This window comes from Theropithecus gelada, chromosome 14, assembly GCF_003255815.1.
Source record: "Theropithecus gelada isolate Dixy chromosome 14, Tgel_1.0, whole genome shotgun sequence".
Classification (NCBI taxonomy): domain Eukaryota; kingdom Metazoa; phylum Chordata; class Mammalia; order Primates; family Cercopithecidae; genus Theropithecus; species Theropithecus gelada.
In genome coordinates this window covers 31550796-31839153 of record NC_037682.1, presented here as the reverse complement: position 1 = coordinate 31839153, position 288358 = coordinate 31550796, and the positions used below count along the sequence as shown (strand labels likewise).

General features: G+C 43.4%; 4 protein-coding genes across 10 annotated transcripts; 1 reads left to right on the top strand and 3 right to left on the bottom strand.

Moving 5' to 3' along the window:
• The first annotated feature begins 50686 nt into the window (after nucleotides 1-50686).
• On the top strand, nucleotides 50687-177540 carry KIAA1549L (KIAA1549 like). Its single transcript, XM_025356643.1, has 20 exons — nucleotides 50687-52683; nucleotides 53111-53722; nucleotides 56086-56201; nucleotides 59351-59570; nucleotides 60415-60548; nucleotides 68322-68484; nucleotides 70166-70225; nucleotides 77545-77696; nucleotides 84179-84350; nucleotides 93111-93274; nucleotides 100175-100359; nucleotides 108096-108223; nucleotides 113268-113449; nucleotides 116430-116647; nucleotides 125716-125845; nucleotides 148242-148592; nucleotides 159814-159911; nucleotides 162554-162702; nucleotides 164359-164510; nucleotides 171298-177540. Exons 1-20 carry the CDS (start codon nucleotides 50805-50807, stop codon nucleotides 171577-171579), a joined length of 5547 nt encoding a protein of 1848 aa, XP_025212428.1. The 5' UTR covers nucleotides 50687-50804; the 3' UTR covers nucleotides 171580-177540.
• A 30692-nt stretch (nucleotides 177541-208232) lies between these two features.
• Nucleotides 208233-210837, bottom strand: C14H11orf91 (chromosome 14 C11orf91 homolog). The gene is made up of 2 exons (XM_025356313.1): nucleotides 210342-210837; nucleotides 208233-208639 (listed from the first exon to the last, which is right to left on the bottom strand). Exons 1-2 carry the CDS (start codon nucleotides 210835-210837, stop codon nucleotides 208554-208556), a joined length of 582 nt encoding a protein of 193 aa, XP_025212098.1. The 3' UTR covers nucleotides 208233-208553.
• A 7445-nt stretch (nucleotides 210838-218282) lies between these two features.
• Nucleotides 218283-241670, bottom strand: CD59 (CD59 molecule (CD59 blood group)). 7 transcript variants are annotated; one of them, XM_025356309.1, is made up of 5 exons: nucleotides 241575-241670; nucleotides 239168-239212; nucleotides 232184-232268; nucleotides 226791-226892; nucleotides 218283-219963 (listed from the first exon to the last, which is right to left on the bottom strand). In XM_025356309.1, exons 3-5 carry the CDS (start codon nucleotides 232248-232250, stop codon nucleotides 219746-219748), a joined length of 387 nt encoding a protein of 128 aa, XP_025212094.1. In that variant the 5' UTR covers nucleotides 232251-232268; nucleotides 239168-239212; nucleotides 241575-241670; the 3' UTR covers nucleotides 218283-219745. The 7 variants fall into 7 exon arrangements, with proteins under 7 accessions (XP_025212094.1, XP_025212095.1, XP_025212093.1 ...); XM_025356310.1 differs by having other exon boundaries at nucleotides 239168-239205; nucleotides 241575-241664; XM_025356308.1 differs by lacking the exon at nucleotides 239168-239212 and having other exon boundaries at nucleotides 241575-241666.
• A 4499-nt stretch (nucleotides 241671-246169) lies between these two features.
• FBXO3 (F-box protein 3) lies at nucleotides 246170-279737 on the bottom strand. The gene is made up of 11 exons (XM_025356217.1): nucleotides 279588-279737; nucleotides 275963-276052; nucleotides 274097-274260; nucleotides 263742-263856; nucleotides 261041-261245; nucleotides 259713-259758; nucleotides 256782-256866; nucleotides 255801-255923; nucleotides 254042-254157; nucleotides 252373-252563; nucleotides 246170-247311 (listed from the first exon to the last, which is right to left on the bottom strand). The coding sequence occupies exons 1-11, from the start codon at nucleotides 279689-279691 to the stop codon at nucleotides 247135-247137; spliced, it is 1416 nt and encodes a 471-aa protein (XP_025212002.1). The 5' UTR covers nucleotides 279692-279737; the 3' UTR covers nucleotides 246170-247134.
• Between the last annotated feature and the right edge of the window lie 8621 nt (nucleotides 279738-288358).

Here is a 288358-nt window from a genome sequence, read left to right as displayed (position 1 = left end):
CCTTTGCATTGACATTTAAAACTGTGCTTTCAAACTCTAAAATGCCCATGAATTACCTGGGATCTTATCAAAATGCAGATTCTGCTTCAGTAGGTCTGAGGTGGGGCCTGAGAGTCTGCGTTTCTAACAAGACAACAGGTAATGCCCACCCTGCTGGTCCATCAATCACACTTTGCCTAGCAAGAATCTGCTACTTGTATAACAAATAGAATCAGCCTGTTCTTGCCTCTGTTTATTTTAGCACTTTGTTCCTATCTGTCATTCCTCTTACATTGCACTGTAGCTAATGGTATAAGTGTCTGTCTCCTCAACTAGACTCTGAGTTTCTTGAGGGCTGAGACCATTTATACTTGACAATTTTATGTCTGGCTTAGTGCCTGATTCATAAGTTGCCAAATCCATGTGTTTGGAACAGATGACTAATGACTTCAAGTGCAGGTATAGTGAGAAGCCTCATGGAATCCTGGTCCTGAGGTACCATCAAGGGCATAGCATGTGTAGGGTGCTATGTGAAAACCATGCTGGCCATCTGCAGCTACACAGGGCTTTCAGTCCCCTTGGGTACTGCGTGGTTCACATGGCACTACAGTATGATGCAAGACCAAAGAATAGGGGAATACATAGGAAACTGTAGGGCTAACATTAACTTGTTAGGGGTTGTGGGAAGAAGGGGCTATGTACACAATCCATAGTGTATGCAAAAGAAGTTAGGGGCTATGGGAAGAAGGATCTTCCAGTTCATAACATTCCAACCAGCCAAGAGTGTCTAGTTGCATTTTCTATTAGGCTGTTTTCCTGTATGTACCAGGTTTTGAATCTAGGAGTACTTTTGAAGCCCAAGCTGAAAACAAAAAATAAAACTAAAACATCCTTCCCAACAAATCCCATTTCATGTTTTAATTTTTCTATAGAAGAAGCTCTGTTTTCTCTAAGAAATCTGAATCTCTGAGGGCTGTAGCTGTCTGAAAACAGAATGATGTCAGTTCACTTTGTAAAGACATCCCTGACCACAAGCAATAGGACTTTCAGGATATCTAAGGCTCATGGAAGCCCCCTCCTCCTCTCTGACCAGCGACAAACCACTACCGGAACAGAGAGGGCATAGCCATCAAGTGCTAGAAGAGAGAGCTGATTTCTATTATAGTTCACATGCAGACAAGACCTATTTGTAGAGGGTGAGGTCTAGGGAGGGGATCAGAAGGGGTAAGGTGGAGAATATAGAGTTTCCACAGAGCTGTGGGGCTAAACCTTTTTGTGGGTTACCAACCCTCTCAAACATCTAATGGGACCTGTGACACCTCTGCCCAGGGAGACACATACATGCAAAATTTTGCTGCCAGGCGTGGTGGCTCATGCCTGTAATCCCAGCACTTTGAGAGGCCAAGGTGGACAGATCACCTGAGGTCAGGAGTTCGAGACAAGCCTGGCCAACATGTTGAAACCTCATCTCTACCAAAAAATACAAAAATCAGCTGGGCATGGTGGTGCCCATCTGTAATCCCACCTACTGGGGAGGCTGAGGCAGGAGAATTGCTTGAACCTGGAGACAGAAGTTGCAGTTAGCCGAGATCATGCCACTGCACTCCAGGCTGGAAAACAGAGCAAGACTGTCTCAAAACCCCAAAAAGAACAATTTTGCATATGATTTCAGTGAGTTCAGGGTGACCTTGAACCCTGGAGTGAAGGGACGTGAAGACTAGGGTGTGGGTAGGATAGGGCAGGATTTAGAGAGGCTTTATCTTTCTCTGTCATCTGACTCCAAGTGGAATTTCACACAAGTAATAGTCATGGATGTGGTTCTACTTTTTGTTACTTAGGCTGCTCAGAGGAAGCCCCTTGATTTCTTTTCAAACACTGAAACAATCTCCGAGACGATCAGAGATGTGAACAGCCATGATAATTGTGCTGCATAGGTCACTGTGTTAGTTCTGCTTCTTTAGCGAGATTAGATTTATTATTGTCCCAGGCATGGGTACGATGTTTCCTATCAAAAGCTGTCCCACACATTCTCTTCATTATTCTGCCTGCCTGCAGTACTGTCATCAGATGAATATCAAATCATTTGGGTGGATAGTTCTCAGCGCTGTTTGGAGGACCTTTTTTTCTGCTTTGTTAACATTAGTATTCACAGTACTAATGTGGAGGGAGGAGGGGGAGTGATACAGCTTATATTCGGGATCAGGAAAACAGAGTGTTTTCCTTTAGTGTGATTCCATGCAGTTGTCATGATTTCAGATTTAAGGGTAGAAAAGACAGGATTACTCGTTGTGTGACCTGCACCTCCACTTGATGATGACGATGGAAGGTCTTGGTCTTTCCCTTGTGGCTTGGCTCAGTGCAGCAGTGGTGAGTTTTCCATTTGAGCTGCAGCTGGGATGATGCCATGATTTGAATGTGTCTCCCAAAAAGCATGCATTGGAAGCTTAATCCCCAATGTAACACTGTTGGGAGGAGGGGCTCCCACCCTCATGAATGGATTAATGCCAATTATAAAAGAGCTTGAGGCTGAGAGTTGGATCTTTTGCTCTTTTGCCCCCTCCTTCCATCTTCTGCCATAGGGTGATGCAGCACAAAGGCCCTCACCAGATGCTGGCACCTTGATCTTGGACTTTCCAGCCTCCAGATCTGTAAGAAATAAATGTCTTTTCTTTATAAACTACCCAGTCTGTGGTGTTCTGTTATAGCTACACAGAACAGACTAAGACAGATGATGAGCTTGACTGCACATTTATGCTGTGCTGGGGGTATCTTACATCTATCTCCCTGAGTCCCGGTCTGTCGAAGAGGATGATCTTGCACACAAAATTCCCGAGTCATGTGAACTGTTTCCCATAGGGGAAAAAAGGGTGTACGTTTGTGTATCAACTAAAGTTTTGCTTTTGTATTTAGAAATAATGATGGAGAATTATTTTGGCTGCCTGACATCTCTTTTCCCTCCTAAGAGCACATCATTCTCCTTTTGGAGAACTACCTCTTCCCACAGTTCCACAGTTGGGAAAGGCTGGTAACCCAGTGTCCTGTCCTTCCCTAGCCAAGGGGCAGACTTGGGAATCAAACTAAGCTGATAGTACTATCACTACCCTGGAATTTTAGCTTGATCACTGTGACCCAGGGACTGATGATGAGTGCAGTCATTGTTAACAGCAGATCCCCAGTGACAGCAGTCCTATCCCAGGGCAATTAAACCAGAATCTCAGAGGATGGGGTCAAGACATCAATCTTCTTTAAAAGCTTTAAAATCTCCCTTGGTGATTCCAGTGTGCAAGAAGGGTAGGACCACTGCCAGAGAGGCTGCTTCCAGAGTCTCCAGAACTGCCTTGGTTTCCATGCCTAATTTGCTATCCTTCTTGTTGATTCTATGGGTTCCTAAAAGCCTTCCTTGAAATGATCAGATTACTGAAGCTTATCACTGTTGATTTTGTTCTTTGTGACACGTCACCCTAATATTGAAATGAAAAGCAATTGTATAGATCTGTTTTACTCTGAACCCAATGCAAGAAAACCAAAACTTAATGGATTTGACAGCTTAAAGCCAACAAATATGCTTCCATCGTCATGGAAAGCCAAATCCACTCATGGAAGATAAGCCCATTTTACCACCAGCACAAAGAGTGGGGATTTGCATGGCCTTAGGAAAAGTGTTTAAGAATCCCTGGAAGGCTTAAGGAAAAGGACTGTCTAAGTACCAACATATTGCTTTTTCTTTTCTAGACCTGCTAGAGATTATTTAACATGTAGCCAGATAGCTCCTTACTGGCAGCAAATGTGTAAATCAGGGACTTTGCAGATCCTCTTCAAAGAAGATTGGCAACGGGAGGGCTTTCTGGACCTTCAGAGAGTTTCCAAGTGCCTTAGATTTTCCAGTTGGCATCACAGGAGAGAAATTGCATTTTAGAGAATGAGGGTGCTAAGTGGCCAGTGAAATGGAAATTTTTCCAAAAGCGGATTTCATTTTGATTGTGTTGCAAATCCGGAAAAGAGCCAGTTTGGCTTGATGCTGCTTCCCAGGTGCATGGCTGAATTTCAGGCTCTGAACAGAGGTGCAGAGGCGTCTCATACAGCTTTTGTGTGAGAAGAAAGATTTGTCTTTTGGTGGTCCATGCTGTGATTGATTTATTTGCATTTATGGTCATATCAGTTGTAGTCAAATATTGAGGCGGAGTGATCTTGATAGGAAAGAAACGCATTCTTTGTTAAGTGCTAAGACAGAAGAACTATACCTTGTTGTAAACAAGATTCACACACATCTAGGCCTTGGGAATTGTTGTCAAGTGTATTAACCTCCTCAGGCCACTTTCAGAGTCAGAAGTTAGAATGGCAATTGCCACTTTATTATTATTATTGTTATTTTGAGATGGAGCCTTGCTCTGTCACCCAGGCTGGAGTGCAGAGGTGCGATCTCCGCTCACTGCAACCTCTGCCTCCTGGGTTCAAGCAATTCTCCCTGCCTCAGCCTCCCGAGTAGCTGGGATTACAGGCTCCTGCTACCACACCTGGCTGGTTTTTGTGGTTTTAGTAGAGATGGGGTTTTGCCATGTTAGCCAGGCTAGTCTCGAACTCCTGACCTCAGATGATCCACCTACCTCGGCCTCCCAAAGTGCTGGGATTACAGGCGTGAGCCACCATGCCCAGCCACCACTTTAAAACTGCCAGATCTCTCTTCACCCACAGGCAAACAACCCTTATAGATATTATCAGGAAGTCCTGTGACTAAAGTAAGATGGCGCTGAGGAGAGCCAGGCTACCTTAAATTGGGTGGCCAGGGAAGGCTTCTCGAAGAGGTGACATTGGAGCTACCATGGGAGAGGTAAGGGGTAGTAGCTATGGGAAGATTTGAGGAAGAGATTCTAGGCAGAAAGAACATCAGCTGCAAGGGTTTGTGGGGGTAGAAATGAGGTTGAAATGAGGTTGGTGTGTTTAAGAAACCAAAAGAAAGTTACTGTGCCCGGAACATGATTTGCAAAGGGAAGAATTATACAAAGTAAGATGAGAAAGGAGGCAGGAGGAGTTAGATCAGAAGGTCTTGTGGTCACCATAGGAGCTTGGGTTTTATTTTATTGAGATAGAAAGCTTTTAGAGGCAGTGCTACACAATCTGAGGAGCATGTTTAAAAGATACTCCGGCTGTACTGTGGAGCAGGAGTTGCAGTGCTGGGCAGCTGGGCAGCTGGGCAGGGGTTGGGAGCAGGTTGTCAAGAGTGGAAGCAAGAGTGGAAGTCAAGAGTGGAAGCAAGACAAGTTGTTGGGAAGCCTTACAGTGGCCTGCCAAGGTTTATCACGATTGAGCATGGAGAGTGATAGTGGAGATGCTGACAACGGGATGGAGTGGGAAGCCATCCACACTGAAATGGGAAGAACATGTCTCGGGGTAGAATTCAAGAGCTGTGCTCTAGGCATTTCAGCCAAGATGTGCACTAGACGAGGAAGCATGTTGCAAAAGAGATGCCGGCACTGTATGAAGCATGTTGCAAAAGAGATGCCGGCACTGCTTGACAACCCCTCCAGTGCTTTCCCACCCAGAAATCCTGGGGTCCTAAGCCCTGGCTCTCCTCAGCACCTCATCTTACTTTAGCTTCTTCCTAGAACTTAACACTTTGGGGTCCTATTTAACTGTTTTTCCCCATGAGAACCTAAATGCTGCAAGAGCAGGGACTTAAAAAAAATTTATTCTTGTGTCGCCAGTATTTAAGATACGTCCCAGCACAAAGGGGATAATAATAGGCCTCAGTAAAACCTAATATGCAGCCTCGACATTCACCAACTAACTTTAAGTTGCCATGCCCCAAAATGTAACTTTCTTAATAAGCAATATTTTATATTTACTTAACCTTTCTTCAAAATTACCACTAACGTTTGTGTTGAAGAAATATGTGCATGCAAAATAAAAGTCTATTAAAACTTAAATATGCAATTAAAGTAACAGCTGTTGCTCTACAGTTGCCAGATCTTGGTGTTTATTTGATCTACAGTGCCATTCTGAACTGGATTCAAATCCCAGTTCTGCCATTTGCTGTGAGCATGAACTTGGAAAACTTACTGGAGTTCTCTAAACCTTATCTCCTCACCTATAAATACTAATAGTGGCTGAGTGTGGTAGCTCACGCCTGTAATGCCAGCACTTTGGGAACCTGAGGAGGGAAGATTGCTTGAGGCCAAGAGTTTGATACCAGCCTGGGCAGCATAGGGAGACCCAGTCTCTAGAAAAAATAAAGATAAAAAAATTAGCTGGGTGTAGTGACACGCACCTGTGGTCCCAGCTACCTGGGAGGCTAAGGTGGGAGGATTGCTTGAGCCCAGGAGGTCGAGGCCACCGCCCATAGGGCTTGTCTCAGACTCACTCTACCCTTCTTCCTCTTTCCATTTTTTTCTCTGAATCTGAACCCGATGGCTGCACGGAGAGGAGAATTTTCAGTGGTGGTTCCTGCTCTCGTTGGAATACAGTGTGTGGTTTGCTTTATCCAGCTGGCAGGCCCCTTTTATGCCCTTTTGATGTTTCCCATTCCACAGGGCACAAGGGAGATGGCTAGTATATGCTTTACCTTGTCTGGGATGGCTTAAACAGTGAGGACCAACTTGGATAGCTACGTGATTCCACCACGTTGCTAACTTAGCTTTCCTCATAGCGTGGAGGTCTCAGGGTAGTTTGACTTTTTCCATGGCAGCTGACTTCCTCCCAGCAAGAAAACAGAAGCTGCCAGGACTTTTAAAGCCTGGAATCAGATGTCCTGGAACATTTCTTCCATCACATTCTGTTGTCAAAGAAATAACAAGGCCAGCCTGGATTCAAAGGGGGTGAAGGAGACTGCACATCTTGATGGAGTATGTATACAGGGAGGGGAGGAATTGTTGGCAGTCTTCTTTGGTGGTGATCTGCCATAGTGAGAAATTTTCTTCCTGCAGAGGGGTGAGGAAAAGGAACAGTGAATTCCCTACAAGACCATTGTTCTGGCCCTTAGCTTTCTTCTTACATTAACCAGTGATGGTGATGGGGGTGGGAGAACTGAATCTCCACCCTGATAATTCTCCAAGAGCCCTGTGAGGAAGTGCAGGTTGTCAAACCAAAGCTGGTAGCTCTTTGAAATTAAACATGAATATGTAGAGCCTTTTGTGCTCAGTTTTTTTTCCTGAACCATTGCACTGAACAATTAAAATACAAAATCCCACTTGACATTCTGCTGCATAGAAAAGGTCCTCCTTCCTATTTTAGTTTCTTGGTTGTTTTCTTCATCAATCTTATTTCAGCAAGTTAGCCTCTGTGTCCAAACTCAGGAACTAAGTAGATTATCAGTTACTTATCATGTAAATCGCTACCATCTGATCTTTGATTACTCAAAAGAACTTTGGTTAATCTTTTGAAGCTCAGAGAGCAGTGAATGCATAGGTGGCATCCCTCACTACCTAGACTTGTGTACAAACTCTCACAGGTTTAGGTAATGAGGGTTGCTTGTAGTTTATTTGTTGGGGTATTCTAGGGAGGGGGATTTGTATTCTCACACTAGAATGTAAGCTTCTTTGAAAGTAGAGTATCTATCCATCCCAGTCCTATGGTTAAGCATAGTTCCTGGCACAGAATAGGTGTTCAATAGTAGTTGTTGATTAAGTGGGTGAATAGAATGGTATATGCAAAGGCTCACTGTTCCCTGAAGCCAGGGTGAACACCGTTATCTCTCCATCTGGGTTTTGCATAGTTTGTTTTTGGATCAACTTGTAGGACCTTGGAATTATCTCACTTCCACATCCCCTTCTTAGATCCAGCCCATCATTTCATCAGATTGTAATCTTTCTGGGTGGTACCCGAGCCATTAGGTACTCTCTGACCTTCTTCAGAACCATTTATTTGATAAATGTGCATTTATTGAGCGCTTACTATGTGACACCCCTATGGTAGTGATGGTGGGTAGAGTGAGAAAGAAATGGAAAATGTGGTCCTGGCCATTAGAGAAATTCTTCAAGGCTTTTGATGTATCTGAATTTTTTGGTTTGGCTTTCAAGGCTCTCTGGAGTTTGGCTCTTGCTCTTCCTCATCCACATATCCAACTCCCTGTATCCTGCCTTTCTTCTTTCACTGATACCAGGGTAGCCCTCTCACTATCTCAGATATTTGGCAATTAATTCTCACCTTAGTGTTCTATTGCCTCCTACCTCCCACTCAACCTGCAGTAAGCAGTTATTATCCTAATTTTACAATTAAAATGTTGAGATTTCTTATAAAGGGGAATTTAGACTGGCTTTTTCAGGCTGTTAGGAAATGCTAGCTTGATTTTATACTTTAAAAAGAGGCTTAGAGAGAGGTTAAGTGACTGTTTCAAGGTGGAGTCAGGATTGGAATCTAGGACTTTCCAGCTCTAAATCCAGTGCTGTTGTAGTACTGATATGAGAATTAAATGAGATAAAGTGTGTGTAAAGACTCTCAAAACAGTGCCTGGCACATACAGGCACTCAAAAGTATTAGTTTCCTTGTAGAGAAGTCAAGTTCATTCAGCATTAATATGGCAAGCAAGCCAAAAAAACCAACTTATGAAATATTCTTCATTAAAACTCAATTAAGTCATAGCAAAATACAGGAATTTCTGTGGAGTCTTTCTTAATCTGAACAACTGCATTCCTCGTAGTTTGAGTCATAAAGTGATGATAGAAGGAATAAGTTCTAGGATTCAGTAGTACAGTAGGGAAATTATAGTTAACAGTAGTTTATTATATATTTCAAAATAACTGGAAAAGAAGCTTTGTAATGGCCCCAACAAACACACACAAAAATGTTTAAAATTATGGATATTCCAATCACCCTGATTTGATCACTATATATTGTATACAGGTATCAAAATTCACTTGTACCCCCAAAATATATACAACTGTTGTATATGAATAAAAGAGAAAGGAAATGTAAGCAACACCTTTTCATTAGTTTATTATAAATATGAGATGATATATGAAATACTTTTTACACAAATATTACCATGTTAAAATGCTCAGTAGATAGAGGTTTTATTACTGTTATACTGATCGCATTGTGTTTAGTTTGTGATCTTAGTAAAAGTCATAATTTTGCTAGTTAGTAGAGACAAATTTCAAAAAAAAACCGAACACATACTCCTCCAGTCCACTCATTGCTGTCCGTGGTGCTGAAACATCACGGCACGTCTTCTTCCAGGATTATGATCTAAATGTCAGGATAAGGAGTGTTAACAAAGAACAGAGCCCAGAGACTTGGGCAAAGTCTACAGAAGCTATTGGAAAGGCCTATTTGCCTACGGAAATTTCCAGGAAGAAAAAAAGAGAGGCCTTTGTTTGCTATTCTTTTCAAATACAGACATCCTTTGTCATTCAAAATTAGAAATCAAATGGCTACAAATACATTTTCACATCAGTCCCTTGTTCTCCAACCCTTCCTGCTGGTGCTGTCAAAAAATTGGGAATTAAACAGATTTGGATAACATATCTGATAACAACTGTCCGAAGTTGTTATTCAGTCTCAGAAATGGACATAATTTGCATAATGAAGGATAGTTATCATTGCAGTTCATTTATTCTAGTACTGTTTGTTAAGTCTTCTATATTCCAGGAACTGTACTTGGTAATCAGACATGGAGTGGTGAACAAGAAGGAGAAGGTAACTGTTGTCATGGGGATAATATTTTTGTGGGAGAAGACTGAATAAAGATAAATAAATGTAAATACTTTGAGATACTTAGTACTATGAAGAAAATAAACAGCAATTACCAAGAAAGATAATTATCTTTTTTTCTGAGAGTTGTATATGTGGAGAATATTGTAGATGGTTAATAATAATAATTACTAACATTTACTTAGTGTTATATGTTGCCAGGCACTATTCTGAGTATCTTACCTTTATTGACTCATTTAATAATTACAACTCTAAAAGGTAGCTACAATTATTATCCCCATTTTATAGGTGAGACAGCTGAGGCACAGAAAGGTAAAGTTCTGCCCAAGGTCATTGGTAAGTCAGTGGTAGAGCTGAGATTTGAGCCCAGAGAGTCTAGCCTCAGAGCTCATCTCAGAATCTGAAATGCGCAGAAGCCAGTGGTGAGGGAGAGAGGAAGATGACATGGGAGGAAAGAATGAGGGAAGCAAATTCTCCAAGCACACATAGAGAGATGGAATTCAGAAACTTAGGAGAGAGGGGACTTTCGAGGGAGCTCACGCAAAACTTTGCGTTTTGCTTTTGCAGAGGTTAGCCTTCTGGTCTTCATGAATCAATCTTCATTTTCCCCTCTTGTTACACCAGTGATTCTGTTGCGGAGGCCTGGTTCCTAATGAGATTCTGCTCCACTAGCTTCTGGATAGAGCTACATCCCATCACTCATGAGAAGTCAGCTTTAATCAGGGATTTTTATGTTGATGTTGCTACCTTCAGGTTTGGAGAGGAACTTGAGAGACAGGGAGAAAGACCGAATGCCGGTTTGGTTTATGGGAAGTATTGCACCAAAAGCTTTTACGCCTTTCTACCTTATCTATTTTTCCTCTTTGGAAAAGAAACTTGGTGATATTTGAACTGGCTTCTCCTTAATCTGTTCCCAGGCATACTTGCTTTGTGGCCTTCTTCAGTTTCTCAAGTTGAGTTGACCATGGAGCTTATTTCATTGGGTGGCCATTTGTCCTGGAGTTTTGGTGTTTTATTTAAAATATCAAACAGAAGATGACATCTAATGGGAAGACTGATATCTCCTACTTTTAGTGTTATAGAAACCTAATAAACAAATGCCAAATACAGGTATATCAAAGAAATTGTTATCTTTATTACCAAAATATGCTTCATGGAGTATAATGTGGTTTCATGGAAAGAGAGTGAGCTTCTAAGTCAGTGAGACCTGGGTCCAGACCTCAGATCCACGACTTGTGAACTGTGTGACCTTGAGAAAGTAACATAATCTTAGAGCCTTTGTCACCTTGTTTCTTAAAATGGAGATAAAACGTAACCTTGTACAATTGTCTGTCAAGGTCAAATGAGATTATACAGATACAATTCCTAGCACAGTGGCTACCAATGGTAAATACTAACCAATCTCTTCTTTTTTAATGCAAACTTTGTATGAAGTATAACATACGTCATAGAGAAATGCACATACCATAAGTATATAACTTGATTAATTTTCAAAAACAAGCACACCTGTGTAACTAGCACCTAGATCAAGAAACAGAACATTACTAGCCCACCTGAAGTCCCCCTCAAGCCACCTTTTTCTGATCATTACTTCAGTTTACCATAGATATGTTTTAAATGTTTTGAGATTAATATAAATGGAATTACAGAGTATGTCCTCTTTTTGTCTGGCTTCTCTTGTTCAACATTACGTGTGTGAGTTTCATTGATTTGTGTTGGCATGTGTATTTGTGATTCATTCATCCGAATCACTGTATACTATTCAATTGTATCACAATGTATTAATCCATTCCTCTGGCAATGAGCATTTGAGTGGTTTCCTTTTTGCTATTATGAATTTTGTTGCTAATCATTATTCTAATACATGTCATTGGTGAACATGTGTAGTCATTTCTATTGTATATGTATGTGTTTCCATTGAGAATGTTTCTAGAAGTGAACTGCTGGGTCATAGAATCTGCATATGTTCAAATAGTTTTGCAAAGAGGCAAAGTAGTTCTCCTTCCTTTTCCCTTTACAAAGGAATTTACCTCAAGGTTCTTTTAAATAAGTGAGATAGTACATTTATCACATAAATCTATTTAACAAAATCTAATTGACAACCTTTGATGATATTCCCATTATATAAAGTGAAATATGTCTGGCTGTACTTGTAACTTTATTTCGGAGGGTTCCTTTACTTGGGAATGTCTCTCTCTTGACCACCAAAAAGTCATTTGACAACTGTTTATTTCAGGCTTTTCTTACCTCTCAATTCTGTGAATGTAACCCTTCAATTATTTACTTGTTCTCACTGAATCTTGGCTTGCTGTTCTAAAATGCAGCAGGAACAGTCAACAGGGTACACCCACTTTCATTATTCAGCTCTGATGACATTCACAAAGTTTTGCCTTCAAACTGCCTAAAGAATTGTTATATTAATATCTTCCCCAGCTGGGCGCGGTGGCTCATGCCTGTAGTCCCAGCACTTTGGGAGGCTGAGGCAGGTGGATCACTTGAGGTCAGGAGTTTGAGACCAGCCTGGCCAACATGGTGAAACCCCATCTGTACTAAAAATACGAAAGTTAGCCAGGTGTGGTGGCACACACCTGTAATCCCAGCTACTCGGGAGGCTGAGGCAGGAGAATCACTCGAACTGGGGAGGTGGAGGTTGCAGTGAGCTGAGATTGTGCTACTGTACTTCAGCCTGGGCAACAGAGCGAGACTCTGTCTTAAAAAAAAAAAATCTTAATCATGTAAGTTTTTCCCCTGATATAAGAACTTTATCTTTTATCTTTATCATCATCACTTGTTATGTGCCTACTGTGGACAGAGTAAATCACTTTAACATGCATTATTTTATTTAATTTTTGTAGCAAACCCATCAAATAGGTATCACTGCAGATTTCCCTTCCCTTCCCTTTCCCTTTCCTTTTCCCTTTCCTTTTGTTGAGACAGAGTCTCTCTCTGTTGCCCAGGCTGGAGTGCAGCGAGGTGACCTTGGCTTACTGCAACCTGTGCCTCCCAGGCTCAAGCGATTCTCATGCCTCAGCCTCCTGAATAGCTGGGAGTACAGGTGTGTGCCACCACACCCAGCTAATTTTTGTATTTTTAGTAGAGACGGAGTTTCACCCTGTTGACCAGGCTGATCTTGAACTCCTGACCTCAAGTGATCCACCTGCCTTGGCCTCCCAAAGTGCTAGGATTACAGGTGTGAGCCACTGTGCCTGGCCACAGATTTTCTTTCATTTAGACAGTGTCTTGCTCTGTTACCTAGGCTGGGAGTACAGTGGCGCAATTATGGCTCACTGCAGCCGTAACCTCCCGGGCTCAAGCAATCTTCCTGCCTCAGTCTGCCCAGTAGCTGGGACTACAGGCATGCACTGCCACACCTGGCAACTTTTTGTATTTTTTGTAGAGACGGGGGTTTTGCCATGTTGCCCAAGCTGGTCTCAAACTCCTGGCTCAAGCCATCCGCCTGCCTCAGCCTCCTAAATTGCTGGGATTACAGGCATGAGTCACCACACCCGGCCGATTATTGCAGATTTTTCAAACCAAGGTGTAGACAGGTTAAGTTGCCCAAAATCACATAGCTTGTAAGTGGTGGAAATCAAGGTTCTAACCATAGCACTCTGAAGTCAGAGCTGTTTGCTTCTGTCACACATCCTCACATCTCTGTATCCTCCTGCTCCAAAGAATTTCCAAAGAGCTAAACACCCCAGACTCTCTGAAGGAAATCTTAACATGTGAGTGTTCCAGTCACTCAAGTTCATTAGATGGCTGTCAGGAGAATCTCCAGCGAATGCCTCTTGTCTGTGCTTTTAGTCAATGATGATTGAAAACTTTGCAACAGTAAGCTCCTTGTTTCTCATCTCTCCTTGCCAACCAGCTCAACATGCTGCTGCCAAGACAACATTTCTCTTCTATCCCTATCACATGATGCCCCCATGCTTGATTGACAGTGGATTCCAAATTATTTGTAATTGTTTTGTGTGTTAGAGATGCAGGTTATTCTCCACTCCTGCCCTGGCCTCTCCCCATTTCCCTCTTACTATCTCCTGTTCCTACTCTCATCAAATTAAGCCTTCACTTACTATATCTGTTCATTCCCCTGTTGTTTCTGGTCTGAACAAAGCAATGGGACAGTTTCTTTCTTTCACCATCTGTGCTCTCTGGGAGGTTAATGTAGCAATGTTTGTAACAATTCGTGAAAAGGATTCTTCCCTTTGGTCCTTCGCACCTGTAGCTACAATTCCCAGTTTGATTTTTTTATGGCCAGATTTTTGGCATCTGGGAGTATGATTCCAGGACTACAAAATATTTCAATAGCAAAGTGAAAGATTCTAATGTTCTACGATAATAATCGATTATATTTATTGAGTACTCACCATGTGCTGAGCATTACTCAGGGTAAATTATGTATATCATATGACATCTTATTTTCATCAGTACCATAATCTTGTGAGTTGTCATTATCCCCAATTTACAAATGAGGAAATCGAGTCAGAGATAAGTTAAGAAATTTACCCATGGTTGTCAGCTTAAAAGTGGCAGAGCCAGGATTTGAACCCAGGCAGTCTAACTCTAATAACTATGTTTACTTGTTATGCTGACTTGCCCAATGGTGGATGCCTTAGGTTCTGGAAAGAACTCTGCACCTGAAGTTAGGAAACAGAGTGGGCCCTGGCTCTGCCCTTTATCGGTTGGCATTTTAAGGGGGAGGGGATGCCCAGTTTCCTGAGTATTGTCTTCCTCGTTGCTCTCCTTGAGATGCAGTTAGTCTAAAGCTGATTCAAAACACATGCTGGGGCTGCAAGGCGCTGGAGTTAGAAAACCATCCGATATTCTGTAGTGCTGTTGGGCTGTTTCATCTCCATTTCTGCTATATCCACACTATAAAAACACCCAGGTAGGCCAGGTGCGGTGGCTCACACCTGTCATATCAGCACTTTGGGAGGCTGAGGCAGGAGTTCAAGACCAGCCTGGGCAACATAGCAAGACCCTACAACAAATTTTTTTAAATGAGTTGAGCATGGTGGCATTTAGTCCTAGCTACTTGGGAGGCTGAGGTGGGAGGATCCCTTGAGTCCAGGAATTCAAGGCTGCAGTGAGTTTGAGTGCATCACTGCACTCCAGCCTGGGTGACAGAATAAGACCTTGCTAAAAAAAATTAAACAACAACCACAAAAAAACATTCAGGTGAAAGCCCATTGGAAGAACATAAAAATATTTGAAAAATTCCAAAATCAGGCTTCACTTGATATTTGGGTTCTACTTTTATAAATCTATATTGAAGAACAGATTCAATATCACAGTTCAGTGTGTCATGGGAGCCCCACCTCCCACCAAAACCAGGGCCTAGGTTAGTGGATGGGCCAAGGAGGGCATGGTGCTTAGGAAGAGCCCCCATGTTTGAGGCTCTTTGGAAGGGGGATGGGAACCAGCCCTGTTCAGTTATGTGTACCAAACTCCTGAGCCACTCAGTCCAGGGAAAATAACCAAATTGCTGGTAACCTAAATGGGAACCAGCACGGTGTAGTAGAAGGAACACAGGGAGATCTGGATTTTATTGAATGATGACTCCCTAAAATACCACCAAATCCTCTGCTGCTAAGGCAGCGCTGAGTTTATTGCTTGCTGAGGTCAGAGTCAACTTTGCCTTGATGGAGTCTTAGTGTCTCAGAGGGTATAGAGTAAAGTTGGGATATTTATGAGGCTTTGGGAGTCTTGATGAGGATGGGGTGGAGCATGATATAAAAGCTTAAGATTAGTGGATACAGCAAAGCCAGAGTTTTGCAGAGACTTGATTTGATGCTATATATTGAAAAATTGAGCAGTTGTAAATAGGTTTTTGAGAAGTTCTTGAAATGAATAATAAAATTTTTGCAGCTTTGATCTTTCTGGCAAAGAGTTTCCTGAGGAAGAGCAAAGTCATGTTGATGAAGACAACAGAATTGGAAAGTCCTGGCAGCGAAGTCAGCTGAGGAGTCATTTTAGCATAGACAGTAAGCTGGATACAGAGAGTTTTTGGTTCTCAGTCTGACCCCTGGCAGTAGCTTGCCTACTGTGTAACCAAGTCCTTATTCGCGAAATGGAGATACTCCTCCCTACCTTACAGGGTATTTTTGAGCATTGAGTCATACGATACGTATACAATATCTCGAGCAGAGTAAGTACTCAGCTATTAGTTCCTGTTCTTTGTATGTTATCTCAAACCAAGGCTCATTACAAGCAAAATTGTGTTATATTGATATATGATTCCGTTAGGGTTCGATTGCGGACAATTGAATTTACTCTAGCTAGTTTATGCTGAAATGGGATTTATTATACACGTTAGTACTGCATTTGCTTTCTGAATCCATGGGAGAGCTGAAGAACTGATTCTAAGTTGAACTTTCAGGAATAACTGTCACAACTATCCTGAAGGACTGGGCTGCCAAGGGAGCTCCCGTCTCTGCATAATCATGAGGCTGATGCTCAAGAATAGTGCTGCTGTAGCCAGGGTCCCCCCCAGCAGCAAAACAGGTCTGCTGCACTTTGCCTTTCTCTGCACAGGACTTAGCTCTCAATCAAAATCTTGTGCAATGCATCTGCTCCAGGGAACCTAATTCCCACACAAAACCTCTGCTGCAAGGGCATCTGGGAAGTGTAGTTTTTGGTTATCCAGCCTCGGCGTGCTAGAACGGGGTTGGACTGGATGTTGAGCAAGCCAGTTGACATTATCCACCATAGCCGCTACTAACATTTTACCATCCAGGCACGGTGGCTTCATAGATAAGGGACCTCAGGCACTGGCCTCTTCTCTTTCCCCTTCCTTGTCATTTTATTGCCTGCTGGACTCTTAACCTTAATGGGAGGAAAGGCAGATAGAGGTGCACAAATAAACTGCTCTTCTTTGCTCTTTACGGGTAAAAGAGGAAAGATGAAAATGAATGGCTGCTGGTATAATGTACAGAGCATTAGGGTGGAAAAATTACACCGGCGCGTGTGTGTACTCAGGTTCATTGTCCTTATTCTGCCTACCCCAGGCTTTGGGCAGTGTACTTTTCCCCATGACTCAAATATAGTTCACATCCACGTTCACCTCATCTTGTTCTCAGCCCCGACTTCCTTAAGTCATTCATTAATCATGACACATCACACAGTTGCATGATAAATAGGTACATTTACCGTGCACCTGGGCCACCCCCTTGAAAATCCCTTTGAGACCCGTTCCTTCGATGAGGAACGGAAAGCATCATGTTTGAAGAGAGTGGAAGCCTGGGTTTTTGCCACAGGCCAGCCCATCTCCTTGGTCTGTGATCTTCAGCAAGTCATTTAACCTTTTGCTTCCATTTCTTTGTGTATAAAGTGAGACAGTTGGGGCATATGGGCCTGATGGCTTCCTTTCACCTGTTTGGTTCTATCATCTCTTTGGGGGAGTTCACTCTCAAATGACAGTTGAGAAGGTGACTTGTTTTCTGAAGTGAGACCAGTGGGTTTTGCCACCTTTTCTGTGACCTTGACACCTAATAAAGATTTTCACTGGCTTGGTTTCTATCACTCTTCTAGCACTTTCTGCACTCACTGCATTGTATTTCTAATGATTTGTTGGCACTTCTGTCTTCCCCACAGTCTTTAAAGACAGCTCTCCTTTCTTATCTTCTTAGCTTTAGACCTTACAGGAAAGGCTAAACCTTCCCTCCATGGTTTGCAAACAGAAAACACCAAAGACACTTTCTAGACCACACTTCTGTTTTAATTTGTGCATTTTACCTCTAGAGAGCCTTGTACTTGTTCCCTGCTTATTCTCATTCCGTACTTCATTACCAAAAAACCAAGCTTAGTTTATTTCCAGTGGTAATGGGACCACATCACCTAACATTTGGGATGCTCAAGAGGTACAAAGTCAAGCAAGTTCATGTGTCATTACAAAGATGAACTATTGCCTTTGTTAGGCAGCAGAAAGGAGCTGCTCGGGAAGTGAAGGTTAATGTTCGGTTTCATAGTGAAGTATAAAAAGGTCAGAAGGAGCCATAAAATTTTCATAGTGTTTATGCTGCCTCTTCTTGCTTGGCCTGCACTCTCAATTCCATCTAAGGCAGGAGGTTTATGATTTAGAGCCTTAGCTGATCTGCATAATCCATTAAAATGTCACTTTTTTAATTGCAGAAGCTATTCCTCTGAAGCATACATCTGCTGCTGCTGGAATTTATAGCCAGGACATGGTGTGATTTGTGTTTGGAATGAATGTAGCCACCTCTGCCATCCCAGGCTGCCCTCAATAATGTCCCTCTGATCATCCTCAGAAACTGAAGGCGAGTTGAAATGACTCCCGCACCACAGTGTTCCGTGTTCTCCTCCTGGTGCCTTTGGGGACTCATTTCTCTCTGTCAGTAATTGCTCTGCTGGTGTCACATTTCATACAGGGGAGAATTCTACACACAGCATCAAATGAGAGTGGGTTTTGAGGGAGGCTTTGGAAACTGGCTGCTTTTAGCACATTGGTGATCACATTGGGCCAAGAAGCTGCTAAGGGAGCCTTCATTAGTGTGTGTCATGGGAGTGGCTTGGAGAGTTTAGAGCAGGGCAGGATCTCTCTCAATCTCTCTCTTTCTCAATCTCTCGATCTCTCTCTCTCTTTCTCTCATGTCTTGTTCTGTCACCCAGGCTGGAGTGCACTGCTGTGATCTCAGCTCACTGCAACCTCCACCTCCTGGGTTCAAGTGATTCTCCTGCCTCAGCCCTCCTAGTAGCTGGGACCACAGGCGCACGCCACTACCAGCTAATTTTTCATATTTTCAGTAGAGATGGGGTTTCACCATGTTGACCAGGCTGATCTCGAACTCCTGACCTCAAGTGATCCACTCGCCTCAGCCTCCCAAAGTGCTGCGATTACAGGTGTGAGCCACTGTGCACAGCCAGGACAGGGTTTGTTTCTAGGACCCCAGGACTGTTTGTCTCTGAAGTAATGAGATCTGGGGGACACTAACATTGAATTCAGGCATCTGAGATGCTCTCCGGAAAGTACATGTCCTAAAACAGGGGCAGGTGTCCCTGAAAGCAAAGGCACAGTGATGCTGGCAAGGATGTGGAGATAGAGAGGTAGGCTGAGATGCTTCTGCAAATCACCTAACATGTGAGAGAGTGAGGCTGTGAGCTCCTGGGCAGTAAGAAGAGAGGTGAGGCAAGTGCAGAGGCCGCTCCAGTGGGTGTTCCTTAGAGTCACCACACGTGGCCAGCCCTGGAGAGTCTGACCCAGAAGACCTGGGTGGCGACGGTAAGCTTTGAGAACCGCTGGGATGGAGAAAGCAAGTAGGAGCAGCATGGTGCTGCAGAAAGGGCACAGGCCCAGGAGTCATGCAGACTGAGTTCAGATCCCACTCAGGGAGGTCAGCATTGGAAATTGTTTTCTCTACCTTCTTTCCAAGTGCACCTTCCTAGGCCTCAGAAGCTGGAAGGCTAAACATTAGTTTTCCCTGGCGTCAGTACAGCTAGGATGTGGGCTAGGCTCAGCCAATCAGATGTACTTCTATGATGCCCAGAAACAGAGGCCAGGCTTCTGTAGCTGCCGTTTCTCCAGCCAAGCACAGGCATGGCTGTGTTGGCTTTTGTCTGCAGTATCCTGATTTTCTGCTGTGACTTTGGGTGAGATCCTGGGAGGCTTGTCTCTAGAGGCTATTTCTTCAGGCCTCCTAATCAATTCCTTAAGCCATTTATTATCCCTATATCCCTAGTAAAACCTTCCCTGCTTATACTGGCTTCTCTGCAATGGAAGTGTGACCAACGCATGGGGACAGTGATACCTTACTCAGGTGTTGTGGGAGGATTAAAAAGATAACATATGTCAATTATCTGTAAGTAACTGGCCCTCAGTAAAATTAATTCCTTTTCAAAAAGGAGCTATATTTCCAATGAGAAGATGCTGGGAAAGGCCACTGGAGGAATTGTTGATGCAACGTTACCAAACACCCATGTACAGTTCCGTCAAACATTGAAATGCGTGGTTGCCCAGATGAATCTGAGCTATCTGGTAAAATGCAGAGCCTCGGTGCCTGGGATGGATGACTATGAGGTCTAAGTCCCAAATACACACTGACATTGGGGTGAACTGTAGAGCTCATGGATGGAATTTCCTGCACAGATGGCACATGTCAAGAGCCTGGACCTTGGAGTCTGACTGCACAAGCTTAAGTGCCAAGTGTTACCCTCTCTAGCTTAGGTTAGTATCTCACATCTCTGGACTTTAGCTTTCCCACCTGTAAAATGGGGGTATTCAGAGGACCTACCTTTCAGCTGTGAGGACTGGACCAGGTGCTGCATCTGAAAGGCTCAGCTCTGCCTAGCACATTGTGAGTTTGTATACAATAAAGTTAGCTATGATTAGGTTGAAAGTGATCATTTATCTAGAGCTTCCTTAGAGTACGAAATTTACTTCAGGTCTTTTTCTACAAGGTAGTTAGCCATTTCTCCTGGATAATCTTGATAATGTACTACTGCAAGTCTATGACTATCTCAGAAATTCTAATTTTTAGACTCTAGGTGGTCATGTAGAATGTCAGTGGCCAGATTGTTTAGTTGATTATGTGGGAGACATTTTTATTAAAAGATGGTCAGAGTTGTCTATTTAAAAATAGACAAGGTACAAAGTATGGACATCCTTCTTAGAGTGATTGGAAGGTTAATAATGGACATAGAAAATAATTTTGTAGCAGTGGGTTGTTTTTTAAAAATAAACACAATTAGACTTTTTAATTGGCTGACATTTTAAAATTCAGGAAACAACAGGTGCTGGAGAGGCTGTGGAGAAATAGGAACACTTTTACACTGTTGGTGGGACTGTAAACTAGTTCAACCATTGGGGAAGACAGTGTGGCGATTCCTCCAGGATCTAGAACTAGAAATACCATTTGACCCAGCCATCCCATTACTGAGTATATACCCAAAGGATTATAAATCATGCTGCTCTAAAGACACATACACACGTATGTTTATTGCAGCACTATTCACAATAGCAAAGACTTGGAACTAACCCAAATATCCAGCACTGACAGACTGGATTAAGAAAATGTGGCACATATATACCATGGAATACTATGCAGCCATAAAAAAGGATGAGTTCGTGTCCTTTGTAGGGACATGGATGCAGCTTGAAACCATCATTCTCAGCAAACTATTGCAAGAACAGAAAACCAAACACCGCATGTTCTCACTCATAGGTGGGAATTGAACAATGAGATCGCTTGGACACAGGAAGGGGAACATCATACACCAGGGCCTGTTGTGGGGTGGGGGGAGGGATAGCATTAGGAGATACACCTGATGTAGATGACAAACTGATGAGTGCAGCACACTAACATGGCACATGTGTACCTATGTAACAAACCTGCACGTTGTGCACATATACCCTGGAACATAAAGTATAATTTTAAAAAAGCACCAAAAAGTTTTTTACCTTTTAATGCTGCCATTATGGCAGTAATTATTAATAAATATAATAGACAGTTTTAAAAAATGGTTACCATGTTCTAGGTAATTATTATTATTACTGTTTTGAGACAGAGTCTCACTCTGTTGCCCAGACTGGAGTGCAGTGGAGCAATCTTGGCTCACAGGAACTTGATCTCCCAGGCTCAAGTGATCTTCCCACTTCAGCCTCTGGTGTAGCTGGAACTACAGGTGCCTGCTACCACCCCCAGATAATTTTTGTATTTTTTGTAGAGATGGTGTTTTCCATGCTGTCAGGCTGGTCTCCAACTCCTGGACTCAAGTGATCCACCCTCCTCGGCTTCCTAAAGTGCTGAGATTACAGCCATGAGCCACTGCGCCTGGCCCATGTTCTAGGTATTCGAAATCCTTTTAATGCATTATCTCCTTCAGTTCTCACATCAGTTATGTGAACAAGGTAGTTCCTAGGTGACAACGCTGAGGCACGGAGAAAAGAAATTTGCCCAAGGTTACACAGCAAATAAATCTGAAGCTTGGGTTTTAATCTGGGTCTGTCAGGTTCTAAGGCTCATACTCACTGAGACCAAAGAGAAAAGAAAGTGGAGAGAAAATTGCACAGGGTTGAGAAATCTGAGAGCCTGTAACCTTTGGCGGTGATACCTTGACTTGGGTCCTCTCCCTTAATGATATGGTGTAATCAACCTCAAGATACAGGGACAGAGACCGTCAGCGGTGTCTTCTCCCAGGCACTCCCCGCACAGTGGTCAGGAGTGTCAGCTGGGAAGTTTTCCTTTTCGCCTATGAGGTGTGTGGGACTGTACTAAACTGTTCACAGATAAACCACAAAAATGGGGCAAAATGAAAATAAAATAAATATTTTCCAACTAAATAGAAGATTCAGTGGTAGAGAGTGGAGTCTTCTCATGGAGGAACGGGTGTTTTTCCTCACGGAGGTAGGAGTGGCGATGGTTTGCAATCATACATCAGGTTGATATGGTTGGTGTTGTCTAGAGGGAGTCTCTGGTTGCTAGTGACACTCATATTAGCTGAATCAGAGTACGTCATGGCATGTAGATCCTGGATTCCCAGAAGAGAACGTGCCACTGGGCTTGGTGAGAGAACAACCATTCAATCCAGGGTCAGCCACCTCTGTTTCTGTTCTTTGTTTCTTCTTCTCTCCCCACCTTTTATTCCATCTCCCGCCAAATTCTCTCAATTTTACTTCTTTCTGATCCTCCCCTTTATGTGTATCTGAAGACTTTCTCTGGATCCACGCTGCAAATGGCAGCTTACAGCCCAGTGTGCCCTACGCAACTAGCCGTAGCTCTCTGTGGCCCAGAGACAATCTGACGGCTGTGAGGCCAGAAGTGATTGGCTTCTCCTGAGGCAGACGTTCACTTTGGGCAAGTTGGCCATAGGGGATGGTAGTGAATGAATATCATGTTTGCAGGATGGGGCGTTTGTCGGAGAAGGGGCTGTGTGCTAGATGGATGTTCCTGGACACCAGTGGACAAAGTGATAACCATTTATTTGTCATCTATCCTCTATAAGACCCTCTACCGTCTGAAAATTAAAATTAATGCTCCAGTGACTCTTCCTAGATTATTTTGCTCCTACCCCAATTTAAGGTATATGGAGAAGCAGCTGTCTAAGGAAGTGAATGACAAAGGAAGATGATGCTACAGCTCCCTCTGCACCGGTTACAAGGGTACCTCACGGAGAAAGGTTGAGTCATGTTGCAGCATGAGCTATACAATCCTTCCTCCCTGTTCCAGATATCTCTTTGGAGGCATCTGGTCTACCTAAAGACTGACAACCTGGAAAAGCACCAGAGGCTTATCTCATTCAAGATTAAGCATTAAACATGGTTTTGGAGTAAACTACATGAAGAATAAACTCAACAAAATTAAAGTAGTATTTTATGCAAAGTCACTGAAAAACACTGAAACAATGAAAAAATTAATTTGGAGAATTCATTTTCCCCAATTTTTGGGGGGAGCCACAGACTGATAACACTTTGCAAACCACATTCTTTTTTGAAGTCTACACTGACTCGTGCTTGGTGACATCTCCACAGGATTTTCCATCAACATTCTCATTTTCTGTGCCAGATTAGGAGGACTTCATTGAAAATCCAATTCCTCCAAAAGTTCTTTGTCTTTTGAAATAGTTTATTTCTCCCGGCTTCATATCATTTTGTTCTCATACAAAGAGACTACAGAGCAGTCTTTGCACAGGCTTTGCCTAAGCACTTCCTGGTATCTTTATTTAATCACAGTTTTATGAACTCTTCATATACCAACCCAGCCAATTTTGCAGCCTCAACGTCATGCTTAGAAGACAGACACTGATTTTTCCTGCAGTCAGTTTTAAAGGCTTTACCATCTGGGATTTTTTAGTAACTTGTGAAAAGCAAATGGATGCCATGTTTTCAGGATTTTGCAGCCCAGACTCTAGGGTTGTTGTACATGAAATGCATGGTAATAATGTAAACTTGTCTCACATGTGCTTATGAAGCTAAATCATCAGAGTAGATTCTAAGTAGCTGATATCTTGTTTAATTTGACTTATTGCCTTAATGCTTCCTTGGTGCATAAAATGTGATATTTTAGTGAAAAGTTTTGCATATATGAATTTGAGTTTTCTGAGAACATTAAACTCATAAGAGGCCATCATTCTCATCTCCCCTTCCCCGACAGCAATGTTGCTATGTCCATAGAAATTGGAAACCAAGTAGGGTTCAGTTGACTTCACCAGGGGGTCATATTAATTTGCAATGAATAAAACCCACTTGAGCTGTGGAACCCAGTCGTTTGGAGTACAGCTAAGTGCCTCCCCCACCCACCAAAATGTGGAAGCAGGGCAGCTAATATCTCTTTCTCTTCTTAGGATCAATGGTCTCTTCCCCCTACAGCTCCTGGCACCTGTTCTGTTCTCTCTCTCTGCATACCGGTGTTGTCTGTTTTGGCATGTATGTGGGCCAAACATGGCTTCCTGTTTTATGTCACTTCCCTAGTCAAGCACCCAGTGTCTTCAGGCCCCAGTTTCAAATTCCTGGGGAAAAGTCCGACTAGTTCAAGTTGGACCAGTTATCCATTTCTGGTCCAAGCATCTGTGGCCAGGAAGCCATAGTCACATGGCCAGCAGTCTGTGCAGCTGGGGCTGTGAGAGCAGATGCTCAGCCATGGGGGAGATGACACAAGTAGGTTCTCCCACGTGGGTGGTGAGGAGGAAGTTGTCAGTAAGGGAATCATGAGTATCTTTGATTCACCAGGTGTGGAAATGGTTACTTTGCTTAGCAACTGCAGCATGGGATACAAGTCTGTTTCCTGGCCCATCTCTGTCGATCCTGCTGATCTTTTCCTCTTTTTCATTTGGTTTCTCAATCAGTCTTTAACCTCCTCTCGTTGCTTCTTCTTGCTTCATTTTACCTCCTCTATCTCTGAGTCAGTGCTCCAGAAAAGTAACATGATGCATCTGTTGGTAGCAAGAACACTGTTAGAGGGAATCCTCTAGTTCTGGTGCTAGACCTTTGGCAAGTCAGTCAAGCATTATTGGTCCTAGCTTCATCTTCTGAAATTTAATGGAGTTGGACCAGATGCTAGAAGAAACCTCAGACATCACCTTCCCCAGGGATGCTAAACATCTGTCCAAACTCATGCTGCCATTCTGCACTACAGCACCCAAGGCAGGCATTGCTAATTGATCCCAGAACCCTTCCCTGCCAATCCAGGACTGTGCTTAGAATTCTTCATAACAGTCTAGGCAGCCACTACCAATCAGCTGGAGGTGACTCTTGAGATGTGATCAGCTATACCTGAGCAAGAAATCTGAGCAACCAAATTACCACAGCTATATCTGAGCAAGAAATTGAGGCCCAGCCATCTACCAAGTTTTCTTACTCCTATCTTCCTTACAGGGTTGGATATGTGAAGCCGTTATTCCTAATTCTCTAAAGTTATGAGGGAAAAAATGAATTCCCTCCTCTGCCTTTTTCTTCCTAATTATTCAGTCTTAAACAAACAAACAAACAAACAAAAAACACCTGTTTTCCTCCTGACCAATCCAACCTTTAATTTCTCCTATGGCTGAAGAATTGGCAACTTTTTTTAGCAAAGGTATGGAATCAGCCACATTTGTCTAAGCTCCCCAGAATTAGACTGGCTCACTTTGCAACTGTGTGGTGGCAGGCAACAGTGAGAGTTATTTTACTTTTTGAAAATATGTTTTCTGCAGTTATATTTAGACTGAAGAAAGATCCTTGCATTCTCAGCTCTAATTATATTCAGTGTGCCTAATTGCTATTACTCTCAAAGATGATATCGAGTGAGGTCGCATCTTCAATTCACGTTTCTCATTTATTTTTACAAATGACACAGCTTTGGAACATCTGCTCTGCCTATAGAATACTCATTTTTGCAGATGATGCAGCTGTAATGGCTGGTGGCAGAATTGTTTCCTCGATGACGATGCTAGGGTATGTCTCTCCCTTTCCGCCTTTGCTACTAAGATGCTGTTTTTAAATTCGCCTTCTGGAGTTCATTTCCCCAAGAGAGATGGGTTCACACTTCTAAGGCAGCATATTTCTATTATTTCTGCTGAAGGGCTGCCTCCTGGAGTAGTTAACAATGTCAGCCGCCATGTGGCAGGTCCACCTTATGTAACAGCTCTGTAGCTGGAGGAGCTGTAGGTCTGGGAAGAAAGGAGACTAATGCAAATAGAAAGATGAAGGGAAACTTGCCAAGATCATACCTGGGGTAATATCCATATCCTGAATGCATATGAGCCTAGAGTTGGCTTTCTAGTAAAAAGAATCCTTGGTGTTGGTAGAGAATGTGGCCATTATACCTTATTCCCCCTTGGCACCCCTTGGCAAGGGGTAGTGCCCTAAGCAAATGAGGAAGAGTTGGGTTCATACAGACTGAATTAAACACCTTTATGTCATTATTATTAATATTTAATTCCCATTTCAAAATGTTATAAGTTAATAAAAGCGAGGACGTAAATGCTTCTATTTCTGGAATCAACCGCCCATTTTTAGGACATACAGAGGACAGAGAAACATGTTGAAATGAGTCATGAATGTGTGTCAGCACAGTCCAGACTGTGGGAAACTCTGCAGGTTAAAGGACTCAGGCTCTTCTTCAGGAGCAAAAGGAGTGGAAGCGGAGAACCTACAGATTAAGAGACTTAAAAGACATTGCAGGCAGGCGTGGTGGCTCACACCTGTAATCCTAGCACTTTGGGAGGCTGAAGCCGGTGGATCACGAGGCTAGGAGTTCAAGACCAGCCTGGCCAAGATGGTGGAACTCCATCTCTACTAAAAATACAAAAATTAGCCAGGTGTAGTGGTGGGCGCCTGTAACCCCAGCTACTAGGGAGGCTGAGGCAGAAAATTGCTTGAACCCGGGAGGCAGAGGTTGCAGTGAGCCGAGATTACACTGCTGCACTCCAGCCTGAGCAACAGAGCAAGATTCTGTCTCAAAAAAAAAAAAAAAAAAAAAAAAAAAAGACATAGCAAAGGGCAAATTTTTCTTGAGCAAGATAAATCTATGTCTAAGGTGGTAAACTACTGAAAAAATGATTTCTTGGTTTAAATCATGCTAAATTAGCAAGTTCTTATAGATGATTGGATTTCAACTTCTTATGCTACAGATGGGAAACTGAGGTTTAGTCAGGTAAAGTGATCTGCTTCACATCTAAATGGGAGCATGTCGGGGAACTATAACCAGAATCCAGATCCCCTGACCCATTGTGTGATATTTTCCCTATTTCCCTTGAGTATGATCCTGTAGCATACATTAACTTTCTCTTTGAGTTCATTGAAATAGATGAAATCACAGCAGAGTCAACTACATATTGGAGACTACTTTGTGTTCATCTGTTCTTTTAATTGCTTTTCAAGGAAAGTTGACTCTGGCTTTGTCCCTTGTGTAGTGGCTGTAAACCTAAGAACTATGACATACTATGACTTTTTAGTTCACGGAATAAAGTTACTATTTTGCTTTCTACTTACTATGATATTATAAAGTCTGTTTTATTCTTTTGTGCTATTAATGTTCTAAAGTTGCCATTAAAGCTGTAAAATAATCTAACCTTGGTTATTAAATTTTATTTTCCCCTAATAGTTCTTCTGGCATTGATTTAAATTACAGGTTGAGTATTCCTTATATGAAATGCTTGGGAATAGAAGTGTTTCAGGTTTCAGATATGTTTTGATTTGGGAATATTTACATTATATTTATCATAAGAGTATCCCAAATCCAAAAATCTGAAATCCAAAATGCTCCATTGAGCATTTCCTATGAGTGTCACGTTGCCACTGAAAGACTTTTGGATTCTGGAGCATTTCAGATTTTGGATTTTTGGATTTGGGAAGCTCAACCTGTACTCATTTTCACATGTGTGGTACATTTTCTTGGGGAATTCAATCTTAAATAGACTGGATTTTTTGAACATGAGAACTGTCTAATGTAGGTTAGCATGAAAAATAACCAGTTAAATACTCAGAATTCTGAATAAAGATACATATATGTGTGCAAGTGATCTAGCCAACAGATTTACCTTAGTGAAATTCATTTAGGGTTAAATTATTCAATATTTCAATCCATTTTTTTTGAGAGAGTAGATTTTAAGGAAGACTCTATAATAGAAATGTTGATTTCTATATGCTCCAGTGACATATATTTGTCATAACTTATTTTTATTTTTGAGAAGAGCCAGGATTTCAAGCTCAAATACAAGTAATTAGCAACTTAACCAATTGCCACAAGAAGCATTTGATTTCTCTTGATATTTGTAAGTCAACAAAACATGTCACTATTTCACCAGTAAATGGCTGTAACAATTATTTACTGTGAAAATAAGAGCGTGAACAGTTACTTCAGGGTAGGAGATAGAATTGTTTGTTATTCATCTTGACTACTACACATAGGTAGTAGTCTACGTTTTTAACTTCAAGAAGCTGTGCATATATAATGATACTGAACAGGAGGGGTGGAAAATCACAAGCTATATAAAATTCTGACCTCAGAACAACTGTTCTTTCTTTAGAAGGGGGTACATCAGAGAGGGAGAGCATTTTCCATCATTTAAAAAGTCTTCATTTAAGCAGTTTGTCCTTGGCCATTCAGACAAGCCCCTCACAACCTTTAGTGCCAGAATGTTCTGTGGAGGCTGCCAGTCTGGTGACCTCCTCACATTTCCTCTCTGCCTCCCCCACCCCAGCAGTAAGAGGTACGAAATATCCTTCTCTATGATACTTACCTATCAAAGGAAATATCAGGCCACCATTTTTTTAAACCACTTTATTGAGGAATGATTGACATACAAAAAGTTGTAGATGTTGAATGTGTATAACTTGATGTGTTTGGATATAAGTATACCATGAAACTGTCAAACCATCATCACTATCCATGTCCTGAACTTATCCACCATCTCCCAAAGTTTCTTCTCTCTTGCTTTTTTATCCTTTTGTGGTAAGAGCACATAATATAAGATCTACCCTCTTAGCAAATTTTTAAGCATACAATACAGTATTGTGAGTCACGGGTCCTATGCTGTATGGTGGATCTCCAGACCTTATTTATTTTTTATAACTGAAATATTGTGTACCCTTTGACCAACACTTCCCCATTTCTCTCCCCCAACAGCCCCTAGTAACCACTGTTCTATTCTCTGTTTCTGTGAGTTTGGCTATTTTAGATTGCACATATCAGTGAGCTACTGCAGTATTGGTCTTTCTGTGTCTGGCTTATTTCACTTAACATAATGCCTTCTTCAAAAAAAAAAAAAAGGTAGATCATTGATTTTCAGACTTGGAGAGCTCATGGACCAGTAAAACGAAAAATTTTGGAAACTCAGTTTAGATTTACTAACTTCTAATTTTGTCAAGTAAGGGCATTAACACAACAGTAGCTACACATGCTGTCATTATTGTTTAGAAAACAAAGGAAATATTGACACTAAAATGGAGGATTGTCCATTAGACCCAGAAAGGCAATTGGTGGACACACACACACACACTCACACACTTTCTCTCTCTCTCTCGCTCTCTCTCTGTCTCTCTCGTAATTGTTTTCCTTGTTTTTTCTTGGTTGGGTGAAAACTTTGCATCAAGGATTGAAGTTTGAGCCGGCATTCAGAAACCTTGAATTGAGTGTTTTGTTTTTAAAAAGTAACATCTCAGCCTGGTGCAGTGGCTCATGCCTGTTTCTCAGCATTTTGGGAGGCTGAGACGGAAGGATCGCTTGAGGCCTGGAGTTCTAGACCAGCCTGGGCAACAGAGCAAGACCTATTTCTACAGAAAAACAACAAAATTCACTGGGCATGGTGGCACATGCCCATAGTCCTAGCTACTCAGGAGGCTGAGGTGGGAGGATTGCTTGTAAAAGCCCATGGCTTCCAGGCTGCAGTGAACTATGATCGCGCCACTGCATGCCAGCCCGGGAAACACAGCAAGACCCCATCTCTTAAAAAATGAAGCATCTCTAAAAGGTAACCTCTTCGTGTTTTTAAAAGAATACTAAACACCTTGGGGTAGGGACCTCATCTTACGTGCTGCTCTATAGTGAGGCAGGATACAGTTGCGGTTGAGAATGTAGACTCTGGGGCCAGAGTGCCTGAGTTAAAATCACAGCCCCACCGCTTGCTTACCAACTGTATGACTTTGGATAAGGTTTTTAACTTTTCTGTACTTGCATCTGCATCTGTAAAATGAGAATAAGAATTTGTCCCTTCCTGATAGCCTTGTTGTGAGGCTCAAATGTGTTCACATTTGTAAACACTTAGAAAAATGCCGGGCTGTAGGAAATGTTCAGGAAGTTTCGTGTCTGGCACGTGGCAGGTACTCAGCAGGCTCACTGAGTGAGTGTGGAAAGGATAAGGTTCATGTATACAGTAAATACTTTGACTGCGGGCTCTTGCCTTTCTGGTATGTGGCAGGCAGACATGGCACCTCCTCCCAGACTCCAGCCAATGATATATGTCTCTCTTAGGCCTCTCTCAGACAAGAAAGGTCTCTGGACTGGCTAAGCCACGTGACGAAAGTACCAGCGTTCTGGTTCTTTCTCTCTTTCTCTGTGGGCACCCTTAGTCCTGATCGGACATCTTGATACTCTGTGGCTAGTCACAGATTGGAGAATGGAAGGATAAAGGAAAATCTATTGCCAATACTGAAAAATCCTGTCTAACGATATGGTTATTACTAGGTAAGCTGAGACATTAGGAGATAGAAATGGAACTTTCGTTGATGGAGCAAATTTCAATTTAATGTAGATAGACCTTATTCTTTTATGTCAATGAGAGACAATGTAGCCTCAGTTTGTGAAACGTCTGAATTATAGAATTTTTAAAATAAATGCTATTTTGATATGACCATATATGTAAACACTGAAGGCAAGTAAACTATAAATGAAAATTATTTGCTATAAACATATTGTTATCTTTTTGAGTTTGGGTGGTCTAAAGGGCTTGAAAATTATTACTTAAATATTTTCTTTTTTAAAATCTTAGAGGCAATCAGTTTAATCATTATTCATTCCTAATAAAGTTGGGCTGTAATTTGTTTTTATAAGAATCTGAATTAACAAATCTTGAAGTAGTGATATATTAATGGCGTTAGACTTCTGCAGTAAAACTTCCACCTAATCATTCATCAATGAATATGGAATTAAGAATTAATAATAGTATTAGTTATTAATATTGGGAACATATTCTGCTTCTATGGTCCCAAAATAGATACCTGCAGGTTTTTGGTGTCAAATTGTAAGAAAAACATCAGTACCCATGAAGCATCACCCAGCCTTTTTCAGTAGACCACTTTTCTTGTGTGTTTCCAGTCAGGGGAGAAAATGATCAAGTATTGATATTAACATCTTACCGAAATTAACTTAGTGCCCCAAGAAGGCATTGGAACCAATCAGTATAATAATAATTCGTGCCTGTAATCCCAGCACTTTGGGAGGGTGAGGCAAGAGGATCACTTGAGGCCAGGAATTTGAGACCAGCCTGGGTAACAGAGAGAGACCTTGTCTCTAAAAAAAACCTTTTTTAAAAAAATTAACTGGGCCTGGTGGTGTCCGTCTGTAGTCCTAGCTACTTGGGAGACTGAGGCAGGAGGATCCCTTGATCCTCAGAGTTCAAGGCTGCAATGCTCCAGCCTGGGTGACAGAGTGAGACTCTCTCTCAAAAAATAAAAATAAAAAAATAAAAAAATAAAAAATAAATTTTAAAAAAGATGGTCTTTACATACATTTGTTACAGCATTTTACATTTTTCTTGGTGCATGTCCTTATGTTGTGCATTAGTATATGGGTTCATGAATAAGCCTGGTAAAATATAACCTGAAATACGACAAAAGTAGAATAATTTGTCAGCCATGGAATGACAAAAAATGTGTTTTCTGATTTTACAATGGATTATGTCTACCCATCAGTTCTTTGATTTTCATCTCAGTGTCTGAAATTGCTAGGACAATGACTTTAACTCTGGAATTCCCCTAAAGTGTTCTTCAGAGTTGCAGTTCCTTGGGATATTAACGGGTATCACACAAAAAAGAAGAAAGAGTCTGCAGTCAACTTATTTGGGGATTTTCTAAGTTTAATAAAACTTTTGTTTACCACAAGACTTTTCAAAGTCCTTACTGCACTTGTATGCCCTGTGACTCTCCCATAAGAGATTCTCTAAACTGCTTTGAATAGAGAACCCCTTTCCCCCTTCAAATCTATTTATTGGAACAGATATCCTGACATGACTATCTTTGCTTATTCTCAATTTTAGAGAATATCAGGTTATCTGGATGCCCCTAATATACTAGAAGGATTATTTTCTTTTCAATATAACAAAATTCTCTGTGAGATGCAAAATGAATGAGACGTTTTCTGCCTATCATGTACCAGTGTAGATGGTACAAGGCTGGGATTACACATCATAACCTTTGGGAAAACATTGAGTCCTGAGTTTGGGGTAGGATCGTACTACTGGATCCTTAAATGCAGTGAAAAGTGTTACATTCTTTTGGGTGTATGTGCTTATGTTGATTGTTGTGGACTTGATAAAGTTATTATGTATTAATTGACAATTTATGTGTTATTAAACAATGTATTATATGTACATACATAGTTTTTATATAATTGCACAAATGTGATCACAGGTTTCTGTTTTTTATGGCGGTCTGCTTCATGCCTCCTTCTACATTTTTGCTCGGCTGCATCATATTTATGTACATATTATGATCATTGGTTTATTAGTAAATCTTGATTGGATTTTGGTACTAAGCACTGGTTTCATAAAATGAATTGGGGACATTTCTGTGTATTTCAAAGGCCTGAATTAGTTTAATAACATTGGAATTACCTATTTAAAAAAAAAATTAGATAGAATTCAGCTGAATATATCTGATCTTCCTACCTTTTTCTGTGGTAAGTGGCTCCTTTTTCCTATGTTAATCTGTCTGTTTAGGTTTTTCATTTCTGGATTAATTTTGATTATCAATGTTATTCATTTCCTCCAGGGTTTCAAACTTTTTGCCAGAGTTGCAGATGGAATTCGCTCATAATTATTTTATTTTCTTCTTTATCTGTAGTTGTCTCCTTTCTCATTCCTAACGTCTTACACTTCTGTTCACTCTTTTTTTTTCTTAAACAGGCCTATGAAAGATTTACCTATTTTACTCTTTTAATTTTTCTTCCAAAAGACCCAAAGAAGTCTTTTGAACTTATTTATCCTTGCTACTACTATTCTTTGTGTTATAATGCATTAGGTCCAGCTTTTATTTTTATTAGTTCATTTTTTTGAGGGGAGAGGAACTTATTTTCTGTTTCTAATTTTTATATATGAATAAGGAGTTTCTTTTAAAAAGTCTCTTTTGAAATTAAAACATTTCAGGCTATAAATTTTCCTCTAGGTATAGCTTTTACTGTTCCAACTGAGAGTTGAGAGAGTTGTTAAAAATTCTTTGAATTAAAAAATATGTATAAAGTATATACATAAATGCTGTATATATTTATGTATCTGCATGTGTTTGTCTCTACTTTTTCCTCTCAGCATCTCAGTTAGAGTTAGATTTGTGATAAATCTTAATGGGAAAATGCTCATTTTGTGACCATGATGAATAAGTCATTTTCAAAACCACATACTTGCTTGCGGAAATAAGCAGACTGGAGACTGAAGGGGAAACATCTAATGCAGAAGCACAGTCAGTCTTACTAATGCCACTAAAGCCAGATGGATTGCCTAGGTACTCATTGGAGAATTACGGTTAGAGAAAAGGGATTTATTGTAAGAAATATGAACAACTTCCAGAGAAGACAAAACGTTGACCAGATTTGTATAGGGGTAAAGAGGAAAATGGCAGATAGGAGACAGGACTAACATGCAGCTCCCACGTGGATGGACAGAACAGTGTGTGGAGACTCACACTGTGAACTTGAGCTCCAAGAACTACCGCAGGAACATACCAGGAAAACCGAAAGAATTCGTAAAGCCTTTGAAAGAAGTGGCTTGGCACTGCAGACTCCGCAAGACAGCCCCAAAACTGTGAGTTCCCACAGTGTGAGGCGGGGTAAGTTGGTCCCTGACACACGTCCCCACTGGAGAATCTGAAAATACAGATCCTGGAAGAAGGATTTAACCTTACCTAGAACTGAAACAGATTTAAGGAGCTGAAAGAAATACAAATATAGAAGAAATATAAAAATAGAAGCAGCAGCAGGAAGAACCCTATAGGCACTCCTAGTCCCTAGTTTGAACCCAGGGAAATCATTCCTGGCCTTATCTCACAGGTGTCGGGGAAGGCAGCCAGCAGAATTAGGGAGGGGCCACAGGGTGAAGGAAGCTTCTAGCTGAGCTTTGTAATAATTTTGACCTAAGCATAAATTTTCATGAGTAGAATCTGGTGAGGGGCGGGCTGTGGGAACGAATGGGAAGTGCATATATGAGTGCAGAAGTCACAGCCAAAGCTGCAGGCAGGCAGGGAGAGGTGAAGCCTGAGAGCCCTGCTTGCTGTCTCAGTGGGGAGGCTTGTTGTCTGGGGCAAGATTTCAGCTCTGCTCACCAGCTGCCTGGATGTATACTTGGTGCTGTTGGTGAGGCATGGCAGGAATGAGACTGGCTTTGCTGGCTGTGTGGGAGCTGGCTGAGGCCTGTCACTGCCGGCTTCCCCCTCTTCCCTGGCAACCTGTATGACACAGCAGAGGCAGCCATAATTCTCTGGGAACATAGCTCTGTTGGCCTGAGAACCACTCGCACGCCCCCCACCCCCACATTCCCCACAGTTGCTGCAGCAAGCCCTGCCCAAAGAGAGTCTGAGTTCAGACCTGCCTACCCCAGCCCCACCTGATGGTTTTTCTCTACCCACCCTGGTAGCCGAAGACAAAAGACATAAACTCTTGGGAGCTGTATGGCCCCACCTATTGCCTGAGAAACCCAAGTAAATACTTATCTTGGCCAACACAGGGCAAGCTTATATCCCACTTCTACTGCAGCTTATGCTGTCTTGAAAAGTGCCACCTCCTGTCTGGAGGCCAACCAACTCAAGCCATTACAGCAACTCAGAACAACCCTGCTCCAAAGAAGGAGAAAACAACAGCTAATTCTACCGCCTGCAACATCCTGGGTAGCCAGAAGTCCCGAGTCTGTCCATGTGACAGTTTCACTGCTAGCATAACCAGTATTTGAGGAAACCAGCACACTAAATGAAACTACAACCAAGGACTCTCACAGAGTCCACTTCACTCACCTGCCACCTTCACCAGAGCAGGTACTGGTATCCATAGCTGGGAGACCTGAAGATGGATCATATCACAGGACTCTTTGCAGACATTCCCCAGCAGCAGTCTGGAGTCTGGTAGCCCTGCTGGGTGGCTAGACCCAGAAGGGCAATAACAATCACTGCAGTCTGTCTCTCAGGAAGCTCCATCCCTAGAGGAACGGGGAGAGCACTACATCAAGGAATCACCCCATGGGACCAGAGCCCTTGAGTTCCAGATTTTTCCACTGAAACTGTCTACCCAAATAAGAAGGAACTAGAAAAGTAATTCTGGTAATATGACAAACAAGGTTCTATAACACCCTAAAAGACCACATTAGCTCTCCAGCAGTGGATCCAAATCAATAAGAAATCTCTGAATTGCCACATAAAGAAGTCAGAAAGCTACTCAAGGAGGTACCAGAGAAAAGTGAAAACCAACTTAAAGAAATTTAAAAAATAATAGAAGATATGGATGAAAAAGTCTCCAGAGAAATAGATATTATAAAGAAAAGACAATCATAACTTCTGGAAATGAAAGACATACAGAAATGCAAAATACACTGGAAAGTTTCAACAATAGAATTAAGCAAGTAGAAGAAAGAACTTCAGAGCATAAAGACAAGGCTTTTGAATTAACCTAATCCAACAAAGACAAAGAAAATGGAATTGAAAAAATGAACAAAGCCTCCAAGAAATTTGGGATTATATGCAAATGACCCAAACATAAGAATAATTGGTGTTCCCAAGGAAGAAGAGAAATGTAAAAGTTTGGAAAACTTATTTGAGAGAATAATTGAGGAAAATGGAGCAGAATAGAGAACCCAGAAATAAAGCCAAATACATATAGCCAACTGATCTTCAACAAAACAAAAACATAAAGTGGGGAAAGGACACCTTATTCAACAAATGGTGCTGGGATAATTGGCTAGCCACATGTAGAGGAGTGAAACTGGATCCTCATATCTCACCTATACAAAAATCAACTCAAGATGGATCAAAGACTTAAATCTAAGACCTGAAATCATAAAAATTATAAAAGATAACATTGGGAAAACTCTTCTAGACATTGACTTATGTAAAGAGTTTATGACAGGAACCCCAAAGCAAATGCGACAAAAACAAAGATAAATAGATAGGACCTAATTAAACTAAAAAGCTTCTGCACAGCAAAATAAATAATCAGAGTAAACACAACCCACAGAGTGGGAGAAAATATTCACAAACTTTACATCTGACAAAGGACTAATATCCAGAATCTACAAGGAATTCAAACAAATCAGCAAGAAAATAAAACAAATAATTCCATCAAAAAGTGGGTTAAGGACATGAATAGACAACTCTCAAAAGAAGATGGTACAAGAAAAGAAGATGGTACATATTACAAATGGTAATATGGTTTGGCTGTGTCCCCACTCAAATCTCATCTTGAATTGTAGCTCCCATAATTCCTATGTGTCATGGGAGGGACCTGAGAAGTAATTGAATCATGGGGACGGGTCTTTCCCATGCTGTTCTCATGATAGTGAATAAGTCTCATGAAATCTGATGGTTTTTTAAAGGGGAGTTACCCTATGCAAGCTCTCTTGCCTGCTGCCACGTAAGATGTAACTTTGCTCCTCATTCACCTCCACCCATGATTGTGAAACCTCCCCAGCCATGTGGAACTGTGAGTCAATTAAACCTTTTTCCTTTATAAATTACCCACTCTCAGGTATGTCTTTATTAGCAGCATGAGAACAGACTAATACAAATGGCCAACAAACATATGAAAAAATGTTCAAGATCACTAGTTATCAGAGAAAGCCAATCAAAACCACAGTGCAATACCACCTTACTCCCGCAAGAATGGCCATAGTTAAAAAATCAAAACATAAAGATATTGGTGTGAATGTGGTGAAAAGGGAATACTTCTACACTGTTGGGAATGTAAACTAGTACAACCACTATAGAAAACAGTATGGAGATTCCTTAAAGAACTAAAAGTAAAACTGCCAGTTGATCTGCAGTCCCACTACTGGGTATCTACCCAGAGGAAAAGAAGTCACTATATGAAAAAGACATTTGCACATGCATGTTTATAGCAGCACAATTAGCAACTGCAAAGTATGGAACCAGCCTAAATGCCCATCAACCAACGAGTGGATAAAGAAAATGATACATATAGATATATACCACAGAATACCACTCAACCATAAAAAGGAATGAAATAATGGCATTTGCAGCAACCTGGATGGAGCTGGAGACCATTATTGTAAGTAAAGTCACTTGGGAATGAAAAACCAAACCGTGTACGTTCTCACCTATAAGCAGAAGCTAAGCTATGAGAATGCAAAGGCAGAAGAATGATATAATGGACTCTGGGGACTCTGGGGGAAAGGTGCGAGGGTGGTGAAGGATAAAAGACTACATGTTGGGTACAGTGCATAGTGTTTGGTTGATGGGTGCACCAAAATCTCAGAAATCACCACTAAAGAACTTTTCCATGCAACCAAACAGCACCTGTTCCCCCAAAATTATTGAAATGTTTTTTAAAAATTTAAGAAACCAAAACTATTAAAAGAAAAGAAAAAGTTGACTACAAAAGTGGGAGTATAAGAATTTATTGGCTAGGTATGGTGGCTTATGCCTGTAATCCCAGCACTTTGGGAGGCCTAGGCAGGCAGACCGCTTGAGCCCAGGAATTTGAGACCAACCTGGGCAACAAAGCAAATCCCCATCTCTACAAAGAATACAAAAATGAGACGAGTGTGGCAGTATGTCCCTGTAGTCCAGCTACTCGGGAGGCTGAGGTAGGAGCATCTCCTGAGCCCAGGAGGCTGAGGCTGCAGTGAGCCATGGGCATGCCACTGCACTCCAGCCTGGATGACAGAATGGGACTCTGTCTCCAAAAAAAAAAAAAAAAAAAAAAAAAAGTAGTATCATAGTTTAGGCAAGAGATGCAACTCAGAAACCTCTTAGATTTTGCTCTTCTGGATGGCAATCATGGTAACAAATGTTTATTGACTGCTGACCATATACCAAGATATGTTCCAAATACTCTTAAAGGATGAATGCCTTTAAGCCTCAAAACAGTCTTGTGAGATACCTATTATTATCCTCTTCTTAGAAAGGAGCAAACAGACACAGAGAAGTCATGTAACTTGCCTGAGTTTTCACAGCTGGAACAAGGTAGTTGGGTCAGGAACCCAGATGCTGTGTCTCCAGATCCCACATACCAAACTGTGACACTTGACCTCCTTCATGGTGAGGATCACAGCTTGTAAATCTTTTGTGATGGGGTGATTTCCAGAGGAAGCATCCCATAAATATTTGTAGAATAAATAACTAAATGATTGAGCAAACAAGGGAGGTAACTGGCTATCACACTAAGCAGAAAGGGGAAAGTACTCTAATAGAGCTAAAAATAAAGAGTTGTGGGAACAATGACATGTTAATTAGGGAACTCTCACTTAGAAGAGGTTTACATTTAGGCCTTTACAAAATGGTGTGAAGCCCTAGTAAGATGTTTTGTCTTTTTGCCCCATTCTCTAAGCCCCTATTACTGCTTTTCTTTTAAAGGTATGGTATTTTCTGTATCCCTAAAGTCTTTCTTGCCTAATGGATTTAAATGGACTCGACTCTCCTTTGGGCCATTAGCATAAAGTAGTGAAAATTAATATGAAACTTTGGAAAGATTTGCAAGTACGACTGTCCCGGTTTTAAAGGTTAGTGATTGGTGGTTAATTGTGTTTTCTGTGGTTGACTTTAAACTTATTAACGACCCTGTCAGAAAGATGCTGGGAGAAGAAGGGGGAAGAACCCCCCTAAGTCCCATTGGTTTACTTTTCTTGACACAGATAATATATTTCCAAACAAGTGACCTTCTGTGTGTGTGATGCCCTGGCCCAAAAGAGGTCACTGTGACCTCCCTACCTGCTGCGTAGGGATTGTGATGACGAAATTAGGAGACACTGAAATTCTAAAAATTTATAATCAACCTGTGTTGTAACAGTCAGGGATTGTTAGACAAATTATAATGCCATATCTTAGTGGAGATAATATGCAGCCTTATCCAATATGGAAAAATGATTTTGCTGTGTTAAAAGAGAAAAGGCAGTGCAGAGTTGGAAATGCATTGTGATCACAGGTCTGTCCAGCAAGCAAACCAAAGCTTTTCCAAGAGCATCATCTGGAAATAAAATTTACCACAGTATGAGTTACGGTTTTCTTGATGTGGTGGGATGTGCACATGGTCAGGGCTGAGGGAGGAGTGGGATTCTTCTTTTCTTTCTACTTTTCCATCTTTTCTAAATTTTCTGTAATGATCATGTAAACCCAGGTTAGAAAGAAATGAAAGTGAAATTCTATTACTTTTAAAATGGGGAGGCGGAGAAGCCAGGTGCAGTGGCTCACGCTCACGCCTGTAATCCCAGCACTTTGGGAGACCAAGGTGGGTGGATCATTTGAGGTCAGGAGTTTGAGAACAGCCTGACCAATATGGTTGAAACCCCGTCTCTACTAAAAGTACAAAAAGTTTAGCCAGGCGTGGTGGCTGGTGCCCATAATCCCAGTTACTTGGGAGGCTGAGGTAGGAGAATTGCTTGAACCTGGGAGGTGGAGGTTGCCGTGAGCTGAGATCGCGCCACTGCACTCCAGCCTGCGTGACAGAGTGAGACTCTGTCTCAAAAACAAAAACAAAAACAAAAACAAATGGGGAGGGAGATGTATCAGCTTTACTTTTAAACCTGATTCTACAAAAGATTAGCAACAAACTTTTTTAAAAAAAGAAATAGCTGTGAAAGAACTTTGAAAGTTAAAATGCTTCTATCAGTGCAGTCAACAGAATCTTCTATTTGCTGGCATCACTTCAAGGAATGGCAATTTGATTCTATTAACTGGTGCACTTTGTTTTAAAAAGCCCCAAGAGGAATCATGTTAGGCAAGAAGGTCCCAGGCGCCAAACTTCAGCACTTAGGGCCATGGAGGGGTTTGGAGTGTAAGTGGGTTGGGTGTGGGTGGATGCGTCAGCACAGCTGTAGCTCTTAGTCCATCTCTTTTGACCTTCTGGGAATGGAAGCCTTGACAGGTCTTGGTGATTTAGAGCCATGCTCAGTAATGTTTGCAGAGACAGCCCTGGAGAGAGACATCATCACACTCTGAAGAATGAGGCAGCTCTGTGGGCCCCAGTCTTCTCAGACCACTCTGGGAGAGGAGCTTGCCCCAGATCTGGAGATGGAGGAAGACTGACTCCTTCCCATGTGGTGCGGAGAGCCTCAGCTCTGGAGTCCCAGGGCTGAGTCACACTAGGCTGCAGAATACCTCTTGATATGACCTTGACCAAGCCAGCCCTTGACCTGTCTGAGCTCTGGTTTCCTCGTTGGTAAAATGGAGATAATAACCTTCATCCTGTATCTCACAGGTACTGTGGAAGAACAAGGTGAGGTGATGGATTTGAAAATATCCTGCCATCTATGAGGCATGCACAGATGTTTGAGATTCTGACAATCCATGATTTGCAGGGATTTCTGAGTTCTGACTAGAACCCTGGCCCTCTGAGCAAAACTTTGATGGCATTCATGCCTAGCCTGGACTGAACAAATAATGATAATAACAATAATAGTAACAGTAGTAGCACTTTTTGACCACTATGTGCTCTATAAGGACTATTCTGAGGACTTTATGTGTATCAACTCATTTTAACCCCTAAAACCATTCATGAGGTAGGTACTGTAATTATTCCCATTTTACAGATAAGGAAACTGACGCACAGAGATGTTAAGTAACTTGTCCAGGGTTACTCAGTTAGCAAATGGAGAAGTGGGATTTGAATCCAGCCAGTCTGATTCTAGGACCTGATCAAAAGCTGCAGATATTTTTCTCTGACATATAAGGGAGAGGAGTTTGGCATCTCCATTAATGTTTCTTGATTGATTTCCTTCATTTATTTTGTTAAAGAGCTACTAGTGATCTAGTTTGTTTTTCTTTAAGTGCTGCCCTTAAGGAAACCTGCCAGTGGGCAGTGAATAGGACAAAGTAGATTGTCTTGTGACTGTCGTGGGAAATGCAGCCATGCTTATACCGACACCTTGGGAAGATTTTCTTCTCCCTCAGTGTTTCAAACAAAGGGACACTGCTGATTGAGAAAGAACCACCACTGTGGCTGGTTACAAGAGTAGTTTTGAGCAAAGCAGGAAGCAATCCAGGGCAGCATTGAACCTGAAGGGAGAACACTCCTTAAGTAGCAGACTCTGGTGTCTGTGATAAAAGCATCATGACCAGGGGACTGATATAGCCCTAGGCCTGACAGGGGAAAGGTTCAGACAGGAGGTAACAGCAGAAGGGGAGCCTGATCAGTACATGTGCACTTCCTTGAGGTTAAAGTTCTGTTTGCTACATGGCGGGAATAATTAGAGTGTAGCAGCATCACAGCCTGGGTCTGAGTCTTGTGTGTAAGAACTGAGAATGATAAACTAGCAGCGCTAAGAGCCTTGGGAAGACAGAGGCCTGAGCAATCTGTTATTATGCATCTTGGTGTAACCATGTGGTGTCTGAGATGTGGGGAGTCTCAGGGGCCAGTTCACACTGTTTTTTAACATTAGTCAATGACAGGTTCTATGTGTCCAAACCTGGCTAAGCACTTTCTTAATTCCTTTTATGTTTCACAATGATAATAAACTGCTCTCTGATGTGTTTAGTTCAAGGCTAAGTTTAACATTCATGGGATTCTATGCAAATTTGCAAAGCACAGAAAAACATTTGATACTTACCCTGCGTGTGCATACGTGCATGTGCTCCCAATTTGTGGAAGTTATTAAGCCTGATAGTCTTACAGAAATGACTTGTCACTTTCCTGAAGCTCTGAGAATCATGGTTTTATTTCAGCTTGTCTGGCTCAGACAAGCTTAGTGAAAATGCATGTGTATAAATTGTGTATTGAATAGGGTTTTGTATGACTACCCATTCTTGTTTCCTTGAGATGGGAGGGATGACTCATTTTAACTTTTTATTATTTTCAGAGTCTTTATCTTGCTTGCTTTCACTCTGGTTTCCAACATAAATCCATCTCTGTTTCCTATCTTTCCTCACCCAGCACCTCCTTAAATTTCTTACCATTTAAGCTACTTTCCAGCAAAATTCTTTAGACTACTAATTCACCTTGTAGGAAACACTGTTGGTCCAAACACAAGGGGATTGTTGGCTTGTCCCTGGATGGACAATCATTGTAAACATTCAGAAGAGGCAGCCAGTCTGGGGCTTGTGCAGCACACCATCACTGTCCGTCTCCCTCTCGTGTGTGTAGGACTTATCTTTGCTTTCCACAATTTTTTTTTTTTTTTTTTTTTTGAGATGGAGTCTTGCTCTCTGAAGTGCAATGGCGTGATCTTGGCTTGCTGCAACTTCTGCCTCCCAGGTTCAAGTTATTCTCCTGTCTCAGCCTCCTGAGTAGCTGGGATTATAGGTGCCCACCACCACACTCAGCTAATTTTTTTTTTTTTTTTTTTTGTATTTTTAGTAGAGATGGGGTTTCACCATGTTGATCAGGCTGGTCTTGAACTCCTAACCTCAAGTGATCCGCACCCCTTGGCCTCCCAAAGTGCTGGGATTACAGGTGTGAACCACCGTGCCTGGCTGCTTTCCACAATTTTTTTGAAGACTGTTACCATATTTGTGAGCAAACAGTAATTCATGTCATTTAGTCTAAGTAGAAGAAAGTCATGGTTTTTTTGGGGGGAAGGAGAGACACTGGGGAGTCAGTGGAAGTTTATTGAGAAAAACTAAAATTCAGTAATTTGACAGAATGGCTTGGTATTTTTTTTTTCTTGAAAAATGGAATTAAAAAATAAGAGTACAGGCCGGGTGTAGTGGCTCACATGTATAATCCCAGCACTTTGGGAGGCCAAGGCGGGGGATCATGAGGTCGGGAGATCAAGACCACGGTGAAACCCTGTCTCTACTAAAAATACAAAAAATTAGCCAGGCACAGTGGCGGGCGCCTGTAGTCCCAGCTACTCAGGAGGCTGAGGCAGGAGAATGGCATGAACCCGGGAGGCAGAGCTTGCAGTGAGCTGAGATCGTGCCACTGCACTCCAGCCTGGGTGACAGAGCGAGACTCCATCTCAAAAAAAATAAAAATAAAAAAAAAAGAGTGCAACCTGTTTCATAGCAACATTTCAACGTTTTTGCTGGTGTGGTTTTGTTTCTACTCTTGCAAAGCTCTGTCTTCTCTTTAAATAACTTCCTCCAAGTCTCAGGTGCTATGTTAGAATCTTTATTTTATGACTCATTCTCTGTGATGTACCAAACAAACTTACTGACTTGTGCTTCTTTTTGACTGTCTTGATGGCAACTTCTCACCATTCTTCATGCTACTCTTCAGTCATGATACCTTGTGCTCTCCCTCTTCCTGCTCTCCTGCTTTACCATACAACATTCCAAAGCTCCCTACTTCCTACCTGTATTAGTTTTCTATTGCTATGTAACAAATCCCTGCAAACTTTGTGGCTTAAAACAACATACATTTATTATCTCACAATTTCCATGAGTTGAGAGATTGGACACTGCTTATCTGCACAGAATCTCACAGGGCTGCATTCATGGCATTGGCTGGGCCATGTTCTCATCTGCAGGCTTGGCTGGGGAAGAATCCACTTCCAAGCTCACTCAGGTTGTTGGCATAATTCATTTCTTTGTGGCTGCCAGACTGAAGGCTTTGACTTATTTCTGGCTATCAGCTCGAAGAGACTGTTCATGGTTCCTAGAAACCCCAGTAGTTTCTGGAGGCCACCCACAGTTCTCACCAGCCGGGCTTTCCCATTGTGGCCTCTTACTTCATTGAGGCACCAAGAAGAAGTCTGCTTGCAGTATGGGTTATTATATATGATCATATAATCACAAGAGTGACATCCATCACCTATTCTGTTGTTAGAAGAAAGTCACAGGTTGGCAGGGCACGGTGGCTCATGCCAGTAATCTCAACACTTTGGGAGGCCATGGCAGGAAGATCACTTGAGCCCAGGAGTTTAAGATCAGCTTACGTGGCATGGCGAAACCCTGTCTCTACAAAAAATACAAAAATTAGCTGGGCTTGGTGGTGCATGCCTGTCTTCCCAGCTATTAGGGAAGCTGAGCTGAGAGGATCCCTTGAGCCCAAAGGTTAAGACTGCAGTAAGCCATGATCACACCACTGCACTCTAGCCTGGGTGGCAGACTGAGACCCTGCCCCCCATCCCCCCCCAAAAAAAGAAAAAAGAAAGTCATAGGTTCTGCTCATACTCAAGGAGAGGGGATCACAAAAGGCATGATCACCTGGAGATGGAGATCATGGGGTCACATTAGAGTCTGCCTGACACACCACCTAGATCAGATTTTTACTTCACTGCCTTCCTAAAGTATGTTTTAAGTTCTCTGTAATTTGGTTTTGCCCTATTTCTCCTAATTTATTTTCTCCTTCTCCCTAATAAACATCAGCTATCTCTCATTTCCTCCTCAAAATTTGTCTTTCTGTCTTATGGCCTTCCATAATGCAACTTTAATTAATACAGATATGTTTTACCTAATTAGCATAGACATAATTCTAAAATCTTGTGTATAAAGCAGAATTATTTTTCATTGAAGTGAAGGGTTCTTAACTAATTTTTGGCTTCTGAATCCTTTTGAGAATCTGATTAAAGCTATAGAGACTCATTTCCCAGAAGTGAGGGACACGACCACACATATACTGTTTCAGTTATTATTACAGTACAACAAACCACCCCTGGCTCAGTGCTATAAAACAACAAGATTTTATTTTGCCCATGGTTTTGGGAATTCAGACAGGGCATAGTGCAGATGGCTTTTCCCTGCCTCATGATGTCTGGGCCTCAGTTGGGACGATTCAGACAACTGGAGTGATTCAAATGGTTAGGGGAAGAATGGTCTGGAGGTTTCCTCATTCATCTGTCTGTCGTCTGGGCTGGCATGCCAGGCAGGCTTGGCTCAGCTGGGACTGCGGATTGGAGTGGTCAGGCATAGCCTCTCCACATGGTGTGGGCTGCTCACAGAGTGGGCGCTGGGTTCCAGGAGAGACAGAGAGAGGGAACATCCCAAGAGCGAGCATTCCAGGAGACCAAGCTAAAGTGACCTGGCCTTTGATGATGTTGCTTTGGAAGTCACGTGGCATTATTGGTCAAACAGACTCAAGCCCACTCAGATTCAAGGAGAGGGGACATAGACACACCCTCTCAATGGGAGGCATAAGGAGATAAAACTCAAAACATTGCACGTGTAGACACAAACATATTTAAAGCAATAGTAGAATCTGGAACTCTGAGAATTGAAAGGGACCATAAAGGAGGATCTGTTTCCATCTCCCATGCAGGGCTCAACTCCTCTTTACAACATTCCTGTCATCTTGAGCCTGGACAACTGCAGGTGTTTTCTAAGCACTCTGCCATCTGCTGTTTTTGTCCCTTCCCGTCTGTTATTCACAGCCAGGATGGTTTTTCCAAAACATAAATTTGCTCCTGTGCATCACCTGCTCCCACCCTCCCCATCAAACTAAAACCCACAGTGCTACAGAGGGAGGTGATGGCCACTGGAGCAATGGTCTGGCTGTCGCCTCCCTCTGCAGCCTTAATCTCATTTCTTGTACACCTGCTGTTCCTGATCTAGCTGTGGTTACCTTCTGCCAGTTCCTTGTACTTGTGATGGCTCTTTCTGCCACAGGGCCTTTGCATATGCTTGTTTCTTTATGTGGAATGCTTTTCCCTACCCTCTTTGCTTGGTTAACTTTTATTCATTCTTTGGCTCTTGATAGTCACTTCCTCAGGGATGTGCTTTCTGACCTCCCTGGTCAGATCATAGGACTATGGATCTTTCATCTGTAACATTTATCATTTTTACATTTGAAAAATGCTGGAGTCTGTATCTCCCATAGAATTCTGAGTTCCATGAAGTCGGAGACCATGTATGTTTTTCCATAAGACATTGCTTAACCCAGTGTCCCGCATACAATAGGCATTTGCAGATGGAAGATACAAAAGGAGGGAGGGAAGAAAGGAAGGAAAGGTGTGGTGAGTGAACTTAAAATATGCGCTTTTGGAAACTTCTAATGGTGGAGAACTCACTGACTTTAAGCCAGCTCATTTTGTTTTCAGTGGTTTTGATAATTAAGGAAATGTTTCTGTTATTATTAAGTTCTAATATCTGTCTTTATACCTTCTTCCCACTGTCCCTGGTTCTGTCCCTGGAGCACTAAATAACACATCCAGTTTCTTTTTCACATGTTTTAGGGAGATTATGGTTTCTTGAATCAGTCTTTCCAAATGTTTACTGACCTAATTAATACCGGCTATTACAGTGAAGAGTAAACTGACACCCCAGGGTCAATGACAGGCACAAACATGTCTTTGAAGGCCTTAGTTTTATCTTGGATCGGTCATTTGAATTTTGCATTCTACTCAAGAAAGTATATTTATCTTTATATATGAGTATGTTTCCCCTAAATCTTTAAATAAAATTGATACGAATGATACATGTATTAGTCCATTTTCACGCTGCTATAAAGACATACCCGAGACTTGAGTAATTTATAAAGGAGGGAGGTTTAATTGACTCACAGATCAGCATGGCTGGGGAGGCCTCAGGAAACTTACAATCGTGGTGGAAGGTGAAGGGGAAGCAAGGCACCTTCTTTACAAGGTGGCAGGAAGGTGAAGTGCTGAGTGAAGGGGGAAGAACCCCTTATAAAACCAGATTTTGTTAGAACTCACTCACTATCATGAGAACAGCGTGGAGGAAACCACCCCAGTGATTCAATGACCTCGACCTGTCTTTCCCTTGACATGTGGGGATTATGAGGATTACAATTCCAGATGAGATTTGGGTGGAGACACAAAGCCTAGCCATATCAAGATGCTTTTTCGGTCATGAAGTTTTGAGTACCACCAGGGATCTCCTCACTCCAGTGTGCAAATGGGGACTCTCCCTTTATAAACCTTTTCCTTTTTATAATGTAAAACACCTCCAAAAGCATCATGTACTAGCACATTATCAGTTTCTTAATGTTTTCTTAAGATGTGACAGAATTCACCCCAGCTGACTAGGTATGCGCTGAGTAGGGCAGAGAACAGTAAACCTGATCCCCTTGAAAATCAACTAAGTTTTAAAATTCAACCTATAATGGTGGTTATCTCTGGGGAGAAGAAAGACAGAGGGAACCCAGAGAGATACCAAGGAGAGGGCTCTGAAAATATTGACTCTGTTGTTAAGCTAAGAGGCACACGAGTGTTCATTTCATATAGATACTATTTTCTAAGTATAGATACTTACATATAGATATTATTTTACATGTAGATATTATTTTCTAAGTATGAACTATTCTTCTAGTTAAAGAGTGAAAAAAATTAATGTAACCTAAGGATTTGTCATTTCCTTGCTGGCCTATATTTCTCTTCTAGTTCATCAGGAACTCTAGTCAACTCTGCCTACAGATAGCATAGGCTATTCTTAAAGGGAAGTGCCCCCATCCTGTTCCTGTCTAGGTAATTTTTGGACTAAGGGCAAACCTTTATATTTAATCCTTATATATGTCTTCCTTTAGTAATAATTTCAGTCAGTTTGAAACATGACTGAATATCTTTGAAACATGTTTTTCTGAAATGCTTCAAATCAGTTCTTCTGAATTTGGTATCATTTGGTAATTCAGTGAACATGCTTTCTCCCTTGGCTTTGTGTGTATCATTGAGCTTTTTTTTAAGTCAGTAAATTCTGAGGTTAAATGTTTTTGAGAAATATCCCAAACATATTCCAGCAGTCATATAGGTTTGAGAAATACTGGCTAAACAAAGTTTAATTAAATCATCCAACATCCTATTTATTAATTTTTTTACTACATACCTCTTATGTTTTCTTGACTATGAGACTTTTCTGAGCCTTTATTTACATGATGATGAGAATATACCCACATAAATTCCAAATCCACTCTGGTGTCAGTTTCTGGATAGGTTAGGGTAAGTTAGGTTATGTTTGAATGACAACCCCCAAATTGCAGTGACATAAAATAGCAAAGGCTAACTTCTTGCTCGTGCTGCCTGTATATCTTTGGTCAGCAAAGTCCATAGGAGATGCAGGCTGGTGAACCAGCAAACACTTTGAACATTTCTAGTTTCTTCTTTCTCCTCCTCCTTTGTCTTCTCCTTCTGTTTTTCAGTAGAAACTTACTGAAATATGTTGCTAGGTTTTGTTTCTTTTTGTTTTGTTTTGCTATGGAGAAAGTAAGTTCCGGAGAGTCTTCCTCCAGCACTTAAATGTTCTAGCCCAGAAGTGACATTTGTCATTTCTGCTTACAAACTCATTGGCCAGAACTAGTTACATGGCCTCCATCAACCACAGAAGTATCCAAGATGTTCAGTCCTCCCAGTGGGCTTAGAAGTGGGAGAGCCAGAAAGATATGGTCAGCATCATTAATGACTTTCACATGTGAATCTTGTATACAGCACTTCTCAAGATTGTTCATAGAAACTTTTCTTCATGAGGCATTTGGAATACTGTGCTTCATAGGAGCTACTTTGGGAAATACTAGTTTCTAGTCTGGAAAACAACAAGGTCCAGTAGAAGCAAATCCACTAGAGACTGTCTTTCTTCACTTCAGCATGGAGTTTTCCATCAGTCTCTCTTGGCCATGGTCCCTCAGTCAGTTACAGATCCCTTGGTATTAGCCCCCATTCCTTCATCCTGTTCGCAGAAATTTTTTTTTTTTTTTTTTTTTTGTGAAAGAGTTTGCAAAACTTCCTGCTGAAAGCAAAAAGCTGCTCAGCCTGTAGCATCCTTTTTCTGAGTTACAAGGCTATGTAATTGAAACAAGATGAATTTGTTTTGATTCTTGAATCCATGAGTTGGAGAATCCATTTAAACGAAGGTACAAAAGAAGAAATCCTACACAGATTTCACCTGACATCCACATAAAAGTGGATTCTAAAGTTTAACTGAAAGATACAAAAATGCAAAAATACCTTATACAGATGTTATATTTACCCATATAAGTAACCAGATAAGACTGCATGCAAAGTGTGAAGTTGAGGCCATCTAGGAGATAAGCAACATGAACAGGGAGGATTGAGGCATGAAAGCCGTATCCACCTTCTGTGTAAAATTGCAGGTGTCTGAGGGGGAGTACCACCTGCATGTGGTAACATAGAAACACAATTTCCATTGCAAACCATGAACCAGTTCCTAAGGAGGGCATGCATTTTAATGAAATACTATGCATATTTTGGTGTCTTGGAACTATATATGCATTTTGCCACTTATTTCTATTTGAGATGGGCCAGTGGAGGCCAGAGGGAGCTTTGGCTCTGCAGAAAGCACCCTAATGATCCTGATTTGGTGATCAGGAGACAGTCAGGCTGAGCTGGGCATCTGATTACGGCCTGCCTAGGAGATGGAGTTGGTTTCTCCTATAAAATCAAGTCAACAGCCTGATGTAGTATTGGCTTGTATGTACCCTGATGAGTTCTTAAAATGATGTAAGGCCAATTTCTTGGTATCTGTAAATCCCAAGAATGGGGAATTTTAAAAAGAAGAAAAGGAAGAATGAGAAAGGAATTTTTCAGCATATTGTCTAATTCAGAGTGAACTTCCAGCTTTCCAAGAGTTGTTTCCTCACCTCCATTTTAGCGGAGGTCACCAGCTTATGCCCTGCCTCCTTGTCTGTCTGCCTGTGGGGCCACACATGAGTGTTGACAGTTCTGCCCTCTGCAGGTGCTTTTGTGACACCAGGCCCTGTGAGAAGTGTCTCCTTCCTGGTTTTTTCTTCTGAAATAGCCTAATCTGAAAGAAAATCTCCTTTGCTGTTTGACATGGCGTGAATGATGGCACCTGGAAACCTTTTAAATCCAGGAAGATAAATATGTTTCATTGGAGCCATCTTTCCAAACGCAGACAACCTCAGATATTTCATATGAGATGCCTCAGGATCCTAAAAAAAGATTCATGCTTGAATACACAGTTCTTCTATAGTTTTGTGCATTTTGGGTTCCTGGATGAGGTTATTTTGGTGTCATTGACCATGGCAGTTGACCACATTCAGCTTTGAGTTTCTAGGTTGCAAGTTTCACAGTCCATGCCTTTTGGGTGGTACCAAAAAAAAATTTTTTTAATACACAAGTATTTTCCACATCTTTCCTTAAACATCACTTCATCAGAAACTGCTTCCCACCACCCCTGCCCTGTAGGTTCGCTGCAACATTTTCCTACTTGATATTATGTAATTTGTTGTTTGACTCTGTTTCCTGAGCCTTCTGTGATGGGTCCAGGCAGAGCCTGTCTTGCACACACCTTTGTCTCCAGCACCTGACCACAGCAGGCACTTCATGAACATCCAACCCCTGACGGCCTGATATTTTGTTTCACAGGAACAGACAATCTACAGATGAATGTCACCCGGACTCCAGAGTCATTTCCTCCTGGAAAATTGTTACCAGTTTCACCAACATGGCCTTTCACAGAAGTCAAGTCTTCCTCAGCAGCAGACAGAAGCAAGACCGTGCTAGGACAGTCCTCTGACAACACAAGCTTGCCACAGTCAGCCCGAACCCCTGCGTCCAAGACACACCACAGAACTAGGGCTCACGTGGACTTCTCTTCTTCCCTTTACCAAGGAAGCGGACATAGCTCCTCCCTCGAACCTTCCAAGGATTCTACCGAGTCCCTGGTCCAACCGGGGCCTAAAGGGGGACAAGAAGCAGCCGATGTGTCAGGTTTGCCTCTTACCAGCATGCTCCCCTCGTTGTCCACAGTCCCGTCAGGGACATCCTTCAGTGCTGTCCCCCCATCCCAGCCAGTATGGGCATTGGCTCCCTCCATTTCAAAGCATCCCCCAAGGTCAGACATTCCCCCACTCCTCCCTCCACTTCCATCCTCTTCATTGGCTCCTGACTCACCTCATTCCATCATCTCTGAACCAGCAGAGCAACCCCCCAAAGTGCCGTTAGTTCCCCAAACGCCTCCAGCCGACCCCTCTTCAGGTCAGAACATAGCTAATCCCCTAATCCCATTTTCTGATGAAATGGACCACACTGTATCCCAAAATGCTCAGGATCTCATAGGCATCCCTCATCTAGGTGTTTCTGGATCCTCAACAAAGTGGCATTCCCAGCTGTCCCCAACAGAGGGTCCCCATTCAGCAGGCTCATCCACACCTGGGTTTTTGAGCCCCATGGCAGAACTGTCCCATCCGTCTCCCCCTCCCCCAGCACTTGGAAGTCTTCCTCAGCTTCCAGATGGAAGCCCCACATGGTCAGTGTTGGAAGTGGCTTCAGATCCTGCATCCACCCAGCAGACCAAAGCTGGGATGGCTGGAAGAGTGCACAGTGGGGTGCCTTTGCCAACTTTTAAGAATACAGACACAGCGACCCATGAGGCTGAGCCTCCACTTTTCCAGACTGCAGAATCAGGGGCCGTAGAAATGAACAGCAGAAAGCTAGCCCCTGACACTGCAAACGACTCTGCTAACCCGCTGCGTTTGTCAGCAGCTCCAGAGAATTCCAGAGGGCCCGCCCTTTCGGCAGAACACACCTCTTCTTCTTTGGTGCCTTCTCCTCTGCATGTCACTGCACTGGGTCGAGAGCAAGCCATCCTTTCTGAGGCGGTTCCCACATCACCATCAACTGGGACAATCGACTTTCCCTCCGTACTTACTTTCCTCCAGCCCACAGAGAATCATGCCTCCCCATCTCCCGTGCTAGAAATGCCCACTCTTCCAGCAGAGGGCAGTCATGGGTCCCCTCCTGCAACTAGAGACTTGCTCCTCTCAGGCAGAGTTCCTAATCTTCTTTCCACATCTTGGACATTTCCCCGGTGGAAAAAGGACAGTGTGACAGCCATTTTAAGGAAAAATGAGGAGGCAAATGTGACGATTCCTCTCCAGGCCTTTCCAAGGAAAGAGGTTTTGAGTCTTCACACTGTAAATGGATTTGTCTCTGACTTCAGCACCCATCACGTCTCATCTCCCATTGTTACAGCACCAAGGACAAATCCCCTTCCTTCCGGATCACCTCTACCTTCCATACTCTCCATACAAGCCACCCAGACTGTTTTCCCATCTCTTGGCTTTTCCAACACAAAGCCAGAGGCTTCTGCAGCTGCTGTGGACCATTCTGGGTTGCCAGCTTCAGCTTCCAAACAGGTGAGAGCATCGCCCTCCTCCATGGATGTATATGATTCCTCAACAATAGGAGACATGAAAAAACCAGCAACCACAGATGTTTTCTGGAGTTCTCTTTCAGCAGAAACTGGATCCCTTTCCACAGAATCAATAGTATCTGGCTTGCAGCAGCAAACAAATTATGATTTAAATGGACACACAATTAGCACCACAAGTTGGGAAACTCATTTAGCTCCAACGGCTCCTCCCAGTGGTTTAACTTCAGCTGCCAATGCCATAAAATCTCAGGATTTCAAAGACACTGCTGGGCATTCAGTGACTGCAGAAGGGTTTAGCATTCAGGATCTACTCCTCAGTACAAGCACTGAGCAGCCTGTGCAACAGTCAGACATGACCGTGGTTGGAAGCCATGTAGACCTCTGGCCCACAAGCAATAACAACCATTCCATAGACTTCCAAACAGCTGGAGTTGCGTATTACTCACCCACGACTCAACATTCTGTGTCTCAACTACAGTTGCCTGACCAGCCAGCACATCCTGTTTTGCTAACCTCGTCAAGACCAACTTCTACAGGTAGCTTGCAGGAAATGCTTTCAGATGGAACAGATACAGGTTCTGAAATTTCCAGTGACCTCAATTCATCACCTGAGAGAAATGCTTCCACACCATTCCAGAACATCTTGAGCTATCACTCTGCTGCTGAATCTTCTATTTCGACCAGTGTCTTTCCCAGGACCTCCAGAGTGCTGCGGGCCTCTCAGCACCCCAAGAAATGGACAGGTGCAGCCACTAATGCAGGTAGTTTGTTTCCCAGTACCCCCAAAACAGGCATGACTGCTTTTGTGGTCAAAGCATCTTCAAGCTCAACGCAGATACCAGCCGTGCTCTGAAGGAGCTCGTACCCCCATCAGGAGTGAGTTAGCAGCCCCAAGTAGTCACCTCATTGGTCCCGTGCCCACCTGAGCTTTCGAAACTATTCAATGTAAGCATTCTTGCTGTCAACCATAGCTGTGCTGTAAGCGGCATTCTTGTTATGGTTAATCAACTTAATGAGCCTAGAGTTGTTTTGGCTAAGTTCTGTCCACTGCAAGCCCAGATTACAGAGACTTCACCCTAGCAAATCCATAAGTTACATCCATTCATCATCAGAACAAGTGACACGTGCATTCCTAGCCAATGACAAACTTTGTTTTTTCTCTCTTTACAGTGGACACAGTGTCATCTAAGGTAGAGCCAACAGCAGCAGCTGCCGTCACATTGTTTCTGAGGAAATCAAGTCCACCTGCATTGTCTGCAGCCCTGGTGGCTAAGGGTACCAGCAGCAGCCCTTTGGCCGTGGCCTCAGGACCAGCTAAGAGCAGTTCAGTGACTACTCTGGCTAAAAATGGCACAAACAAGGCTGCATCTGGCCCAAAGAGGACACCAGGGGCAGTCCATACAGCCTTCCCGTTCACGCCAACCTACATGTATGCAAGAACAGGACATACCACAAGCACACATACAGCCATGCAAGGAAACATGGGCACTGCCTCTGGCCTGTTGTCTACAACTTACCTCCCCAGGAAACCACAAGCCATGCACACTGGCCTCCCAAACCCCACCAACCCGGAGATGCCCAGAGCATCCACACCACGCCCACTGACAGTCACGGCCGCACTGACATCCATTACAGCCTCAGTGAAGGCCACCCGGTTGCCACCGTTGCGAGCAGAAAACACAGATGCTGCCCTTCCTGCCGCATCGGCTGCAGTGGTCACTTCTGGCAAAATGGCATCCAACCTGGAGTGTCAGATGTCCAGTAAGCTCCTGGTGAAGACAGGTATGAGACCACTGTTCTGATCTGAAAGCAGCAAGCCTGGCCTCAGAGATGTAACAATAATGTTTGTTTTAGATCTGTGGTCCTCAACCAGGGGAGATTTTTCACCCTCCCCCAGGGACATTTGGCTATGTCTGGAGACATTTTTTGTTGTTATACTTGGTGGCTGGAGGTACTACTAAAATCTGGTGGGATAGAGACTAGGGATACTGCTCAACATCTTACAATGTGCAGAACAGCCCCAACCACAAAAATTAATCCAGCCTAAAACATCCATAGGGCCAAGGCTGCAAAACCATGAGATTTAGCAAGTGTTAGAGGAGAGAGAGCCTGATGCAGCATGGGTCTGGTACTAGGATCAGTCCTGATATCAGAAGCCCCCGGAAACCACAGTTCTGCCAGTGGGTCTAAGAATGCAAAGGTACTGTTTTTCATCAATGATGTCTTACATGAATGAATGATGTGGTTCGTAAAATATAACATCTTGGGAAGTGCTACAGAGTTCAGAAAGGCTTTTGTCTTGCATTTTTTCAATTAGCTGATAGCAAAAGTACAACTTCTGCACACTGTGTGGGAGCCCAGGATTTCTTTTGATGTTAGAAAGAAGATTTTCTTGAAAAAGTGGGATGGGCAGCACCAGAATTGTGAGCAAGGATGGGATGCTATCTTTCAAGCCCCCACTCCCCAGCTGTAGCAAAGCAGGCCTAGAATGCATGGAGAGCTTTTCATAGTATGGCAATGTTTGCTAGAAAAAACATTAGACAAATTATTTGGAAGAGCACGCCAGTGTTGAATGCTCACATCCTGCCTTCCTCCTCACCCCACAAAGAATTAAATGAAATTATATCTTGAGACATATCTTATTCTAAAATGGGAAATTGTGAAATTAGGCATAGCAAAAAGTACGGTATCTCTTTCTGTTTCTCAAGAAATTATACCATCTGGGTTTCCACACTCTGTCCCTGCTCCATTCCACTCTCCTCTGGGTGGCAGGCAGCCCTGGCCGCTCAGAGGCAGAAGTTGAAAACATTGTCTTCTCTGTCTTCTTCCCAGCCCCCCACCAACCCAGCTACATCTAATCAATCACCAGTTCCTTTCACTTCTACCTCCTGGATACCCCTTCTCTCCATCCTCATTCACACTGCCACTTCCCTAGTTCACACTGTCATCATCACTCACCTAAATTTCTGCCACAACAGCCACATTTATCTCTCTGCCTTCAGAGTCCCCCCTCTTCAATCTGTTCTCCAGTCTGCAGTCGAGAACCTTCTAAAATGCATTCCTTTGCTTAAAACTCATTTCTCATTGCCCTTAGGACCAAGCTTAAACATATATTTATAGTCATCCCCTCTTATCTGCAGGGGATCTATTCCAAGACCCCCAGTGGATGCCTGAAACTGCAGGTAGTACCAATCCCTATATCAACTGTGAATTTTTCTATTCATACATACCTATGATAAAGCTTAATTTGTAAGTTAGATGCAGTAAAGGTCAACAACAACTAGTAATAGAACAAGTGTAACAATAGACTGTAATAAGAGTGATGTGAATGTGGTCTTTTTCTCCCTTTCTTTGACTCTCTCTCTCAAAATACCATACTCACCTGTTTTCAGACTGTGGTTGACTCCAGTACATAAAACCATGGAAAGCAACACTGTGGCTAAGAGGGAACTACTGTACACTGAAATATTTTGCTTCTTTCCCCTGTGCCTTTGTGCTTGGTACTCCCTCTGCTGAGAGGGGGTGAGGGGAATCTCTTCCCCCTTGTCAAATTTCACTCTTGTGATCCTTCGGAACTTAGCTGAAGCATCAGTTCCAATGGAAATTCTCCCTGATCCCCATCCCTTTACCAAACTCAGGGCTGGGTGCTCCTGGGAGCTCTGGCAGCATCCTAGGCTTCCCTTCAAACAACACCTGTCACATTCGATCCCAAATGCCTATTCTCTGTCCTGTGTCTCCATCCCACTTGTGAGACGGGGATGGCACCTTCCTAATCCAAGGTTGTTTGAGGCTGCAGCACCGAGCTCAGGGCCTGCACCTGTCCGTGAATGTTGTTGCAGGAATTTCACCGCATGCACTGTCGAGCCGGCTTTCAAAGTCAGAGGCAGCATCTGTCAGAAATGAAATGCCACCAGCATACCAGCTCTCTCTCTGCTTGGGTCACACAAATGGCTAGGGCCTTCTTTCCTTAGGACTTTAGCAGGACCCACAGAGCTACCAGCCCAGCCCACCCCGTCACTGATGGCCCTGTGCTTACCATCTCTGCCCAGAACTTGCAGAAGGTGGCGGCTGGGAGGAGCGGAGGGCAAGTGAATGATGAGGCTTGCCGCCTTGCCTGATTGCCATGCTTCTATTTCGCTCCACAGTTCTCTTTCTCACCCAAAGGAGAACGCAGATCAGTGAATCCTTGAAGTTCAGTATCGCCAAAGGGCTCACACAGGCATTGCGGAAGGCCTTCCACCAGAACGATGTCTCAGCTCACGTAAGTGCTTTGCTTTGTAACCAAGCTAATCCATCACAGTCTGGCTCTTGGGTCTAGAATATGTTGAGATTGTTTTCCTCCTTTCTAGACATCATAACAACACTGGCCAGAAGTAGAATCTGTCTTCACTTTGACAACTAGCTAATGTGTAGTGGCTCCAGAAAAAGGTCTAATTTTGAGATGGAAAATGGAGACTAATTGCTTTATGGCTAGATTTCTTTTTAAAGATTGGATATATTGGCCAGGTGTGTGGCTCACATCTATAATCCTAACACTTTGGAAGGCCGAGGTGGGTGATCACTTGAGGTCAGGAGTTCGAGACCAGCCTGGCAACATGGTAAAACCCCGTCTCTACTAAAAATACAAAAATTAGCTGGGCGTGGTGGTGGGTGCCTCCTAGCTACTTGGAGGCTGAGGCAGGAGAATCGCTTGAATCCGGGAGGTGGAGGTTGCAGTGAGCTGAGATCGTGCCACTGCACTCCAGCCTGGCCGACAGAGTGAGTCTCTGCCTCAAAAACAAACGAACAAATAAGCCTGGATATATTGTTTTAAACCATCCCATTATCCCATCGTTTGGGGAAAGTATTTACGTTGTTCGTGTAATTCTCTAGAAAACTCTCCATTGCTTTTCCCCTTATTTTTGTCACTATCATAAAGAGTGATTTATTTCTGGACATTCAAAAATTACCCTGACCTATAAATCGAGTCTGTCTTTGCTTAAATTGCCCACTGCAGACAGGGAAGTAAACATTTTTTCTTTTAATGCCAAGTACTGTTTAATGAGTGCTGGCTGATTTTGATGGCTTATCTAAGAGATGGAAGCTTCACTTTACATCTTTGGGTTTGATTCCAAGTTTTCAAACAGTAAATGCAGTTGGCAGTCAGTAGACTCCCGTTTGCACCACTAAAAACTATTGCTCTGGCTTCTTCTTTTGATGTTCTGTCCTACAGCTGCAGTCAGCTTACCGACCCCCTTCCCTCCCATCAACACCGAGGACTAGAAAGGAGATTTGGCACATACTTTATTGGTCATTGTCGATCTCTTTTATATATTTCTAAAAAAGAAAAAAAAAAGAAAGAAATGCATTCTATGAGAGGCTCTTATGATTTCTGCACCAGAAACTTTATGGGAAGTTGAAAAGGTGAATATTTCCATTTAGTTGCCTGATACAATTTTCACTAATCTTCAGTCATTCTCAAACTACTTTTATAGTTTTGGTCTATTGCTGCATATCATCACAGACCAGTGTGACCATGAGTATTTGGTTTTTTTTTTTGTTTTTTTTGTTTTTTTTTTTTTCTTAACGGGCTTTCTTTTAAAAACTTAAGTAGAAAAGGCATTTGATATTACACCATAAATGGAAATCAAGATCATTTGCCACAAATAAAAGGTAATGGTAAGAATGAGAATAGTGGAAACCAAACAGCTTGTTAAGTTCAAGCCAGAGGTTGTTGCTTGCAGAAAGCTCTAAGGCTGAGCCTGATATCCCTTTGTTTCTTTGTTTATTTAAAAAAGGAATTAGCAAAGGTTAGAGAAATGTTAAAAGCAAATATTCACTAAACTGAGACTTATTCCTTGGGATCATTGGAAGGGTTGAAAGGGAACAACTTTCTCACTGAGTGGTTTAGTTGGTTTAATGTCATCTTGTGCTGTGTCCATGTTCCATGCTGAAATACCTCTTGTTCCACCTAAAATCATCTTGAGCACCATCTTCAGGAAAAACTGAGGGGGAGCACACAATGTGGAGGAAGGAAAGGCACACTCATCCTGTTGCAAAATCAGTTGTCTTGCTTCCTTTGGAAAATACACACGGAGATGCAAGAAGATGGGGAGACAGCAGGTGTCAAAAACTTACTGGCCGGGCACAATGGTTCATGCCTATAGTCCCAACAGTTTAGGAGGCCGAGGTGGGAGGGTCACTTGAGGCCAGCAGTTTGAGATCAGTGTGGGCAATGTAGTGAGACCTCCATCTCTACAAAACATATATAAATTAGCCAGGTATGGTGGCACACACCTATAGTCCTAGCTACTCGAGAGGCTGAGGTGGGAGAATTGCTTGAGCCCAGGAGGTCAAGGCTGCAGTGAGCTGTGATCACACCACTGTACTCCAGTCTGGGTGACAGAGCAAGACCCTGTCCAGAAAAAAAAAAAAAAAAAAACACTCACAAAACGAAACCCTGAGTTCCAGTTTTACAAGATGAAAAGAGTTCTGGAAATGGATGGTAGTGATAGCTGTACAACCATTATGATTGTGTTTAATAGCACTGAACAGCACACTAAAAAATGGTTAAGATGGTAAATTGTATATTGTGTGTATTTTACCACAATAAAAACTTAGAAAAAAAGGAGCTACATACATATATGTATGTGTTTATATATGTTACTCTTTTCTCTGTTTTTCAAATACACAAATTCTATAATAAACATTACATTTAATATATAAAAACCAAAAGAAATTTTTAAAAAACCTGAACTGTAAATATGTAACATCAAGAAAGGAAAAATAAGAATAAAATCTAAAGCCTCAAAATCCTACAATTGAGACAGAAAGAGCTCAGACCATCAGTGTCCCCTAGGATTCAGCTGTCGGAGAAATTCTCTGTGGTGCATCCCCGCCTTGGTCTTGAACCAATTTACAAGCCAAGGACAGAGTCTGAACGAGTCTTCTCTCTGCTTCTAGAAAGAGGAATTCACTTTACTTACTTCTTGACCTGTGCCCCAAAGGTGCCCCCACTTAATCTATCATTTCTACCTTTTAATTCTCATAAATGATGAGAAATACAAAAAGTGATTTCCCCCAGCATTTCATTCACTGAAAATCTCTTTGAACTACTTTCTCCTCTCTACCTTTTTGGTAATAATAATGGATGGTCACAGGATTATACTGAGGCACTTAAAGAATAAAGAAGATACAGATTCAATTCTATTCCATGAAGATTTGATGTAAATTATATTTTGTTGTTTTTGTGATATTTTGAGACTTGCCAGTCCAAATTATGCTTTATAGGATTGTTAAGAATATTTGTTGAATGAGAAAGTTCTATTCTCCAGTCTTGTTTCTAACAGCCGTGGTTCTAAGAAATACCAAGAAGAACTTAAAGTACTGTGGAAATAAACAATGGGTTTTGTGGGTCCATTTGTTTTGTAGGTGGACATTCTGGAATATTCTCATAATGTCACAGTTGGTTATTATGCTACCAAAGGGAGGTTGGTGTATTTGCCTGCTGTGGTGATGGAAATGCTGGGTGTGTATGGAGTCAGCAACGTCACTGCAGACCTGAAGCAACATACCCCAAACTTACAGTCTGTGGCAGTACTTGCCTCCCCATGGAATCCCCAGCCTGCAGGCTACTTCCAGCTAAAAACAGGCAAGTGACTCGGAAGGAGAGGATTTTATCCATTCTTGGGTTCAGGGCAGTACCAAGTGGACACCTGTTTAAAAACTCCATCACTAGCTGCTATGTCATTTTTTAAAGTCCCTGTGAATCTTCTTCAAGGGGTCCTGCTCATCAAATGTCCAAGTTCCTTGCACATGAGCCTAAACTCTTCCAACCCTAGATTTGCTAGAAATGTTCTATCATAGGAGCCTTCCTTCCCAATTTACATACTTAGTACTTTTGAGCACCAGGTACTATATTTTATATTTCTTTCTATATTATCAGTGGATACTAATAATAGTTGAACGTGCAAAAAAAAAAAAATCTATAGTTTGGATTGGGTTCAAGATGCCACTGAATGAGAATCTCTGAGTTTAGGTCTTAGAATATATTTTTTTCAAACTCTCTGGTGATTTCTGGTCTGCAAAGTTTGTAACCTACAGGAGTGGAGAAACTCTTAAAATCAAAACACTCAATCAACTTAGCAATGGAGGTCAATTGATTTTCTTCCCTCCGAAGAAACAGAAGGCACGATCTCTCTTAGATTATGATTTGTCAGTCTTGAACAGATGTCTACGTATTCCAATCAGATAAAATCATAAAATCTTTTGCATTGGAGGGAATCTCTGGTTTGATCGTGCTTTTAATTCTTCTGTGTTATAAATCATCTTAAGAGCCACTTTCAAAACTACAATCAAACCTTGTCTGGCCTTATTATTTATTTGCCTTATTCCTCTCATCTGAAGTCATGCTGTTTTATATAATGACCACCGTTAAATCCAAGGAACTGAGGCATGGAGCTTTGGTGAACACTGATTGACTACTCTCATTCTAGTGCTGCAGTTTGTGAGCCAAGCGGACAACATACAGTCCTGCAAGTTTGCTCAGACAATGGAACAGAGGCTGCAGAAAGCATTCCAGGATGCCGAGAGGAAAGTCCTGAATACCAAAAGCAACTTGACAATTCAGGTAGGGAGGAGGGTGCTTCAGGCTGTGTAATTGACGGACAACCACAATGCAGATTCTGGCAAGAAATGACTTGGGTCTTCCCTTTCAGAGCTACCATGTATAAATGTAACTTTGCACTTCAGACATTGGTGAGGATGTCTGGGATCTGGCCATGACAGTAGGGATGCTGTGTCACTGTGCGCCTATTGTGGTTTGGGTTTTATATTTCTTTCCCCATGGGATGCTTTCTCAGGCCTTTCTAATACGTTTATTATTTTGAAAAGTTGAATTAGTCTGTACTGTATATGTCAAATGTCTAATATAAAATGAATAAATGAATCAATTCTAAGTAGCTAAGTCACCAAGATTTGCCCATTCTGTGATTTTAGGCATTGGCTTATATTCCAGTCACCTTAGTTTAGACACATGCCAACACACACACACATGCCCACTCACACACATACACATGCATTTTATATTGAAGTCTTTACTATGTACCAGGAACTGTGCTAAGTGTTTTACAAATATTTTGCTACATAATACTTAAGACATCTTTCAGAGATATTCTTACTCCCATTTCACAGAGAACTGAGAGCCTAAGAAAATTCCAGAAAGTCACACAGTTAGTAAAGAATGGAAGAAGGACTTCAGTCAAAAGCCAGTGTTCTTATCCACTATGCTATACTCACATCGATGCAATGTAGAAATGGGGTCCTTAATGAAGCCTGTGTCAAACAACGGAATTCTTTCCCAGGAAAAATCCCTGGGAAATGAATCATGGCGTGAGTGAGGAGGAAGTAAGAGATGAGGTTAGAAGCTACAGGAGTCTAAGAGTTAAAGGGTGATGGGAAAGTGTCCCCTGTAGGGGCTGCTTTTATTGGGGGACAGGATTTTAGATGCTCTTGGACATTTAAACAGCCCTTTAAAAATTTTTTTAGTTATTTGTAGAGATGGGGTCTCCATATATTGCATAAGTCGATCTCAAACTCCTAGGCTCAAGCGATTCTCCCTTAGCGGCCTCCCAAAGTGCTGGGATTACAGGCATGAACCATCACACCTGGGTCACTGCATCTCAGCTTTTTGGATTAACAATGTACACATCACCAAAAGCCTTTTTCAGACCTTTTTTTTTTTTTTTGCAATTACATAGATATCCCACTAAGGACAGATGCTTCTTAATGACATTCATCTAGCCCCCAATTAACTCTTCTTTTCAATGTCTCTGTTTTGACTACTGAACTAAAGCCTTTGCAATTAGACCCAGTGGTTTTAAAATGGACATTTAGCATAAGTGAATTATCGGCAAAGCCAATATGATGTAGAAAGCCTACAGTTTAACTTGAGTGAGTGAGCAGCTTTCCTGTTCTAGATTCATCCAAAGTGTAGATGGAAGTATCTCATTATGATTTGGTTCATGTTAGATGAAGATCTAAAAATGTGTCACAGACTGAAGATTTATGTAAGGAGTGTGACTCAGCTCTCTTGTGGCAACTCTTTTTCTTTCTGATTGGATTTGTGATCCTCACAGGTGCATGAGCCTAGTTAGATCTTGGCAGCACAGCATACTTTAATTGTATTCAGGAAGCACAGACTTATTGAGTGCCTGCTATTTATCAGGCACTGGGAAGGACACCAAGATAAGCTGCCCTTGGCCTTAAGAAGTGTCCTTGTGGTGTTGTATGGTAGTTATGGACCATTAGAGGAAACTTTATAGATCAAGTAACAAACCTTCCTTGGAAAAGACGATAGGAGGTGGTTTGAAGATTACATCTAAATAGATTTTAGATGCTCTTGAACATTTAAACAGCTCTTGAAATGAATGGATAATTGGATGAACTGTTTTTGTTAACCCTGTTTCCATTTTTGCCTTGGCTGACAGGAAGCCCAGAGCCAAATTTGTTGCCTGGATTTAGTAACCCTCAGGGCCCCTGTATTACGCATGGTAACTGCATGCTAATGTTCCCTTGGGGCTGTCTTTCACCAGGGCCTGGTTTTATAATTAATAACTTTTCCTTTTATATTGTATAATATATAATTTGTAAGGCACCTTTAATCCTTTGTGGAATAAGACCATGTAAATATTTAATTAATTTGCTCAGAGAGTCATTGAAAAACCGACTTAAAAACCTGTATAAGTTTGGTATTAGGGACTAGATTACAGTGGACTCAATTAGGATGTTTTTGGTTGCCAGGGACAGAATCTAAGCTGATGAAGCTTAAGCAAAAAGGAAGTGATTGGCTCATGTAACTGAAAGGTTCATATTTATTTATTCAGACATAATTGTATCCAGGTGATTAGATGATGTCTTCATCAAGCTCTCTCTTCGTTTCTTGGTTGGCTTTGCTCTACACTGGCATTGTCTGTGGATCCCATGGGGTGGCCCCTCACAACCCCAGATTTGTCTCATCCTTGTTGCTCACAGTCTTGTAGGACCAAAGTGCCTTTCCTGCTGTCATTCCAGTAAAATTCCTGGGATTAGCTCTCATTCAACCTACTATGCCCTTTGTGGATCACTAACTGGCCAAGGAAATTAAATGTCCCAATGAAGTAGGCCTGACTGCTCCTGAAACCTGGGTGGGGCAGCCCCATCCAGAACACATGAGCAAAGAGGAGAAGTGGTTCCCCGAGGAAAATTGTGATGCTATCAAGAAGGGAGGATAGATGCTGGGTAGGCAAACAACAGCTTTCTGTTCCATCAGCCTATAGTTCTTCTTAGCTAAATGAATCATGGCATGAGTGAGGAGTAAGTAAGAGATGAGGTTAGAGGCTGCAGGAGTCTAAGAGTTCAAGGGTGACAGGAAAGTGTTCCCTGTAGGAACCGCTTCTATTGGGGGACAGGGCATGAATTTCAGGGACCAGTGCCCTGACCTTGAACCTGTAGGCCTCTTATTTTTGGAGCTATTCTCAAGTATACGTCAAGAATGACCTCACTTTTCTTACCTGTAAAAAATCAGTATATTAAAGAAAACAAACAAATGGAAAGACTTCCTGTGCTTATGGATTGGGAGATTTTATTTTATTTATTTATTTTTTTGAGATGGAGTCTCGCTCTGTTGCCCAGGCTGGAGTGCAGTGGCGCGATCTCAGCTCACTGCAAGCTCCGCCTCCCAGGTTCGTGCCATTCTCCTGCCTCAGCCTCCCGAGTAGCTGGGACTACAGGTGCCCGCCACCACGCCTGGCTAATTTTTTTTGTATTTTTTAATAGAGATGGGGGTTCACTGTGTTAGCCAGGATGGTCTCAATCTCCTGACCTCATGATCCACCCGCCTCGGCCTCTCAAAGTGCTGGGATTACAGGTGTGAGCCACCACACCTGGCTGGATTGGGAGATTTTATATTGATTGTCACTACCCAAAGGGATCTGAAGATTTAATGTAATTCCTATCAAAATAGAAAAATTAACCCCAAAATTCCCATGGACTCTCAAGGGGCTGTGAGTAGCCAAAGCAATCTTGAAAAGGAAGAACTAGGTTGGAGGTCCCACACTTCCTGATTTCAAAACTTACTACGAAGCTATGGTAATCAAAACAATGTGGTGCTGGCATAAAGGCAGACATTTAGACAAATGGAATAGAAGAGAGAGCCCAGAAATAACCCCTCTTGTATATGGTCAGATATTTTTTGACAAAGGTGCCAAGGCTATTTGATGGGGAAAGGACAGTCTTTTTAACACATTAGGAAAACTGAATATTCACATGTGATCCCAAAAGAATGAAGTTGGATCCTTACTTAACACCATCTACCAAAAATAACTCCAAATGGATCAAAGATCTAAATGTAAGATCTAAAACTATAGGACTTTTGTAGGAAAACATACGGGAAAAACTTCGTGACACACAGTATTTGGCAATGACTTGTTGGACATGACACAGGCAAACAAAAGAAAAAGGCAAATTAGACTTCATCAATATTAAAAACTTCTGTGCATCCAAAAACACCACCAGCAGAGTGAAAAAGCAACTCATAGAATAAATGAAAAGATTTGCAAATCATATATCTGGTAAACAGTTAATAATCAGAATATGTAGAGAATACCTACAACTCAATAATAAAAACAAACAAAAAAAAAAAACAAGGAATGAGCAAAGGACTTGAATAGACATTTCTCCAAAAAAGATATACAGATGACTTAAGCACATGACAAGATGCTCTGCATCACTAATCATTAAAGAAATGCAAATCGAAACCGTGAGATACCTATTCGCATCTATTAGAATGGCTATTCTCAAAAAATAGAAAGTCCTAAGTGTTGGTGATGATGTGGAGAAATTGGAACCCTAATGCATTGCTAGTGGGAAAGTCGAATACTGTATTCCCTGTGGAAGGCAGCATGGTGGTTTCTTAAATAACTAAACTTAGAATTACCATATGGTTCAGCACTTCCGTTTCTCAGTATATACCAAAAAAGAATTAAAAGTAGGGACTCAAACAGGTATTTATACACTCATGTTCATAGTAGCGTTATTCACAACAGCCAAAATGTAGAAGCAACTCATGTGTCCATTAATGAATGAGTGGATAATCAAATAGCATATATACATACAATGGAATATTATTCAGCCTTTAAAAATGAAGGAAATAATGGATGATTGGAATGCAGAAAAATTTTAAAAAGGAAGGAAATTCTGGTGCATGCTACAACATGGATGAACCTTGAGGACATTTTGCTAAGTGAAATAAGCCAACCACAAAAGGACAAATACTGTATGATTTCTCTTATAAAAGGTATCTAGAATTGTCAAATTAATAAGTGATTCCACTTATAAGAGGTATCTAGAAAGTAGAGTGGTGGCTGCCAGCGGCTGTGAGGAGGGAGAAATTAGGAGTTGTTTAGTGGGTATAGAGTTTCTGTTTGGGATGACAAAGAGGTTCTAAAGATGGATGGTGGTGATGGTTGTACAACAGTGTGAATACACTTAATGCCACTGAACTATACATTTAAAATGGTTAAATTTTATATGTGCATTTTACCACAATAAAAAAATAATTAAAACTTAACCCGTCAAGTGTAGTATATGCAGAGGCACCCACATTGCAAACTTTGTAGGTTTCCTCGGGCTCCAGGAAGATTTGGGGTTTCCTTTCATTTTGTTTTAGAGGCAGGGTCTGACTTTGTCTCCCAGACTGGGGTGCAGTGGCACAATCATGGCTCACTGCAGCCTCGAACTCCTGGGCTCAGGTGAGCCTCCAGCCTCAGCCTCCCAAGCAGCTGGGACTACAGGCATGCAACATCATGCTTGGCAATTTTTTTCTATTGTTTGTAGAGACAGGGTTTTGCCATGTTGCCCAGGCTGGCCTTGAACTCCTGGGGTCTGTGATCCATCTGCCTCGGCTTCCCAAAGTGCTGGGATTACTGGCATAAGCCACCACACCCAGCCAGGATTTGGTTTTGTTGAGAGGTAAAACATAGAATGTTCACAATAGAGATAAAGATTGAAAAGGTGGTTTTTTTTTTTTTTTAGTTATTATTTGTTCAGGTGACCGTATGGTGAAGTCTTTTGAATTGTTCAGAAAGAAGTGCCTTTCTTTTTGGTACCTTCAGAAAGAATATGCTTAACCACAGGTATTCATGCCTTGGGGAAGAGGCTAAACCACATTCCAAAAATACTTCCAGAGGAGAGAGTCAGAGTTGAACAGACATACTGATTCAGTTTATTGTTAGTCATGGGAATATAGGCTCTGGATTAAACAATTAAAAAGGGACCAGGTGTGGTGGTCACAATTGTAATCCCAGCACTTTGGGAGGCTGGGGTGGGTGGATCATTTGAGTCCAGGAATTTGAGGCTAACCTGGGCAACAAAGTGAGATCCTATCTCTACAAAAATGAAATAAATTAGCTGGGAGTAGTGGCGTGTGCCTACTGTAGTCCCAGCTATCCAGGAGGCTGAGGTGGGAGGATCGCTTAAGTCTAGGAGTTCAAGGCTTCAGTGAGCTACAGTCAGGTCACTGCACTTCACCCTGGGGGACAGTGTGAGACCCTGTCTCTAAACAGAGAGAGAGAGAGAGAGATCTCCCACTTATGGGAAAAAGTGAGAAATAAAATGAAGAGCTCTTCTCAATAGTTTCCTGGGTGATGGATTTCCTGAAAACCCTAACTTGATCATTACACATTCTATGCATGTAAGAAAATATCACATGTACCGCCTACATATAGATAAATATTATGTATCATTTTTTAAAGCCTGTAAAAAAATTTTTTTAACGGGAAGGTGGCAGAGATGTTAATATCTGAACATCCAAAGGTCTGGTAAAGACAGGGTATTAGTCAGTGTCCTGACAGGAAAGGGAGGCTGCACTCACCTACAGGTGGCTTTGTAGAAAGAAGAATGGGCAGGCTCTGGGGAAACCGCAGGAGCAGTACAGTACCCAAAGCTCTAACCGCTGGGACCTGATGGGTGCAGGGTTCAAGGTTCAGCTGCCTGATGAGAGTGAGCTTTGACCCCCAAGGAGGGAGTCCTCGGCATCAATACTTTGACCTCACTCTCCTCCCTCCCTCCCATATCCTCCCAAAGGCAGTGGAGCCCATGGGGGTTGTCCACAAGGGTCTGCCTCCAGGGGCACCAGACAGGGCAGAGAGGGTGGGTGGCAGGAGGATCTGGAGGGAGAAGGGAAGGCACCCAGCACAGAAAAAGGCCCCACCAAGTTGAATGACTTCCTACTAACGATATTTTTCAAATCTCATCTGTGGGATATTTTTGTTCATACATTGACCCAGAAAGCTTCATTTTCCAGCAACTAAAAAACTGGCTTAGACAAAATGTGAAAAGAAAACCATGCCATCTCATAGGATGTTTTACACATTCAATGTTGAATTAATAGACCACAAGGAAATGTAATTGCTCTCTAAAAAGCATATTCTATATTTCTGAATTCCTTTTTTTTTTTTTTCTTTTTGGCAGAATCTTGCTCTGTCTCCCAGGCTGGAGTGCAGTGGTGCAATCTCAGCTGACTGCAACCTCTGCCTACTGGGTTCAAGCGATTCTCTTGTCTCAGCCTTCTGAGTAGCTGGGATTACAGGCACACACCCCATGCCCAGCTAATTTTTGTGGGTTTTTTTGTTGTTGTTTTAGTAGAGACGGGGTATTGCCATGTTGGCCGGGCTGGTCTTGAACACCTGACCTCAGGTGATCCGCCCACTTCGGCCTCCCGAGGTGCTGGGATTACAGGTGTGAACCACTGTGCCTGGCCTCTGAATTCCTTTTCTAATTAGGTTCTGTCACTCTGCCTGTGACCAGACTGGTTTTCAGCTCTGTTCACTCCTGGTCCTTTCAACTTTCGAATTCCCTGAAAGTTTGACTCAGGCTTTCTCTGAGCAGTTGAGCCCTCTTTAAATGTAACATTGCAATGCTCTATTTTATATTTTCAGAATCATAAAAGTAACCTAAGACTATTTAGCCCAGGAAAAGATACACATACCAGTGATTAAGAACCTGGAGTCAAACCACCTGGTTCAAATCCTGACTCCATCCTTTATTAGCCATGTGACCTCGGGTTGGTCCCTTGATCATTCTGGGCCTCGGTTTCCTCATCTGTGAAAGGGAGTCATCACTGGATACATCTCCTAGGGTTGTGGTAAGGATTAAATGAGATGATGTGCCCTTAGCACCCTGCCTGGCACGCAGCAAGCAATCAGAAATGATGACGGTTACTCTTGTCTCTTCCTTGCTGTTTCCCCGACCCCCTTTCATTCCTTCCCTCAACTCCTGCTTAGCCTCCCCCTCCCATGGCCTCCATGAAACACACCGTGGTCTTATTTGGCCTGTCTCCCTCCCCTTTTCTCCTGTGTTGATTCAGATTGTGAGCACGTCCAATGCCTCCCAGGCAGTCACCTTGGTGTACGTCGTGGGCAATCAGAGCACATTCCTCAACGGCACCGTCGCCAGCAGCCTCCTCAGCCAGCTCTCGGCTGAGCTGGTGGGATTCTACCTCACCTATCCGCCGCTCACCATTGCTGAACGTGAGTATGGCCATGCCTACAGGGACCCAAATGTTTCCCCGGGACCTTTTTCCATTTAGCAAACATTTATAGTGCCAGGCCACATATTACCACCTTTATCATAAAGTGACAGCTAAAATATGTGACGGATTAAGGTTGAATTGAGAAAAAGCTTAGTACACATCAAAGAAAGCACTTGCTAGGTTCCTTCGTCCTTTGCATTTCTCTTATCTCATTTAATCCTCAGACCTGCCCTATAAGACAGATGCAAAATTAGCCCCATTTTGCAGAGGAGAAAACTGAGGCTCTAAGAGGTTTCACGAGATACCCGCTCTCACTTAGCTAGTAAGCCACGGGACCTGGGGTTTGAACCCAAGCAGTCTGCCTTCTGAGCTTACAATTCTGCCTGCTAGGGCAACCGATCTCTAAGCAATCTGGGTTGCTATGGTTTTTCTCCCTCTTATGCCATCAGCAAAGGTTCCCAGACCTTGAGGCTCGGCTCTGCCTCCAGATATCATAATGTAACTCATTTGCAGTCCATGGTGTGACTTCAGTTGCTGAGGTCCCTGTAGTCTTGTGGCCTCATCTTTTTCTAATGTTTCAGTTACATAATCCTCATTACCATGCAATAGGCATAGACTTCAAAGATGCAGCAGGCTACATTTTGTATCCAAATGTTTATTTGGTAGCCAAAGGATGGAAAGGTTTATACTCCTAAATTTAAACATTCTTACCTTTCACAAAGTCGCTGGGCAAGTTTATTTTTTAATACATATTAGCACAATTGTCCCATAATTTCTTTCTGGAGTTGTTTTTGATACTGTAAATAGACAAGATAATGTGTATGAATGTACTTAGCACATGGCAGCCACTCAGAATTTTTTTCAAATGTTTGTTTAATGGCAAGCTTTTGTAAAGGTCCACATAATAAGAAAAGATGACTCTGGATTTTAGGGAAAAGATGATGTCATAAAAGGTGGCATTATGTCACACATCAGCATTTTCCATCATCCTTTTATTTCTGAAAACAACTACGATTTATTGAGCACTAACCATATGCGAGGAGGCAGTGTACCAATCCCTTTGCATATATCAACTCCAGTAGGCCCCATACTTGTAAAGAAATATGGGCCTTTTGTTACAAGCATTCGGCTACTAAACTTAAGTCCTTGACATTGGAAAAATCCGAGATAATCATTCCTAACAATGTTAGTGGTGGTCCGATGATTTTTTAAGAGAAAGCCACAGCAAAGACAGGTCCTGCTGTGGGTCTTGATAAAGAAGGTGTTCTGTTGGAACAGAAGATTTTGATGAAAAAACGGAAAGGGCAGAAACTCACAAACCCTAGAAAACTCTTCGTCTACAAGTTGGACCTTTATTGAGTCTTTTGGTTTTCTAAACAGTAAGATAGTTTTGGTTCATATGTCCTGGAATCCCTAAGAATCACAAAGCAGGATTTAGCCGCTTGCTCTTTGTCATTTATATCTGTTTTCCTTAATGAAATTTCAAATAAGCCAGGTGCCATAATGCGTGCTTATAGTCCAGCTACTCGGGAGGCTTAGGTGCAAGGACCACCTGAGCCCAGGAGTTCAAGAACAGCCTGGGCAACATATCAAGATCCCATCTCAAATATAACTAACTAAATAAAATGAAACAAATCAAACCTATAAAAGTAATTGGGTATGTTTCTTATTTGTTTTAGCACTGGAATATCCCAACCTTGACATATCAGAAACAACCAGAGACTATTGGGTAATCACAGGTAATCTCTTATTTTGTTATTTCCCCTCTTCATGCTCTCAGATTTGTTTATTTTTTTAAAACTGTAGACCATTCATTAATCAGATTGGCACTTTTCTTTGCTCCTGTCTTTTAAGTCAGGGAGTTACTTCTACAGGACCAGAAGTGAATGGGATAAGCTGAGATAAGAAAAGAACATCACACTGAAGATGAATATTAGCTAAAAATTCAAAACAGCTTTCAAGTCCTCACTCAGTGGCCTCCTCTTTGCAAAAAGTGACCCTATCAGAAGTTACAGTGTTAACTGAAGAAGGTCTAGGGCACCAGTTTGTAGTGAATAGTTATCAGTTTATAAATGGCAAGCCTTTTTGGACTGCCCTATAAAACCCAAATTAAAGTTAGAGGAAGGCTGGGCATGCACTTGCCTCTCCACCCTGGCACGACACGCACCCACACCAATCCTGGCATGTCTTGACAGTGAGAGTGTTTGGAAGTAGAAGGGGGTTCTTCTGGCGGCGTTTTCTCTTTTGTTCCTTGACATTTTCCTGTGGATCTTTATGGAACAGCAAAAAAGTTCTTTGTGTTTTTCAAAAGCCAGACAGTAGTTTTGGGGATTGGAGAAACAAGGATTGAGAGCTGAAGAACAGATGTTTGTAGGAGGAAAAGTGGCCAGCCTAGCCAGGAAGGAAAGGAACAGGAGGAGAAGTATATGAGGTCTACTGGCACTGCTATAACCAAGTGCCACAGACTGGGTGGCTTCAACAACAGACATTTATCTGCTCTCAATCCTGGAGACTAGAAGTCTAAAGCCAAGGTGTTACAGGATTGGCTTCTCCGGAGACCTCTCTCCTTGGTTTAGAGATGGTCATCTTCCCCCTGTGTCTTCACATGCCCTTCCCTCTGGGTCTGTCTCTATTCTAATCTCTTTTTATAAGGACAACATCATATTGAATTAGGGCTCCCCAATATGACCTCATTTTAGCTTCATTTCCTCTTTTTTTTCTTTTTTTTTTTTTTTATTGAGGCGGAGTTTCGTTCTCCTGGCTCAGGCTGGAGTACAATGGTGCGGTCTTGGCTCCCTGCAACCTCCACCTCCCAGGTTCAAGCGATTCTCCTGCCTCAGCCTCCCAAGTAGCTGGGATTACAGGCACACACCACCACACCCGGCTAATTTTTTTTTTTGTATTTTTAGTAGAGATGGGGTTTCACCATGTTGGCCAGGCTGGTCTCAAACTCCTGACCTCAGGCGATCTGCCCGCCTTGGCCTCCCAAAGTGCTGGGACTACAGGTGTGAGTCAACACACCCGCCTGACTTCATTACCTCTTTAAAGGATCTATCTCCAAATACAGTCACGTTCTGAGGTACTTGGGGTTAGGGCTTCAACAGAGGAATTTGAGGGGACAGACTGGGTGCAGTGGCTCACCCCTGTAATCCCAGAACTTTGGGAGGCTGAGGCGGGTGAATTGCTTGAGGTCAGGAGTTCAAAACCAGCCTGACCAACATATCTACTAAAGATACACACACACAAAAATTAGCCCAGTGTGGTGGCGGGTGCCTGTGATCCGAACTACTTGGGAGGCTGAGAGGCAGGAGAATCACTTGAAACCAGGAGGCGGAGGTTGTAGTGAGTCAAGATAGTGCCACTGCACTCCAGCCTGGGCAACCGAGTGACACTGTCTCAAAAAAAAAAAGGAATTGGAATTGGGGGAACACATGTCAGCCTGTAACAGGATGGAGGAAGATCCTGCACGTCATGGAAGATGTGCCTGGGTGAGCAACCTGGTCCCAAACCTCCCCTCTGTCCTCTCCCATCCCCTCTCTCACTTGCAGTCCCAAGCAAGCAGCAGATGGACTGCTGCCTGAAATACTAAGGACTGTACACCCCTGCTGGATGAAGCCTGCTCAAGAACTCTTCTAAATTGCAGAACATTGCATTTCTTTCCCCCCGTTGCAGAGCCATCGGTATGTAGAAATCATTTTACCTGCTAAGAAGGCAAGCAAAAAAACCAGCTCACCAGAGTTTGTGCCCAAGAGAGAAAACAGTGCTAACCCAGCAACACATTTTTGGAGCTAGCGGCTTATGTAACATTTACAAAATCATGTTTTCTTTACAAGGAATGATGTTTTTTTAAGGTGGAGGTATTCCTCCCTTCTATTAACTTTAATTGATAACGCATTCACCCATCACCACAGGCTGTCCTTGACAACCTCTTATGTCATCCTTTCTTCATCTACCCGTGTCTTGCCCTGCCTCTATTTTGGTAACATAACCTTAATCAAAATCTCCATTCCAGGTCTTGTTTTCAGGACTCTCCTCAGACTTAGCCCTCTGCCCACTCACTTATGAAACCCTTATTTGTTATTGCTGTTGGTGCTCAGAATAAACAGTGGCTTCCATCACTGTGTTTAGGGCTAGCTGGATCAGTTGGTTAGTGCGTGGGAAGGGCTGGAACCAGGTCTCAGGATGATCATCCTGCCTTCCCTTTGACAACTGTGACCACCTTCTGAACCCCTGGGTAGCCACCAAGCAACCTGCCCCATAATTTACCAAAAGGGTAGGGGATGGGGACCTATGAGGCTTTGTTCAGCCCTTACCCCCAGACACGCATCACAGGCTTTCTGTCTTCTGCCCATTTCTAACAGCCAAGAGGCAAGAGGATTTGGAGCCAATTCTCTTTTCTGTAGTTTGTATTATAAAAGCCTGACATGTTTTCATCTGTTTTCCAACTAAACTTATATTAAATAGGTTTTTGCAAACTGTACATACTTGTCCTGCCTCAGAGGGTGGGTCCCTTCTCGATGGAAAAATCACTGGCTGAAAGTGACTCCTGAAGTCTCTTTACAGAGAACCCAGAGGCTACCCTGCCACTCAGGGGTCCTGCGGTGAAGTTTGTATATATGAGGCAAGATAGAAATGTGCAGATTCAATATTGCTGCCAGACAGAGGGGAGAGCCCATTTCAGGCTTATCCGTCTGCCTTTATTTCACCCGCCAGAGGCAAAATATCCCCGACCCAGCAACGGAAAAATTTCTTCTGGTCTCAGCTCTGCCATTTTCTAACCTAGTGTGTCCTTGAGTTCAAGCCACTCGGGCCGTGTGGACTTCACATTCTCCTTTTTTGGGAGGAGGGAGAAGTATTAGCTGAACATTAAGATTCTTTCAGTGCTAAATGTGTAGGATCCAACCGCAAATAAAACAACTTAGCCTGAGTACAGAAGGCTGAACCAGACCCCATCACTTGAGTTGTAGAGCCCACTGTGATTGTGAATAAAGAAGTAATAAGAGAACAGTGATGTGAAAGTCATTGAATCTTCTGGACAAAGCTCCTTTGAACACAGCTGGGGATGTGCCCAACTCCTCTAAGCTGAGTCACTGGGGGGCCAGGGCCCTGACTGATGTGCTGCGGGGCTGGTGTCTTCCTGGTTATCTGCGCCAGGTCTGAACTTCTGTGGTTCTGTGGTTTCTGTGTCTCTGCGAGAGAGAGGGGTACATGTCCCTTTCTGCTGCCTTCCAGGTGGACAGGGAGGGCTGAGGAGCCTGAGCCTGCCACATTTTTCAGGGAAAAGGGGAGGAGCCATGTCCTGGGACACATTTCCTTGCCTTACAGGTGTTTTCTTCCTCTGTGTTTAGCAAAGAAGGGGCACATTGTAACAACAGCAGCTACCATTTATTGCTGTTCCATCGAGGCCTTAATGATAGCACCAGGCTAGCAGCATTTTTTATTGAATTATCTTTTCTTAACAATGACACGATCAGTAGTAGATTGTGATGCCTGTGTTTTCAGATGAGGAACTGAGGCATAGAGAAACTCAGCAACTTGCCTGAAAATACTCAGGAAGGGGAAGCCAGGAGGCAGACTCAGGTCCCTGCCTCCAACTCCAGCTCTTCCCCAGCTGCCCCCTAAGAAGGACACATTCTCTTTGCAAAGAGTGGTGACGAAGCTGTGGAGATTGTCCAGTTGATCCCCTGTAACTCTGTGGGAGATTCCCACAGCCTCCGCTACTTCCTTGGAGGCTTTTTTTTCTTTTTTCAAAAAAATTTTTATTTGCTGGGTGTGTTGGCTCACACCTGTAATCGCAGCACTTTGGGAGGCTGAGATGGGAGGATTGCTTGAGTCCAGGAGTTTGAGACCAGTCTGGGCAACATAGTGAGACCTCATTTCTACAAAAACAACAAATAGCCGGTGTGGTGGCTCATGCCTGTAGTCCAGGCTACTTGGAGGCTGAGGCTGGAGGATTGCTTGAGCTCAGGAGGTCGAAGCTGCAGAGTCGTGATCCTGTCACTGCATTCCAGCCTGGGCAACAGAGAGAAACCCTACCTCAAAAGAAAAAAGAAAATTTTATTGTAAAATATAACTCACAAAAAAGTTACGATTTTGAACATTTTTAAGTGTGCAATTCAGTGGGATCAAGTATATCCACAATATTGTACAACCACCACTGCTATTTCCAGAACTTTTTTGTCCCCTGGAAGCTTTTGACTATTCCCTTTATTTGATGTCTGCCTTTGAAGCATCACTAAGATTCCCATGAAATAATCCTCGATGACACCTCTTGACTGTCCTGTGTCCCCTCTCTCACTCTTGGCCAGTGGTCAGGAGAGGACAACTTAGAAGTAATACTTCGGTCATTTGATCTATTATTTTGCTAGAGGGGCCATCTTTGAACTAGCAAGTACGTGGGCTTTTCTGTCTGGGGACAAGAGGTGGGCCAGCCCTTCCGTGATCTGATAGCTGTGTCATGAGGGACTCCGGGGGTCCTCTGGGACCTGACACAGTGGGAACAGCACAACTCTTTGTTTTATGAATTTGTAGGAATTTGGCTGATGCATGAGCTGGGAGTGTCTCACCAGGGCCCTAGAAAGAGAAAAAGAACCGCTTTATACCCTCCAGGGGGATTATTTGGCATTCATGGCTTCAAAGAAGTAATTTCAGAGACCTAGCTGTGGGGTTTCTTTCTCGCTTGATCTATTTAAACATTCTCTATACGGTTATCTGGGCTTGTATGCAATGTGATCATTAGTGTTGGCTGCTGGTAGCCCCCTGTTGTACTGGATGCCATAACGTTCTTCACATCCAAGCTATTTCCATATCCTAGTAGGTGGATGGTAATGTTGATCCTTGGATGGGCTCTGGTAGAACAAACTCTATTAAATGAAAAATCTCATCTTCCCAACCCTTGCAAGTTTTGGTCTCTTTAAGAAAATGAGATTTGTTTTTCACATTTTTAATTTTAAACATGACTATGTTTGAAGGCAGCCTTTGTGTATTTGGGGTGAAGTATGTTTCCCAAAGGATGTGGAACAAGAACTGGACTTTGGGGGTAGACAGAAAAAGGGAGTCGCCCTGATAGTAAGTGAACACAGCAGTCCTAGAACAGCCCTAGTGGTCCTGAAAACCATCCTCCCTGCATTGGCCATGGCTGAAACCATCATTCATGCTGTACCTGTTGACCACGGATACCCTGGCCATAGATGAAGCCTAATGGTGGAGAAAGGATGGGGAAGAAGGGTGTCCTCTTTACCTTCCTCACAGCAGGCAATGTTCTAAGCCGCTTTACATATCCTGTCTCATTTAAACCCTAGAACTCATTGGGCTTATGTTGGCTGTGATGTATGTGGGGAAAAGAAAGAGCAAACTGTTACTGTGTCTATGTAGAAAGTAGACATAAGAGACTCCATTTTGTTCTGTACTAAGAAAAATTCTTCTGCCTTGAGATGCTGTTAATCTGTAATCCTAGCCTCAACGCTGTGCTCTCAGAGACATGTGCTGTGTTGACTCAAGGTTTAATGGATTTAGGGCTATGCAGAATGTGCTTTGTTAAAAAAGTGCTTGAAGGCAGTATGCTTGTTAAAAGTCATCACCATTCTCTAATCTCAAGTACCCAGGGACACAATACACTGCGGAAGGCCACAGGGACCTCTGCCTAGGAAAACCAGGTATTGTCCAAGGTTTCTCCCTCTGTGATAGCCTGAGATATGGCCTCCTGGGACCTGACCATCCCCAGCCTGACACCCGTAAAGGGTCTGTGCTGAGGAGGATTAATAAAAGAGGAAGGCCTCTTTGCAGTTGTGATAAGAGGAAGGCATCTGTCTCCTGCTAGTCTCTGGGCAATGGAATGTCTTGGTGTAAAACCCAATTGTATGTTCTATTTACTGAGATAGGAGAAAACCGCCTTAAGGCTGGAGGTGACACATGCTGGTGGCAATACTGCTCTTTAATGCACTGAGATGTTTATGTACATGCACATCAAAGCACGGCACCTTTTCTTAACCTTGTGTATGACACAGAGACCTTTGTTTACATGTTTTCCTGCTGACCCTCTCCCCACTATTACCCTATTGTCCTGCCACATCCCCCTCTCCAAGGTGGTAGAGATAATGATCAATAAATACTGAGGTAACTCAGAGACCAGTGCTGGAGCGTGTCCTCGGTAGCTGAGCACTGGTCCCTTGGGCCCACTTTTCTTTCTCTATACTTTGTCTCTGTATCTCTTTCTTTTCTCAGTCTCTCGTCCCACCTGAAAAGAGTGGGACGAGAAAGGCCCACAGGTGTGGAGGGGCAGGCCACCCCTTCAATGTATACTTTCTTACTGCCTTTTTACAGAGAAGGACTTGGACTCAGGGCCAGTGGCTTGCCTGAGGTCCCTGAATTGACAAGTGCCATAAGAGATGGCCCACTCTTTCCATTCAGCCATCCTCTTCTTGAATGAGAGAGCATCTGAGGGGTCTGGGTAGCTTTAGGGTGGGCATTCAAAGGACTCCACAGAGGAGGCAGAGATGAGGACACTGCACAGGGTAGTCTGCCCAGATATAAGGGATTGAGTTGCAGGATGGAGCTCAGATTCCTCAGCAAAGCTGTTGACAAGCCAGAAGAAAACAGGAATAGCTCTGAGCCAGACCTTGAGTGGAAACCAGCAAAAATACCCATTAACCATACCTACAGCTGTGCTGTGTTCCCATGTGGACTTTTAGCAACACAGATAATCATCTTAGGTGAAGTTTGAGTTAAATACACCAACATTAGCAATGTCACAGCTCACAGAGCAAAGAGCCGAGGCTCTGGAGTTACACAGTCTGGCTTGGGTTTGGACCCTGACTCTGCTGGTTGCTAGCTGTGTGACCTCAGACAAGTCACTTAATCTTTTCAGCATCTATAACATGTGGATAATGATTGTCATGGGGCTGTCGCGAAGGTGAAATGAGGTAAGGATGGCCAGGCCCTAACATGAGGTAGGACACAGTGACCCTTGGTGGCCTGTGCAGGGTCAGTGGTGCTTGTGCTTACTGAATCAGCAGAAAACCTGCCTGCTGAGCCTCTACTCTGCCTTCTGCATCCACAGTGCTACAGGGTGTGGACAATTCGCTGGTGGGCCTGCACAACCAGAGCTTTGCCCGGGTCATGGAGCAGCGCCTGGCCCAGCTATTCATGATGTCCCAGCAACAAGGCCGGCGGTTTAAACGGGCCACCACCCTGGGAAGCTACACTGTGCAGGTAGGTGTATACAGAGCCACTGGGGTTTTCTAATAACTTGGGGTGGAGAATGGGGAGTGTGCTTCCTGGGACTAAATAAGTCAGTGTGCACAGAGGAGCATCCATGCTGCAAACTGACAGCCATTTTATCAATGCTGCTGTTAGGTTTTGGGAATTGATGGTCATAACCATCAAAAACATGAAGGAGGGTGAGAGTCTGCTGCTCTTCCAACATTGTCACTAACTAGGTTATAACACAAGGAAGTCTCAGTACAAAATCTGTACTCTGGCAGATATTTTTGAAACAAAAAATTCTTGGTAAGCAAGGACAGACTCATCATCAACTTGTTCAGTAAGCTCAATGAAGTCCCAGCTCTCTGTCCTTTTAGACCCTTTCATCTCCATTCCTCTGAATGGCAGATGCACCATTATTCCAGAGACAGGATACTGTTACCTGTGTGTAGTCAGTTTCAACAAACAGAACCCTCCAAGCTTATAGTGGACACCTGACGATGTAGAGATTTAGGCTGGAGGAGGGTAGCGACACTGGCTGTATCCAGCCCACATCCCCTTACCGTTTCTGTGCATTCCAGTTGGAGTTCCAACAGCCAGCCTCTGAATCTTTTTCAGAGGGCTACTTTTGAGATGTCAAAACCTGCTTTGCCCATGCCATGCTGGTTGGAAGTGCCTGGGAATTACCAGAGTTATAAATAACCTGGTTCTCTCACTTCTTGGCTGGGAGAATTCTGAAATGTATGTTTTAGATCATTTTCAAAGCTTTCCCACAGAATTAAGCTTTAGTCATTGACTGCAGTAACTGGCTTAATAACGCACCCCTTGTAGGCTCCTTCCCATTCCTGTATTACCTTCTCACCCTCCTGCCAGTTCGTTGCACCTCTCAGATGAACTAGAAGCACTCAGCTCTTCTCAGGGTCTGCTTCTGAGGGCACCCAATCAAGGCAGTAGCCATCCCCAGGAGTAGAGATTCTAAACCTCTCTGGATACTTTAGCCAGTTCCTGCAAGAATGGGAACCTCTCTGGTGTATTCTAGCCAGGTCTACCTATCTTGAATTGTACTGTCACCACTGAGAACTCATGTCTAACTTTTTGTTAACTAATTTGTTGCGCTAGTTAACAAAGCCCTGTTAGCATGATGTCAAATTAGAGAAGCACTCCTGGTAGCTGCCTCCGGAATGGGGACTTCCTAACTGGAATCAAGCATACTACCCCTGGCATGTGAACCCCTGATTGATGATTTGACCACATCTTGGGTGTAACTGAACCATAGCACACATGCATAGTATCACACTGTCTATGAGTAAGCATTTTAAAGGAAATTGCAGCCATTAGCATAGTCTGTGTGCAAATCCTGTCCCCAGGCAATCTTGAAAGTATAAACAACCCATCTTAATGAACACACTTCCCTGCATGAGTCATCGTCATGCCCCTGATGGGGACTCCAGGTCCCTCCATTCGCAGTTGGTGAATTTGGCCCTTTGTCCTATTGGATGTTGCTTTGGTTCTAAAAGTCTTTGTGGTCTGGAATGACCTTATCACTAGGTAAAGTGATGGTTAAACTCGCATGTCAGGTTTGTGAGTTCTCCTTTGTAGGTTCCATGTGAGCTCTATCATTTCCACTCTTCCAAATGACAGGAAGAAAGTCACTGGTGCTCAGATAATGGAACTGGGATTTGCATCAGCCAAAGGGGGAGAAGGGGCCACCCTACAACCCTGGTGTTATTTGTAAACCTAAGAAATCTAACACATTTTGCATGCCAAAGGGCCCAGAGAGGTGTTCTTTCTCTCTCTTTTTTTTTTTTTTTTTTTTTTTTTTTGAGACAGAGTTTTGCTCTGTTGTCCAGGCTGGAGTGCAGTGGCACAATATTGGCACACTGCAACCTCTGCCTCCCGGGTTCAAGCAATTCTCCTGCCTCAGCCTCCTGAATAGCTGGGATTACAGGTGTGCGCCACCGTGCCCAGCTAATTTTTGTATTTTTAGTAGAGACGGGATTTCGCCATGCTGGTCAGGCTGGTCTCAAACTCCTGACCTCATGATCCACCCGCCTCGGCCTCCCAAAGTGCTAGGGTTACAGGTGTGAGCCACGACATCCAGCCCTCTCTCATTTCTTCTAAGAGCTCAGTGCACTTGGCCCCTTTAGCTGCCTGGAAAGTCTGAGGGAAGCAGGTAGGGGTTTATTTCTGCAAATCCCTAATTTACAGAGGGTGTAGATCATCTTGTAACATACCCGTAAAGAAATCTTGGCAGGAAGAATTTACTATTAAGTTGAAATTGAGAGAAGCTATTAGATATTTGAATGGTCACTCAACTTCTACCAGATTCTACTAACACTTTCCCCACCTCCTTTTCCACTAGGGAAAGGAATAACATGCCCCAGGTTCCCCCAAAAAATTCACTTTATGTGGCTTACAATATGCTTCTACCCTGAAGCCTTTCTTCTGGGCTTAGATCATTTTAAAAGATGAGCTACCCTCATGAATATGGAGATTTAACTGTCTGGAATCTAAAGATATTTCTCTAGTTAACGTATTTGGAAAACTGAGGCCTAAGAGGAAACATATGACCACTAAAATTTTTTAAATATTCAACTTAATTTGTAACTGAAGTAAGGCAAGTTTTAACTACCACAAGATGCCATTTTCACCTACCAAAGATTAGTAAAATGCTACGATCCAGTATTGATGAGTGTGGAGCAAAAAGGGCACTTTCAAACACAGCAATTGGGTATGACTTTTTCTGGAGGGAAAATGAGGAATTTAGACAAGAAACTTTTAGATGATCACAGACTGACTCCTAGAAATTCATCTCAGCCAGGCACAGTGGCTCACGCCTGTAATCCCAGCACTTTGGGAGGCTAAGGTGGGTGGATCACGAGGTCAAGAAGTGGAGACTATTCTGGCCAACATGGTGAAACTGCGTCTCTACCAAAAATACAAAAATTAGCTGGGCATGGTGGTGCGCGCCTGTACTCCCAGCTACTCAGGAGGCTGAGGCAGGAGAATCACCTTAACCCAGGAGGTGGAGGTTGCAGTGAGCCGAGATCGTGTCACTGCACTCCAGCCTGATGACAGAGCGAGACTCTGTCTCAGAAAAGAAAAGAAATTAATCTTGAGGACAAGGACACACAGGTGAACACAAAGACAAAAGAGTGAGGATAGTGTTTTCCAGAGAGTGTCTAGAAAGTGATTAGGCCATTCTTGCATTGCTATAAAGAAATATCTGAGACTAGGTGCTTTATAAGAAAAGAGGTTTAACTGGCTCATGGTTCTGCAGGCTGTACAGGAAGCATAGTGTTAGCATCTGCTTCTGGAAAGGCTTAAGGAAGCTTCGAGCATGGCAGAAGATGAAAGGGGAGCAGGTCTCACATGGCAGGAGCAGAAGCAAGAAAGAGGGTGGGGGGAGGTGCCACACACATTAAACAGCCGGATCTCACAAGAACTCATTCACTACTGTGAGGACAGCACCAAGCCATGAGGGAGCTGCCTCCATGACCCAGATACCTCCCACCAGGACCCACCTCCAACATTGGGAATACACAATTCAACATGAGATTTGGAGGGGACATATAATTTGTACTATATCATGATCTTATCAAGTGTTCTTGGGAAAAGGGGCTCTCTGGCCAAATTGGTGTGGGCAAGGCTGCATTTTAAAGCCCCTTCTTGAAGAGTCCCAAAGCCTATTTGCATACCAAAGCTCTAAAAAGACCTGAAGTAAAGACATCTCCTTAATTTTCTTCAACATACTGGTTTCCAAGTTTAAATGTCAAAAAGCCCTTGTTTTTAAGTAATATCTATATATTCCCAACATTTTATTATGAACCTTTTTTTTTTTTTTTTGAGATAAAGTCTCGCTGTATCACCCAGGCTGGAGTGCAGTGGTGTGAGCTTGGCTCACTGCAACCTCCACCTCCCAGGTTCAAGTGATTCTCCTGCCTCAGCCTCCTGAGTAGCTGGGAGTACAGGTGTGTGCCACTGTGCCCAGCTAATTTTTGTATTTTTAGTAGAGATGGGGTTTTGCTATGTTAGTCACAGTGGTCTCAAACTCCTGACCTCAAGTGATCCACCCACCTTGGCCTCCGAAAGTGCTGGGATTACAGACACGAGCCACTGTGCCTGGCCAACAGTTTCAAACTTGTAGAACAGTTGATAAAATTATAGTCAACACACATATCACTATCTAGATTTTACAATTGACATTATACTGTTACTATTTTATATTTGATTACGTATATCATTTCCAAATACTTCCATAAGATTTTCTTAACATACATTTTCACATACTTCTAAATCATAGATTGATTTTGACATTCTAGCATTTCATATAAATGGAATCCTACAGTACATACTCTTTTGTATAAATCTTTTTTGACACAGTGTAGTGTTTTGACATTCATCCATGTTGTTATGTTATTCAGTAGTTCATTCAAATTTTTTTTGCTGAACAATATTCTCTTGTATGAATATACTACAGTTTGGTTTATCTGTTCTTCTGTTGATGTACACCTGGGCTTTTCCAGTTTGTAGCTATTAAACAAGGCTGCCGTGAACCTTCTTCCACAAGTCCTTTGGTGACCACATGGCTTTCACTCATCTTAGGTATATAGGCTGCAATTGCTGGTTCATAGGGTTGGTGTGCATTAGTTCTATAGGAAACTGCCAGACCTTTCTCCAAAGTGTTTACACCATTTGCACTCCCACCAAGCAGACAGGTGTTCCAGTTGCTTCACTTCCTCAGCAACACTTGGTGTTGTCAGTTCTTACTTTAGCCATTCTGGTGGGTATAGAGTGGTCTTTGGTGGTTTCAATTTGAATTTCCCCATTGAGCATTTTTGTGTGCTTATTGGTTATTCAGACATCTTCCTTTGTGAAGTGTCTGATCAGCTCTTTTGCCCCCATTTTCTATTGGGTTGTAATAATATCTATTTTTTAATTGTTATGCATAGCATACACACAAAACAGTATAAGAAAGATGCAGAGTTTAAAGGACACTAATAAGAATCCACAACCTGAAGGGTAAGAACATTACCCTTACCTTATCCCAAAAGCCTTTTACATGTCTTCTCTGAGGAAGAGTGAATCTCTAAACTCTGAGTTTAGAGTGAATCTGAATTTTGTATTAAATCATTCCCATATTTTTTGTATAGATTTTACTACCCATGCCTGTATCTCTAAATAGTATATTAGGTAGTTTTGCTTAATTTTTAACTTTATATTTTGTGATTTGTTCCTTTTACTCAACATCAGGCGTTTGTATTCATCCATAATGATATGAATAACCATAGTTCATTCATTTTCACCACTACTCCATAGTATTTCATTGTGTGAGTATACAATAGCTCATTATCCAACCTATTATTAACAACTTTTTAATTTTTAGTCTTTTTACTGTTATAAACAATGTTGCTATAAACATTTTTATAATATCTTTAAATATCCTGTGAAATTCATAATCTGTAATATAAACTTTGGAAAATACTATACTATTTATGATTTGTTAATTATAACTGCAAAAAGTTGATAACCAAATGTTCAATAATCAAGGGTTAGTTTGATTCACCAGGCATGCATACAGTAGAACACTATGTAGGTATTGAAACTTAAGTTTTAGTATTTGTGATTATCAATTGCTAATTACAGTAGTAAAAAATTAGTAACAATCTAAATGTTTAATAATAAAAGATCATTTAAATAAGTTTATGAGGTATGCATCAGAATGCCATGTAAAAATAAACGTTTATGCTTTTGTTATATTTAAGGTCCTTTAAAGATGCAAGTAAAAATTGCAAGATATTGTATATAGACTATGATAAATAATTTTGTAAACTAGTAAGGAAAAGGGTTGTGTGGGCAAGAACAAAGAATGGAAGCAAATACTCTATAATGGCAACAGTAATTAGCTTGTGATAGAAGGATTACAGATTGTTTTTATTTTATTTCTTGATGTTTTTCCGTATTTTCAAATTTTCTTACAGTGAATATGTATAACTTTTAGAGAACAAAAAGCAAAACCATTATTTTAGAAAAAGAACATTGGGTTTCCAAGTAGTGCTTTTATCAGAGATCTTTTGAATTGCAGACATATAAGTTCATTTTTCTCCCTCTCTGGCAATTACAGATATTTGAAATTAACAGTCCTGTTTGAGAATAACCTAACATGCCCTGAATTAAATGCAGAGGCCTATTTTCAAATGAGGCCAGAGTTCTGTGGATGCTGGGAGACATCACTATCCTGTGTTTTCTTCTCCAACCGCAAACTGTTCTTTCCAGATGTTCATATTTTTCAAGCCCTTTTTCTCCTCCCAGTCTCCTGCTCCAGCGAGAGCAGGCTTCTTGAGAGGCTATATATAGGGAGGTATGCAAAGGTTGGCGTCTAGCCACAGAAGGCTTCAGCAGTCGGGAGAGGAACATCTGCTGATCACCTGGGTGATTGCAGGGTCCGTGCAAGATGCCCTGCAAACACTCGGCCTCTCTTTTTCCGAAAGATGGTGAAGATGCAGCGTGTCCCAGGCCCGAAGGACCCAGCGGAGCTGACTTACTACACCCTGTACAACGGGAAGCCTTTGCTGGGGACCGCAGCTGCCAAGATCCTGAGCACCATTGATTCCCAAAGGATGGCCTTGACCCTGCATCACGTTGTCCTTCTGCAAGCTGACCGTAAGGGGATGGTCTTTTTATTCAGTCTTTTTAATGCCATTAAATGTTTCCTGAAAATCAAAATGATTCCCCAAACTCATGTTAATGGTCTCAGAGCTAAACATACTTGTATTCTGGAAGGGTCTTAAATCAATCAGCTATGTTTCTGTGTTGTTTCAAGCAATAAGGGATATGTTTTGGATATTGGAAGGATGGCAATGATATTACTTTGCCCCCAAGTCCTACCCCCCTTCTTCCTCAGCATAATCTAGTGAACAGCTATGAAAATCACTGTAGCTGAGTTTATTTTTGTATGCCAGGGGGATTAAAGATAATTTGATTCAACAAACACTTATAAAGTTCTACATGAAGTCGCTTAGTGCTGCAGGATGTATGGAAGTGGGCGAGACCTGGCTCCTGCCCTTAAGGAGCAGGGAGACTTAATGCAGGTGCAATGGCACCTAACACAGGAAAGTGCTGCAAAAGGCAGTGTGTGATACAGGGTCAGCAGAGGGAGGGTTTGCTTCGAAGGAGCATCTGGAAAGGGTGAGCAGAGGAAGGATGTTAAAAATAATAGCTGTCTCTTTGAATACCCTCCCCTGGGGCAGCTGCTATGCTAGTTACTTCACCTAGATTTTCTCACTTTCTATTCTCATTGGGGCAGTGTTTACTCAGATCTAAACCACAGGAAAGGAACCCAAGGCTCAGAAAAATGAAATAACCTGCTTGGCATCACAGAAGAAGTGCTTAGGTGGCCGGGATATTAATCTACATCTGTCTGTCTGTCTGACTTTGAACCTGTGTTCTTAACTACATGACACTTGAAGATTTCAGCAGAGGGAGAAGAGGGTGTGCATATTCCAGAAAGAGAGGGCGGCATGAGTGAAAGAATGGAGGTGAAAAGTACCAGGTGTGCTTGAAAACTAGTTCAGGTTGCCTGGGGCGCCGACACCCATGGAAGAGTTAATGGAATTGGAAAGGTGTATTGATCTGGAGACTAAGGCTTTGAATGACAGGGAAGGAGATAGTACACACTCTGATCAGCTGTGGGGTGCTGATGAAGATTTCTGAGCTAAGGAGTAATATCATTGGAACTGCCCATTTTTAGGAAACTTAATTGGTCAGCAGTGTACAGGATGGGAGCAGACAGGAAGTGGCAGGACTGGTGAGGAGGCTCTATGGCGTCCCAGGCATTGGGAACCCAAACAAAAGCTATAAAGAGAGTGGGGGAAGGGGAAAGGGTGTGAAGGTGAGAGATTGGGTGGTAGAAATGTTAGTATTTGGCAGCATACTGAGCGTGAAGGCAGGAAAGGTCATCTCCCGTGGGTTTGCTTTCCTAGCTTATGTCTGTGCTCTCCAAGTCCCTGACACCTGGCTCTTGGTCTTCCTCTCCTGCTCAGCTCTTGTCTTCATCCAGTTTACTTTTGCTTCCAGGGTGATGGTCCAGACCTTGTGTTGTCTTGCTCGGCCAGCACATCCTCACAGACACAACTTTGTCTAGGAATGACAATGGTCACTCTCTGCAATCTTGTTTTTCAAAATGACATTTTAAACCAAGATTCTCTTCCTTTGCACCTCTCCCCTTCCCTCCCTGTGGGCTCCGTCCTCACCCACTCAACAGCTTGCTTCATCTGTTTTGCCGCATCATCTTTATGTGGACTCCAGAGCATTCTGTTCTCAGCTCTTTCTCCCCCTCTCCAGGTGAGGAATAAATCATAGAGGACGGGAGTGAAAACCACTGCAGGTGCCCAGGCGAGAGCTGAAGGTACTAAAAGTGCACACTCAGAGAAGTGAACAGATTCGGGATATTTCAGGGGACAGAGTCAATGGCGCAAGATAGTGATTCTGTGTGTAGCCAGGGAAGGAAGTGGGACTCAGAGGAATCAAGGGTGACTCGTAGGTTCTGGCTTGAGCATTGGTTGTGGTGCCATTTTTTGAGATGCAGAAGGTGCAGGTCAAAAAGGATAAGTGGGGTTGGAATGGGAACAGGGGAGATGGAGCTGGGATTTTGATTGTAGGCATGTTAGGTGTGAGATGTCTACTAGACATCCACGTGGATCTCAGAAGACAAACTCAGGAGTCATCAACATATAGGTGACATTTAGAGCTAAGGGAATAGGTGAGAATAACCAGGTGGGTTTAGCTAGAGAGAAAAGGGAGAAACTGAGCCCTGGGGAATCCACATGTGGGAAGAGTGACAGCGAGCAGAGGACACTGACCAGGAGCAGCCAGGCAGATGGGAGGAGAGCATGGGGTTCAGCAAGCAAGCAAGGACAGCAGATCTCAGGGGAGGGAGAGAGCTGTGTTGATGTATATTTCCAAGAGTCAGGGAGTGATAGGGTAGAGATTAGAGGTTGGAGGTTGTGACCTTAGCAGGAGTGGTTTTGCAACCAGATGGGCTGAGAAGAACAAGGTGTGGGGAAGCAGTGACAGCAAAGGGAAGGAAATTTTCTGGGGCAGTTGCTGGAGGGACTCTATGGCATCCCAGGTATTGAGAACCCAAACAAAAGCTAGAAAGCTTGAATTGGTGTGTGTTTGAATATTGAGGGGATGCTGTCATGGAGAGGGAGAAGCTGACGATGCAGAAGAGAGAGGCAGGAATAGTAGGTGCAAAATCTGTCAATGAATGAGGCAGTGGGATCTGGTACACAGGTGGAGGGGTCTGCAGGGACAGCTGGTCCTTTCTAATGAGGGGAAAGTGGAGTACAGGGGACACATGGTGATGGAAGCTTGCAGACGCTGTCTCTCTGCTCTCTTGGGCATAGTGAAATGAAGTAGGCAGCTGAGATCGAGGTTTGTGGGGTGGATCTGAGCTGAGGTGTGGTAATACACACTGAGAATGGCAGAGCAGACTGTCCAAAAAGTGCCTGAAGATGGGCAGACAGGGCTCCACTTCTCCTTAATCCTCATGGCTGTGTCCATACCACTTCTTTTTTTCAATCCCAGGTCCTTTGAAGCTCCCCGTTCTTTGCTGCAGTCACCTCAGGGCCCCAAGAGGCCCCCATCACTCACTGGAGATTTATGCACCTGGCTCAGTATCTCTTCCTCTCTAACACTTCTTCTGTTCTGGCCATCTGCTGCTTTGACCTGTCAGTTCTGTAACAGTTCTATGATGGTCACTCTCTGCAGTCTTATTCTCAAAATGACTTTTTTAGCCAAGACTCTCTTCCTTCACTCCTCAAGGCTACCCCAGGCCTTGAGGTACTTGGGACAGGCATGAGAAGGAGAGCTGCTTCATGGTGAGCAGAGGTGAATGAAGTGTCAGGAGGACCGGGTGAGGCTAAGGGACTTTGCTGGTGGCAGTTGATGGGGCGCAGTGGATGGGGTCAGGGGCCAGGACAGGAGAGAGAGGTCCTATCAGGTTAGAGTCATGGAGCCTTTTGGGAGTGAGAGTCTGGGAGGTGAGAAATGGCCCGGAGGCTCAGCTATCACTCAAGAGAGCCAAGATTCAAAGTCTGGCCAGGCTCCAAGGCTGCCACTCACTGACCCTTCCAGCCTCACTCCTTTGTCTCCTTCAATTCACTTGGTCCTCTCAGTTGTCTTCCACAGTCACTCACAAATCCATTTCCTTTTCTCCATCCCATCATTCTCTCCCACTTGGACCATGGCAGTAGCTTCCAAAATGACTCCCGTTAATGTGCCTTCCGCATTGTAATTAGAGTCATTGTAATAAAACATGAATTCTGATCTTACATTGACTCTACTTTAAAAAAAAATACTTGCTGGCTCCTGTCATTCACAGAATAAAATCCAAACTCCTGTCTTCACAGCAGGTGTGCCCAGCAAGCGTTCAGGACTGCACAGCCTGGTCTCAGGCTGCTTTTCCAGCCATGTGGCCTGCGTTTCTCTCCTTCACATCTAAAGCCATGCAGGGGTTTTCATCCTACATGTTCCCTCTCCCTTGAAGCCTTCCTTGGCCCCCGAGGCACAGCCCTCCGTCTCCCTTGGTTCCAGGAGCCCACATTGCCCTCCTCACATTGGGCCATAACAGTTGTTTTCTGTCTCTCTCCCTCATGAGCTCTTTAAAAGCAGGTGCCGCATCTCATTCATCTTGGAAGATCTAGCTCCAGTTCCTTCCTGGTTCAATTCTTGTGAAGGCAAAGGAACCGCCCTTCACCAGTGCCTCTGCTAGGTGCCAAGAGAGGCATGTGGTTAGGAGACACCATAGCACTTGAGAGAAGAGCCTTTGAAATAAGGTAACCCAGGCCCAGCCCCTGCTCTTCCACTTTCTAGTTATGGAGCTTGGAGTCAAGTTAATTAGTCTCTCTGACCTTCATTTTCCCCACCTGTAAAGTGGTAACATAAAAAACACCTCCCTAACAGAGCTACATAGGAGATTAAAAGAAATCATTATTGCCTGTAAAGGGCTTGGTGCAGTCCTGGGGCCCCTGTTAAGCACATAATAAGTGGCAGCTGAATCTCTCCGTCGGTATCCCAGCAACACCCGACAATATCCCACTGGCACCCCCATGATATGTCATTATCCCCTTAAACTCCACACAGCTCAAACAATAAATTACCTTCTGCCTTCTAACAATGCCTCTCCTCTCCAGTCCCCTTTCCATCTTCATTAGTTGCACCCTCTTCTCTGTATTATATGGGTTCTCAATCTCCTTTCTTATTCATTTCTCTCCTGTAGTCCTCCAACCTCATGGATAAAGGAGATTCAGCTGCCACTTACTATGTGCTCAACAGGTGCCCCAGAACTGGGGGCACTGATGGGATATCAAGGGTGCTGATAGGATATCCTATGAAGGTTAAAAAAGGTGTTGGGAATTCAAGCCTAGACCTCTGGAGAGAGATTCAAGGTAACATTACAGACTTTGAGAATTCTGTAGATAGAGATTAGAATTAAAATCCTGGGGAAGGCCGGGCGCGGTGGCTCAAGCCTGTAATCCCAGCACTTTGGGAGGCCGAGACGGGCGGATCACGAGGTCAGGAGATCGAGACCATCCTGGCTAACACGGTGAAACCTCGTCTGTACTAAAAAAAGTACAAAAAACTAGCCGGGCGAGGTGGCAGGTGCCTGTAGTCCCAGCTACTCGGGAGGCTGAGGCAGGAGAATGGCGTGAACCCGGGAGGCGGAGCTTGCAGTGAGCTAAGATCCGGCCACTGCACTCCAGCCTGGGCAACAGAGCGAGACTCCGTCTCAAAAAAAAAAATAACAATAATAATTCCTGGGGAAAATGTGAGTGCCTGGTGAAGGAACGTAGCTAGTGGATGGAAGAGGGAAGCAAGAGGACATCCTCTGGGAAGTATGTCCACCCCAGGAGCAGATGAGGATGAAGATAAGGCCAATGAAGGAGAAGAGAGCAGAGATCTTTAAAATCCCGTTTTCTCCCAGTAGTTTCAAAATCAGCCTACAATGTTCATCTGAGGTCAGGGCTTTGAATAGAGAGTCACGGTGTTGAATACTTTGTCTCTCTCAAGGGAGAGTGTCTGCATTCTGTGTGTTCTAGAGCCTTCTAAATCACTAATTCTAGGGCCAAGACTGGAGCATGCTGTGCCCATGTGACTCACCCCAGCACCTCTGGGTGACGAGGCAGCGTTTGACTTCATAGAAGCAGCTGGAGGTTTGCATCTGGTCCATTTGCAGGGTCTGGAGTGAGAGGCACTTCAGAGTTGTTATCCAGCTGACGGAATAGGGAAAATTCACCCCAAGGAGAAGCATTCCAGAGCGGGAAGTAGTTTGCTTTACATGGCCACCAGACATTTATCTCAAAAAATGCCACTTGGCTGGGCGCAGTGGCTCACACCTATAATCCAAATCTCTTTGGGAGGCTGAGGTGGGTGGATCACCCAAGGTCAGGAGTTTGAGACCAGCCTGGATAACATGGAGAAACCCCGTCTCTACTAAAAATAAAAGAACTTAGCTGGGCGTTGTGGTGGGTGCCTGTAATCCCAGCTACTTGGGAGGCTGAGGCACAAGAATGGCTTGAACCTGGGAAGCGGAGGTTGCAGTGAGCTGAGATCGTGCCATTACTCCAACCTGGGGGGGACAGAGTGAGATTCTGTCTCAAAAAAAAAAAAAAAAGAAAAGAAAAAAAGAAAAAAAAGCCACTTAAAGAAATAGACTGACCCTCTGGTGAAGAGGACTCATGCTTATTCACTTCTTTAACAGATATTTATTGAGCACCTATTATGTGCTGGGCACTGGAGATACAGCAGTGAATGAAGTGGACAAAAACCCTGCCCTCGTGGAGCTTATGTTCTAGGGTGGGCAGATCAAGGAAACTAAATAAATAATTAACATGTTCGGTGCTGATTAGTGCTATGGAGAAAAGTTGGGCAGGGAAGGGCTGGGACATGTTGATAAGATAGTGGTTGCAATTTTAAATTGTTGGGGGGTCAAGAAGAGAATCAGTGAGGAAGTAAGCCCTGAGTGACCACCTGAAGAAAGGGAGGGAGGTAAGGGTCCCTGAGGTTATCTGGGGGCCAGGTTCCAGGCAGAGAGAAGACAGTCTGACACCCAGCACCGAGGTCATTGAGGGAGCAGAGTCGTAGCCGTGAGGTCAGAGGCACAGAAGAGTGGCCATGGTCACTAGGGCCTTATGGGCTGGGCCCCCAGTGGGAAGAGAAGCCACGGGAGGGTTTGGTGGGAGAACGATGTGGACTGAGCACTAGCCAGCCTCTGGGTCCCGGGAGGACTCTCCCCTGCATCCAGTCACCCCAGTTATGAGCTCTAATATTTGAGGCATATAGGTGATGGCCACAAAAACAAACTGGAAACACTTTTGAATGGATTCCTTCTCCTTTCAACATTTGCTGTACATGAGAATAATTTATTTTGTGTTAGATTATTTGGACTCTTTGACTTCATTCCTTCTGACAAATTATGTGTGTGTGTGTGTGTGTACGTGTATGTGTGTGTACACATGCACATAAGCACACACTTTTATTCACATGTGTTAACTCGGAACCGACTTTAACTGTTTATTTCAGAGAAGTGACTTTTCATAGAAACCTCTGACCTCTCCAGGTCTCAGTTTCCTCATCAGCATATTGGGGATAAGAAAAACACGCAGACAAAGGACCTGTCACAGCGCCACAGTAGGCACTGAGGGAATGGGTTTTCCTATCAGTCTTGTATTGAAATTCTTGCAATTTAAATAACCATTCATTCCTTTTCACCTTTAGACGTGACTTTGTACTTTTAGGTAATTATGCCAATGAACATGACATTGAGTTTGGATGACTTCAGTTGACCTAACTTTACTCTTGTTTTGACCGTTAAATTAATTTACTGATGCATCTAAGATAAAATCTGTTCAGTTTATGTAAATGAAGGTGAGGGGATTTTACATACTGCACCAAGAAGAAGCACCTCCACTAAAACAATAAAACTGGGTAAAAACTGAACAGTCTTGCTAATAAAAAAAAATAGTATGTATTTATTTCGGGTATACACTGATGCACTGTACATTTTTCTCCATCAGGATAGAATAACCTAACTAAAAAGAGGCATACTGATATTTTTCACAGAAGCTATAAGCTTTAAAAAATGTTAATGACAGAATACTCACGTGTAAATACTGAATTGCTAAAAGCAGGAGCAATTAAGTGTTTAATGTCAACAGAAACATGTTATCTAATGAGCTGTTTTCAGAAGTTAATAATGTGATTAATCACCGATTGATAAAAACTGTGGAGAAAAAGCTCTTCTGTACTAATAGTATTCTGAGCCTAAGGGCAGCCAGATGAGAGGTAGATCTTGGCTAATGAGGAACCACTTGATGTCAGGGCTTGGCTGAAATCAGAGAGGAAGACTGACTGGCTCCTCAGGCAGGTCTCACCATGTGACACTTACTGGTGGGGTGTTCATATTCCAGGGTCTGGGCCTCAGTTTTGCCTAGTGGCCCCCAGGTTCAGCAGGATCAGGAGGACCAACTCATGTTAACCAGGCTTACAAGAGTTTGATGTATAAACAAGATTGCCAATATATTAATTTAAACTACGGGCCAAACCTACCACAGAGAAGAGACTTCTCCTTTTAACTTGTCAACACTTTTTCTGTCTCAAGTAAATCATATGATGAGCTTTGGCAAATGTAAACACCCATGTAACCCAAGTCTCTATCATGATATAGAGCATAACCATCACCCTGTTGCCCTTTCCAGTTAATTCATCCCAGCGCCCCTCACCCCGAGGCACCTACTGTTTTAATAGCGTGGCCTTCCTGCTGCCAATCACTTTGGTTGCTCTTCTTTACTCTGGTTCTGAGAACAGCCTGAGGCTTTTGACTAGACCGAGGCATTTCCAAGCTCCCAGCCAGCTATTCTGGGGGAGATCCATCTGCTCATGTTACATTTTACTCGTTGCTCACTCTCAGGGTAACTACACTACAATATTGAGAGTCATTTCTCTGTGGCTTTTGCCTCCTGATTCCAGCACACATTTCTAATCTGCACATTTCTCCTCTTCACTTTTCTTTTGACTTGTGGATATCACCTGTGGGGAAAATTGTTACTGATCCATCTTTTTCTCCACTTCCTCTCAGTAGTAGTGAACCCTAGCATTTACTGAGCAGCTACTGGAGACCACACCAAAAACACTACAAAGTGACAGCCCATTTTACAGATGAGGAAACTGAGACTCAGGGAGCTTAAGTCACTTGCCCAAGGTCACACGGCTGCGGAGGTGGAGGCTTTCTAACCCCAAACCCTTTTAACCCCCCACATCCTTCTGTCCATGACTTGGGATTGGGGTGGGGGGTTATGTCTGGGTTGCTTTCCTCTTCCCAGGGCTGCTTGTCATGTCCCTCCTACTGGCTCTTTCCCACAGCCGTGGTGAAGAACCCGCCCAATAACCTGTGGATCATCGCCGCAGTGCTGGCGCCCATCGCCGTGGTCACCGTCATCATCATCATCATCACTGCCGTGCTCTGCAGGAAGAACAAGAACGACTTCAAGCCCGACACCATGATAAACCTGCCGCAGAGAGCAAAGGTATATGGAAGTGGTGGGGAGAGGGGCAGGAGCACAGGCCTGCGGGAGCTTCGCCTGCTGTTCCCTCTTGCCTTTTGAGGCCATTGCAAGAGCCTACAGAAACATCAGGGCAGGTCCTCATTTTGAAGGAGACCCTTCCTTTTAGCCTCAGGACCTGATGGCTCGTGGTTATCTGATGCCCATTCTGCCATCGGTGCTTCCAAGTGCTTTATATATAGCAGCTCTGTAATTCTCACAGCTGCCCTTGGAGGAAGGACTATTATTTTACAGATGAGGAAACCAAGGCATAGAAAACTGCAAGCTAAAGAGACCTGAAAGAGATTTTAGAGATAATGTAATCAGACTCCCTCCTTTCACCCATGAAAAGTAACTCTTTCAAGGTCATATGGTTAGTAAGTGGCAGAACTGCTGGTAGAATCAGGTCTGCTATGTTCTGAACGTTGTGGTCCACAGATTTATATGCTGAAATTCTGACCCCCAATGTGATGGTATTAGGAGATAGGGCCTTTGGGATGTGATTAGGTCATGAGGGTGAAACCCCCAGGAATGAGATTAATGCCCTTAGAAAAGAAGCACTAGAGAGCTTCCTTGCCTCTTTAACCACGTGAAGACACAAGACGTTGGCAGCCTGCAGCCCAGAAGAGGTCCCTCACCTCTGACCATCCTGGCACCTTGATCTTAGACTTCTCAGCCTCCAGAATTGTGAGAAATAAACTTCTGTCATTTATAGGCCACCCAGTCTGTGGTGTTTTGTTACAACAGCCCGAACTGACTTAGACAAAGTCTCTTGGCTCCTAATGCAAGGCTCTCTGGAGCACATGCTTGGTTGGAGTGACATCTTCAGAGGCCACCATGATGGAGAAGCTGCAGGACTTTGGATGGGCAGCCAGCAAACCCCCGTTCAGTGGCTCCACTGAAGCCTGTCTGGGAGCCCCACCCACCCACTGTGGCCTCCACATCTCTGCACCACCCACCTGCAGTGACTGGGAGAGAAATGGACTAGGACATGCTGCAGGTCACGTTGCTCCCTTCATGATATTCCATGAGGGAAATAACTAACTGTCATACCTGGTGCTTAAATAATGCCTTACAATTTGCTGGGCTCCTCGAGGTCTGTCACCTCATTTGTTCATCACAGCAGCCTTATGAGGGAGCTCGTAGTCAGGGAAGGTTTTATTATCTTCATTTTACTGCCAAAACACCCAAGGGAAAGAGAGACTTCGGGATTTGTCCAAAGTCACGCTAGCAGCAGAGGGGTGACGGAGGCTCACATCCGAGTCTTGGAGCATTTTCTCCATTATACACCTACCTGAACCCTGAGATTTGGCATTTAGAATCCTTTTCCAGCTCTGAAGACCTGAGCTTTGTCCACCTGTGTAGGAATGAAACAGCGAACTACCCCTCATATTCCAGAGCCATTGGAATGCGTGTCAGCCGTGGAGATTGTCCTTGCGGGGGTGACGCATGCCTTAGTTCTTTCTTGATGATCACACCTCGCTTCAGCAAAAGAAATCAAAGGATTTTATTGTTTGTTAAACCAATACAACTGTTTTGATGCTGCAGCTTGATTAGATACTCTGTCTGTTGAAGAGCTAAACCCCAAAGCATGTTGTTCTGTTTCAGTTGACACAAAGGCACCGGCTTCCCAGACACAGCAGGATGTTGGTAAGAAGTGTACATTGGGAATTGCCCAAGCAGTGAAAGATGAAACTCTTCCAAGAGTATGTATTTCGGTTGGGCACTGTGGCTCACGCCTGTAATCCTAGCACTTTGGGAGGCCGAGGGCAGATCACCTGAGGTCAGGAGTTGGAGACCAGCCTGACCAACATGGAGAAACCCCATCTCAACTAAAAATACAAAATTAGCCGGGTGTGGTGGCACACGCCTACTTGGGAGGCTGAGGCAGGAGAATTGCTGGCACCTGGGAGGCAGAGGTTGTGGCGAGCTAAGATCACGCCATTGCACTCTAGCTTGGGCAACAAGAGCAAAACTCCATCTGAAAAAAAAAAAAAAGAGTGTGTATTTCATCTCCATCTCAGCTTAGTTACAACATGAGCCTTTTACACATAATGGTAATAACCAGAATCTAACTGTACCCGCATCCAGGAATATAAAACATGCCATACTGAGATTGTAAGAGGCATATTTATGTTATAGATTAGACCAAAATTATACTAATCTGCCAAAATGAGTTGGACAACACGTGATTTCCGCATAGCTTCTGGCTTGAAGGCTGTCTGAAGCTAGGACAAATTAGCATTTCTGGTTTTCCGTAGCTCCGTCTGTGTCCTACTCTGTACATAGGGCTTTGTGAGATACCTGGCTGACATTGAACGTCAAGCAAATTTATGTTCCATGAGATGATTGAATTCACTTGTGTGTGGTGGAGCTGGTTGGTTTCCCCCTCCATGAGGCTGGGCTACATACTTTGACTCCCAAAGCCCTTTTATCATGGGAAACCAGCAGGGTGGAACTGCCTCCTGCTTACTGCGATTCTTCTGCCATTATAACCCAGGGACACTGCAGTGTTGGAGAGAGGAGGGAGCTTCCTGCATCACTTCTCACCACCTTGTGTGTGTGAACAGAATTCAATTAATGTCAAGGGACAAGGCAGAACAAAAATGTTAGTCTTCACCACCAATCCATAGACTAGGAGGACGGTCCTGGGGACATCGCTGCATCTTTAGAATTCAGGTTACAGTGCCAGAGGGCAGTCCCAGGGATCCTTCCCGAGACTCAGTAATAAACTTAACATGCTAAGCAGAGGAGGTGAGTGTGGCTTTTCTGGGAGCTGAAGCCAGGGTATGGATACCCTCACCCTTCTTCAGAGACAAGGTACCACGGACTACCCCATTCCCATTGTTGTCAGGTGGGCTTCTGCAGGTAGAATGGTGAAAAATGATACATGCAAGAGGGCCAGCGTCATGACTTTTGTCACCTCCTTTCTTCCTAGTTCACAACTCTTCACTCTGTCATTGGATGTACAGCTGTTTTTCTAGTTTTTCCCTTCATAGAATTGAAGAGATCATGTTTCCCTGGAAGAGGCCACCTTAGGAGAGGGTATATAGGACCATGTTCAGATGCAGGATGGAGCTTGAAGGGTCTGTAATCTTTTGCGTGAACATCTGCTTTGGACAGGCCAGTCACCCCCTAAGAACAGCCAGCGGCTTCTTCTTTCCCTACAGATAGTACTACTATCTGTAGGATGCTATCTATAGGGTATCTATAGGATAACTTACCCAGCTCTGTGAGCCTAGGTAAGTTGCTTAATCTCTCTAAACCTCAGTTGCTTCATCTGTAAACTGGGAACTCATGATAATACCTACCTTCTTGAACTAGAGTGAAGATGCAATGACATAAGTTATGTACTGTGTTTAGTACTGTGCCATTAATATCAAATGAGGCTGAAACTGAGCCCCTTGAGGGTGAGGAACCAGTTTATTTAACTTTATATGTTCAGCACCAAGGACAGTCCCTGTTGTTGGAACAATAGGAAAGTTAAACATCAGGAAAGTTACTTAACCTCTGTGCCTCAATTTTTCCATCTATAAAATGGAGATATTTCCATCTGTAAAATGGAGATATAACAATAAACGTATATACAGTGTTGTGAGGATTAGGTGAGTTAATATATAGATATCGCTTTGAGATATGTCTGGTACATAATAAATACTACCTGTAAGTTGGCTTTTATTGTTACCCATGTTTTTTTTCTGAAAAGGTCTTGGCAGTGTATCCACCATTGAAATTTTTGGAGATTATTTTGATTTGATAATTTTATAAAACTAACTGAAGTAACTATAGCCACTTCATGCTATTTTATTATTGGGGTTAGGAGTCACTAATGTGTCTAATGGGCAATTGATTAATCTCAGGTAATTTTCCAGTTGAAAGCTAAAAGACCAGTACCCTGGGAGGCAGAAGAGTGAGGGAGTAGTAGTCTTAAGTCCTGCGCCACTTAGCTGTGTGATCTTGGGCAAGTCACTGAACCTCTCTGAGCTTTTGTTTTCTTATCTGTGAAATGAAGGCTGTGGTGTTTGCCTTACTTACTTCACAGGTTTGTTGCAGGATGAGATATCAGTGTTTTGCATGCTGTGAGTACCAAACATACACAGGGATTGTTGTGATGAATAACACAGGTGTAATTAACCTAATAGCAATGGCCACCTTTTAAGCTCAGAATTTCTTAATATCTTTCTTTGTGTACATCCATCATTGACTCAGTCACCTGAAATATCCAGTGGATAACTTTAACCCAGTGTGAAAGGTAGAGGGTGAAATCCAGAGGGAGGAGAGAGAAAGCGGGAGATGGGACCAGAGCCATCTCTGGTTAGGTTCTTGGGAAGTCTTAGCTGCTATTGGAGCCTCCCACTTCCTCACAAACAGGCCAGGAGTGTTGCACAGGAGCCAGGCCATGTACGGCAGGAGATGCTAACCAAGCTAGGAAGCTGCAGAAGGAAAGGAACGTCTGTGGGAAGACTCATCAAATAGTGGTTAGATGTTCCAGCTCTGAGTCACATAGTCCTAGGTTCAAATGCTGACTCCATCAGAGCTCTATGAGCCTGGGTAAGCTGCTTAACCTCTCCAAACCTCAGTTGCTTCATCTATAAACTGGGGACTCATAATAATACCTACCTTCTTGAACTGTAGTGAAGACGCAATGATATAAGTTGTTTACTGTGTTTAGTACTGTGCCATTAATATCAAATGAGGCTGAAACTGAGCCCCTTGAGGGTGAGGAACCAGTTATTTAACTTTGTATGTTCAGCACCAAGGACAGTCCCTGTCGTTGGAACAAAACTGAATAGGATAATGGGGGCATGAGGGTGTGGTACAAAAGGGGCCAACAGGACATGAGACTGGGCAGGCAAGTTCAGCTGCCATGTGAAGGGCTTTGAATGCCTCACCAAAGCATTTGGGGGTAATAAATACTACCTGTAAGTTGTTCTTCATATTTTAAATGAGTGAGTGACGCAACCATATGTGTTTTAAGGGAGATAATTTTGGAAGCTTATCAGGGGTAGGCCTGGAAACGAGCTAAATTGGAAGCAACAAGACTGAGGCAGGGGATAGTGAAACAGTGGACCTGGGGAGTAAAAGTCAGCTTCCAGAAACATTTCAGACATTGAATCTAATTGGTGACCAATTGGTTGTGGAAGGAGCAGGCAATTCAGTATTTGAGGGACATTACCAAGTCATCTGAAGGCTCTCTTCTGTTTCTTGTAGGCCAGGTTCAGGAAGGGAAAAGAACAGAGACTGCCTTCCCTCAGCAAACACTGTTTCAGAAACGCAGTCCCAGGTCCTGGCCTCAGAATGTCACTGATCACCACATAGGTCAGAGTGTGTGTCTCAGAGAAGAGAAGGGGGGTGATCACACTTCCCAGAGTGAGTTTCTCAGGGAACTGGGGGAACTGTCCATGGCAAAGCTATAGGCAGCCTCAAATAAAAAAGCCTTGTTGGAGGTAGCAATAAAACTCCATCCTGTTCTGAGACACAGTGGTGAGAGTTGACAGGTTAGGCCACAGTTCTAGACTGGATTGTGAAATCCGCTGGAAACTTCCTGTTGTATTTCTTAGCTAAATTAGCTGCTGAAGGAGGGGCTGCTGATCATATCAAGTTCTGATATACTCTAAATGACAGAGGTTGAATTTCATCTGCAAATTTTCTTGAAAAAACTCACTGCTGTCCGTTTCACCTGGACTATGATTTATCAGGAAAGCAAAAGTAACAACTAATATTCATTGAGCACTTACTATTGGCTAGGCACTTATCTAAGTGCTGAACTTGAATTTCTTATTTAATCCTTACAGCATTCCCTTAAGAGTGGTTACATTTTGCTCTCACAAATGTGTAAATTTTATCCTGTTTATACTATTATCTCCAATTAATGTAATAACAATGGCCATCTTTTAAGCTTGATCAAGAAACTGATGTGCAGAGAGTTTCAGTAACTTACCCAAGGTCACTCAGCTAATGAATGGCGGAGTCAGGATTTGAACCCAGGCAATCTGCTTTTGAAACTGCCACTTTTACCCACCACACTGTCCTGCCTGAAATCGGTATTGTACTGCTTTGGGGTATAAAGCGGAATAGAGGCACTTTCAGGAATTGGTTAAATATGCCTCTTGGTTTTTATTACCACACTACTAGATGTCTGTTGGATTTTGTTCAGAGCTGCCTTTTGCACTTGGGATTTCAGACACTGTGCAATAAAACCTTGCCAGTTTCCCGGGAATGAATTATAGGAGAGCCAGCCTACTTAAGGGAGAAGTCTGGATTAAAGAGTGACTCCATACATTATTAATGATCGTATGGCTTCGCATGCAATAGCACACTTCCCTCTGTTCAGATCTGTGGTCCGCTTTAATACTCAAGGGTGGTAAAGGTAAAGCAGATAGGATTATCTTCATTTCTCAGATGAAAAAATTGAGATTCAGAGTCAAGTGACTTGGCAAAGTCACACATGTGCTATTATACATAAAGCTATACAAGAATGGAGTGAAGGGGTAACCAAATATTTCTAGGCAGAAGGTGATCCACAGGACCGATTTAATGTATTAATTGAGTTGTTTCTCATTTGCAGCATCCATTGGCTTAAAATTCATGGTCTAAAATCTTTGAAAGAGGTTTGTTCTTAAACACCTGTTTACATGTTGTTCACAGTCTTCGTTTTTCTGAGCAAGTCTTATCTGTAGAGATTCTGTAGCTGGATGGAATGAACGTGGATTCTGATTTTGAAGACATGGAAATGATGATGGGGATTTGAGTTAACTCTTGTTTATTAATTAGAAAGCTAAGTTTGGTCCCATCATTGTACTTTGCTGCCTGTCATCTCTTAAATCCATGGTTAGAGTCACACTTCACTAGAAATATGACTGCAAATCTGTTTCCTCTTTGCAGCCTGTGCAAGGCTTTGATTATGCCAAGCAACACCTGGGCCAGCAAGGGGCAGATGAGGAGGTCATCCCTGTGACTCAGGAGACGGTGGTCCTCCCACTGCCCATTAGAGATGCTCCTCAGGAAAGAGACGTCGCTCAGGATGGAAGCACCATCAAGACTGCCAAATCCACTGAAACCAGGAAGAGGTAGGCATGGGGCTGCCTTCTGCCTCTCTCTGTCAGCAAGAGAAATAATTGATGATGAGAAAAGCTGATGCCCTAAAGTTAATTGCACGGTTCTCTTTAAAAATTCCCCTTCATGCTGATTTTGAATATTTGAAAAGATACTAAAGGAGATGATGAGAATCACAATACCTGCTTAGCCTGGGCCACCCTTTGTAAGGTTTTATGTCGCTGATAACCACAACATCAGAGATTTAGTTCTTATATTTACTATAGCAAATTTAGCACTGATGTCACACTTACATTTTAAACTTATATTAAAAGCAGTGCCTTTGATTCAGTATAGCTGTATTTTATCTGGCAGTTTCTCAATAGGGGTTTCTGATTTCAGCCAAAACCATATATTTAGTTTATATTATAAAGCAGAGCACTTTGACAGACATCCCTTTAGGACTACAAAAATGTGTAAGATTGATTTGTGACCCCAGGAGTCTCATGATGGAGGAGGCAGAGAGATAAATAACTGGAATACCGAGCATGAGGTGTCGGTGCCTGTACTGGAGACTGCAGGGCTGTAGCAAAGACAGGAGGAAGAACTTAATTCTGAACAGGGAAAACCTCGTGGAGAAGGTTATCCTTTAGCTGAGCCTTGAAAAGTGAGTGGGATCTGAATAGTTGGGAAGATATAAGGGCATCTAGTCTAAAAAGAGTAGGGAGAGAAGAGGCACATGTATGTCCTCTAAACGGTGAGTGTCCCCAGAGTTTAGAGTTCATAGTGGCTGGGTGTAATGAAGAATGAAACCAGAAGATAGATTAAAATTTTGGAAAGTCTTGACTGCCTGGCTAGGGCGTTTGACCTTTATTATCTAGGCAATGGGGAGCCACTGAAAGGTCTTTCGGAAGACAGCAATGTTAACCTATATGTTAGAAGGATACTTTGATGGCAGTGTGGATGAGGGATGGGAGAGGTTAGTTTAGAAGCCAAGAGACTCACTGTAAGGATAGCCTTATAGAGATAATGAACCCTATGGCAGGCCCTGTTGGCTGGCTAAACGGACATGCGTTGCCAACTCCCTTCTTCCTTGTTGCCTGAGACCACGGTAGAGACTGAAAAAGCTACATCATCCATGTCTCCTTCCTTTGTCCCCTCCCTTTACCTAACATGTGTATTGATCATTTGCTGTTTATCAGGCACTGGGGATATTGCTGTGAACAAGACAAAGTTACTGTTCTTGGGCAGGTTACAATCTGGTGAGGAGAGATAGATAATAAGCAAATAGAGAAACAGGTAAAATCTATCTATTTCTGGATCAGGTGGTGATGAGTACAAAGAAGAAAACCAAAGCATAGTTAAGGGATAGAGAAATGGAGAAGGAGACATAGTGCTATTTTAGCTAGGAAACTAAGGAAGACTTCTTTGATAAAGTGACATTTGAGAAAGACCTGATTGAAATGAGGTATAAACCACAAGGTTATCTGCAGGAGGAATGTATCAAGCAGATGAAACAGTATGTGCATCGCCCAGAGGAGGGAACATCTTGACATGCTTAAGGAAAAGCGGGATCAAGGGGGCTGGCATGAACTAGGGAGGAAGTGGTGGCAGATGAGGCCGGCAAGTTGCTGGAGGTTGATTATGTCAGGCTTTACAGACCAAAGTCAGGACTTGGGATTTTATTGTGAATAAAGATCAGATGTCATTGGGGGGTTTTGAGAAAAGCAGTGACATGATGTGACTTGCAGTTTTAAAGGCTCACTTTGGGCTGGGTACATGGCTCACACCTGTAATCCCAGCACTTTGAGAGGCCAAGGCAGGAGGATCATTTGAAGCCAGGAGTTTGAGACCAACCTGGGCAACCAAGCAAGACCTCATCTCTACAAAATAAAATTATATAAAAAATATTAGCCAGGTGCAGTGGTGTGTACCTGTAGTTCCAGCTACTGGGGAGGCTGAGGTGAGAGGATGGCTTGAGTGCAGGAATTCAAGGCTGCAGGGAGCTGTGATTGTGCCACTGCACTCCAGCCTGGATGACAGAGCAAGGCCTTGTCTCAAAATAAAATAAAATTAAAATAAATACAACAGGCTCAGTTTGGCTGCTATGTGGCAAACAGATTGTAGGGATGCAGAGTAGACTCAGGGAGACCCTTTACAAGGCTACCGCCATGACCTAGGTAAGAGACAATGGTGTCATCGGAAGGTGTGAGAGGTGGTTGGAGTTTAGAGATATTTTGAAGGAAGAGCTGAAAAGATTTGCTGATAGATTCTTGTGGAGTGTCAGAAGTGGAGAGGAGTGAATTTGCCGTATATTGTGCTGGGGGATACTGGAGGAGAAGTAGTTAGTAGGGGATGGTCAAGAGTTTGAGTGTGGACATGTTACATTTGAGATGCTCATTAGATATATGAGTGGAGATGTTGAGAACTCAGTTAACCTTGAGTCTGGAGTTTAGAGGAGAGGTCCAGGGTAGAAATATAAATGTAGGAGTTGTCAGTGTGTAATTACTCTGTGAGACTGGGAGGGATCACCTAGGAGAGTACAGATAGAGAAAAGAAAAGCTCCAGGAACTGAACCCTGGAACATTGTCATGATTAGAGGTCCAGCAGATGAGGAAGAATCAACAAAGAAAAAGGAATAGTGTCAGGAAGAAGGGCATGAGAAGAATCAGAAGAACAAAGAGAGTAAGATCCAAAAAGCCAAGAGAAGGAAGTAATTTGAGAAGGAAGGAGGGATCATCTGTATCAATTACCCACATTTTGTACTGGAATCAAGCAACAAGACTGCGTATGTTCTTCCAAGAACTCTTGGTACCTCAGAAAGAGGTACAGAGGAACAGAGGGTTGAATTTCAGCTTGTGTAGGAAAGAATATTGGGGCATGTGGATTAGTTATCTATTGCTCCATAACAAACCACTCCAAAGCTTAATAACTTAAAACAACAATTTTTTAGCTCATTATTTTGGTGGGTCAGCACATTGGGCTGAGCTCAGCTGGATGGTGGTTCTTGTCTGAGCTAGGCTTGGCTGACCTTAGCTGCACCTGCTTATACATCTCCAGTCAGGTGACAGATCAGCTGGGCTGACTTGTTGATACTAATCTTATCAGGAATACCCCAGGTAGCAAGGGCCTTTGTCCATGTGGTTTCTCATCCTCTAGCAGGCTAGTCCTGGCTTTCTCACAATGTGGTTGCAGGGCAGCAAGGAAAAAAAGCAAAAAACAACAACCAAAAAACACCCAAAGCATAAGCATTTCTCAAATCTTTGCTTGTGTCATGGTTGCTACTGTCCTCTTGGATAAAGCAAGTCTCATGGTCAAGTCCAGACTCAGCATGAGAGAAGAATACCCAAAGCTTATTGACAGAGATGTATGAACAAGTTAGGACCATTACTATAATCATGCACCCAACATGAGAGAGCATAAGCAGAGCAGAGCTGAAATGTACAGAGAGGCAATAGATGATTTACCTGAATTGACTTGCAAGTAGTATTACCTACAGCTATTATTCTCATCATGATCTTTGCCAAATACAACAAAGGCTTATTAATAACTTATTTATCACCTATTTAGAGGACACTGAAAAGAAATAAATAGTGTTACTAAAATTAGGATATGAACATAGTACTTTCAGGAAGAATAAAAATTATTTTTCACCCATTCTAGTTGAATAATTTAAATTGCGTAAAGTTTCCTTTAATTTTTTTTTAGAATAGGCACTTCTTGGATTAGCCAGGAATCTACTCTTGCTAATCACATTCAATTACTCCCAAATTTTTAATAAGAAATATTAACTGAGGAAACAGATACAGATGAAGAAGATAATATCTATATTCCTGAAGGATTTCTATATTTGCTTTGTAATTTTTTCTTTTTCGAGACGGGGGCTCATTCTGTTGCCGAGGCTGGAGTGCAGTGGGCAGATCTTAGCTAACTGCAACCTCTGCCTCCCGGGTTCAAGCAATTCCCCTGCCTCAGCCTCCTGAGTAGCTGGGATTACAGGCGTGTGCCACCATGCCTGGCTAATTTTTGTATTTTTTTGGTAGAGATGGAGTTTCACCATGTTGGCCAGGCTGCTCTCAAACTCCTGACCTCAAGTGATCTACCCACCTTGACCTCCCAAAGCGCTGGGATTACAGGCATGAGCCACCATGCCCAACCACTTTCATAATTTTAGCATAAAAATATAATTTTACTAAGGGCTGGTTAGATCATTGCCAAAGCTGTAAGAGAAACCTCCTCTCTGTTGAAGTCCAGCTGACCACGGGAGCCTCTGATCATTTGAAAGATTTTCAAAACATCAAATTCAAGAGAAAACCCATTATGAATCTTATGTTTCTGGCTTCCCCATCTTGCCACATCATTTTTCTTTTTTTTTTTTTTGAGACGGAGTCTGGCTCTGCCGCCCAGGCTGGAATGCAGTGACCGGATCTCAGCTCACTGCAAGCTCCGCCTCCCGGGTTCACGCCATTCTCCTGCCTCAGCCTCCCGAGTAGCTGGGACTACAGGCGCCCGCCACCTCGCCTGGCTAATTTTTTTGTATTTTTAGTAGAGACGGGGTTTCACCGTGTCAGCCAGGATGGTCTCGATCTCCTGACCTCGTGATCCGCCTGTCTCGGCCTCCCAAAGTGCTGGGATTACAGGCTTGAGCCACCGCGCCCGGCCAACCACATCATTTTTCTCATTCCTGCTAGATAAAGACAGCCTTCCCTCTCAGAATGGGTCTGTTAGATGATCCAAGAAGTTTCCCAAGTGAAAACCAGGAGAAACCGGTGGTTTGATGGTTATTAAGATACCTCAATTTTTATTAATTATTTTAGCACTGGACTCTGAGGGTTCAGTCACTTCCAGACAGCCAGATGGGTGTTCTGGGTCCTTTTCCTCCAGTGTAGGGTCTTGGTGAGGCTATTTTATTGGTGCATGACTGAGGTTGTTGGGCCAGGATGGAGAATAAACCACTTACAGCTGTTTGCAAAGGGCAGTTCAGTGTAGTGATTGGCCATGATTCATGCCATGTTCAGCAGTTGATTCATCCTCAACCTGAGAATGTTCTTCCAGGCTCCATGTCCTCAGAATGGGTACTGTTGCATTCAGTAGCCTCAAACTGCAGCCTCGCAGGTGACACTTTCTTGCTTTCAAAAACTTTTGTTACTGTCATGTGAGTAGACACGCATGCACAAACACACATGCACAAATCTCTATTTTTGAACAGAAGTTTTGACTTGATGACTCTGTGTAAACATGTCTATAAACAGAAGCAAAGAGTAAAGCAGAGTTGGGTTTTGCTACAGAAATTTGCTCATTAACACCTTTCCATGGAGTGAGAGGAGCAGCCAGAAAATTGTTTCAGGATCAAATGAGGGAAAGGGTATGAAAATGCTACAAAAACCATTCAGGCCAGGCTCGGTGGCTCATGCCTGTAATCCCAGCACTTTGGGAGGCCGAGGCAGATGCATCACTTGGGGACAGGAGTTTGAGACCAGCCTGGGTAACATGTTGAAACCCCAGCTCTACTAAAAATACAAAAAAAAAAAAATAGCCTGGCATGGCGGCGGGCACTTGTAATCCCAGCTACTCTGATGGCTGAGGCAGGAGAATCGCTCAAACTCAGGAGACGGAGGTTGCAGTGAGCCGAGATTACACCACTACACCCCAGGCTGGGTGACAGATCAAGACTCTAAAAAAATCAATCAATCAATCAATCAGTATTTTGTGAATGTGAAGTAGGTTATAAAAAGCCTTTCCCTTTCCTATTTTTTTTTTCTGGATGTAAATTAAAGCCTTTTGTCCCAATTGTCCTAATGCCGCCAGTTGGGAGAGTAGGTGCCATTCACCAGGAGAGTCCAGAAACAATCTAGGGGTATGTGTCTTTTGTGTATGGGTGTTTGCACAGCCAGCACTCAGCAATCAAATAGCTGTTGGGTAAATAACATATACTCAACAAGTTAGTACCTATCCTTGTTTTCACAGACTACATTCTTTTATTACTCATTTTATATGATGTTAAAAGGTTAGGTGAGAAAGATTGTAATCGAATAAATTTGGAAATGTTGGGTTAAACGAAACCAGATGAATCTCTCTGTGACAGAACTGATCAGTCTTTGATATGCTAAGGTGCATTAGGAATCTCCAAAGAAGGAATATAGTGAGCATTTCCTACATTTAGGGAACTTTGGCGAGGAATGTCCCACTTGGCTTTAGTGTGCCGCGGAATGCTCTTGGCAGATACTGCCTTATCCCATAGATATCTCGACTTTGATTGTTCATGGCTTTTAGGGTGCCAAAGTGTACAGACTGAGAACTCGAAATTCCCAGGGGAGGCAGAGGGGAGAAGGAAGGAGGAGGGAGAAGGGAGGAGGAGGCAGAGGAGCATCCGGAAGGATACACAGCTTCCAGTTGAGAAGCTGCTCGCCTACTGATGAAGTGCATTTATTCCAGACAGTTCTCCATTGTCAGGGATAGGTGTCCTTATTTTCTAAATTTGGACGATTGACAATAGAAGAACAAGAGGCCCCTAGACACCTGCCTCCCGCTTGTCTCCCACAGAGGGGCGACGATCAGTCTTTATGCTCAGCCAGACCCACGGGCTGGCATGGTCTGAGGCCAGAGGCAGCGTGAGTCTCAGTGGGGGCTCTCCGGATCCCATTCCCCCACAGAGTTCCAGAAGATGAGAGTCCCGCCCTGAGGAGGGAAAGAAGGCTGTGTGACTCGCCCTGTGTGAAGGGCTGCCTTATCTGGGGTCATTGTATGGGAGAGCAAAGGGAAGGTGTTCTGGGGTGTGGGAGGAGGGGGAGCCCTGGCTTCCAGGGCTGATTTGCCGCTTCTCAGCTCTGTCCTGGACAACACACTTCACTTCCATGAGCTTCATGTTCCTCACTTGCTAAACAAGGGTGGCAGTCACCAAATCAGTGGCTCATAATGATCCATTAGCAGTTTTAAAAGCTCTCAGCAAAATCCTTGGTACACAGTAGGTGACCCTGGTGGGGAGCTCTTGGAGGGCATGGGGTGCTATCTTAGAGTCTCCACATACCTGTATGTCTGGCACAGAGTGGATGAATGAAACGTATTTCCTGAATGAACAAATAGCTCAAAATCAAAACGTAAGTGGGTAGTAGTTGCCACAGTTAGAGAGAGAGAGTATGTTTGTGTGTGTGTGTGTGTGTGTGTGTGTGTGTGTGACTGACAGAGTGAAGCCCCTAGTGATGGGGTATTATGCAAAGAATAAGGCATAGTTGAGTTTTTGCTATGGAAATTTGCTTATTGATGCCTTTCCTTGGAATGAGAAGAGCAGCCTGAAAACTGAAAATTGGAAACGGAATGTTTTGTAGTCAAAGTCTATGTAGTAAAGACAATAGCCAAAGAGAACCATGTGTGATACATGTCCCTGGAAATGCCCATGTGATTTAAACCCTCTGCAACACTATCCAGAGTGCTGGGTATTAAAAAGAGGGCATGCTGCATGGATGCCACCCTTGCCACCATTCCCATAGTCACGGCGGGGTGGTGGTTAATGAAACAGAGATGGACACCCAGGGCAGCGCTCACTGAACTCTACAGGCTGAGCACTGCAAAACGGACTTCTGAGCAGCCAGCTTCTTAACCCACGCTGTAGTATGGGTGGTTTTGTTTTTTTCTTTTTCTGTATCGTTTCTTCTTTGTCCATTAAACTGGAATGAAAGGCTACAGACATTAAACTGTGCAAATAAAATAACCTTGAGAGGCGGCTGCTCTAGTTGAAACTTACCGTCTCCCCTGTTGCTATGGTTACCTCCAGCAGGTCGCCCAGTGAGAATGGCTCTGTCATCAGCAACGAATCAGGGAAGCCCAGCTCAGGGAGACGCTCACCCCAGAATGTAATGGCACAGCAGAAAGTGACAAAGGAGGAGGCAAGGAAGAGAAATGGTGAGAAGCCTTCCCGCCAAGAACCACCCCCAGCCACTCCCACGCGTGCCTGCACACACATGCATGCACATGTGTGCGCACACTCACACAGCCACTGGGCTCTGACCCTCAGTCGTTCTTTCTATTCTGCCCCACAAGGGCCAGGAGTCTGTATGTACCCCTTGGATTTTCACCTTACCCCTTCTCTGAATTATCCTGTCTCACTTCCTCTGCCCCTGTTCTTGTGAAATTGTGCAGTTCCTTAGGAAAAACTTTTTACAGAATGAATTGATGTTTGCTTAGAGGTTTTTCTAATTCTCTAGTTAGAAATCCTCTTTAAAAATTTACAATTTCTAATCACATGAATTGATGCAATTTCTTGCACCAGGTCCACTAAGGCAGCAGATCTCTGAAATAATTGCTCATCTTGGAGATTCCTCTCATTTTCCTGCCCTGACTCCCCTGATAAGTTTCATGGGTTCATTCTGTGCCACTGAGTCCAGATATTGCAACTCCACTTCTCCCAGGAAAAAACTAACCCAAAGCAATAAAGAAACAGATCTGTCATCAAAAAAAAAGAAGAAAAAAGAAAAAAAAGAAAAAAAAAAAAGCTTTACACTTCTGTCTTAATTCTCCAGGGAAGCTAAACTACTTAGTTTCTCACACAGATCTCTCCTTTCCTGTAAGGATTGACATTGGGGTTTATTTATCAGTCATCTGAGCACCATAGCTGTGGAGTGGCATTGTCCATAGATGGCCTCTGTCAACATCATTGTGCGGCTCCCTCTCCTGTTCCCACCTTGGTTCTGACTCTCATCTCCATGTGGCCCTTCTGTGTGTGATACTGGGTTACTGGGGCCAGAATTCAAGTACCCAGCACTACTGATTTCAGATCAGGGAAAAGTCCTTTTGGATTTTAATGGGTTGTAGGTGGAGCCTTACAGAAATGCCAGGTGAAAAGCTAAACCCTCTGGCACCCTGGTTATCTGCACTTCCCTTTCAAAGGAATTTGTGTAGTTCAGGGACTCTCTCTTGAAGCTAGTGTTGGAAATTTTTTTGTTTTCAAATGTCACTTTTATTTCTTTTTTTTCCCCTTAACTGAAAAAGTAAGAGCAGAGGAAAAAAAAAAAAAGAAATAATGATACAGTGGATTTGTATTCTGTAGGGGAAATGTGCTCCCTGTTCCCATTTTCAGCTATTATATAAAGCACTTGTTTAAACTGTCATACCTATTTGGTTGTTGAAATTTTTTCTTTCCCTGAATTCTGCATGCATGTAACACAGAGGCTGTGCTTTCTGCATCAGAATTGGGGTGTGACCTGTGGAATTTTCCTGAAATATCTGCCCCACCTGGGACCACTAGACATCCTGCCATCAGCTCTATCGAGTGAGCACGCAGAGTCAGAGGTGCTCTAGATCTTGGAAAGGGGACTTGAATTCAGCAACTTTCTTCTCTTTCTTCCTAGGATGAGGTGCTAAGAGAGATGGGTAGAGAGAGTGAGGGGACAGCAGAGACAATGAACAGTGAAGCCATATGGGGAAGGTTGTTTAAATATTGTGACGGCCATCGCTACCTATCCAAGATGGTGCTGCCTGCCCTCCCAGCTCCGCCTCCTCCCTCCCCTCCCCCCTTTCTTTCCTTCCTTTCTTTATATACTTCCTGGAAATTTACAAGGTCAAATCAGACTACTCACTCCTCCAGATGCCCCACACCCACCCCACTCCTCAGAGGACCCCAAATAACTCAATGTGTGTCTTTCTCTGACCTTTTTACTATGCATATGGCAACACACATGTATCTTTGTTTTTTGTTGTATTGCTTTGTTTTGTTTTATTAAATGGAATCAATGTGCGTATTGTTCTATGCCCTTTTTCTTGCTTTAAACTGTGCCATACAAGGCTGCTTTCTTTATGAATACACATTTGCAAAGTGATGTCTTTCCCCTTCCCTGCAAATAATGCATAGAAGATGAGAGAGTGGGGCTGGTTCCCGACCCCAACACTCCCCACTTAGCTGGTGAGATTCTGGCCTGCTCTAGATGTCCCTGCTGACCTTGCCCATTTCCATTTCTGCTTGTCTACCCTCTCTGCCTGCCTCTTTATTCTATTTAGGTCACTTTGATTATTTAAATATAAGGCTCAGAAATAAAACAGGTGGGTGCATGAATAAAACGCAATTACTATGCCAGGTTGAGGCTTTTGCTTGTTTGCTCTATTAAAAAGCCATCCTTCCCAGGGTTAGAGTGCTTGCTTGGTTGCATTTTATTTTTGCCTAAAGTAAATCCAGTGAATTTGGGGGTCTGGTTGCTTCTGTTTCACTGTAGGTTGCTATTCCGTAAGGTTTTAGGTTTGAAATTTTCCAATAGAAACAATAGAACCAACTTGTCTCATGTAAAACTCGACAGACATCAGAATTTTAGGATAGACCCTTATGAAAACCTACGCTTGTTCTTTTTATCAGAGGGTTCCATTTTATCATAATCCTAGGTTAGAGTTTACCAATAAAATCAATAGTGTATTTTATTGCATTGAAAGATGAACCAAAGGAAGGAAGGAAGAAAATAACATTGAATGGAATTGTGGAATTGTGGAGAAAACAAAAATGTCTATTTTCATCACTTTGCCAGCTTGCAAAAAGTATTGGGTCATTCTGGCTCAGGGGCTCATGAGGTCATAGTCAAGATGTTAGCCTCAGCTGTCATCTAAAGTCTTAACTGGCAAAAACCAATAGATGTGGGCATGGACATGGTGAAAAGGGGAGGCTTATACACTGCTGGTGAGAATGTAAATCAGTACAACCCCTGTGGAAAACAGTACAGAGATTCCTTAAAGAACTAAAAGTAGACCTACTATTTGATCCAACAGTCAATCCCACTCCTGGGTATCTACCCAAATGAAAAGAAGTATTATATGAAAAAAGACACTTGCACATGCGTGTTTATAGCAGCACAAGTCACAATCACAAAGATAGGGAACCAACCAAGTGCCCATCGACCAATGAGTGGATAAAGAAAATGTGGTATAAATAACTCATGGAATACACTACTCAACCATAAGAAGGAATGAAATAATGTCTTTTTCAGCAACTTGAATGGAGCTGGAGGCCGTAATTCTAAGTGAAGTAACTCAGGAATGGAAAACCAAATACTATATATTCTCACTCATAAGTGGGAGCTAAGCTATGAGGACACAAAGACACAGCAAGTGATATAATGGACTTTGGGGACAGAGGAGTGGGTGAGAGGGGGGTGAGGGATAAAAGACTACATATTGGGTTCAGTGTACACTACTTAGGTGACGGGTACACTAAAATTTCAGAATTTACCACTATAGAATTCATCTTTGTAACCAAAAATCACTTGTACCGCAAAAGCTATTGAAGTTTAAAAAAGAGAAAAATGAAAATAAAAAATACAGTCTCGATGGGGGCTTGCAGGATGGTCAGTCATGGCTCTTGACAGGGGACGTCAGATCCTTGCCGCATGGACCTTTCCATAGGACTGCTTCAGGGTCCTCAGAATGTGGCGGCTGGCTTTCCTTTACAGTAAGTGATCAGAGAGAGAGAGCAAGGTAGAAGCCATGATTGACTGATTGATTGATTGATTGATTTTTACGACTAAGCTTTGGAAGTAACACATTGTCATTTCTGCAGTTTCCTATTGGTTACACAGGTCAGTCTTATTCATCCTGGGTATGAATATCAGGAGGTGAGAATTCTTAGGAACCACCTTATTGGCTGGCTCTCGTAGATGGCTTGTAATAGCAAGTGTCCAGGTGGCAGATAATGGTGGCCAGGCCAGAGCTGCCCAGCAAAACTATACTCTAAAAATATAGATGCATCTGGTAACACATTCAAATAGAGATTTTCCTCTGTCATTGGCTGCTTGGTGGCCTGCTATTTGCAAATCAGCCCACAGAACTTAAAAAAAAATCCAATTATAACCCATTGTTACACTGTGAAGTGTTTTAGCCACTTTGTAAAAATAACAATTTACTTGGCTTAATTTGACAAATCTTCTGTGATTATGATAAGTGACAGAATGATACAAACTATATGTTTCTCAGTAATTTAAATAACATCCCAGTCTCTTGAGCAGACAGGAGGAAAGATGAATACACTGCTATTACATTCATATTTTATGTAACACCTCTTTTGCTCCTAAATTGTATACTGGTTTAGTCGTTTGAATAGGCTTAATGTATCTCTTGCCTAGCCATGCTCAATAAGCTGTCATTCTTATAGTTACTTAATGGGAATATGCTTTAAGAACAAGTAAATCAGCAAGAAACCAGGAGCTCTGGAACTTCCGTCAGCTTAGTTATGGAAGCTCAAGGCAGACTGGTGTCTTTTAGCAATTGCAGCAGAATTATCTGTCAGAAGGGAGGATTAATTTAACAGAGCGTAGGTAGAAATGCTTCTACTTAATTAGGGGAGTTGTCTGTAGCTTTAAATTAGTTTCTCTGGTGGAATTTTCATAGCTTTCTTTTATTTTAGACAAATAGAAGAAACCAAAACCCAAATCACTGGGGAAGCAACCTTCAGAAGGGGGGAAAAAAACAATGTGTCAGCCACTATAACTGTGGCTTGTTGACCAAGGAAGACTTGTTACTTTAACATCTTGTAAAGATTGGTAGCATTGGTGGCTGAACCTGAACTGAATGCTGTTAGTCTGAGGATTGTCAAATTTAAAGGGTAGTTACAAGGTTTAGCCAAACTCACTTTTCTCACTTCTAACTGAAACAGAGAAAGACGTTACTTTTAAATTTTTTTTCAACTGTGTTATGTCATAGTTTTGAAAGAATGGTCCTTACTGTTTAAATTCAAATCTCTACAGTTCTTTCCTACCCATTGATAAGGCAACGGAGGGATAAATCATACAGATCTTAAATTTAAGGGAAAACTGCTAGCAGTAGCGAGCCCTTGTTGGCACAGAAGCAGATGCTGTCATTTCTGAGGTTGTTTTGAGTAAAGTAATGTCCTTAGGCTGTGAGTCTCACATAAATTCTCCTGGGATCACACAGCCCCCCTACATCAGAAAATCGATGTGTTTATGTTGTGCTTCAGTGCCAGCGAGTGATGAAGAGGAGGGAGCAGTTCTATTTGACAACTCCAGCAAGGTGGCCGCTGAACCCTTTGACACATCTTCTGGGTCTGTGCAGCTCATTGCCATAAAACCCACAGCCCTCCCCGTGGTGCCCCCCACCTCGGACAGGAGCCAGGAGTCATCGGCAGTCCTCAACGGCGAGGTGAGTGCCTGGGGACCCAGAGCAGGAGATGGTCTGCTCAGACTTGGGAAATTCGGACGAAGGAGCAACACCTGTGAATACTGGGTGCAGATTGCACCTAGGGCCATATAGGTCATCTTTACCTCCGCATGTACCAGACCTCTGCAGAATGAATCAGGACACAGGTCACCCAAAATGAGTTTGTTGGGTGATGTTTTCAGAGCACTTCCTATGTTCATTAAAATCCCAGGGGAACTTTTAAAAAAACGTGATTATGAAAAGAAGCATCAGGCGTTCCACTCCGCGACCGCCTCACACACACAGCCTTTTGCCTTTCTTGGTAACACTCCTAAACTGTCCATCGTGGGATGTTGCTTGTAGTGGGGATAGAAGGGGCTTGAACTGAGAGGGAACCAGGGAAGATAATGTCATATGGACAGGGATGTGGGCCACTCTATGGACTTCGAAATGACGTTTATTCCTTTGAGCAAACTTGAAACAACTCATTGGCTGCTTCCAGAAAGCTATCAATGGATATCATGATGCTAATCAACTTTCCTAAGAGTCTGAAAAAAAAATTGTAACATTCACTGTAGAGTGATGATTTCATCAAAGAAAATTAGATAGATAGATAGATAGATAGATAGATAGATAGATAGATAGATAGATNATCAAAGAAAGATAGATAGATAGATAGATAGATAGATAGATAGATAGATAGATAGATGCCAGAAGTTAGGTAAAAATTATCTGCATTTCCTTCATCTTCGGCAGCAGAGTGGCCAGTGGACTGAAAATGTTTATGAACTTTAAGAAGATGCGTTTGGACCCTACAAGTGAACATTCACATTACATGTGTGCCCAAGCATGTGCACACACATGCTCTTAATTTTTCTCTGTTCTTAAGCTGTCAGGTTGGTTGTTCATTTCATTTATTTATACCCAGCTATTGTTACCTGAAACAGGTGGGAGATTTCCAAAGTTTTAAAGTCTTTTTCCCACCACACATCAAGGAACATGTTATGGCCCTATAAAACCAGGTATTGTAAATATACAGCATCTGGGCCCCTTATAAAAGCATTTTACAGACCCGACTCAGAAAGCAACTCTTGTTTTCTGGGCAGAAAGACTCAGATGACCTAAAGATGTGATGGGTAAACCTTCATCGATTTAAAAAAAATAACTGGTTGTGGACATACAGAGCACTTCTTTTTCAACCTCTTCATTTTTTTAGACCAAGAAGCTGAAGCTTGAGGGGTCAAGTGGGTTGCTCAAAGTCACACGGCAGGTTATGGTGACAGCCATGAGGTGGAGGTCCCCTGACTTCCTGTCCAGTGCTCCTTTCCTCTCTTTGACTTACTACAGGCTATCAGAGAATAATAGCATTGTGCTTAAAAGAATATGGATTCTCAAGCCATGCCTCAGGGGTTTAAACCTCAGATCTTTTACTTACTGTGTGACCTTGAGCACGTTAGTTCATTTCTCTGTGCCTCAGTATCTCCATTTATAAAATAGGGCTGCTGTGAAGATCAAATTGTTTAATATATGTAACGTACTTAGAGTAGTGCCTAGCACACAATAAGCACTTTTATGATGATAATTATTGTTACTATTGTTGTTATCACCACCCATTAGACAGCCAATGAAGAAAGATCATGTACTTTATGCCCCTCGGCTCTACAATTTGAGAATCTGGATGTCTTCTCAAAACCAGTCACAGCCACTGAATTTTCTCTTGGGCACAATTCTGCCACCAGACATGCAAACCCCATAATTAGAGGCCTCTGAGGTTGACACTAATGCATTGATAACTGCTGTTGATTTGGACCCTCTGCTCAGCTATGGACACATGTGATGGCCACCAGGCCTGGATCTTTTCATCCCAGCTTAATGATATGAATGTCATAGAGACAGATTCCAAATCTGGGATAGATTCAACTTATCACCCCCTTTTCCTCCCAAGCCCATCACCTTGTCAAAGAAGGAGAGCAAATCAGCATCTTCCTTGTCCAGAAATTGATGCTGTATTTTGGTAGTTAAAGGAATGGACCTTGCTGGCATTTGGATTGGAAGAGAGCCCTGAACTGTTCTCTATAATTTGCTGCCTTGTGGAGCCTGACACAGATTGTCTTGTAATTTTCTTCCTCCTTCTATTATGGGTGGCTGGTTTAAATGAGGAAAGCACAACCCAGAAGCCATACGTTTTTCTTTTGTAAATTACATGACATTCTTTTAAAGATTATTTTTAAGAAAACAGGAAGTTTGGAAATGTTGATGTGACATTCTCATCATTTGTTATTTATTTAGCACAGTCACTTGCTTATATCTCCAACAGGTTGCAAGGTACATTAGCCACATTCCCTTCTGAAAGACCAGACTGCCTTTGCCCTGTAGGGCAGGACCTGGTTGGTGTTAGTAGCCATACAAGGCTTCAAAATTACCTATCTCTCAAGAAAGGCATGGATTAAAAAAACATGCTGTCAGATGCAGGTTGACAGTGTGGAAAGGTGTTGGGAGCGGCCCCTTCCACCCTGTCTGTCCCAACTCAGCCTCTTCAGGAACTTGCCGTCTTATCCTGGACACCAGCTGAAGGGCAGCAAAGGCCACTGGGTTCCCCAGGACTGGAGCTAGACTCAGGGCACTGAGAACTGGCAGAGGCACCCACACAGAGGGACCAAAAGGGTGTAGGCATAATTAAGGCCAAGCCACATTTCTGAGAGCATGGAGTCAGGCCTAGGCCTGAACAGAGACAGGACAGACCAGGGAGAAGAAAGCCTTGGAGAAAGTTCTCAGGTGATTCAGGTGAGTGCCAGGCTCCACATTATCTGTAGTCTACTGTTGTGGGCTTGCTCAGAATGGGACGCAGGTGGGTCTGGCTAGCTCAGAGGCCCAGAGGTGATGCCTGGGATGGGTTTCTAGAAGTGATAACCTCCTGGTGAAAGTCTCCCACCTGCTGGCCTCACTGGGTCAGATGTGGGCCTGAGACTGTCTCTCTCCCCAGGTGAACAAAGCCCTGAAGCAGAAGTCAGACATCGAGCACTATCGGAACAAGCTGCGCCTCAAAGCCAAGAGGAAGGGATATTACGACTTCCCTGCAGTGGAGACGAGCAAGGGTCTGACCGAAAGAAAAAAGATGTATGAAAAAGCCCCAAAGGAAATGGAGCATGTTTTGGATCCAGATTCAGAACTCTGTGCTCCATTCACCGAGTCTAAAAACAGGTGCAGTCTCTAAGGGATTCTGTAAAGGGTGCTGTATCATTGGTGGGATAAGGGCAGGCCTTGGGCAGTATATCCTGGTCCCTTATCTGGTACTGTAGGATTGTGATCTTTGCAGTCCACTGATCTGTACCACACTGGTCTGTGCAAGCAGGTGCTCTATAATGAGTCTGAAGGAGAATAACATTAAAGCCATTAAAAAAAAAAACACTTGGGCAAACAACCATAATTGTCCTTTAGCTTAGTGATATTTTCAAACCAGTTGCTTTTTCTTTTTTTTTTTTTTTTTTTTTTTTTTTTTTTTTTTGAGACGGAGTCTGGCTCTGTCGCCCGGGCTGGAGTGCAGTGGCCGGATCTCAGCTCACTGCAAGCTCCGCCTCCCGGGTTTACGCCATTCTCCTGCCTCAGCCTCCCGAGTAGCTGGGACTACAGGCGCCCGCCACCTTGCCCGGCTAGTTTTTTGTATTTTTTAGTAGAGACGGGGTTTCACCGTGTTAGTCAGGATGGTCTCGATCTTCTGACCTCGTGATCCGCCCGTCTCGGCCTCCCAAAGTGCTAGGATTACAGGCTTGAGCCACCGCGCCCGGCCAAACCAGTTGCTTTTTCAGAGCTGAATGAAGATTATAATTATCACCTACCTAATGGTGCAACTTCCAGATCAAGGGACATTGTATTGTTCAATTGTTTTAGAGGCTCTTGCATAAGAAAAGCAAATTTCATGCCTTACCTTTTCATTCAGCCTCAGTAAGTACTTACTGCACAGGTGCTCAGAGCTCCATGCCGGTTTATCTCATTGGTTCACAGACTTGTTCATTTATTCAACATATATTGTCACCTGCTATGTATTAGGTACCATTCAAGATGCTGAATGCTGTCATGCTCATGTGGGCTTATTCATTCATTCAGTTTGAATTCCTTCAGCATTTAATTGTGGACAAGACAGTCCTATTGCTGCTCTTATGGAACTTAGGGTCTAATGGGAGAGAAAGAATCACCCCAAAAGTTTATTAATGACAAGTGTGGTGGGTGTTTGAAGTGTGAGGTGCTGTAACGATCTAAAAGGGAGTCCTGTCCCAGCGAGGAAGGGCTAAGCCAGATGGTTTAAATTGGCATCTGCCTTAGTTCTTTCTGTGCTGCTATAACAGAATACCTGAGACTGGGTAATTTATAATGAACAGAAGCATATTTTCTCACAGTTCTAGAGGCTGGGAAGTCCAAGATCAAGGTGCTGGCATCTGGCAAGGGCCTCCTTGCTGCATCATCCCATGGCAGAAGGCAGAGGGCAAAGAGAGAGCAAGAGCAGGCCAAATTCATCCTTTTATAACAGCACCAATTCCACCCATGAGGAGGAGCCCTCCTGGCCCTGTCACCTCCCAAATGTCCCACCTCCTGACACCACCATGGCAGGAACCACGTTTCAACATGAGGTTTGGAGGGGAAAAACATTCAGACCATGGCTGCAGCCTTCCAAGGTTTGTTGCTGACTAAGCAGAGTGATTTCACATGCTGGGTCAGAGGCAGAGGTTAGTGAACCCAGACATGTCCACCTTTCTTCCTTTCCTACCTACCTGAAGCGCTTTCATAATTTGAGGCCGCCTCTTTCCAATACATAGTCTCCTTGGTGACTCCCCTCTGGCTTTGAGCATGTCACCACCCCAACATGCCACAGAGCCATGACAGATACATTGTCCACAGATTGGGAGCCATAGGGCAGTTTCTGGCCTGAGTAGGTACTTATTAAAAGCAAAAATGACTCTGTGACAGGCTTGGATGAAAGCCACAGAGTCAAGCTGGGAGGTGGGGCTAAATTTTATGAATTGGATCAACATAATTTATTTTCAATAAAGAAAAGAGGGAATTCTCAACCAGTGCTTAATTTACCATGCTTCTAATTAGGCTTGGTTGGTATGACAAGCTATTGATATAAAATCACACCATGACAGGGTTCACAATGCCTGTGTCACTGTGTTAATACCTGTAGAAAAAAAGGAAAAAAGATGGGGGTTTTTATAGGGAGGTTGATTGGTTCTTTAGCTTTTATTTTATACTTCAGGGGGTTTTACTTCAGTGGTCTTTGGGATGGGAGCTGTTTTTTCTGGATTTCCTGCTGACACTCAGGGAAAATGAATCAAAGCCACAAAATCAAGGTGAGAGGTGGGGCTGAATTTTATGAATTGCATTAACATAATCATTTTCATGTACAAATTAAACTTAGCTAGGAAGTTACTTGAGAAACAAAAATTTCAGTTAAGGCTTTTTATGAAAAGGGAATGAACAAAGAATGAACCAGACTTGTTTCTGTAAAGAGGCATCTCCTCTGCCTAGCACAGGTGCAGGCCAGATTCTTGGGACCTTTCGATGACCTGCTAATGCCATGCATTATGTAGCTAATTCTTAGCAAATGTTCACTGAAGAAATGGTTTCATGATCATAAAACACCAAAAATAATTTTCAAAACATTTTTGACCAGTTAAGGGGAAAATATGGATAGCCATAAACTGGGCGAGCTAGGAATAGGAATGGGGATAGGATCAGCCAGAGATGAGAATGTGAAGGGACAGACAGAAAAAAAGAGAGGGACAACCTCGGTAAGCTCAGAGGTATTATTCTTGACACACTCTGCTATTGACTCCAGAGACTGCTGACTGTTTATCTGCTATCACAGGTTAGAGTTACCTGTTAATTACTGTTCACAGTACAACCCTCCAGAGGTTCTGCTTTCAGTGACCAAGCCACAGTAGGACAAGTGAAGGAATCATGCTCTAGTCCAGAGGTAGCATCAGTATATTAGGCCAGTCTCTTTTTTTTTTTTTTTTTTTTTTTTTTTGGTAGAGATGGGGTTTTGCCATGTTGTGCAGGCTGGTCTCGAACTCCTGGGCTCAAGCAGTTCTCCTGCCTTGGTCTCCCAGAGTGCTGGGATTACAGGCATGAGCCACTGTGCCCGGCCATCCATTCTTGCATTGCTATAAAAAATACCTGAGACTGGGTAGTTTATTTTTTTCTTTTATTTTAGGTTTGAAGTTACATGGGCAGGTTTGTTATATAGGTAAACTTCTGTCATGGGGTTGGTTGATGATTTCATCACTCAGGTATTAAGCTTATTACCTAATAGTCATTTTTTCTGCACTCTCCCTCCTTCCACCCTCCACCCTTAAGTATACCTCAGTGTCTGTTGTTCCATTTGTGTTCATGAATTCTCATCATTTAGCACCCACTTATAAGTAAGAACATATGGTATTTGGTTTTCTGTTCCTGTATTAGTTTGCTGAGGATGATAGCTTCCAGCTCCATCCATGTTCCTGCAAAAGACATGATCTTGTTCTTTATTATGGCTGCATGGTATTCCATGGTGTATATGTATCACTTTTTTTTTATCCAATCTGTCATTTATGGGCATTTAGGTCGATTCCATATCTTTGCAACTGTGAACAGTACAGCAATGAACATTCTCATGCATGTGTCTTTATGGTAGAATGATTTCTATTCCTCTGAATATATAATAGTAATGGAATTGCTGGCTCAAATGGTAGTTCTGTTCTTAGCTCTTTGAGGAATTGCCATACTGCCTTCCACAATGGTTGAACTAATTTACACTCCCATGTGTGTAAGAGTTCCCTTTTTTCTGTAACCTCACCAGCATCTACTATTTTTTGACTTTTTAATCATAGCCATTCTGACTGGTATGAGATGGTACCTCATTTTGGTTTTGATTTGCATTTCTCCAGTGATCAGTGATATTGAGCTTTTTTCATATGCTTGTTGGCCACATGTATATCTTCTTTTGAAAAGGAGACTGGGTAATTTATAAAGAAAAGAGGTTTAATTGGCTTGCGGTTCTGCAGGCTGTGGAAGCAAGGCACCAGCATCTTCTTAGAGAGGCCTCAGGGAGCTTTTCCTCATGGTGGAAGGAAAGCAGAAGCAAAAGAGAGCTGGGGCAGGGAGATGCCACACACTCTTAAACAACCAGATCTCACGAGAACTCACTCACTGTTGGAGGGACAGCACCAACCCATGAGGGATCCGCCCCCGTGATCCCGTCACTTCCCAGCAGGCCCCACCTCCAACACTGGGGATTACAATTCAACATGAGATATGGGTGGAGACAAATATCCAAACTAAATCAATCAGTAACCAGAATTTTACCTTAAGACCTAAATTAAATCAAATAAAAGACAAAGTTTAGGTTCCAAGTGTTGACTCGTCACTAAATCTTTTTAAAATCATTTTCAGAGTCTTAAAAAAAATCAGAACACCTCATTTTTACACTTTAAACTCTTACCCTGAGACACAAAGTACATAACATAATTAAGATGGTTGCTGTTGGTGGCCCCAGTCCATGCCCTCAGCTCTCCCTGTGCCTGTCCAGCCCAGCAGCTTCCTACTCACTATAAGCATCTGTGACTCCAACTTAAAGGCTTTTTCATGGCAGTCACCAACCAGAAGTGTCATGTAGTTAAGACACTGTGGAGCATCCTCAGTCCATAACAGATGGAAACTGGTAGATAAATACTCCTGGCAAGGGAACTGGAAGTGTAAGTTACACTGTTGCAATAACTACATTTTTTAGTTTCTATATTTGATGATTTGGGCATCTGCGGCCTTGCTGACCCCAGAGAAACTGTCCTCCCCAGGCTACTGGATTCCTAGTGCTAATAAAGGACTCACCTGCAAACACGCCTTTCATGTGCAAAGCAGCCAATACAGAACCCAAACATCAACTGCCTTCTTTGTATGGTCTCACAGGGCTCTCTACTCTGAGTCACTGTCTGCTTGCCCTGATTACCCCAGGGCCAGGTACCAGACAACTCAGGACAGCCCTTGTGCCCCAGAAATCTGCCAAAAGTATTCAATCAAGATTAGTCACACTCCCCTGTGGTATGGCCTGTTCCCTCCTCTTGGGATCTGTGAGTGTAACAAGCTATATATATATATATATATATTTTTTTTTTTTTTTGGCAGGGGCGGGGGCGGTGGGGGAGATGGAGTCTCTCTCTGTCACCAGGCTGGAGTGCTGTGGCACTATCTTGGCTCACTGCAACCTCCAACTCCCTGGTTCAAGTGATTCTCCTGCATCAGCTTCCCGAGTAGCTGGGAGGAGTACAGGCAGGCGCCACCATGCCCAGCTAATTTTTGTATTTTTAGTAGAGATGGGGTTTCACCATGTTGGCCAGGACGGTCTCAATCTCCTGACCTCTTGATCAACCTGGCTCACCCTCCCAAATTGCTAGGATTACAGGCGTGAGCCACTGTGCCTGGCCTCAAGCTATATTTTTAATAGCAGTCATGTCCTGATCTATTGGCCATGCCATACCTAAATAATAATAAAACCTACCTTCTAAAACAACTGTCCCCCACACTTTTCCAGTGAGTTTGAGCCTCCATTGCCCAAAACACAAATCTACTCCATATCATACCCTTTATTGATTTTCCTTCCTTCCCTCTGTCATTTCCCTACTCCCCAGCTAGTGCTTCTTGGAGCCACCTCCCAAATAAATGACTTACACTCCAATCATTCTAGAACCTGCTTCTAGGGAACCCAACGTAAGGTAATAATATATAAAGATGGAGTTGCTCTGATGGAAGCTGAGCTGCCGCCTCCTGCTCCTCAGTCCTTCCCAGGCCATCTCTATGGAGCCCTGGGGTTCCATAGAAAGAGAACATAATTTGAGAACTACTTTCTTAAACTATATTGGGATTAACAAGCAAGTAAAACTCATCATTACCCACCCAGCAGTATTTTCAGAGGTAAAAAACTTACTTCTCAGGTTTGCATGCTTCAAAATGTATTGCTTTTAATAAGTATATAGCAAAATATCAATAAGAAATGAATATACCTAATGGAATGCTATCTTATTAAAATAGGTAATTTCTCTACCTGAGAGTCTAATTTATTTTTAAATAGATGCTTGCACACCAGGCCTGCATTGGTGGTCTGGAAATTGAAATCCATGTTAAGAGCAGTCTTTAAGCTGTATATTTTAAGGGGATGTTGCTTCCGAGAGAAAAGTAGACTGGTATACACTTCAGTGCTACCTACATTTACAGTTGTTGACAGGGCTTACACACTCTCTCTGTTGTATTTCTAACACTTGCAAAATAACCTACTTAAGTGTCAATTGCTTATCTTAGTATTTACTCCACCACCAGCCTTATTAGTAAATCTTTTCTAAATGGGCTAATTGATAATCTCAAGACAGTTGTAAAGTCTGCCTTTTCCCAAAAATGATGTGTAATTAGGTCAAGGATGAGAATTCTTCTGGAGTCTGCAGAAGGTGTGAATCACTTGGAGCAGATTGTTTCAACCGCTCACTGAGGTTGGGCTTCCCTAAAGGAAGCCTCTAACTGCAGACAGCTGTAGGGCACAGTTTATACTATTCGCTTGTGAGCACTGTTACTAGAATTAGTCAGAATTCTTTGGGCTGCAAATGATGGAAATCCAGCACAACTGGTTAAATAAAAGGGGAATGTATTATTGAGCATTAAGGAAAGGTCAAGGCTTTGGCATGGCTGGATCAAGGGGTCAGACAATGTCTCCTATGTTAGATCTTGCTCTCTTTTCACTCTCTGCTGCCCCCATTTTCAGGCAGGCTCTTACCTCGTGGTGACAAACTGACTGTCCAACTCCTGGCATATATCCTATCTTCTTAGAAACCCCAATGCCAAGAGAATGCCTCTTTCCTAGTTGACCTAGCAAAAGCCCTGAGACTCAGTCCCACCAGAACAACTCAGGTCAGGTGCCCAGCCCCTGACCCATCACTGTGGCCATGGGGATGCAATGCTGGGATTGGTCCAGCCTGAGTCACATGCCTACCCCTGGAGGAAAGGGAGCCCCCAAGTGACATCACGATGCTCTTACCAAAGGAAGTTTACCATGGGTAATAGGCAAGCAAAGGCAACAGATGCTCTCTGAGCAGGTATAAGCTCCTCATTGGTGAAGGTCTAGAACCAGTGGTGTCTGCTTTATTCCCAAGGCTAATAACAAGGGTAATGCTTTGCCTTAGAGTTCTACTGCCTCTCCTAGACTATGTATGACTGTAATTCTGTGACTAACTTACTGTGTGTCTATGAAAAAAATGTGTTTGCCTGCCAGGTTTCTGGGGCTTCCCACATAGTCACTGGGAAGAAATAATACAGCCTCTTCACCTTCAACCCATGAATAGCTAGCATCTTAGAATAGAGACATTACATAGGCGGTGTTGGCCAGGCACAGAGGCTCACTCCTGTAATCCCAGTACTTTGGGTGGCTGAGGTGGGTGGATCGCTTGAGCCCAGGAGTTCGAGACCAGCCTGGGCAACATGGTGAAACCCTATCTCTACAAAAATTACAAAAAAATTAGCCTAGCTTTGTGGTATGTGCCAGTAGACCCAGCTACTCAGGAGGGTGAGATGGAAGGATCACCTAATCCAGGGAGGTCAAGACTGCAGTGAGGTCACACCACTGCACTCCAGCCAGGGTGACAGATTGAGACCCTATCAAAAACAAAAAATGGCTGGGTGAGAAGGAAGTGCTCTCCCTTTGCCGTCTTGCAGGATCATGTGGAACTCACTTGTCCCCAATAAGCCTCATTCCCACTTGTAAAATTACCTCTTGTGGAAGAAGAAAAGCATAGCTACTGTCCTCACTATGTTGCTATTTACTTCCTACTCTTTGAAAAGATTTTTCTAATGACAAGTGGAGACAAGACAGGGGTGAAAAATGTATGAATTTTTTAGCAGTAGCTGAGTGGAGCCCCTGAATGTGCTACTCCCTGAGCCTGAAATGCTCTGTGCCCAGATCAACATGTGGCCGGCTCCACTTAGGACTCAGCTAAATTGTCACCTCCCCAGAGAGGCCTTCCCTGATCATCCTAAACTGTCTCCCATCCTAGTCCTTGTTTGTCAGAGCTTAATAGCACTTATCACTCTGAAATTACCATGTTAATTATCTGTCTCTCTTATTAGGATATAACCTCTAGGAGAGGAGGGGCCATAATCTGTTTTGTTCACTGTGGATGTTCATCATCTTCCATGGTGCATGGCACATGGTAGACATTCAGTAAATGAGGGATGGATGGATGGATGGATGGATGGATGGATGGATGGATGGGTGGATGGATGGGTGGATGGATGGATAGATGGATGGGTGGATGGGTGGATGGATAGATGGGTAGGTAGGTGGATATATAGATGTGGGTTGGTGGGTGGGCGGATGGATGGATGGATGGATGGATGGATGGATGGATGGATGGGTGGGTGGATGGATGGATAGATGGATGGGTGGTTGGGTGGATGGATAGATGGGTAGGTAGGTGGATGTATAGATGTGGGTGGGCGGATGGATGGATGGGTGGGTGGATGGGTGGATGGATAGATGGGTAGGTAGGTGGATGTATAGATGTGGGTGGATGGGTGGATGGATGGATGGATGAATGGATGGATAGATGGGTAGGTAGGTGGATGTATAGATGTGGGTGGGTGGATGGACGGATGGATAGATGGATGGGTGGGGGGGTGGGTGAATGTGAGGGCGGATGAATGGAAAAGCCCCAAATTACGTCTGGGTTTATGGTTTCTTAGTCCAGAAGGAAATCTACTGTGGTAGTAGCAGAAAAGAAATCTATCCACAGTCATAATATTAAGCAGCCCACTAGCTACAGGGTTTATTAACACATCATAGAATCCTGCGTGTGAAACCAGAAAGAGTAAAAGGAACAGGAGGTTGCTGAGTCAACAAAGTCAACAAAGGCAAGTTTGTTCCATCAGCGTTAGCTGTCCTAGAGGGTCAAGGGAGAACCCCTGGTCTTGCCATCAGCAGAATTTTAAATGAGGTTGCAATGTTGCAATTGATTGTAGTTACCTAGTTTCCATATGAAAGAACGCTTACAATTCAGCCAAATGATTACAGCATCTGGAAAAAAAATCTTTATTTCACTCTTTCTACAGCCCCTTATATTCTGGGAATAAATACCATCAATTCTGAGATTTGTGAGGCAAATCCAAACCCTTCATTGGTTGCCTGTACTTTGGATCAGTGGAGAATTCCATCTGTCAGGGCATTTGCTGCATCATAACAGTTGTTGAATTTTCTTCAGGCAACAGATGAAGAACTCTGTCTACCGAAGCCGGCAGTCTCTGAACAGCCCGAGTCCAGGGGAAACCGAGATGGACCTTCTGGTGACTCGGGAGCGACCCCGGCGTGGAATCCGCAACAGCGGATATGATGTGAGTCTCTGGTGGGCTGGGTGAATACAAGCTTTGCTTTCCCCTGAAGGCAAGGGGGATAGAGCATCCCATTGTGTTTCGGTTTACCACATATTTGTGGAATTTTAAAAGGCACTAAAACATTTTCTATTTTTTTATTACCTAGTTTCCAAAGTAGGACTACTTGGAATGTGTCAGAGTAACAGATTATTGCTAAAAGGATCATGATTTCCAAATTGTGCCATGTTATGAATAGCACATTACGGACCTTAAACTCCATGGATATTCTAAATGTCCTGAATTTATTCTCCCCTCTGTCCTTAGAAACTCAGTAGGGACTGTGGCCGTGGGTTAGAATTCACTTGAACACAGGCTTCTTTTAATTCATAGCGATGTTGAAAAGTTGAATTTGTTCCTGATTTCGTAACTACTCGGTATGCCATGGAAACAATGAGATGTCCAACGGGGCGGTTTGATAATTTCATGTGACAAAGCACATGCTTATGTTCAGTGATGTGGCCAAGCTGCAGAAATTATTTTAATCCCGTCAGATTTCCCCAGATGATGAGTTGCAATTTGGTGCCTCCTCTCCAGCTGCCTGCACCCCGTGACTTGTCTTTGGACCCATGAGCTCAGGTGAATGGTCCTGTGCTGAGAGGTACAGTAATGCCTCACCCTGCCCCAGCATTTCACATGATCTTGAATCTACACCTAAGTTTGTGAACAGTGTTTCCTTCCCATTCCCCTAAAATGTTTCTCTAAATATAAATAAACATTTTTTAAAATAAGAGTTATAATTCAAATATATCTAGATAAACTTATAATTTGAGAAATTGTAGTTTGACACTTGGTTTTTTTAAATATGCCGTGCTAATTAGAAGGCAACAATATTTTTCCCCCTCAGGATTAGTCATCTTTTGCCACAAAGCCTTAAAATGGGATTTTTTAATGGTCCAATTTAAAACAAAGATATTCTACCTAATTTGAATTTCTAATCACCTTCCTTATATTTAAACTTGATGTTTGTGTTGGTCGTGTTACCCTTATCTTTTGTTTCTTTTTCCTTTTTCATAAAACACTTTGGTAGTTTAGTTTTATAAAATTACAGATGCTTTGGGCAAATCTTTTATTTTTCTGCTAGGTTAAATTATTCAATGTTAATTTTTCTCCTTATAAAAAATATTTCCTATGCCAAATTCGTTCAGCAATTTGATAATCAGCCTGTGATTAAAAATCGGGCATTGGAAGCTTCCAGTTAATCTTTCCCCACCAACAGTGAACCTTCTTCCTCGATGCTTGCTTAGTTTGGGGAACTTTTTCATCTGCCCAGGCATCTGAGACACAGTAGGATTCTTAATTTATTTCAAGACTGGCATTAATAGGGTTTTTTTTGTGAGATTCTAGGCAAAAACACTTTGACAGTTATGAGGAAATGGGTCAGAGGTTTCCCTATTAACCTTAAAAAGAGAACATTGAAGATCGTTTCTTAACCAAGTGACATGACTTGCAGCACTCACTTAATACCTTTGGAATGTCATGTTAGCAACTTACCTAGAACAATAGAAGGAGGGAGATGATTTTTAGGAGGAGATTGCTCACCCTCACAGACATGTATAAGTATACCAAGTACATGTTACTTTAGGGGAAGCCTGCTTTATATTAATAGACTTCTTTAAAATAGATATTTCTTTGAGAAGTGCATGTGATCTCAAAACTATGATGATGAGCCCCCTTAAGAGAAAAATGATCATCTCGGGAATGGCTTTAAGAATTTAGACTGTTGACTGTAAGAATGAAATTGCTTACCTGTATCTCCTCTTGTGCTTTTTATACTAATCATATGAAAAATGTCTAATATTTACCAACTGCTCACTATAGACCAAGCCCTATTCTAGACTTTTCATGTGTATTATCTCATTGCATTTGCATAGTTATCAGCCAAGTAGATGCTTTCATTATGCCCGTTGTATAGATGAAGAAACTGAGGCCAGTTATATAATTTGCCTATCCAGCCCCAGAGCCCCTCCCCTTAACCACCATGCAGTATGGCTTCTATATTCATCCTTCCTCACTATACATCTGTCCTTACGTAATATAATCCATATCCTATATTTTTGAACCTCTGGAAGCAGCTAGATGTCAGGGCTCACAAGCATTCTTACATGAATAACTCACACAAGCAAAACATGGACCAGCAAGTAAAGTAGGAAATAAAAGTGAATCATAGTTTTAAACAATGCATTCATTTTCTGAGCTCTTGATTTGCTAAAATTACCAGAGCACTTCTGGCAAAAGAATCCATTAGCACAGCAGTGAGCCGGTCATTCAATCGGAAACATGTCATTCTTCCCACTGGGTCTGGGGATCTAGAAGCCCTGCCAAAATATCCAGTCCTTTCTGCCAGGTTGGGGAAACTTGACACCGTAGAAGCAAAAGCACTGGGAGATTGATTTACTTTTGCATTTTTTGAAAGATGACTGGAGTCCCAAAGGAAAAGCCTGAATGTAAAAATAAATGAATAAATGTGTAAATAAGCAAATACATGCTACACAGGCAAATCTTAGCACCAGGACTGTAGCAGCATGGATTGTTTCAAAATGTTCCCATAGAGCAAGAGTTATTAGGGCCTATAGGAGGGAGACCCTTAGCTCCAAGGGGTTTGGGATCACTGTGTTTTACAGCAACAATCTTCAACCTTTTGGTCAATCTGCCAGCTAAGGGATGTAGTACACTCTTGGCAGTAACGATGCCTCACGTGGTAGTAATATTCTAGAAGGACACATTCTTATTAGAAGGATTTGTTATTTTCTTTTTTTTTTTTTTTTTTTTTTTGAGACGGAGTCTCGCTCTGTTGCCCAGGCTGGAGTGCAGTGGCCGGATCTCGGCTCACTGCAAGCTCCGCCTCCCGGGCTCACTCCTGCCTCAGTCTCCCGAGTAGCTGGGACTACAGGCGCCCGCCACCACACCCGGCTAGTTTTTTGTATTTTTTTAGTAGAGACGGGGTTTCACCATGTTAACCAGGATGGTCTCAATCTCCTGACCTCGTGATCTGCCCGTCTCGGCCTCCCAAAGTGCTGGGATTACAGGCTTGAGCCACTGCACCCAGCCGCATGTGTTATTTTCACAAGATGCTCCAAACTCCCAAAAGACCAGATCATATTATTAAACCAACTTTGGCATTGAAATTAATTCATCCCTATGTATAAAGCAGGTAGAAAAGAAAATGTCAGCCTAATGTGTAAAAGCAAAAATATCTCTATTTCAAAGAATTTTTAAAATGTTATTTTCTGAATGAAAGTCATGTGGAAAATAATGAAACAGTGAGGAAAAGAAAAAATGCTGCAAATATGATTCTCAGGCAGAATAAAGACCTAAGAGATTTTTCCTTTATCAGTCAAATTATTTACCCCAGTATGTGGATATGAAGCCTTTGCTTCCAAAGGGCAAGTAATCATTAAATCATCCCCCAGAAAGAAAAATGCACCTCTTCAACCTTGATCTGTTTTTGGAGTTTAAAAATAGGTGGCAGGAAGGGAGCCAGCTATGTGCCTTGGCTATGAGGGAGACTCTGAAATTTATTGTTTGAATTATAACTTTGAAAATGAATGTTGACCTCTCAGAAGTAGGGACTTTTACAAACTACTTCTCTTCGTTTCTCTCTAGCACCTTACCTAAAGTTCCATGCACTGGAGGTAGTTGCCAGTGCAGTGGGCTCAGACCCTAAAATGTGGGCAGTGGGTTTGCAAATGTTAAAAAGGATGGTTGATTCACTGATGCATCTCAAAGAGATGATCACAGTCATTAGTTCTCATTCCGGAGGCCTTCTCTGGGGAAATGTTTGAAACCAGATGCTTCTACAGCTGAAAAGTACATGTAAATCTATAAAAAGGGGTATCAGGCAAAGTCCAGCTGCAGAAAACTGAAAACATCAAGCTGTTTAAAACAGACCAAAAAAATGACTCTTAGGAATTAGGTGCTCACAAAATCATGGGCGGGCTGAAGGAATGTTCCTGGAAAGATTCCTAGAACAAGATCACAGGGCTGGCCCTGAGGAGGGGCGGCTGCCTCTTCCTCAAGCAGGAAGGTGGAGAAGCGGCCTGCCCTGGAACACCGAGGTTAAGAAAACACAGTCGTAGCATGATCCAGGAATGAGAGAACCCAGAGAGCCGGGGTTAAGGACTGTGGTGCTCAGCAACACAGCTTCCAGCAGCCAAGGCAGCAGAAAGATGGGCCTGCCCCATTTCCTCCATCCAAAGTGCACACAGGTGCATCTAACTGACAGAACCGAAGTCTCATCCGCAGCCGCAGCCTCCTGGAAGGCCAGGAGATAGAAGTTAGCCATTCAGCCTCAACAGTACAGCAATGCACGCTACAAGGAGGTTGCCTGTCCATTACCTCCACTGCAGGCACCAGGTGAAAGCGAAAGGAGAGAAAAATTACCAGGCAGGGCAATACTCAGGAAGCAGTTGGGACATCTAGTGAATAAAAGTATATCCCAAAGGGGAAAATGAGCCCATTTCTCAGAGCTCAGTCTACAAAGGGCTGCTGAAGAAGGCCTGGGTGCATTGTCTGATGTCAAGCCTCAAGGCTGACCATGCAGCCAGCTAGCTTCCTTTGTTACAGGTGAGCAGTGGTTACTGGAAGGAGATGAAGGAATTGAAACGGTTGTTTTGATGAGTTCCACTTGTCGAACAATGAAATATTATCTGGAAAGTCCCTGACTGCTCACAAAGCTTATGGCAAGTCTAGGACCTCCTAGGTAAATTTGTAATCCTATTAACAGAAATCTCTTCTGCCCACCCACTTCCCATACCTGCCCCAGCATCTTACAGCTTTGGTGTAACAGAGACCAAGGCCAACCACAGGAATGCCCTGGTGCTGCATAATGGAGTGGTCCCAGTTAAGGGTACAACCAGCTCTTTGCTCCATTGGGAAGCAATTGGTTGGATTTGGAGATTTTGTCCTTTATTCTAGAAGCAACCTTCTTGTTGCCCCCCTGACCTAGGTGCTCTTGTGTTGACCCCACCACCATTACCACCTTAGCATCTCACCCAAAACTTTCCTCCATAGCCCCCCATCTCAGCCTTTCATTTCCTTCTCTTACCTCTCCCAGCTAACATAAGCTATAATAACCCTGGCTTGATATGTTATCTTGACTTAATTTACAGTACATTATATTTTAACAGGGACTTCTAATCCAAGGGAAATATCTGCTCATGGGGCATCAGGCTTCCTGGGAGAGCCTGAGGCAAAGAGATTGAGGTGTTTGAGGGTGAAGGGGGTCTTTAGGTAAAGTCCGGATCTCACCAGGTTGATGGCTGCCCAGAAAGATACTTATCAACCCCACAATGATGGAGGCCACTTGGTGAGTCAGGAGTGGGAGGTGGGATGCTTGTTGGCAGGTTTGAGAGGGAAGCGGAGGGGTTTCAGGATGGCCTACGACCTCCTTCAGAGCCAGACCTCCCCTGCAGGCCAAGAATTTCCCTCCCCTGTAGGCAACTTCCCACTGGGCAGGAGATAAACAGCTTCCCTTCTGTTAGCAGCACTCCAGTGCTATCTGCCTGCATCTTCTCTCTGATTCCCTGCATTCTGGACCCTGTCTGCTTTTATTCTTGGTACCTGCCTGCCCATCCCCATTTTTCCCGGACTCTGGGACCTCCTACCCTCTTGACCTAGGGTAGCCACTTCTTTCAGGCCAGGGTCCCCAGCATGTTCTAGGTATACTGGCAGGGAGAGGAGGAAGCAGGTTTAGGCAGATTTAGAAGTTGGGCTATGGTACAGACACTACAAGGCCTCAGCTGACCCCATGGAGGCTCTGCAGCTCAGATGGCCCTGCAGAGTTGTCTCAAGTTTGGGAAGCAGCTGTGCATATGTACTCTAGAATGGACCAGTCATTGGATGTCCTTGGGTGAGGCCGTTCTCTTCAGCCAAGGGCAATTCCCTGCGAGAGCTGACATCTGAGGGCTGACAGCTGGCAGTGTGCCCAGCAGCTGGGGGAATCCATCTTCTAGTCCTAAGCAGTATGGCTGAGAGTCCACTGGTTCCTTACAATCCTATGCACTCCTGGGCCACCCATGTCTGCCAAGCCCCTGCAGGAGCTGGAGGCCAGCGACAAACGAAAACACCCCTTGGGAATTGCCATTCCTTTTCTTTCTTCTAGCACATTTATTGAGTGCATTGGAACCATGGCAGCATATGCGCACTTAATGTACATAAATTCAGTAATACAAGCCCTGAAAGAAAAAGGAAAACAAAATTTAAATAAAGCTAAGAAACTAGCTTTTGCATGTATTTTGTTTATATTGTACATTGCAGATTATATGTTTCTTTTTCCCTATTACCGTATAAGGTTGTATGCACAGGGCTACATGGGCTACACTAAGTGGATGAGTTAAGAGATTTTCAAGGGCTTTTCTCTATATGATTTTTACCTACTCTGCCGGCTGGCATTAGCATTAGCATCTAAGCCTTCTGTGAGATTCCACTGTACCTACCTGTGTGAGGCCCTGTGGAGAAGGGAAAGATGTATTAATGTTCGTGCATGGCCAGGTAATTACACACTAGTGGAGGAGAGAGGTAGAGGCACATGCAACATGCTGTGGCAATGAACTTGGATGGGAAGGAGTGCTCCTGAGGGTTTCTTCCTTCCTGTCTGTCCCATAGCCACTGGCCAGTACAGTCTCCTTTACTCACCACTGCTGAGCTGCCAGACAGTTGCCGGGGAAATCCTTCTAAAACACACACTCTTGTTCAAAATCCTTCAGGAGCTCCCCATAGCTTTGGGGATAAAACTCAGACTCTAAGCTCCCAGCTCAGGACTTTTCTGCTCTGGCTGGCTCAGATATGCCCTTCTAGCTGACGCTTGTCACTCGTTAACCCACCCCCTTGGCTCCAGCCTGAACACCTTCCCCAAACTTGTCCTGTGGTTTCCCATGTCCAGGTCTTTGCACGCATGCATCGCTCTGCCTGGAATCTCCCTTCCTACCTGCTTCATCCAGGTCTAGGCTGCTCAATCTCCTCACTGTTAACACTTAGGGCTGTAGAGTTTCCTCACACGGTGCACTGTCCTGTGCATTATAGGATGTTTAGCAGCATCCCTGGCCTCTACCCATGCATGAGGTGCCGGAAGCCCCTCCCAGCTGTGACAACCAAAATATGTCTCCAGGCATTGCACATGTCCCCTGGCGGGCGAACCTGCTCCTGGCTGAGAACTACTGACTTAGGCAATGCTTTTGGAACTTGGTTTAACCATGACCTTTCCCAGCACCTTCTCCTGGCTCCTATGCCTATGGGCCCCTCCTTTGTGTTCCAGTAGCCCCTGATACTCACCCCAATCAAAGCCTTCGCCCCCAACTTCCATTAGTTGGTTTGCTTGTATTATTTCCCCATGCAACTCCTCAAGGACAGGAGTCACGTTTTATTTATGCTTGAAACCTCGGCACTCAGAATAGGAACTGGCACATAATAGATGCGGCGTCTCTATTTGTTGGGCAAATGAACAAACACGTGTGTCAACCAGAAGAGGTGATTCCTGAGCTGAGACTTGAAAAAACAGGGCATGTTTCTACCTCTGAGCCAAATACACATTAGGTTTGACCGAATATCAGAACCTTAGGCAGATTTCCATTGCCATTTGGAGTTCACTGTGAATGGTGGTTATTCAATAAACTGCTTTGGCAAAAGCAACAGAAACCCCAACTTAAACCGTCTTAAAACCTGAATGGGATAAGTTGTTTACGGTAAATCCAGGTACGGTTTGGTTGGGGCCCCAGTCTGTTCCTCTGCATTATACACAGCTCTGTGTTCCCCTGTGTGTTGGCCGCATCCACAGGTGGACTCTGGTAAGAAATCCCAGGCCTCATATCTACATCTTGCGTGGACCAGTGCAAGAGGGAATTCTCTTTTCCCAACCTCCAGACAAGGTGTATGGGTGTTACTCTGACTGACCATCATATGCCAAGTGTCCACCCCTTCATGAACCACTGTAGCAATGAATGCAGGGAGATTACACTGATTAAATTAACCTGGTCAGTCCCCATCGATGGAGCTGGGGCAGCTTAGTCCCAGCTAGCCCCCCTGGCTAAAACACAGGGAGAGAAGGAGATGGATGCTGAGGCCATCACAGTGCCTGCTACAGTACCTGCTGCTTGAGGAACACTTGTAGTTGGACTTCTTTATTTGGACAGATCTTGCTCTGTCGCCCAGGCTGGAGTACAGTGACACAATCACAGCTCACTGCAGCCCCAACCTCCTGGGCTCAGGTGAGCCTCCCTCCTCAGCCTCCCAAGTAGCTAGGACTAGGGGAGTGACACTGTGCCTGGTTAATTAAAAAAAATTTTTTTTTGGTAGAAATGGGGTTTCGCTATGTTGCCCATAGAGGTTGGTTGGTCTAGAACTCCTGGCTTTGAGCAATTTTCCCACCTCAGCCTCCCAAAGTGCTGGGATTATAAACATGAGCACTGTGTTGGGCATTTTAAGGAGCACGCCCAGCAGTCTCCTTCATGTCACTCTTCCCTCCAGTTTCATCCTGTTGTCATCTTTTTGTTTTTTGTTGTTGTTGTTTGTTTTTGAGACGGAGTTTCATTCTTGTTGCCCAGGCTGGAGTGCAATGGTGCGGTCTCAGCTCACTGCAACCTCCACTTCCTGGGTTCAAACAATTCTCCTGTCTCAGCCTCCCAAGTAGCTGGGATTACAGGTGCCCGTCGCCATGTCCAGCTATTTTTTATTTTTTTATTTTTTTTTATTTTTATTTTTATTTATTTATTTTTTTTTTTTTTTGAGACGGAGTCTCGCTCTGTCGCCCAGGCTGGAGTGCAGTGGCCGGATCTCAGCTCACTGCAAGCTCCGCCTCCCGGGTTCACGCCATTCTCCTGCCTCAGCCTCCCGAGTAGCTGGGACTACAGGCGCCCGCCACCTCGCCTGGCTGGGTTTCACCATATTGGCCAGGCTGGTCTCGAACTCCTGACCTCAGGTGATCTGCCCGCCTATTTCTCCCAAAGTCCTGGGATTGTTACAGGCGTGAGCCACTGCGCCCAGCCCTCTTGTTGTCTTTGGTTGGCCCTTTCTGAAGGGAAAGAACAGCGTGGTGTTGTGTAATGACTACTATTCACTGTGGGCTCGGGAAGTGCAGGCTGCAGTCAGAGGTTCATGTTTTGGACACAGGTAGAGTGATAGAGGGATTTTGTGCATCTGTCTGATTTTTTCAAGAGCTGAAGAGGCAGAAGGGCAGACTTGAGTGGATGGCAGGGAGAGCCTGTTTGTGATGGAATAGCGCTGACTCATGGGAGAGATCCTCCCAGTCTCCTTGCTCCCTGCAGTGCCAGCTCAGCTAAGATGAAAAAAAGCAGGTGATGACTCACCTAGAAAGCAAAACGCGAATTAACTTTCCATGAGAGAAAGCCATTCTTAATATGTTTACTTTGGGGTTGATTCCTTTTTAAGAGGTTTTTAATTATGACTGTGGTTTATATATTGTTCTTGAAGTTCACAAGTAGTACGGTGGAGGGGCTGTCCTCATAGCTTATGGAGCTAGGCTACTTACGAGCTACATGAAGTTAGGCCAGTTACCTACCTATCTGCACTTTATTTTCTCATCTGCAAAATGGGGATACCAGTGGTACCTACTTTATGAGGATGTTGTGGGAATTAAATGAGTTAATGCAGACAAAGCATGTAGAAAACAGGCAGTGAACATTAGCTATTGTAACTCCCCAGGAGGGAGAGGGCGATACTCTCCTTTTCCTGTTTCTTTTCTTTTCTAGCAGTTACTCCTCTGTTGTTGTTGTTGTTGTTGTTGTTGTTGTTGTTGTTGTTGTTTTGAGACAGTCTCAGTCTCTCACCCAGGCTGGAGTGCAGTGGCATGATCTCAGCTCACTGCAACTTCTGCCTCCCAGGTTCAAGCAATTCTCCTGCCTTAGCCTCCTGAGTAGCTGGGATTATAAGCATGTGCCACCATGCCCAGCTAATTTTTGTATTTTTAATAGAGGTGGGGTTTCATCATCTTGGGCAGGCTGGTCTGGAACTCCTGACCTCAAGTGATCCACCCAACTCGGCCTCCCACAAGTACTGGGATTACAGGTGTGAGCCACCATGCCCGGCCTGCACTTACTGCTCTGAATTGTGTCACACACCAAAAAGAGGACTGTACTCCTCCAAGGGTGCCTTTCTTCAGCATGACCGGACAAGAGATGGACTTGGTGAAGGGTGCCTGGGACCTCTCCCACCTTGCCATAGTACAAGGCCACACTTCCAGAGATGACCTTTAAGGTAATGGTTTTGCAAACACAGGGTGGGACAGTGGTTGCAACTCAAGGCAAATGAATCTTGCTCAGTAATTGAATTTCCCCTGCTCCTTAGAGAGCAGCAAGTTATGGGGGAAGAAAGACAGGAAGTTGAGCTGGCACCTGAGACTTCTGTTACATGGGGAAGGTGTTTTGCTTTGGGGGCAGTGAGTAAGGCTGAGAGCATTGGAGCACCTTCTTTTATGCTTGCCTGTCCCATCTTCATGGTCTCAGTGGAGACTCTGATTATGGGTCACTCTCTGAAAGGATGTCCGTATTTCCTTAGAAGTCTATGAGAGACCCTTTCATGTCTTTTCTACCCACCTGAAACACAGAACAGCATGCTGTCCTCACATCCCCATAGCCCTGGAGTGACTGTAGATCATCCTTTGGAAAGGCATCAGAATGAAATTTGAAATTTTGCTGACATTTTTTTTTTAATTCCATTTGCACACCTTTGCAGAAAAGTCACCAAGCCATTATTTTGAACCCCACTGCCTGTTCTGAGGGCAACTAATCTCACTTTATTATTAGAGAAGCTTCCGGGATGCAGGCTCATAGGAAGCTGCTGCAAAGCTCTCTCTGCTCCTGTACCATCATGGTCGTCTTCCCACCTGGTGAAGTGAGAACTCCCTGAAATGTGGTTTCCAGAAGCAACTTTCTAAATATGTCTCTGCTTCCTCAGTAACAGGCAGCACTTGCAGTGGGCAGAGGAGGCATTAAATGGAGAGAAGTGGCACTGTTTGTGTGGCCCAAAGGACTCCAATTGGTGGAAAAGAAAAATGGACATGGAGCCAGATAAATTTCATCATGGCCAGATGGCCCAGGAATTTATCTTGCTGAAACCCCCACTCGGTCTCTGGGCCCTTGCCATGAAGTTGCATAATTTGTTCAGAATCTGTTCTTGCAGGATGGAGCTGCGATTGACAGTGAGCTGAAAATCAGGGCTTTGGGGCAGGGTTTGGAGAGGGGCTTCAAATTCCTGTGCTCCAGAAATGAAGTACCAAGGTGGGGCAAAGTGATGTTACACCCACTTGTGGAAAGTGTGGGCTTGTAAAACCCCTGTTCACTTTAGGGCTCCTAACTCAGGAAATTCTAGAATAAGTGGCCTCAAGAGCCCTTTATCCCTCTTCGTTAAGCCCATTCTAGATAAAACTGTTTCATTCATTTTAGACACATGGGAATGTCTTTTACTATTGAAGACTTTTGAGCAGGAATTCTCCAGACTTTTAAGACTCATTTCCGGCCGGGCACGGTGGCTCAAGCCTGTAATCCCAGCACTTTGGGAGGCCGAGACGGGCGGATCACGAGGTCAGGAGATCGAGACCATCCTGGCTGACACGGTGAAACCCCGTCTCTACTAAAAAATACAAAAAAACTAGCCGGGCGAGGTGGCGGGCGCCTGTAGTCCCAGCTACTCGGGAGGCTGAGGCAGGAGAATGGCATGAACCCGGGAGGTGGAGCTTGCAGTGAGCCAAGATCACGCCACTGCACTCCAGCCTGGGCGGCAGAGCGAGACTCTGTCTCAAAAAAAAAAAAAAAAAAAAAAAAAAAAAGACTCATTTCCACTCATTCATTCAATGAGTATTTCTTCCTGCTCTACCACACGCCATTCTGGGATGCGGCAGGAAACATGGGGCTTATCCAGTAGTCACCACTTATCTGTGGTTTCAGTTACTTGCAGTCAACTATGGTATGAAAATATTAAATGGGAAATTCCAAAGATAAACAATTTATACATTTTAAATTGTGTGCCATTCTGAGTAGTATAATGGAGTCTAACGCCATCCCACTCCATCCCACCCAGGACAGGAGTCTTCCCTTTGTCCAGCTTATCCTGGTCAACAAGGATAAAGTCTGTGCTACCCAGCTGTCAGTCACTGTCGCAGCATGCCAGTGCTTGTGTTCAAGTAACGCTTATTTTACTTAACGGTGGCTCCAATGGGAGAGAGTGATAATGCAATTCGGATATGACAAAGAAAAGCTCTCTAGTGCTTCCTTTAGTAGGTGAAAGTTGCTTAGTAAGGAAAGGAAAAAAAAACATATTCCGAGGTTGCTAAAATCTCTGGTAACAATGAATCTTCTTTTTTCTTTGAGACAGAGTCTAGCTCTTTCACCCAGGCTGGATTGCAGTGGAGCAATAACGGCTCACTGCGACTTCCGCCTCCTGGGTGCAAGTGATTCTCCTGCCTCAGCCTCCCAAGTAGCTGGGATTACAGGCATGTACCACCCCGCCTGGCTAATTTTTGCCTTTTTAAAGAGACGAGGTTTCACCATGTTGGCCAGGCTGGTGTTGAACTCCTGACCTGAAGTGATCCACCAGCCTCGACCTCCCAAAGTGCTGGGATTGCAGGCATGAGCCACCGTGCCCAGCCAAGAATGAATCTTCTACCCATGAACTTGTGAACAGTATATTGTTATAATTGTTCTGTGTTATTATTAGCTATTGTTGTTAATTTCTCATTGTGCCTAATTTGTAAATTAAACTTTATTATAGGTTTGTGTGGGAAAAAAACATCATGTATATAGGATTCATTACTCTCCACAATTTCAGGCATCCAGTGGGAGTCTTGAAACATTTTCCCTGAGGATAAGGGAGACATATTACACTAGGGAAAACTGACAACAAACACCCATGCACATAGATGTACAGCACAGTGTCGGGAAGGCTATGGAGGAACATAACTCAGGGAAGGCAGTGGAGAGTACCAGGAGCTTCTCGGAATAGCTTGGGCAGGGCAGGGCCCTCCAGGGAGGTGACTTTTGAGCAGACCTAAAATGCTGGCCCCGGGGGAAGAGCTTTCCAGGCAGAAAGTACAGCAACTGGAAGGGCCCAGACATGCTTGGGGAGCTCAGACACCATTAAGGAGACCGGGGTAGCACAGTTCCTCTTGTTGGTAAAGAGTCTTGGCTTCAACTCTTGCCTTTCCTTCACCCTCACATCTAATCTATCAGCAGCTCTGCCAGTTCTCTTCCAAAATACATCTTGAACTCACCCACCCCTTGTCTGTCCATGACCACCCTACCCAGGCCCCTGTCGTCTCTTCTGGCCTGGGGTTATGGCAATAGCCACAAGCAAGTGCTTCCTAACTGGCTTCCCATAAATTCCAGTCACATTTCTTCCCTGCTTTAAATTCTTCAGTCGTTTCTCATTGCCCTTTGACAACAGTCCAGCCTTCTTACCGTGGCCTTTCAGACCCTGCGTGATCTGGACCCTGCCTTCCTCTCCAGCCCCATGTCCTAACAATTAGGGCTTCAGCCATGTATTAGATCCATGTATTAGTTTACTAGGGGCACAGACTGGGTGGCATGGTTTAAACAACAGACATTTATTTTCTCACAGTTCTGGAGGTTATAAGTTCTAGATCAAAGTGTTGGTAGGGTTGGTTTCTTCTGAGGGCCATGAGGGAAGGATGTGTTCCAGGTCTCTTTCCTGAGTTTATGAAAGGCCATCTCTTCCCTGAGCCTTCATATCGGCTTCCCTTTATACATGCTGTGTCCAAATTTCCTCTTCTTGGAAGGATCAGTCCTTTTGACCCAAAGGTCTACTCTAATGACCTCATTTAACTTAATTACCTCTGTGAAGGCCCCATCTCCAAATACAGTCACATTCTGAGATGCTGGGAGTTAGCACTTCAACGTAAAAATTTTGTGGGGGACACAGTTCATTCTGTAACAGTTCTTTCTTTTTTTCAAGCACTACCAGCTCTCTCTCACCTCTGGGCTTTTTCATAAGCTTTCCTACAACCACCACATGGGCAACCTCTTCTCCTTCAGGTCTGAAAACGTGGCACCTCCTCGGAGAAGCTTTCCCTGACCATCCACATCAAGCTAGCTATGTCAACCCATTATGTTTCTTTTATTATGGGAAAATTGACATATGGTAAAAATGTACGGGTTGTTAGTATACAATGTGATGAGCTTTGACAAACGTGTATACCTTTATAACCACCAGACCAATGGAAATACCAAACGTTTTCATCACTCCCAGAAAACTCCCTCACTTTTTTTTTCAGTCAATATTCAGCTCACCCGTAGGCAACCACTTGTCTGATATACACCACTGTAGTTTTACATGAACTTCATATAAATGGATTTATTCAGTATGTACTGTTTTGTGTCTGACTTCTTTCACTCAAGACTCATCTATGTTATTGCATGTATGAGTATTTTATTCTCTTTTATACTGGGTACTATTCTGTTGTATAAATATAATACTATTTGTTTATCCATTATCCTATTGTTGGACATTTGAATTGCTTCCAGTTTGAAGCTAGTATAAAAAAAAAAAACTGCCATAAACATTTTCATGTGTTTTCTTAACAAGTGTTTTCATTTGTCTGGATAAATATGTAGGAGTGGAATTTCTGGGTCATAGGGTAGGTATACGTTTAAGAAATTACAGTCAAATTTACAAAGTTTTTGCGTTGCAGCCCCTCCCACTAGCAGTATAACAGTTCTAATTCTAGTCTTCAACCTCACCAACATTTGTTGTTATTAATCTTTCTCATTTTAGCCATCCCACTGAATGTGAAATGATATAATTTCCTTATTACTAATGATGTTGATCATCTTTCCATGTGTTTATTGGACATTTTTGTGTCTTCTTTTGAGGTATCTTTTCAAGCCTTTTGCCCAATTTCTAAATTGAGTTGCTTGTCTTTTTGTTATTCATTTGTAGGAACTATTTATATATTGTGGATACAAATATTTTCTTGTGGTTGGTAGCTTGTCTTTCCATTAGTTGTCTGATAAGATAGTAGTTTTAATTTTGAATAATACTTAAAACTACAGAATGCGCCTCAGGACTAAATTGTTTTGGAATATCTTTTAAAAAGAAGACACTTGGGGTTCCCAGCAGGACTATAATTTCCTTCAAGTTTGTTCTCATGGTGTTTCAAAGAGAGGATGAAGTCATGTGGGTACTTAGCCACTGTGTGTACCATCCTAGATGTGTTGGACTGGTTCGCTCATTTTAAAACAACATTGAAAGAATTGCAGGTGCTTGCTCTATCCAGTGGCCACCATGAAGCACAAGACCAGGGGCCCATATATGGAGGAGGAATGGCTTAAATGTCTTCTGAATACTGTGGCCTTTGCTGCTGAGTTCTGACATACCATAACTCTCCAAAACTATAATTACGTGTATATCCCCTCACCTGGTAATTCTCCTTCTAGAATTGAACCTAAGGATAAACTCATGATTATATGCAAAGTTCTTTTTTTATTATTATTATTTTTGAGATGGAGTCTCGCTCTGTCACCCAGGCTGGAGTGCAGTGGTGCGATCTTGGTTCACTGCAACCTCCACATCCCGGGCTCAAGCAATTCTCCTGCCTCAGCCTCCGGAGCAGTTGGGATTACAGGCGTGCGCTATGTCACCTGGCTAATTTTTGTGTTTTTAGTAGAGGCAGCATTTCAACATGTTGCCCAGGCTGGTCTCGAACTCCTGACCTCAAGTGATCCATCTGCCTTGGCCTCTCAAAGTGCTGGGATTACAGGCGTGAGCCACTGCGTCCAGCCATATATGCAAAGTTCTAAACACAAGGATACTTATTCCAGCTTTGTTCATATAGTAAGATATTAGAAAAACATCTAAAATAGTGGACTGTTACATATATGGTAGCCTAAAAACTCCATTTATTAGAATACTATGAAATCCTTAAAGTTATTCTCTATAAATACATTTATTCATTCATGAAGATACTCATTTACAATATTGTTGAATTAAAAAGGTTTCAAAATACTGTATTAATGTAATGTCATTTTAAAAAAACCTTATATATGTGTGCACACATATATAAGTGTGTGTTTACATATATATATATATATGCCTACATATATATGTATATGTGTGTATGTATTCTGTTTATAAAATCATGACCCAAACAGCTTGGTCTAAGAGAGTATCTAAGTCAAAAGAACTCTGCCAACAAAAGTAGTTTTTAAATACCTCTACTCCTTTACTTATATTTTTATATGTGAGAAGGCAAGTACATAATAGTCAGTAAAACTTTCTAAATTCCCTTAATTCCTCTCCCATTCACATGCCACACCTGCTTCTGCACCTCTCTTGAAAATCTCACCATAAAACTCTGCAGCCCACACCTCTTCTGCCTCTCATTGCCCATCCCCACTTCCTGGTCTCCATCACACACACAATCTGTGTGGCAAAGCGTGGGCTCTCCTTGGAAGTGGAAGAGGGAGAAACTGACCTGGGTCAAGCCCACACTCTCTGTAGTGGCCTGGGGCAGTGGGGAGGCCGTTGGCAGTTCTTTAGTATTCATAATCCTCATCCTATTTCATATGCGTAGAAAACATCTGGAAGGATGGGCACGAGGTCAAAACGTTAACCATAGTTATTTCTGGTGATCGGATTAGAGTAGATTTTAATTTTCTTCCTTTTGCTTATCTGTGTTTTCTAATTTCCTACCATGAATAGACATTCCTTGATGAATATTTTTAGAATTTTTATTGAAGTATATCTTGATTAGTTTATAAAAATAGCTTTTTGAAAAAAATGAGTTTCTCAGAGCTTTTCAAGAATGGGAAGTCATAGAAGCAAGTATGGTCCATTCCAAGTTAAAGAGGTTTAAAAATAAATTCTCTGTCCCAGATACGGCCCCAACCCAAGCCAACTGTCAGCCAACACTGGGAGGTCTGTCTTTGTTCCTGTCTCCCTTCTTTTGTCAAATAAAAGCAAAAGGCATTTTCAGAAATGTGCCAGTGAGGGAGAAGGGTTTAGGGCAAGTTCAGCCGGTCGATGTGATATCTCGTATCTGAAAATGGACACAACTGTAGAGCTCTGAGAGGCTGAGGGAGGAAACCCACGTGGAAAAGGCGGCACAGAGCTGGCACACCACAGGTCCGCGAGTCAATCTGAGCACCTATTATGTTTGTTCATTGAACAGACAGTTACAGCTTCACCTCTGGACAAGGTCCCGGATTGGGGGCTGTGAATACAATGATTAATAAGACACTGACCCAACCCTGAAGGAGTTCCCAGTCTATGGGAGGAGATAGATAACAGCAACAATAATAATTGCAGCTAATGTTTATTAAACAAATGCTGATGTGCCAGATACTGTGAGTGCTTCGTATTTATACATTGATGCTTTTCATCCTTATAGTAATCTATAAGATAGATTATCTCAATAAGTATTTTATCTTCTTTTCTGGTCATAGAAATTTGTTTGACTCTGTCAGAGCCCACAACTATAGTATGGTAATAGACCTGTTTATATATATACAGTGGGTAAGAGCTTAGGTGCCGGAATGAAGCTTTCTGTGTTCAAATCTCAGCCCTGCTAATTATGAGCAACACATTTGTCTTTCAGTGCCTTAATTTCCTTGTCTGTAAAGTGGCAATATTCCTAGTTGTTACTTTATAAGTTCTTATAAGGACAAAAAGAGCCGAAATGTATAAAGTACTTAAAACAGTGCCTGGCATGTAAGCTGTTGATAAAGATGAGCTGCTATTATTGCTGTTGCTATTATTTGTTTCCTCCTATTGACTGGGAGCTCCTTGAGGGCTGGGTCACTATCTTATTAATTATTTTATCCATCACCCCCAACCCAGGGCCTAGTACAGGGTTGAAACCAATAATTGTCTGTTAAGCAAAAGGACAAACTTATCACTATTCATCTGTTTTAGTTGGGGCGGGAGGTGCAGGGGATGGTTCCCTTCATGAGTAGATGTCAGATTTCCCCAAAGATGATGATAATAGGAGCAGTATGGCATCTCCCAGAGCAAGTAGAGTCCAAGAAACATAAATGTCAGACCGTAGTTCAACTCTCCCATTTTACAGATGAGGAGCCTGAGGCTTCTGGGGTTCCTGCGACTTCTTATTGTCATGCAACTCATTAGCATTGGAGGAAATGTGTTAGGGAAAGTGGGCCTTTTATCTTAACCTCAACTTCCACCTCAAGGGTGTTATAAATAAAGTTTCAGTGCTGCAAAAGAATTAGCACTTGAATATAAAATTTTTTTTTTAATTCTCAGTAAGGCAAGTTACTTCTATAGAAGGGTGCACCCTTACAGATGGAGCAATGGTGAGCGCACACTTGGATTGTTATGCCCAGACCGTTTATTCCCCGAAGAAGACCACCAGAGTCCAGAGTCAAAGCTAAGCAGCAAGGATCTTTATTACAGGTTCGAACCTGGAACTCTCCCTCGCTCGCGAAACGAGACGGGCAGGAGAGCTCCCCCACTGAGCTCCGAGCAGTGTTATATAGTCTAAGAAAAGTGGGCATAGAGTTATTATACAAATCAGATATATGATTGGCTAGTGTTTGAACAAGGCGATTTGGCTAACTATGATTGGTTCCCGCCATTTCTGATATTTCGGTTCAACCTTTGAGGCGGGAGAGCAGGTTTATGGCAGCAAGAGTTTATCTTACTTAAAACACGTCTTGTGACCTTGCCTCAGAACTTACAAAATCTCTGGTACATGCAGAAAAGCAGGTACTCACAGAACTTACGGAATCTCTGGTATGTGCAAAGATTAGAGAGCAGAACAAAGGGTTTGGTGGTGGGGGGGGGGCGGGTACACATCTATCTTTATGTTCTTTCAGGATAAGGGAGGAGAAGGGGTTCTTATCGCTGACGCACATGGCCCCTGCTGCTGTGTCATTCCCCCATTGGCTAAGGTTAGACCGCACAGGCTAAACTAATTCCGATTGGCTAATTTAAAGAGTGACGGGGTGAGTGGTTTGGTGGGAAAAATGGTTATGACAGAGCAGGTAATTGGAATGAGTCAGGGTGGAGTAGGTAATCGGAACGAGTCAGGGTGGACCAGGTAATCGGAATGAGTCAGGGTGGACCAGTTAATCGGAATCAGTCAGGGTGGAGTTGGTAATTGGAATGAGTTAGGGTGGAGCAGGTAATTGAAAAAAGTTTCTTTATGAGGAAGTTAAGTTTAAAAGTAGAAGGCAAAGAATTGAACATACTGACATACTGACTCTTTGAAAAGAAATTTAGAACTTACATCTAACAAGGGGAAGTGGACGGAATTTATTTCAGTTTAAGTTCACAAAGCTTGATTAAATGCCAAGTGCCTGTGCTAGGCTTCTGAGAAACAGAAGTGAAATGGCTTCAGGGAGTATCCGGTCTTGGGGAAGTCACAGTTTAAGCAAATCCAAGTGTGATGAGAGGAAGCCCAGGTATAATGAGAGCTAGTCTTGTTTCTATCTGTAGCTATCGAGAGATGATTGGTGGCCTGATCAAGCCTGTTGAGAGCATACTTGGACCTTCCAATGAAAGGGAACTCCCCATGTGGAATGGAAACCTTATGGGGGAAGCAGAGGCTGATCTCCATTCGGGGGGCATGGGTCGGTGGCAGTGGGAGCCTGGAGAAAAAGTCTCTACCTTCCCAGCAAAGGTAGCACTTACATATGTGTGTATATGTATAACACATATATGTGCGGTGGCCTAGCACTGTTCCCTGCCAACCTTACTGAAAGAACTCACCCACCCCCAGTACTAACCCACCCCAGGGCTCTTGGGGCAGTGGGAATAGGGAAATGTTGCTAAGGAGGATGCTTTTGCTCTAAGGCACAACTATAAATTCATGTGATAATAGATCTACCAATATGTCTGGAAATGCATAGCACAGCTCAGGGGTGGGGAAATCGTACCTCAGCTCACCCCTATGCTGTTAATCTCCCACCTGGGAGCAGTTTAGCATTGAGCCTCCGTTATGTATCAGGGAGACTCTGGATGTCGGGAGGAAGGGCCTTGTGTGGCTAGCAACCGGCATGAGCAGGACATTCACATGAGAGGCAGTGCCGTGCTGCAGGATGTGTGCGGGTCAGGAGCTGGGAGCAGGAGCCTCTGCCGTTGCCTGCCTCTGAGTAACTTCAGATAAGTCACCTCCCCATATGTAAAACGGGGCTTGAGTTTAGTGATCTCCTAAAGTCCCTTCGGGCTCTGCAGTTCAGTTTTGAATGTTCTATGCATTGTGAAGAACATAACTTTCCAGAGTTGCATTTGCTGTTGCAGAAGGTATCTCCAGGCAAAACCACATCTCAACAGGCAGATCTGCTGGCTTTCAGGAAGCAGGTTTCCCAGTCAGTGACCGTAAGCCTTTCTCTAAAGAGCCTCTAAGAGCAGAAGAGCCCCAGTGTGTCCCCCAGCTCAGGAGTTTGGGGGTCATGCACCCAGGCATGAAATGTCTTTGAGTTCTTGTTTATGATTGCAAAGGTAACTTTACATTCTACTCCAGAATCTGTCCTTGCTCTTATTAGTATAAAAATAGTACATGTTTTAAATTACATACTGTAGATGTTTGTTGATAGATCTAGACTTAGAGGCTGATAGAAAACCTCACTTTTCATCTTGAACTTTAGCCAAGTCCTAACTCTAGGAGATAAGATGACAAGAAATGTATATTTTTTGTGTGCTTTCTATATTTTCACTTTCTTCGCTAATGAGCATGTATTAATTTAATGCTAAAAAGGTAAATATATTTTTTAAATTGAAGTATAACGCAGTTATGACCTTCATGTGTAATATTTAAGGAGAGAAGGACTCCCCATTTCGGGTGAATCCCCTCATGACATTTACTTGCTGTGCTTATTTTATGCATCAGGGTGCTTTATACATAGTAATTATATGGAAATATGTGCAATTGAATGAATAAAGTAATAATGATGATTATGATGATGACAGCAACTAGTATTGTTTTTACCATGTGCTACTACTCTAAAATCTTTAGATGTACCTTTATTTAATCCTTAGAAAAGCCTTTGAGGCAGTATTATCCTCATTTTACAGATGAGGAAACTGAAATACCAAAAAGTTAAAGTAACTGTCCTGGTTGGAATGTTTTGAACACACTGTCTTTTATCTTCTTTGTGCACCTTTTATTTCTGGCTATTGCTGTGGCATCTGCCACAAGGCAGCAGCTTCCCCGTATCGCCTTGGCGGTCCCTATCTCTTCCCTTTTGTGTTCTTGCACCCTGAGATTCATGCATGTCCAGACTGGTGGAATAAACTCCTACAGGCATCCCCACCTAATGATGGCAGAGAAGCCTCAGAGCAAGAAAGCAGACACTTATGAAGCAAGCATTCATTCGCAGGCAAGCACGAGACCATCCATGCAGCCTGCTCTGGAAGCTTATGAAGTCCCAGCTGTCTGCCCACTCTGATACTGAAGCTGCGCACTGAATGAAAGGTTCAGTGAAGAAAGGCAGGAGAATGTTCTAGATCAGTGGATTTCAAACTTGAACGGGCATCGGAATCTCCTGGAGGGCATATTAAAGCACATATTGCTGGGCCTCGCCCCCAGAGCTTCTGATTGTGTACCATGCCTTAAGATCCGTGATCTAGGCCGGGCGCGGTGGCTCAAGCCTGTAATCCCAGCACTTTGGGAGGCCGAGACGGGCGGATCACGAGGTCAGGAGATGGAGACCATCCTGGCTAACACGGTGAAACCCCGTCTCTACTAAAAAAATACAAAAAACTAGCCGGGTGAGGCGGCAGGCGCCTGTAGTCCCAGCTACTCGGGAGGCTGAGGCAGGAGAATGGCCTGAACCCGGGAGGCGGAGCTTGCAGTGAGCTGAGATCCGGCCACTGCACTCCAGCCTGGGCAACGGAGCAAGACTCCGTCTCAAAAAAAAAAAAAAAAAGATCCGTGATCTAGAAGCAGGATTTTGTTATTCTCTCTGATAACTAGCATCAGGCAATCAGCACTTCCTTAACCAATGGCTGGAAAGAGGACCATTTAGGGAGTGAATCTAGAATGCTACCCCTCTGGGTGTAGATTACAAGACATTCCAGGGTCTTATACCCGAAGGCATAGAGGTGGGGAATGTCTCTAAAATATTTTAGAGAGTACCATTAATGTCATCAGTGAAAGCCATTTCTCAAGTCTGTTACACTAACAGGCAGCCTGCAGCGGTGGTCAAACTATGGGCAACTGAAGTGCACACCCATACTCAGAGTGTGGACTTCCTGATAGAGGACACTGACTACCCGACTAGTGTGAATTCCTGGATAGGGTACGTAGAATATAATTTAAATTAGCACAGATGCATACCAGCATCTGTTCAAGTGAATGTTTTAGAGTAAATTGCAGAGCACCTTCATGGGAAGGAAAGTTAATTAACACATCAGTGGGCTTTGTTTCCTCCCACAGACTGAGCCTGAAATCATAGAGGAAACCAACATTGACAGAGTTCATGAGCCCCGGGGCTATTCCAGGTCTCGGCAGGTGAAAGGCCACTCGGAGACCTCCACGCTGAGCTCCCAGCCATCCATCGACGAGGTCAGGCAGCAGATGCATATGCTGTTGGAGGAGGCGTTCAGCCTGGCGTCTGCGGGCCACGCAGGCCAGAGCCGGCACCAAGAAGCCTACGGCTCAGCCCAGCACCTGCCCTACTCGGAGGTGGTGACCAGCGCTCCGGGGACCATGACGCGGCCCAGGGCTGGGGTGCAGTGGGTGCCGACCTACCGCCCAGAAATGTATCAGTACAGCCTGCCTCGGCCGGTAAGTCGTTCATCCCACCCACCTGCCATCATCGGGTCAGTCTGCCCAGTGAGTTCCAACAGGAGACTCAGAGCAGGGGCTTCTACAGATAAAAGCTTTGGGATCTGGAGATGAACTATGCTGGGCCCTCATCCTATCATCCCATCTTCCACCCATGATCCAAAGCCTAAGCTTTTGACTCCTGTGGGCAATGCACGTGAGAATCCCTTCTCTCCAGCCATAATGTATTTTAGAATGAATTGCCTTTTCTAATATCCCTCCTGTAAATGGCTGACCGTGTTCTTCACGCACTGGTGGTTTCCTACACTTTCAAGCCTGAGACCCATTTTAAATATCGAAAGGCATCTCAGAGCCACATGCTAAGGGGTTGTGTGGCCTGGTGGTTAAGCGCACAGGCTTTGAGCCAGGTGGCTCGACTTTAAATCTCAGGTCTACCAGATGAAAGTTGACAAAATCAGAATGGAATCACTTGTGTTAAATAAAATTAAATGAAAAATTTTAAAAACCTGGCAAGCAGAGCCAGAGAAGGCCAGGAAGGGAGGGTTTTCATGCATAAATGCCTGATAGCAATAACTATCACAAAAGACTCTGCAAAAATCACAATCTTGCACAAAGGCCATTGCAACCTTACACACACAAAAAATACTTGTGCGAGGACATCTGTCCAGCAACTGCCTGTCCAGGCTTGAACTGGTACCACACTTGTCATTGATTTTTGCAGCCGAGAATAATTTTCTCAAAACAATTACGCAATCCTCCCTGTTTTTCCTTTAAAAACTTTTGTCTTCCTTTACCTCCCTGAACACAGTTTACTATGGCATGGGTATTCCCATTGCAATACCCATTCCCAAATAAACATCATTGTTTTTAGAGACAAAAAAAACAAGTCTGTTATGTAGGTTGACAGCCACTTTCTGGCTTTGTAACTTGGGAAAATTACTTAAAGTCTTTACAAATGAGAAAAATAAGCTACTTTCTAGACTTGTAAAGATTAAATGAGTTAGTGTATGTAAGGTACTGTAAGAATACTTGGTACATAGTAAATGCTATAAAAATATTATTCATAGGTTGGGCGTCGTGGCTCATGCCTATAATCCCAGCACTTTGGGAGGCCGAGATGGGCTGATCGCTTGAGCTCAAGAGTTCGAGACCAGCCTGGGCAACATGGTGAAACCCCATCTAAACAAAAATTAGCCAGGTGTGGCTAATATGCGCCTATAGTCCCAGCTATTTGGGAGGCTGAGGTGAGAGGATTGCTTGAGCCCAGGAAGCAGAGGTTGCAGTGAGCCAAGATTGTGAGATTGCACTTCAGCCTGGGTGACACAGTAAGACCCTGTCTCTGAAAAAAAAAAGAATATTGTGATTATTAAGTAGCAATTATATTTCCGTATTTGAAAAAACATCCAATGACTGAAAGCTTCTGTAATTTACACTTGATCTTAGTCAAAAAACCAAGAAGTTAATAAGTTTTTGTGATTTAAATCACAATTTTAATTAGTTTGCATTTCATTCATCACCATAGCATCTAAAATATATCTTTTAAAAAAGACATAGTTTTATAAACCATAGACTGTGATAGACAATGCCTTGTGCATGTATAGATGCCAGATTCTGGGAATCTGGGATGAGTTCTGGGTTTCAGAGAGGAAGGCTTAGACAACCAGATCAAGTCTTCCAACAGCTGAGAAGATGCGATGGCCCATAGCCATCGTATCTCAATTTTGTAAAACCATCTAAAAAAAAATCCATTGTGGGTCATATGATGAAAACTTAAATGGTTCTGTTTGTTATACTTGTGGCTTAGTGTTTGTGGCAAGGACAAAAACATCAGCATTATGTATATTTTATAAATGAAGCCACCTACAGTGGAAAAGGACTGTGAAATAACACAACAGAGAGATGGGTCATCAAACTAGAACTAACCTTCCTTCCTTCCTTCCTTCCTTCCTTCCTTCCTTCCTTCCTTCCTTCCTTCCTTCCTTCCTTCCTTCCTTCCTTCCTTCCTTCCGTCTGTCCTTCCTTCTTTTCTTTCTTTTCTTTTCTTTCTTTTCTTCTGTCTCTCTGTCTCTCACCCAGGCTGGAGTACAAGTTCAGTGGCATGATCTCGGCTCACTACAACCTCTGCCTCCCAGGTTCAAGCGCTTCTTGTGCCTCAGCCTCCTGAGTAGCAGGGACTACAAATGCATACCACCACGCCCGGCTACTTTTTTGTATTTTTATTAGAGAGGGGGGTTTCACCATGTTGGCCAGGCTGGTTTCGAACTCCTGACCTCAGGTGATCCACCCGCCTTGGCCTCCCAAAGTGCTAGGATTACAGGCGTGAGCCATCACGCCTGGCTGAACCAGAACATTATTAAAGGTAGTTCTTTTGTTGTTAAGGTTTCCTTCTTGATCAACAACCCATGAGGTCCATATTTTCAGGAAAGGAGAAAATAGCTAACAATACAGAGTAGAAATAATGATGATTCTTAACCCAAGCTCATACAGAGTCCTTTTGTGCTATGATAATGTGGAAATCCGTAGAAAAGATGGCAATTTAGAAGGATAACTGTGATTACTTTCTGTCTTCTAAAGAGAGGGTGCTTTGAGTTCTGCCAGAAGATAATTGGAAGCTGGTGGTTTAAATACACTAGGCCAGGCTAATGGCATTTATATCATGGAAAAGGTTACTGCCGGCGGCCTGGGATTTCTGCAGTGCAGTTCAGGAGACTCTTGATCATATTTTACCCGTTAACTCTGTGAAGAAATTGGACTCCACATCTAATGTCCAATCCAATTTTGCTAGCAGTCATAATGGATCTGTGCCAAGCAGAATGAAAACATCCTACAGTCTTCCTGTTGGTGACAGAGGAGGGAATTTCAAAAAAGACAACAGGGCTAACACATCTTCCCCACTAGACTCTTTACAGATGGAATTAATGGTAATAACAATAACAGCAAGGTTGGCATCTATTGAGCTCCCATTGTCTACTGGACACAGCTAAGTGCTATGTAGAAATTCTCTATTCTAATCCAACAACCACCCTATGAGATCAATATTATTATCCCAAAGTACTCAATGAGGAAACCGAAGCTTGGAGAAGTAAAGAAACTTGCCCAAGTTTAGGCAGCTGTAAATGGCAGAACTGGAGTTAGAACCTAGAGCTGCCTAACTTCAAATCCCACACTCTTTCTACCCGCTGGCCAAAGTGACTTGTAGGGACATCTTCCAGGCTCTGATGAGAACTTGAATATCCACACTTTGGAGTACAATCTTCTTATAAGGAAGCTTACCCAAGGCTGGGCTTTGTGGCTCATGCCTGTAACCCCAGCAATTTGGGAGGCTGAGGTGGAGGATGGCTTGCGGCCAGGAATGTAAGACAAGCCCTGAGCAATATAATGAGATCCTGTTTCTACGGAAAAAAAAAAAAAAAAAAAAAAAAAATTGGCTGGGCCTGTAGTCCTTGCTACTTGGGAGGCTGAGTTGGGAGATCTCCTGAGTCCGGGAGTTCAAGGTTGCCTTGAGCTATGATGACACCACTGTACTCCAGCCTGGGTAATAGAGCAAGACCTTGGCTCTATTAAAAAAAAGAAGAAGCAGCAGCTTACCCAGTTGGAGTTTTGTCTGTTCTTATCATTGCCCTAGTAAGGGAGCATCTCCATTAGGGTAAAATTGGGAATTTTATGGTCTTTTATTCCTCCTCTCCTCATAAAAACAAATAACTCCCTCCAAGCCTTTGTTAATGATGAAATATGCAGATATATCAGCTATGACTTCCATTCTGCCACAACACTTGGATTCAAGAAATGTTACATTTCTACACCTGTAGTTCCAGCTACTAGGAGGCTGAAGTTGGAGAATTGCTTAAGCCCAGGAGTTCAAGGCTGGCCTGGGCAACACAGAACAATCCCATCTCAAAAAAAAAAAAAAAAAAAGGAAATGTTACATTTCTTGTGTTTCTCCAAATCAATTTGAATCTGTTCTGAACTCCCATCTGGCCCAGGGCATGAGAGATTCAATGCCAGTTATTCTGGGGCTTCTTCCACCTCTGGTTATACAAAAGTCATTGGTGGTTTGATGAAGTGAGGACACCAGGAAGGAGCGGACCTACACCGGTCACTGTTGACAGAGCATGGTCCAGTTCGCAGGAGTCCTTGAAGGCAGGCCATTCTATCATAGCTGGGCCAGATATGATTCTATCTATCTGGGCCAGATTGGGAATAGGGCTGTCTGCCTTGGAACTGCCCTAAGAAATCCTCCCCTGTAAGTCACCTACCTCTGGCAAATGAGTACCCTTATAAGCTTAGAAAAACCCTTATAGTGAGTAAAATCCACAGTTTATACAGCAAGGCTGCATGATAAGGGAGAGAGAAGGAAGGCGGGAGAGGAAGGCTGGAGAATCCTTAGCCCTCAAACGCAGATGGGCAAGAAAAGTAACTCTCTTTCTTTTTCTGTGATCCTCTCCACGTGCCAGAAGCTCAGTCTCAGTTCAGGCTCTTCCTCCGTATTTTCTGGGGACCTACATGATGTTGGGTAGGGGGAAGGCTGCAGTGTCTGGTCCCCGTTTGTCTTCATCTCACCACTCCGGCTGGTGTCCCTGAGAAGCCCTTGTTCCCACCTTTTCTCGGGTTGCCCATCCAGGCAGAGCATAACTGTATCCTCTTTCTCCTACTCAACACGCCCTCACCAGATTCTTCCCTTCCTTCCTTCCATGCTTGTGTGTGTGTTCAGGTGAGCTCACTCTGTGCCTTCCTCTATCATCCTCTTGCTCAAGCACACGCGCACACATGCACCTGCCCCTCTCCAGCGGCTTCTTTGCCACCACACAGGACTGTTAAAGGCACTTCTGGTCTACGTCCATACCACCATACTCTTCTTCTCCTGCATCCCGTGGAGGGAGGGGGAATTTTGTGCTGTTGCTGATTCCTGGCCTTTCCTGGAGGCAGACACAGGTCCCTTGTCTTTCAGATTCCCCAAAATTTGATGGGACTTATGTCCTCTCCTCCACCTCTTCCCCCAGGGTGAGACAGGACAGAGGGCTCCTTTTCCAAGCCCACTGGCTTCTAACCTCTTGCTTCCTCTCTGGCTCTCCTCTCCTTCCTATCCACAGAGTGTAAATGTAAACCTCACTTCTTTGAAATCTCTTGTTTGTGGCATCAAAGTGAGTGTTTTAGGACTTAGGTATTCAAAATCCTAGGCTCTTGCAATTTAGTAGTTTTGGCTTATGAAACTCTGGTAAGGAGAGATGGGCAGATCATAGGTCAGGAGTTCGAGACCAGCCTGGCCAACATGGTGAAATACCATCTTTACTAAAAATACAAAAATTAGCCAGGCATGGTGGTGGGTGCCTGTCATCCCCAGCTACTCAGGAGGCTGAGGCAGGAGAATCGCTTGAACCTGGGAGGCAGAGGTTGCAGTGAGCCGAGATCACATCACTGCACTCCAGCCTGGGCAACAGAGCAAGACTGTCTCAAAAAAAAAAAAAAAAAAAAGAATTGGCTCTTGTGCCCTCCTCAGTCTTTTGTGCCTCCTTCCCTGGGGCAGGGAAAGGGCCCTAGATTAGAAGAACTGTGGAGGAAAGATGACTACGATTACTGGTTGAGCATCCCAAATCTGAAAATCCCAAATCCATGTCACTTTTTGGATGCCAGCATGACACTCAAAGGAAGTGCTCCCTGGGGCATTTTGGATTTTGGAGTTTTGGATGCTCAACCAGTGATGCAAATATTCCAAATATCTGAAAAAATTTCAGAACACTTCTGGTCCCAAGCATTTTGAATAAGGGATTCTCAACCTGTGCTATATGAGAATATTATTCCATCTCAGAGGGAAGGGACTATCACTTATTGAGTACCTACCATGTGCCAAATATTACATTCATATATACGATTACTCTTTAAAACAGGCTTTGAAATAAGGGCACGATACTTTCACCTTCATTACCTAATAAGAAAGCAGGCACAGAGAAGTTAAGTAAGTTGCTCGAAGTCAAGCAGCTGGTAAGGATCAAAACCAAGATTTAATCCCAGATTTGTCTGACTTAGGAAACCCCCATCCTGTGCAGCACATCACCCTGAGCTCAGATTTGCGAGGCGGTGTCCTTAACTGGCTGTGTGATTTTGCACAAGTCAGTTTACCTCTCTGGGCTTCAGTGTCCCCATCTGTTAAGGAAACGGATGTGGTCTGCGTGTCTCCTGCTCTTCCCAGCTTGAACCTTCTATGATTTCCCGTGAGAGGCCTTGGAAGCCTCCTCAGTAATTATTGATCAATTGACAGATCAAAATAAGCACTGGGTTTTTACTTTAAAGTTAGACTTTAATTACCAAGCCCTCTGCTTTCAACTAAATAGGAACTATCCTTGCAGAAGAGTCTGGCTCCTGCACTAGGATGTGACGTTATTTCTAGCTGGACATCGTTCTGCCTGGAGCAGGGTTCTCAGGATCAGCATGATGCTGTGGGAGGGCACCATGCAGAGGCACCCAGAGTAGCTACCAGCTGCGGAAAGATTGGAGCATCCACTCTGCCCTGGGGCTAGCTCACTGGCACTGGACAAGGGCTTCTAAGGAGGATAGGTTGACTTTGCCCTATCAATGGCCTTTCCCCACTAATGCAAAGCCCAAGACCCCTTTACCAGTCCTTCCAACCGCAGGCTGTCCCCTGCAGCCTGTCACCCCTGTAGTGCCACCCTGGAGGTTTATCTTTACCAGATCCCTCCTCCTGGGGAAATGCATATGCACAGGAGGGACCAGCATGCACTGGGGCTCGTCGGGGCTCCCTCTCCACTTTGAATGCTAGAGAGTATGGTGCTGACCCGCTTCCCTCATCCCCTCCTGAGGGACACTCAGCCCCAAAACTTCAGACTGTGGTCCCCTCCCCTCCCCCTTATCCCCTCCCCTCTCCTCTTTGCCCTCCCCTCACCCTCCCCTCTCCCCTTCTCTGCCCTCCCCCTCCCCCCTCTCCTCTCTCCTTCGCTGCCCTCCCCCCTCCCCTCCCCATCCCCTTCTCTGCCCTCCCCTCCCCCCTCCCCCATCCCCCTCTCTGCCCTCCCCCTCCCCCCCTCCCCCCTCCCCCCCCCTTCTCCCCCCCTCCCCCCTCCCCTCTCTCCTCCTCCCTCGCTCCCTCCCTTCCTTCCTTCCTCCCTCCCTTCCTTCTTCCCTTCCTCCCTTCCTCCCTTCCTCCCTTCCATGTTACAACCAAACTTCTAAGCCCAAAGAGTGCTCTCTTCTAGTCACACACAGCCTCCTTCAGCCTTGGAGGCCTGCAACCCAACTGCCTTCAGTCCTGAGTCTTTGATCTCCTTCCTGGCCAGAGGGCAGGGACCCCAAAAGATGGGGTCCTTAGGTGTTCCTCACAGCCAGCATCATGGCACTGGAAACTTAGAGCCTGGCAACAGTTTCATGCAATAGCTTCCAATGGATTCCTATCACAGAGCAGCCAGGAGAGAACCAGATTCCAAATACATGAGACAGGGAACTAGAAGGCAAAGACAAGAGGACTTAGAACCAGGGGGAACGTGCACAGGAGTGGGTAGAAGACACCTGGGGGAGGATTCCTTCAACTCATGAGCACGTGGCATAGGCTGCCACCTCTGTGTTTTATGTGGCTCCCATGGCTGCCCCAGGACCCTGAGGATACAGCCCAAAAGGGACTGCCTGATCTCCTGTGTCATCTTGCTTTGTACCTGACAAAATTTTCAAGAAGGGAATTCCCTTGCTGCTTGTCAGAAGTTCAGAATTTTTAATCGGTTCTCTGGGTGAACTGCTATAGGACATCCACAGGCATAGAAAGCCTTTTCTTGGCTGGGAAACTCTGCTGACTACAGAATAAGGCTTCCAGCAACCTGAGATAAAAATAGGTTGTCTGTCTCCTCCGCTGAATAGCATGAGAGGCCAGAAGAGAGAAGAGGGGCTGTAAATCTCCTTTGTCTATCTTGGGAAAGAAGTGCCTTACTTGGTTTATTGATAATCATGGAGGATAAAGCTGGAAGGACCTCCAGGACAAGGATTTGCTGTCTGCAGAACCTCAGGGTTCAGGGAGGTCCTCAGAGGGTCATTAGACAGGTAAGTGAAGGGCCACATTCACCAGGGCACCTCCTCCCCAACTTCAACCAGAGAAGCTCTGCTTTCATCTGTCTACGTATTAGGGTCTGCTGGAATGGTGTCATGGCTAAAGAAACGTTTGGAAGCTTGTGAGACAGGCCAATGCCTTATTTCACAGGGAAAGCAAAACAAAACAAACCAAAACAAGATTCAGAAAGGTTGAATGACATATCCAGAGAAAGTGAATGGCTGAATCAAGATAACAGCGTGAATCGCCTTACTCCTTGTTCACTCAGCATTCATTCAGCAAATAGTTACTTAACATGGCTAGGTGCAAGACATTTTGCTTGGTAATGGACCAGGACTACTGTAATAAGACAGATACGGTTACTGCACTCCAAGACGTTTAGGATCTAGTGGAGCTGAAGATTTGGTTCCCTGTATGCTGCCTTTGCATACATTGTTTACTGATGCTCAAAAAAAAAAATGGAAGTGCAGCACAGTAACGTAGCTTTCCATATTGATTCGTCAGTACTTCTGGATCTGGGCAGATGTTTTCTTTCATTCTTGTTCTAGAAAGATAGTATTGCTAGCACACTTCTAGGTTGACTCCTCTCTGAGCACTTTGCATTCTATGTCTTCTGGGTGCTAATGAGAAGCCATTTGTTAGTGTCATTGCCATCCCTTTGTAGGTGATATGCCTTTTGGGTTGCTTTTAAGATCTTCTCTTTGCCTTTGGTATTCTACTGTTTCACTACAATGTATCTAGATGTGTGTTTTATTTTATTGATCCTACTTGGAATTATTAATTTACTTATTTTATCAAGTCTGGAGAATTCTTAGCCATTGCTTCTTCAAATACTGCCTCACCTTTGTTTTTCTTCTTCTCTCCTTTGGGACTTTGGTTAGCTGTATGTTAGACCTGCTCATTCCATCCTCTATGTCTTGTATTTCTCTCTTATATTTTCTGTCTTCTCGGCCCATTGTGCGTCATTCTTAGTAATTTCCCTAATTCCATTTTCTAGTTTATTAATTCTCTATTTGTGATTAATCTATTATTTACTTCCTCTACATTGAATATTTTTATTTTAATAATCATATTTCACTTCTGAAAGTTCTATTCTTTTTCAAACCTGCTGGATCATTTCTAATAGTATCTGTCTGGTCAATTATTATTATTTTTAGACAGAGTCTTGCTCTGTCACCCAGGCTGAAGGGCGGTGGCGCAATCTCGCCTCACTGCAACTTCTGCCTCCTGGGTTCAAGTGTTTCTTCTGCCTCAGCCTCCCCAGTAGCTGAGAGTACAGGCGCTTGCCACCACGGCCAGCTAATTTTTTGTATTTTAATAGAGATGGGGTTTCACTGTGTTAGTCAGGATGGTCTCGATCTTCTGACATCGTGATCTGCCCGCCTGAGCCTCCCAAAGTGCTGGGATTACAGGTGTGAGCCACCACACCCGGCCTGGTCAATTATTTCTTAAAAACATTTCTTACATTGTTATTTTTTGTCTTGTGTCTGGAAATTCCGAACTCTAAAGTCCTTAAAGGTCTAAATCTTGTTTGTTTTTTCTACTCTCTTTCACTTCTCTTTTCTGGTGTGTTCATGGTCTTAATCATGAGCTCCATTTGCTTCATCTTAATCTATGCTAATCCTGAGAGACTGCTTTAGGGATACTCTCCTCCAAAGAGGATTTACAATTGCTTCTGCCTGAGCTGGGAGCATTGCCATCCATCCTCCCTCCCTAGAAGGGACCAATGCTAGCCTCCTTTTGTGTTGGAGGTGAGTGCCTTGGGTTCAGCCACCTCACCTCGTCCTGTTCCAAGGCTCGATGTCTTCATCAACTGTCACTATGGCGTTTGTCTTCCGGGCCACTTCGCCATTCGTATTTGCTTACCTTTAGCATTCCCACCTCTGGTTTCAGCTCATGGTTTTGTTTTAGTTTGCTGAGGTGTGGGGTAGGGGAATGGTCCTTTGGGATTTCCCTGCCATCTTGCAGTTTCACACTGCATTAAAAAGTAGGTTTAATCCTGGACCTCGTTGTTATTGAGTGGTTTGGCCCGTATGAAGATGTAGTCTGCCATCATGCTGGAGGGAGAAGACCTCATTCCGTTGAAAGAATCCTGTTTGTGGATCCCCTGTGCTGCTGTTTTTTTGTCCTGATGCCTTCAGGTTTAAAATCCTGTCATCTTCCTCCTCAAGAGATCTGATGGGCGGAATACCTGAAGAAAGAAATGGATGAGAAGCGCAAGTAAAGAAAGCTTTGTCTTCCCAGAGAACATTTCTAGATTTTCTCTTGCTAAAGGAGGTTGTGGCCTGGCTCCTTCTAATCCTGTCTGACTCTGTCTGTTTTGCTTTTATCCTCTCACATGTTGATAAAAGTCTGCATTTTTTTGGTGACAGTTCTAGTCTTTTTATCTTTGAATAGCGCTTTATAGATTGCAAAAGACACACACACACACAGACTTACCTGATCTTCTCAGCAGCCCTCTGAGCAAGCATTGTTGTACCCATTTCAGGAGAGGTCCAGAAAGGTCACTTGAGTTGCCGAAGGACCTAAAGTCTGTTCATTAGGACCTTCGCACATACCTCCTGACTCCAAATCCATTGCTTTTCTCCACTAAACCTGCTCTCTCTTGAGAGAAAGTAAAACACAATCAACGATTCATCCATTTAATCACCTAATATTTATTGATCACCTGTTATATACCAGGCACTGTTCCAGGTATAAGGAGATCTCTGACAGCAAAGCCCTTGCCCTTATTACATTCTAGTTGGTGGCAGATCATCAATAAACAAGCAACCATATAATGTCAGAGAGTGATCATTGCCATAATGAAAAATAGATAAATGGGGCTCTAGGGGAGTCTGGGGCTGGATGAATGCAATGAAGCGTGGAGCCCTGAGAAGAACAGTGAGGAAGGCACCCGGGTGGAATAAAAGCCCAAGGTGAGACAGAACTTGGCGTGCTCTGAGAACAGTTGGAGGGCCCTGTAAGTACAGTGGCCCCAGCGAGGTGGAGAGTAGTGGGAGGTGCAGTAGAAGAGATGGCTTGGAAACATGTTAGGGAATATCTAAGGAAAAAGTCTGAGTAAGGAGGCAGAGTCTGACCCTTGGAAGTTTGCTTCCTCCTCAAACAAGAACCTGTGTGCTGATCGACCCTGGATGTTAACAGCGCTCCCTGAATTGCTTGTCTCTTTCACAGGCTTACAGGTTTTCCCAGCTTCCTGAGATGGTCATGGGCTCACCGCCTCCACCCGTACCTCCCCGGACTGGTCCTGTGGCTGTCGCTTCTCTCAGGCGGTAACACGTTCCTTTCTTTGTTTTCTTTGGAATATTTGGAAAAGGGTCAGTCCTGTGTACCCTGACCTGACAATAGCACCATCAAATTTCCTTCATGCTCCACCCCATTCAGGGTGTGTCACCTGTACAGACAGCCATGTGCCTGTGGCATCCCAAGTACCATGAATGAGCAGATCACGGTGCTTTTTAACCAGAAAGTTCTTGAGAATCCACAGTTAAAGAAGCCCAAGGTCAACTGTCCCATACCTGGAAAGCCTCAGACCCTGACCTTGAACATCTGAAAATGACTGTAGCTCAGACCACCACAACAGCTGCTACCAAAAGTCCCTTGGTTATGTAAGGGTAGTGTCTGAGAAGCCAGGGAGGGGCAGGCACGTCTGGGTACCCACCCCAACTCTTGACTTCCAAGAGGGAGAGATTGAAAACGTATGAAGTCAGATATCTCAATCGCAACACATATGTTAAGCATGTTCTTTGCTCTATGAAAATATAACGAGTGCATGTTTTTAATAAGGATGGACAAGAAGAACAAAAGCCCTGAGCACTCGGAAAGGCTAGACCTATGCCCTGGGGTACATGTGGACCACTGCCCTGGCCTTCCCACTCCAGCTTCCCCCAACACACAAATCACATCCTATCTGTGAATCATGGGTCTGGGCTTTGTGAGTGGGGAAGAAAAATAGGAGTTTCCCTCCGAATAGGAGGGAATAGGAGAGACCCTGCTGTCATCGCCAGTGGTTTAGAATGTGGAGCGGTATAGACGTCACCTCTTGCTGCCAGCCGAGGCTGGGTGGAAAGCAGCAGAGCCTGACCTGCTGTACAGCCCCAGGAATTGGCCTTGCCTCTCCATCGCTGTTTCTCTATCTGTAACATAAGCACATGGGCCTAGATGATCTCAAAAGCTCCGGGATTCCCCAGAAAAGGGTCTCAGAATTGCTTATGGAGCAGAACTCAGAAATTTTCCCAGGAAGGGTTTTCTGAACAAGTAGCAGATGCCTGGAACTGCGTGTGGGAAGCCAGGGCTGTGGGAACAAGCAGGCAGAGAGGGAGGGAGGAAGAAAGGAAGGGAGACCCCACCCTGATGAATGGTCACATCATACAGCCTCCACATTGGACCTTCCTAGGAGAGTAGCAGTGGGCTTCTCAGTTACTCCTGAGGGTCCCGGATTGGAGGGGCCTCATACCAGCAATTTGTGGGAGGTTTGCTGAAGGCCAGCATCAATTTCTTATTTCTTCTTTCAACCACCTGTCTCCTCCCAGGCCCCTCCATACCATTTGCTCTCTTGGCACATATCAGGGGGACACTGCCCTTCATATAAACTCAGGATTAGACCAGGAAGGAACATTTGAGATGAGTTTGTCTACCCCTGTCGTTTTACAGATGAAACAGGCTTGGAAAGGGAACGCAGGCTGGGCATGGTGGCTCATACTTGTAATCCCAGCACTTTGGGAGGCTGAGGCGGGTGGATCATTTGAGGCCAAGAGTTTGAGACCAGCCTGGACAATATGGTGAAACCCCGTCTCTACCAAAAATACAAAAATTAGGTGGACATAGTGGCATGCGCCTATAATCCTGGCTACTTGGGAGGCTGAGGTGGGAGAATCGCTTGAACCCAGGAGGCAGAGTTTGTAGTGAGCCAAGGTGGTGCCACTGCACTCCAGCCTGGGTGACAGAGTGAGACCCTGTCTCAAAAAATAAAAATAAAAATAATGAAAGGGAAGGTAGCTGGAACCCAGACCTCCGCTTCCTGTGCTCTCCCTTGCTGTGGCTGTCATTTGCTCTGCGACAGCCACTGCTCTGCTCAGAGGGCGGCCCTGTGGGGGGCCAGACCTGCTGCAGCTGTCTTTGCCTCTCTCCCATTGGACTAATTTTAGGGGAGCCTGAAGTCCCTCTGTGAAACTGCCTCAGGCCAGGGGTGATGCTTGTGAGGGAGAACGGTCTGTGGCTGAAGGACCCTTTGGAAAACCAGGAGATGCCCGCATCTGCAGAGCCCAAGCTGCCCTCTTCTTACATGGCCTTCTGAGCACTAAGTGGAAATAGGATGTGTTAAATGGGCTTGATTCTCTGATTGCCCGGGCACCAAAACAAAGTTCTGTTAGAATGCTCATTGCTCTCTGGAGTCAATCCCAGTTTCCGAGTCTTGGGCTTGGTGCTTCCTGTCAGTTAGGAACAGGGAATGTGGCTCCCCAGCTGTCCCGGGTCCCCTTTCCATGAGAAGGGAGCAACCAGGCACTCCAGACAGAGCCTTCCCATTGGCTGCTAATGATGTCATCACCTCCTGGGTCGACCATCCCCAGCTAATACCCAGGGCTAATTGCTTTTCTTCTTTTATGTGGAAATTAAATGTTCTACCACCCAGAGACATGAGAACCACCCTTAGGGGAGAACTGACCTTGAATGTCTACAAATGATTTCAGCTCAGGCCACCATGACAGCTGCTACAAATCTGGGTGCCTCCTACCCTGCTGGTGTCCCTAGAAGGCCGTTTGTTATCTGGGAATAAATCCAGTTCCGGGCCTACCACCCTCAGGAGGCTTGGAGGCAGCTGTCCACGCCCAAAGGTGACAGGGTGCTCTCCTCCTGCCTGGGATGCCACCTGAGGTCTGGGACAGTGCTAACGCAGTCCCTCTGCCCCATCTAGATCCACCTCAGACATCGGCAGCAAGACCAGAATGGCCGAGTCTGCAGGGCCCGAGCCGGCCCAGCTGCACGACAGCGCCTCCTTCACGCAGATGTCCAGAGGCCCCGTGTCCGTGGCGCAGTTGGATCAGTCGGCTTTAAATTACTCAGGTGGGCAAGAGAGGAAAAGCTCCAGTGTGTCCCCCACCCCTGCTGCTGTGCCCTGTCTTCCCCTAAACCCCCAAATCCAATCTTCTTTCTACCTACCACCCTCAGGAATCACAGCCACTGCATTTCTGGATCCCCTCGTAACTTCAGGAGCCCCAGCTAAAAGAGCTGCTGCTTTTCTTTCTTTAAAAGATCTGAAATCAGGCAAAATCCCAAGTTATGCTAAAGTCAGCATGTATGTTAACATTTTGCCAGACTTCAGTTCAATTTTTTTGGTTTTATCTTTAAAGCATTCCAGATACAGCTATCCACCCCCATTTCACTCACCTTCTCCCAAAAGGTGATCCCGGGCCCCAAGTGATAGGTTTTAATCCTTTGCCATGTATGTATAACAGTATATATTACTGTTTAACGTATTTGAAATTTACATAATGATAATCATGGCATACATTTCCTTTTGTACTTTCTCTATTTAACAGTGTTTTAAAAAAATTTCTCCAGGTTGCTATACACATACTATATAGATCTAGTTCATTCATTTAAACTGCCATGTGGTATTCTATGATGAGCCACAGTTTATACTTTTCCCTATTGATGGACATAATGGTAGTTTCCAGTTTTTTGCTATAACAAACAATGCCGAAATGAACATTGAGGTTTGTACATGACATAATTGGTTTCTTAGTTGATTCAAACCATACGTTTTAGGCTAAAACTGTAAGCACTCGGTTGCCAAAACTTAGTAAAGCATTCATGGTGTCTAGAAATTCCATCAGTGAAGTCCATTTCTTTTAGTTCTTTTTCTTGGCTCTTTAGAAATACACATTCTCCTAGAAGAAAAACACCTGGACACCAAGGTGTTATTTCCTCTTGCTGGCAGGTCAGGGGTGTTGGGATGGGGATGGGGGAGTTGGACCATCACTTCTCTAGAAAGCCAGGTCTGAGTCCCAGCAGACTTGTTCTGACTGCGAGGGTGAGTGGGGCTGAATGGCAGGTGGAGGTCTGCTGCTCCTCCTGCCCCTGGAGACCTTTATTCTCTCATCCCCCAGCCAAGGCCAATCCCAGAGTCCTCCTCTGCTTCCCTAGCTTCCCCAGGCCTGGGTAGATGCAGGCCTAGTGGGCGGGGTGCTGGCTGGGCCCACAACTCCCTCTTTAGGGGATGAGAAGAAGGGAAAAATCCAGAGCACTACTAGTACATGCTGCATTTGGTGAAGTTAGAAAAAGACTTTCCTCCCCCAGGTGAGTGCAGACTCCACCCCTGGCAAAGGAAATACTGGCTGGACTTTAGCCCCACTTGACCCCTAGGCCAGATGCTCTTGAGCCGTGCACCACCTGCCCAGCTGTGCACAGTGGCTCTCGAAGAGGTCCACAAAGAAAGACGACCAGGTTTCCTCCACCACATCCCACCTGCCTCTGTTGCTACATCACCTGGGATCTTAGCCATCATGGCCAGGTCCACTGCACCTTAAATGCAACTAAATTCCCCAGCAAATGTTACAGCCCAGAGCAAGCTCCCCTCAGCTCAGACCTGCTTTAATGAGACTTCAAATCCAGCCGCCAGCCACGGAGGCAATGAAACTGACTTTATTTGGCTCTTGGGTGGCTGGATCTGCCAGACCAGTCTCTCTTAACCTCCCTCCTCCATTTCCTCCATGCTAGGTAATACGGTGCCAGCGGTGTTCGCCATCCCAGCTGCCAACAGACCTGGCTTCACCGGCTACTTCATCCCGACGCCTCCCTCATCCTATAGGAACCAGGCCTGGATGTCCTATGCAGGAGAGAATGAGCTCCCGAGCCAGTGGGCAGATTCGGTGAGACCCTTGCTCTTCCCGTCATAAAACTTCACCTGCTTAACACATGCCAAAAAGTAAATCAGATAAAAGGTTGAGGCTGAAGGTTTGTTAGCCTCCTCCCAGTAACCGGATGACTAAAGTCAGCCATTTTAAAGGAGATAGATGGTGTGGTGAGAGGGGACGCTTGAGACCTGCCTTCTAGCCCAGCTCCCACCTCTTCCTAGCAGGACAACCTTAATCAAGTACATTTTTATAATAATAACTACCATTTGTTGAGTATTTTCTATCTACTAGACACCTTGTCAGATGTTTTGTTTATATTATTTAATCTTTATTTACAATCTTAGGTATGTCTTATCATTCCCATGATTACTCCCATCTTGCAGATGAGGAAATCAGGCCCGAGTCAGGGGATGCCATTTACCTAAGGCCACACAGCTAGGAAGGAAGTGCCAAGGACGGAATTCAAACCCGCACCTGTCTGGCTCCAAAGCTTTTATTAAATGTGTTTCTTTTAGCATAAAATTCTATAAAATTTTAGAAGAAACGTTAGAAAATGAAGCATTAGAAACCCAAGACTGGGCTGGGTGCAGTGGCTCATGCCTGTAATCCCACAACTTTGGGAGGGTGAGGCAGGCAGGTCACCTGAGGTCAGGAGTGAGAGACCAGCCTGGCAAACATGGCGAAACCCCTTCTCTACTAAAACCACAAAAATTAGCTGGGCGTGATGGCAAGTGCCTGTGATTCTAGCTACTTGGGAAGCTGAAGCGGGAGAATCACTTAAACCCAGGAGGCAGAGGTTGCAGTGAGCTGAGATCATGCCACTCCACTCCAGCTTGGGCGATAGAGCGAGACTCTGCCTCAAAAAAAAAAAAAAAGAGAAACCCAAGACTGAATTACTACATATATTAATTTTCCAGATGACTAAAGCTTACCCCTTTAATTTCAAAAACATTTAAAAATATATGCAGCTTGGCATAAAATATTTCTGAAATGAATGCTATCTTCCCTCTCCCCATTAGAAGAGTATACAATGTAATTTGCCTTTTATGAGTGATTCAATATACTTATGATGCCTCATTATACTAAAATGGCATTTGTAGGGTGAACTCTCGTGGCTTGTAGGATTATTGCCCTTATATTGTGAAATATCTCCAAACTACTATAATTTTGGGGGTTACTATTGTGGTTCAATATGTTTTTTTCTGACCTTGCTTCCAGTGGGTACTCCATATTGCTGTCAATGTCCCCACATCTCGTAATATGCTCACCCTTAAGTGTGCTTTGCATTGTGTGCCATTATCTGCAAACGAGGCTTATCTGTGCTCGTTAGAATTGTTTGTAAGCTTGGAGTCAATAAGCTGTAAGAGAGGAACTAGAGGGATCCCCTGCTGTTCAGTCTGTCACTCTGGATGTGGGACTTTCTGGCAGCTGTTTTTATTGTTTGGGGGCCTTTTTTGCATCCTTTGTCATTCTCTGCTGTTCCAACGGCTGATGTCACTGGATAGGATTTGATCAATTCAGAGGTTATTGATTTTGTAATTCCACTTCATCTGAAAGTTATGTAGACTTTTCAGAAAGTAGATGATGTTTAACTTGAACTACTTAGGCAGTAATTCCTTTACTCCTGCAGCTTTGACAGTTCACCCGTTGTGTGGAGTGTAACACTGGGCACCAACTGGAGTTGGTGAAGGTATTTTCCAAAACCTTGACCCCTGCTTTCAAGACACTTACAAATGATAATTTAGCCGGGCTTATAGCTACATCTAGATGCCTTTGGGTTCATAATTGCCTTAAAGATGAAGGTAAAGGAACCAAGCAAATGGAAACGTAACCTTCCTGCCACAATGACTGGACTGGACTCTTCTGGGCTCATCTCCCACAGTGTGAAGGAGAACCGGTGTCCTATTAGTTGTTTTTAATTAACAGGAAGATGATTGCTGCAGCCTAATTGGGTCTTTCCTGGAGCCCAATTATCACCTGCAATTAAGCAGGGAGGCGTGCCCATGAAAGGAGCAAGGTGAAAGGGTGATTTATAGCACATGGAAATAAGTGCAGGAAGCTCAGAAAGACCAGTTGTCAGCTTGTGAAGGGTCCAGGAATAATGCACACCTTCCACATCTATGTGAAAAAGAAAAGTCCCTCACCAGCATTTGGATGTTGGACCTTCCTAATCCCAGGAGCTGGCTTGGATAAAATCACCTGGACCTGGGATGACAAATAGGTTTCATCCTTGGTGCCAGATGGAGAAGGATTGGGAGGGGCTTCCAGGCTTAGCAGGAAACTGTGCTGTGATCAAGTTGGTGATGTCTGCCACGGGCGCTGGCTAGGGAAGTAGTATTTGCCAGCCCTGAATTTTGGCGGGAAGGGCATGATGGCTCCAGCCCGCATCTACTATAAGGGAGGAAGAGTTTCTCATCTCATCTTCCCTGCTTCTGCCCTACTGCCGAATATTGCCCTGAGGATACTCCAGTGAGATTAGGTATCCCTTGCCTGTCCCAGCCACCAGCACCTGCAGGCTTGATACCATAGAGCTGGGGGGTCCCAAGAGTTGGACATTGACTCTCTCAGCCACAGCAAGTACAGTTATGCAGGGAAAGGGAATGTGGCAACTTCCTTCTCAAATATTTGACCCCAGCTGATCATTCTTCCATGAGTTTCAAATTGTGCTCCTCAGAACCCCAGGTTCTGGGAGACTCCCTACTCTTGCTCTGCACAATTCTGAGCACTGGTATACAGCAATAAGCAAGTGAGGCACTCGCCAGCTTCACGGAGTTGACAGCCTGAGACAGGCAGTGGCACCAGGAGCAATAACTGTTACACTGGAGAAGCTGCAAGGAAACATCTAACAGGGATCCCTAGGCTGATGTTGGGTTGGGAAAGGTCTCCTGGAAGAAAGGAAGTTTGAGCTGAGATCTGAAATACATACGCCATGTCCTGGTCTTGGTTCTTTGGTGACCCCAGTAACCTGTACCTTCCCAGCTCACGTGGCCCAAGAACTCAAACAGCCCAACTCTGGTTTTCCTCTGAGATACAAATGAAACATATCAGTCCCTGTATATAAAGACCCACCCTTAGCACTTGTGTGCCATTTTGTCTTCCTTTGCTGGGTCTTGTGAGGAAATCAAAGTCCCAAGTTGTAACTTGAGACATCTATCCCATTACTTCTTTCCTCGCTTGGGTCCTCATCAGTTCTCATCTGATCCATTGAGAAAGCCTCAGAACTTGTCTGCTCCCTACCTCCAGTGGGTCCACCTCCAGGTGTCCTTTCCAAATATAGACTCCTCCTCTGCCTGACACCCATCCGTGCCTCCCAGCCCAGGCGTCAGCCGCACATCTCAGGAACCTGCCTTCTCAGGAGGGATCACCGGAACATCCAGCAGGGAGGAGAGGGGACTGCTTTCCCACCACACATCCCCCCATCTAGAGTTTCTGAGTCATCACCCCATCCCATTGGTATTGTCTGAATGTTTGTGTCCCACTCGATTCATATGTTGAAATCCTAACCCCCATGGTGATGGTACTAGGACATGGGACATTTGGGAGATGGTTAGGTCATGAGTGCAAACCCCCTAATGAATAGGATTAGTACCCTTAGAAGAGAGGCTTGAGAGAGACCCCTGACCTCTTCTGCCATGTGAGGGGGATAGTGAAAGGACAGCTGTCTCTGAACCAGGAAGCAGGCCCTCACCAGATGCAGAATCTGCCAACACTTTGATCTCAGACTTTGCAGCCTCCAGAACTGTGAGAAAGAAATTTCTGTTGTTTATAAGCTCCCCAGCTTATGGTATTTCAGCATAATAGCCAGAGCAGACTAGGACTTCCTGCTCCATCCTCCCTCAGGAGCCAGATGAGCATTGCTGTTAAGCATGGGAACAGGCTGTATTTCTCAGAAGTGTGACATTGAAAACGGGTAGATCAAACGGGACATGCAGACTCTGTAGCCTGACATTCAGCAGCTTATGAATCCACCCCTGTCTGTCTGTCTTGCCTGAGCTCCTTCCACACCAAACACACCCTCTCTGGTCAGCCTGAGGTCACTGATGCTCCCTGGGGCACTCTCTTCTTTGTACTGTTACGGGATCTTTGGGGTGTCAGTTTTCTTCCTGGAAACCTCTGTGGCCGGTGGTGCTTTTGCCCGAGTTCTTGTCCTGGGTCCAGGAAGAATGAGGTATGTAGACACAGCAGAGGTGACAAGGAGGTTTGTTTAGCATTAGAACAGCTCAGAGGAGGCCCGCAGTGGGTAGCTCCTCTCTGTAGGCAGGTCGTCCGGTGGAGTGTTCAGCTCTCAGCACAGAAGAGGCCCTGGAGAGGGTGGCTCCTCTCTGCCCACTGCTCATCCCACCATCTGCTGCTCTCAGCAGAGAGGAGGCCCTGGAGAGGGTGGCTCCTCTCCACAGGCAGCTTGTTCAGACGTCTCTGCAGGTCTCTGAAGCTCTCAGCAGGGAGGGTAGCTCCTTTCTGCTGCTGGTTGTCCCGTAGTCTCTCTGTCCTCTGCTCTAGCTGTCCTCTGCCCTGCCCTGGCTAAGCCCAGGGCTTTTATGGACCTCAGAGGGGAGGAAGTGTGTGCTGATTGGTCCATGGGTTGGCCCAGAAGAGAAACCACGAGTCTCCACTCCAGCCTGAGGACTAGCAGGTAGCCCCCAATCTTCAGGCCCTCCCTGGCTTTCTGAAGGTAGGGTCTTATGGGAGACCCACCCTCTTCTGCCTAGGAGTCTGTCTGTCTACCCTACCTGTTGCCATTCATGGCCCTGGGGGCCTGTCCCCAACCGCACTCAGAAGTCAGAGCCCCTGCAGGGGGAAGAGAGAGGCCAGGCAGCAGAAGCAGACACCCCCAAGCCAGCAGGGAGGGGGGCACCTTCCCAAGATGCTGAGGATGTAGGCAGATGCCTAGTCTTGTGCCTGAGAGGGTGGCTACAGCTGCACCCGGGAGCTCCAGCCCCGCCAACACAGAAGGGGCAGGGTTCCAACTTGTCCCTGGCTCCCGCCCGCTCCGTGGAGGGGGAAGCCCAGTTCTGCAGCTGTGGGTGGGGTGGTTGTAGCTGCACCCAGGGCAGATCCTGCCTGCTCCTGTCCCCATTCAAGACCACAGGGAGGCTCGAATCCACAGCACAATTTGGGTGGCTGTAGCCCCACCCGGGAGGGCAGGACTCCTGCCTGCTCCATAGAGGAGGCGGCCTGGGTCTGCAGTCACGGTTTGGGTGGCTGCAGCAGCACCCGGGGGAGTTCCTGCTCCAACTCAAAAGCGGGGGGCTCCCACTGGCTCCATGGAATGTGCAGCCCTAGTCGCGCACCCCTGCTGCAGCCGGTGTGATGGCAGCAGCCTCTGCCATCAGTACTCCCATACATTTTGATTTGATGATTTATATTTGATTTTCCCTTTGCCCAGAATGCCCCTCCTACTGCATCTTCCTGGAGGTACCCTGTTCAACTTCCAAACTCACCTAAGCTGCCCAGTCCTCCCACACATACTTCATTCGCCATAGCACCCCATGCCTCTGTTGTCCGTGGGTGCTTATTCTATAGTGTTCCAATTAACATCATGGGTTATGTGGATTACCCTGGAACAGCATCCCTGTATGTGCCACTGTTTCTGTAGGAGAATCGACTCTAAATTAAAAATTACTTACTTGTCCTTATTCCTAGAAGTTTACATATTTTAAGCATAGGACTCTGTGTCTTCCACTTTTGATGAAGAGAGAAAAACGTTTCAAGAAACCAAAATCATATCCCAGATCCAAGACATTGTAATGCAGTGATTAATTCCAGCCCTTGGAGCCAGACAGACCTCTGCAAATAATGTCTTGGTAGGTTGTCACCTTAGACTGTGGCACTCGTCAATTTCCTCATCTGCAAGGTAAGGATAACAATACCGACCTCCTAACTTATTGCTCTGAGAACTAAATGAGATAATGTGTGGAAAACCCTTGGCACAGGGCTCAATCGATGTTAGTTATTATTAATAATAAACCCCTGGGTTCCTCTGGAGACCATAAACAGTTCTGTTTGCTGGATTGTGCTTATATGAATAAGGTAACCAAGAGCTGGGTATGGTGGTACCCAGGTGTAGTCCCAGCTACTCAGGAGGCTAAGGCAGGAGGATCACTCCAGCCCCAGAGTTCAAGACTGCAGTGAGCTATGATGGCACCACTGCACTACAGCCTGGATGACAGGGTGAGACATCATCTCTAAAAATAATAGTAATAAAAAATAAGGTAGCTAGGCAGATTCAAATATAGACTCAGATGTATATATTCCTAAGATTTTTCAGACACCTATTTAATTCATCCAAACAGTATATCCAGTGAGTCTAAATTACTTATGTTCTTTTTTTTTTTTTTTTTGGAGACAGAGTCTCACTCTGTTGCTCAGGCTGGAGTGCAGTGGCGCAATCTCGGCTCACTGCAACCTCTGCCTCCTGGGTTCAAGTGACTCCTGCTTCAGCCTCCCAAGTAGCTGGGACTACAGGCACCCACCACCATGCCTGGCTAATTTTTTTTGTATTTTTAGTAGCGACGGGGTTTCACCATTTTAGCCAGGATGGTCTTGATCTCCTGACCTCGTGATCCACCCACCTCGGCCTCCTAAAGTGCTGGGATTACAGGCGTGAGCCACCAAAATTACCTATTTTCTAAACAAACTGACTCTGAGTTTTGTATCTATACAATGGTATGTGGCTTCCATTTTCTTCTGAGTTCTCTTCCATGTCCTCAGTCCCCTCCTGCTTCCAGTGTCGAGTGTGTCCTGTGACGTGAGCTCCTTCCTCATGCCGGACCCTGTCCTTCTCTCCCCACGCCCTCTGCAGGTGCCCCTCCCAGGGTACATCGAGGCCTACCCCCGATCACGGTACCCGCAGAGCTCTCCCTCCAGGCTTCCTCGCCAGTACAGCCAGCCAGTCAACCTGCACCCCAGCCTGGAGCAGGCCCCGGCACCCTCCGCAGCAGCCTCGCAGCAGAGCCTGGCAGAAAATGACCCATCAGACGCTCCCTTGACCAACATCTCCACTGCGGCCCTCGTGAAGGCCATCCGGGAGGAGGTGGCCAAGCTGGCCAAAAAACAGACAGATATGTTTGAGTTCCAGGTCTAATGCCTTAGCCCATGGGACTCTGGACTTCTGAACTCTGAGGACACAGCCTTTGGGTTTCCCATGCCTACATGTTAGGACTTGAGACATAGCAATGGGTGAGTCTTTCTCACCCTCCGTTTCTGAAAAGGTGAACTATGGGGCTTCTGGGAACAGGAAACTCTTGAACGACTAGATTCTTGGCTCATCCAACTGACTGTGGGTCAAGAAGTCCCTGCTTGGGGCCTTATGTTTGGTAATCTCTCACGTCAAATGTTTGAACTGTGGCCGTATTCCCTATGGAAGCTTAGTCATGAGAGGCACTAGCTAATCTACAGATTCCTATCCAATGCCACATTTTAATCAATCACCGGAAGCGGGAGAACGTAGCTCTTATCTTCGGTGACCTCTGCATGTTAACTCTGTTTCTGCATTAAAGGCAATGCAGGAGTGTGGATTAAGTACCAGACTGTATTCTCAGTCAGCCATGACCGTGAGCATTAAAATCAGTTTGTAAGGGAGACACTGACTCCAGCCAAGAAACCTGAGCCCCTTTTTTTTAGGTTCATATTCAAAGTCAAATGAACTGGATGAAAGTCAGTACCAATGACTGTGCCTATAAATAGGCCTGACTCTTTGTTTCCCTCATCAATTAAACAAAGGCCAAGAAAGAGAGAAGATGAGAGGGAATGGTGGATTTGTGTTGACAGATTTTTTAAAAGGTGTTGCCATTTTGGAAATAAAAGTCCCCTACAAGTTAGGATCTAACGGAAGGAGAATCGGTGCTAAGAGCTTTTAGGATCCTACAAAAGAAATACGGCTATTTGTGGAGGTTTTTCTTTGCCCTGCTTTGAAGGTGGCCTGAGAATGGAGCTTCTTTTTTTCTTGGGATAATAGATACATCAGCTTTTACAAGAAAATCTCTGTCTCTTCAACAATGATGTCCAGTGTGTGCTGCTGAGTGGTACAAAAGGAAATAGTACTTGATTCCTGTTAGAAACAGGAGTGGTAGAACCAGAGTCTTCCCAGGCCACAGCCTCTGTTTATAGAAGCTTCTGAATGTAGAAAAGCTGTTGAATTTCATTTAAATGTAAATAACCTTTTAAAAAGCATATGGAGTTAGCCAGTTCCCCCTAGTTAATGGACATAGGAAGACGTTTGCTGAAATGGCAGGGTGGCCACCTTGTGACCATGACGTTGCAAGTCACCCTCCCTGGCATGGCGAGTTGGCTTCCCGAGCTCTGGGTAGAGGACATCACCTCACAGCACTGAGGCACCAGCCGCCGCCTACCCATCAATGCAAGCAAAACAGTTACTGACTTTGTATACCTGGGAGATTGGAGACTCTGGTTCCCTCGCCAAGTGTGACAACCTGTGCAGTGTTGGGGGCTTACTTGGTGTGTGTTGGAGAATGAGGTCCTGTCCTGCTTTCACCCATGACCCATCTAGCTTCAGCTGTATCCATTTTCTTCTGAGCCCATCTTTCCATTGTCCTCACGAGTTTCTTTGGTCTTTACCGAAAGAAGATGGTAGAAATTTAAAAGTTGAGAGAAGACTAGAAATGGAACTGATTAGAAGGGGAGGTTCAAACTGTCAATGCAGAGACTTTTCAAAGAAGTTGTTTTTATTTTCCAATGGCAAAAAATTGCCCTTTCTGGAATGTTCAGAGACGATGTGTCATGGAACCTTCAAACAAGTCTCTTGTTCGGATGATAATAGGTAGTGTCCTTTTAGTATGCTGGTTGATCTTTCATAGTGTTAGTGTTTTGTTACTTAAAAAGGAAATCAGCTATAAATAAAATGTATTTTTGTAATTCCCGTGTGTATATATGGTATATTTCTATCAATGGCCAGTTGTTGTAGTCCAAAACCTAAATCAGTTTGCAAAACACTGTGGACAGTGTGAGATTTTATTGACAGGTTAACACAATGCCTACGTCTATCTACATAGGCATTCAATGCACTTGAATGAACAAAGAGCCAAAGAAACTCAGCCTTTTCATGCAAATGGTATGAGTCTGATAAAATCAGCTACATTGTCCTGCTTTATCAATAATATTTCATTAGTGCAATGATATCAACCAGTACTTTGTCTATTTGGTAAATGCCTGGAAATACTTTATGTGAAAATGACATTTCAAGACCTTAATGTAATTGAAATATGTGTAAATGTTTCAGAAGACAGTGTCTGAAATTTGGATGTTTCAATGACTTACAGAGACTGAGTCTACAGTTTGCAGAGCTATGGCTCCAGAGTGCTAAGAGGATGGAGTCACAAATCACTGTGGTCTTTTACAGAGCCCCAGGAAATATTGAGTGAGTCAACTGAGATGACTAAAAAGATAGCATGCTAAATCAGATACACTCTTAAACTAGACACCAGGGGTTTAACAGTAGTATTAATAGATGAGAGGAAAACCTTAAGTTGGAAAGAAATCAGTCTGTTCACGTTTTCCCACTCATGGGGAGACAGAGCCACCTGGTCAGATTTTCTGTGACTCAGAGAGATGTGGTCCTTTCCCTGAAGAATCTTCTAACCCCACAGAGGTGACAGATACCTGGACAGCTGACTCTAAGAGATGGGCAAAAGTGCCTCAAAGAATTGAAATAGGGTTCCCAGAGAGCCCCGAGGAGGCAGCAATGAACAAACACCGTGTTCATCAGAACCCTCTAGACAGTCGCAGAAGCCACAGAGGACCTTGGTTGACCTCGGAGGAGGAAGCAGAAGTACCAAGAAGGGAAGTGACCAGCCCAATGATTCAGTCCCAACCTGCTGGTTCACCAGCCCGCTTGCTTTCCATCTCACCATGTGGCCTGCAGGCGTGTCAGTAACACATTTCTTCAACTGTGCCTAGAGGTTTAAAAAAAAGATAAGGGTCATATGAAGAACTCCATAATGTTCTTGCCAAGAAAAAAGATGATTGAGTATATAACGAACTTCAGATACAGTGTATAGAGGATGATGCATTTGTGGCATAATAAACAGTTTTCAGTGCTGGTTTTGATATGAGTTTTCTGCATTCATGAAAAAGAAATGCATTTTGGCTTTTTCCAGAGAGTTCCATCAAGGAAATGGAGACCTCACCTGCTGTTCTAGACTGTGGGGGTGCATTCCTGTCTCAGCACCAAGGATCCCAACAGGCAGGCAGGGAGGCCCTTGACTTTGTATCACTGTGAGGCAGCAGAGTCCATGCTCTGCATCAGGGGAGGGGACCCAGTGGTGCAGTAAAAGTCCATTGTGTGGCGTGAGACCTATGATCTGAGGCTTGTGCATAATGAGACGGCAGCTGTTACCTGCAGAACAAGGAGTTTCCTCTTTCAGGGTAGATTATGTAAGAATCAATTCCCTGGTCCCGGGAGAAGTTTTATTGTGAGTTTGTTAATTTAAGAACTCAGCAGAAGGCCATGTAATGGCTGAGTAATCTTAATGGAAGAAAGGAAATAGTTAGATCTGTGATTAAAATGCACACACACACACACACACACACACACACACACACACACACACACCCCTTTGGAGAGAGAATGTAGAATGGAGGAGGTGAGGAATTTAACTAATAGAAATGCTTTTCCTAACAGGCAGAAATTAGAGAAATGGATCAAAAGATTTAAACATTGATTACATATAAACGAGTTTTTTTTTTCTACATAGCACACAGGTGCTCAACGTTTAATGAATAACATAACAGATATTGTCTTAAAAGTCTGAAAACAGGATTTGTACTTAATCCTAAATTCCTCCTATCACACACCAGAAAATAATTTGGATTTTATTTACAAACTACATCCAAGTACTCTTAAGGAAAGAGTGTCATTTAGCTTGGAGTAGGGACTGACTGGGGGTCTAAGTGTTGGAAATTAAATTCTGCCATTCAGTCCAACCTCAAATGTGTTCCAGGCAAGGAGCTTTGCAAGGACTAGAAATCCATTCACACTTGGTCAAGTGCAGGCGTTGGCTGAAAGAATAGAGGGACATTTCACAAACAGAACAGGGCTCCCCTACAGGAAAGGGATGGAGACAGCTACCCTTGCCTTTACTCTCACGTTCTCTGTCCTCATGGACTTTCTTCTCTGTTTCCCTCTGCCTATCTGCCTGGTTCTCTTGCTTCTTCTGGCCAACCAGCTTTCTCATTAGTGCATATGTAGCTGAAAAATCCACTCCAGAACCCACTCCGCAAAACGTTTCCTTTTCAGTACCCACCACTCTGACTAGCATCTCTGTGACCCCTAAGGCAAATTTTTGAGGATCTGATTGGTTTAGTTCATCTGCCTATGGGTGAGCCACCCTGGGGTCAGGTGTCTGTCCAATCAGCTGTTACCAAGGAGGCAGGGTCATGTCATTTAAGCATGGCCCCGTGGACTGACCCTTTCAGCAGGGACTTTTACTGGGGGTTGGTACCCAGAAGAAGGAGCATGAGTGAGCAAGACCTCCGAAAAGAACCTACTACACACTGGAACTGACTAGTACTCCTGGGATGCCATGCCACGCAGCAGCCAGCACTCGGAGAACAGTCCCCTGGATGCTACCACAGAGAGAAAAGGGGCATCTTCACTTGCACATCAGGTGAGGGTGCACATACTTGAAACTCTGCTAGACTGGCCAGAGCTGCCCCAGCCACTTCTCACCCCACCACCAGTTATTGATACAGCCGCTGGGTCTAAGAAGCAATTTCTGACCAAGGCCCAGTTAGCACAATGTCTTGCTCAGCAGACAATAAATACTTGTAAATTGAATTGCATGATCTTAGCTCAGGTGCTATTAATGTGGCTCACGGCCACACATTTGCATGGATAAGAAAACCAATGAGCCCCTCAACAGAGTCTTTTGAAACAAAATTGGTTTCAAGTGAAACTTAAGTTATTTTGGCTTTGACCTTCTGAATATAAGTTAGTGTCCTGAGAATTGAAAGACCTCTTGATTTCTTAGGTGAACTGTTACAGAATCCTAGCCTGTGGTAAATGCTAAAATGTAAGGTGTTTCTGAAAAGGAATATGTAGGAAATATAATTGTGCCACAAACACATGACTTTAGAAGATATGCAGTTGCTCTGACTCTGCAGGTTTAAAAAAAATGGGAAGTTTGTGATATGGCAGAATCTGGTTCCACTGGCCAAACCATACTTCAGTGAGAGCCATTATAAATGAAATCCAAAAATTGATCATTTTCATTCTCTGACCTTGGTCAGACTTTTGCAAATTATGGAGCGAGGCCATCAACATATTTTACATAAATGAACTGTGGCCTCATCTTATTTCTCCTCATTTCTTCCTTATGCTTAAACACACACCCATCTCACACACAACCTGAGTAGAGAAAAGATTTGTACCAAACAGGATCAGAGGCATATGAATGGACTGGAAATTGTGAAAAAGGTATAACTATCCTAGACCTTGATCAACTCACTTTAAACTGGTCTCTGATTCCTCATCTGTCAAATGGGTATAAGACCCTCTGTACTTCCCGTGGTGATTTTGAGCAGCATGTGCATAATGTATCTGAAAACGGTTTGACAAGCACTTGAAGGCATTCTTACTAAATTATTAGTTTTGTAATTCAGTTTTATCCAGGAAAATACTTTATCTCCTCCGATCTGCTGAATTACTTTATACAGTCACATGTTCCATGACACAACGTTTTGCCAAGGAAAAATGAAGAAATTCCTAAATTTGAAATTGCCCACAAGATCTAGCGTCATCTGGAGTTGCTGTTATTGTCGTTGTTGTCTATGATTTGGAGGATATGTAAGTACTTGTACATGTGCTTTAACTCTGGGTGAAAAATCCCGACCAGTGAGTCTTTAAAACCACATTAGACACATTGGGCAAAGTACTGAGCAGAAGCTTTGAATGTAGCTGTTGTTATTTTAATGCTTTGCTTTCTAATGAACTTTGTATGTCCTTAGCCTCTGCCGGGAACAGAGTGTTCATATGCTGTTAGAATTTTTTATTGTAAAATAAAATGACAAAGGCTTTCATACCCCAAAACCTGCCTGTTTCTCATTCTACCTCCTCCAGATGGTGAGATGGAATCCCTTTCACAAGCCAGCCACAAAACAGTGCCTGTTGGGGGGTTGCTAAAGAACCATTCCAGTCCTGGAGGACCCAGTGTGGTCTCAGGAGCCATCCCAGCTTGGGTGATGAGCTCAGGGGCCAAAAAAAAATGCTCACCCCTGGCCATCCACAGGCCCCAGAGAAGCAGTTTCAGCCTACCCATGACTTAGCAGCTAAAGAAAGATGTATTCCTGGGGCCAATGGGACCCAAGGCAGAAGAAGCCAGTGTCCAGTTAGGTGCCCTTCTCAGAGCATAAAGAAGTCTCATCCAGGTCAGTGACTCCCAAGGAGTCCAAGAATAACAGTGGTCTGGGACACCAGCTCCCAAGACCACCCATCTGTACCATCCCATGTGAGTCCCAGCAGTCCTGATGCCTGCCTTATGTTCAGCCCTATCCAGAGAACATATGTGGTACCGTCTGCTTTGCCCTCTGGCTATTGGACAGGAGAGACCATCGACCCAGGAGCCACAAGCTCACAGGCTGACCAGCCACAAAAATGTGGCTCAGCACATGGGCTAGGCTAACTGGATTCTCTCTCTAGGAAATACCAAGAAACAGAGTCTGTTATCAGTAGAGGCTGAAATTGGGTGGTCAAGACTCAGAGAAGCCGTGATGGGCCATATTCAAAGCAAAGTTCTAAGAAGGCAGAATATTGAATAAGAAGTGGCCTTGAGGCCAAGGAGCTTTCAAAGGTAAGAAAGCCTGTCTCTTGTAATGAAAACAGACAAACCAACCAATTTCTGAGGCGTCCCTGTGCCCTGGTGGTCAGTCACAACCCTGGGGCTTTTATGGATCCACTGAGCTTGGGCAGCAACATGGCGCTGCTTCTCACTGAAGCCTAATTTGCTCCAATTCTCTGCATGTACCTAGAAAGTACTTAAGAGACTGGAGGAGCAATTTTTTTACTCCACTCTCGGCTTCTCTGTAAAGAGGGCTCAAATATGCACAAAAGACATTCCCAAAGCCACTGTCTTGCTACAGTGGGAAATAAACTTGGAGCCCCTACAAAATGCTTTTTGTGAGGCTCACCATGGGGTGAAGGCCATTGCAAAGAATAGTACAAGTAAGTCCAAGAACTGATGGATTCCCTACTCTTCCCTTTTTTCCCTTCCTTCTGGACCCTGGTTGCTCCTGGCTTTCAAGGCAAATGAAATAATCAAGTAAAAGGAAGTGGTGGTGCCTACGTCAGTACCAGGAGTAGGAGGCAGACACAGGCGCAGAAAGCTGGAAAAGGCATATGGCAAACCCAGCTTCACCTTGCTGAGTCTCCATCATAAATAGGAGAACATACTTCTTCCAAAGGACATTCTGTAGACTTCCAAGTAAATGTCATGCATCCAACTCATGAGCTCTGCTGGCCACTAGAAACCAGAAAGAACGTGCCTACGAAGGAGTGTGGAACCAATTAATGGAAACATCATTGAGGGTCAACTGCTGGTAAAATGTACATGGATGAGTAGTAGGTGCTACAGACTGCATATTTGTGTCACCCCCACTCCCCAGTTCATGTCTTATAACGTAATCCCCAATGTGAAGGTATCTGGATGTGGGGCCTTTGGGAGGTGATTATGTCATGAACTTTCATTCATGAGATTAGTGCTATTATATGTAATAAAGGCCCCAGAGACCCCCTCATCTCTTCTGCCATCTATGAACCAGGAAGTGGGCCCTCACAGACACCAAATCTGCTGGTACCTTGAATTTGGACTTCCCAGATTAGAACTGTGAGAAATAAGTTACTATCCAGTTTATGGTATTTTGTTATAGCAGCCTGAACAGACTGAGACAGTAGGAAACAATTGCTTTGATTCTTTCTATAACCACTTGGAGGAATGGTTATGATCAACACTGGTTTGCATAGTTTGGCACTTCATTTTTAACAACATTTCAGTGTTAATATTTGCACATGCACAAACTCGCATTTGGGGAGAGGCCATTGGACTCATTGGAATTGAAATAAAGTCTCATTAGCATAACAGTTTCACCACCAACCTGTCCTCCAAGCCCCCAGACTCCAATGAGCCTACACTCAACATATATGAGAGCTTGCTTTTTACTCTGGTGCCCACTTCCTCACTCAGCTCCTTGGTCTTGGTGTGGGAGGCCTTTGGGAGACCTACAGGGCCTGTGGAAGCCACACCCCTTGAGGCTGTATCCACATGATGTCAACAGAACCTAATGAAAAATCAGGCAACCACCAGATGCCTTGCCTAGGGAACCTTTGGGAACAGCTGGATTTGGGGCACGGGATCTACCAATAGGCTGGATGTTGCACTGGATTTCTCATGGTTTATCCTACTCTGCTGGGATTGGGAGACAAAGCCAGGGGCTGGTTGCATGCCCCTTGGGATGTCCATTTTCTAGGTCAGGTTTTAGCAGCATCAAGAGAGGGTCTGGACAGTCTTAAGACTGGGAAAACAAAGGGCCAGATTGCCTGAGTTGCTTCATGTATTAATGTTCGGAGGCTTTGGGAACTAGAAGTTTGCTTCTCTGTGAGATTTTATTCCTAAAACTGGTTGGTCCTGAACACACTTTTGTGTGCCACAGTGACCAACTCCTTTAGAATGGGTCCAGGTAAAAGAGAACCAAAGGCTAAGACCAGAAACCAGATGCCATAACTGAGCAGGCATTAGCCCTGGAGAAGGGGGCATGCATATCTGGGTATGGTTTTATCCTGTTTTATTTCCATAGGATTTTAGGGAACAGGTGGTATTTGGTTATGTGAGTTCTTCAGTGGTGATTTGTGAGATTTTGGTGCATCTGTCACCCCAGCAGTATACACTGAAACCAATTTGTAGCCTTTTATCCCTCACCTGCTTCCTGCCCTTTCCTCATGAGTCCCCAAAGTCTATTGTATCATCCTTATGCCTTTGCATTCTCATAGCTTAGCGCCCACTTATGAGTGAGAATATACAACGTTTGGCTTTTCCATTCCTGAGTTACTTCACTTAGAATAATAGTCTCCAATCCCATCTTGGTTGCTGCAAATGCCATTAATTCGTTGCTTTTTATGGCTGAGTAGTATTCCATTGTACATATATACCACAATTTCTTTATCCACTCGTTGATTGATGGGCATTTGGGCTAGTTCCGTATTTTTGTAATTACGAATTGTGCTGCTATAAACATGTGTGTGCAAGTATCTTTTTCGTATAATGACTTATTTTCCTCTGGGTGGATACCCAGTAGTGGATCAAATGGTAGTTCTACTCTTAGGTCTTTAAAGAATCTCCAGACTGTTTTCCATAGTGATTGTACTAGTTTACATTCCTACCAGCAGTGTGTTCCCTTGTCACCACATCCATGCCAACATCTATTTTATTTATTTTTTGACAATGGTCATTCTTGAGGGAGTAAGGTGGTATCACAGTGTGATTTTGATTTGCATTTCTGTGATCATTAGTTATGTTGAGCATTTTCTCATGTTTGATGCCATTTGTATATCTTCTTTTGAGAATTGTCTATTCATGTTCTTAGCCAACTTTTTGATGGGATTGTTGTTTATTTCTTGCTGATTTGTTAGAGTTCCTTGTAGATTCTGGATATTAGTAGTCCTTTGTCAGATGTATAGGTTGTGAAGATTTTCCCCCACTCTATGGGCTGTTGTCTGTTTACTCTGCTGACTGTTCCTTTTGCTGTGCAAAAGCTCTTTAGTTTAATTAAGTCCCAACTATTTATCTTTGTTTTTGTTGCACTTGCTTTTGGGTTCTTGGTTATGAAACCTTTGCCTAAGCCAATGTCTAGAAGGGTTTTTCCAATGTTATCTTCTAGAATTTTTATAGTTTTAGATCTTAGATTTAAGTCCTTGATCCATCTGGAGTTTTTTGTGCAAGGTGAGAGATGGGGATCCAGTTTCATTCTCCTACATGTGGCTTGCCAATTATCCCAGCACCATTTGTTGAATAGGGTGTCCCTTTCCCACTTTTTTTTGTTTGCTTTGTTGAAGATCAGTTGGCTGTAAGTATTTGGATTTATTTCTTGGTTCTCCATTCTGTTCCATTGGTCTATGTGCCTATTTTTATACCAGTACCATGCTGTTTTGGTGACTGTGGCTTTATAATATAGTGTGAAATCAGGTAATGTGATGCCTCCAGATTTGTTCTTTTTCTTGCTTTGGTTAGGTAGGCTCTTTTCGGTTCCATGTGAATTTTAGGACTGTTTTTTCTAGTTCTGTGAAGAATGATGGTGGTATTTTGAAGGGAATTGCATTGAATTTGTAGATTACTTTTGACTATATAATTATTTTCACAATATTAATTCTACCTATCCATGAGCATGACATGTGTTTCCATTTGTTTGTGTCTGATTTCTTTCAGCAGTGTTTTGTAGTTGTCCTTGTAGAGGTCTTTCACCTCCTTGGTTAGATATATTCCTAAGGTATTGTACTGTATTGTATTGTATTGTACTGTATTGTATTGTATTGTATTGTATTGGTAAAGAAAGAAAAGGCTATTGTAAAAAATGTTGAGTCCTTGATTTGATTCTTAGCTTGATCACTGTTGGTGTATAGCAGAGCTACTGATTTGTGTACATTAACTTTGTATCCTGAAACTTTGCTGAATTCATTAATCAGTTCTAGGAGCTTTTTGGAGGAGTTTTTAGGGTTTTCTAGGTATACAATCATACCATCAGTAAACAGCAACAGTTTGACTTCCTTTTTAGTGATTTGGATGCCCTTTATTTTTTTCTCTTGCCTGATTGCTCTGGCTAGGACTTCCAGCACTACGCTGAATAGAAGTGGTGAGACTGGACATCCTTGTCTTGTTGGGAATGCTTTCTCAGAGGGAATGCTTTCAACTTTTCCCGATTCAGTATTGTGTTGGCTGTGGGTTTGTGATAGATGGCTTTTATTACATTGAGGTGTGTCCCTTGTATGCCGATTTGGCTGAGAGTTATAATCATAAAAGCAATGCTGGATTTTGTCAAATGCTTTTTCTGTGTCTATTGAGATGATCATGTGATTTTTGTTTTCAATTCTGTTAATGTGGTGTATCATATTTATTGACTTGCATATGTGAAACTATCCCTACATCCCTAGTATGAAACCCACTTGATGATGGTGTATTATCTTTTTGATAATGCTATTGGATTTGGTTAGCTAGTATTTTGGTGAGGATTCTTGCATCTACGTTCAACAGGAATATTGGTCTGTAATTTTCTTTTTTTGTTATGTCCTTTCCCGGTTTTAGTGTTAGGGTGATACTAGCTTCATAGAATATTTAGGGAGGATTCCTCTTTCTCTATCTTATGGAATAGTGTCAATAGGAATGGTACCAATTCTTCTTTGAATGTCTGGTTTCAGCTGTGAATCCTTCTGGTCCTGGACTTTTTCTGTTGGTATTTTTTTTGTTGTTACCATTTCATTTTCACTATTTGTTATGGGTCTCTTCAGGGTTTCTAATTCTTCCTGATTTAAGCTAAGAGAGTTGTATCTTTCCAGGAATTTACGTATCTCCTCTAGGTTTTATAGTTTATGTGCATAAAGCTGTTCATAGTAGCCTTGAATGATCTTTTGTATTTCTGTGGTGTTGGTTGTAATATCTCCCACTTTGTTTCTAATTGAGCTTATTTGGATCTTCTCTCTTCTTGGTTAATCTTGCTAATGGTCTATCAATTTTATTTATCTTTTCAAAGAACCAGCTTTTCGTTTCATTTATCTTTTGTATTGTTTTTCTTTTTTCAGTTTCATTTAGTTCTGCTCTGATCTTTGTTATTTCTTTTCCTCTGCTGGGTTTGGGTTTGGATTGTTCTTGTTTCTCCAGTTCTGTGAGGTGTGACCTTAGATAGACTATTTGTGCTCTTTCAGACTTTTTGATGTAGGCATTTAATGCTATGAAGTTTCCTCTTAGCACCACTTTTGCTGTATCTCAAAGGTTTTGATAGGTTGTGTCACTATTATCTTTCAGTTCAAAGAATTTTTTTATTTCTGTCTTGATTTCACTGTTGACCCAACGATCATTCAAGAGCAGGTTCTTTAATTTCCATGTATGTATGGTTTTGAGGATTCCATATGGAGTTGATTTCCCATTTTATTCCACTGTAGTCTGAGAGAGTACTTGATATAATTTCAGTTTTCTTAAATTTATTGAGATTTGTTTTGTGACCTATCATATGGTCTATCTTGGAGAACATTCCATGCCCTGATGAACAGAATATGTATTCTGCAGTTGTTGGGTAGAATGTTCTTAAATATTTGGCAAGTCCATTTGTTCCAGGGTATAGTTTAAATCCATTGTTTCTTTGTTGACATTCTGTCTTGAAGACCTGTCTAGTGCTGTCAGTGGAATATTGAAGTCCCCCAGTATTATTGTGTTGCTGTCTATCTCATTTCTTAGGTCCAGTAGTAATTGTTTTATAAATTTGGGAGCTCTAGTGTTAGGTGCATATATATTTAGGATTGTGGTATTTTCCTGTTGGACAAAGCCTTTTATCATTATATAATACCCTGCTTTGTCTTTTTAAACTGCTGTTGCTTTAAAGTTTGTTTTGTCTGATATAAGAATAGCTACTCCTGCTCGCTTTTGGTGTCCATTTGTATGGAATGTCTTTTTCCACCTCTACCTTAGGTTTATGTGAGTCCTTATGTGTTAGGTGAGTCTCTTGAAGGCAGCAGATACTTGGTTGGTGAATTCTTGTCCATTCTGCAATTCTGTGTCTTCTAAGTGGGGCATTTAGGCCATTTGCCTTCAACATTAGTATTGAAATGTGAGGCACTATTCCATTCATCGTGCTATTTGTTGCCTGTATACCTTGGGTTTAAAAAAAAAAAATTATAGGTCCTGTGAGATTTATGCTTTAAAGAGGTTCTGTTTTGATTTGTTTTAATATTTAGAGCTCCTTTTAGCAGTTCTTGTAGTGCTGGTTTGATAGTGGCAAGTTCTCTTAGCATTTGTTTGTTTGAAAAAGACTGTCTTTCCTTCATTTATGAAGCTTAGTTTCACTGGATACAAAATTCTTGGCTGTTTAAGGAGGCTGAAGATAGGGCCCCAATCCCTTCTAGCTTGCAGGGTTTCTGCTGAAAAATCTGCTGTTAATCTGACAGGTTTTCCTTTATAGGTTACCTGGTGCTTTTGCCTCACAGCTCTTAAGATTCTTTCTTTCATCTTGACTTTAGATAACCTGATGACATTGTGCCTAGGTGATGATCTTTTAGCAGTAAATTTCCCAGGTGTTTTTTGAGCTGCTTGTATTTAGATGTCTAGGTCTCTAGCAAGGCTGGGGAAGTTTTCCTCAATTATTCCCCCAAATATGTTTTCCAAACTTTTAGATTTCTCTTCTTTAGGAATGCCAGTTATTCTTAGGTTTGGTCATTTAACATAATCCCAAACTTCTTGGAGGCTTTCTTCATTTTTTAATTATTTTTTCTTTGTCTTTGTTGGATTAGGTTAAATCATAAACCTTGTCTTTGAGTCTAAAGTTCTTTCTTCTGCTTGTTCAATTCTATTGCTGAGATTTTCCAGTACATTTTGCATTTCTCTAAGTGTGTCCTTTATTTCCTGAAGTTGTGATTGCTTTTTTTTTTTTATGCTGTCTATTTCACTGAAGATTTCTTCCCTCATATCTTGTATCTTTTTTTGATTTCCTTAAATTGGACTTCACCTTTCTCTGGTGGCTCCTTGATTAGTTTAATAATTAACCTTCTAAATTCTTTTTTAGGTAAATCAGGGATTTCTTCTTGATTTGGATCCATTGCTGGTGAGCTAGTGTGACTTTTTGGGGGTGTTAAAGAACCTTGTTTTGTCATGTTACCAGTATTTTTTTCCTGGTTCCTTCTCATTTGGGTAGGCTATGTCAGAGGGAAGATCTGGGGCTCAAGGCTGCCATGCAGATCCTTTTGTCCCATGGGGTGTTCCCTTGATGTGATACTCTCCCCTTCTTCTTAGAGATGTGGCTTCCTGAGAGCTGAACTGTAGTGATTATTATTTCTCTTCAGGATCTAGCCACCCAGCAGGGCTACCAGACCCCCAGTTGGTACTGGGGGGTGTTTGCCCAGAATCCTGTGATGTGAACCATCTTCAGGTCTCTCCACTGTGGATACCAGCACCTGTTCCAGTGGAGGTGGCAGGGTGGTGAAATGGACTCTGTGAGGGTTCCTAGCTTTGGTAGTTTAATGCACTAGTTTTGTGCTGGTTGGCCTCCTCTCAGGAAGTGGCATTTTCAAGAGAGCATCAGCTGTGGTAGTACAGGGAGGATCAAGCAGTGGGCAGGGCCCTAGAACTCCTAAGAGAATATGGCCTTTCTCTTCAGCTACCAGGGTGAGTAGGGAAGGACTATCAGGTGAGGGCAGGGCTAGGCATGTCTGAGCTCAGACTCGCTGTAGGTGGGGCTTGCTGCCACTGCTGTGGGAGATGGAAGTGTGGTTCGCATGTCAATGGAGTTATGCTCCCAGGAGGATTATGGCTACCTCTGCTGTGTCAGGGAGGTGGGGGAAAGCCAGCAGTTACAGGTCTCACCCAGCTCCCACGTAACCCAAAAGGCCAGTCTCACTCCCACTGTGCCCTCCCCCAACAGCACCGAATTTGTTTCTAGGCAGTGGATGAGCAGGGCTGAGAACTTGCTCCAGGCTACCAGCCTCCCAGCTGAGAAAACAAGACCAGCTTTCATGCTTCCTCACCTGTGGAGTCTACACACCAGATTCACACCCTCTTTCAAGTTTTGGCCAGGAGACCTCATGTTTGGTTGGAATTGTTACAGAGTTCAGCTGGAGGTTTCCTTCTCTCCGTGGTCTTTTCCCAGTTTCTCCGGCAGCCCTCCCCAATGACCCATGTGAGACAAGTCAGAAATGGCTTCCTTAGGGACCCAGAGAGCCCACAAGGCTTTTCCTGCTGCTTCCTCTACCCCTGTATTTCTGCTCAGCTCTCTAAACTAACTCAGCTCCAGGTAAGGTTAAATGTTTCTCCTGTGACCTAGACCTTCAGGTTCCCCAGTGAGGATGTGGGTTTGGGGGCAGATGATTCCTGTCAGGCCTCTGAGCCCAAGCCAAGCCATCGCATCCTCTGTGACTTGCACGTATATACGCCCAGATGGCCTGAAGTAACGCCAGATGGCCTGAAGAATCACAAAAGAAGTGCAAATGCCCTGCCCCGCCTTAACCGATGACATTCCACCACAAAAGAAGTGAAAATGGCCAGTCCTTGCTTTAAGTGATGACATTACCTTGTGAAATTCCTTTTCCTGACTCATCCTGGCTCAAAAAGCTCCCCCACTGAGCACCTTGTGACCCCCACTCCTGCCCGCCAGAGAACAACCCCCCTTTGACTATAATTTTCCTTTACCTACCCAAATCCTATAAAACGGCCCCACCCTTATCTCCCTTCACTGACTCTCTTTTCGGACTCAGCCCGCCTGCGCGCCTGCACCCAGGTGAAATAAACAGCCATGTTGCTCACACAAAGCCTGTTTGGTGGTCTCTTCACACGGACACACATGACATTTTGGTGCCGTGACTCGGATCAGGAGACCTCCCTTGGGAGATCAATGCCCTGTCCTCCTGCTCTTTGCTCTGTGAGAAAGATCCACCTATGACCTCTGGTCCTCAGACCAACCAGCCCAAGGAACATCTCATCAATTTTAAATCGAGTAAGTGGCCCCTTTTTTACTCTCTTTTTCAGCCTCTCTCACTATCTCTCAACCTCTTTCTCCTTTCAATCTTGGCACCACCCTCCAATCTCTCCCTTCTCTTAATTTCAATTCCTTTCATAGGAGACACGTTTTATCCGTGGACCCAAAACGCCGACGCCGGTCACGGACTGGGGAAGGCAGCCTTCCCTTGGTGTTTAATCATTGCAGGGACGCCTCTCTGATTACTCAGCCACGTTTCAGAGATGTCTGACCACACTGCAGAGACCCTTGCCTTGGTTTTTCACCCTAAGCGGCAAGTCCCGCTTTTCTGGGGGAGGGGCCAGAACCCCAACCCCTACCCTCCCTGTCTCTACCCCTTCTCCGCTTTTCTGGGGGAGGGGCAAGCACCCCGACCCGACCCCTTCTCTCCCTGTTTCTACCCCTTCTCTGCTTTTCTCGGGGAGGGGCAAGAACCCCAACCTATTTTTGTGCCCCCTCTTATTTTTGCGCCCCCTATTTTTGTGCCCCGATCTCTTATTTTTGTGCCCCAGTACCTTATTTCTGCTCCCTGACCCCTTTCCTGCTTTTCTGGAGGGCAAGAACCCCCGAACTCCTTCTCTCTCTCTCTCTACTCTCTCTTTCCTCTGGGCTTGCCTCCTTCACCATGGGCAACCCTCCACCCTCCATTCTTCCTTCTTCTCCGTAGCCTGTGTTCTCAAGAACTTAAAACCTCTTCAACTCACACCTGATCTAAAACCTAAATGCCTTATTTTCCTCTACAATGGCGCTTGACCCCAATGCAAACTCGACAGTAGTTCCAAATAGCCAGAAAACGGCACTTTCGATTTTTCCATCCTACAAGACCTAAATAATTCTTGTCGTAAAATGGGCAAACGGTCTGAGGTGCCTGACGTCCATGCATTCTTTTACACATCAGTCCCTCCCTAGTCTCTGTTCCCAATGCAACTCGTCCCAAATCTTCCTTCCTTCCCTCCCGCCTGTCTCCTCAGTCCCAACCCCAAGAGTCACTGAGTTTTTCCAGTCTTCCTTTTCTACAGACCCATCTGACCTCTTCCCTCCTCGCCAGGCTGAGCTAGGTCCCAATTTTTCCTCAGCCTCCGCTCCCCTACCCAATAATCCTTTTATCACCTCCCCTCCTCACACCCAGTCTGGCTTACAGTTTCGTTCTGCAACTAGCCCTCCCCCGCCTGTCCAGTGATTTCCTCTTTAAAAAGTGGCTAAAGCTGGCCGGGCGCGGTGGCTCAAGCCTGTAATCCCAGCACTTTGGGAGGCCGAGACGGGCGGATCACGAGGTCAGGAGATCGAGACCATCCTGGCAAACACGGTGAAACCCCGTCTCTATTAAATACAAAAAACTAGCCGGGCGAGGTGGCGGGCGCCTGTAGTCCCAGCTACTTGGGAGGCTGAGGCCGGAGAATGGCGTGAACCCGGGAGGCGGAGCTTGCAGTGAGCTGAGATCCGGCCACTGCACTCCAGCCTGGGTGACAGAGCGAGACTCCGTCTCAAACCAAAAAAAAAAAAAAAAAAAAAAAAAAAAAAAAAAGTGGCTAAAGCTAAAGGCATAGTCAAGGTTAATGTTCCTTTTTCTTTATCTGACCTCTCCCAAATCAGTTAGTGTTTAGGCTCTTTTTAATCAAATATGAAAAACCCAGCCCAGTTCATGGCCTGTTCAGCAGCAACCCTGAGATGCTTTTCAGCCCTAGACCCTGAAAGGTCAGAAGGCCGTCTTATTCTTAATATGCATTTTATTTTATTACCCAATCTGCTCCCGACATTAAATAAAGCTCCAAAAATTAAATTTCGGCCCTCAAACCCCACAACAGGACTTAATGAATGTTGCCTTCAAGGTGTACAATAATAGAAAAAGGCAGCCAAGTAGCAACTTATTTCTGACTTGCAATTCCTTGCCTCCACTGTGAGACAAACCCCAGCCACATCTCCAGCACACAACTCCAAATGCCTGAACCGCAGCTGCCAGGGGTTCCTCCAGAACCTCCTCTCCCAGGAGCTTGCTACAAGTGCTGAAAATCTGGCCACTAGGCCAAGGAATGCCTGCAGCCTGGGATTCCTCCAAAGCCGTGTCCCATCTGTGCGGGACCCCACGGGAAATCAGACTGTCCAACTCGCCCAGCAGCCACTCCCAGAGCCCCTGGAGCTCTGGCCCAAGACTCTCCGACTGACTCCTTCCCAGACCTTCTTGGCTTAGCGGCTGAAGACTGATGCTGCCCCATCGCCTTGGAAGCCTCCTGGACCATCACAGACGCTTTGGGTAACTCTTACAGTGGAGGGTAAGTCCGTCCCCTTCTTAATACGGAGGCTACCCACTCCACATTACCTTCTTTTCAAAGGCCTGTTTCCCTTGCCTCCACAACTGTTGTGGGTATTGACACCCAGGCTTCTAAACCTCTTAAAACTCCCCTACTCTGGTGCCAAATTGGACAACACTCCTTTATGTACTTTTTTTTAGTTATCCCCACCTGCCCAGTTCCCTTATTAGGCCGAGATATTTTAACCAAATTATCTGCTTCCCTGACTATTCCTGGACTACAGCCACATCTCGTTGCCGCCCCTCTCCCCAACCCAAAGCCTCCTTTGCATCTTCCCCTCGTATCCCCCCACCTTAACCCATAAGTATAGGGTACCTCTACTTCCTCCTTGGCAACCGATCATGCACCCCTTACCATCTCATTAAAACCTAATCACCCTTACCCCACTCAACGCCAATATCCCATCCCGCAGCACGCGTTAAAAGGACTAAAGCCTGTTATCACTCGCCAGCTACAGCATGGCCTTTTAAAACCTTATAAACTCTCCTGACAATTCCCCCATTTTACCTGTCCTAAAACCAGACAAGTCTTACAGATTAGTTCAAGATCTGTGCCTTGTCAACCAAATTGTCTTGCATATCCACCCCGAAGTGCCAAACCCATATACTCTCCTATCCTCAATACCTTCCTCCACAACCCATTATTCTGTTCTGGATCTCAAACATACTTTCTTTACTATCTCTTTACACCCTTCATCCCAGCCTCTCTTCGCTTTCACTTGGACTGACCCCGACACCCATCAGGCTCAGCAAATTACCTAGGCTGTCCTGCCACAAGGCTTCACAGACAGCCCCCATTATTTCAGTCAAGCCCAAATTTCTTCCTCATCTGTTACCTATCTTGGCATAATTCTCATAAATACACACTTACTCTCCCTGCTGATCGTGTCCGGCTAATCTCCCGAACCCCAATCCCTTCTACAAAACAACAACTCCTTTCATTCCTAGGCATGGTTAGTGCGGTCAGAATTCTTACACAAGAGCCGGGACCGCATCCTGTAGCCTTTCTGTCCAAACAACTTGACCTTACTGTTTTAGCCTAGCCCTCATGTCTGCGTGCAGCGGCTGCCACTGCTTTAATACTGTTAGAGGCCCTAAAAATCACAAACTATGCTCAACTCTCTACAGTTCTCATAACTTCCAAAATCTATTTTCTTCCCCCAACCATCGCTCAAGACAACGCTTATGCTGATAAGGTAGCTAAAAAAACAGCCATCAAAAGGCATCAGATCCCATCTCTCAGGACAATGCTCATGCTGATAAGTTAGCTTAAAAAGCAGCTAGCGTTCCAACTTCTCTCTCATGGCAGTTTTCCTCCTTCACATCGGCCACTCCCACCTACTCCCCCGCTGAAACTTCCACCTATCAATCTCTTCCCACACAAGGCAAATGGTTCTTAGACCAAGGAAAATATCTCCTTCCAGCCTCACAGGCCCATTCTATTCTGTCATCATTTCATAACCTTTTCCATCTAGGTTACAAACTGCTAGTCCACCTCTTAGAACCTCTCATTTCCTTTCCATCATGGAAATCTATCCTCAAGGAGATCACTTCTCAGTGTTCCATCTGCTATTCTACTACTCCTCAGGGATTGTCCAGGCCCCCTCCCTTTCCTACACATCAAGCTGGAGGTTTTGCCCCCACCCAGGATGGGCAAATTGCCTTTACTCACATGCCTCCAGTCAGGAAACTAAAATACCTCTTAGTCTAGGTAGACACTTTCAATGGATAAATAGAGGCCTTTCCCACAGGGTCTGAGAAGGCCACCACAGTCATTTCTTCCCTTCTGTCAGACATAATTCCTCAGTTTGGCCTTCCTACCTGTATACAGTCTGGTAACGGACCAGCCTTTAATAGTCAAATGACCCGAGCAGTTTCTCAGGCTCTTAGTATTCAGTGAAACCTTTATATCTTTTACTGTCCTCAATCTTCAGGAAAGGTAGAATGGACTAAGGGTCTTTTAAAAACACACCTCACCAAGCTCAGTCACCAACTTAAAAAGGACTAGACAATGCTTTTGCCACTTTCCTTTCTCAGAATTCAGGCCTGTCCTCGGAGTGCTACGGGTTACAGCCCATTTGAGTTCCTGTGTGGACATTCCTTTTTATTAGGTCCCAGTCTCATTCCAGACACCAGACCAACTTGGACTGCACCCCAAAAAACTTTCATCCCTACTGTCTTCTGTCTAGCCATACTCCTATTCACCGTTCTCAACTACTCATAAATGCCCTGCTCGTGTTTACACTGTTTCTCCAAGCCATCACAGCTGATATCTCCTAGTTCTATCCCAAACCGCCACTCTAAATTCCATCTTAAAGTAAATAAGTAATCTTTGCTGGTGAGGCTATGCTGAGCCTCCTTAAGCACTCTCTAATTAGATGTCCTAGGTCCTCCCAATTCTTAGTCCTTCAGTGCCTGTTTTTTCTCCTTCTCTTACCTTGTGTCTTCCGTTTAGTTTTTCAATTCATACAAAACCGCATCCAGGCCATCACCAATCATTCAATACGACAAAGGTTTCTTCTAACGACCCCACAATATCACCCCTTACCACAAAATCTTCCTTCAGCTTAATCTCTCCCACTCTAGGTTCCCACGCCGCCCCTAACCCCGCTTGAAGCAGGCCTGAGAAACATCGCCCATTCTCTCTCCATATCACCCCCCAAAACTTTTTGCCACCCCAACACTTCAACACTATTTTTCTGATTAATATAAGAAGGCAGGAATGTCAGGCCTCTGAGCCCAAGCCAAGCCAATCGCATCCCCTGTGACTTGAACGTATATACACCCAGATGGCCTGAAGTAACGCCAGATGGCCTGAAGAATCACAAAAGAAGTGCAAATGCCCTGCCTCGCCTTAACCGATGACATTCCACCACAGAAGAAGTGAAAATGGCCAGTCCTTGCCTTAAGCGATGATATTACCTTGTGAAATTCCTTTTCCTGGCTCATCCTGGCTCAAAAACTCCCCCACTGAGCACCTTGTAACCCCCACTCCTGCCCGCCGGAGAACAACCCCCCTTTGACTGTAATTTTCCTTTACCTACCCAAATCCTATAAAATGGCCCCACCCTTATCTCCCTTCGCTGACTCTTTTCGGACTCAGCCCACCTGCACCCAGGTGAAATAAACAGCCATGTTGCTCACACAAAGCCCGTTTGGTGGTCTCTTCACACGGATGCGCATGACAATTCCCCTTTCCCACTGTCACAGCTTGGGCACTCACAGTATTTGGGCTGTCTCCCAGGTGCTGCAGGAGCAATCCACTTCCTTCAGAGGGTCTATGGATTCGCTCGGCATTCCTGGTATATTCCTGCAGTAGTTCTGGAGCAAAAGTTAATGATGCGAGTCTCCACATGCTGCTCCGTTTGTCCAAGCTGGAGCTTCAAGTTAGTCCTGCCTTCTATCTGCCGTCTTCCTTCTTAAAAAAAAAAAAAAAAAAAAATAGCTGGTTTTATCCTGTTAATCATTAATCTTTCATTTAACTGGAACTATCTAGGAAGCACTGATCGAACCTTCCCCATAGCCATCCCTTCAGTCCTTCATAGGTTGAGGAGACGTTTCCTGAGCACCAGCTGTGTTTCCGACACTGTGCCAGGAGACAGGGACTCAGTGAATGGGACACAGCCCCTGCCCCTCACAAAGCTCACCGTCAAGGAAGATCGATCCTTCAGACACAAAGCCCAACCTATTAAGGGCTCACCATTCATTCAGTGCCATTTCTTCCTCATAAAAGCCAAATGAAAACTGACACCCACTTCTTTCTGGAAGGGTTTAAGTCTAGAAAAGGACAGGCTCTACTGGTGCATCTTTCAATTATGCGACACAGTTTTCCTTCCCAATTATCTTTAACCAATTATTAAGATGTCCACAGTATCCCCAGGGGGAAGACAGAAAACTGCCAATGCGAAGAAGCAACAAGCATCACAAACCCAAATTTCAGAGCTGTCACCACCAAATGAAATCAGGAGCCCAAGTGTAAGGAAGAAATAACCGATTTGCAAACTATACGTGCAATCCAAATGAAAATTCAGGAACCATGTACTTTATGAATGAAATCACAGTACACTGAACACTCTCATTTTGAATTGCTTGTATCAATAAAGTACCATTCAGAATGTACAAGATTATTAATGTATGGGTTTTGGTTTTTATCCATCCTCTCAAATACAGTGCTCTATGGAGCAAATCTAAATAGGCAAACCAAGCAGAGCTTTGCAGTGATACCATTCTTTGCTGCCTTAGTCTGTATAGCTTCGCTGACATTGTGTTGGGTTTTTCTTGCCACATTTGCATATAAAATAAAGCACATTGTCTCACTGGTAATTCACCTTCCAAGGTGTAAGCAGATATTTGTGTTCATAGTTTGTCTTTTCCCTTAATACTTCTTTCTCCATTCCTCATAAGGAAAAGATTTTACCAAGTGTTTACAATATTCTCAGAATATTAGACATCGCCACGTGACGAAGTGATGTATCTTGCTGTTTTTGAAGTGATAGAATCCCAGACTGTGAGTTGAAAGGGAATTTAGTGAAGATTCTGTCCTTCACACTCCAGTCATCACAGGATAAACCTCATGACCTCTGTACATAATGTTACTCCCCTAGGCAGAGATTAAGCAGAACTAGAGCTTCAGAAAATCTGATAGTCAAAATGAGAGGAAGTAGAGCAGAGAGAGGAGAAGATCAGGGAAAGAGAGAGAGCTTTTGAATACAATTTATAGAGAAAAAGAAAAAGGCACTATAGTTACCCTGGGATGGGGGCTGGGGGGTTACAAGTTTATTGTGCTTTTGTAATGGTTTATAGTTTAGGATTCTTTTCATTTTTAATTACATATAGGATAACAGGGCACTACAATCTTTTCAGTTTGGGGCCTGATAAGGTTTTACTGTAGCTCTGAATCTGTCATGACCACTGTTATTACACTTTAAAGGGATCCTAATCTCAGGATTTGGCATCATCCAGGCCTAGGTTGGAACCTTGCCTTTACCACATTCTAGCTGTGTTACTTTGGGCAATGCATGTCCCCTCTCTGAGCCTTATCTGTGAAATGTGCAGTCAGTGAAGTGACAGTAGAAGGGGAAGGAGAGAGCACGCCATTCACAGCTGCATGGCACTCAACAAGTATGATGAATTATTGTTATTTATGGAGCCTCTGTTTGAATACTTGTAGCAGGGAGAACTCACTTTCTCACCAGAGCCGATGCATCACCCATTGGTCACCCAGAAGGAGTGACTCCTGTACTCAGCCTCATCCGACTCACCTGCTGTGGACAACCTCCCCTTTCTTTTTTTTTTTTTTTTTTTTTTTTTAGGTAGAGCAAGGCTCTGAGTGCAGTGGCGCGATCTCGGCTCACTGTAAGCTCTGCCTCCTGGGTTGACACCATTCTCCTGCCTCAGCCTCCCGAGTAGCTGGGACTACAGGCGCCCGCCACCACGCCCGGCTAATTTTTTGTATTTTTTTAGTAGAGATGGGGTTTCACCGTGTTCGCCAGGATGGTCTCGATCTCCTGACCTTGTGATCCACCTGCCTCGGCCTGCCAAAGTGCTGGGATTACAGGCGTGAGCCACCGCGCCCGGCCAACCTCCCTTTTCAACAGCCTCCAGCACAGACAGTGAGCTCAGGACACCTAAGGAGGGATGAATGGTGCTGTGAAAGGAAAAGCCCTTTATCACCTGGTCATGATGAGACAAGTCGGAACCAGCTGGAGCTGTCCTGCAGATTCCTCATGCTCTTTTGGTTACAGCCTCATCCGGCCTGGGAGTCATTCTGAGCAACCAGCTCACCCCGGTTATAATACCCTGGTCCCAGTGACCCTGTAAAAGATCTGGACTTGGTGCATTTAAAGATCTGGCAGCAAGAACAGTCAGCTCTGTAAGAGTGGCATGGTACTCTGGCTGGGCACGGTGGCTCACACCTGTAATCCCAACACTTTGGGAGGCCAAGGCAGGAGGATCACTTGAGGCCAGTAGTTCGAGACCAACCTGGGCAGCATAGTGAGATCCTGTCTCTACAAGAAAAAAATTAAAACAGCCAGGCATGGTGGTGTGTGCCTGTAGTCCTGGCTACTCAGAAGGGAGGATCACTTGAGCCCAGGAGTCTGAGGCTACAGTGAGCTATGATAGCATCACTGCACTCTAGTCTGGGTCATGGAACAAGACTGTATCAAAAAAAAAAAAAAAAAATGACATGGAACTCACTCCTAGAATCATATAGTAAGCTCATGGAAAATAAGATTCTATTTGGGGAAAATCCCTAAGTCTCTTCCTGTACCAGCTCAGGGACAGTGTTGTTAAAGTGATTTCATCACATTTGCCTGTGATGAAATCAGGAGAGAACTTGCCCATCCCCACTCTGGAGTCCATAACCTTGGCAATTATGACATTTGCCCACACAGACATTCTCCATATCAGCTGGCTGCGGTGGGCTAAAGGACAACAGGGAAAATATAATAGTTTGAAGCCAGTCACTGAAGAAAAGAGCCAAGGGTTTAAGACCTCAGGCTTTGGAGTGGCTCAGCCACATCCTAGCTAGATGCCTCTCGACGCCTCTATAAAATGGGGGCTGGGGCCATTTTCCTCATGGGTTGGGATATAGATATTGAGGAGATGCTGTATGTAGGGTACCGAGCCCAGGGCTTGGCACTTGGCGATTCCTCAGTAGCTGACAGTTGCTAGCTGGCAAGGCTTGGGAGAAGCTCCAAGGGTGTCTCTAACACCCGTACTGGACTCTTCTGTGCTCAGACACCACCACACCTTTTCCAGCGCTGTAACTGGCCCATTAGAATGGTTGCATTAAACAGACTATAAAATGACATCAGTCCCTGAAATGCACCTAAACTAAACTACTATGGGCTAGATGGGGGAGGGTGCAGTGGACAATTCAGATTTGCACATCAATCTTGTTCCTGTGTAGCAGGTCAAATGACCTCTGCAAAGAGCCTGCTCATATACACACATGCCTATACCCAAACACACACACACTCACACGTCACACATTGGACAAGTGGGCCTATTCTGATTGTCCAGTGACTCTTCCTAAGTCACCTCTGAGAGAGAGAATGAGGGACCTGGATTCCTAGAGGACTGCACAGAGGAAGGAGCTGCCGCCTGGAGCCTTGCAGGGAGGGAACAGGCTCAGCCACAGACCACTGTGTCACCTTCAGCAGTGACTTCACTTCTCTGAGCCTATTTCTTCATTTATAAAGATGTGCCATTTTGCGTGCCCCCACAACAGTTCACTCTGGAAACCAAGCCTGCATGAAACCCCAAATGTTCCCTCTTCCCAGACTCAACACAATCTAATCAATTAAGAGGGGAAACTGTAGATATATTCTTCTATTCAGATCTGAGCTGTCCAGTGCCTATTTGAACTTAAATTTAAATAACTACAGTGAAATAAAGTTTAAAATTCATTTTCCCAGTTGCACTAGCCACATATTAAGACTCAATAGCTACATGTGTCTGATGGTCAGCATAGTAAATGGCACTGATAGAGAACATTTCTGCCATTTCAGAAAGTTCTATTGGACAGTGCTGATTAAGATCATCCAAACATTAATGGCTAGTAATAATGACAGACAATAAAAAGATAAACAGTAGTCTATATAAATAGATATATGTCTGAATAATAGGAACTAGGTAGATAAGAAACAGAAGGATACACAAAAACTAGAAATACATTGTAGATAATTCTATGGACTGAATTGTGTCCCCTGCTAAATTCATATATTGAAGCCCTAACTCCCAAAGTGATGGGATTTGGAGACAGAAACCTCAGAGAGAGAATTATGTTTAAATGAGGTCATGAGGGCGGGACCTCAGCCTTCATCATGGTATTAGTGCCCTTATAAGAAGAGGAAGAGACACCAGAGCTCTCTCTTTGCCAAATGAGGACTCATGAAGAAGGTAGCCATCTCCAAGCCAGCAAGAGTCCTCACCAGGAACCAAATCAGTCAGCAGGTTAATCTTAGACTTCCCAGCTTCCAGAACAGTAAGGAATGAATGTTTTTGAAGCCACCCGGTCTGTGGCATTCTGTTGTAGCAGCCCGAGGAGAACAATACACATAATAAGGGTAAATTAGTTTAGTCCAGCTTCTCTTGTTCATGTGAACTGAACTTTTCATCTTGAAACCAGTTCTACAAAGAGCAGATTTTCCCTGGGTGAGTAAGATGTGGCTCTCGGCAGCCCGCCACCTGCAGGCCTCTGGGAAAGGCCAGGTGCTGTGCCTGTTTGTTTTTGCAATGAAAACCTTCAATGGCTGCAGTGTCTCCTCCTCCCAAAAGGTTTCTAAATTGGATTTTCCCCTAGGTTATAACGAACAGGCTAATAAATGTCAACCCTGGATGTGAGAGGACTGGAAAGGAGAGACCATTTCATCCCATGTCTAAATCCATGCTGCCACCTGGTGGATCCCACTATAAGAGAAATGTGGGGATTTTGTGTTAATGCCCAGAAACCTTGCTAATTGCCCAGTGAACCCAAAGAGGCAAAGACGATGGTGAGCATTAGCTGTCTGTCACATCATGAGCTGAGCGGTTTACATACACATCTCAGGTAACTGGCAACAATCCCAGGCTGGGGGAATTATGGTGCACCTTTTCCAGATGAGAAAAAGGGCTTAGAGAGTTAAAAATCTACTTTATTGAAAGAACAATTGGATGAATAAATGAGTAAATGAATCTTGGTAAAGAACTCAAGGTACATCTTGACCCCACCCCCCAGCCTGTCATAGAGGCACTTGGCCCAGATGAGTCCCAGGATATTGCATCTAGATCATCCTTTCTTATCATTTTATGCAATTGACGTTTCCATGTCAATGGTAAGCCAAACCATAAGATTGGGACTGCATTTCCGCCTCCATCCACAGGCAGCAATGTGCTCCTTAAGCACATGGAGTGTCCACTTTGTGCAAAACCCTGTGCTTAGGATGACGATGATGACAACACAGACCCTGCTGTCAAGAAGATCACAGTCGAGCTAGGGAGGACATACTGATGGGCTATCATAATCCAGGTAGTAAGTCCCAGGAAAGGTGATGCCCAGAGTACAAAGGGAGCTCAGAGAAGGGACACATGACCCAGACTGGGGCTTGGAATCAGGGAAGGCTTCCTGGAGGAAGTGACATCCATGCTGTTGGGAGAGGAGCACTTCCCTTCTGCTTCCTTCCAAGAGCACTATGGCACTCCTGGCCTCTTTCTGCCTCTTTACCTGCCCCATGCCCAGCAATTGATGGGGACTTGTGATTCATAATTTGGGGAATAAACAGGGCATATTTAGCCACATCCTACCATTCCTCCTGGCTTACTTAAGTAAACAGCGTGACTGGCAATGGGCGTCTTTGATTATGAGCAATAGAAACTAAACTAAGGTAAACTAAGAAAGGTGTTGTCCGAACATTTAGAAGGAAGGGAATGAGGTGTGCCACTGGACAACTCAGCTCCAACTACCATTTCTTGGAAAGAAAATATGAGAGATGGAGAGCAGCCTGCTCACGATCATGTGTACTTGGAGCCTGATGCCACTCTTGTGAGTTCCCTGGGAGCTAAGTTGGAAGGAAGCAGACTGCAAAAAGCAGGAGGATGCAGTGAAAAAGATATGGGAGGGGAGCTGCCTGGGCTCCTGGTGGCTTCCAGGCCTTGGTACCAATTGCACGAGGCCCATGATGGGGCCATGTATCTTTGGCAGCCAGAGCCCTTCTTTTGGGAAGCAGCTGCTCCACAGTTCCAAGTGGTTCTGGTGGGGATGCAACCACAGGACCCTGGCCACCTCCTCCCCAACATGGACAGAGATGGAAATGTAGCCCAAGCTGGGCCAATCACATTTTCTCTCTAAGAACTGGTAGTTGGAGCTGCGTTGTCCAGTGGCAGCACCTCATTCCTTTGCTTTCCTTGTTGGGATGATGCCTTTTAAAATTTCCCTTAGTTTAGGCTTCTGTTGCTTGTAATCCAAGAAGCCCATTGCCAGTCACTCTCTTTACTCAAATAAGTCAGTTTGAGTGGCCTTCTGTTTCCCCCCAAAACCAAAGAGCACCTGGAATAGGTGATATTTCAGCTTTGCATCACGGATTTTCTGGATTCCTATTGTCGACTGAAATTACAGCTGTTTCACCAGAAATAACTTGATAAATGTTTATTGGAAGCCAAATGTGAGGATCAACCCACAAGACGCACCAATAAAGCTGGGAGTGTCCTAGAGTCTGTTACAAGTTAGAAAGCTTTTATGGGAAGGTTTAGAAGAAGGGAGGAGGACTCTTCATACAAAGAGTTGTCTTTTTGTTATTGGAAGGTATAATCCAGAGATCACAGTCACTGGCTACAGATGACAACCTACCGGCTAAAATGTCTATGGGCAAGACAGCAAAGTTTCATGATTCAGAAACAAATCAGCAAAACTTCGTGATTCAGAAGGAAAACAGCATCCTTTTCCATGTCAGTAGGGCATACATTAACCACTATGTCAACGGTTTAAGGAAATTATGATAAGAATCTTTACTCAGAAACAGATTGTCCTCATGAATCATAAAATTTCTGCTAGGTGGGTAGCCTGATAAATGCAGGTTATCACTAATTAGTCACTTTCCTGGCAGCTGCTGCACGAAAACCTTCTCGGATGTGCTCATGCTCGTGTGGATAGAATGACAGGTTTGGGCGGTGACCATCCGCCCTTCCTTTTGGGGACTGCCTACAGACAGCCCATGCCCTTGGCGTTGTCTGTTGGGTGTGGGCCATGTGATACTGCCTGGGAGGAATGTGGTTGGCCCTTTCTAGAAAACAGTCACCCTCTTCCCCAAACTGCTTCCCAGCTACATTCATGCCCTTTGTCACTGCTTATGGGGCTGAGCTCCAGGGCCTGCACATTGAATGCTTCTCCCTCCCTGTGGACCCGGCCTCCCTCCCACCACCACTTCCAACACTAGTGGCTCAACAATGAGGGCTGTATACTACACAAACAGGAAAATAATATTAAAATGACTCCCAGTTTGGGGCAGTTTCACATCTGTCATTTTGTTGTTGTTGTCCCCACTCTCAGCCCCCATCCTGTGAAAGCGGCATCTCCATTTGCCTGATGTGGAAAGAGGCTGAGAGAGGCTGGGCAACTTTCCCAAAGTCACAGATCTGGTTAATGTCAGAATCAGGGCACAGTTGAAAGCAAAAGGCCAATATTCCCTGAGGCACCAACAAGGTATTTACCTCCAGTGAGACCAAAAGCTGTAAAGCAGTAATTAAATGTCTCTTCCTTCTGTTCCCAACTGACTTCCACTGAACCCTGCCTGACCGCTTTGGCAGAGGGTGGGCACAGGTGACTTGGATAAGGTAGTAGGAGGTCTTCCCATCACACTGGAAGCCTATATTTCTCTCAGGACTAATAAGCTTATGACGAAGGGATCATGATATAAAGAGCTGGTTACCGGTTGTATCAGGTTTCGTGTTTCATCTTGCCCAAAGAGTTACCACTGCAGGAGAAGACCTTCAGCCTCCATCTACAGGCTTCTACCTCAGCTTTCCCTCTACCCTAGTTTATGGAAAGTAAAGACTGCTAATTGATCTGATTGGCCAGAGTCCAGGACAATTCCTTTGACCCCACTTTCCCAGTGGATAGGTTTACTACATCTCAAAGATCAGTAAATGGGGGCCAGGTGCAGTGGCTCACACCTGTAATCCCAGAGCTTTGGGAGGCCAAGGCAGGAGGATTGCTTTAGCCCAGGAGTACAAAACCAGCCTGGCAACAAAATGAGACCCCTGCCTCTACAAAAGAATTTAAAGATTAGCCAAATGTGGTGGCATACACCTGTAAGTCCTGGCTACTTGGGAAGCTGAGGTGGGAGGATCACTTGAGCCCAGGAGTTTGAGACTGCATTGAGCTAAGATCACACCACTGCACTCCAGCCTGGGTGACAGAACGAGACTCTGTCTCTAAAAAGCATTAAAAAGAAAAAAATATAAAGTCAGCACATTGGGCTTTCCTTCTTCCCTGAAGGTCTAAAGTATGTAGTAAGGTCTGGAGGCCTTACTACATCTTAAAGGTCAGTAAATGGGGGCCAGGTGCAGTGGCTCACACCTATAATCCCAGTGCTTTGGGAGGCCAAGGCAGGAGAATTGCTTGAGCCCAGGAGTCATGCAATAGTCAGACCCAGGACGAGCCTGCCTCCATGAACAGGTGAATGAGGCTCTTCTCTTGTCTATCTCTTTCCTGTCTGGCACTGAGTGGGCAAATCAAGCCAGAAGAAGCAGTGAGCTTCATTTAAACCATCATCCCAGCTTTGAATGCTCCAAAACAGCTTTCCTTCTAGCTCAGCTATAAATAAAGTGGTGCTTTCATTTTTCAGTTAGCTGTTGGTGTCTAGTAAACCCTTCTTAACCAACTCTTCTCAGTGGAGGTCCGAGGGAGCCAACCCTGATTTGTACATTTGCCAATTTCCTTGTTGTAAATACACTCACCGTGGCCAATTTCAACAAACCCACATGACATCATTCAGAAGATATGCACATTCACACACCATTATGTAGTATTTCGACCACACAGACACAATAGGCATGAATGAGCTTAGGAGTACAGATGATAGAAAACTGTAGCAAAATAATTAGGAAGTGATGAATTATGAATATTTGTTACCTTCATTTTAAATATGATTTAATTAAAAGTTGATATGGTTTAATTTTTTTTTTTTTTTTTTTTTTTTTTTTTTTTTTGAGACGGAGTCTCGCTCTGCCGCCCAGGCTGGAGTGCAGTGGCCAGATCTCAGCTCACTGCAAGCTCCGCCTCCCGGGTTCACGCCATTCTCCGGCCTCAGCCTCCCGAGTAGCTGGGACTACAGGCGCCCGCCACCTCAGGATGGTCTCGATCTCCTGACCTCGTGATCCGCCCGTCTCGGCCTCCCAAAGTGCTGGGATTACAGGCTTGAGCCACCGCGCCCGGCCTGGTTTAATTTTTAATAATCACTGGATTTATTAACCAGCTCATAACATTCCTGAAAATTTGGCAATTAGTTCTCGTGAGCCCATACAAACTGGCTCTGGCACACCACTGCATTTATCTATTATTCCTTGCATGTGGTGTTCTCTCAATCAAGCTCTCTATTGCTTTCCTCTGCCAAGTGCCCTTTTCTTTGAGGAGCAGCTTCTTTTGTTTCATTTTGTTCTGAGGGGCTGTCAATTACATGACAATTACATCCCACCAACCCATGGTAACAGGACCTGTGCCTAAGGTTAGGCCAAGCCATGGGGTGAGTGGGGAGGTGGCAGGGCTGAGTGTGGGCATTTCTGGGACCTCAGCTGTAATACTACCAACTATCAACCCCATTCTCTCTTGCCAAGTTGGGGGAGGCAACCTAGCCAGCACCAAAACCATCCCCTACCAGTATTTACATTATTGAAAGACCCTGACCTCACTGTCCTCCCCATCTGTCTCTTGCAGGAGCTCCCTCCCTGCAGGGGCTCCCCCTCTGCAGGGTCACTGTGGGCTACCTGTAGCCCCAGACAAGGGTCATACCTCCGAAGGACCCTTTCCACACAGCCCTCTCTGTTCTCAGGTTCTGGCAACCACTCCCTCCTCTCACACCTACCTGCCTAGGGTTAGCAACAGCTCTGCGGGTGATAATCCGCATTCACTGCCCACATCTTTGTAAACACTGTGTCTTAGTCCATTCAGACTGATATAACAAAATACCATAGACCAGGTGGCTTCTAAACAATAGGAATTTATTTCTAATAGTTTTGGATGCTGGGAAGTCTGAGATCAATATGCCAGCAGATTTGGTGGCTGGTAAGGACCGGCTTCCTAGTTCATAGAAGGTAGGAGCGGTTAATAAGCTTGCTGGACCGCTTTTATAAAGGCACTAATCTCATTCCACCCTCCCCCCTCATAACCTAATCACCTCTCAAACGTCCCACCTCCTAATACTATTGCACAGGGGATTAGGTTTCGACATATGAATTTTGGAAGGATAGAAACATTCAGTTTATAGCACAATCCCTTTATTAAACGCTCTTCAAATTAGCCAATTTGGGTGTGCCATGCATTTACTGCAGGAACCTGGCGGATCTCCCTCTGTACTCCCCACGCTGCTCTGTTCATTATGTTCACAGGAGGTTTTGTTGGCCCAGCGGACCAGAACACAGGCTCTGGAGTCAGCCCCGAGTTTGAATTCTACCTCTCCTATTTACTAGCTGCAACACCAGACTCACATTACTTTACATCTTTGTGCCTCCATGTTGGTCACCTGTAAAATGAGGATAGCAGTCCCCACCTCGAAAGGTCATAATAAGGATGGAGTGACACAGTCCATGTAAAAAACCTAATATAATGTGTGATACCTACAAACTGCCAGTAAGTGTTGATGACTTTTATTGTTTTTTTTTGTTTTTTTTTTTTTTTTTTTTTTTGAGACAGAGTCTCACCCTGTCACCCAGGCTGGAGTGCAGTGGCACAATCTCGGCTCACTGCAAGCTCCGCCTCCCGGGTTCACGCCATTCTCCTGCCTCAGCCTCCTGAGTAGCTGGCACTACAGGTGCCTGCCACCACACCCGGCTAATTTTTTTGTATTTTTAGTAGAGACGGGGTTTCACCGTGTTAGCCAGGATGGTCTTGATCTCCTGACCTCGTGATCCACCTGCCTCGGCCTCCTAAAGTTCTGGGATTACAGGCGTGAGCCACCGCGCCTGGCCTATTACACTGCTTTTTAAAAATATACAACAATTATTAACTATATTCATCATGCTGCAGGTAGAGCTCCAGAACTTACTCATCCTAAGTGAAACTATTTTGATTATATTTCCCTTACTGTATTGTGAACTGTTCTTTGTTCTTTTCCAGATTTTTCTCTCTATAAGTGGAGACCCAGAAGCTAAACCTGGATTAAAAGGACTTGTACCACAGGAATGGCACACAGGCCCCCATACCCCCATGATGGTACTGGTTTCCATTGAGTCCACTTAAGGCCTCCAGTTCTCCACAAGAGCTCCCAAGTGCAGATGGGAGTCAGTACTTGAGATATGAACCTATATATCTTCTCTGGCTTGGGTCTGCAGGAAATGAGAAAGTTGGTTGGTGGGACTAGTGTCTAGTGGTGGCAGCCTGGTGCAGCCATCTCAGGAAGACTGGGTCTCAGCTGCCACAGGGGATTCAGGACAGGAGACCATACCTACTGCAGGTGCCCCCCGACAGGTGTGTGTGTGAGCACTGAGGGGTCAGGGTCAAGCAAGTGTTGCGTCATCATCCCTAATTGTCTGCCCTGCCACCCATCATTCCAAGGGCATCAAGAGGACACCTGAGGGCTGCAAGGGTCTGAGAGTTCCTGGAAGAAATGCCAGATGCTTCTTTTTTATGACTCGCCTCGAGCTTCTCCTGTATCTGCGCCTGACTGTGGAAGGAGAGCTTGGGGTAGCCTTGACAGACCTGAGTTCTAAACCCGGCCCTGCCACATCCTAGCCATGTGCCTGTGGGTAAGCCATTTTCCCTCTTTGAGCCTCTGCTTCCTCGTTTGTAAAAACATGCCAAGAACAGTATCTATTTCACCAGCTGGCAGTGAGAATTAAATTATTCAACTCCACTGACTCCCTTAGTGCCCAGCACACAGTTTGCATGTAGCAGGTGGGCACTTTTAAGGAACATGGCCTGGGGAGGACCTATTGGGACTCTGGGGAAAGAAAGGAGGCCATGCCAGACATCTCTGTCTCCTGCTGAGCTCTGCACTTGGTTTTCCTGATGCCTGGTTTGTTCCCATTTATTCTTATTAAGATTCTCCACCTGCATCCCACCCCCTTCACCGCCCTCTGGCCTGGCCAGCCTGAAGTTTTCTGGGAGAACAAAGGAGCTTCTCTGGTAGCAACCAGCCTAGGGCTCAAATCTGGCTTCTTCCTAGGGAGAAGAGGCCTGGAATATCTGGATTCCAAAAGGGTCTGGAATCTCTGCCTGGAGTAGGAGGGTTTCTATGTGTAGAGCAGAGGTTACCATGTCTGGGGGACTTTCCACCTTTATTTTACTTAGCCTGCACAGTGTTTTGGAAACATTTGAATTCATTGCTGAGATTTAGAAACCAGCAGCTTTCACCTGGCCCTGTGCCCACACTCCTGCCCTGGCAACAAGCAGCTGGAGCTGGGTGTCCACTGCCCCTGTAGTGGGAGCACGAGCTCTGTGGCTTGTCAGTTTCCACCTGGTTTCCTGGGTGCAGTTCCAGGGTTTCCAGCCTGGCCTTGTAGGCATGTGCCTGTGTCCTCAAGACAGAGGTGGCTGGACAAACTTTTGTGCATGTGTACGCAACTTCTAGAGTTCCCACCTCCCCGTTTAACCATCTACCAGGATCTGCACCCCCATGCCACAGATGTAACTCCCATTACTACAACTGAACCATCTCTGCTCCCCTCAAAAGCCAATCTCTTTACTGTAAACTAGATCCCTCCTGCTGTGGTTTGAATGTTTTTGTCCCCTCCAAAATGCATGTTTCGGGAACTTACAGTATCGGGGCGAGAGACCTAAGAAGAGGTGTTTAGAATCTAGGCAGAGCCCTCATGAATGAATTAATGCCACTATTACAAGTGCAAACTTGCAGTGAGCCGAGATTGCGCCACTGCACTCCAGCCTGGGCAACAGAGCGAGAATCCGTCTCAAAAAAAAAAAAAAAGAAAAAAAAAAAGTGCTTGCTGGAGTGGGTTCCCTCTTCTCTCCTGCTCTTCTGCCATGAGAAGATAGAGCTAACTGTTCCTCCCCTCTGCAAGACATAGCATTCAAGGTGTCATCTTGGAAGCAGAGACATCACGATCCAAACTGTTGGTGCCTTAATCTCCACCTTACCTGCCTCCAGAACTGTGAGAATAAATTTCTGTTCTTTATAGATACTCCAGTCTGTGGAGTTATAGCAGCACAAAACAGACTAAGACCCCACCTCTCTTGACCACTCAAGGACACCATTCCAGCAATTTCCCAGATCTCTTCTACATCATCACTTTTTCTCTCTACCAGGCCATGGTTATTTCTCCCATCTTAATAAAAACCTTCTCTTATCCCCACTTGCCCTACCAGGTACTGCTCTAGTTCTCTGTGATCTTCTGCAGCTAAATTCCTCTAAAGAGCTACACTCATTGTCTCCAAATCATCTTTCATTCACTCTTAAAACCACTCCAGTCAGGCTTTAACCCTGTCACTCAACCAAAACTGCTCTGGCAAGATCAGTAGTAACATGTTGCAAAATCCAAGGGCAAATTCTCAGGCTCACCTTACTTGGCCTGTCTGTCGGCACCGTCTGTCAGAGGCAACCACGTCCTCCTTTGGCTGTCAAGACACCTAATTCCGCTCCTTTTCATTCCCCTTTGCAGGTTCCTCTTGTTCTCCCCATCTTCTTAAGTGAGAGTGCCTCCACGCTCAATATATAGTTATCTTTCTCCCTACCCTCACTCCTTCGGTGATTTCATTTGACTTCATTTTTTAAACAAACCTACCTGTCAGCAACTCCCCAACGTATACCTCCAGCCCAGGCTTTCTCCTGAACTCCAGGCTTACATGGGCCCCTGCTACACAGCTACTCCACCAGGAGGTCTACCAGACACCAAAAACTTCACATATCCCAAACAAAACTGCTGATTGTCTCCTCAGAACCATTCCACCTGTGCTCCTCCTTCTCACCAAACCTATTCCAGCTGTGTTCTCCTAGCTTAGATTACCACTCTGTGCTTCAATTGCCTGATACTTCTCACTACACCCACTGCTACCCACATGATCTTTTACTTGGTTAATTTTTAGAGACAGGGTTTTGCTCTGTTGCCCAGGCTGGCATGCCAGTGACATGGTCATAGCTCACTGTAACTTTAAACACTTGGGGGGGTCAAGCAATCCTTCCCACCCCAGCCTCCTGAGTAGCTGGGACTACAGGTGTGCACCACCACGCCGGGCTCGGCATGGTCTTTTTAGCTGGAATATTAATTACTACAGCCTCCTGACTGTTCTCCCTGCCTCCTTGCTTGCACCCTTGTAGTCTATTCATATCACAGCAACACAAGTCAGATCCTGTCACTCCCCAGAAGGCTAATGACTCTGTTCCACTTGGAGTAAAGCCCAGAGTCCCTACCATGACTATAAGGCTCTACACAAATGGCCCCCCTCTGTATTCATCCCTACCACTCTCCCCTCACTCCTCCTGCTGCAGCCATCTGGACTGTTTGCTGGTTCTCAAAAATGCTACCATACTCCCATCTTTGGAGCAGTCTTTGCACTGGCCCTTCTGCCTGGAACATTCCCTAGGGTGCCACATAGCTATGACCCTCAACCTCTTCAAGAAATCCCATGTGAAATTCTGCCCTGCCTTCCTCTGACCCGCCCTGGCAATCCTTACTCTGCTTTTTTTCCCCCTTAGCATGTCATCTTCTATGATACCATATTATGATTTACTTATTTATAATATTTATTGTCTGTCTCTCCCCCATCCCCAATCCCAAGTGCCTAGCCACAAAATTAGCACTCAATAAATATTTCTTGAATATATGAATTTCTAGGAAGGGCCAGGGCTTTGATAAGATTATCAGAGAGTTTGCGGTCCAAAAAACATTAAAAAAAAAAAAAAAAAATCAAAACACCAAACACTTCCAAGGAGTAAATATGTTTGGGAAAAAAAACACACTCCCACACACCAAACCCCCACTATTCCAGTCCTCAAAGAACCTTTGTGAGCAGAGACACAGCAGTAGAACCAATATATATATTGCTCTTGGTTTCTGCCGATTCCTTCCTGATAATCTGTCGTTCTGGTTTGCATGACTATGACAGTGTTGGGGGTTCCCTCCCTGCGCTCTCAGGAGACCTTGAATGCTGGCTGGGCAGCAGCTTCTAGACATCATGAGAGAGCTCACTCAGCAGCACATAGAGAGGAGAGACCATGAGATTTACCACGCAAAGCGGGCACTGTATGTGAAGTACATGCTGGTAGCAACAAGAACAGCGGTAAATACAGAACAGAAAATAACCATCTTTGAAATGACAACAAATGGGACACATTATCTAAGCACTAACACCTAAGGAGGTGGCTGCCCAAGCTCTGGTGGGCAGCTCCTCAGGAGAGAGAGGCTGACTTCTTTCCAGGTTGCCTGGTCTTCAGTCCTTGTAACTTTTCGTCTTTGAGTGCCTTCAGGAATGTATCTGCAGGAGAGCAAAACAAACTTAGCCGTAATAGAAAAGACGTAAGGGCTTTTCCTAACACTTCCAAAGCAAACTCCTGGGAAGCAACGGTGCTTCCTCGAACTTAAAACCCCATTTGTGATCCAAGATGGGAGAGAAAAAAAACAAAAAACCGAAAACTCTGACTGTAAAAACACATAACTGCTTCTGACTGTACATGCAACACATCCAGTTACATGTGTTTTTACAGTCAGAGTTGCTAAGTCCTGGATTTCTTCTTCTTCTTCTTCTTTTGAGAGGAAGTCTTGCTCTTTCACCCAGGCTGGAGTGCAGTGGCACAATCTTGGCTCACTGCAGCCTCCGCCTCCTGGGTTCAAGGGATTCTCCTGCCTCATCCTCTCCAGTAGATGAGATTACAGGTGCGTGCCACCAAGCCCGGTTCATTTTTGTATTTTAGTAGACACAGGGTTTTACCATGTCGGTCAGGGTGGTCTCCAGCTCCTGACCTCAAATGATCTGCACGCATTGGCTCCCCAAAGTGCTGAGATTACAGGTGCCAGCCACCACACCCGGCCCCTGGATTTCTTAACTATGTAGTCGGTTACGATACTACGTATTACAAATACATAGTATTATCTATGTATTCATAGTTAAGAAATCCAGGCCTTAGCAAAGCCCAGTTTTTCTAGGGACAGTTTTCCTTCCATGGCTATGAGAAAGGGTGCATTACAGTGTGTCCGATGAACTGAACACCATTTCCATGGCCACATGGACCTAAGCATTTAGGTTATTTCATACTTCCCTCCTCTGTGTGGCAGGGGAAGCCAACTTAAGCCGTTATATACAATAGTTGGAATGATCTTTTTAGAACTATCTGCCCTCCTCCAGTGGTCAAGTACAAGCCTTAGCCAAAACAAGTGATGGGAAAGACAAAGTCTGCAGGACAACCTACCGCTACTGAAAGTTCTACTTTGCAATAGGTCCTTCTTGGAGCACAATGCATTTAACAACTTTACCCTCCAACAGGGAGGAGTCATTCAGCTCGTAGGCTAAGGGATCCTGCCCGCATCAACACACCTGGTCTCCCCTGGTCCAGAGCCCTAAGACTTCAGACCTAAGACCAGATGTCAGCCCAGGATCTGGTGAGAGAACTACTGGCGCCAAGCCCACGGAGTCCGAGGGGGCTGCCCTCCAGCATTGAGAAGTGGTGTCCCAAAGCTGTCCAGGAAATGGCCTTGGGTCTCTTGCACAACTCCCACCTCCTCCTTAAGATACTCCAACTGACTGTCACCTACTTCACCTTCCCCCCATGGAGAGCCCCGGTTTAAGACCGAATATTAAAGCTTAGGGACTGTCTGTGGTGGGTGGAGCTCCAGAGTACAGGGTAGGGGGATGACTGAGCAGGAGGATTAAAGTTCAGGACGGGGTGGTGGTGGATGGAGTTCCAGGTGTGGAGGCTCAGAGTCCAGATTACCCAAAGGGTTTAGGATGGAGGCAGGATGGAGTTTGGGACTAAAGGGCTCATGAAGTTCATATCTGTGGTTGGAGGAGTCGGTTGAAGTCCAGGATAAGGGAGTCTGGGTGCTAGGGAATAGATTTTGGATCTGGGACTACTGGGGGCTGGAGTCAAACCAGGGCTACATTTCGGGGCGGGGCACGGAGCCAAGGAGGGAGCCAGGGCAAGGCTAAGGCTGGGCTCGGTGGCCCCGGCGAGGTCACGCACAGCGCTGGGAGTCGAAGCCGTCCCCAGTGATGGTGAGCAGCTCCAGCTCCTTAATCCGGATCTCCAGCTCGCACAGTTCCTCGGGGTGGGAGGCAGAGGCGAGCCTGGGGGTCGAGGGGCGGGGGGCCAGGGGCGAGACAGCCACCTCAGGCCCCGGCGGCGGCGAGTAGAAGAAGCGCAGAGGCTCGTAGGGGATGGAGGCCAAGCCAGAGGGCCAGGGCGAGGGCCAGGGGCGCTCGCCGGGGGGACCCAGGCCGGGTGGTGGCGGGGGCGGGGGCGCCGGGGCGGGGGGCGCCTGGGGCAGGGACCGGGCCCCCCCCGCCCCGCCCACTGTCGCCCCGCCCGCCTTCAGCGGCACGAAGAGCTTCTTCCAGATGTTGAAGTCGCTGAGCGGGGACGAGGAGATGCCGCGGTCGTACAGGGACGGGAAATAGAGGGGCGGGGCCGACCGCTGGCTCATGGTGGGGCTGTGGCTGCCGCGCCGCCCCTTTGGCATCGTTTGAATGAGGGTCTGCGTGGGAGGAACCCCGCGCCGGGAGACGCGCGCTCAGGCCCCGAGTCGCCGGGGTTTCGAGGTTCCACAAGCCCCGCCCCGACGGAGCGCGGCCCCACCCTTTCGCCTCGGCCCCGCCCCGAACAGGCGGGGTTCCAAAGCTCGGACGACCACGTCCCGGAACGTGGCCCCGCCCACCGGCGGCAGGCCAAGCCCCGCAGTGAGAAAGCCACGCCCTCGGCCTCGCCTTGCCTCGCCTAGCCTCCGGTCCCTCGACTCCACCCACTGCCTCGCTCTGGCTCTGCGACGCTCCTGGCTCCCGTTGTCACATCCCAGCATACCCTCATCCAGAGCAGGGAGCGAGCCAGAGCTGCGGGAGAAATCTTGCTTCAGGCTTCCTCTCTTTCGCCCATCAGGGAGAAAAGTATTTCCTAGAAACCTGGCCCCTGCACCAGCAGACTTACCTCATTGCCTCACTGGCCGGGCCCACAGCAAAGAAGTCTGAGAAATGAGTGTCTGATTTTTCATCCACTACTATGGGAGGCAGACAAAGGAGAATATGATTGGGAATGGCCGTTAGAGTCAACCCATGTATCTGCCAAACTTTAGCAGTGCTGAGGGAGATTCTAGAAAAGGGGATCCTCATCTGGTTTGTAATAGATCTGAAGGAGTGTTTTCTTTTAATTCTCTTCCAAGTTTAATTCTCTTCCAAACACAGATATCATCAGGAGCCAAAAGGCAACCAGCTAACCACCAAAAGGAAATCCTGTCCGCCCCACCTCAAATACCTCACCCATTGCTTATGAGCGATTTGGATATTTTGTCCAAAGGACATGACAGCTCATTTACGTGAGTAACCTGTATTAGCCATAGACTGAGGGGAAATAACTAATACATTTTCTTGAGAGCCTCTGCCTAATGATCACTGGTATGAATAGTGATGGGTGGAGCCCAGTTAAAGAGTCAGTATCAGCTTCACAAGTTAAATACATATATGCATATGTATCTGCACACACAGTGCAAATTGCGTGTGTGTGTGTGTAGCAGCAAAGTGGAGAGAGTCAGATATTCAAGCTGGGTAGCCTTGGACAAGTTGCTTGACTTCTAAGTAAGTTTTCTATAAAATAAAAATAAGAAAACCAGGCTGCCTCATAGGGTTGTGATCAGACAGAAGTGTGTGTGGAACACTTGGACACTTTGTCCAAACACAGTAGGCAGCGATCCCTACTAAGGGGCATGTCTGAAACTGGGAAGCTTTTGCTTCCCACACTTAGCTTCCCACACTTAGTTGTCACACAGAGTATTTGCACTCTGACTTTGGCAGCTACCCATCATTGTTTATTCATACCAGTGATCACTAGGCAGAGGCGCTCAAGATAATGTATTTCCCCTCAGTCTATGGCTAAACCAGGCCATGTGCGATAGCTCAGCACCCAGCCTGTAATCCCAGCACTTTGGGAGCCTGAGGTAGGGGGATCTCTTGAGGCCAGGAGTTTGAGACCAGCCAGGGGCAACAGAGTGAGATTCTGTCTCTACAAAATAATTTTAAAAATTAACCAGGTGTGGTGGCATTTGCCTGGAGCCACTCAGGAGCTGAAGTGGAGGATTTCTTGAACCAAGGAGGTTGAGATTGAGGCTGCAATGAGCCACAATCATAGCACTGCACTCCAGCCTGGGTGACAAGGCAGGGCCCTGTCTCAAATAAATAAATAAAAATACCCTTATCTTCCATTAGTTTCCCCCATATATTTAACTTCCCATAATTTACTGCCCCAGAAGCTCAAACCTCTCTTCCTTTGTCTTGTCACTTTTCTACAATCGCCCATTGTTAAAATTGTATATAAGCTCTCAAGTCACTTCTTTGGGTTTTCACTTTGTTTCTGTAAGAACCCCACGTACCTGCATAATAAACTTTGTCTTCCATTAGTCTGTCTTTGTCAGTTTAATTCTCAGACCCCAGGCCCTGAACCTAAGAGATTAGAAGAAAAAATTTTTCACCCCTACAGAACCACAGTAATGGTAAGAACCAGGGTTTTGGACTCAGACTTGGGACCAAACCGTGGATCCACTGTGTATTTGGTTGTGTGGCTGAACCTTTCTCAACCTCATTTTTTCATCAATATAATGGGAATAGTAATGGCATCTACTTGCTTAGGTTGGCAAGACTAAGTGAGACAGTTTAAGTACCTGGCAATGGCTTGTGTTCGACATTAGCTCTTGTTATTACATACTGAAGGCCCTTAGAAGTGAAAGAGATTTTGCGTTATATTTTTTAAATGAAGCAAAAAAATCATTTTTTATTTATATACCTAGTTGAGGAGAAAAAATTACAGATTCTTCCCCCTTACTCCAAGATAATCTAAACAGATTTTACTCCGGATGGCTTACTTATAATCGATGAAGTTATAGCCAGTGGGTTAAATAAGAAGTTGATGATAAACTTGGTTTCTCTAACAACTATGCAAAAAACTCAAGTGCCACAGTGAGCACTAAGATAAACTGCCATCAGGAGGCAAAGTCCCTATGAGGTAATAATAAACCCACAAGGTTAAGGCAAAACCCTACGGTTGTTTCTGCAAACAAATGTCCAGGAAACTCAAGTTGGTGATGAAAGACAAAACAGCCTTGAATTCAACTTCAACAGAACCTTTCCCTCCCTGGGCTCCAAAGCACTATGTCACCTACCTCTCCACTCAAATTCCCCATTAAGTACCATCCTGTTGGAGCTTGAGGGTTTCGATTCCTAATGCCCCACTCCCTGGCTTCATCTGGAACCAACTGACACAGACACGAGTCCCTCTTCATTCATCAGGGTCAGTTGGAGCATGTAGCTGTTGGCCTGGTAGCCAGGTGGGCTTGCTAATCCTGCACCTCTACCTTAAGCTTACCCAGCATGAGGCCAGGTTAGAAAGTCACAGGCCTTGGGAGCAGGGAGAGGGCCTTTACTATAATAGTGAAGAGCTTGCCAAGGACAGGACTGATTCTTCCTCCAGCCTCACCGATCAGGGCAGTCATCATTCTGCTATCAGGAGGAGAGGGGCCAGAAGGTCACACTGAAGAAATGTGTCATGGGGGTAAATGTTCCTGTCCAGCACTCTTACATAGGTTACTCTATTTAACCTAGGCTGACTCACTGCAGTTGGCACTGATTTTCCATTGCCACAGCCCTCTCCAGCCAGGAGGGCCTGGTTCCCTGGGTCCTCGGACTGCTCCCTTCAGAGAGCACAGAAAGCCTTCTCTGTCCCAAGGAGCCTCCCTTCCCCTCCCTCACTCCAGTTCTGCATCTGGACACACTATTGGCGACCAGACCCTGACCAGGTGCTCAGCCTCTATAGGGATATGTCACAATTTGCTGGTGGCTCTGGGCAGTCTTTGGACATGTAGTGCTTGTGTCTTGGAATACAAGAGTTGTGCCTGAATCTGGGACCCTGGGAAAATCACATCAGCTCTCTGAACCCCAATTTTCTCTGATCTATAAAATGAAGACAATATCTACCTCATTGATGTATTTGATAGACATATGTATAAGCAGTGCCAGGGACAACTAATAGGTGCTCACTGAAGTGTAGCTACAGTTATTATCAGTTACACATGGATTCCTTAATTCCCCATTAAGCCCTGGTGGATGAATGAGGAAAATGCAACAGGGGGTCGATCCTAGAAAACCCAACCCACTCCAGATAATTGCGCCAGCCTCACACCTGAGAAGCTGTTTATTCGACCTGCTGAGGACACAATGATAAACACACGAGAGGCTACTGTGTCCCAGGCACTTGTCTTAACTCATTTAACTTTTCTAACAACCCTGAGCCTAGGGTTCTCATTTTCCAGATGAGAAAACTGAGGCATGTAAGGTTAAGTAACTTGCCTGAGGGTGGCTGATTAGCATCAGAGCTGGGGTTTCAAATGGACAGGCCAGCTCTAGAAGCCAGGGTGTTTGGACAGCCTCCAAATTGCCACCCCAGCCTTCAGGGCAAGGCCGCAGCATGCGTGGCCTCTAGTCTCCTACCCCTCTTCCTGGCAGGAGGCTGGCTCTGACTGGAAGTTGTTTGTGCCACAATTTAAGGACCAAGCTATTCTGGGAAGCCCAGAACAGTCTTTCCTTTATTATTCATCTCAATTAACCATTGTGTTGGTCTGGACTTGGGGGTGCAGGCATTCCCATCTCCCTTTCAAGAAAGTTTCTAAAAAATGCAGACCAGCCTTTATTCTTGTTTTCCCAGGTAAATGTGGTCCTATGTACTTGCAGAGTAAGAATTAAAAATAAACTGAAACCTGAGAGGTAGTTTAGTGGAATAGGGAGTACAGAGGCCTGGAAGATGAGGGAGCTGGGTTTAAGCCCCATCAACCAGCATCAACTAGCCATGCTACCTTGGGCAAAATAACCGTAGCTAACACTTAGTGATTGTGTGTTCTCATGTTATCCCGACAGTAACACTTATAGGGTAGGTCTGTCAGAATTTTCTGTCCACAAGCAACAGAAGCTGACACGGAGAATTTATTGGAGGGCTATGAGACAGCTCATGGAATTGAAAGCTCTTAAGAACTAGACTCAGAAGGTGCAGAGACCAGGGCAACTTCAGGGATCCAGGTAGCAGGAAGGAATCGGTGGCCTCTTTGGTATGGCCACTGTGGTGGTAGACACTGTCTACCTTGTTTGCTGAGTCTTCTGGCTTTCTTCCACTCTTCCTGCTCTTGGACATCAGACTCCAGGTTCTTCAGTCTTTGGACTCTGGGACGTGCACCAGTAGCTTACCAGGGGCTCTCAGGCCTTTGGCCACAGACTGAAGGCTGCACTGTCAGCTTCCCCAGTTTTGAGGTTTTTGAACTCCGGTTGAGCCACTACTGGCTTCTCTCTATCCCAGCTTGCAGACGGCCTATTGTGCGACTTCACCTTATAATTGTGGGATCCAATTCTCCCTAATAACCTCCCTTTCATATATACATATATCCTACTAGTTCTGTCCCTCTGGAGAACCCTAATACCAGAATTATAACTCTAAGTTTCAGTTCTGGCCATAGCATTATGTCACACCAACATCAGCATCAATGTTTTAGGTTGCCTAATTAATGTATCTGTAAACCTATAGGCAGGTTGGGTGGGGCTAGTGAGAGTCAGCGCCAGCATTGATCACATATAGGATCAACCTACTGGGGTTGGCCACGTTGTATATAGCCATGAATAGCAAGGAGGGGAACAGCAACATCCCAAGGGAAACTGATCACAGAAAGGCAGCTCCCTACCCCACAGTAAAAAGAACCTTGAGTTTCCCAGTTCAGTCCCTTGCTGGGCGCATGCTGCCCCTCCCCTCTCCCAGAGGCTCTGGACCTACACAGCTGCTGAAAAAGAGAAAACGTCCTTACCTACAATGAACCATCACAGGCACCCTCCTAGAAATTAAGGTACTGTGGTCATTTACCTTACCCCAGAATAATAGGAGTGTGTATAAACAGGAAGCTTTAGTTTAGATAAATATCCATTATAAAAATTTTATATTGAATAACCTATAAGCAATTTGAAAAAGAGACTTCTGGCTAGTTTTCACTTATTTCAAAGTCAGTGGGGGTAAATGCATTCTGCTGATTCACTGTAGGTTTTAGACTCTTACAGCCTTAACAACCCTGTAAATCCATAACTAGCATCTTCCTATCTGGCAGACCCTTTACCTCAAGCCTCACAACAATTCTTTGAGGTAGGTGTAGAAAGTGAAAGTTCAAAAAGGTTGGGGGGAAAAAAAAAAAAAGAAAACTTGTCCAGAGACACAGCCAATTAGTGGAAGAGAGTTTGAACTCAGGTTCCTAACTACAAAATCCACGGATTTAACTGCTGCTCTCCTGAAATGAAATATCTACAAGTAGCAGACACTGAGAAACAGACTGGCAGATAGTGTTTTGAAATGATCTTCTGTTTCCAGGAAGGACTAACTAGGTCCTCTTCAACTCATGCTATTGGGTAACTTTCCAGTAAAAAAAAAAAAAAAAAAATTGCACTTTATGTTTTCTTTTCCAAAAAGAGGCAGAAATTGATTTCTTCAAAGTAAAAATGCACCAGGAACCCATTCTAGGCTTTCCAAAGTTAGGCACATATTAAAAAGAGTATGCAAAACAGGCAGAGAAGTAGATCTGCTGACCTGAGGAGCTGAGTGGGAAGCATGGACTTGCCAACTTACCTAAGTGACCTTGAGCAATCCAGCTAACTTTGCACAGTTTCCCCTTGAGTAAAGTGAGGTGCAAGTACAGATGAAAATGTATATAAAACATAGTGCTTAGAACCCTGTACCAGAAAGTTGCCCTCATCACAATGAATGTCAGTACTAGCTCCAGCCAGCCCATCAAGAAGCCCTCAGGGGGATCTGTCAGCATTCGTTCAGATCTGTTGGCAGCAACCGAAACTAATGTGAGCTAGTAGACTTTGAACACTGCTAAAGGACTTACCAAGAGGACTCAGATGTATAAAGCTGGTTCATTCTGTCAAGAGGCCCAAAGTCTTGGGCAGGCTCTTATTTTTTCAGGACATACGTGACATGAGAAGTCATGGGGGCTGACTGCAAGGACACAAGAAAAACATACCCATACCTTGAAGCCCCCAGTACATTCAAGACTCAGTTCGGCAAATGGATTAGCATCTTCAGGAAATACCATGAGCTCAATTGACCTACTCATCAGGTGTACCTTGCACCCCTAGCTCATCCCCTCAAGGGGACAATCCAATGGGGTTACCACCCAATACTGAACACTATGACAGTTCCTGTAAATCCAGATGAGTGGAGGGCATGGGGTAGTGGCTCTCGAGCAAAGAGCCAGTAGGCAAGACTGGACCCAAAGGCAATACTGTAAATATCTTTACATTACAGGATTGCCTTCATGTCCAGGTACTCAACCTTGTCTATAGCATGAGTCACAGCAACTTTATGCAGAAAGCAACCCCAAAGTTTAAGGCCATTTATATGACCGTTGTTGATTTGGACAGCTTAACAACCCTCTTCCCATCTCCCCATTTAGCAGCACCCAGATTCTGCTTTAGAGGACTGCCTTCTTCCCAATGTAGTCTGGCCAAAAAGTGGGTACACGACACAAGATAGCAGTAAGCCAATTTCATCCTCGAATCTTGAATCCTGAGAGAGGCTTCCGAAACTGTCGACTCCTGGCTTTCTGGAGTGTGGCTGAATTCCCCACCCCTTCACCCCCAGAAAAGTTCCCAGAAATTCATTTTCTGCTCAAATTCATCAAAATTCGTTCTCATTCCTTAGAACTCACATGAAATGTGCTTCTTTGCTCAGCCAGTGGCTGTGGGCATGGTCAGTACTTCCTTCGGCCAAAAAAAAAAAAAAAAAAAATTCCTATTGAGGAAAGAGTCACACCTAGTATTTTGTCTTGAAACTGAGGATTAAAGATGATGTAAGGAAAGACACTGAGCTAACAGAGAACACAGAACACCAAGGTAATGCTAAGTTTTGATAAGCAAGTGTCTATTTTTCTATGTTCAGGGAATGGCATCAACAGAAGAAAACTGGCACTGCTCAGGATGTCTTCTTTCAGTTACTGCCATTAAGCATACTGCATATGCTTTTATCCTTTTGGGCCATAACCACATTCATCCACTTGTTATATTTCATTTTCAGAAAGGCATCATTCACTGCACTCAATTTGTCTAACACAGTATAATCAAGGGTTTTTTTTTTTCAACATTAATCAAGAAATTCCTCCATCTGCAAAAGTCAGGCGATGCCATTAAATACAGCCAAGATCATAACATACCAATGTTATTAAGGTCTACTGAATCTTGAGCTTTATTCACTAGAATACACAGGGAAAAGGAAAAAGTTTGCCCTTGTGAAAGGTGTGTATCATTTTTTAGAAAGAGCTTCTGAAAGCCTCAAACATGTGTGACTGTGCTAATAGCCCTTACAAAGGTATTTTATACAATCTATGCTGAGTCAGCTAGGAGTTAACAGAAGGCTGGATGCAGACGGTAAAACAACCCTGCACATCTGTTGTTATTAAGGATGACCTCTGGAAGTCTCAAACTGTAACCACAAAGGTTGTTCCCATTGCATTCATACTGTATACACACATACCTGAACAGCCTTCCTACCAGTAACATTTAAAATAAGCACACTTAATACTGCTAGTCACATGTACGGAGTGTTCATTCTGTAACTGTGTGTGGCAAATCCAAGATCTCCCACCATTCCAATTAAAAAAATAAAGGAGAGGAAATAGCTTTAACATACCATTAATGTATGCTATTACACTTTTCCAGTGAAAGATAACAAAGCCCATATAAAATTTAAAGATAGAGGAAAAACCCGACTTTCAGCCACTTGTATCTCCCTTAAGCTTTCATGCCCTGCCATCTGGAACACTTACCCACTTCCCTTCCAGAAGTCCTCTAGCTCTGCATTAGGGATCTTGTTGCCCCTGACTGACACCCACATATGGAACATTTGGCATGCCTCCATGGCAACACGGGAGCCCTGAAGTTTACGAAAGCGTTCATGTGAGAGAGGATGCTCACACACTCCTGCCCAATCCTCCAAAGATGTACTAATGATGCTAACTGACTACATCCAAGGAGCCAGAGGAAAAATAATCTGAGGGTTGCGGAGAACCCACTCAAGCTGTCACTGCAAAGCTGGTCCTCCCAAGAGCAAAGGAAGAAGCATGCAATCTAGCTCAAGTCACACCTACTTCACTCTTAAACTTCTTCCTTCAAGTGGGGCTTCCCTGCAAACAGGACTGGTCTTCGAAGTCTCCCAGAGCCCCTCTATCTTAGCCAGGTTGCTCAAGTCAATTTTATTCTTTCCCAACAGGATCCGGTTGGAAAATATCAAGCCTTTAGAATGCGGCAGCAAGGGAAAGGGGACTACGCAGGAACGGGGAGTATGGGAGAAGCTCTCCTGGTGTTGACTTAGGGATGAAGGCACCAGGCTGCTGCCAGAAGTGGGGTCACCAGCAGAACAACTGTTTTCTCTGATAAGGATGTCCCACCATTTTCAAGCTGTTCGTTAAAGTTACACAGGTCCTTCTTGCAGCAGAAGTACTGTAGCTCGCTTTCCTTCAAGAGGGTTGAAATGTCATTGAAATTGCAATTCGCAAACTTCCAACACTGGTTATATACTTGTAACCCTGTGGGGAGACACACACACAAGGGTAAGAAAGTAAGTGGGAAGAGTTCTGTATCTGCCTTTGAACCCTCAATTGTATTTCATATGTATCCTGTGCAAGTAGAGATATCTAGACAAGATGCTCATCCCAGGTGGGTTATAAAGGAGAACAATTAAGTAAATAATGATACACCTCTAAATAGAGCTTTTCCAGAAAACCAAGGTCTCATCATAGCCAGTATAGTTGTGAGTGTGGGATGGGAGAGGAACAGGCATTTATACTGTTAAGAGGGAAATTTGGTAATATCTGCCAAGATTTTAAACACATGTCCCCTTTGATCCAGCAATTCCACTTTCAGAGTTTACACTATGAAGTTACTTGGGGTTTTTTTCCTTTTCCTTTTCTTTTTTTATTTTTATTTTTATTTTTTGGAGATAAGGTCTCACTTTCTTGCCCAGTCATCTGGTCTTGAACTCCTGGGTTCAAGTGATCCTCCTGCTTCAGTCTCCCAAAGTGACAGGATTATAGGGGTAAGCCACCATGCCCAGCCAAAGCTATGTATAAAAGAGGTTAAGATATATGCTCAAGAATGGCCACTGTAGCACTGGACAGTATCTGTATAGAAAAAAGTCTGAAAACAACCCAGTCCATTAATTTTTTAAAAGTGTTTAAAGAAATTACAATAGAATTTCTTACAATGCAAGTCCACGTAGATAAGAAATGACATGGGCCTATGAGTGCTAACATGGAAGGAGCTTGATTTAAAAAAAAGGGAGGCTGAGGCAGGAGAAGGGCGTAAACCCGGGAGGCAGAGCTTGTAGTGAGCCAAGATCCGGCCACTGCACTCCAGCCTGGGCGACAGAGCGAGACTCCGTCTCAAGAAAAAAAAAAAAAAAAAAAGGTGGGGTGTGGGCAGAAAAATAGGTAAATTGGATGGACTCCATCAAAATTTAAAACTTCTGTGCTTCAAAAGGCATTATCAAAAAATAAAAAGATAACTCACAGAAAGGGAGAAAATGTTTGCAAATCACATGGAAAACACTAGGCGCGGTGGCTCACACCTGTAATCCCAACACTTTGGGAGGCCAAGACGGGATAATTGTTTGAGGCCGGAAGTTTGAGACCAGCCTGGTCAACATGGCAAGACCACCTCTCTATTTTTTTTTTAAAGTCATATGGAAGAGCACAGTATCCAGGATATAGAAAACATTCTTAAACTCTACAATAAAAAGACTAACCCAATTAAAATATGGGCAATGAGGCCAGTGTGGTGGCTCACACCTGTAATCCCAGCACTTTAGGAGGCTGAAGTGAGAGGATTGCTTGAGGCCAGCCTGGACAGCATAGTGATATCCCAACTCTACACACACAAAAAAATTTAAAAATTAGCTAGGCAGGGTGTTGCAGCTTTAGTCTTAGCTACTTGGGAGGCTGAGGCAGGAGGATCACTTGGACTCAGGACTTTAAGGCTGCAGTGAGCTATGATTGTACCACTGCATTCCAGCCTGGGCAACAAAGCAAGACCCTGGCTCTTTAAAAAACAAAACAAAACAAAACAAAACAAAACAAAACAAAACAAAACAAAACGGGCAAAGGANACAAAACAAAACAAAACAAAACAAAACAAAACAAAACAAAACAAAACGGGCAAAGGATTTGAATAAACATTTCTCCAAAGAAGATTCTCAAATGGCCAATAAGTACATGAAAAGATGCTTGATATCATTAGTCATTAGGAACATACAAATCAAAATCACAGTGAGATACCACTTTATACCCACTAGGATGGCTAAGATGAAGAAAATGGCAAATAGCAAATGTTGCAAGGAAGTGGAAAAAACTGGAACCCTCAAACATTGCTGATGGGAATGTAAAATAGTACAGATACTCTGCACAAATGTGGCATTTCCGCAAAGAGTTAAAGATAGAGTTATCCATTTGACTGAGCAATTCCACTCCCAAGTATATATACTTCTGCCATTCTCTAGAAGGATTCCCACGTAATTTAATGGTGTTATCATCATGGAAGAATACACCTCGTTTATCTTTCTATTGAGTTTTTAAAATTTGCCACATGGATGATTTATTTTTAAAATATTTAAAACTTCATTTTAAAAATCATTAGATTACTCAGTAATACAGGAAAAGTTTCTACAAAAACATGCCATCATGGTCCCATTTTTGGAAAAATAGCCTTGGGCACACAGGAAAATAAAGGCCAGAAGTATATGCTCCAAGTATCTTATCGTAGTTTTTTAATATTCAGAAAAAGCATGTTAGGCGAAAAATGTATTAGTTGAGAGAGTGGTGTTATGGTAGATTTTCTTCTCCAAAAATAACTGAGTGCCTATGTGCTAGATACTGGGTCATAAGAAGGTATTTGTCCTTGCCCTGAAACTGTTTTCTTATCGTCTGTGCTGGAAAGAAAAAAATGCAGATGCATACTTCCTTATTTCAGGTTTGTAGCTAATTTACCCAATTCCATGAAAAGCCTGGAACACAACACTTCTCAGTTTATAACTGCAGGCGTAACTGTCCTTTCCTTCTCCTCTGAGGGGATGGGTATTTGGACTGGAATTTAATGAAGTTTGGTCAAGTGGCAGAGTCCAGATAGAGTATTCTAGAAATGCCTCTACTTGCTGGAGTCTTAACTAAATAACTGGAAGCTTCTAATATTGTACTAGAGGCTGCTGGTGATTCAGACAAGTTACTGCTTTATGTAATAGTAAGTAAGCACTGGAACTTGAAAAGCTTTAAAGCTGTCAGAATTTTAATTAGGGAAGCCTAGCAGCTTGGGGAGAACAGACAGTAATTTATTAATCATTGCTACCAATTAATCACTTACTATGTGTCCTGCAGCATACCAAGGTACTTTACTTGAATTATCATATTCAAACAACAGCCTTACGATGGTAATCTTCTCACCAAAGCCAGCCTCGGAATTATCCACATAAAAGTGGATTATATCAGAGTCCCTGGAGTGTTAAAGGTTTTCTCCTCCCCACTCTTTTTGAATACTTTTGCTCAAGTCTATCTAAAGCCAACAGTCTTCAGTTGTCCTGGGCACCCTTAAATGTGGTCCTTGTTCAGAATGTCATTATAGCAATGACCACTTGGCACTGTCATCAGAGGCCCCTTCAAGACTAATTTAACCTGGCTTATACTTCCATGGTTTATACTGCTAGGATGCCAGTAAATATTGGTTGAATTAGCAGCCAACCTGTCTCTCTTCTAGACTTAATTTGCATAGCACCATCATATCCGTCGCTGTGCGAACGTCATAGAGTACAGTTACACAAACTTACATGGACTAGCCTAGTACACACTCAGGCTATGTGGTATGTCCTGTTGCTCCTGGGCTACAAACTTGTGCAGCATGTTACTCTACTGAATACTGTAGGCAACTGTAACACAGTGGTAAATATTTGTGTATCTAACCATATCTAAACATAGAAAAGGTACAGTAAAAATGTGATACAAAGATTTTTAAAATGGTATACCTGTACAGGGCACTGACCGTGAATGGAGCTTGTGGGACTGGAAGTCAGTGAATGAGTGGTGGGTGAATGTGTACATTAGTGTACACTACTGTAGATGTTTTAAATATTGTACATTTAGTCCATACTAAGTTTATTTTAAGAAATCAACCCTAGTTTGCTGCCACTTTACTTTAGAAACTTAATTTTAAATGTTTTTACCTTGGTAATAATAGTGTAAGACACAAACATGTTATACAGTTGTATAAAAATATTTTATTTCTATTCTTACTTTATAAGCTTTTTTATTTTTATTTATTTATTTTCGAGACAGAGTCTTGCTCTGTCACCCAGGCTGGAGTGCAGTGGCATGATCTCGGCTCACTGCAAGCTCCGCCTCCCGGGTTCATGCCACTTTTAAGCCTCAGCCTCCCGAGTAGCTGGGACTACAGGCGCCCGCCACCATGCCCAGCTAATTTTTTGTATTTTCAGTAGAGACGGGGTTTCACCATGTTATCCAGGATGGTCTGATCTGCTGAACTCGTGATCCACCTGCCTCGGCCTCCCAAAGTCCTGGGATTACAGGTGTGAGCCACCACGCCCAGTCAGAACCTTTTTTATGTAATTTGTTTTTAAACTTTTTTTTTGTTGTTAAAAACGAAGACACAAGCACACACATTAGTCTAGTCCTACATAGGGTCAGGATCATCAGTATCACTGTTTTCCACCTCTTCATCTTGTCCCATTGGAAGGTCTTCAGGGGTAAAAGTACGCATGAGGCTGTCCTGTCCTAGGACAGCAATGCCTTCTTCTGGAATACCTCCTGAAGGGACCTGCCTGCTGAGGCTGGGTTTTTTTTCTTTTTTTCTTTGTCTTTTTTTTCTTTGTAGAAATAAAAGAAAAAAAAAAGGCCTTGTTCTGTCACCCAGGCTGGAGTGCAGTGGCGCGATCTCAGCTCACTGCAACCTCCGCTTCCCGGGTCAAGCAATTCTCCTGCCTCAGCCTCCCGAGAGGCTGTTTTATAGTTAACATTTTTTTAAAATAAGTAGAAGCAGTACATGCTAAAATGATTTTAAAAATATAGTAAATACACAAGCCAGCAACACAGTCATTATAAAATATATACTGTACATAATTATCAAAATATGAAGTATTATATATTGTGTTATATTTTAGTTTTGTAAGAAACTATCAAACTGTCATCCACAGTAGCTATACTGGTTTGCATTCCCACTAGGAATGAATCAAAGTTCCCACTGCAGCTGGGCGTGGTGGCTCATGCCTGGAATCCCAGCACTTTGGGAGGCCGAGGCAGGCAGTCACTTGAGGCCAGGAGTTTGAGATGAGCCTGGGCAACAGAGTGAAACCCTGTCTCTACTAAAAATATAAAAATTAGCTGGGCATGGTGGCTTATGGCTGTAATCCCAATTACTTAGGAGGCTGAGGCATGAGAATCACTTGAACCCTGGAGGCAGAGATTGCACCACTGCCCTCTAGCCTAGGTGACAGAGCAAGACCTTGTCTCAAAAAACAAAAAACAAACCAAAACAAAAAAACAAAGTTCCCATTGTTCCACATCCTCACCGGCATCTGGAGTTGTCAGAGTTTTGGAGTTTGGTCGTTTTATAGGTGTGTCTCATTTTTGTTTACATTAACCATTTATAAGAAATTTTGGGATTTAAAAGCTGGAAAAAGATCTTGGCTCTGACCTCCTTTCCTCTGCTCCCTACCTCTGCTGTCCAACACATACATTTCATAAATGAAAAACAGAGGTGGAGAGAACTAGCTGGTGGCAAGACAGAAGTCAATGCTCCTAACTGCTGCTCTAATATTCATTCAACACATAGTAATTGCTCTGATCATCTCATTTGGAAATTATACTTAGTTTAATTATACTTCGTAGTGAGGAGTCCAAGAGACACAGTTGATCAAGCTAAAGAGCCAGGTCTTCTGTGCTCATATATAATGACCACGTTTTCTCTAGGGGCCTTCCTACACTTTCTACATTAACAGTGAATGAACACGGTCTTCCAATGGAGGCAGAGGGACTGGTCCCCTACAGAATCAAGAACTCTGAATGGAGGGTTTGTAGTTTTAGCTGCAATTCAGCAATTTATATCAAAATTATCAGATGCTCCTGGTTTTTTAGACAGAGTAACTATAATTTGTCTTTAGTTATTGAGGGATTTCTCCTTTCTGGGGAAGTTAATCTTCTTTATCTCAGGCTTTTGTGAACCTGTGGGTGTTCCAAGGCTTTTCTGAGTTTACCTGACATGTTCACCATTTCTTGATGTTGACATTGGGGGGAGGTGGTGTAGAAGATCTAAGAGTACAAAGAACCTTGTGGAGTGTTTTTATTATTAATCTCTTAGAAATCTAAGCCTGGGGTTTTACCTTGGACACTAAGAACATTCTGAAACCATCATTCCTCGCTGGCATCATTTGCACACATCGATTCTATCCAGAACCATACCAGCAAGAACGAAGGGCATGTCTTTGCTGGTTTCTTTCCTCTGTCTACCACTTCCCAAACTCCATTTTAACAGGGTTGATGGAGGTGAATATTCCGTAGTCTCACAAATTTGGAAAATGCAGACTGGACAGGACTGGTGCATGTTAGTATTGCCCACCCCCACATTCATGAACACGTTGCTCTGAGGCTACCGAGCCCTGGTACCAGATGTTGCCCCTCGCAGGCACACCTCCTACTTATCCCTCTTACCTCCTACTTGTCCTTTGAGCTCAGCTTGAGTCTCCTCAGGACTCTGAAAATACCAGATACCCCATAGAATGAGACAGAGGCATACATAAAGTCATGTAGGACAGTCAAACAGGCCTTTGTCATAATTTTAACTGTATGTGTCTTTTCTTTATCTTTGCATCCCTAGCTCCTAACCTTCTGCTGGGCACACAGTAGGTTCTCCAAGGTTTGGGAGGCAGCACAGGGCTTCTGTTAAAGGGTACAAAGCTTTGGAAACAGATGGACTTCCATGTTCAATTCCTGAGTTGGTTACTTGACAATAGTTTGTTGCTTAATCTGAGCCTCAGTTTCCACATTTATCAAATGGAAATAAAAGATCACCCTTAGAAGTACAAAACATTAAATTTAAAATGCATGCACATGTATACATATGTAACAAACCTGCACGTTGTGCACATGTACCTTAGAACTTAAAGTATAACAAAAAACAAATAAATAAAATAAAATAAAATAAAATGCATGGACAAAGTGCTTAACGCAATACACACCTGATGCTAATAAACAGCAGCTATTACTTGATGCAAGTCTAATGGCGATTACAGTGGCACAATTTTCTTCCCAGGCACTTATTACCCCTTTACATTTAGGAGACAGACAGGGTAGGCTCTTACCAGCTCTGGCAATGAGACACGTATCAAAACCAGATGAACAATTGACGGCTGTTTTGCAGTCAGTAGTTGGGTTAGGACAGTTGTAGCACTGCAGGCTATGACCTAGAATCAGAAAGAAAGTAAGGATCTCTTAAAGCAACACTGACTTGTTCCCTGGCAGCCCACCATCTCCATTAATGTGGGCCCAAAGTTGGCAACTTGTGGTATACTTCCATTCCCGCACAAATGTATAGCGGTCATATCTTTCCAAATTGAAACTACAGTTCCAGCAACACTTTTTGGAACCTGATGCAAGCACAAAGGAAATATCCACATTTGAAAATCCATGTAACTGTGCAATTGAGAAGCTTCCTCCTAACCTGCAACTGGAAGGAGATTAGTCTGCAATGTAATGATGTGTTAAGAGGAAACTACCAAGAGAAACAAACAGAATTCTATAAGTGTCTTCCAAGCAATGAATATGCCCAATTAAATCACATCCTTGTAGGTTGATGATCAGTGTCTGGCAATACCTATCTGCATGAAAATACATTTTCAAAAATGAAATACATAAAATGTCATCACAGATCAGTATTAACAGATGAACATCTGCAATTGATTTGATGAGAGGGAACACTAATTTTGAACCTCAATTAAGCAAATGGTTATCCCCCTAAAAAGAATTCTATTCCCCTCATTAGTAGATGCATATTATATGGTTGGACTCAATTATTATGTTGTGAATTTTGCCAATAAAAAAAAATCTGTGAAAATTTTGTTTCTTCTCTTATTATTGAGGTAAGTCTCATAATACCCTTGATTTTGCCTCTTGACCTGCAAAGCTTAAAATATTTACTATCTGGGCCAGGCGCGGTGGCTCACGCCTGTAATCCCAGCACTTAGGGAAGCCGAGGAGGATGGATCACCCGAGGTCAGGAGTTTGACACCAGCCTGGCCAACATAGCGAAACCCCGTCTCTACTAAAAATACAAAAATTAGCCAGGCATAGTGGTGCGCACATCTAATCCCAGCTACTTGGGAGGCTGAGGCAGGAGAATCACTTGAACCCAGGAGGCAGAGGTTGCAGTGAGCCAAGATTGCACTACTGCATTTCAGCCTGGGTGACAGAGTGAAACCATTTAAAAAAAAAAAAAAAATTGCCAGCTGGTCCCGTACAGAAAAAGTTTGATAACTTCTGGGATAAGGTATCATTACTGAACTACCTGCTTCTAAGGGACTGACCAAATGCCAGGAGTACACATTGTCAAAGACAACAGCTGTGCACTTTAAACCCATGGCCATAGAAGAGCTGGGTACCAGCAGACACAACATGAGGGTCATCTTACATCAGAAGCAAATTGCCTCCGGTTCCCTAGCTTGAAAAACAATTATTGCTCCCAGTCAATTCTTAGGACTCATCCTTGCTAGCTGTCAGGTTTTACTGGGTTATTTTTCCTTCTCCATTTTTATAACAACAGTGACAAGAAAAGATGAGTTACAGTCCACACATGTGATGGGGGGAGACTGAGGAAGCAAGAGTTGGAAGGAAATTGTCCTGCTTTGTATAGATAACCCCTTTTCCACCATCAGAGATAAACTATCTTCCTGCCATGTGACTTCTGCCATGTAATCAGTATTTGACAGTACCCACCTGTGTGAAAATATATTTTCAAAGAGGAAACATGTAAAATTTCATAAAAGAATGTCATGGTTAAACCAAGTGTGGATTTTAGAGCCCAAGAGGTGACTTCTAGTTCTAAGGCTGAAGCCTAGGTTTATCACCATGGAAAGAGGAGACTTTTCAGTGGAAAGTCCAGTGGAAGGAAGGTGGGTCCTCACTTCCTGAGCACAGACAGGAACCCAGTTCTCTAGAGCATCTGAAATGGCCATGCTTGCCCTCACAGGTGTGAAATCCTACCCAACAGAGGATCCCTCTGACTTGTGAAGGTTCCAGATTAATGCCTTGAAATATTAGTTTTAAAAAACAACAACAGTAACAACAACAACAAAAACTAGGCCAGGTGTGGTGGCTCACACCTATAATCCCAGCACTTTGGGAGGCCGAGGTGGGTGGATCACTTGAAGCCAGGAGTTTGAGACCACCCTGGCCAACATGGTGAAACTCCACCTCTACAGAATATACAAAAATTAGCCAGGCGTGGTGGCACATGCCTGTAATCCCAGCTATTCAGGAGGCTAAGGCACAAGAATCACTTGAGTTGGGGAGGTGGAGGTTGTAGTGAGCCAAGATTGCACCACTGCACTCCAGTCTGGGAGACAGAGTGAGACCCATGTCTACATAAAATAAAATAAAATAAAAATAAAAAAATAAAAATAAAATAAAACCAACCCCCTCCTTCCCCACTTTTTTGCAGATAACAAGACAGATGTTTGGAGAGGTGATGTGACTCACCCAAGAACAGCTGGCTACAAAGCAGCAGAGCTGGCTCACCCAAGGACACCTGGCTACAAAGCAGCAGAGCTGGCGGCAGCCTCAGTAGCCTTGGGGCCTGTGGGCAGGGCCCTATCCACCGGCTTTGTTTGTTCTCCCCCACTGTCAGCCTGCGGCTGTCATGACTGTATGAGAGGGAAGCCACAAGGAGAAGGCACAAAGATGCAATTTTTCTCTGGTCCCTTCCTTGTGCCTGATGTGTATTCATGCTCATGAAATGGAAAGAATCTAAGATGACAGGTGTTGTTCTTGAGACTGGCCATTTTTGAGGGTCATTTTAAAAGGTTACCTGTACATGTGGATTTTTGTACTGACCAGATCCTGGGTTCATTTGGCTTCTTGAGAAACCTTTAGAAGGAAAGGCTAAAACCCATGGTTGGAACGTCTGTGGGCAAAAGTATTCATGGCAAACACGTTCATTCAGTGTTCAAATATCTGTGCATCGATGTGCTAAGCTCTTCATAGGATTGTTAAAGCTCTTCATAGGATTGTTAAGAGAAGTAGGCTCAATTATCTTCATCCCCATTTTGCAAGAGAAAACTAAGACTAAGATGTTAACTAAATTGTTCAAAGCCACACAGCTACTAAGTGACCAAGCTGAGCTCAAACTCAGGCTGTCAGTTCTAAAATCCAAGGTTGGTTAACCATGATGTTCTAATTGACCTGAGTGGGAAGAGAAGGAAACTATAGATTATGGGGGAAACTGAGGTCAAAAACAGGGCCAGGTGCAATGGCTCAGGCCTGTAATCCCAACACTTTGGGAGGCTGAGCTAGGTGGATCATTTGAGGTCAGGAATTACAGACCAGCCTGGCCAACGTGATGAAACCCCGCCTCTACTAAAAACACAAAAATTAGCCAAGCATGGTGGCATGCACCTGTAATCCCAGCTACTCAAAAGACAGAGGCATGAGAATCGCTGGAACCTGGGACACGGAGGTTGTAGTGAGCCAAGATCATGCCACTGCCCTCCAGCCTGGGCGACAGAGTGAGACTCTGTCCCCCTGAAAAAAACAAACAAACAAAAAAACAAGCAACAGGTCAGTGGACAACGGTTTGATATTTTAGCCACTAAGCCAGGGTAGCCGAGATTTCCCCTGGACTACGAGACGCAGAGTTCAGAGGAAAGTTCCACTGCAGGGTCCTCAGACCCTTTGGGCAGCAGCAAAGAAGGCGTCTCATCTGTGGGCGTGTGAGCTTCACATCTCAATTCTCTGAGAAAGGGCTGCTGTGCAACCCAAGACTTGTCAGAGAGAAGCTGATGGTCCCAAGCTTGCTCCATAAACAAATGCAGACTGCTAGAAGTAGGATATCACTGGGCTATTAAAATTCTAGAAAATATTCCAACTTAAGCAGCAGAGACAGAAAAAAAGAAGGAACAAAGAAAAATGAATAAATAAAAAATAACTATAGAAAAAAATATAGTGTTTTAACACAGGTGAACCACATTACTGTGCACCCTGGCTAGAATCACAGAAGTGGAGGGAGGGGTGCTGTGACTTCTCTTTCTGCTCCGAAAGGGAGAGCATATTAAAGTGTGTCCTGGGGCAAGTTACTACTTTGCCTTCATTTCTTCAGCTGTAATATGGGAGGTAATAGCACCGACCTCCCGGGATGGTTAGACGGATTTAAATGAGACAGGCTCTGGCACAGTCCCCAGTAAACAATAAGCAGTCAATATATGGTTGCTACTAATATTCTTTTTTTTTTTTTTGAGATGGAGTCTTGCTCTGTCACCCGGGCTGGAGTGCAGTGGCCGGATCTCAGCTCACTGCAAGCTCCACCTCCCGGGTTCACGCCATTCCCCTGCCTCAGCCTCCGGAGTAGCTGGGACTACAGGCGCCCGCCACCTCACCTGGCTAGTTTTTTGTATTTTTAGTAGAGACGCGGTTTCACCGTGTTAGCCAGGATGGTCTCGATCTCCTGACCTCGTGATCCGCCCGTCTCGGCCTCCCAAAGTGCTGGGATTACAGGCCTGAGCCACTGCGCCCGGCCAGTTGCTACTAATATTCTAAGACATGCTACGGTGGTGTGGAAATCTTTTTTTAAATTGCTCACTGTATTGCTACTTCCTTTTCTGCTGCCCCCACCAACCATATTTATAAAAAACAAAAATCCAGCAGCAGCCAAGACGTTATACCAACATGACACAGGCAGGCAACCACATCTGGTCCTTACAATGAAGCATGTGTGTTTCCACTGTTATAGAAGTTGACTCAGAAGCACACAATTTCCTCCAGCAACCAGGGGAAGGGTAACTGAGGGGAAGCGGTGGCCCAGTGACAGGTGGCCTGGAGCAGGACGGAAGAGCAGGGACTCTGTTGCCAGACTGTGTTCACATTCCAGTGTACCACTTCTGTGTGTTATTTGATAAGTTATCAATTTTGGGGGGGCCCTCAATCTTGTTGCTTGTAAAACAAGGATAAAAACACCACCAACTCCATCAGGTTGGCATGAGGATTAAATAAGCAAATACATGTAAAATGCTTAGAGTAGTGACTGGCACATAAATGCTGTCAGGGTTAGTTAGCTGCTGCTGCTGTAACTATGACCATCATCATCATTAAACCATAGGAGGAGCCCCAGAGCAGAAGGACTGAGCTCGGATGGCTCTAAGCAGAGTGGACCCCAGATGGACTTGCACAGCACTCTAAGAACGGTATCCACTGGTGTCCCCAAGCAGCTTATGGTGACAGGAGCGAAACTTCAGCCGCCGAGTGTTGACCCACCCCTGCCAAAAGCCACCTTGTAACCCAGGACAGGGCTGTAACTCAGGAAGATGCCCCACTGAGGACAAGGTCATAACATAGGAAGGAGCTGTCATACAACCCCAGACCTGTAACACTGGAAGGCAAAAGAAAGCAAGCCAGGCCTGGAGGAGGAGCTGGGGCTGAAACTGAGGCTTAAGAAGGGAGTTCATGTCTAAGGCAGCCTAGATCTGTGTCCTGAGACTGGAGCACTCACCTGAATGGCAGAAGACAGCCAGGACAAGCAGCAGCCCGAACAGGACAGACCCTCCTTGGATTCCCATTGTGATTGTCCACAGAACCTGGAAGGAAGGGACAGGAAGGATTGTCAGGAACCAACAAATGACTGCTGGTTGTCTCAAAAACCAAGGGCTGGAAGGCCAAGGAGGCTTCTGAGAGGAACATTTACAGGGGAAGTCAAGGCACACTGAATCCCCGGGCCATGCCCCAGCTCTAACCCACAGCACCACATACCCTTCAGTAGGCTCAGTCCCTATAAGCCCCAGCATGCACTACCACACCGTGGGAATAACACTATCTTCCCCATCAGGGTTAGGCACTCAAACGACAATATGACCAAATTGACTCATACAGTCACTGTGGTTCCCATTCTACTGGCCCCACCGCAAGCTGCTGGCTGAAACAGAGGGCCATTTCTCTGAGCCATAGCACTAAGTGAATCAGACCAAAGGGGTGACCCTGGAAGGCACCAGCATGCATTCAGCAGCAGAACAGGGAGCAACGGCTTAGCATACCTGGAAGCTCTGGCTCCTCACTGTAAGAATTATAATGGGGACACTTGCTTGCTCTCTTTGGGCACATGAAGAGAGGTATTGGGCAACTTTGTAAGCTTCCATTACACAAATGCCTAGATGTGTAGTGATAGCATCAGGTGAGAAGGAAAAGCTGAAATGCCTCCAACCCTACTCTAGCCAGTAAAGAAGCTAAGGCATGGGGAGGTTTTGAACTTGCCTAAGTACAAAGCATCCATAGCAGAACTAAGAAATTTCCCAACTCCAACCCTACATCCCTGAACCCATCTTGAAATAAGGAGGTGGCAGCGCCTGTAAACCAAGGTACTCCATATTCTATTCTCCAGAGTCCCATAGGCCCGGACAGACAGATGGGTTCTTGGAAGGGTGAGTCACCTACCCTCCCTAAGTCAGAAATGCAGAGTTCCCTGGGGAACTCACAATCCTGACAATCCTTCCTGTCCCTTCCTTCCAGGTTCTGTGGAATCATCACCTCTCACATCTTAAAGGTCATCTGCTACTTAGGAATTTGCTGATACAGGCCAGTGGAGGACTGAGAAGCTCCAGGAAAAGGGCAGGGTCCGACATTGTCCAAAAAAAAAAACAATCAGTGAGTCAAGCCTGGAGATGTGGGTGGTGGAGGTAAGAAAGAGGTGGTTTTATGATATGTGAGGAACCAGGAAGAAAGACAACTGTGGCCTGGCCTTTCCTTACAAATTGAGGGCTCCCCACCACCCGCTGGGCTCTGAAACCTACAGCCTGCTATGGGACACCATCCCCCATGTGGACCTTCCCAGGGGCCTGGGCTCCAGCAGCTGCCAGCGGCCTGCCTGGTTCCCCATTTTCAGAGGTTTCTGAGTAGGAAGGGTGATTTACAGTCTCGGGTTAGTGCTGCAAGTGAGCAGGGAGAGGAAGGTACTGGTCTGAGGTCCCCAAACAGAGAGCTCCAGACACTTCCTAAAAGTTAAGCATAGCATGATCGGAACCTGGGTATTATAGTGAGACCCCCATCTCTACAAAAATAAAAACATTTAAAAAAATTAGGCTGGTGTGGTGGCACGTATCTGTAGTCCCAGCTACTTGGGAGGCTAAGGCGGGAGGATCGCTTGAGCCCAGGAGGTCAAGGCTACATACAGTGAGCTGTGACTGTACCGTTGCACTCCAGCCTGGATGACAGAGCAAGACCCTGTCTCCAAACAAACAAACAAACAAAAAGCCAATGTAGCTACAATGTCAGGCATCCCCATGGAAGCAGGAAGGAAGGAACCTCCTGACTCGGGTTAGGCACTGGAAAGGTGTCAGGCTGGCAGGAGCTGCCGGCTCAGGACACTTCCCTTGGAATGGTCCTTGACATAAATCACACCGCCACAACACACAGGGTCCCTGACGGGGAGCTGTTCTTTGATGAAGTGCCTTAGAAAGAACTGGCCTGGGTGGAGCGCGGTGGCTCACGCCTGTAATCCCAGCACTTTGGGAGGCCGAGGTGGGCAGATCACGAGGTCAGGAGATTGAGACCATCCTGGCTAACACGGTGAAACCCCGCCTCTATAAAAATACAAAAAATCAACTGGGTGTGGTGGTGGGCGCCTGTAGTCCCAGCTACTTGGGAGGCTGAGGCAGGAGAATGGCATGAACCCAGGAGGCAGAGCTTGCAGTGAGCTGAGATTGCGCCACTGCATTCCAGCCTGGGTGATGAGTGAGACTCCGTCTCAAAAAAAAAAAAAAAAAAGAAAGAACTGGCCTGCTTTCACAGGTGTTCCAGTTCAGTCTGGAGGCCTCTGAACAAGGCCAGATAGTTCTGGCTCTGTCACCTCTTTGCTGTGTGTTAACCTCTGATCATGCTTTGGCTAGTAAGCATGGGGATAGTTATGTGTACTGCATAGCACAATGCCTGGCCAAAGATGGCACTCAAAAAGCTGTGGCCACTGTTAGTGCAACTTAGGCATAATGAGGTTACCTGAGGAAGAAACTGCGTGGGGAGGGAGTGCTGGGGGGTGAAGGATGGGAAGGCAGACAAAGGGTGATGTGAGATGAGGAAGCCAGAGAAACACCCTGGATTGAATAAGCAGGGAAGACCTCAGGCATCAAACCTAAGGAAGCCCTCAGTTTTCTAGGATGGATGGAGAGTGTCAAGTCTTAGCTTCAGTTCCACATGACCGGCTGGTTGTTGCTATAGCTGATCCCATGGCACACTGCAGGGGAAGCCAAGATGGCAGAGAAAGGAAGTAGCTATGTGTAGATGCCCAGGTCAGGCTGTTTGATCAAAATAAGACCAGGCCTTTAGGAACCACTGCCAAAATACAAATTTCCAAGAGCAAAACGTTCACGTGGAATGTGTGTATGTGTATGGGGGGCGGAAAAAGGTGGGAGGCAGAAAAAGAAATAGCTGACTGTTTTAAGGCTATTTTATAAATGCCCTAAAATGTAGATGGTAACTAACACTAAGCAAGATCATTTACGGCTTTTATTTTTCTTCCTGATCCTTTACTTTTTTCCATCCTTTCCCCAAATATTCTATAATTAACAAAGTATTATTTATAATCAGAAACATCTGGAAAATCCACACATGACTATGTTCCTTTTCTAGTAGTTATAAATCATCTATCTTTTGGTAAAACTACTCCCTAGTCTAAAACACCCTCCATTTTAAGTAAAAAGAAAAGGAAGATGCCCATAAGGTAAGTGTAGATAAGATGACAAACGAACCAAAAGTGCTACCATTCCACCCAAACCAAGCACTTAAGTGCAAGATACACTCAGAAAGCATCAACACTCAATTCCTTTCCAAACATCTCAGGACTCATTAATAACAGCGGGTTTGTCCCTAAAGACTGTTCTAATAATATTGCTACTGTTCTGAATAATTTTTAATTCTTCTAAAGAATGCACAACTGAAAAATCCCTCAAAGAAGATAGGTAGGGACAAGTCTTCCCCATGATGAAGGAAGGGCAGGTTTTCCTGGGTGGTGCGTAAGTTCACTCTAAAGTCATTTCCATAATGGGAGTTCCAGATAGACCTTTCATCACAGGAATAAGAAATAGTCAAGGTTATACAAACATTCTTTAAAATAGCAACAATGTAGTGACACACACATCCAAAGATAAGGAAATGAGTATATTATGGTACACTTCCATGGTGGGGAACTGCATAGCCAGGAAAAGAATGGGTGTGGAAGGCTGCTCACAATGAATTAAGATCTACCAAGCAAATGCAAAGCAAAAAAAGCAGGGGTTGCAATCCTAGTCTCTGATAAAACAGACTTTAAACCAACAAAGATCAAAAGAGACAAAGAAGGGCATTACATAATGGTAAGGCGATCAATGCAACAAGAAGAGCTAACTATCCTAAACATATATGCACCTAATACAGGAGTACCCAGATTCATAAAGCAAGTTCTTAGAGACCTACAAAGAGACTTAGACTCCCACACAATAGTAGTGGGAGACTTTAACACCCCACTGTCAATATTAGACAGATCAACAAGACAGGAAATTAACAAGGATATCCAGGACCAACTCAGCTCTGGACCAAGCAGACCTAACAGATATCTACAGAACTCTCCACCCCAAATCAACAGAATATACATTCTTCTCAGCACCACATCGCAATTATTCTAAAACTGACCATATAACTGGAAGTAAAACACTCCTCAGCAAATGTAAAAGAACAGAAATCACAACAAACTATCTCTCAGACCACAGTGCAATCAAACTAGAACTCAGGATTAAGAAACTCACTAAAAACCGCACAACTACGTGGAAACTGAACAACCTGCTCCTGAATGACTACTGGGTACATAACGAAATGAAGGCAGAAATAAAGATGTTCTTTGAAACCAAGGAGGACAAAGATACGACGTATCAGAATCTCTGGGACACATTTAAAGCAGTGTGTAGAGGGAAACTTATAGCACTAAATGCCCACAAGAGAAAGCAGGGAAGATCTAAAATTGTCACCCTAGCATCACAATTAAAAGAACTAGAGAAGCAAGAAATTAGAACGGCGATCATTAAAAAGTCAGGAAATGACAGCTGCTCGAGAGGATGTGGAGAAATAGGAATGCTTTTACACTGTTGGTGGGAGTGTAAATTAGTTCAACCACTGTGGAAGACAGTATGGTGACTCTTCAAGGATCTAGAACTAGAAATAACATTTGACCCAGCAATCCCATTACTGGGTATATCTCCAAAGGATTATAAATCATTCTACTATAAAGACACACACACACGTATGTTTACTGCGGCACTGTTCACAATAGCAAATTCTTGGAACCAACCCAAATGCCCATCAATGATAGACTGGATAAAGAAAAAGTGGCACATATACACCATGGAATACTATGAGTTACAGTTCTTTGCTGGAAAAAGGATGAGTTAATGGCCTTTGCAGGGACATGGATGAAAGTGGAAACCATCATTCTCAGTAAAGTAACGCAAAAAGAGAAAACCAAACACCACATGTTCTCACTTGTAAGTGGGAGTTGAACAGTGAGAAACCACAGACACGGGGAGGGGAACATCACACACCGGGTCCTGTCTGGGGTTGGGGGGTGGGGGAGGGATAGCATTAGGAGAAATACCTAATGTAAATGACGAGTTGATGGGTGCAGCAAACCAACACGGCACATGTATACCTATGTAACAAACCTGCACGTTGTGCACATGTACCCCGGAACTTAAAGTACAATTTTAAAAGAAGAGCTTAAACTTAGTATCTCCAAGAAAAAAACAAAACCAAATACAGGCACTTCTTTTCAAGTTCCTGAAAATGTTTTAGATAGCAAATATTCTAGGTATTTGGGTAGAAAATGCAATGAGCCTATTTCCACTGTTTTAAGTAGGAAAACGTGTTACTGTCCATCCAAAAACCTCAACCAGCTCCCCAAATATCAATTAAATATATACACCCACACACATGTGACCCTTGAACAACACAGATTTGAACTGCAGGGGTCCATTTATATGCAATTTTTTTTAAGAAAATATATTGGAAAATTTTTTGGAGATCTGCAATTGAAAAAACTGTTACATAAACTGCATAGCCTAGAAATATTTTTAAAAATTAAGAAAAATTTAGGTATGTCATGAATGCATAAAATGTATAGAGATACTAGTTTATTTAATCACTACCCAAAAACATACACAAATCTATTATAAAGTTAAAATGTGTTAGCCAGGCATGGTGGATCATGCCTGTAATTTCAGCACTTTGAGGGACCGAGGTAGGCGGATTGCTTGAGCCCAAGAGTTTGAGACCAGACTGACAAAACCCCATCTTTACAAAAAAAAAATAGCCAGGTGTGGTGGCGTGTGCCTGTAGTTCCAACTACTCAGGAGGCTGAGGTGGAAGGATTGCTTGAGCCTGGGAGGTTGAGGCTGCAGTGAGCCAAGATCACACCACTGCACTCCCACCTGGGTGACAGAGTAAGACCCTGTCTCAAAAAATAAAAACTTACACACACAAACACAGACCATACATGGCAACATTCCAAGTCAAGAGAAATGTAAACAAATGTAAAGATGCAGTATTAAATCATACTGCATAAAATTAACTATAGTATATACTGTACTGTTAATAATGCCGTAGTCACCTCCTGTTGCTACTGCAGTGAGCTCAAGTGTTGCAAGGATCTACTTATCATCAGGGATAGGATTAGTATCATGTGATGATAATTATCTGTGAGCCGTCTGCCTCTCTAGAAAATTGCATATCACAGTAAAAGGTGATCTCTTGCAGTTCTTGAGTATTTTCTGTATCGTGTTAAGCACAATAGTGTAAAACCTGAATGACACATGAGACCCATACAGGGTACCTCTAGTGATGCCGGACACGCTCCCAAGAAGCATAGAAAAGTCATGATGTTACCAAAAAAACAGTTGAACTACTTGATATGTACCATAGATTGAGGTCCGCAGTTGTGGTCGCCTGCCATTTCAGACAAGTAATTCATCTTGTAAACAGACGACATAAACTCATGGTATCAATAACTATAGTACAGAACTATAATGGATTTTCTCTTCCTTATGATTTTCTAAGTAACATTTTCTTTTCTCTATCTTACTTTATCACAAGAATACCGTAGGCAATACATATAACACACCAAATGTGTGTTAATCAACTGTTTATGTTATCGGTAAAGTTTCTGGTCAACAATAGGCTATTAGTAATTAAGTTCTGGGGGAGTCAAAAGTTAAACTTGAATCTTCAACTGTGGGGGGGGGTCAGTTTCCCTAACCCCACATTGTTTTGGGGTCAACTGCATATAAACATATATAATATATATTACATATACATGTAAACACATATACATATATATTACATATACGCACACAAATACACATATGTATGCACATATATATGCAATCCAAATAAATGTGAACATAAAGCATTTAACACATCCAATAATTATTTAATAACATTTAAGGAATTCACTCATCAGTATACTTACTACTGTGAAGTAGGTCTCACCTCCTACACCAACTGGTGCTGAAGACTAGGACGAAAATAAAAGAGGGTCCTAACATTGGTTCTCAAACTTTAGGGAGCATCAGAATCACCTGGAGGGCTCTTAAGCAGATGATGGGACTCCAGCCCTAGAGGTTTTAATGTAGTGGGGCTAGTGTAAGGCTCAAGAATGTGCATTTTGAGCCAGCACTCGGGGGCTGCATATCTGCTGGTTCAGGGATCACACTAAGAACCACTGCGTTAGACGGTGACCTGGCATAAGGGCCAGGTTACTTTAGATTGGGTTGGAAATGTTTCTTCCAACAGGGCTATCAAAGAAGCTGTTAGTTCTGATTAAATATTTAGGAGCCGCTTCTACTTTTAAGGGCCCATATGATTATGACATTGAATGCAAGCCATTAGGCAAGACCTTGTGATGTGGTTTGGCTGTGTCCCCACCCAAATCTCATTTTGAATTGGAACTCCCAGAATTCCCACGTGTTGTGGGAGGGACCTGGTGGGAGATAATTGAATCATTGGGGGCCGTTTCCCCCATACTGTTCTTGTGCTAGTGAATAAGTCGCACAAGAGCTGACGGTTTTATAAGGGGTTTCCCCTTTCACTTGGCTCTCATATTTCTCTCTTGTCTGCTGCCATGTAAGATGTGCCTTTTGCCTTCTGCCTCCCTAGCCACGTGGAACTGTGAGTCCATGAAAACTCTTATTTCTTTATAAATTACCCAGTCTTGGGTATGTCTTTACCAGCAGCATGAAAATGGACTAATACACCACCAAAATCTCATGGTGAATTTTAATCCCCAGTGTTGGAGGAAGGATCTGGTGGGAGGTGATTGGATCATGGGGTAGTTTCTAACGGTTTAGCACCATCCCCCTAGTGCTATCTTGTGACAGAGTTCTCATGAAATCTGGTTGTTTGAAAGCGTGTAGTACTTTCCCCTTTGCTCTCTTCCTCCTGCTTCCGGCAAGTAAGGTGTGTTTGCTTCCCCTTCTGCTTCCACCATGATTCTAAGTTTCCTAAGGCCTTCCCAGAAGCAGAAGCCTATACAGCCCAAAGACCTGTGAGCCCATTAAACCTCTTTTCTTTGTAAATTACGCAGTCTCAGGTACTTCTTTATAGCAGTGTGAGAATGGACTAATATATTTTGGCAAACGTTGCCAGCTCCCTCAACATTCTGAGCTCTGTGCCTTCTTCAGGGAACTGGGAGTAAATCTCCAGGAGTGGAGAACTTGAACAACTGCTCAGGGATCGCAGGGTACCTGAAATAATTAGCAGCCACTGCGTTTGTGCTGAGCGCTTTCCATCAATCATCTCAACTACCCTATGAAGTGAAGCCTATTGTTTTACTGACAAAGTGCTGTTAAATACTTCAGAAATGACCAGTGGAGAGCCTGGGTATCACTAAACGGCCATAAAAGGCGCGCTGCCTAATGTTGGTTTTAGTTTGTTTGTTCTTTGTGGTTTTGTTTTGTTTTTGAGGCGGAGTCTCCCTCTTGTTGCCCAGGCTGTAGGGCAACGGCGCGATCTTGGCTCACCGCTACCTCCGCCTCCGGGTTAATGTTGTTTTTTTAAAAGTCAGCAGTCAGACTCTAACAAGGGTGCGGCCTGAGCCGACCCAAGAGAACAAAACACTACGTCGTACTTAAAACGTCCGTTTCGGCCGGGCGCAGTGGCTCACGCCTGTAAATCCCAGCACTTTGGGAGGCCGAGGCGGGCGGATCACGAGGTCAAGAGTTCAAGACGAGCCTGACCAATAAGGGGAAACCCCGTCTCTACTAAAAATACAAAAATTAGCCGGGAATGGTGGCGCATGCCTGTAATCCCAGCTACTCAGGGGCCGTGGCAGGAGAATCGCTTGAATCCGGGAGGCGGAGGTTGCGGTGAGCCGAGATCGTGCCACTACACTCCAGCCTGGGCAACAACAGCGAAATTCCATCTCAAAAAAAAAAAAAAAAAATTCCGTTTCGCCCAACACCTGCTTTTCAAAATTCTACATTCAGACCGCGAGGGGAGAGAGTAACGGCCGTGACCACGGAGGGCTGGCCTTTCCCCACGGCGCAGTTCCTCTAAACTGCCGGAGCTTCCCTTGAGACGAAAGCGATGGCAGTGGGCCTGGGTGCGAGGCTGCCTGGCGGGGGAAGGAGGCTGCTTCTGGAGAGGGCGCGCTCCCCGTTTCTCCTTCCTCGTAGATAAAATGAAGCCAGGGTTCGGCCAGGACACCCGGCCGCGGTGACGGGCGGAAGGGCCAGGCGTCGGGAGGCTCGCCCGGCGGGGGTAGAGTGGAAAGCAAGGACAAGGGTAGCCCCGCAGACCCTCCGCCCAGGCCCAGACTGCCGCCGCCGCCGCCTCGGCTCGTCCCACCCCAACCCCAGCAGGCCCTCGAGCCTTCTTACCTGGCGGCGCCCGGGATCCGCTTCCAGCCTTTCGCTACTTCTGCGCTCAGCCCCCGCAGCTCTTTGCTCCAGCCCGCGAGGCTCCGCCCCCGGATCCGCCCCTCAGGATGCCCTTGCTCTCCCAGGCTCCCCGCTACCGCACCGCGCGGCCACGCCTCGGCAGGAAGCCCCTCCCCTCCCTCCACCCCTTGCGCGGAACTCAGCCTCCCAGCCCAGGTTCTGAGCAGGCCGGGTGGCCAGGACCCAATGAGCACCTTCAAAACGCCAGGGACCTGAAAGTTTGCAGCGTCCTCCTCGGATTTGCTATGGGACATAAAAACAGTAGGAAACTTCCAAAGACTTCTGATTTTCCCTTTTATGTTTTTTTTAAGTATATTAAAATGTTTTTCAAAACGTTTCTGTGCGTCTTGCTGGTGCCCTGGGTGCCCCAAGTCCTGGCTGTCGGGCTATGCGGCCCTGCTGCAGTCTGAAGCTGCTTCCTGCTGCCAGGCTTGGGCAGCATCCAAATAGCCATCAGCCACAGCCGCATCCGTGTCTTGTGACTTGTTTGAAAGCCAAACAAAATGTTATGCGTTTAAAAGCTTACTGGGCTGCTCAGGGACCAGTGTTTTGAATGAACCTCTTCGAGTGTCTCTATCAACTTAGCTGGTAGCTACTGTTCCCCAGCAACCACCAGCGACAGGGACAGAAGAGCAAGAGCAGGGGATCCGCCTGCATGAGTCTGTCCCTTCAGGGTGGCCTCGCCCTCAGGGACTGGATTGTAGGCATGGTTTCAATGACACAGCGGTGTGAAAGTTTAAGAGTTTTTAGTACTTAGGGACCCTGGGTGGTACACAGCATGCCTACAGGACACACACACACACACACACACACACACACACACACAGAGAGAGAGAGAGATCAGGGAGCACAGGGAGAGGGGAGGGAGGGACCCACCTACCCACCTTTGGGTCAGCAACTTTATCCGGGTAAGTTTCCCCTGGAGAGCTCTAACTGGTGGATTTAAAGCAAGCAGGTGAAAAGGCAGAGGCTGAAGGAACTTGAACCCGAGTTTGAAGCCGCAGCAGTGCCTTAATATCACGTCACTTCATGTTTATGTCTGGCCACCAGCTGGAGACATTTGCGTGGGGTATAGTATTGGAAACTGTCAGTGGTGATTGAGACCTGCTTCTGTTATTAAAAGTTAAACATATTTGAAAATGGATGCTGAGGTAACAAAAAATTATAAGCACTCACCAGTACCGGAACCACCATTTGGAACATTAATATGTGCAGATGTAATTAGAAGTTTCCATTTGCTATTATATTTGGAAAGTGTCCCACTCACTGAAGAACTGGCTGTAAGAACGCCATAGGAGGGAGGGTGGGGCTACAGGCCAAAAGTACAAGTCTTCCTCCAAGAGGATGGCCTCTGTTGGAAAGCATGAGACACACTTTGAGGGTAAGAGTGAGACGATATTGCATCTAAGGGCTGCTCCTGTTGAACTGGTCAGGGAAGAAGGCGTGAGATAAAATTTAAGCAGGGGAAATCATAGATTACTGAATCTCTTTTAGGGCAAATCATATGGTAACTGTCTTGACATGTGTCTTCTACTGTCATTCTGATGGCTTTGGGATGTCAGGGAATGAGTTCCATTTGGTGGTGCTCAAATCCTGGTATTCCTCTATCCTCTATACAAGTGAGAGTTTTTAAAATCAGGATGACTTGCTTTGATATTTAAAGCATGTCTCCTTAAAACAGCTAATACTGTATATTTCCTAAGATGATTTCCAAAGCTCTTTCGTGTGCATTACCTTACACACATCCTATTAGCTATTCCTTCCTTGACACGCTTGGCTTCTGATATGCCACTCTCTCTTGGTTTAGTTCCCAGTTTCTTGACCATTTGGTCTTGAGATTCTTTTCCTTTACCCACTAATAATTTGGTGTCCCAGGATTAGACTGAGAACCATGGCTATGTGTGCTCCCTGGGAGACTATAGTGTACCTAATAGTGTACCTACTCTTTTACCTCAGGATGTATGTGTTTGCAGATGATTCAAAAGTCTCAATCTCCATCCCTGACCACTCCTCCTATCTTAATATTCATATCCAGCTGACTGCTGGACGTCTCCACTTACATGTTCCACAGACATCTTGTGTGTAATGTGCACAAATCTGAATTCATCTTTAAAGATTGACTGCTTTTCCTGCATTTTTTTCATAAATGAAACAGAAACCTAGGAATCAACATTGACCTCTTCCACTTCCTCACATCTACTCAGCCATTCCTGCCTATTTTACCATTTCAGTATCTCACTTTCATTCCCTCTTCACATTGCTACTGTGCTAATTCAGATCTGTAGTTTGCGTTACTTGAGCCATTACAATTCCTTTATACCAGGCCCCCATGTTGCCCATGTTTATTCCTGCATCCCCTGCGCCTTCCCTGCTTGCCTTCCACACAGCTGCTAGAGACCTGACTAGTTTACCTCTCCAGCCTCATGTCTCACTTTTCATTTTCCACTTCGTTTTACCTTGTTATCATCATCCTTTTGTAAATACAATATGACTGCAGCAGCCAGTATGCAACCATGATCTTCTTTGAGATGAAAAGTCTTGTGCTAAGGATGGCAGGACAGAAAGATGGAGCCAATCTGAACTGTTGATAACACCACTGTGTCATCATGTCAGCCTTGAACTAGCTACCTCTGACTATTCGCAAGAATAACCACCCCCAAACTATTTAAGCTACTGTTAATTTAGGTATTTGTCTTATTCTAGTGATACATCAAGCCTCAGAGAAATTAGTAAAAAAAAAATCAGTTGTGTTTTCAAGGGGCCTCAGAGTCAGAAATGGCCTTTTCTCCACCAAAAGTAGAGTCTGGTTTGGGCAATGTTAATGCCAACTGTTAAATTCCTGTTATGTGTGAATAAGTATTCTTGCCAATGGCAGAAAATACAGAAGCTTGTTACCAGCAAACTTCATGTTAGGCTAGGGCAGTGGCTCATGCCTGTAATCCCAACACTTTGGGAGCCTGAGGCAGGAGGATCACTTGAAGACAGGAGTTTGAGACCAGCCTGGTCAACATAGCAAAACCCTGGCTCTACTAAAATTGCAAAAAAGGGCATGGTGGTGCACACCTGTGATCCCAGCTACCCTGGAGGCCGAGGCATGAGAATCACTTGAACTTGGGAGGCGGAGGTTGGAGTCAGCCAAGATCATGCCACTGCACTCCAGTCTGAGAGACAGAGAGAGACTGTCTGGAAAAAACCAAAAAACTACACCTTAGTATGAACTAAAGGTCACTCATTCAACAAATAAGAGAATGTGAATTCTGACGAGAAGATAAAGCAAATCAAAGCATTCTGAAGAGCAAGGGTTACACAGGGTTGGAAGGGAGATTTGGGGCATCGTAAGTACTCTGGAAATAGAGAGGTCATCCAGAAGAGAAAGAAACACTGGCAGGGGATTCCAGGGCCAGCTTTAATTGCCAAGGTTTACTAGTTTTTGATTACTGCTTTATTGGAAAAGTTTGGTTTTGAAAAAATTAAGTGGTTTGACACTATGGTCTGAATGTTTGTGTTCCCCCAAATTGTTGAAATCCAATCCCTAAAGCAATAATATTAAGAGGTAGGGCCTTTAGGCTCTGCCCTCATGAAGGGGATTAGTGCCCTTACAAAAGAGGCCTGAGGAAGTTTGTTTGCCCTTTCCACTACATAAAGACACGGCAAGAAGGTACCATCTTTGAAGCAGAGGGAGGGTACTTACCAGACACCAAATTTGCTGATGCCTTGAACTTCCAACCCTCCAGAACTGTGAGCAATAAATCTCTATTGTTTGTAAATTACTCAATCTAAGGTATTTTGTTATAACAAACTAAACAAAGACAATTGACTTATTTTCAAAAAAGGATAGCTGCCAGGTGCGGTGGCTCACGCCTGTAATCCCAGTACTTTGGGAGGCTGAGGCAGGCAGATCATGAGGTCAGGAGATCAAGACCATCCTGGCTAACATGGTGAACCCTGTCTCTACTAAAAATACAAAAAAATTAGCCGGTCCTCGTGGCAGGCACCTGTAATCCCAGCTACTCGGGAGGCTGTGGCAGGAGAATGGCGTGAACCCTCGAGGCGGAGCTTGCAGTGAGCCGAGATGGCGCCACTGCACTCCAGCCTGGGTGAGAGAGCGAGACTCCATCTCAAAAAAAAAAAAAAAAAAATTTAAAAAAATTTAAAAAAACATAGCCATAATAGGATTTGATAGCCTGATTATATTCTACTAAATGAAAAGTAAACAGGAAAAATGACAGTCTATTTCAGAACATTGTGACGTGTGTGAATATGAAAGGGTAAGTTTGTCTTCATGGTCCCTAATGGCGGCTGCTTAACCTTGAATGCCACTTCCTTTTCTTATAGTTTTCTCTACAAAATAACTGTTATTGGGGAAAATGGACGGTGGAGCACACAAGAGGGTACAGTCAAAGCTAGGAGATGACTTTGAGCGGGCCTGCTACATTTGCAGCAGGTCACCAAGAATCCATCCCATCTTCTACCTTAAAAGCAAAGGCTGACTAATACTAGTTTATGGAAAACAGGCAATTACACAAAATACAGAGTTGGAACCAAAATTTGTTTTTAAAATGTGAGTTTTTTTAACACTTGAAGTATTTCATTCTTAACTCTCAATTATATAATTACAAAAAAAAAATCCAAGTTTCAGGAAAACATACTTAATCCTAACATAAAATTCATGTCACTTATCACAAAGACAGTCAAATGTATAAAGGAGAACCAAAACAGCAGCAGTATTTACAAATTTAAACTACATGAGATGTTGTGAACAATCTTTTGTTAATAAACAGCACATTACATACTTTTACATACTACATTTCAAAAATGCATCTGTGAATAATGTGATAAAGCGCATAGTGTTGAAGACTTTAAATTAAATTCAAGGTCATCATGTTGAAGACCTGAAATTAAATTCAAGGTCGTAGTGATGAAAAATTTAAAGTCAAGGTCTTAGCGATAAAGACTTTAAATTCAAAGACAGATTGTCTAAGGACAAACCACTAGCGTTCAAGTTGTTTAGTCAATTAGTTCTCTGTGAGTACAAAATATTAGGAATCACTAAATGGATTAGCCTAATTACAAATTTTGATCATTTCTAAATAACTCACAACTGCAAGTCTTTTCACAGAATCAGTCACATAGTTTCTCTCTATCCTTGTGCAGGTATTTTAAATCCTTATTCAAAACAATTCCCTCTCCATTTCTAGATTTTTGTAAGTATAAAATATTTGAAAACAAAGGTATGTCTGTTCCTTAGCTAGAGAACTATTCTTCCATTGACTCCTGGAAGAGAAAAAAAAGATTCCCATTTCCTCCTCTACCTCAAACACACAAAGCAAACCCAAACAATCCAATTCCTAATGTAGTGTCACATAGAACCCAGGGCCTGAAACAATATTTCATGCTAGTTTTCCTGCTATATGCAGAGAACACTTTAGTTATTTACATTATTGAGAAATCTATTTAACAGCCTAGAATCATCCTAGTGCTTCCATCAGCAGAAGGCTTGCTAAAAAAGGCGTGAGCAACGGCGTCTGCGAATGGGAACATCAAAGACTCTCCTCCGTCTCTCCTCTTCATCATCTTCATCTGATTCATCCATATCTGCTGAATCATCATCCTCGTCTTCCTCTTCTTCCTCCTCCTCCTCTTCTTCCATCTCTTCATATTCATCAGGACCCATTTCCTTTAAAGAGAAAACAATCTTTTGATAAGAAGAGCATCTATCAGTTTATTTAACAGTTATTTCATGTAAATTCTCATTTATCTAGAATTCAAACAACCAGACATGCCAAATGTGAATTTCCATAGACTTGAACAGTGTATTCTCACAACACACATGTTGATGCAACATTCTGGAGTGGATTTTGTATCTTGTGTTAAATAATGCTCAGTGTGGTTTTTGTTGTTGTTGTTTAATGGAAGATCTTCTTTTTTAAAAAATTGTTTATTTTAAAATTTTCTTAGAGACAAGTTCTTGCTATGTTGCCTAGGCTAGCCTCGAACTCCTGGGCTCAAGCAATTCTCCCACCTCAGTCTCCCGAGTAGCTGGGACTACAGGTGCATGCGACGCAGCCCGGCTCAGTATGGTTTTAATGGATGAATATTTCACTAAGCCAGTACTTATTTTTTATATAGTAGTTGATAATTCATAGAAGGTAGCAAACAGACCACTTGTAACAATCCAAGATACAGTTTTACTGAACTTATATTCATACACTGAATAATAATTATTAATCTATATACTTACAGAAAAGAGGATATGAAAATATTAATCAAGTATGACCTCTACTGGTAACTTTTATGCACTGTCAACAAGAACTCTTAAGATTTTTATTGAGCTCCTACTATAAAGACACATCATTTCAATTCAACCATCAGTAGCCTCTACTTTTTAAAAAAATACTTTTATTTTTTTAGTGGCTTGAAACAACAACAGTCATTATTATCTCTCATGGTTCATGTGGGTTGGTATTTGGGAGGTATTCAGTGGAGTGGTTCTGGGTTGGGGTCTCCTGTGACGTTGCAGTCAGATGGTAGGTGGAACTGCAGTCATTTCACGAGCATCTTCATTCACATCTCTGGTACCTGCGCGTGATGATCCAAATATCTGGAATCTGAAACAGCTGGGGCTCCTGGGTGCCTCCCTCTATCTCTATGTGATGTCTCTACATGGTCTCTTCTGCATGATGGCTTCATGGTAGCTGGACTTCTTACATGGTGGCTCAGGGTGTCAAAGACACATGTCCCAGGAGAGAGAGAGAGAACTCTAGGCTGAAGGAATATTACCTTTTTCTAACTCAGAAATCACAGTGTCACTTTGCCAATTCATTTTAAGTACATACCTAAGATCAACCCACACTGGAGGGAAATGACAGCCTCTATTTTTAAATTACCTTGATGGAGGCTCTCAGATTAGGACAGTAGTGATGTTGAACGTGCATCTGAATATCTCTTGGAAATGTCAATTCTGCCCATGCAATGTCTCTACTCAAGCCATGACTTACTCTGCTGTCAATGTTCTCTCTCACACATTTGAGACACAATGGGAGGAGTTGCTACATTGAACAGAATTCTGAACAGTAAGGACCTACTGGGTACTCTGGAAAGTATGGGGCAACCTGGGGCATGATGTCAGCCACAGTCCTTCCACCAAGGCTTTTATGGTGTTGCGTGATCCAGCACCCCATTATCCCTCTGATCTCATCTCTAGCCCCTCTCCCTGTAGTTCACTGCACTCCAGCTACACTGGCCTCCTTGGATCAAGCACACCAAGCACATTATTGTTTCAGAACCTCCACATGTGCTGCTCCTTTGCTTCAAACACTTGTCTCCCACATATCCACCTAATTCCCTCTGCTCCTTTCACGTTTCAGCTTAAATGTCACTGAGGTCTCTCCTGACCCATCTTTATATTAGAACAACCTAACAATACATTCTTTATCTCTTTTACTCTGCTGTTTCTCCATAGCACTTATTACTACTTAACATAAGGACACAGTGTTTATTGTTACAGTTTGTTTCTTTGAATTGGAATGTAAATTTCAAGGCAGGGAATTTGATTATATTGTTTATCACAGTACTCAATAAATAGCTGTTGTACAAGCAAATGAATTAATGTAGGAGAAAGGAAATGTGTCACTTAGGATTTATTATAACACTAACAATAACAGAGAAAATATACACTGATATGACTTATAGGACATTACATTCTTTTTATCTTTGGATTTATTTGTTTAATCTAAGGAATGAAGACTTTGAAATTCAGTTAGGAGGTCCAAAAGGTGGGAAAGGGAAAGGCTTGGGAAGTTCTAAAACATGTTATCTGAGTAGTATGATTATTAATTATCTTAATGAAGAAGAAAACAGAAAAACTGTTAAAGAACTCAATGTGGCTAAGGAGAGAGATTGCTCAGAAAAGAAGTGTACACACACACACACAGCAGATGCAGAAAGGAACACACAGAGAGTGGAAATGTGCAGCCGGAGCCTCTAAAAGTGCCCCCAACAAGCCAAACACGCATACCACCTAGACCAAGAAAAGACATAAGACCAACTAATGCATATTTCCAAGAGGCATTCCAAGGAGAAAGAAAAAGGAAGTGTTAAGCCTACGAATTAATCAGACTGGTAGAGGATGAAAAAGCAGAACAATTCTCCATATCAGGAAACTAATATTCAAACAGGAAAGGTCAACAAATACAACCCCCATGGCTTTTTTAATGTCGGTAAGAAGTAAGTCCAGAATTCTCATTTTATTTCTCATCCTTGAGAGAAAACATTTTCCACAAGGTAGGTCAAGATTTTATATGTTTATTTGTGGTTAGAAGGAAACGAAAACTAATAAGAAAGAACATAGTTAAGGGAGAGCTGAACATGAAATGGGTTTATTATTGTCATTTAAAAAGGAACTAATAAGTAAATCTTGTAAAACTTTCTCAGTTTTAATTTCTGATATGGTAAGTGTTAATACAATCAACATAAGCAAGAATTCTTCGGAGTCCTCAGTAAGTTTTTAGAGTTTCAGGGGGTCATGAGACTGAAAGTTGACAACCGCTGTCCTTAAATAAAGACTACTTTACACCCACCCTAACAAACATTAAAAACAAACAAGATGCCAAAGGATCAAGTTGACCCAATAGTAACTCAACTGCCTACCAAAACAAACCTCAATGCTCTTTAAACTTTAGGACAAGGAATATTATCAGCAATAAAGATGGAGATTTCATAATGATGAAAGAATTATGTCATTAAAAATACATCATAATCCTTAGCATATTTGCATATAATTATACAGCTTCAAAATACATGAAGCAAACCTGATAGGCCTAAAAAGAGAAACAAAAAACTATAATTATATTTGGAGATTTCAACAATCATCTCTCACTTGTTGATAGGACAAAGACCAAAAAAAAAAAAAAATCAACAAGTATACAGAAGACTTGAAAAACACTGTCAACCAATTTGACCTATCATTTGTAGAATAATATTCCCCAAAATAGCAGAATGTACATTATTTTCAAATATACAAGGATCATTTACCAAGATAAACCATAATTTTGGGCCATAAAACATTTAGGATTGAAAATACAGAGCAAATTCTCTAACCACAATAAATTTTAAAAATCAATAGTCAAAAGATAACTGAAAACTCCCCAAATGTTTGAAAATTAACACATTTCTAGAAAAGTCATAGATCAAAATTAAATTACAAGGGAAATCTAACACTATTTTGAACTACACGTTCATGAAAACACATCACAACTTGTGAAATGCAGCTAAAACAGTGCTTGGAGAGAAAAAAGGTCTAAAATTACTAATATAAACTTCTACCTTAAAAAAGCTAGAAGAAAAGCAAATTAAACTCAAAGTAGAAGGAAAGAAATAAAGATAACTGCAGAAATCAATGCAATAGAAAATAAGCAAATAGAGAAAATTAGTAAAACCAAAAGTTGCTCCTTTAAATGATCAATAAAAATTATAAACCCCTAGCTAAAGCAATGAACAAAAGATATAAATTAACAATATTAAGAACAAAAGAGGACATGTGATTATGGCTTTTGTAGCCATTAAAAGGATATCAAGGGAATACTGTCAATAACTTTATACCAATAAATTCAACATTTAGATGGAATGGACAAATTCCTTGAAAGGCACAAATTACCAAAACTGAAACAAGAAGAAATAGAAAATATGAATATTAAAGAAATTAAATTCAAATTTCAAAATTTTTCCACAAACAGAACTCTAGCCCCTGATAACTTCACTGATGAATCATATCAAACATGTAAGGATAAGATTATTCCAAACTCATACAGATACTGGGCCAGTCAAAAAAGGAATTCTGTTATCCTAAGTAGCAAATTCCCAGTACTGGAAATACAGTTTCTGGCATTCCTCCACTGGGAAGAAAGCTAAATCTTCACTTCCAAACGCACACTGTAGATTCTTTTCACTAGATATGCCACATAGGTAATGGCCCAAAGTCTCATTATCAGCCTTCTCTTTCCAAACTGGAGTTGAAAATGTGTCAGCTCTGGGTCAGATTAATATCATGTCCATCTTCCCAAATTTATACCCATCCATCAGGGTCATTCCAGAAGCTAGAGGGTATTTTCCAAAGATTCAACACCTACAACTCAATTGCACTCTGGGTATATAATTCATATTTTATCCCCATTGTATAACTGGAGCTTCATAATTTTCTTTAATCATGTTATAGTCTCTAAGATTGGGGTTACTGTTACACTTGTCATAAGGTAACCCTAAAAACAAGATTTTAATAATATACCTAGTTGACTTAAGAAATGATCCCAGAGAGACTGCCAAAAGTATACATCTACACATTAAATTTTCTTTATAATGATCTTTCTGGAATATTTGTTTATTTGACATTAAATTGGAAGTTTGAGCAAAAACACTGTAAGAAGTTGTTTTCCCAGTCTTAAAGCTGATTCTAACTGGTCTAATGTGGTATTTCTCCTAATCTAAAACATTTAGGCCACTGAACAGTGAAAAAGAAGTTGAATCTTTAAAACAGATAGCAGAAATTCTCTGGTTAGAGACTATGGAGCCTCATTTACTTGTCCATTTCTCTCAATAAATTCACATGACCCCCAAGATATTTCCTCAAAATCTCTACGGTTCTCTGGAATGCAATTTATAAACTTAACTACTTGCCTGCCTTATCTGCAGTGTTAACCCTACAAAGTCACGTAAATCAGCACTAGAGGAAAATTTAACTTACCAATCGGGCTATAGACACCCTGAATGTTGGACATGCCATATGGAATCGGGGAATGGCAACATTAAAGATCTTGTCTTTAAAGTAAAGAAAGTGGAAGGTATAATATCCTTCCATATATCCTGATGTTGTAGAGAATGTGGTACAGCTTGTGTATTCATATACCCGACCTGGGCTGATGATTGGAAATTCACCTGCAGGGAAAACAGTAACAATAAACCAAAGTATAAAATTCATTTATTACAATAAATAAGGTATGGTCTCCATGGCATTATGTAAACTACATAATAGTAAATGCACAGTTAGAAAAAAAAATTCCAAAAGAAAATGTAACAAAATGTTAACAGTGATAGGACAATGAGTAGGTATTTTATTCCTCTTCACTTTTTTTTTTTTTTTTTTTTTTTGAGATAGAGTCTTGCTCTGTTGCCCAGGCTGGAGTGCAGTGGCATGATCTCAGCTCACTACAACCTCCACCTCCCAGGTTCAAGCGATTCTCCTGCCTCAGCCTCCCAAGTAGCTGGGATTACAAGTGCCTGCCACCATGCCCGGCTAATCTTTGTATTTTTAGTAGAGGCAGGGTTTTGCCACGTTGGTCAGACTGGTCTGAAACTCCCGACCTCAGGTGATTCGCCCACCTTGGCCTCCCAAAGTTCTGGGATATCAGGTAGGAGCCACTGCGCCTAGCCCTCTCAACATTTTTTTAATGTATTCCTCAAATTCCCTACAATGTAGAAGGTGGGAAGTATCTAGTGAAAAAAAAAAAACAAACAGAACAGAACAGGCATGTTTCTTTTTCAAAAAGCTTTGAGGCATTGAAGACACAACCTTTAAAATATGAGTAATAAAAAGCATTACAGACACCAGTTCAAACAGAGATAAGGGTAATCTAAATATTTTTAAAGTAGCAAGAAACAGAAACCTAAAACTGTGAAGATGCATCCTAAGCATTCAGATCAGACAAAATGGCACTCACAAGGGAGAGTCCTTACACCACTGAACCAAATGGCAGAAAAAGAACTGTGGTTTAATAAAACCTCTCTCTTAGCACTATATCCAGAAAATATTCCTGAACTCAAGCCCAGGAAAAAAAATTTGTTAAGTAAACATGTAGATCTATTCATAGCAATGAATTTAGAAAACCTTAAACTGGATTCTGCATATGCTTAGGACTGATAACAGAAGTACATAGCATAAATATGTTATTTTCCTGGAGCACATATTCAAACCTGAAGAATCTGAGGGCTCAGAGACTTCAGATAATCATAATCTTTAAGAAAGCCAAATGACAATGGTAACCACAACTAAAGTGACTGAAATCCACAAACAATAAAAATTCATGCCATTAATTTTAACATTTCCCCCCAAACTTCAAAAAAACATGACCAATACAAAATTTATTTCCCCTTTCTGCCCTATGTGTTCTAACCCACAAAATATAATGAATAATGAACCAGTTAAAAAAAAAAATGAAGGAAAAGCAAAGAACCCCAGGTGATCCACAGAAAGGGAAATCAATCCCTGAATAATTGAGTTTGCTATTATTTTAGAAAAGTTAATGCTTAAGGGATTAAATTAATAGGATAATGACCTTTTATGTTATATTTATGATGCAAAGTCTAAGACTTCTTCTAAGGAATTAATGTATAAACCTAAATCTTGGGTTCCATACCAACTACTCCAGGTCCTTGAACTTCTTCCACGTCACCCTTAGCATTTGTTATTCTCCAATAGCGACTGTCCAACTGACAGGCCTTCTCAGGAAGTGCATCCTTTGACATTTCAATCCTAGAGAAGGGAATGGGGTGGTAGAGACAAAAATCTGGCTTGTTTCTTTGGTTTAAGAGATACACTATTCAGGCTAACACTATGAAGAAAAATTTCCAAAAAATTAAGAAACCCAACCCAAAGTCCATGTTAGCCATCTATTTTTCTAAGTTCTCAAAGATACCGGCTTCATTAGCTGGATCCCTCTACAAAAATGCTTTTACTCAACTTACGCATTTGACTGTCAGTGTGGATCAACAATAGAAAGGGCAACACAAAATATGCAACATAATGGTAACAACAATCTTTTGCTGTTCAAATAAAGATCAAATTTGGCAAATGCTTTCTAGAAGATAGTGCCATGAAAAACTTCTGGAGAACTGAAAGTCTCTCTTTAACTGCATAAGGCTATACAACCCATTTCCCTTTTTTCCATTAGTTTCTAGAAAGTTTAAGGCAAAACGGCACCAGTTACTGGGATTACACTTTTTTTGTTTGAGACAGGGTCTCACTCTGCCACCCAGGCTGGAGTGCAGTGGCGTAATCTTGGGCTCACTGCTGCCTTGACATCCTAGGCTGAAGCCATCCTTCTGCCTCAGCCCCTCCAGTAGCCTGGACTACAGGCATGTGCCACTATACCAGGATAATTTTTTTTGAAATTTTTGTAGAGACAAGGTCTCACTATGTTGTCCAGGCTGGTATTGAACTCCTAAGCTCAAACAATCCTCCCACCTTGGCTTCCCAAAGTGCTGCGACTATAGGCGTGGGCCACCACGTCCAGCCTGGGATTACACTTTGACTCTGTTTCCCAATGCTATCGCTTTCCCCTTTCCCTAGGAATCTAGTGTCTCTTATATTCACTCTGAGTATCCTATAAGTATGCGTTGATATGTTTATTTTGAGCACATCTCAATCCTAGGCAGGATCTAAATCAAACAAGTAAAACAACAAATATCTATATACGTGTACTTGGATATAGCAAAGGTTGCATACAGTATCTAAATCCTAGGATGCTTCCAGGTAGTTATAGTTTACTAAAATACTTCCAGTATGCATATATGCATGTATGTGTATTTTAAAATATACTTATATATAACATAAAACACATAAAAATATATTTTAAAACACAGTATTCTTAATCCCTTAGGGCAATGAGTTATCTTTGTGTCATAGCACAGAATACTTCTAACTAATATAAATTTAAAATATTTGCTTCTTATTTAATAAAATTCAACGTCTAACACTATGTCTGGCATCCATGAAGCACGCAATACACATTTATTAGATTTTTTTAATTGAATATAAATAGGCCACATGAAATTTAAAATGCATGACTTTATTATGGCAATTTGACAGCTTCTAGAATACATTACAACTTAGAGCTTTAATGACGACTACAACTTAGTGGTCCATTTCCACAGTACCTGGCACAATACTTAATACCCAGTATATTTTCAAGAAATAACTTAAATAACTTAGAGGTTAATATGAAGTCCAAGTCCTCCATGACCACTATCTTAGAGAAAATGTATCCACCTTCCTCCCAACTTCAGCAAGTTCTTTCAAAATGTGTCTTACATATCATGTCGAATGGGACAATAGCAACATGTCCATTGGATATATCCCACCATTAACTGAAAGGCGACCCCATTTAAAATTCTCACCTGATTCGGTATGTGAAGAAATAGTGGGGTGGATGTACAGAGCTAAGTTCTGGCAGAAACGATGTGGAAACGGAAACAGTAATATCCCCAGTTGTTGCTACACACTCTGGATCGTGAACGTATCTAGGTAATTTAAAAATTAAACATTTTAAAATCTACAGGATTTAAAAGATACAATGCAAAATAGGTTATACTTTAGGACGAAAAATTTAAATCATATTTCAGACTCAGAAAAGTTCAATAATATTTGGGTATAGTCCTATTAAACTTAGAAGGAAACTAGAAAAAAACTATAAAACCTTGGTAACTCTGGATCAGTAATGACAGCAATCAAGGTTCAATGATCAGTGGTTCCAATAATGGACTGGTAATTAGCTTGGAAACAAAAATGAGCTTATTCAGTTTCCAGGGCTAAGGAAACTTTTGGGACATCTGAAAACCCAGCTACATGATGGCTAATGCTAAATGATGGCTCTGACAATAAAAATGTGCAAGTATGCTGTTCCCAGAAGCCTCTAATGTATAATCAGTCTATCATTTCTGCCAACCAGGCTATTATGAACCAGTATTACCTCCAATACTATCTAAAATACCTGAATGTTCCATTTAGAGATAATAAATATTTGCCAGGAATTAACAGTTACTGACTTGCTATTCATAATAAATCTATCAGTTGCCAAATAACTTTTTGTTTTTTTTTCAAAAATAAATTATATAGATACTATTAACCCATAGTTTCTAAATCAAAATCACCTTTTTCTTGATTCTTCCGGATAGGAAAAATACCAGTTGTCTAAGCATTTAGATGTTTGGCTTTAAGGTGAGAATAAAATAGTGAGATTGAAGACAATCTTCTATTATCAATCTCAATAGAGAGGTTTTATTATCAACCTTCTTGGGAAACTTCATTTCATGATCTGTGAGTTATCATTTTTTTCTGATTTACAATCATTTCAATCCAAAAAGACCTAAATAAAATACCTGAAAATTTGGTCCCTGATGATAGGGAAGCCACCTGATACAACATTTTTGACATAAGAGGTAAACCAGTCAGTAAAAGTAGCACCTATAAACCAGGAAAGGGAGAAAAAAAGAAAAGAACAAATAGTTTTATAAAATCTATATAGGAAACATTGTAATTCCTCTATACTTTACAGTATGATACCAAAACTAGAAACATTTATAGATATAATTGTGCTAATCATTTATAAGGTCAATTTCTATTCTCAATTCTATCTACCTTATTTCCTTGGGATTCTCCCCCTTTTCATCCCCCCAACTATTGTTAGAGAATCCGCCAATGACCTTCAAACTATTTTTTTACACTTACAATTAATCAAATTTTAAACTTTAATTCATTCTGGTACAAGAATGAAAAGCCTTCTTTCTGTAATTTATTGAACATATAGAACAAAGAAGATACAGCTATGTCTAGGAAGAAACTACAAGAAAAATATCAGTACCTATTCTCAGACTTCCCTGGTCCAGGTACATCCTGACTCAAGCACAAAATTTTGGCAGAAGCCAGGCTCAGTCTGGACATCTACCAGGGACATGGCATTGTGGAGTTCTGTGCATCAAGCCAATCCCAAAGTGGTCTAGTTGCACACTACTATAGATTTAATTGCACAGCGGTCCTCCATATTCTTAGTGACCAGCTCAAAGCAGAAAAGGATTACTGGAACAGTCTAGTCCAGACCATATATCAGTGATCTAATGATTGGATTATAACAAGTATTTACATGAATTAATAATGTTTACCCCTTCTAGGTAATATTTAACATAAGTCTGTCAGACCCCCCATTATTTACTGTTAATACATCTCAGTGCCTAGAACATATTAGTCCTTTAATTAATTTTGTTCAATGAATTTCTTTGTAATCTGGTTTCAATTAACCCAGTTTCTACACTCTGTCACACTGAATGTCATATGCTAAATGTGTAGTGTTTACTAATTATTCTATTTAGGGAATGATAGAAGATACATTTTGGCTTATATCTAAGGGTACAAGGCTTTAAGCTTTTAAAAGGCATCAACTGAGAGAAGGTAAACTATAATAGTTGGCTCTTTTCTCAATATCTATTAATGACCCATTCTGACCCATTATTTATTAAACACTTGTATTCAAGGTTCATTGATCATGTACCTACTTTGAGTAAGATATTAAGAAGCTATATAATGTCATTAAAATTCATAGAGGGTATAATTTTACATTTTTAGCACTAGTAATTTCTCTGAATTTTAAAAAATCATATATATGTATATTTTGTGGAAAAAATGTTATATAAGTAGAGACAAATTTGTGGTTTGCATAAAAAGATTGGCATGGTGTATTTTAATCTACCTTATTTTATTACAATACGGACCAGAGTGTATTCTTTAAGATGAGGACAGACTAGGCTGCACTCACTACTAAACTTATCTGACAGATTCCAGTTTTCTTAAATATCTATTAATAGCACACTGACCACCAGTTTATGCTATTTTGTGTGTTACCAGTCTAAACAAACTTAGTTGAATCAAGATGCAATTTTTATGTTCTAAGGTAATTTACCTTTTAAAGTGAGCCCATGTGTTGGGGTCTCTCTGATGGTTCTGGAGCTTTTTCAAGGCAGCTGAAAGGAAGCTCCTTTTTCGTCCTTTCTCCCCGCATTAACTTCCCACCTCATCTCTTCTCAGTGTCTCTCAATCTTTTGCTTTGCTCTCCCATTTTAAGAGAAATCCCAGCTACTGGCATAGTATTATTACACCTTAGTACTCTGCTGGAGTGGTGAGGTTCTACACACCATGTCAGATGAGCACCAAACTAAGAGTAAGGAACTCACAGAGGCTGGGCAGCAGCTTACCTTAGCACTTGGCTGCCTTTCATTTATAAACTGAGTAGCACTGCTGGACCACAGCCACTATGGTAATCTCTGAAAGTGTGTGCTATGCAAAAATACCAACGAGGGCAATGAGCACAGGAAACAGCTCCAGAGGGTGCTTAACTTAGAAACCAGAGACCACATGAGTCAGAGTGAGCTGAAAGCTAGGACCTACATTTAAAAGCGTTTTATAACTTACTAGGTAAGGGTGAGATCTTGATATTGTGAAGTACACCATGAACGTGGATGTGCCATAGTATGGAACAAATAGAGTTCAAAGTTCCAATGAGATACATTGTTCATTGTTCAAAGTTCCAATGAGAAGACAGAATTGAATACAAATGCCTTAGTCTATAAGGACCCTTTACTATTCATATATGGAGATGTTTAATATATGTCACTCAGCACCCTTAAAAAGCAGAATGGACAGTCTGGAAGCTTCTCTAGATGACCAAAATCCAAACAAGACAAGACGGGATAAATAGCAAAGGGGTGAGCTGTAGTTACTTACAAATTGAAGGGTTCTCAAAACCTATAAGCAATACTCTTTTAAGGCCAAGAAAAACTAGTTGTACCAAGGAGTTTATGAGGTATAGAGTTTATATTAGTCCCTAAACACTGTTGCTTTAGAGGTCTCTAACGTGACTTAGTATCTTAATGCTACTGCAGTAGCACCAAAAGAGAAAAAGTTTAAAGTTGCTTTATGTATCTGTATCTCCAATTATACATGAATATAATGAATAATACACGTGCATTAAGAAAAATATATACACATTCACAGCAATTCTGCGTATTTCATTGCCTTATAGAAGAGTCCTCAGAGCATGAGATTGTATATGGATTGGCTTTTTTCAAAATTAAAAATATTCAATACAAAAACTGTTCTAATGAAAACCTAGATGCAGTACTTTATAAACCAGCAAACCTTAAAGAAATCCAAGTATGAAATTGCCAGCTGCTAAAGTAGCTGAAAAAGTTTTTACCAATTTAATTTTTTTATGATATCCAGGAAGAAGAAGCAGGAAAAAAGACTTTTTTCTTTCCTACCTATAATAAACATGTCAATAGCAGCTGGATTTCGAGCCATTTGGTCCTAGGTGAGAAAAAGAATACAATCGATAAAAACATATTTTACTTAATTTTTCATTGTTCATTATCTGTATCTTTCCCTGGAGATGAGGCAAAACAGATAAAAATAAAGTTGAAATAAGAAGATATATGGCTTGTTATCCTAGAAGAAAGGGTTCTGAATCAGAGTCAAGAGATTTGAACAATTCTAGGTTACTCACTCTTCTCAGTAAATGGAGAGACCAAGCTACCATCCTACAACCTTACAGAGACATCAAGTCAAAAATGAGATAAAAAGTATGAAAATGCTTTAAAAAATTAAAAGCTATAAAAGCTCTTTAAATATGTAAAATGTTAGGTAGAGTCACAAGTCTCAACTACGAAAAGCATTTTCTTTTTATTTTTTATTTTTGAGAGGCAGCCTTGCTCTGTTGCCCAGGCTGGAATGCAGTGGCTTGATCTCAGCTCACTATGACCTCCGTCTCCTGGATTCAAGCAATTCTCCTGCCTCAGCCTCCCCAAGTAGCTGGGACTACAGGCGTGCGCCACCACACCTGGTTAATTTTTGTGTTTTTTTTTTTTTTTTTCAGTAGAGATGGGGTTTTGCCATGATGGCTAGGCTGGTCTCAAACTTCTGATCTCAGTTGATCCACCTGCCTCAGCCTCCCAAAGTGCTGAGATCACAGGTGTCAGCCACCACACCCAGCCAAAATTTAGAATTTTATATTTTAAATTCCTTTTTTAAGTAAAAAGTTCATATCAAGGCAAAAATGAAGGCAGAGGGTGTGTGAGAAATTATTGAGAACTTAAAATTTTTTTTTCATTTTTATTAAATGAAACCAATACCATAATATTTTCTGTGGTTACATTAAAATAATAAAAGTCTCCTAAAAAAAGAACTACATTTTTCGATATGTCAAATACTCACTGAAGAAAGTTTTAAAAGTTTCTATTGCACTCAAAGCATGAATCAAAGGATGTTCAAAGGCTAAATTTTTGGCAAGTCTGAAACATGTATTACAATTAATTACTTCAACAAAAAGCTCCTCATTAGTCTTCCTTAATATACCTTAAGACAAATCATAGCTTTTCCTCTGTATATACACTAGTTTTTTATGTCCAACTGTCAAGTTTTCTCTTGGGTTCCATGCCATTATGTCAGAATATTAACTCTAGTTAGAGAGGTCTATGACTAAAATGCGTAATATTCTATACCCATTCTACAATCCTGAAAATACCTAATGCATGCATTTATACAACCATCAGAACACATCTTAATGCCATATTTAAACACACGTTCTACTTACTGGACATTGGTAGAAAACTTCATTTTTGTTTCGGCCCTCTGCAGCTTCCACTGCTATGTACTGACTCAAACCAGTATGTATGCAAAAAGTTAAAGGCAGACAGTATTTCAATCCCTGTCTCTGCTGGAATCCTCCGGCAGCTGTATCGACGTCTAACAAATCTTCAGAACGATAGTGATTAGACAGTGCCATGCTTCCCAATAACCTGAGGAGCATACAGACTCAAACATGTAATACCCGGCAGTGCCAAACAGCTGTGCTTCATCTTTCTGATGAATAATAATTTCCCACTCACAACTTTATGAGTACTAATTAACATGACAATTCCAAATCAGGAATACCCAAAGCACTATAATTTCTAAATATTTAATTCAAACTCTTTTGATTGGAAAAAAGATTCGATTTAAATTAAAAATTAATTAAATGTCTAAATGGCAATGTTTTAAAAAGAAATACAGTTTTATTGTTTTCAAGAATCCATCTTGCCATGATATATTGATTTGCTGGTGTTCTGCTAGCCATGTATGTATGGCCAATTTAATGTTTAAAGAAGTAAATTATCTGATGCGTTTATCTTGATACAACCTTTAGCTTACCCTGTGCAACCAGAGAGTATAAATGTAAAGCAGCTTAAACCTTGTCCAAATTTTCACAAAGTTGGATGCCTGGGGTATAGATTAATGTCATTAAATATACATATAGCAATACAGGTATCAAGGTATTCCTTGATGAGATTCCTAAGTCTCAATGCTTGAGCCATGTATAGATAAAAATCCCTGGGTTGCAATTTATGACCTATTTGTCATGTCGGTTCTGGGCAACTCTTCTAACAAAGTTCTTTCCTGTTTGCTCTTAAAATCTGACAATTTTTCAACTTTGTCAAGTTTCAGTTCAATAGGAAAAAATAGCCAATAATTTAGGGTCATCTAGTCCTAACTGACTTCTGTTTCTGACCTATACCCAATATTTGATTTCTTTCTTTTTCTGAGACAGGATCTCATTCTGTTACCCAGGCTGGAGTGCAGTGGCTTACTGCAGCCCCAAACTCCTGAGCTCAAGAGATCCACAGGTCCTGAGTAGCTGGAGCTATAGGTGCATACTACCAAGTCTGGCTAATTGTTTGTAACTTAATTTTTTATAGAGACAGGCAGGATCTTGCTATGCTACCCAGGTTGGTCTTGAACTCCTGACTGCAGGAGTCCTCCTGCCTTGGCATCCCAAAGAACTAGTTTCAGGCGTGAGCCACCGTGCCCTGCCCCCAATATTTGACTTCTGAAGGCTACCTTGTAATCTCAATGTGATTACCTCCGGGATTCCCTATACTCATTCAACCCTCATCTGAAATTGTAACAGAGTCTCACATGATTCTTCACATACAAAGGAACACCAGGTTCCAATAAGAACAATGCAAAGTTCTCCTTAAATTCTTATTAGCATTTCACAAGCACAATGTCTCTGAAATAGCTGACTTTCATAAAAGTGCAAAAGGAGTAGGCCCATTCAAAGCACAGCCTTCTAAAACTGTGGGTGAATTCTGATGACTACTGCATGGTCCACTTTTACCCAAGAGTTCCACCATGTAAGGTGGATATGGTTGGCTGGAAGGCTGAGGCAGGAGGGTCCCTTGAGCCTAGGAGTTCAAGACTAGCCTGGGCAATATAGTAAGACCCCATCTCTAAAAATAATAATAATAAATAAAAATTTAAAATAATAAAAGTTTGTAAAACAAATCTTAAAAAAACAAATAAATAAAGCTGAGCAAGGCACAGTGGTATATGCCTGTAGCCCCAGCTACTTGGGAGGCAGAGGCAGGAAGATTGCTTGAGCCCAGGAGTTAAATACCACTAGCCTGGCAATATAGCAAGACACCATCTCTTGGAAAAAAAAAAAAAGGCTGGATGCATGGGTTGCATCTGTAATCCCAGCACTTTAGGAGGCTGAGGCAGGAATTGCTTGAGCCCAGGAATTCAAGACCAGCCTGGGCAACATGGCAAGACCCCATCTCTACAAAAAATACAAAAAAGTAGCCGGGCGTGATGGTGCGCCTGTACTTCTAGTTACTGGGACAGCTGAGGTGGCAGGATCGCTTGAGCCAGGGGAGTCAAGGCTGCAGTGAGCTGAGGTCACGCCACTACATTCCGAGCTGGGAGACAGAGCAAGACCCTGTCTCAAAAAAAAAAAAAAAAAGTTCCACAATGAATACTTCATTTTTTAGAATTAAATTTTAAACAGGCCATTCAACTATAGACTGTGTTTAATATGACAAAACAATTTTCTTTAGTGTAGTGTATGCAGCTCTGGACAAATGATTGCTCTTTACATGTAGAGTAGGTAGAATTTGCATCAAGCTCCCAAAATAATTTGCCTGGCCTGTAATAAGATATACATTTCAAGAGTTCTGAAGAATTTGGTTAAAATATATCGCACATACCTTTACTGTGTGTCCCATCTCCCATCCCATACCAGACTTCACTTTAACTATACCAGTATATTGATAGAAACTGTGTTTTTATGAGATATATTTATTTTGGTAAAATCTAATTCAAGCTATAGATTTTGTCTTATGGATTGCTATAAAGGAGAAATAGGGAATTCCATGCGTCTTTAATTTGTTAAGGGTAACTACAAATACAATTTATTTACTTTCATTCTAAAAAATAACTTGCATCATTAAAAATAACCAAAACATTGAATATCTTACCCAGGAACCACTAACTTCTGTCCATTGTGGATCCGGTATGAACATCGATAATCGTCAGGAAGCTTGCAGCCAATCTGCGCTTCCACAGCGTCAAGGTCTTCCTCTCGAGCACCCTCTATAAAGGCACAAAAAAGAGTGAATTGTGAAGAAACAAGCTTAAATCTAAGAAGAAATGCAATCTATCTGCTAACTAATGAAACAATCTTGGAGTGAGTGAATTCTGTCCAAAATCTACGGCTGAAATAGAGGGAAATGAATTGAAACCTAATTTGAAGCACTGAGCAAGCAAATTTCTTAGTTTCCTCCCAACAGGGAAAACACTGGCACTTAGTAAAACATGGAAAGTGGGTACCAATGAGATCCACAATAATGTTTTCACATTATAACACAAACCTCTAAATTGCCTAAATCTAAAACATTCATACTGCCTTATTAAAAAGTAATAATAATAACAAAACCCCTGGAAGTTCTCTAAACTGATGTTACTTAAGAGTTTTAACATTGACTCTCAATGGGAAATATAGGACATAAGGTATGGGTTCATGTGTGGGGAGGCCATTAACTTGAACTCTATTTTGCATGTTTGTAAATTTGCCACATATTCGAGCTTTTGAGAAGTGGGAAATAATGACAAATCCCAAGAGAAGAGATCGACATTCAGCAGCAGCCCACCAGGTTGTTGGACTAAACCTCTTGCTGAATATTAACAACAAAAAATTGGCTTGAAGACTTTTGAAGAATCACAACGGCAGGGGAGAGGGGTCCAGGAGAAGAGGGAGACTGAGAGGTGAGCCAGGCATTGGAAGCCACCTTGTCTTTAGACAAGATAAAAATTGCTGTCAATTCTGAAAGCAAATATGAGGTTGAGTGGCCAAGAAGCTGTGCAAAGCTTTAGGCAGTACCACGAGGCTAGAGGGCAAAACAACAGAGTTCAGGGTCCACAGAGGAGAGAGGGACCTGGTAAAACCCAAGGTTTTTGGGCTAGGATCCCGACTGACATCCTAGGAAAAAGGATGAACTGAAAATAAGACTAGTCTTCATAAAGACTAAAGCCCAGCTTTCAATCATATCAATCCCTGATTGCATTACAGTGATCTGCCCATTGACTAGCTGCTAGCCAAAAGCAAAAGTAATCTCTAGAAGAAAATAACGTTACCCCAAATTTCAAATTATGTCTAGCAATAAATTAAAAACAACTAGGCCTATACAAAGACAAGATCTGACTAAAGAAAGAGAAAAAATAGAAAATAGAACCAAATCCATAATACATCGTTATTGGAGTTAGTAAACATGGACTTAAAAATAACCACAATTGATACATTCAATGAATTAAATGACAAGATCGAGTATTTCAGCAGAGAACTAGAAACTATAAAAATGAATCAAATGGAAATCTTAGAGCTGAAAAATGCAAAAACTAAAATAAGAATACACTGAAAGGGTTTAACAACAAATCATAGTTTCAAAGCTGATGAGGGAATTATAAACTGGAAGCCAGGTCAGATGACAAAAAGGGATGGAAAAACACAAAAAGAGCCTAAGACACACATGGGAGGACATGGCAGAAAGGTCTATGATACAAGCACTGGAATCCCAGAGGGAGAGGAAAAGCAGAATGAGGCAGAAGCAGTATTTGGAGATAACAGCAGAGAATTTTCCAAAATGGATGAAAATGTCAAACTATGATTCAGAAGCACCATAAACCCTATGGAGAAAAATTACAAACAAAATAATTATCTAGATGCATCTTGGAAAACTGCTAAAATCAAAGACAAAGAGAAAATTTAAAAGCAGTGTGGGGGATAAGGTGAGTGTACAATTACCTTCAAAAGAAAAACAGTGATTGACAGCTAAATTATCTACAGAAACAATAGAGGTTAGCTGGACTCAGTGGCTCATGCATGTAATCCCAGCACTTTGGGAGGCTGGGGTGGGAGGGTGGCTTGAGGCCAGGAGTTCGAGACCAGCCTGGGCAACATAGCAAGACCCCCCCATCTATTAAAAAAAAAAAAAAACTTAAAAATTAGCCAGGGATGGTGTCACACCTGTAGTCCCAGCTACTCGGGAGACTGAGCTGGGAGGACTGCTTGAGCCCAGGAGTTGGAGGCTGCAATGGGCTATGATTGTGCCACTGCACTCCAGCCTGGGCAACAAAGCAAGACCCTGTCTTTAAAAAGAAAATAAACAATAGAAGTCAGGAGAATGATACCTTCAAAGTGATGAAGAAAAATCACTGCTGACCAAAACCCTATAACCAGTGAATATATCTTCAACAATGAAGATGAAATAAATACATGTTTAGACAAACAAAAGAAAAATTCAGTAGCAGCAGTCAGTGAAAAGAAATACCAAAAGGAATTCTTCAGGTGGAAGGAAAGTGATCCCAGATGGAAGCATGAAGACATAGGAAGGGATAAAGGGCAACCAGAAAAGGTAAATATGAAGGTTAGTCTAAAAGAATATTGAATATGTAAAATAAGAATGTTTTCAGGGAAACTAAATATGTTAAAAATCAAAATCACAAAAACTATAAATCAAAAGGCAGGAGGGAGGTGATTGGAGTTAATGCATTATAAAGTTGTTTCATTGTCCAGGAAGTGGAAAAAATACTAATTTACATTAGACTTTAATAAGTCAAAGATGCAATGTTTTAATCTCTAATATAATCACTAAAAAAAGAAAGGAGAAGGGAATGGAATGAAACATAATTAAGAAGATTGCAAAAAAGGAACAGTGAACAGGTGGGACAAATAGAAAAACAAACAGAAACATGGTATATCTCAACTCAAACACATTAGTAAATCTATTAAATATGAATAGATGAAATAATCTAATGAAAAGACAAACTGACAGACCAGATAAAAAACAAAAAATTATATACAAGAGACACATCTTAAAGTAAATACAGAAAACAAAGCTAGAGTAGCTCTACTAAAATCACATGAAATGAGACTTTAAGGCAAACAACTTTATGAGAGCTAATGGAGGACTTTCTGTAATAACAAAAAGGTTAAATTCACTACACAGATGTTCCAATTCTAATTTTATGTACCTAATAAGAGCTTTAAAATATATTTTTAAATGACAACTAAAATGGGGAAAAGATATATCTACAATCACAGTGGCTGTAGTTTTCTCCTGCTGTAATATTAGCAGCTTAAAGCACTTATTATTTCACAGTTTCTGTAGGTCAGGAGGCTAGATATGACTCAACTGGATCCTCTGCTCAGGCTCTACAAGGCTGAAATTATGGCATCAACTGGGGCTGCTATCTCATCTTACGCATCGTATGCTTAGGATCCTCTTCCAAGCTCACTGGTTGTTGGCAGAATTCAATTCCTCAGGACTGAGGCCCTCAGCTCCTGGAGGTCACCCACCATTCTCTACCATGTGGCCCTCTCCATAATATGCCAGTTTGCTTATTCAAAGTCAATAGGAGAGGCACATTGAATCTGACTTCTGGAAGGGCCCAATCCCTTTTAAGGGCTCATCTGATTAAGTGGGGCCCAGTCAGGATAATTTGCTTTTTGATTAATAATTAACTCAAATTCAACTAATTTGGGAACTTAATTACATATGCAAAATCCCTTCACCTTTTCAAATAATATGACCTAATGGAAGAAAATCAGTTATTTTCATAGTACCACCTACACTCAAGGAGAGATCATTATACCAGGCATGTACACCAGTGGGTGGGAATTTGGGGACTATCTCAGAATTCTGCCTACCACAGCAACAGATTTTATCATACTTCTCTCATTAACTAACAGAACAGGTAGACAAAATAAACAATTCAGTAAGAGTGTAGAAGATTTGAACAAGATTAACAAATGTTACCTAATTATATATACAGTATTGAACTCCATAATGGCAGAAAATACATTATTTTTAAGTATACACAAAACATTTACCAAAATAGACCATATACTAGACCACAGAATAAGTTGTAACAAATTTTAAATGACTGAACTCACATAAAGTGTATCCTGTGATCACAGTGGAATTAAATTATAAATTATATTTAAAAGATTACTTTAAAAGTCCAAAATATTTAGAAATTAAGTAATACACTTCTATATCATTCATGGGTTAAAGAAGAAATCAAAGAAATCAGAAAATACTTTGAACTGCATGGTAATGAAAATACAATGTATTAAAACTTATGGGACAAACTAATGTGCTCAGTGGGAAATTTAGAGCTCTAAATTCATTTGAAAAAATAAGAAAGCCTGAAAATCTATGATCTAAGCAATGATCCCAAGTCAAGAAAGAAAAAAAATCACAGTAAATTCAAAGAGAAGACATCAAAGAAATTAATGAAATAAAAAACAAACATACAGTAAAGGACTGACAAAGGCAAAAGCCAGCTCTTTGAGAAGATTAATAAAATTAATTCACCCCATCTAGCAAGACTGATGAAGAAAAACAGCAAAAGTATAAATAATTAATATTAGAAATGGAAAAAGTGATAGCACCACAGATCCAACAAGCATTAAAAAGATAAGAGGATATTATGAAAAACTCTATGTCAACAGATTTGAAAATAGATGAAGTGGACAATTTCCTAGAAAACAACTTATCAAAATTGACATAAGAATAAACAGAAAATCAAAATGCTCCTATATCTAATAAAGGAATTGAATCCATAATTTAAAACTTTCCTACAATGAAAACTCCAGAATTGAATGGCTTCACTGGTGCATTCTACTAATCATTTAAGCAAAAAATAAGACCAAGCTTACATAAACTCTTCCAGGGAACAGAAAAAGAGGCAACACTTCCCGACTCGTTTTATAAGGCCAGCATCATCTTGATACCAACACCTGACAAGAACATTGCAAGAAAGGAAAATTACAGGCCAAACTCTCATGAACACAAATGTAAAAATCCCAATAAAATACTAGCAGATCATATCCAGTACATATAAAAAAGATAATATATTACAATCAAAGTAGGATTATTCCAGGAATACAGAGTGGTTTAGCATTCAGAAAAGCGATTAATGCATTTCACTGCATTAACAAAATAAGGAGAAAAATCATGAGAATCATAAGGCAGACAAGGCATTTGATAGAAATTCAATTATCCATTTAAAAAACAAAAACAAAAACCCTCTTCCCCAACTAGGATCAGAGGGACTATCTTCAATCTGATAAAGAATATCTACCAAAAAAACCCTACAGCAAACATCTTATTTAAAGGTGAAATGCTGAAAGCTTTCCCTCTGCAATCAGAAAGATAAGGATGCCCGCTATCCCATCATTACTCTTCTCCAACACTGTACTGAAGGCCCTCGCCAGTGCAATAAGGCAAGAAAAAGAAATACATGATATATGAGGCTTGGAAAGATAGAAATACAACTGTCATTATTCTACATCTTAGGGAAATGTGAATGAAAACCACCATTACACACCTGCCAAAAAGGTTAAAATAAAACGAATGATAACATTAAAGTGCTGGTAAGAATGTAAACTGGTAGAACTACTTTCAAAACTAAACACCATCTTTTGAAGTTTAATATAAGCAACTCTATAACCCAGCAAACCCAATGCCAGATATTTACCCAGTAGAAATATACTCATATAGACATCAACAATGTATATAAAAATTTACAGCATTATTTGTAATAGCTAGAAATAAAAATAACCCAAATATCCATTAATAGTAGAAGGAATAGTCTACTCAGATAATGGAGTACTATACTGCAGCCAAAATTAACAAACTCTGTTACACTCAAAAAGATTGAATCTCACAAAGTGAAATAATCCATACAAAATACTTATTCATACAACTTACATAAAGTTCAAAAAAGAAAACTACTCAACAGCATAAACAATCAGAATAATGGTTGCCTCTGTGAAAGAGGGAAGAAATATGAGGAGGGCTTCTAGGAACAGATAATATTCTACTTCTTGATCTGGAGGGTGTTAGAATGGACAGGTTTACCTTGTGATAATTCAATGAGTTGTGCACTTACAATTTGTTCCTATTTCTCTATGCTAGTTAAAACCATTAGTGACAGCATGTACCCCTGGACATAAACTGATGAGAGGGGCACTTCACATCTGCAGTTATCTAAAAAAGAAAATAACTCCAGCTCCAGTCTAATCATCAGTAAAATATCAAGATGAACCTGATTTGAGCAACTGCAATTGCTTTTGCACTAACCTAATACAAAATACCTGATAAGTACTCTCTCAAAAATGTCAAGGGGCTGGGTGTGGTGGCTGGTTCACATCTGTAATCTCAGCACTCTGGGAGGCCCACAGGGGCAGATCACTTGTGGTCAAGAGTTCAAGACCAGCCTGGCCAACACGGTGAAACCCTGTCTCTACTAAAAATACAAAAATTAGCCAGGTGTGGTGGTTTGTGCCTATAGTCCCAGCTACTTGGGAGGTGGAGGCAGGAGAATTGCTTGAACCTGGGAGGCAGAGGATGCAGTGAGCCAAGATCATGCCACTGTACTCCATCCTGGGCGACTGTCTCAAAAAACAAACAAACAAAAAAAAACTGTCAAGGTCATAAAAGACAAAGAAACTGCCACAGATCAGAGTACACTAAGGAGACATGACAACTAAATGCAATGTGGTATTCTGGACTGGATCCTGGAACAGAAAAAGGATAATAATGGAAAATCTGGTGAAATTCAAGTGAAGTCTGGAGTTTAGTTAATAGTAATGTGCCAATGAAGATGTTTTAGTTTCATAAATGTCCCACAGTGGGATACATAAGGGTAAAGGGTGAGGGGTGTATAGAACTCTCTGAACTCTCTTTGCAACTTTTCTGTAAATCTCAAATTACTCCAAAATAAAAAGTTCATTAAAAAAAGAGAAATTTTAGTATAAAAGAAACAAAGCTGAATGGCAACCTGAACTATGAGATGAGGAAAGAAACTAATATTTGTACGGTATATGCCACACGTTAGACACTTAACATGTAACATTAAGAAACTAAGAATTTCTTGAAGAGAAAGAGACAAAAATAAACATGGCAAAAAGAAAACTAAAAGGAAATATATGTTTACAATACAGTAAAATCAAGGTTGAAAGAGGTATCCAACTATAATAGAATTTGGGAGGCAGAAAGACCACAGTTAATCTTTGCTCTACTACTTTGACATAGTTTGTATATTTGTCCCCTCCCAAATCTCATGTTGAACTGTAATCCCCAATATTGGAGGGGGGCCTGGTGGGAGGTGATTGGATCATGGGGGTGGATTTTTTCTCATCAGTGGTTTAGCATCCTTCCCTTGGTGCTGTCCTCAAGACAGTGAGTGACTTCTCATGGGATCTGGCTGTTTAAAAGTGTGCCGTACTTCCTTCTCTCCCTATTGATCTTGCTTTTGCCATGTGACACGCCTGCTCATGCTTTGCTTTCCTGGTGAGTAAAAGCTCCCTGAGGCCTTCCCAGAAGCAGATGCTGCCATGCTTCCTGTACAGCCTGCAGAATCGTAAACCAATTAAACCTCGTCTTATAAATTACCCAGATTCAGACATTTCTTTATAGTAATGCAAAAATGGACTGATACATACTGACTGCGTGATTTCTGGCAAGCTATTTCACCTCTTTAATCCTGTTTCTTCATTCTCAAAGGGGGATAATACCACCTACCTTAGAGAATTATAGTGAGGATTAAATAAGACTTCACGTTTAATAAAGTGCTTTATTCGCACTCAGCAAATATTTATTTACTTTCTTTTCCCCTTAACCTACTCATAGAAGGAAATAGTGAAAAAGTTACTAGGAGCCAAGAAGCCTAGATTAGAGTTGTATCTTGATCACTAGTTTGATACCTTGCATGAGTCACTTAAACTCTCTGGGTATGTTTCTTCAACTTACCAGCATAAACCAGGACGGGCACATTAATAGCCCACACTCCAAATCCTGGCCTGCTGCCTCCTTGTAGGAATAAAGTTTTATTGGAATACAGCAACACTCATTTGTTTATGAATCATCTTTGGCTGCCTTCCCACAACAGCTGAGCTGAAGAGTTGTGACAGAGACCATGTGTCCCACAAAGCCTAAAATTTTACTGTCTGGTCCTTTAAAGAAAAAGTTTGCCAACCCCTGGTCTAAACAGTCTCTAAGGTGCCTTCCAACTCTAAAATTTTAAGCCAAAACTTAAGGTAAATATGAGATATGAAGATATGTGATAACAATATATCTTAATTTCAAGACGCTCCAAAAAAATTTCCCCAAGGCCAATGCCTATTTGCTTTCTGATTTTCCTTTTTATCTGCAACCTCTGTAACCTTGCAATGGAATCAAGACTGTGGCAGCTGAGGTGAGCAGCAAGTTTCCTGACTTGGTTCTAAAATTCATAAGCCTAGGGTTCCAAGAACCCCCAGCACTGCAGACATCAAAGAGCCTTTATCCTATTCCAACTCATGGAAAAGCCCCAGAGAACTGGCACCATGGAGTAAAACAGGAGCTGTCAAGGAATTATCTGACAACCTCACCTCCAACTGCTAGGTAGTACAGGGAGCCTGGAAATACCAAAATTCATGCACCAAAAAAAAAAAAAAAAAAGAAAGAAAGAAAGAAAAAGAAAAGAAAAATCAGCAGCAGCAGCAGCAGCTGTTACATATCCTTAGTTTTATCTTCTTGATGGCTCTGAGCCTAAGAGCAGAACCATATACCGTATCATGTTCCAAACCTCCTAATATTTAAACTAGCTCTTCTAGTCCAATCCACATTCCAAACATAATGGGATAGGTCCTGTCTCCCTTCAGTCAATGTTAAGACCATAGCTCTGGAGTCAGCTCTGTATCCAAATCCTGGTTTTTGCCTTTTCCTTTGTGATGGTTAAACAACCTAGTTTTTTTGTTTGTTTGTTTTGTTTTTGTTTTTGTTTTGGAGACAGAGTCTCGCTCTGTCACCCAGGCTGGAGTGCAGTGGCACGATCTCAGCTCACTGCAAGCTTTGCCTCCAGGGTTCACGCCATTCTCCTGCCTCAGCCTCCCGAGTAGCTGGGACTATAGGTGCCCACCACCACGCCTGGCTAATTTTTTTGTATTTTTAGTAGAGACGAGGTTTCACTGTGTTAGCCAGGATGGTCTCCATCTCCTGACTGCCCGCCTCGGCCTCCCAAAGTGCTGGGATTACAGGCGTGAGCCACCGTGCCCGGCCACAACTTACTTAGTTTTTTATGCCTTAGGTAATCCACCTATAAAATGAGAATAGTAATTATTTATCCCATAGGACTTTTGCAATTAAATGGAGTAATACTCAAGAAATACTTAGCCAGTGCCTAGCTTTGTGTTTAATTAATAATAGCTACTGTAAGCCCTTGCCTTAACATCACCAAATACCTATTTTCAGATTTACTTTCCTCTTGAAATATTCAACCCTACATACCAAGTAAATAGTATTATTCTTTTTTCTAAGAAAAGGTACTTTTCTTAATCAAGGGTACTTTTCTTCAAAGCTCGACTCTTTCTGCCAAATCATTCTTTCTTCTACCTTCTAGCAATTCAGTTTCAAGCACCTGGTCATGCAACTGTGATTTGCATGAAAGTAATATTTGCATGGGAAATTAGAGAGGAAACACAAAATGCAAAAGGAATACTGTTTCAAAAGAGTCTTTAGTTCTAAAGGGAAGAAAATATTTGAGAAGAACTGATTCCAACTTTAGCTCAGCAAAACCGAACATGTATACAATGCCTTTCAGTATAGAAATCTGAAAAAAACTGGGAGGGTAAAGCAGGTAAGTGGCAATCTATCTACAATCTGTCTATTTTCATGATTGTTAATTAAATCAAATTAATGGAAATAGCTTAATATTTCTTGCCAAAATTGGATAATAATGGTATAATAGAAAGAGCATATTCTGGAGTTGAACAGACCTCAGTTCAGATCTTAGTTCTACTATTTTGTAAATGTCAAACTAAGGATAAAAGTTTTCCTTACTCTACTAGGCTGCTCTTACACAGGTAAAGACCAAGGGTCTTTCTGAATATTAGACTATCAAACAAACATTTACTTGTACTGAAAATAGGAAAGAGTGTTGATACAGTAGTCAAAATTTCACAATAAAAAAAAAATCTTTTAAAAGAAATCACCATAATTACTCTCACACAATCTTAGCATGACTACTTTCTTAATAGAAAACAAATATAAGGATAAAAGTTCAGCTTTCCCTTCTGATAAATAACCATGTGGGTCCCAAGGCTGAGAAAAAACAGCGTAAGCACTAGAGTGAAGGTCCTACTTCCATGGCCAAATATGAACAGTAAATCACAGACAAGGTTGGATTAACACAGTTGTGTAGATGACAGAGATTCAAAGTTATTTAAACTAACTTATTTATACTAATAGTAATGAAAATGGGGAAAGGGACCCTGCATTCCCAGTACCTTTCAGAGATAAAACCATCCGAGGACACCTGGGCTCCAAATATTTCTTGAGATCATCCCAGGCCTTTTTAATAGCAGCATAATGGTCAATGTATCTTCCTACATCAGAGTAAGTATCTATGAAGAGAGATTTCCAACACTGATTCTTCTGTGTTTTCTCTTCCCTAAATAGATGAAAAACATGAGACTTAAAATCTTTTAAAATAATATTAGCATTTATTTTAGATACCTACAACATAAAGGAATGTGTACTTTTCCTTTTCATTATATTTTAGCCACAAATGAAGATCAGATAGCAAAAAGTGATACATACATTAAAAATTTTAACAAAAGTTACTGCTGGCATGGTGGATTGTTAGGCACTCATTTTCTCATTTTCTTTCTAGTTATTTTTTTCAGTTTTCTAATCTTTAATAAAATATGAATAGTAGTAACGTATAAATTTCAACTTACTCTTAAAAATATACCAATTATAAAATTTTAAAGGCATCATGTATTCTGTTTTAGAGAATACTTAGAATCTTGTGATATAATAATATTAATCTAACACATATCTATACTGAATTAGTTGAGAATCATAGAACATGAAATTAATTATATGATTCAATATTCCTATTTGGTAAAATTCCCTAAGCATTTATTGAGTGTCCACTTAGCCACTGAGGATATAAAAAAATTAGGCACATTTTTTGCCTTCAAAAAAGGTAGAGTCTAACTAGTGAGAAAGAATGAAGTATAAAATTAAGAATCAGAAGTGATAGAGGGTAAGGCAGCCACAGAGGGCCTTAAGGTAACATACTAACGAGCTTGGTAAGAAAGGCTTGGTAAGCCTTTGTGATGAATGTAGAAGGAGGGAGAGAAGTGGGGAGAGAGAGACACACACAACTAGGATGACTCCTAATTCTGATTTGGATGCCTGAGTGGATGATGCTGCTATGAAGACTGGCAATGCTGAAGGATAGGTTTAGGAATGGGGAAAAAAACAATTCAGGGTGGGTTTTTTTTGCAGTGGTAGGAGAGGGAAAGGGAGCATCTTTTTATTAATCTAAATAATATACACATAGATTATTAAAACTAAAAGGTACCAAAGAACTTACGATGAAAAACTATTCTCCTGTTTTAAGTCCAACTCCTCAAAGGAAATCTTAGGTGTTTCTAGAAGTTACCTCTATAGTTCTAAATGTTTATGCCTCTAGTTGTTGATTTATCAACTTCACATGTATCTACTGATACCCCAAAGGGAAACACGGGAAGATCTAGCAATACTTAAACTTCCCCTTACCTGTTCTTTTTCCTCCCAGTGTTTGATAGCTCTGTTATTAATTTTCAGTTCTGTCGAAAGCTTGCAGCTTTAAATAATATGAACTCTGCTTCTTACTTCACCAACCTTAGTCACAACCTGACTCCACTCAATCTAAGAAAAGATATTAGCATTCCTACTAATTTCTTCCACCTTTCTCAACTCCCACTTTCTGTCATCTGCCCTTTGATTCTGTCAAATTTGTTAACATTTACTGAATCCAGTTAATAAATGTGGGACAGCCAATAGAAAGGTCCAGCAGACAGCTCTGCAAACAATTCCAGAGCTCAGTAGGGAAGTCAGGGAGGGAGATTCAGGTTTGGGAGTTAGAAGCATGCAGATAGTCACTATAAATGGCAACAATGCATGCAGTAGAGTTCAGAGAGGGAGAGCAGAAGTGGGCTAAGGACAGAACCTTGGCGAATACCAACATTTACTAGCAGGCACGAGAAGAACCACCAAAGGAGATAAAGAGACAAGGGTTAGAGAGGAGAATCAGGACAGACTAGTGTTATGGAAGAAACCAAGGGCCAGTTTTCAGAAGTACATATTCCCCGAATACTCACTCAGATATCAGCCAGTATTTTTTGCAATGTCTTCTCCAGAGCGGATCATGACTTGATAGTTGGCTAAGTCTTCGACTGACATAGCAACAGCTGGCAGTAACCAGATTCACCGATAGTATTAAAAAAAGAAAGAAAACAATTTTAAAATAAAGATTAAAATATTAATTGTTAAGTTTTGTTTTATGCCTTTTGTTTCTCTTATTTTTCACTGATTACCCTTACAATTACAAAACCATTTTCTAAAACATGTTTAACATGTTAAGTAGTATAATTGCCTTGCTAGTAGTGAAACTGAGTTCACAAATAAACTCTGAAACATCTACAATCGTAATTTTTCACAAAAATATCTACAAACCATATATACCATTGGAGTTCATCTCTAATCAAGGAGTTGTCCTATGCTTATTGTCAGGACAATACTCACTTCTACATATAGGAAGAAAGTTATTTAGTCATAAAGGGACTTGGGTTTTTTCCCCAAGATCTGTAAGATATATGCTACTAAATACACAGATCTTTTGTTTTTTAAAATTTTTTACTTAAAGGAAAAAAGTACTGCCACCAAAACCACTTTTTCATTAAAGCAACTACTGGAAAGTCCACCTATAGAGGGTGCCTGAATCATAACAGATCTGATTCAATAATCATGGCTCTACAAGTTATCGGCTGCCACAAAACATGGAATGTTAGAAGCAGATAACTTTCTTATCATATAAAGATTTCTAACACAACAGTGTTGCAATCCTGTAAATTCCACCCTACATAATTAATTTGTAAAAAGAATGAATCTAAGATTAGGACTCAGTTATATTAACAGAAAGTAGGTATTCAAAGATCTCACTTGGGCAGTAGCTAATCAACAGAATCTTAAATTACATCAGGTTTGTCAAGACCATGACTACGGTGTGTTAAAAACCAATCTATAGTAAACAAAATTGCCTTTGTTTGATTTTCAGATTTTACAGAAACATCATCTTCATCCTTTTCTGCCAAGTTCAGGAGATGCCCAAATTAACTTCTGTAAACATAGGAATCCCTTCAGTTTTGTGCATTCAGTTTCCATACCCTCTTCTTGATTCCTCTCCCTCCACTGCCCTAGGAGCTAAACAACATAAAAGAATCTGGAATAAGCGTGAAAGATGAATTCAATGCACATCAAGATTGAAAACTACTGTTCTAGAGATTCTGATCCAGTTGGTTTAGACTGAGATCTGTACCTCAGGCATCTATATGTTTAAAAAGTGCCACAGGCCATTCTCATGCACAGGTCATTCTGATGCACAGTGTGGCACTTATTCACTCCATTTCAGAATAAATCACTCTGCAATGGACAGGGTATCGGATTATCTCAATTCAAACGATGCAACTGATGCTACATGATTCCAGTGTACTAATCCAATCCAACCCAGTTCAGTTCAGCAAATACATACCCAAAACTTCAGAGCTTATCACTAGACTAGACCCTTGACAAAACTGGGCTGTGTGGTGCAGGAAAAAAGCTGCAAAACACTGGACACTTTTCTGTAGATAAAATTCAAATGGTATTCAACTCAATTTATTTCCACAGACATTTACAGAGGGATCATGTCACTTCTGTTTAAAATTGTGATTACTACCTAAGGCATTTAAAGGAAAATTTTACCTCCTCACCGTGGTTCCCAAGGTCCTGCATGATCTCACCACCCTCATCTGATCACTGTCTGTGAGTCATTCCCTACCTCCAGCAACGCCAGCCTTCTGTATCTTCCACCAGGCCATGCTGTTGAACAGTACCATTCAGCAGTCCCGTCAACCTCTGAACATACTTTTCCCCTGCCAGAACTGCATATGCCCTGCTTCATATATGGCAGCTCCTTCCAATTTGATCACCTCTCCCTTCCTATTTCTTAACAGAGCAATCTATTTCCTTCACTGCACTAAGCACCTCTTGCAATTATGGCCTGCCCACTGGACTGTAAGCTCTATAAGAGCTGCCTTATCTGCGTTGTCCACTACTGTACCCTCAACACTCAACAGACTGGCACATAGCAGGCCCTCGAAAAAAAAAAAATCTTTGAATACGAAGGTAAGCAAGGCAGTCCTTACAATCAAGAAGCACACCATCTACCTGACATTGCAAATCAATTCTGCAGGAAGAAGGTAGAGAGGGCATCTTCTCCACCTTGCCAGGTTGAGAAGAAGTAGGCAAGGCATTCCAGGCAAGGTCGAGAGCTTGAGCCACAGGCAAAAAAAAGAAAAAAGAAAGTGCAAGTGTGTTGTGTGCTGGCAGAGGCCTGATTTGGCTAGAAGGGATGGTGCAAATGTGATAGTGGAGGAGAAATAAGTCCTGGAGGACCTCAGATATACAAGCCAGATGATAAGAGCCTTCAATGCCCCAGAAGTTTAGGTTACAGTCTATAAACATAAGGGTGTCACAGGTTTTAAGGAGAATGACAACCAGATGTGTCTTAGAAAGATTACTCTGGCAGCAATCAAAAGTTGGTGGTTGTTAGTTAAATTGTAAGTATTTTCTAGAAAAATAAAAGTGCTAGCAGGTACAGGTAGCGACCAGTACAGGTAGTGACCAAAAACTTGAGGTATCTATCACCACTTAGCTAGGCCAACAACTATCTGTAACTCCAAGAAATCTGTATTTATAAAAGAACCTCTAATAACACAGGGTACAATCATCAAATGGCTAGAATCTAACGGTTAATCCAAAACACAAAACAAATCGCGCCTACCTATCCTAAGAGGGCGACTTTGCATCCTCTGCAAATACATACGGTATCACAGGAAACTCACAGCCATGCCACCCCCTGTCAAGGGTGTAAACAATCCTGACAGCTGGGGGGCGGGCTGGCAGCGCCATTTCTTCCACTACCCCAGACAGTCCCAAGTTCTGAAGAAACTGGGAATTAAACCACCTTATCAGCAACCGGTGTTTATTTCTGGAACAGATGCTAGTAATGTGGGAAACCCAAAGTGTCCAGGAGAGACGAGAGTCACCGGCATGGCATCACCGGAAGTCAGTACCAAAACACAAAATCCAACATCGAACCGTAAGGAGCAATGCTGACAGCAAAAACAATTCTCATGCACTGAAGTCCGAAAGTGAGCCCTGACAGTGATTCTGGCGCTGGGGAAGTCGCGCCAGGGGAGTATAAGGGGTTGCCTATCTCCTCCTCTCGCTCGCCCCACCTGCCCACGCCGGCGCCAGACTCCGCAGGCCCCGGACCCAGCAGAGAAGAGCGCCTGGCAGGGACAGGGGCTTTTACACAGCAGCTGGGACTGACCCCGACCGGGCGGGAACCTGCGGGGCCAGCGGGGGTCCACGGAGCGCGGCGGGGCGGCACGAGAGCCACTACCTCCTTCTCTTGCAAGTGGGCCTCGCCGAGGCCTGGGAGAGAGAGCTCTCGTCGCTTCTCAAACCTGGGCCCAGGACGGGAGGAAGACTCAGGGCGAGGCCCTTTTCGCCCCCGTCTCGTCCCGGTCCCCGGTGGCTCTGCAGGATGAGGGCGGCCCTGGCGTCACCTTCTGGTGTCGCGGGAGCCCGGGTCCTGTCAGCGGCCCCGACCTCCTTCCCCCCTGCCTCACCGCCTCCTCTCCCCATCCCCCACCCCTGCCATGCGTGTCGTCCCATTACTTGATTAGGTCCCGATAGTCCAAAAAGGATAAGATGAGGAGCAGGGGATCGGTGGGCAGCGACTCTAGGGTCAGCTGCGCCGTGTCCGTCTCCATGGCCGCCATCTTGCCTGGCCCGGTGCAGGTCTAGCCCCGCCCTGGCCCCGCCCCTGCCCCGCCCCCACCACCGCCTGAACCGCCCGAACCGCCCGAACCGCCCCCAGCCGCTCGCACAGGTTTGTTATGTAACCGCCGGGCCAGCCCCGCCCTCAGGGCGGGCTGAGGGGCGGCTCCCTGGAGGGCCCGCCCGCGAGCCGGGAGCCAGCCGCGCGGTGCGAGTTCAGCCGGCTTCATTCACACTCCTCATCAAATCTCTCCAACTCTGTTCTCGCATCCCGGTTCGTAAACTTGCCCATCCCGGGACCCTTTTGTTGCCAAATCTGCCTCGGTCTCCCCAGCTCCTCCTGCGAAGTTTTACACTCAGTATCCAGGAAGCCTCGCTCAAAATCTCACACCCCTCCACGCCCTTGGTCCCCAAACCCATTCTTTCCCTTTGTTTTCCAACCCGAGAACCCCTGGTTTTCCCCGCTCAGCCTTCCCCACCCCGCGTGTCCCCCGCACACAGCAGGGCCGCTCCGAGACTTGTCCACTCAGCAGGAGCGGAGTTGAGAATCAGCCAGGGACGCCAGCTGAAGGCCCTTCTCCCAAATTAAGGAAATGGTCGTTGAGTGCTTAACTTCACGCCCCTCCCCGTCTTCCTAAGTAAAATGTGTACAGGGAGTGAGCCTGAGTCTCAGTCGCTGTCCCTTAATTTGGTTGTCATGGCTATTTTCAGTCTATTAGGGTAATGCAAAGGGTACAGTGTGGATTTTTTCCAGCTTTAAAATTTATTTTGGCCAGGGTTTAGATCCCGCAGCGTTAAGTATCCGGCGTGTAAAGGGAGGAACTGAGACTCCCAGAGGGCATAACTGATGGAGGCACGAAGATGTCTGCTCTTCAGCTTTGCCAAGGTGATATTAAAATGAGAGTGGGGGAAGTATAATGGGTCCATACATCACTTGCCTGATTTTTTCTTTTCCATTGCTTTTCCGAAGGCAATATGTTGTTGTAAGGGGCTAATGGGGAATCCAGACAGACCTGGACTTCACACACCTGTCATTTATTTCACTACTAGTGAAATGTTGGCATAGTTATGCCTAAGTTCTCTGAGACTGTCCCTCATCTCTAAAACCACCCCTCCTTTGGTGAACTAAGGATGGCGATAACGCTTTATGTAAAGTGCCTGGCCAGATACTCAATAAATGTTAATTTTCCAAACTTATACATGCATCAATCACTACGTTCTCCAAACATTTCCATATCCTGGAGAAGGTTTCTCTCAATTATTTGGAAGAGTGGAAGTGATATGCCCCACCCCCCCAAAATCCATTTCCTCCATTCTTCATACCATTAATGCCTTCTATTTATGGTTTTGCTTAATAGTTATAACCCCTATCACCCAGCCAACAAAACAGAACAACAGCAACAAAAAAACTCTGCCTACATCTCTGAGCTTCCAAATTGTTTATGCACATACGTAGAAGAACATTTACTGAATTGGATTTCAATTACTTGTTCTGTGTCTCTCTCATCTAGCTGTAAACTCTCAGTCTTGCTCATCTTTCTAATTTCAGGGCTTAGCAAGGTATTCAATAACTAGAAAGTTTAAATTCAGGTTGAATGGATGCATTAAGACAGAATAATCATTTCTGTTTACAAGGGAACCATACCTTTTTACATAGACAAATGCTTATAAAGGTATTTGATCCTGATTTATGTTTGTCTCCATTTCGCCTTCAGATGGGCCACCTGTTTGAACTCCAACAGCTGGTGGGAGTTTCAGGTACACTGCATTTGCTTCTGCTATCCTATTGCGCTTGGACTTGGTGCAGCTATGACCTAATGCAGAACACAAAGTATGAAGCTACTGTACTGTCAGGGCCAGAACTAAAGTGAGGCAAGAAAGCTACTTGCTTGGAGCACAAAACTTAAGGAGAGGTGCCAAAAAACTGAATAATCAAATAAATAACATTTTAATGCAATATTTTTAAAACTAGAAATTAATGCAAAAAAAATTCACAGTGAACAAAATACAAAACTCTTAAACAAAAACAGGATCCCACAGTGCCATGTAAGCCATATTAGAGCCTGATGCAAAAAGAAAAGGTAATGCACTCCCCTAAATACATGCTTTTTGTGTTTGTTGTTGTTTTGGAAACAGGGTTTCTCTCCCGTCACCCAGGCTGGAGTGCAGTGACATGCTTTCAGCTCACTACAACTTCTGCCTCCTGGGCTCAAGCAAACTTCCTGCCTCAGCCTCCTGAATAGCTGACACTACAGCTACACCACAACGCCCAGCTAATTTTTGTATTTTCAGTAAAGACAGGGTTTCACCATCTTGATCAGGCTGGTCTCGAACTCCTGACCTCAAGTGACCCACCTGCCTCAGCCTCCCAAAGTGCTGGGATTACAGGCGTGAGCCACCATGCCTGGCCAGGTGGAAGACTTGCTTCTCCCATGTGGCTGGGCTTACAGCTTCTGCCATGCGCTCTCAGCCCCTCTTTTCCAGGCTGCTAAGCCCTGCCACTTCCCACCTTGCAAAGTGCCATTGAGTTGCCAGCCCCTGCTGCACTAGCCCAGGCCCCTCTGGAGAGGTGGCTTTGGCTCAGGCTCCACTTTTCTCCCCAGCATGGTATGAGGCATGTGGTAGAGGTTGGGGGAGCAATGCAGGTAGGCAGGACCCAGGAGAGCCCTTTCCTGGGCTGGGGCTTCCTATTGCCCACCCCCTGCGACTCTGCCCCCAATACTAGCTGGAAAAGGGGTAGGTAGGAAGAGAGAGTCCAGGATTTGACTATTCACATCCCCAGGGCTAAGCTTGAGGGTGAGGGCTCCAGAACCTGGGGGCCTGAGTGGAAGAAACAGTCCCTCCAAATTTGCTCATTGTTTTGGAAGTTGGTTTCTAAAGAGTTTCACTTAAACAGTATTTGCTTATCATTTTAATTTCTGTGGCAGATCAGAAAGCAGAAGGTTCTAAGGCCAGGCATGGTAGCTCATGCCTGTAATCCCAACACCTTGGGAGGCCAAGGTAGGCAGATTGCTTGAGTGCAGGAGTTCCAGACCACACTGGAGAGACACCGTCTCTACAAAAAAAAAAAAAAAAAAAAAAAAAAAGCCAGGCATAATGGTGCATGCCTGTAGTCCCAGCTACTCAGGAGGCTGAGGTGGGAGGATAGCTTGAGCCTAGGAGGTTGAGGCTGCGGTGAACCGTGATCGTGCCACTGCACTCCAGCCTGGGTGACATAATGAGACACTGTCTCTAAATAAATAAATAAATAAATAAATAAATGTTTTTAAAAAAGAAATCAGAAGGTTCTAACAGGAGGGTTCAGATGTAGAATTAAAAAAAAAAAAATGGTTTCTCCTTTTCTCAGGAGAGGGACAATGCTTGAGAAATACACAGTCTTACATGTTTCCTTTAGAACCCCAGTGGCATCTTATCTATAATGAGTAGCTCCTAGCAGACAACACCCTACCTCTTGGTAATCACATCATAGTTTCATCGGCTTTAAGGTTCTCACTGGCTGTTTAGGTAAATCCTTCAGACATTAATTCCTATCAAGTGCAAGCATCCGGGCTCAGGACTGTGAGAGATCAAGCTGAACACAGTACCATACCTGCCCTTTAGAAAGTGACAGACACTCCCTCATGGTTTGGTTGGGGGCAGGCAAATTCAAATGGCCCTGGAGACTCATTTTCTCACCTGTTTTCATGGTTTAGCAATTCGCTGCCTCAGCAGATCTGAGTTAGCTTAGAGACAGAACAGGATGCTCTAGAAGTTCCAACTAAATGGCAGCCTAGAGGTGCCCCGAATCCCCGGCTTCTACCCCAGCATTTGTAAAACAGAGTTTAAGATTCTTCTCTATTGAACTCTGCGAGATGAATCCAGTCTCGCTTTGCCCAGCCTAGGCACATCTCTCAGCGGGACAGGGAAGCTGGGGGCTGGGATGGATGGTGGGATGGGGAGAGGGGGTTACTTACATGCTCCTCCTTCTCTGCTTGTATCCCCCTCCCCCACCCAACTTGTATTTATACCACATGGCGCTGGTAATGTGTGTCTGTGGCCCCTGAAAGGCAGGTGCACGCATGAAGATTAAACTCCACTTTGCCTTGGTGCTAAGTGTTTTTAGAACTGCCCTTGTCCAACGGGGCCTTCCCAGGGCCAAAAGCATTCTCTCCTGGGGGCCCTGTCACCCAAGCCCAGGTGTCAGCAATCCTGGTTGTGCTGAGGCAGTCCTTGCATTTGGGAGCCCCAAAGATAAAAGGGTGGGAGGATCACGATCACGGTGGGACTGCTGGGCATTAACTCCCCCAAACAAATGTGACACCCAAAGAAAAACCCTGGGCCACAAGGCTGCAGTGATTGGTAAAAAGGAGACCCACCCCTGCAGAGCCCAGGAATATTCAGGAGATTATACTTTATGGTTGAAAACAGGGAGAAGGATAAAATTGCAGGGATGAGTGATTAGGGGCTGCCACTGCCACTCAGAAAGGCAGCCAGGCTGATGGGGTGACACAAAAATCTGGAATGGATTTAGCTGCTCTTGTGCAGCAAAACCAGACAAACTCATGGCTAATGAGAAGCCTGGACCAGATGTAAGAGATTTATAGGCACAGTTTCAGCAGCTAAACACACTAAGTTCTAGAACTTGGTTCCTTGCTCCTTCCTTAAGGGATACTTTAAATATTTCTGAATTTGCCAAACCAATGTCTGGTTTCTTTGTTTTTGTCTGCGACATGTCTCTTGCTTTTTTGCAGCCTATATAATTGATAGGAACCTTCTGGGTGCATGGTGAGTGGATCTTCTGATAAGATACATTTAACGTGTTCCCTGTTGATGGCTTCTAATATGGGGGCTAAGGATGTGGCCAAGAATGGCTTGTAATCCAAAACCCTGCCAAGATTGCATCGTTGCAACAATGGTTCCTACCAGGTGGAGAGAAAATACAGTATTCTTATCCAAGACGTAATAGAGGCCAGAGTGCTGAACAACACTATCCATCAGTTCGATAGCCCTGTAGGGCTGGGGAAGTCACTAGTATATGCAATCTTATTGTGCCCTGTTGAGGCTTAAACAGGTAAGTGGCCACTATTCTTGGAATGTCTGATATCGTAAGAGTGGCTGAACTAGAACTGGGCCATTAGTGATACTTGGCATGCAGGCTTCGATAGATTAATGCTGGGGTTTGTTGTTTTGTTTTGTTTTGTTTTTGTTTTTTTAGAGACAGGGTCTGGCTCAGTTGTCTAGGCTGGTCTCCATCTCCTGGACTCAAGCGAGCCTCGCACCCCAGCCTCCTGAGTAGCCAGAACTACAGGCTTGTGCCACCACACCCCCCCCCAAAAAAAACAAAAAACGAAAAACTCTTTATACCTTTTCTACCCTTCTCCATGCCCTAGGAGGCTGATCTTTAGATACTCCTTCACCTGGGCTTCTTTGTTATCTGGCTTCTGGAAGAGAAAGCCAGATAACAAAGAGAGAACAATGGGAGAGAAAAGTGACATTCAGGTATTTAGACATCTCCACCTCCTGAGATTTTGGTTGGGGCTGTGTTCCCAGGGGAGACAGCTCCTGTCAGCGCCCTCTTTCCTGCCTCCAGCTCACTCAGCTCTGATGACACTATTCCCTCCCTCCAGCTGCTAGAACTGTGCCTCTTGCTTTTTCAGGGTTAATAACAGCTCCCCTCCCCTTCACCCCATTACTAATCCCTGGGCACCTCACTGTCCTGCGCTGGTTCCCTTATCTGGTTCATACCTCTGTTGGTATTGTCCCCACTGAATTCTGTTTAGTTATGTTCCTTTGAATGTTTTGTCTGTTTCTTGAGAGGACTCTGACTGATATCACTTGCCAAGGCAAGCAGTACTGTCACAAACTCCCCAGGAATACATTGTACATTGTCAGAGAGCTGAACAAACGCTGACAAAATGAGAACTGCTGGTTGGGGCCAAACATTCCACTCTCTTGATGACCTCACCACTGAATGTACTGCATGAACTCCATTGCATTCCAGCTTAGAAAAGCTGACCAAAGATGAATGGGCTTCCAAAGAAGAAGAAACAATTTGGCCACCCATCTGACCTTTTTGGGGTCTTCTTCTGTGACAGCCCCAAAAGACATTCTATCCTCTATTAAAGTCAAAGTTCTAATCTTGTGGCCACTAGCTGCTGTAGGGATGAATGCCTAACCTCTGATTGACCTGTTTGGAAACAACACCCTTTATACCTGGAAATTCCACAATAGGCTTTATATACCCAATAATTAACTATATTTGAGAAGGGGACACCTATGGCAAGCAGCCTTGAAAGTGATCCAGGCATCAGTAAAGCAAACCTTGTCCTGGAGCCTCCTATCTTATTCAGATGGAATTACAGATGTCAGTGATCAATCTCACAGTGATTGCAGGCTTTGGAAATGAAACTCCACCTTCTTACCAAGGACAAGCCTGCAAGGACTTTCTGCTGCTGCTGGGCCTGAGACTAGCCCCTTCTGGAAAAAGAGAATATCACTGAAAGGAAAAATTATGACTTTGCTACCTGACATTATCACTTTGCATTGGGTCCTGTCTGAACTGAGATATCCAGAAAGTTCTGTAGCAATATGGAAATGGCACCGACAACCAAGGTTCAAGGCTGGTCCCCAATACCTTAACCAACTTCAGGAACAACAGGTGGCTGCCCACCCATTAGGCATGGAGAAACCCACCTACTGTTAAACCTAAGCTGTTGGCCTACTGGGGCCTCTTTGATAAGACTTGCATCTGACAAGAAGCATGGTTCACTGGTGAAATAGCTTGCCTCTGAGATGGGCAAATTCCGTGGAATACCAATGCCATAAATTGCTGAGGCTCACGATGCTTGCATGCTGAATAATTGGCCAAACTTCAGGTGCTGTTCTTGGCTGCAGAGTATACTGCTCCCAGATAGATGGAAATGAACCTTGACACAATATGTCAACTAAGATTCTCTAAAAAACAAATGTGAAGATAAGATTAGATTCATGAGAGATATACTCGGGGGCTGGGCAGAGGGCAGGAAAGTCTTATGAAGGATAAAAGAGAGGAAGCCAGAGTAGGCAAGGAGTGCCTTCAGACCAGGATGCAGGTCTGACACCTGTGAAAAGAGAAGATGAAGGAAGGATTTGGCAGGGAGAGTCTCGGGTTGGACTGCAGCTCTGAGAATGTCTCAGCCAGGCCAATGGAGAGTCCTCATACCAAAGCTGCCCATTAGAAAGTCCAGAGACCCACAGAATTGGCCTGCACTAATACCCTACCATGCTCAGCCACTGGCTAGGAGCAGCCCAGGGGAAGTATGGTTTTGATGCAAAAGCATGGTGGGCCGCAGACTGGCACTGTCTGTCAACTATGCTACATGCAGCAGGAGATCTGAGTGGCATATTCCCATGACCATCACACACAGAAACATTGCTAATAGCCTAGCTATTTAGTCAGGCCATGGGCCACCTAAAGACTGAATTAATAAAGGCATATATTAATTATGTGCCTTTGGGACATAATTATGGGACCTCTCCGTTGAAAAGATTATAAGTAACAAAATCTAGAGGAAAACAGCTGCCTGAAAAGACTGATCAAGCATATATGGGCATCATGTCTACCTACCACAGCCGATTGAATCTATGCTGTAACTCACCACAGTAATGGAACCACCCAAAAGACCAGGGATACCCAACCAGAAATTCTATCATCAACACATATAGTAGCCACTGTTACGGAAAAAGCTCATACGGTTAGCCAACTGTGCCAGTCTGTCCATCAGTGACCTGATGACGTCTAAAAGCCTAGTGGGTTTAGCTGTTTTGGGCTACAAGTTACACAGCACCATACTACCTTCTGCCTTGGCCAAACAATTAGACACCCAGGACTTGAGGAACAGGCAGAGGAGAGTATAATCAGGAAGAGGACACTCTCTCCTCCCACTCTTTTTTTGGAATAGCACACAGTTGAGAGTATATCCAAGTACTTTAGGGGAACAGAAACCATGCTAGGTATTTCGAAAGAGATTTAATACAAGGAATTGTTACACATATATGGGAAGGTTGAAAGAGTAAAGGATGAATGCTGAGCTAATCCAGAAATCAAGACAGTGCTATGGTCTGACTGTTTGTGTCCTTCCAAATTGCATGTTGAAATCCTAACCCCCAAAGTGATGGTTTGGGGAGATGTGGCCTTGGACAGGTGATTAGGTCATTAATGGGATTAGTGCCCTTATAAAAGGAACTCCAGAAAGCTGCCTTGCCTCTTCTACCATGTGAGCGCATAGCTAGAAAGTACCATCTATGAACCAGGATGTGGGCCCTCAGCAGACACTGAATCTGCTTGGCACCTTGATCTTGGACTTCCCAGCCTCCAGAATTGTGAGAAACAAATTTCTATTGTTTATAAGCATTCAGTCTACAGTATTTTGTTACAGCAGCCCAAACAAAGACAGACTGCCTGAAACAGTTATCACCACAGGGCTGTGGAAGCAAAGGGGAAAAGATTTTTGGTTATAGAACCTCGGGGCTAGAAAGAGGAGGCACCACTGGTGATGCTCCACGGGCTCCCTAAAGGCCTAATGCTCTGATCTCTCAAGAGAGGTCCCACGAAGTTGGTGTTGAGATCTCTGAAAGCGGACACCTCACAGTTGGTACTTGTATCTCATGGCAGGTAACACAAAGCAGATGCTCAAAATCTTGAAGGTAGG

What these genes read in the sequence shown, in the direction of transcription:
- KIAA1549L (XM_025356643.1), top strand. Translation starts at nt 50,805, where the DNA reads ATGGACCACACTGTATCCCAAAATGCTCAGGATCTCATAGGCATCCCT. An exon ending in TGTCCTTCTGCAAGCTGACC is followed by an intron (nt 84,351 to 93,110) that starts GTAAGGGGATGG and finishes TCTTTCCCACAG; the next exon opens with CCGTGGTGAAGAACCCGCCC. An exon ending in TCCGCAACAGCGGATATGAT is followed by an intron (nt 125,846 to 148,241) that starts GTGAGTCTCTGG and finishes TTCCTCCCACAG; the next exon opens with ACTGAGCCTGAAATCATAGA.
- C14H11orf91 (XM_025356313.1), bottom strand. Translation starts at nt 210,837, where the DNA reads ATGCCAAAGGGGCGGCGCGGCAGCCACAGCCCCACCATGAGCCAGCGG. An exon ending in CGGCTTCGACTCCCAGCGCT is followed by an intron (nt 208,640 to 210,341) that starts GTGCGTGACCTC and finishes GCTCTCCTGCAG; the next exon opens with ATACATTCCTGAAGGCACTC.
- CD59 (XM_025356305.1), bottom strand. Translation starts at nt 232,475, where the DNA reads ATGCTGGGGCTTATAGGGACTGAGCCTACTGAAGGGTATGTGGTGCTG. An exon ending in GGCTGTCTTCTGCCATTCAG is followed by an intron (nt 226,893 to 232,183) that starts GTGAGTGCTCCA and finishes TTCTGATTCTAG; the next exon opens with GTCATAGCCTGCAGTGCTAC. An exon ending in GTGTCTCATTGCCAGAGCTG is followed by an intron (nt 219,964 to 226,790) that starts GTAAGAGCCTAC and finishes GTCTCCCCACAG; the next exon opens with GGTTACAAGTATATAACCAG.
- FBXO3 (XM_025356217.1), bottom strand. Translation starts at nt 279,691, where the DNA reads ATGGCGGCCATGGAGACGGACACGGCGCAGCTGACCCTAGAGTCGCTG. An exon ending in TTCTTCACATACCGAATCAG is followed by an intron (nt 254,158 to 255,800) that starts GTGAGAATTTTA and finishes TCCCTTCTCTAG; the next exon opens with GATTGAAATGTCAAAGGATG. An exon ending in GGGTGTCTATAGCCCGATTG is followed by an intron (nt 247,312 to 252,372) that starts GTAAGTTAAATT and finishes TTCTCTTTAAAG; the next exon opens with GAAATGGGTCCTGATGAATA.